General features: G+C 46.3%; 4 protein-coding genes across 8 annotated transcripts; 3 read left to right on the top strand and 1 right to left on the bottom strand.

Annotated features, from left to right (window-relative positions):
• The first annotated feature begins 3,890 nt into the window (after positions 1 to 3,890).
• On the top strand, positions 3,891 to 195,729 carry ccdc175 (coiled-coil domain containing 175). Of its 2 annotated transcripts, none has more exons than XM_038780307.1 (20): positions 3,891 to 3,971; positions 5,285 to 5,396; positions 13,938 to 14,073; positions 28,882 to 29,110; positions 35,853 to 35,975; positions 46,841 to 46,950; positions 48,239 to 48,320; positions 74,561 to 74,697; positions 88,378 to 88,488; positions 106,299 to 106,370; positions 132,075 to 132,210; positions 161,830 to 161,961; positions 165,321 to 165,459; positions 171,579 to 171,658; positions 186,630 to 186,782; positions 187,179 to 187,281; positions 188,200 to 188,243; positions 188,352 to 188,505; positions 188,595 to 188,658; positions 195,634 to 195,729. In XM_038780307.1, the coding sequence occupies exons 1-19, from the start codon at positions 3,894 to 3,896 to the stop codon at positions 188,639 to 188,641; spliced, it is 2,178 nt and encodes a 725-aa protein (XP_038636235.1). In that variant the 5' UTR covers positions 3,891 to 3,893; the 3' UTR covers positions 188,642 to 188,658; positions 195,634 to 195,729. The 2 variants fall into 2 exon arrangements, with proteins under 2 accessions (XP_038636235.1, XP_038636241.1); XM_038780313.1 differs by lacking the exon at positions 3,891 to 3,971 and adding an exon at positions 12,178 to 12,264 and having other exon boundaries at positions 5,300 to 5,396.
• On the bottom strand, positions 195,711 to 212,244 carry LOC119954798 (jnk1/mapk8 associated membrane protein). Of its 2 annotated transcripts, none has more exons than XM_038780343.1 (7): positions 211,870 to 212,115; positions 208,549 to 208,637; positions 205,042 to 205,196; positions 201,064 to 201,270; positions 200,299 to 200,480; positions 196,514 to 196,590; positions 195,711 to 196,128 (listed from the first exon to the last, which is right to left on the bottom strand). In XM_038780343.1, the coding sequence occupies exons 1-7, from the start codon at positions 211,883 to 211,885 to the stop codon at positions 195,910 to 195,912; spliced, it is 945 nt and encodes a 314-aa protein (XP_038636271.1). In that variant the 5' UTR covers positions 211,886 to 212,115; the 3' UTR covers positions 195,711 to 195,909. The 2 variants fall into 2 exon arrangements, with proteins under 2 accessions (XP_038636271.1, XP_038636277.1); XM_038780349.1 differs by lacking the exon at positions 211,870 to 212,115 and adding an exon at positions 212,122 to 212,244 and having other exon boundaries at positions 195,910 to 196,128.
• On the top strand, positions 212,208 to 229,283 carry LOC119954780 (trans-L-3-hydroxyproline dehydratase). Of its 2 annotated transcripts, XM_038780324.1 has the most exons (6): positions 212,208 to 212,720; positions 214,318 to 214,487; positions 217,702 to 217,824; positions 218,510 to 218,647; positions 220,408 to 220,465; positions 228,428 to 229,283. In XM_038780324.1, the coding sequence occupies exons 1-6, from the start codon at positions 212,237 to 212,239 to the stop codon at positions 228,517 to 228,519; spliced, it is 1,065 nt and encodes a 354-aa protein (XP_038636252.1). In that variant the 5' UTR covers positions 212,208 to 212,236; the 3' UTR covers positions 228,520 to 229,283. The 2 variants fall into 2 exon arrangements, with proteins under 2 accessions (XP_038636252.1, XP_038636260.1); XM_038780332.1 differs by lacking the exon at positions 220,408 to 220,465 and having other exon boundaries at positions 212,210 to 212,720; positions 228,428 to 229,281.
• Positions 229,284 to 234,835: 5,552 nt separating this feature from the next.
• LOC119954747 (G-protein coupled receptor 135) lies at positions 234,836 to 238,011 on the top strand. 2 transcript variants are annotated; one of them, XM_038780297.1, is made up of 2 exons: positions 234,836 to 235,040; positions 236,132 to 238,011. In XM_038780297.1, exon 2 carries the CDS (start codon positions 236,377 to 236,379, stop codon positions 237,667 to 237,669), a length of 1,293 nt encoding a protein of 430 aa, XP_038636225.1. In that variant the 5' UTR covers positions 234,836 to 235,040; positions 236,132 to 236,376; the 3' UTR covers positions 237,670 to 238,011. The 2 variants fall into 2 exon arrangements, with proteins under 2 accessions (XP_038636225.1, XP_038636218.1); XM_038780290.1 differs by lacking the exon at positions 234,836 to 235,040 and adding an exon at positions 235,760 to 235,865.
• Positions 238,012 to 246,711: the final 8,700 nt, after the last annotated feature.

Raw genomic sequence — 246,711 nt, 5'->3', positions numbered from 1 at the left:
GTCGAGAGATATCACAGCTGTATTAAGGAGGGCACGATGGAGGATTTGAGCACTGAGGCAATATGGGTGGAGCTGAGAAATAGGAAGGGTGCAGTAACATTGTTGGGACTTTATACAGGCCTCCCAAAAGCGAGCATGAAGTAGAGGTACAAATATGCAGACAGATTATAGAAAAATGTAGGAGCAATAGGGTGGTTGTGATGGGAGATTTTAACTTCCCCAACATTGAATGGGATTCGTGTAGTGTTGGAGGCGTAGATGAGCAGAATTTGTAAAGAGCATCCAGGAGAGTTTTTAGAGCAGTATGTAAATAGCCCAACTCGGGAAGGGGCCATACTGGACCTGGTATTGGGGAATGACCCGGCCAGGTGGTTGATGTTTCAGTCGGTGATTACTTTGGGAATAGCGATCACAATTCCGTAAGTTTAGAATACTCATGGACAAGGACAGGAGGGGTCGAAAGGAAGAGTGCTAAATTGGGGAAATGCAGAGTATAACAAAATTCGGCAGGAGCTGGGGAATGTGATTGGGAGCAGCTGTGTAAGGGTAAATCCACATTTGAAATGTGGAAGTCTTTTAAGAAAAGGTTGATTAGAGTGCAGGACAGACATGTTCCTGTGAAAATGAAAGATAGAAATGGCAAGATTAGGGAACCATGGCTGACGGGTGAAATTGTGAGACTAGCTAAGATGAAAAAGGAAGCATACATAGGATCGAGGCAACTCAAAACTGATGAAGCTTTGGAGGAATATCGGGAAAGTAGGACGAATCTCAAACGCGCAATAAAGAGGGCTAAAAGGGGTCATGAAATATCTTTGGCTAACAGGGTTAAGGAAAATCCAAAGCCTTTTATTCGTATGTAAGGAGCAAGAGGGTAACTAGAGAAAGGATCGGCCCACTTAAAGACAAAGAGGAAATTTATCGTGGACTCAAGGATGGGTGAGATTCTTAATGAGTACTTTGCATCGGTATTCACAAAGGAGAGGGACAAGACGGATGTTGAGGCTATGGATGGATGTTTAAATACTCTCGGTCAAGTTGTCATACGAAAAGGGGAAGTTTTGGGTATTCTAAAAGACATTAAGGTGGACAAGTCCCCAGGACCGGATGGATCTATCCCAGGTTACTGAGGGAAGCGAGGGTCGAAATAGCTGGGCCTTAACAGATATCTTTGCAGCATCCTTGAGCACGGGTGAGGTCCCGAGGACTGGAGAATTGCTAATGTTGGCCCTTTGTTAAGAAGGGTAGCAGGGATAATCCAGGGAATTAGACCTGTGAGCTTGACGTCAGTGGTAGGCAAACTGTTGGAGAAGATACTGTGGATAGGATCTATTCACATCTGGAAGAAAATAGACTTATCAGTGATAGGCAGCATGGTTTTGTGCAGGGAAGGTCATGTTTACAAACTAATAGAATTCTTTGAGGAAGTGACAGTTAATTGATGAGGGAAGGGCTGTAGATGTCGTATACATGGACTTTAGTAAGGTGTTTGATAAGGTTTCCCATTGCAGGTTGATGGAAAAAGTGAAGTCGTACGGGGTTCAGGGTGTACTAGCTAGATGGATAAAGAACTGGCTGGGCAACAGGAGACAGAGAATAGTGGTGGAAGGAGTGTCTCAAAATGGAGAAGGTGACTAGTGGTGTTCCACAGGGATCCGTGCTCGGACCACTGTTGTTTGTGATCACAGAAATGACCTGGAGGAAGGTATAGGTGGTCTGATTAGCAAGTTTGCAGATGATACTAAGTTGGTGGAGTTGCAGATAGCGAGGAGGACTGTCAGAGAATACAACAAAATATAGATAGATTGGAGTTGGGCAGAGAGATGGCAGATGGAGTTCAATCCAGGCAAATGCGAGGTGATGCATTTTGGAAGATCAAATTCAAGAGCGGACTATATGGTCAATGGAAGGGTCTTGGGGAAAGTTGATGTGCAGAGGGATCTGGGAGTTCAGGTCCATTGTACCCTGAAGGTGGCAACGCAGGTTGATAGAGTGGTCAAGAAGGCATACAGCATGCTTGCCTTCATCGGACGGGGTATTGAGTACAAGAGTTGGCAGGTCATGTTACAGTTGTGTAGGACTTTTGGTTCGGGCCACATTTGAATACTGCGTGCAGTTCTGGTCGCCACATTACCAGAAGGATGTGGATGCCTTGGAGAGGGTGCAGAGGAGGTTCACCAGATGTTGCCTGGTGTGGAGGTGCTAGCTATGAAGAAAGGTTGAAGTAGATTAGGATTGTTTTCATTGGAAAGACGGAGGTTGAGGGGGGACCTGATTGAGGTCTACAAAATTATGAGAGGTTTGGACAGGGTGGATAGCAACAAGCTTTTCCCAAGAGTGGGGGTTGTCAGTTACAAGGGGTCACTGATTTCAAGGTGAGAAGGGGAAAGTTTAAGGGAGATGTGCGGGAAAGTTTTTTTACGCAGAGGGTGGTGGGTGCCTGGAACGCTTTACCAGCGGAGGTGTTAGAGGCGGGCAACGATAGCATCATTTAAGATGCATCTAGACAGATAATATAATGGGCGGGAACAGAGGGAAGTAAAACCTTGGAAATAGAAGACAGGTTTAGATAAAGGATCTGGATCGGCGCAGGCTGGGAGGGCCGAAGGCTGTTCCCTGTGCTGTATTTTCTTTGTTCTTTGTTCTCTTTGATCACGCCCCCATCCCCCTTCTTGTCCCCCCCATTCCCATTCCCCTTCCAGTCCCCTCTCTGTGTCCCCCCATTTTCCCTTCTGTGCCCCCCATTCCATCCACCGTAAACCCCATTTCTCGCCTCCCTGTCCCCCCATTGCCCCCTCTGTGTCCCCCACACCACCCCATGTCCCCCTGTCCCCCCTCCTTGACCCCCCATTCTCTCCTCTGTGTCCCCCATCTCCCCATGTCCCTCCCAACTCCCATTCCCCCCCATTCTCCCCGTGTCCCCCATTCTTCCTGTGTCCCCATCCTCCCGTGTTTTCCATTGCCCATGTCTATGGCTCCCCATTCCCCCCCTCCATGGCCCCTTCATTCACCCATCTCCGCGTGTCCCCCATTCTCCGCGTGTCTCCCATTCTCCCCGTGTCCCCCATTCTCCCCGTGTCCCCCATTCCTCCCCGTGTCCCCATTCTCCCCGTGTCCCCCATTCCTCCCCGCGTCCCCCATTCCCCCCCGCGTACCCCATTCCCCCCGCGTCCCCATTCCCCCCCCGCGTCCCCCATTCCCCCCGCGTCCCCCATTCCCCCCGCGTCCCCCATGTCCCCCCCGCGTCCCCCATTCCCCCCGCGTCCCCATTCCCCCCGCGTCCCCCATATCCCCCCGCGTACCCCATTCCCCCGCGTCCCCCATTCCCCCCGCGTCCCCCATTCCCCCCGCGTCCACACAATTCCCCCCGCCGGCCCCCATTCCCCCCCGCGTCCCCCATTCCCCCCACGTCCCCAGTCCCCCCGCGTCCCCCACCCCGTCCCTGCATACCGTTGTTTTTTTGAACGTATGGATAATCGAAGGATTTGGGGATCCAGATTCAAACCCATGACTACAGATGGGGAAATTTGAATTCAATAAAAAATCTGAATTAAAAAGTCTGAACGATTGAACCATTGTAATTTATGTAAAAACTGATTGGTTCACTGATGTCTTTTAGGGAAGGAATTCTGCCAGCCTTAACTGATTTGGCCTACATGAGACTCCAGACCTACAGCAATATGATTGACTCTGACATACACTCACTTCAAGGGCAGTTAGGGATGAGCAATAAATCCTGGCCCAGCCAGCAACGTTCGCATCCTCTGAATGAATAGAAAAAAAATTGTTGTTATTCTAATGGAAATTATACGGTCAAAATATGTACCATTGTATTGTTGTAAGCTGTATAAAACTGGTCTAAACTGGATGTTGTTTGTTTTTCAGAAAAAAAAATGAAAACCCAAAAGGTTTGTTTTGGTCGTGAAACTGTTCGACATTTCAGACAAATTGTAGAAGGAGTTACTCAATTGGTAAGTTCTTTGCCGAATTTGTTTAAATTTTTGAAAACTAATATGGTTTATATTGAATATTTCAGCTTGACTTATCTTTGGCTTTGCTTTTTGCAAGTGCTTCTCAAGGTTTGCCATTATATTTATTTTAAATTATTTAGCAGTCTTTGTCTAAAAAATGTGACAATGGGGAAACCCATTACGAACTCGTGCAAGCAAATGTAATCGGCTGGCGTGCTTTTTTTCCAGAAATGTCGGATCATTGGAGAAATGTTGAGAACAACAATATCCCAGTCAGGCACTCAATATGTAAACCTGCATATGGATGCACTTTGCATTGGTGAAAAAATGATCTTCCTCAGTTTAGGAGTGTGTGTTCTTTTGGACACAAAGGAACACAAAATTCCACAGATTGGAGTCGTCATTTTATTTAACCTTTATAGTTCCAACCTATCTGGGATGATAATTTTCGTGGGGCATAAGCTGGCAGCTTTTTGACTACCCTTTCCTCCTTTTAGCCACCGATCGCGGGCCTGGACACCATGGAGGCCCCCCGGAGTCTCATCCTCTAGCTCCCCCCCCGCAACCAGGACGGCGACCGCGGTCGCGGGTCCAAGCTCCCGCCAGGTGGTACCAGGTTGGAACCACGCCAGCAGGACTCGCCGGAACTCGGCGGGAATTCAGCCGGTCGACTGTGGAGAATCACCATAGGGGCCTCTTTCTGTGGCCCCCGACCGGCGCCACGTCAACCGCATGATTGTCGCCGGAGAATCGCGTCTCGGTGCCAGAACGGCGTGGCGGGAATTTCCCAAGTCACCGGCGATTCTCCGACCCGGCGCGATCTCGGAGAATCCCGGCCCATTTATTAAAATTGATAAAGAAGCCTGCACGGTCTGCTCGCCTACATGATATTCATTCCTGACACACAGTGTTGAATCTGTAATCTCAGATAGTTTCACAAATGTCACTGATAATAGTATAATATTTTGTATTAGATATAGCAAAACCTCCTCCACTTCAATCTAGGACCTCCAGCATAACAGATGGCTCATGTGAGTAACACAGTGCTATGCCATAGTAGTTCCAAGGTTCATTTTGGAAGTGTGGTAGTAATCCATTTGGATCCTGTGAGGTGTCTGACCTCCACTCTCCAAGATCCCCCTACATGTGCATAACGATTTGTGCCTGGAATGGAAACTCATAAAATCGACACTACTAACTAGACAAAAATGTTTTTGTTTCATTGTTTAATACCTTTTATCATGTACACCGCTGAATCCAGCACAATGCAAACTTTGTAAAAATAAATAATTATGCATTATGGCTCTTACCAGGAAGAAGTTAGAAGGGGTGTTCATGATGTACTTGAAGTGGAAACTATCAAAGCCAGTAAACTGCGGCACAAATTGACTCTGCTTCCTAATAAACTGAACCAGCAAATCGCAGGTAAGATGATGTGATGCAGCTTTGATTATACTATTTTTTCTTGATGATGGCATTTAGTGTAACACCAATCTTTCTGGAGAAAAATGTACAAATCTATTGTAGATTTTGCAAGTTGGAGAGCTAATAGATAGAAGTGAAACTGTATCCCAATTCAAATAATATTCTTGTATTAAAAATTAAACACTGAAGATGCTGAAGTTCTGAAATATAGCATTGTATGCTAGAAATATTCAGCAGATAAGGCAGTACTATTGAAGAGAAACAAGTTAATGGGGAGAATTCTGTTCTAGCGACATGGATCCCCCCATCGGTTGACCAGTGTGAGCACAACATTGCAAATGCAAGATGGTCATTGCTGGGTCATGTTCAGGTCATGTCTCTGTTCAATGTTTCTGCAGAGAAGAGCAGGAGTTGATAATAGACGGAACAGCCATTGTTGTCTTTTTCCTGGCAATCAGGCAACTAGGAAGGAGGAGAAGGATCTGTCACCATCAGGCTGGACAAAAGGGAAGAGCTTCACCCTGAGGGGACATGGGCCAGCAAGACCCCCTTAACACACTGAAACTGAGACTCACAAATCCATTCCACAGAGGCATTTTGCACGTCCAAGGGCGTACTGAAGACATTTCTCACACCCTGCAGATGAACGAGACATTACCATAGATGCCTTTGCTTATCAAGGAATGTGATGGATTCATTTGTCACATTATCGGCCAGAGCCAATATCGCAGGGATTGGGAGGCTATCCAATGGCTGTGGCTCTAAAGGTGACCACCACAATGAACTTTTTTTTTTGAATAGCTCATTCCAGGGTACTCTGCGGAATATCTCAACCATCTTCTCATAATGACAGCTGAGAGGTGACCGCTGCCCTATTACCAAGGTACACAATTACGTCCAGTTTCTCACTGGATGAAGCCAGCCAGGCTACCAAAGCAGTGGGCTTTGCAGAAATCTCTGGATTCCCACAGGTGCAGAGCCATGGACTGCATACATGTGGTTTTAAAAGAGCTCCCAGGCAAGAGCCACTACGATTCATTAACAGGGAAAGGCTTCCTTCCCTCAACGTACAGCAACCATAAGCATACAAATATTTCACTGGTATAGAGACACACACTCAGTGAGACCTAGGTTTTGAGCAGAATTGGGATCACAATCTGGTGAGAACAGTACAGAATCAAGTCCCAGCAATCTTCAAGAGGTAGGAGCAGTTGTAATCTGGCAGTATGCTTGGAATGTTGCAGGCGCCTCAAGAAGGACAATCATACTCATCTGCCACACAAAATTAATGGATTGAGCCTGCAAGTCAGGCTAATTCTCTGTGCCTTGTTGAAGCTCAGCAGCAATGTTTGATTATTGTCAAGCATTCAGACCTACAATCATCTGGTGTCTCCCATGGTAGCATTCAGCCTAGCCTTTTCGTCTGTGCTTTAGAAATGCAGATACTGAATTTGGGCATCAACTAGTTAAAATATTTCATAATAAAGAGCACACAACAGATGTAGTGGAACTTCATTCTGGTACCATGAGGCCTCCAAATTTTAATTCCACGCGTCTCAGACATCCAGATGGAAATCAGACCACAGGTGACAATTTAACAATCAGATAACCATGTCAGCTGCCAATGGAAAGCTGGTATAGGGTTAATGTCAAGAGATGGGGAGGAGATGGTGTAGTGGGAATTGTCACTGGATCAGTAATCCAAAAGCTCAGGAAATGCACTGGGGACCCGGGTTCAAATCCTGCCATGGCAGATGTGAATTTGAATTAGAAGTCGAATGATGATTTTGAGAACATTGTCAATTATTGTAAAATCCCACCTGGTTCACTAATATCTTTTAAGGAAGGAAATCTGTGACTCCAGACCTACAGTCATGTGTTGGCTCTTAAATGCCGCTCTTATTGGCCTCGCAAACCATTCAGTTCAAGAGCAATTAGAGATGGGCAACACATGCTGGCCCAGCCAGCGACACTCACGTCCCAATAACGAATAAAATAAACTGTTAGCCAGATCTTCAAGTCTCCTCCTATGTCACAGTTCATCATCAGTGGCCTTGACACACACCCCGGATCTCACATCGTCATTTTTCCTCCAGCAGTAATCACAAGACACCATCTGTAGCTCTGCATCATGCAGGTGGAAAGGTGGGCGCTGTTGTCTGTGAGACCTTGATGGATGTCCTCCGGAGGACTAGTCTGGAGGGTCTCCTGCTGTGGGGGAGGAGCACCCTCCTTGACCTGAGCACCTGGAATTGATGGCATCAAAGCAAAGGAGATTGAAGTGGATGTTCATCCCAGGTGTGTCCTGGATGGATTTCCCTCTGGTGCCTGACTAATGCTGAAGTGATAATGTGCAGGTCCCAGTGCATATCCAGCATAAAGTCCTGTACCAGGATCTCCATGGCGGTAGCCACCGTTTCAATGGTGGCCTCGATGTGCTGGCATGTCGGCACAATGACATCAAACCGAACATCAACAGACACTTCCATGTGCGTTCTAATCTAGTGATGGCCTCTGACATCCTGCCTGATGTACCCCGTCTGTCTTTAGAGCTCCAACATTTCTGTGGGCCAAGTTCACAGGCTCATCATCGGCCTTTGACTCAGCAGAAGCCTGGCCTTCAAATCTTCCGAGTGTCAGTGACTTTGGCCGTCACTACCTTTGCCTGCTGGGAACGCGATTCTGTGCTGTTCTCACCAGCTGGTGACCCCAATCCTTGGCTGTCACTACTTCCGCTTGCTGTGGACATGATTCTGTACTGTTCTCACCAGATGGTGATCCCAATTCTGCTCAAAAACTAGGTCTCACTGAGGTGTGTGTCTCTATACCGGTGGTGGGGTGCAGGTGAACACAGTGATGGCTCTACATTCAGTAGGTTCTCAGGATCCTCATCCGAGGTGGTCTGGGGCTCATGGGTCAGCTGGAGTGCCCCTTTTCCTTTGCCTGCTCGTGTCTGTGAGAATGTAAATCCAGCAAAATATAACATAAAATATAAAGCTCTCACTTTTGGCTGATGACCGAGGAGCTGTTGATGGGCATTCATTGGCTTGTTGGGAGATGTCAATCTTGACTTTCAGGGGGGATGAATGGCCTGAGCTCTGGCACCCCACACCAGCTTGGATCCTCTCCCTATTGTTGTGGACGATATTTCCTGCATAAAAGACAGATAGACGGACTGTGAGTTGGACAGATGCAAAGCAGATGAAAAGCATGACTGCCTTCTGGGGTATTTCGTGGACCTCAGTAAGGGCTAAGGGCGGGACTTGTGCGGATGAAAGAAGAGATAAAGATTTAAAGGTATGTATGAAAAAAATCAGTGATGACATCCCCTGTGGTAGTCCAATACCTGCACTGGTTAGCAGATCTCTGCGGCGTGTTAGCGCTGACCTCATGGGCGACCTCAGGTTGGTGGATTTCCAGTTCCCATCACATGGAAAAAGTATCTCTCACCAGTTCTCGACAGCCTGGAGGACTACCGCCAGTAATTGTGGTCGAATGTCTTTCTTGTTGGGTTGGTGAGGTGGTGATGTTGATGGTGGCATTGCATTATAAACGCCATCCTTGTCCCTGCGCATGAGGAACCAAGAAGTGGTCAAATCACTTTGTTGTCTGATTTGGAGTCTTTTTTTTCGATGCTTGTGGTAGCGATGTTGGATGGCATCTGTCCTGAAAGCCAGATTGCCTGTTGGTGGTGCAGAAAACGTGAATTGGGAAAATGCATCGTCCTGCCATGGTATGTCATTGTACTGGGCTGAGCAGTAACAGTGTCCCGCATTTGCAGAGTTGTACCATGTCGTACCAGTCGTTGTGCCATAGTTGTTGTTTTTGTCATGCTTGTTGTCGACGTTGTTGCCTTTGGTACACTTCTTGTTATTGTCTTTGATGTGGTGTTCATAGGTTGTGTTGTGTTGGATGGTTCTTTTGTTGTGTTTGCTGCGCTCAAGGACCACACTGTGGATAATACGAGTCCTTCACACAGTTACTCGTGTCAGTGTGCTTTGTGGCATCTGCTGTTTCCTTGAGCGTGCCATCACTGTGTTTGCAGCGCTCCCCCGTCTGGAATCAAGTCCGGCTTATGTGAATCAGCTTTGGCTTGCGGTTGCTCCCCATCTGGAGTCTGGTCTATTGCACCTGTGTCAGCTTTGGTTTCTTGCCGCTCCCCGTCCGGAGTCATTGCAGGTTCACTTGAGTCAGCTGAAGTTTCTTGATGCTCCACGTCAGGAGTCAAAACATTCAGGAATGCATTTGCATGTGAATAGGCTCGAGCGAATGAGGTTTAAAGTAATGTGGTGTCACCGGAGTCACCAGTGGTCTCACTGTGATCGTCGAGTGACTCTGTACACACTAGCTGAGGTCTGTCACATTGAACATCTTGTATGGGAAGTTGGATGCCGTCGTCACTTGTCTCACATACAGTGGGTAGAGCCTCAGTAGCTTCTTGTTGTTCACTTGAGCTGGGTAGACTGTCAGAGTCTTCTTCTGGTGACTCAAACAATCTGGGTGGACTGTCATAGTCGCTTTGTTGTTCACTGGAGCGTGCTAGACTGTCATAGTCTTCTTGCTGTGCACTTGAGCATGGCAGACTGTCATAGTCTTTCTGTTGCATTGTCTGCTGCTGGTTGCTCAGAGGAGGTTGCTAGACCCTCATGGTCTTGTTCATGCAAGGACTGCGCTTTGGAGTCTTGCGTTGCTTCTATCGTGGAGGCTGTCCACGAGCTCGCTGTGGAGGCTTGTGTCACTCGAGTCACTTTTTGTTCACACAAGGACTGCGGTGTGGAGTCTTGCATCACGTTCTGTGTGGAGGCTGGGACCCTTTGTGGTGGGTGGACCACTATCTGTGTGGAATCGGGAACCCTTCGTGGTGCGTGGACCACTCTCTGTGTGGCAGCAGGCTGCTCTCTGTAGGCTTCTACTGCTCTCTGACTCTTGATGACAGGCCGCAGCATAATCCTGCACTTATGAGTCGGGATGTCATATGTGCTGGGCTGAAGATCCTCAAATCCGAAGAACACATCCGGTAGCACGGTAGCATGGTGGTTAGCATAAATGCTTCACAGCTCCAGGGTCCCAGGTTCGATTCCCGGCTGGGTCACTGTCTGTGCGGAGTCTGCACGTCCTCCCCCGTGTGTGTGTGGGTTTCCTCCGGGTGCTCCGGTTTCCTCCCACAGTCCAAAGATGTGCGGGTTAGGTGGATTGGCTATGCTAAATTGCCCTTAGTGTCCTAAAAAATAAGGTTAATGGGGGATGGGGGGGTTCTTGGGTTACTGGTATAGGGTGGATACGTTGACTTGAGAAGGGTGATCATTTGCTCGGCACAACATCGAGGGCCGAAGGGCCTGTTCTGTGCTGTACTGTTCTATGTTCTATGTCTGTGTTGGATTCTTCACTGTAGAACACATCTCGTTGCGGTTTGGATTTGGTATTTGGGTCGCCATCTCCAATGATGCACGCCATCTCCAATGATGCAACCTTCGTCTGAGTCATAGTCTTCTAGGATCATATCATCACTATTTGTGGCGGAGCTGGCATTGGGCTCGTGATGTCCAAAGAAGAAATAAAGGTCGGAGTCGTAGTCTTCAAGGACTGTATCATCTCTTTGGGCGGTGCTAACTGCTTGTTGCAGGGTTCTGCGTAGGTTACTTTCAGCTACTGGTCGAATTTCAGGCATTGTGCTGTTGTTTCAGGTGAAAGAATTGGTTTTATGACTTGAAACATTTTTTTTCTTGTTTTGGGATATTTCCCCTTTAAGTAGGCGTGGTCCGGGGCCTCTGATGTCATGAAGCGTGTGACGTAGTGCGTAGGAAGTGGTTGCGCATGCGCAGAGCGCTGCTCTTTTACTTTGCGCATTTCTCTCAACTGCGCATGTGCGGTACCTTTTTCCAAGATGGCCGCCAATCAAAATTGTCGTTCGTTCCTCTGTTACCTCGCCTCGTGGTGAGTACTGGCCCTCTCTTACCATTTCTGTTGGTTTTATTTGTTTTCCTCGCAGTATTGTTCGAATTTGTCCAGGACTGCCTAGAAGTCACTCCTAGTTTGCCCTTTGGAGAACTTGAATGTTTTGAAGATTTCTTCTGCTCTGGCATGGGCGATGGTGAGCAGAAGCTCTGCCTTTTCAGCATCGGCCATGTCTTGTAGGTCGGCTGCTACCAGGAAGATCTCAAAACTTTGCCTGAATGCACGCCAGTTTTCACTGAGATTGCCGTGACACCTGAACCGCTGTGGAACCGGAATCTCGATCATCTTGCCTGGGTATTGTTGCTGGTTGTCACTGTTTGCTGAGTTGTAACTATATGGATTTAAACGGTTACTCACTAGTACCATGTTTTATTGTGCTCTTGACGTAGCATAAGCTGCTTCCTTGATGTGCACTCTGACAAAGGAAGGTTCAGACTTGGAGATAGCTTCAACACGTTTATTTAAACTGTTAACAATTCTCGTATTTGGATTCGACTCTACTGTTGATCCTTCTATAGTTACTCAGACTGACGAACCAGTCTGCTACAATCCACGTGGTGGGTGTGATGTTGAATCAACCCTGTGTCTGTACTCACTGAGTGTCTCCACTGGAAAGAGGAAGATCATGTGTGCTGTGTCCTTTTTATATGGGTTGGTGTAATGCCCTCCTGTGGTAGTGTCACCTCTGTGTGTATCGTGAATGCCCGTTGGTCGTGTTCTATCTTACTGACCTATTGGATGAATGTCTGTGTGTCATGTCCCTGGTGCTCCCTCTAGTGTCTATCTAGTCTACATGTATTTACATTAACCCCTTGTGTATTTACAGTGATGCATATCACCACACTCTCCATGTGTTAGTCTACGCCCACTCAGGCATCAATATCATCAAGAATAATGAATTTGTCCTGATGAGGTAGTACTCCAATTGTCTCATATGCTTATGTGTTTATTATTATTTAATTATTATGTGTTGTGAAGAAGAGTCATACAGACTCGAAACATTAACTCTGTTTCTCTCTCTACAGATGCTGCCATCCCTAATGAGTCTTTCCTGCATTTTCTGTTTTTATTTCAGATATCCAGCATAAACAGTATTTTGCTTTTACTTTAATTATCTTACGCAGGTCATTGTAGACTGCTTCTTTGAAAATATCTTTATATGTTATTGTTGGGAGTATGGACACTAATGAGTGCTGTACGCTGGTTACTGGCAAAGCTTAAACAAACAACCATGGTTCAATCACTGATCCACATTGGAAGTGAGTCAAACTGTTGTTCCACTTCAGATTGAAGTCCATGCCTGACTGTCAAGGCTGGTCCTTAGAATTGACAATTGGAACGTGAAGCCTGCACCAGTCTCATCAGGTTAGGACTCCTCAATGAGCCTTGTTTTGCTAAGAGCAGCTATCAGAGAATATAGAATCCCGACTGTGCAGAAGGAGGCCATTCGGGTCCATCGAGCCTGCACCATCCCTTTGAAAGACCACCCTACCAAGGCCCAATCCCCCACCCTATTCCTACAACCTTATCCTAAGGGGCAATTTAGCATGGCCAATCCACCTAACCTACATATCTTTGGACTGTGGGAGGAAATCGGGGCACCTGGAGGAAAGCCATGCAGACATAGGGAGAATGTACAAACTTCGCACAGATAGACACCCAAAGTCAGAATCGAACATGGGTCCCTGGCGCTGAGGCAGCAGTGCTAACCGCTGTGCCATGCCGTGTAGCATTCTGGCTGTGAGACTGTGCTTTATTCTGTGCTCTATTCCTGTATTGTAGTGCAGAAGAGTTCTGAAATTCCATCAACCGAACTTTAATGACGAGTAGCTTGCTCTTTAAATTTTGACCGAGGTGAATGGATGATCAGCTAGGAGCAGTACCCTGGAAGGTATAGGGAGAGCAGGTTGTGTTTGGGGTTCCTTTCTGCCTCTTCCTGATTGGAGAGAGCAGCAGTCTACCTATAAAGATCTACATTGTCACCTCAGGAGGATAGAACTCCACATCTTCCCCGTCATCCTAAGGTTACCTGTGCGCAGGGCTATGATTGAAGACTGGGAGTAGCATTGTCTACCTGTTCCAGTTACCACTTCCCCATCACCACAGGGCTTGGTATGATGATGTTTTGGTTGATGACTTTAAGAACAGCCCGCATGTTGAGTTTATTTAAGTAGGTGAGAATTGTTATGAACATAAACAGTCAATGATGAAGGCAGTCACCACTCCCCCAGAGCTGGCTGGCAAGGACTAGGACTGTGCCTGTACCAAAGGCAAGATTGGCATCTCCCAACAAGCCAGTGAGGGGCCCAGCAACAGCTCCTCAATCACCAGCCAAAAGTGAGAGCTTTTAATGTTGATGATAATGCAGGTAACAAGAGGTAAGTAATAAATCCATTCATACCCTCTCAGCATAATCCAAAGAACCATCTTTTTAAAAAATTTGCTTCAGTGATATTCAGGTTATCTTTTCACTGATGTTTATTGACTACCCCAAGGGTTGAGAGCAGCTAAGAAATTAAGATTCCAAAATTAGGAGTAACTTGAGTTCCACTGAGACACATAAACACCAAAGCTCTTTTATTTTAGATGCTGTTGCTGCTGCCCATGAGTCGAAAGCAGCACATGTAAAAGAATTGCAGGCCAAAATTGAGACTATGGCACAACAAATTGAAACACTGAAAAAGGAATACAATAGGCTGGAAAGAGAAAATGTCTCCCTGTGGTAAGTATATGGTAGTGATATGTCTTCCAGCACCATGCAGCGTGCAGCATTACACAGCATATTAAACAGCACCCTCGGCTTTGAAAGTAAATGTATTATTTTCCCTCAATAACTGTATGTTGGATATTGGACATTTGCCCTTTGAGATGTGGAGTACATCCAATTAGAATAGGTTGAAAATCTCTTGTTTTTAGCTGGCTGGGTCCAATGTGAAATGTTAGAGTCAGAAAGTTATAAAATCATACAGCATGGGCAGCATTTGGCGTAGTGGATAGCATTGGGACTGCGGCGCTGAGGACCCGGGTTAGAATCCGGGCCCTGGGTCATTGTCCGTGTGGAGTTGCACATTCTTCCCATGTCTGCGTGGGTATCACCCCCACAACCCAAAGATGTGCAGGTTAAATGGATTGGCCACGCTAAATTGCCCCTTAATTGGAAAAAAATAATTGGGTACTCTAAATTTATATAAAAAATAAATTAAATAAAATCATACAGCACAGAAAAGGCCCTTGAGCCCATGGCACACCGGTCAAAAACAACCACCTAACCATTCTAATCCCATTTTCCAGCACTTGACCCATGTATGCCCTGAGATCGCAAGTGCACATGAGGGTCTCTGCCTCCACCACCCTTTCAGGCAGCAAATTCCAAACTCCCACCACCCTCTGGATAAAAAAAGTTTTTTCTCAAATCCCCTCAATACCTCCTACTCCTTACCTTAAATCTATGCCTCCTGGTCATTGAGCCCTCCACCAAGGGGAAATGTTTGTTTCTGTCTACTGTATCTATGCCCCTCATAATTTTAGACATCTTAATCATGTTTCACCCTCAGTCTCCTCTGCTTCAAGAAATAGAATCTAAGTCTATCCAATCACTCTTCATAACTAACATTCTCCAGCCCAGGCAACATTGTTTTCTGCATCTTTTCCAGGGATATCACATCCCTCCTATAATGTGAATTCCAGCCCGTCTATTTCCTCTTGTGATCGAAGGCAACCCTCCTCACTATTTACCACCCCACAAATTTTTGTTTCATCCACAAGCTTACTGATAAACCCTCCTTAATTCATATTAAATCATTTATATAAACCACAAACAGCAAGGACCCCACTACACAGACTTCCAGTCAGAAAAACACCCCTCGACCATCACTCTTTGCTTTCTGCCATTCTGCCAATTTTGGATCCAATTTGCCAAATTTCCTCAGATCCCATGGGCTCTTGCCTTCAATATCAGTCTCCCATGTGGGACCTTATCAAAAACCTTGTTGAAGTCCAAGTAGATTATGTCAAATGCATTTCCCTCATCTGCTCATCTTGTCACCTTTTCGAAAAATCAAATCAAGTTGGTCAGACATAACCTTCCCTTAACACAACTATGCTGACAGTCTTGATTAATCTCTGCGTCTCTGGATGCAGATTAATTCTGACTCTCAGAATTGCTTCCAAGAGTTTCTCCACAGCTGAGGTTAGACTGACTGGCCTGTAGATTCCTGGTTAATCCCTTCCTCCCTTCTTGAATAATGGTACCACATTGGCTATCCTCCAGTACTCCAGAACCTCTCCTGTGGCGAGAGAGGCGTTGAAAATTATTGCCAGCGCCCCTTTTATTTCCTCCCTTGCCTCACTCAGCAGCCTGAGATACATTTCACATGGCCCTGGATATTTGTCTCCCTTTAAGCTGCCAGACCACTCAGAACTTCCTTTGCGTCGAGGTTAATCTCTCCTTCTCCTTAGTCCTTCTCCCTGATTTCTATACCGACACTGTCCCTCTCATGAGCGAACACTGACGTTAAGTATTCATTTAGAAACCAACCTACATCCTCCGCCTCCGTATTCAAAGTACCACTGTGGTCCTTAATGGGCCCTACTCTTTCCCTTGTTATCTTTTTTTATCATTAATGTACTTGTCAAACAATTTAGGATTTTCCTTTACTTTACCTTCCAGCATTCTTTTTGGTCCCCTTTTTGCTCTCGTGGTTTTCTTTTGAGTTTCCTCTTGCACAAACTATATACCTCTATGGTTTCTGCTGTTTTGAGCCCTAGATATCTGCGATAATCTATTCTCCCTATCCATTGCTGTATATCCCTTGATATCCAAAGTTTACTGGATTTGTTGGCCCTGCATTCTCCCTATTTCCTTCTTCAGTGCACCCCATTGTTCTGTCACAGGTTTACCTAACAGTGTCTATTCCCAGTCCACTCTGGCCAAATCATATCTGATCTTATTAAAATTGGCTTTTCCCAGTTTAGAACTTTGATCTCAGGCTCATTGTTGTCCTTTTCCATAAAAATCTTGAATCTAAGAGTTATGATCACTGTCTGCAAAATGTTCCCCCAACTGATACCCAGCTTCATTACTGAAAATTAAGTCCAGGACCACTCCCTCTCTCTTCTATGTATTGGCTTAAAAAATTATTTCATATGATTTACAGTGCAGAAGGAGGCCATTCGGCCCATCGAGTCTGCATCGGCTCTTGGAAAGAGCATCGTACCCAAGTCAACACCTCCACCCTATCCCCATAACCCAGTAACCCCACCCAACACTAAGGGCAATTTGGGACACTAAGGGCAATTTATCATGGCCAATTCACCTAACCCGCAAATCTTTGGGCTGTGGGAGGACACCGGAGCACCCGGAGGAAACCCACGCACACACGGGGAGGATGTGCAGACTCCGCACAGACAGTGACCCAAGCCGGAATCGAACCTGGGGCCCTGGAACTGTGAAGCATTTGTGCTATCCACAATGCTACCGTGCTGCCCGATTATCCTGGATACATTTTAAGAATTCTGCTCTCCCTAAACCTTTCACACTTTGGCTTCCCTGGTTAATATTGGGGAAGTTGAAATCCCCCACTATCGCTAATAATACCCATATACTTCTCTGAAATGTGTCTCTCTGTCTCCATTTTATTTCTGTCGGACTGCTTGGGGCCTATAGAACACTCCCATTAATGTGTTTGGTCCTTTGTGATTTTTAAGTTCTACCCATATGGCCTCTGTTGAAGAGGCTTCTAACATGTCATCCCTCCTTACTGCTGTAATTGGTTCCTTGATCAAAATTGTGACACCCCCATCTCTTTCACCTCCTTCCCTATCTAACCTAAAGATTCTGTATCCTGGAATATTGAGCTGCCAATCCTGCCCCTTTCTTAACCATGTCTCAGTGACACCAATGATATCAAACCCCCATGTTTTAATTTGTGCCCTAAATTCATCTACCTTGTTTGTCAGACTTGTCACATTAAAATAAATAACATCCAATTTTGCCAAACTCCCTTGAGACTTAACTGGTCTAGACATTGTATGCCTTCCTGACTCTCTTCATGCCTATTCTAATTTATCCCTGCTGAATCTTCTCTCAGGATCCCAGGCCAAAACACTGCGCTACAAACATGAGGGAATTTGCTTCCTTAAAGTATGAGTTATTTGAACAATTAAAATAATGCTTTTAAATAAATAAGTGACAGCTAATTATTTTCTAACACACAAAAATTAATGTGGCACTGTAGTGGTATTGTCTGAATAAAGAGTAATCCAGAGACCATGGGTAATGCTCTGAGGTCCGAGGTTTAAATCCCAACATGGCAGATGGTGAAATGTAAATTCAATGAAATCTTGAATTAAAAGTATAATGTTGACTATGAAACCATTGTAAAACCCTATTGGGTCAGTAATGTCCTTTAAAGAAGGAAATCTACCGTCCTTACCTAGTCTGGCCTACGTGTGACTCCAGATCCACACAGCGACGCGGTTGACACTTAACTACCCCCCTCTGAAATTATCTAGCAAGCCACTCAATTCAAGAGCAATTAGGGATGGGCAACAAATATTGGCCCAGCCAGCGATGCCCATATCCCAAGAACAAATAAAAAAACCTTTAATATAATAAACGTCCCAAGCTGCTTCTAAGGAACATTTTCAAACAAAATATGACATGGAGCGGCAGTTGACAGAAAGCTTGTCAAAGAGCGAGGTTTGACGGAGGTAGAGTGACAAAGAGGTTTAGTTTGGGAATTCTAGACCTCAGAACCGTGGCAACTGAAGGCACAGCCATGCAATGGTGGAGCGATTGAAATTGGGATGCACAAGAGGCCAGAATTGTTATAGAGTGCAGTGATTTTGGAAAGTTTTGTGAATGGAAGAAATTACAGAGAAGGGTGGGGGGGTGTGGCATGGAGAATTGGAAAACAAAGACAAGAATTATATAATTTAGATATTTCCGGATGGGAAACCAATGAGGGTAGATCAGTGAACACAGATGTAATTGGTGATTGGGATTTGATGCAGGTTAGGATACAGTAAATCCCTTACCCTCCCTCTTAGTTGGTGAACCTGGAGGCGATCAGAGTCCCGTGCGCATTGGTCCTGCCGATATCATTGGGCGGCCTCCCCTGCCTTCCCTGGCCACATGTCCTGCTCAGCGTTCCCCTACCCCGTATCCTCCTTGAAGGACGAGTCCAGCCCTTCCTCCCCATTATCCTCCTCCGGCACATCGCCACTCTGCTGCGCGATGTTGTGGAGGATGCAGAAGTCTGCCACGACGCGGGCGACTCTCACAGCTTCGTACTGGAGGGCCCCCCAGAGCGGTTCAGGCACCTGAAGCACACCTTCAGGAGGCCGAAGCACCGCTCAATCACACTCCTGGTCGATTTATAGGCATCGTTGTAGCGGGTGTCCATGTTGGTCTGTGGCCCCTGTCACACAGGAGCCAACCCATCAGTCGGAGGGCGGGTGCCCCTTGAACATGTCAGGGATCGGTGAGTGCCAGGATAAAGGAATTCTGCATATTGCCGGGGTATCAGTCGCAGAGGCGTACGAATACATAGCTGATGGACACACACCATCTGGATGTTCATTGAGTGGTACCCCTTTCAGTTTGTTTACAGCCAGTAGCCTGTTGTCCGCTGGTGCCCGTAGGATGATATGCATCCCTTTGATCGTCCCTTGGACACGGGCATCCTGGCGATGGCAGTGAACCCCGCTGCCCGGACATCCTGGTGGGCTCGGTCCACATGTAAATGGCTGCGTTGCTCCGCCTGGACGTATAGGGTCTCAGTGGATGCACCTGTCAGATCCTGGGCAGGTCTCCACTTGGCGACTGGAAGGCCCCCGTCACGTAGAAGTTCACAGTGACCGTCACCTTAAGAGGGGGGAGGGTGGGAGGAGAGGAGGCAGGTGGGAGGGGGGAATGGAGGGAGGTGGGGGAGGGGGGAAGGAGGGGGTGGGGGTGCAAAGGGTGCAGGTGATGGGTGGGTGAGTGGGGCTGTGGGCGTGCGGGGGGTGGGGGGGATCTCGAAACACGTCATGGGCAACCGCACTCAACAGGGTATCACTTGCTCGCCCTTGACCGCACTCCACCCCGGCGATGTCCCTTTCCTCGGAGCCACCAACAACGTTCAGGGCCCTCTACACGGGCATGGTGAGGGGCCGCAGTTCTGGTGGTCGCCCTCCGATCTTCTGCCGTTCCTGGCAGTTGTGTGTGCCCTTATCCTGGGGAGGCAGAGGGGATAGCGGGGGGAAACACTGTTAGATGGTTCGCTGCATGCAGCCCAAGGATTGGTGTCATGGAAATGATAATAAAGACAAATTCTTTGAGGTTCGATTTGAGGAGATTTATTTAACACAAATATTTGCCAAGTGGCTGCATAGCCATTCCACATGAGCCGTTCGCTCATGGCCCGATCAGCGGGGAGTCCCATCCTCCCCAACCGGATCTGTGAAGCAGGACGCCCAAAGGGCGGCGAGAGAGAAATGGCCCGCGAACGCCCTGCGGCCTCTTAGCGGGCCGATGACATAGAGGAGGCGTGCACCATCCACCATCCCAGAGACACTCACCCCGGTTGGGCTATTTAGTGATGAGGTTCCTGGGTCACAGTCTGGGTCGCACATCACAGCTGAGCAGGTACAGCAGGTGGAGGTCGGAGCAGCCGAGGGCCCGGACTGGCGGAGGGCAGGCCAGGCCCAGCATCCAGCTGGCTCCCAGACGTTTTCCCGAGTTCCTGGAGTTTCTCAACCCACCCGCACAGCCGATGCATCAAGAAACCCAGGGACACAATGACGGGATGAGGGCTGTCTTCCAGACTCTGCAGACGCTGGTAGAGGAGTCGAACCGGCCATGCCCGATAGTGGCGGTCTTCGGGGTTTCAGACCAGCCAGATCTATTCCTGGGGAGGAGGGCGGACGCCCTTGCCTTTGCCTCCCTGATCGCCCGCCGTAGAATCCTGTTTGGCTGGCGGTCAGCAGCACCGCCCAGAGCTGCAGACTGGCTGTCCGACCTCTCGGAATCTCTCCAAATGGAGAAAATCAAATTCGCCATCCGAGGGTCAGACGACGGCTTCCACAGAACGTGGGAGCCATTCATATAATTGTTCCGGGACCTGTTTGTGGCCAATGAACAAGAGGAAGAATAGTCGGGTGGCCAAGAATCAGGGGAAAATGGACGGGAATCGTGGGAAGGTAGCCGGGGGGGGGGGGGGGGGGGGGGGGGGGGGCTACGGGTTCGTTATGGGGGTTTGATGGCTAGCTAAGGCCCAAAACCAAACTGTAAATAATTGCCTATAAACATGTGTCTCGGCCATATTGGGGAATGTAAAATATGTATGCCGGCTAAAGGGGGCGGCCACAGTTGTTATTATGAAGATGCTTACCTGTAAATATACATGTTAATTTTTGCGAGTTTTTTTCTAATAATTTGTAATTTGTTGGATATAGAATATGAAAACTCAATAAAAAACATTTTTAAAAAAGAGGAGTCGAACCGCGTCCAGGTGCAGTGAGTGGTGCCGCTTATGGCAGCAACCCAGGCCGACACCGCACGGGTGGCATCCGTGGTGGAGGCAATGGGTCAGGTTATGCAAGGCGTTGGGCTTAATGTGCACGCGTCATCCTCGGCCCTGGACCGGGTTGCCCTCTCACAGGCAGCAAAGCGCCAGAGAAAACACATTGGCCGAGTCTCAGCAGGTCATGGCCCAGTCGCAGCACGCCATGGCACAGTCACAGCAGTCGATGGCACAGTCCCAGCAGTCAGTCGCGGAGAGCATCAACCGCCTGACACATGTGCTGGATGGCGTTGTGCGCTCACAGGTTGAGATCGCACAGTCCCTGGCGGGAATGTCTAACTCCCTGGACTCCGTCTCTGCAAACCTTCGGATCCTGGTGGATACCGTTGCAGGCCTCCAGGACTGGCAGCGCCAGGTGTCGGTGGCGCGACGGGGCGACCTCCCCGCTCGCACCTCTGTCCCAAAGTGAGGCCCGGGGGCCACCGGGCTCCCCGAGGGAGGAGGAGGTTTCGGGGCCCGTCCCATTAACTCCATCACGGGACGTCCCGGAATTCTCGGCCTCCCCCCGTCCCATCCCTGGTGCATCGGGTGGGCAGCAGGCAGAGCAGGGTGGCACAACGTCACCCTAGACGCCCGCAGAGCAGCCTGGCCCATCAAAGCCGGGTAGCCCCAGGAAACGCTTGCCGAAGGAGAAACAAGTCGAAGGGGGCGATTCGCAGCAGTCCTGAGAGGTGGCAAATGGAGTTTAATGTGGAGAAGTGTGAGGTGATTCACTTTGGAAAGAATAACAGGAATGCGGAATATTTGGCTAATGGTAAAATTCTTGGTAGTGTGGATGAGCAGAGGGATCTCGGTGTCCATGTACATAGATCCCTGAAAGTTGCCACCCAGGTTGATAGGGTTGTGAAGAAGGCCTATGGTGTGTTGGCCTTTATTGGTAGAGGGATTGAGTTCCGGAGCCATGAGGTCATGTTGCAGTTGTACAAAACTCTAGTACGGCCGCATTTGGAGTATTGCGTACAGTTCTGGTCGCCTCATTATAGGAAGGACGTGGAAGCTTTGGAACGGGTGCAGAGGAGATTTACCAGGATGTTGCCTGGTATGGAGGGAAAATCTTATGAGGAAAGGCTGATGGACTTGAGGTTGTTTTCGTTAGAGAGAAGAAGGTTAAGAGGTGACTTAATAGAGGCATACAAAATGATCAGAGGGTTAGATAGGGTGGACAGCGAGAGCCTTCTCCCGCGGATGGAGGTGGCTAGCACGAGGGGACATAGCCTTAAATTGAGGGGCAATAGATATAGGACAGAGGTCAGAGGTGGATTTTTTACGCAAAGAGTGGTGAGGCCGTGGAATGCCCTACCTGCAACAGTGGTGAATTCGCCAACATTGAGGGCATTTAAAAGTTTATTGGATAAGCATATGGATGATAAGGGCATAGTGTAGGTTAGATGGCCTTTAGTTTTTTTTTCCATGTCGGTGCAACATCGAGGGCCGAAGGGCCTGTACTGCGCTGTATAGTTCTATGTTCTATGTTCTATGTTCCTCCTCCACTCCTGCTGTATCATCTGGGGAATCATTTAGACGTAGTGTTAGGGCCCGTAAGGCAACAAAGAGAGACACTGAGTAAGTTGGCACGGGTGAAGGGCACAGTTCAGTTGTAGGGGCTAGGGCATCTGTAAATTATTGTTAACATTAAATGCACTGTTCCACCTTACTTGTAATACCGTGTGATTGTTCCACTGCCACAGGAATCGTGATGGTGACCGAGTGTCGCTGGGGTTGACGAGCGGTGAAACTTCGGTGCCGGGTGTGCAGTGCTGGCACCACTGCCACTGGCTTCTCCCTCCGCCTCCTGCAGCAGGTCATCTCCCCTCTGCATCGCGATGTTGTGCAGCGCACAGCAGACCACAACAATGCGAGCGACCCTGTCGGGCTGGTACTGCAGGGCCCCTCCGGAGCGGTCCAGGCACCTGAATCTCATCTTCAGGAGGCCAAGGCAGCGCTCCACCACACCCCTGGTTGCTGCATGGGCCTCGTTGTATCGGGTTTCCGCATTGGTCTGAGGCCTCCGTATAGGCGTCATCAGCCAAGACCTCAGCGGATAACCCCTGTCGCCTAGCAACCAGCCCCTCAGCCGGGGTGGACGTCCCTCAAACATCGCAGGGATGTACGACTGCGCCAGTATGTAGGAGTCATGCACACTCCCTGGGAACCTTGCACAGATGTTCATGAACGTCATGTGGGGGTCGCATACCACCTGGATATTCATGGAGTATGTCCCCCTTCTGTTTGTGAACACCTCCCTGTCCCCTGCAGGCAGGCGCATGAGGACTTGAACACAATCGATTGCCTCCTGCACCATCGGTATCCCGGCCACACTGGCAAATCCATGAGCTCGTGCATCTTTTTTTTTTAATAAACAATTTTATTGAGGTAGTTTTTGGCTTTATAAACAGTTACAGACATCATCAGAAAGAAAGCAAAAAAGGCAAAAATGTGCAAACATCCACGTACTTTCAATACTTCCATCGTAACATATTGCACAAGCCCGCTCCCCTCCCACCGGTACTACCCGCCATATTTTCCCTCCTACTCTACTCTACCTCCCCCCCCCACCCCCCCTGCTGACGCTCACTCTCCCGCAAAGCAGTCAATAAATGGTTGCCACCTCCGGGTGAACCCCTGCACAGATCCCCTCAAGGCGAACTTAATTTTTTCCATCCCCAGGAAACTCGACATGTCCGCAAGCCACCACTCAGTCTTCGGGGGCTTTGAGTCCCTCCACGCCAATAATATTCGTCGCCGGGCTATCAGGGAAGCAAAGGCCAACACATCGGCCTCTTTCTCCCCCTGGACGCCCGGGTCTTCCGAAACCCCAAAAATTGCCACCCCTGGACGTGTTTTTACGTCCAGTCACTTGGCGTCGGTCACTTGTTTTTAGCACCTGGGACATGACCCCCGCAAATCCCTCTCAGTACCCCCTCAGCTCAGGGCATGCCCAAACATGTGAACATGGTTCGCTGGTCCTCCCGCGCACCTAGCGCATTTGTCCTCTATCCCGAAAAATTTGCTCATCCGAGCCACCGTCATATGGGCCCGGTGAACGACCTTAAATTGGATCAGCCCGAGCCTAGCACATGTCGCGGTCGAATTTACCCTACTCAGGGCCTCTGCCCACAGCCCATCCTCCATTTCCCCGCCTAGCTCCTCCTCCCATTTAAGTTTCAGTTCCTCTGTCTGGGACCCTTCCTCCCTCATGAGCACCTTATATATACCCGAGACTCTGCCGTCCCCTTCTTCCCTCCTAGAGACTATTCTGTCGAGGATCCCCATTGGCGGGAGGCGCGGGAAAGATGGGACCTGTCTACGAACAAAGTCCCGCAACTGTAGGTATCTAAAATAATTTCCCCTTACCAACCCAAATTTCTCCTCCAAGCTCCTTAAACTCGCGAAGCTCCCTTCCAGGAACATATCATCCACCCTTCCCGCCCCTGCTCGCCGCCATACTCGGAACCCCCCATCCATACTGCTGGGGGCAAACCGTTGGCTGTCGCAGATTGGCGCCCAGACAGACGCCCCCATCTCCCCCACATGCCTCCTCCACTGGCCCCATATCCGCAGGGTCGCCACCACTACCGGGCTGGTGGTGTACTTGCCGGCGGCAGCGGTAGAGGAGCCGTGACCAGGGCTTCCAAGCTGGAGCCCCTGCACGAAGCTGCCTCCACCCGCTCCCAAATAGACCCCGTACCCACCATCCACTTCCTTATCATAGCGATGTTGGCCGCCCAGTAATAATTGATCAGACTCGGCAAAGCCAGCCCTCCCTCGCTGCGGTTCCTCTCCAACATTGCCTTCTTGAGCTCGTGAATCTTGACTTGCTCGGTCCTCGGGAAAGGTGATGTAGTGGTCCGCGATGGCATAGAGGGCGTCGGTCACATCCCGGATGCACCTGTGGACCGATGACTGGGCGATCCCGGAGAGGTCCCCGCTCGGAGACTGGAAGGAGCCGGTCGCATAGAAGTTAAGAGCGACCGTCACCTTGATGGCAACCGGGATCGCGTGTCCACCCCCGTTCCACGTGGGGCGAGATGCGCCACGAGGTGACAGATATGTATCACCGTCCCCCTACTCAGCCGGCGTCTCCTCCTGTAGGTGATGTCCATCATTGTCTGGAAAGAGATCCGGACACTGTACACCCTCGGCCTTGGTCGTTGCCTCTGGCGCCGTGGCTGCACCCTCACTCTCTCCTCCCCCTCCTCCTCCTCCCCCCATGCTGCTCGACGACTGGCAACTCCTCGGCCCTTCCCTCTGCTGCTGCAGCTGGCCCTGCATCCACTGCAGGTTGTGGCTGTGGACGCTGCTCCATCTCCAAATGCAGTGCAGCGGCCCCAACCACTGCGCAGAACATAGCCGTTCTGTTCGCAGACATTGTGCTAACCTACAGAAGGGTGGTGGGGGGCAGAGAAACGGGACATGTTAGACGGAGGTTAGTCGACACCTCGGCAGCCGCCTGCCACGGGATACCTGTGTGTCCCGGTGGCCTGGTCGCGATGCTGACACGCGGGCAGCCTAACCCCTGGTCACTTTCTGCATCCAACGGGCAGTTAACTACGTCCTCTTCACCGGTGCGTCAGTGGCCTGTGGCCGTAAGCCACAGGGCACCCAGCGGCCGTGTCCTTGTGACCGGCACGCCATGGCATGGTGGCAGACATTTTGTAACCGGGGTTGGACGAGTCACTCGCTCACTCTCTCCCTACCCCCCCCACTCCTCCCTCCCCCCCCTCCGTCTCCCCCACTCCTCCCTCTTTCTCCCACACTCCCCCCTCAGTCTCCCCCACTCCCCCCTCCGTCTCCCCCACTTCCCCTCAGTCTCCCCCACTCCCCCCTCAGTCTCCCCCACTCCCCCCTCAGTCTCCCCCACTCCCCCCTCAGTCTCCCCCACTCCCCCCTCAGTCTCCCCCACTCCCCCCTCCGTCTCCCCCACTCCCCCCTCCGTCTCCCCCATTCCCCCCCTCCGTCTCCCACACTCCCCCCTCCATCTCCCACACTCCATCCTCCGTCTCCCCTACTCCCCCCTCAGTCTCCCCCACTCTCCCCAGTCTCCCCACCCCCCCCTCAGTCTCCCCCACTCCCCCCCGCTCTGGACACCCCTCCCGTTCTCAGGAATGACTTCCCCGTTGTGGCCAGACTCCAGCAGTGCGCTGAGCGGTGCGCTGAGCGGTGAGCTCACTTCCTCGAAGCTCTCGTCAGCCAGCACGACTGGTTGACGAACTTCAAAAGCAGGTGTGTTGGCCGGTGTGAAAATATGGCGTGATGACGTCGGGACTTCGGCCCATCCGGGCCGGAGAATAGCGGGGGGCCAAAAAGTCGGTAGTCTGGTCGTGTTGGGGGGTCTGTCGAGGCCTTTGCCTTGAATGCCGACGTGTAGTTTGTGCGGGATTCGGAGAATAGCGGGAGGGCATCGGACTGACGTCGCCATGAAAATCTGCGCGGACCGCTATTCTCCGAACCGGCGTGAGAGCGGAGAATCGCGCCCACAATCTTCTGTCCTAACGATCCTAACCACCCACAGCCAAAGTCCCATCCCTCATTTTCATGTAATCTTGTTACCTCTCTACAAATGTGATCCACCAGATTATCAATTTTCTCTGAGTTATCAGGGATGTACGTGCAACAGTCACTTCCAATCGGGGCACAAGCATCTCCCTTTTCAGCTAACAAGAAATCAAGGGCCATTCTATTCTGCAGGGCAACTGCTCTTATAGCACCTATCTCAGTTTCTATCTGGTTAACAGCTTCTGCAGTATCACTAGCTACCTGCTTAAGGATGTCTTGTAGTTCATATGCATTAGTGGCTATTCCTAATGGTGGGATCATTATTCCCAGCATTTGTGCCCATGTCATCATATTTTCTGTCATCCTGTGATGGGGATGGTCCTGCAATTGCTGAACATGATGCACATAAGAGACTACATATCCCAAATAGCAGGAGCCTTCCCAATTTTCTGGTAACCAAGGGTATGCTTTATGGCCACAGATAAAATATGTGCCGTTATTTGCGGTCAGGTTTCCTCTACTATCAGTCATCATTATTCTAATAGGATCCCCTTCCCAGGAGCCTCCACAAGATTCGATTTTCAACTCCTGACCAATCAAAGATCAATAATCCTTTAGTTGTAAGGTGGAACATAGGGGGTTGCCAATTCAAGGTCTGATCTCACTGACTCATGCCTACTGAGTGGTCCCATATGTTTTATGTTTCTTGAAGCACATACTTCCTTTTGGGACTCCAGTATAATTGGGAAGGATCAAACAGGACGGTTGACGTGTTGCATTAAACCTCTGCCACCTCCATCCCTCAAACCTATTTATATCGTATCCAGCTGATCTCCAATCTAGCATATTCTGTGTATCTTCACCGCGTCCTGATCTATTTCATTTTAGAGCCCATTCTGCTATCTCGTTACTGGTGAATGAGATGGGTCGCACAGGGATGACCTCCCCCCCGAGCAACAAATATTTGCGGAGAGGGGAGTGGTCTGGCTGCATAGACATTCCACAGCACTCTTTTATACACTTGAAAACCATTATATTTATAGTGTGAAATAAACAACTTTGGGAACATATGCAAGAGGAAATATAAATGTTTTTCCCTTAGTTTAAAAACAATTCGAGTACTCATTTCGTTGTCCTTCGGAAGCACAACTTTTTATCATAATACGGCCAAGTCCAAAATACTAAGCAGTATTTTGTTTATGTCACCTGACCTACTTATTTCTGTTCAAAAGCAGTGCTAAACTATAGTCAAGCATTCCCAGCATGCCTTAGCAAGTGCCTTTCTTCTAAAATATAGCCACACAACTAGATAAAATGAATACCCTTAAGCGGGCAATTAATCCGCACATTAAAGTCCCTTCTGCAGTTGGGTAGATTGGGGCCTCAGTGGCCAAGGCAGCCGACCATGGATGATGGCATGGGTGCTGGCATGTGGGGCAGGGTATGTGTTTGGCCGTTTCCCGGGGGTGGGGGGGGGGGGGGGGGGGCAGGGCTACAGGTGTGAGGGGGGAACAGGGTTAGTGACAGGGGCATGGAGCAGCCAACTCACCCTGGTCTCCCTGAGGAGGTCATGGAGTTTCTTGGGGCATGCCAGTCCGGGTGACGCCCACGGCACTGACCGCCTCTGCCACCCGTGCCCAGGCTCGGCAAATGGAGGCCTTCCTTGCGGGCCGGGGTATAGCGTCATCCTTCTCTCCTCCACGGCACATCCAGAATGGTCTCCAGCTCAGCGTCCTGTAACCGTGGCGCTGCTCTCCTTCCAGCCATTGTGTTGCATGGGACGGTGTGTGTGTGGAGAGGAAGCACCGTTTCAGTACGGCTGCGGCATGTGAGACTCATGAGTGCCAATCATGGACCCAACGATTCCGGCACCATTTTCCTGGAATTGATTGCATTCCACGTGGTGACCTTGCTACCCCATTAAATGTAGCTGAATCAGTGCAACTATTGCCCCGATTTTTCTGTCATAAAATGCCACACATCCTCCTTAGCCTCATGAAACAGTGAATCTAGCCCCTTATCTGAACTGCTTCCAATGCATTTACATCCTTCCTGAAATAAATTAACCAATACTGTGCACAGTACTCCAAATGTAGTCTCACTAATGCTCTATATTACTCACAAATTTCTCTCATGGATCCAACAACAGAAATATTTTAATATTTCCAGCACACCTAGAGGATGCCTATTGAGCGCCCAATCCAATACAGCAAGGCACAGAATGGGGGTGCGCATGCAGCCCGCATTATGAATCATTAGGTGGATGTAAAGTGGACTCAGTGCCAACAAACTTCTAGGGTGTGATGTCCAAATGCGCCTGCAAAGTACATAGCAAATGCCTTGTGTTGATAATCAATGCTGAATTTAGAATGATATCAGGTACATTGTGTAGCAATGAGCCTATCAAGCCACCTGACTATAGGATTAATTATCCATTGTATATTTATTTCCATCATTTATTTTCTCAGCCCAACACAACAAAAGGCAGGAGCACAATATGATCGTTATGTGTCCCAGTTGAATGAGGTGATGGAAAAGCGTACCAGTGACCAAATTACATTGAATGAAACATATGACAATATACGTGATACTCAACAGAAAATTATTGTTGTGACCAGAGATATAGCAGAATTGAAAGAAGAGATAAGTGAGGAACAAAAGGTTTTTCAAGCAAAGAAGGAAATCTTGACAGCAAAGGTAATTTCCCCTTGGATTCGAAAGAAAAAAAAAATTAAATTCTGTTAACACGTGTATTTTTGTTAATATATGAACTAATTTCAAACCATAAATTTTAATTCAAAAATTAATTATTGTTCATTTGTACAACAAAATGGGTTGCTTGTGTATTTATTACATGCCAACCATCTAGAATTTCCTTTATATTTGAGTTTAAAAAAATATTTTTAGTAACATTTTCATTTATAAAATATAAAAATAGAAACAACAGGAAAGCAATACAAGAAAACAACAGACCAAATCACATAATCCCCCCATCAACGACAAACAAAAACAGGAAAAAAGAACCACTTCTCCCCCCCCCCCATTAACATAGCCCCACAGCCCCCATGGTAGGAACAAATGCCCCCTCACCCAGCAGCTAAAAGTGACCAACTCCTTGAAGTAGATGATAATAATAATCTTTATTGTCACATGTAGGCTTACATTAACACTGCAATTAAGTTACCGTGAAAAGCCCCTAGTCGCCACATTCCGCGCCTGTTTGTGTACACAGAGGGAGATTCAGAATGTCCAATTCACAGCACGTCTTTCGGGACTTGTGGGAGGAAACCGGAGCACCCGGAAAAAACCCACGCAGACACGGGGAGAACATGCAGACTCCACACAGTGACCCAAGCCGGTAATCAAACCTGGACCCTGGAGCTGTGAAGCAACAGTGCTACCCACTGTGCTTATGTGCTGCCCAATGTCAATGTAACCCCCAGGACGTTGATGGTAAAGGATGCAGTGATGATAATGCCTTTGAATATCAAGAGGAGATGGTCATTGACTGGCCCTTGTGTGGCACATATGTTGCTTTTCACTTATCAGCCCAAGCCTGAATATTGCTCAGGTCTTGCTGCATATTAGCATGAACTGCTTTAGTATCTGAGGAGTTGTGAATTCAATACTTATTTTTTTTAATAAATTTAGATTACCCAATTATTTTTTCCAATTAAGGGGCAATTTAGCGTGGCATTTCCACCTACTCTGAACATTGTGTAAACGTCATCATTCCTGAACTTACCATTCATGAAGCACCTGAAGATTCTTGGGAGTAGGGCACTATACTTAGGAGCTCCTGCAACCTGGGGCGGAGAGGATTGATGAATCCACTCATATATACCGGATGTATTACTCTCCTCTGTCCCCACATACAAAAGGATCTTCTCTATTGTTATGACACCCTGGGTGCAGTCGATTCCAGCCCCAAATACACCAGAATCCAAACACAAGTGAATTAACCAATAATTTGGATAAAGGTTCTGAGATCTTTGGCTGTTGACTGCATCGGTAACTTATGGAAATCAGGGCCGGGATTCTCCCCTACCCAGCAGGACGGGGTGTCCCGGCGTGATGAAGTGGCGTGAACCACTCTGAAGTCTCCGCACCTTTAGGGGCCAAGCCCTAACATTGAGGGGCTAGGCCCATGCCGGAGTGGTTGGCGCTCCGCCGGCTGGCGTGGAAGGCCTTTGGCGCCACACCAGCCAGGGCCGAAGGGGCTTCGCCGGCCAGCGGACGTCCGCGCATGAGCCGGACATCAGCAGCTGCTGACATCATCCCCGTGCATGCGCAGGGGAGGGGGTCACTTCCGTCTCCGCCATGGTGAAGACTATGGCAAAGGCAGAAGGAAAAAAGTGCCCCCCGGCACATGCCCGCCCGCCGATCGATGGGCCCCGATCGAGGGCCAGGCCACCGTGGGGGCATCCCCCGGGGCCAGATCGCCCCGCGCCTCCCCCCCCCCCCCCCCCCCAGGACCCCGGAGCCCTCCCGTGCCGCCTGCTCCCGCCGGTAAGGTAGGTGGTTTGATCCACGCCGGCGGGAGAAGCATGACAGTGGCGGGACTTCGGCCCATCGTGGGCCGGAGAATTGCCGGGGGGGGAGCACACTGACCGGCCCGGAGCGACTCCCGCCCCCGCCAAATCTCCGGTGCCGGAGAATTCGAGACACGGCGGGGGCGGGATTGATGCCGGCCCCCGGCGATTCCCCGACCCAGCGGGGGGGGGTCAGAGAATCCCGCCCCAGATTTGTAAGTGAAACATAACAACTATTTATTTATAACAAAAATAGAGATAAGACATTCAATACTTATTTTTTTTAATAAATTTAGATTACCCAATTATTTTTTCCAATTAAGGGGCAATTTAGCGTGGCATTTCCACCTACTCTGCACATTTTTGGGTTGTGGGGGCGAAACACGGGGAGAATGTGCAAACTCCACACGGACAGTGACCCAGAGCCGGGATCGAACCTGGGACCTCAGCGCCGTGAGGCGGTTGTGCTAACCACTAGGCCACCGTGCTGCCCTGACATTCAATACTTATAATAGAATAATGGCCAACTAATCTACTACTCCCCTGCCACCCTTTTACAATCCCACCCTCTACCCAACTCACACAAGACGGACACAGAGGGAGGGGGAAGGATACAAATAATAAGAGGATTAAATGGAAGATAAGTGTCCTTGCTTCAGATGTTGAAGTAGTTGCAGCAGCAGGCCGACCTCCCAGGACGTGGAGTGATTGCAACCACCAGTTGGATGCCTTTACTGATGTCAGACCAAACTGCACATCCTGCTGGAGTTTTCTGTTTTAAAATTAAAGGTGAAGTCAATCTTAAAGGGATTAACAGGAGGATCCTTACACCATCAAGGAATGGGAATGTCAGGAACGTTCGTCTAACAAAATTTCTTACCTGAAGGGGCCTATACGAATCCGGGCCCAAGAGCCCAAACTTCTCTTTCAATTTCATCAGGCAGGCAAACCACCCCTCCAGAAATTGGTCACATAATCTCTCCTGCCCCTTCACCCTTCACGCCCCAAATGTGGCATCCAACCTCAAACACGTGGTTAGCACAAATGGTAGCTTACCTTAATACTGACCTCAGTTTAAAATATTGATGGCGTTGCCTCTATAATTTTTAAGTGGACACAAACGCGCGGGTTCGACCGGTTTTGCCGGTGTGAACGGAAGAGAAGCCATCACGTGCACCCAAACTAGACCCCGTGCATGATCCAGACTTCATCTGCACCCAGGTAGACCCCAGGTCCCCACACCTTCCCAACACCACCTCTACATTAGCAGCCCATTAATAGAATATCAAGTTAGGCAGTGCAAGCCTCCTGGCTGTCTATCCCTCTGTCGAATAACCCGCCAAATGCTCGGAAATTTACATTTACCCACATATAAAGGCTGATATGAACCGTTCCAACCCACAAAGAATAATTTGGGAAGAAAGACCGGAAGACACTGCAATAGAAATCTTGGCAAAATATTCATCTTAACTGGCTGAACCTTGCACGCCACGGACAAAGGAAGGTTGTCCATCCTTTATAGGTCAGATTTAACCTTGTTCACCAGGCTGGTATAATCCAGTTTGCGGAGTCGGGTCCAATCTCAAGCCACGTGGATCCCCATATACCGAAAGCTGGACCTGGCTAAGCAAAAAGGAAGTTTCCCCAGACTGGCTCCACTCCTCAGGGTGCTGACTGTAAAATACTCACTCTTCTCCAGATTTAAGTTGTGTCTGGAAAAGGATCCAAAGTTCTTCAGTATCCTCATTATGCCCCTCATGGTGGGCACCGGGTCCTTCACATATAATTAAAAAATCATCTGCATACAGGGATACATGGGGGCAACACGGTAGCATGGTGGTTAGCATAAATGTTTCACAGCTCCAGGGTCCCAGGTTCGATTCCCGGCTGGGTCACTGTCTGTGCGGAGTCTGCACGTCCTCCCCGTGTGTGCGTGGGTTTCCTCCGGGTGCTCCGGTTTCCTCCCACAGTCCAAAGATGTGCGGGTTAGGTGGATTGGCCATGCTAAATTGCCCGTAGTGTCCCAAAAAGGTAAGGTTAAGGGGGGGGGGGGGGGGGGGGTTGTTGGGTTACGGGTATAGGGTGGATACGTGGGTTTGAGTAGGGTGATCATGGCTCGGCACAACATCGAGGGCCGAAGGGCCTGTTCTGTGCTGTACTGTTCTATGTTCTATGTTCTAGGGATACCCTATGTTCCACTCCATCCCAAACTATCCGTTTCCACTTATCTGAGGCCGTCGGGGCAATGGCCAATGGCTCAATCGCGAATACGAACAGTAAGGGAGACATAGGACATCCCTGCCTCATTCTCCTGTGTAACTGTAAAAACCCCAAACTCATGGTATTTGTATGAACACTGGCAAACGAGCGTTGTACAGCAAACAAACCCACGACACAAACCCAGTGCCCAACCTGAATCTTGCGAAAATTTCAAAGAGGTACCGACACTCTACCCTGTCAAACACCCTTTCTGCATCTAATGACACAATTTTCTCCTTCTCTGGCCCGGTGCCAGGTTAGGAACCACGTTCAGCAGTCACCACACACTGAAAGTCAGCCTTCGACCCTTTACAAATCCCGTCTGGTCCTCCCCAATCACGTCTGGGAGACTAGGTTCCAACATCAACGCCAGAAGCTTAGCTAACAACTCAGCATCTATGTTAAGCAGTGAAATAGGATGTTACAAGCTGCATTCCGCAGGATCCTTGTCCTTTTTCAGGTTAAGGGAGATGGATGCCTGACCAAGTGTGACAGGAAGGGAACTCTCTGTACAAATGTATGGGACCTTTGCTGTTCGTAGTATATATAAATGATTTGGAGGAAAATGTAACTGGTCTGATTTGTAAGTTTGCTGACGACACAAAGGTTGGTGGAATTGCAGATAGCGATGAGGACTGTCAGAGGATACAGCAGGATTTAGATTGTTTGGAGACTTGGGCGGCGAGATGGCAGATGGGAGTTTAGATTCATAGAATTTACAGTGCAGAAGGAGGCCATTCGGCCCATCGAGTCTGCACCGGCTCCTGGAAAGAGCACCCTACCCAAGGTTAACACCTCCACCCTATCCCCATAACCCAGTAACCCCACCCAACACTAAGGGCAATTTTGGACCCTAAGGACAATTTATCATGTCCAATCCACCTAACTTGCACATCTTTGGACTGTGGGAGGAAACCGGAGCACCCGGAGGAAACCCACGCACACACGGGGAGGATGTGCAGACTCCGCACAGACAGTGACCCAGCTGGGAACTGAACCTGGGATCCTGGAGCTGTGAAGCAACTATGCTAACCACTGTGCTACTGTGCTGCCCTTTAACGCGTACCCGGAGAACCGACCAAAGTCCTCCAAAATCCCTATAATGGTTCCAATGCCCCCCATTGGTTCTGAAATATATAACAACAGGTTTTCCGCATACATTGTTTCAAGGCACAACCGTGTCCACCATCTTACCTCCCTCCAACTTCCTCACCTGACTATTGGCCTGAGACTTCTTTCCAGCAGACTTCATCGACGCGATTTTCGATATAACTCTGGCAATAATTCTTTATGTAATTTGGCAGGCCGTGTTTGACTGCAAAAATCCCCTATATACCAGGCAAAAAGAATTTTAAAAAAGCAGGACTGTGGCGGGAGCTACCTTTGGTGCAACTGGCTCCCACATGGTGTCACCAGAAGTCTCTCCTTTGTATTTTTGCCCACAAACGAGCGTTATCTGGGTGCAAATTGAAAGGATTGCATTTCATGCATAGCATCCAATATGTCTAAATCTTCTCGATCTTTTACAATTAATCTCTCTGCCTGAATGTATCGTCACCCATAATAAAGGCTATAGAACATTGCACACAAGCTATCTGCAGTTCCACTTGCCACAAATGCCACTTCAACCAAATTTTCAATTGCTGCAGGAATTTTCTCGTACCTTGGCAGTTATTATTAAATGATTTGTACTGTGAGACCTGCTCTGTAATTAGGGAAGGGGATTGCAGGGAGTTGCTGGAGATGTGGCGGGGGGGAGCGCAGCAGTGTTGGTGGTGGAGACAGGGGTATGGAAGAGGAATGGAGGATATAAAAAGGCATTGGCAAGACCTTTTACACTTACCTGTCAAAAGGTTCCTGACACAACAACCTTCCCCAAACGTTCACAAACAGAATTACCTGGCAGAGCTCCCACAGTCACCTGGCCACACAAAAATATCAGGGGAAGGGAAATTTCAATTTCTAACAGGGTTTCAAATGTTACTTTAAGTAAACTATACATCACAACCCGCCAAGGTTCCTGACCCAACAAAAATTATGTGGCCTGCATACCTCTCATTTGATCCTCCATGGGAGAAGCACAATGCCCTCTGTGTGCCCCTTCCACAACCTCATAGCTTCTCTACCAACACCACGCACCCCGCTCCTCTTCAAATACAGAGCAGATCTCATGAGAATCATTTTTAAGGAAGACACTGAGAAATTTGCTCAAAACACCAGAAAAATTACTGTATCTTGCAGCACCTGAATATCTGGTTGACGAGGCTGACGAGGGGTTACTCGGTGCCAGCAGATGAATATTCAGCCTTCGGTTTCAGTTTGGTGTATTCCTTGGCCCCAGTTGTTGATACTGATTTGCAGCTATTTTACTTTGAAGTGAATATTCATGAGATTTGCAGGAAATTTAAGTGAATTTGGACAGAAGAGTTAGTGTGAGATATTCACATATTCTTGGGTCTGACTATCAGACTGCTCCACAGAGGAAAACAGCGTTATTTGTTTGGTGCCTAAGTTTCCTAAGGAGTGAGATTTTTGTTTAGGTTTGGCTAATATGTCAACATAACTTTCAACAGAATGCTTAAATGCAGTTAATACTTTGACATGTTTGTAATTGCCGCATAAATGTAAAAAATATTTATTTATTTTAGTTTACAGAAATATACTATCTGGTTCAGAATCAGAATGCATTAAATTTTGAAAAGAAAAACCAAGTTGATGAATTAAATCTGAAACTGACCAAGTTGAACCAGAATCTATCAGTTCAGGAAGAGGTAAGACTTAAAACATCATTAATGCAAATGCAAAAACCAGAAATAAAAACAAAAACAAAAATGCTGGTAGCTATCTGCAAATACAAATAAAAATCAAAACGCGTTGCTGAGGGTGGAGGCAGAGGTTAAGGTCTGAAATTGTTGAACTCACTGTTGAGCCTGGAAGGCTATGAAATGCCGAAGTGAAAGATGAGGAGCTGGATTCTCCGCTGTCGGGATTTTCCGTTACGCTGGCAACTTGGGGATTTCCAGACAGCATGGAACTGGCAGTGAGAAACCCCATTGGCTGGTTGGCGAGAAATATGGGGCGCGATTCTCCGCACCCGCGGAAAATTGCGAAGTCGGCCGTGAAAACGGCCGACTTTTGCGACGGCCCGACATGGCCCCGTTCCTGACGTATTCACTTCCGGGAAATGGGCTAGGAACGGGGCCGCGTCAATCACGTGCGCGATGATGCTGGAACGTGACTACGACATGAACACGCCCACGCGCCAGGCCTGGCGTGAGGTGGCTTCTGCCGTCAGTGCTGTGGGGCAGACTCCTCATTCTGCAGAGCGATGTCGGAAGAAGATGCACAACCTCACCAGGGCTGCCAGGGTAAGTGCCAAGAGGGTGCCCCCGGGTCATAACCATCCCTCCCCCCTTTACTTAATCACCCACCTCGCCCCGCCCTGGCACGGGGAGTGGAGGGGGATTGGGGCAGAGTGAGTTGAGGGTGGTTCACAAAGTAGTCACAGACCCAGCGCTCTGGCCCCTGTGGAGAGATACAATGGTCTTATTACAACTTGACCCCCAAACTGTGCCAGTATCTGAACGGACTGCTGATACCTGCCGTATTGTAATGATCTACCTATGCCCCCTCCCCCAACAGGACAAGACCGCTCACAGCACTCGTGAGCGGAACAAGACTGGAGGGGGTTCGCCCATCCTGCAACCCCTCACCACGTTTGAGCAGAGGGCACTGGACCTTGTTGGGGGATCTGCCACCCAGAAGATCGCGCAATGCGAGGTTGGCGGAGCTGCAACAAGTGAGACAACCCTGCATGACAAACACCCCCCCCCTTCCCCATCCTCTGTCCCTTCACACATCCTGCCCACTTGGACACCTCCCCCATCCTATGTCCCTTCACACACCCTGCCCACTTGGACACCTCCCCCATCCTCTGTCCCTTCACACCCTTCCCACTGGCACACCTCCCCCATCCTCTGTCCCTTCACACCCTGCCCACTTGAACACCTCCCCCATCCTCTGTCCCTTCACACACCCTGCCCACTTGGACACCTTCCCCATCCTCTGTCCCTTCACATCCTGCCCACTGGAACACCTCCCCCATCCTCTGTCCCTTCACACACCCTGCCCACTTGGACACCTCCCCCATCCTCTGTCCCTTCACACACCCTGCCCACTTGGACACCTCCCCCATCCTCTGTCCCTTCACATCCTGCCCACTGGAACACCTCCCCCATCCTCTGTCCCTTCACACACCCTGCCCACTTGGACACCTCCCCCATCCTCTGTCCCTTCACATCCTGCCCACTGGAACACCTCCCCCATCCTCTGTCCCTTCACACACCCTGCCCACTTGGACACCTCCCCCATCCTCTGTCCCTTCACACCCTGCCCACTGGAACACCTCCCCCATCCTCTGTTCCTTCACACCCTGCCCACTGGGACCGTCCAGCGCCCGGCCGAGCGTCTCTAAATAACCCGTTTCATTCTCTTCCCTAGGACGTGTTGCCGAACGACCAGGGCCGTCTGCCTCCAGGCGGACACAGGCATCTGCCCCCACCTCACCCAGGGCTGCAAGACAGAGGTTACCCGATCAGCGGGGAGTCCCATCCTCCCCAACCGAATCTGTGGAGCAGGACGCCCAGAGGGCAGCGAGAGGGCAAGAGAGAGAAATGGCCCGCAAACGCCCTGCGGCCTCTCCGCCGGCCGATGACATAGAGGAGGCGTCCACCCAAGACGACCTCGAGCTTGCGGCACAGCTATCTCCCACACCATCCACCATCCCAGAGACACTCACCTGTTGGCCTATTTAGTGATGAGGCTCCTGGGTCACAGTCTGGGTCGCACATCACAGCTGAGCAGGTATAGCAGGTGGAGGTCGGAGCAGCCGAGGGCCCGGACTGGCGGAGGGCAGGCCAGGCCCAGCATCCAGCTAGCTCCCAGACGTTTTCCGAGTTCCTGGAGTTTCTCAACCCACCCGCCCAGCCGATGCATCAAGAAACCCAGGGACACAATGACGGGATGAGGGCTGTCTTCCAGACTCTGCAGACGCTGTTAGAGGAGTCGAACCGCGTCCAGGAGCAGGGAGTGGTGCCGCTCATGGCAGCAACCCAGGCCGACACCGCACGGGTGGCATCCGCGGTGGAGGCAATGGGTCAGGTTATGCAAGGCGTTGGACTTAATGTGCACGCGTCATCCTCGGCCCTGGACAGGGTAGCCCTCTCACAGGCTGCAATGCGCCAGAGCCAACACGACATTGCCCGTGCGCTGCGGGCCTTGGCCGAGTCTCAGCAGGTCATGGCCCAGTCGCAGCACGCCATGGCACAGTCACAGCAGTCGATTGCACAGTCCCAGCAGTCAGTCGCGGAGAGCATCAACCGCCTGACACGTGCTGGATGGCGTCGTGCACTCACAGGTTGAGATCGTACAGTCCCTGGCGGGAATGTCTAACTCCCTGGACTCCGTCTCTGCAAACCTTCGGATCCTGGTGGATACCGTTGCAGGCCTCCAGGACTGGCAGCGCCAGGTGTCGGTGGCGCGACGGGGCACCTCCCCGCTCGCAGCTCTGTCCCAAAATGAGGCCCGGGCGCCACCGGGCTCCCCGAGGGAGGAGGAGGTTTCGGGGCCCATCCCATTAACTCCATCACGGGACGTCCCAGAATTCTCGGCCTCCCCCCGTCCCATCCGTGGTGCATCGGGTGGGCAGCAGGCAGAGCAGGGTGGCACAACGTCACCCGAGATGCCCAAAGAGCACCCTGGCCCATCAAGGCCGGGTCGCCCCAGGTAACGCTTGCCGAAGGAGAAACGAGTCGAAAGGGACGATTCGCAGCAGTCCTCCTCCACTCCTGCTGTATCATCTGGGGAATCACTTAGACGTAGTGGTAGGGCCCGTAAGGCAACAAAGAGAGGCACTGTGTAAGTTGGCATGGGTGAAGGGCACAGTTTAGTTGTAGGGGCTAGGGCACCTGTAAATTATTGTTAAAATTAAACGCACTGTTCCACCTTACTTGTAATACCGTGTGATTGTTCCACAGCCACAGGAATCGTGATGGGGACCGACTGTCGCTGGGGTTGACGAGCGGTGAAACTTCGGTGCCGGGTGTGTAGTCCCTGCCCCTCCCCCACCCCCTCCCACAGCTAGCCCATGCGGGCACGTGATGGAGTGTCCGCGATGAACTCAGTGGCCACCAAGGTGGATGGTTCAGCTATTGCCATGCATCAGACTCTCTCTAACAATTCTGAGCTCACAGCTCATCGCAGAGCGGGCTGTCATCATTCCACATGGCACTGATCACACCCGCTGACACAGCCATCAATGTTGTGCCATACCGTCTGGACCCAGTGGTAAGGGTGATGTCGAAGTGGAGCAGTGTACACTGAGAGGGGGTGTGGGTGGGGTTGTGGTGGTGGCAGTTGTGTGTTGACCCTCTACACGACTAGCGATGCAGGTGGCGGTTTGGTGTTCAGCGGGGACGTCGCATGCGACGCGTGAACCGTGCTGCCACCAAGGTGTCGCGTGCCCGCCGTCCTCGCCGGGTCCGTCGTGCCGCCTCCTGGACATCACCAGCACCTGGGTCATGTCTGCGTGCTGCGCCCGCCACTCCGCCAGCCTCCTCCTCCTTCTGCTCCTCCCTCTCCTCCTCCTCCTCCTCTGTGCTGGCACCACTGCCACTGGCTTCTCCCTCCGCCTCCTGCAGCAGGTCATCTCCCCTCTGCATCGCGATGTTGTGCAGCGCACAGCAGACCACAACAATGCGAGCGACCCTGTCGGGCTGGTACTGCAGGGCCCCTCCAGAGCGGTCCAGGCACCTGAATCTCATCTTCAGGAGGCCAAGGCAGCGCTCCACCACACCCCTGGTTGCTGCATGGGCCTCGTTGTATCGGGTTTCCGCATTGGTCGGAGGCCTCCGTATAGCCGTCATCAGCCAAGACCTCAGCGGATAACCCCTGTCGCCTAGCAACCAGCCCCTCAGCCGGGGTGGACGTCCCTCAAACATCGCAGGGATGTACGCCAGTATGTAGGAGTCATGCACACTCCCTGGGAACCTTGCACAGACGTTCATGAACGTCATGTGGGTGTCGCATACCACCTGGATATTCATGGAGTATGTCCCGGCATGCCATGGCATGGTGGCAGACATTTTGTAACCGGGGTTGGACAAGTCACTCGCTCACTCTCTCCCTACCTCCCCCACTCCCCCCTCAGTCTCCCCCACTCCCCCCTCAGTCTCCCCCACTCCCCCCTCAGTCTCCCCACTCCCCCCTCAGTCTCCCCCACTCCCCCCTCAGTCTTCCCCACTCCCCCCTCAGTCGCCCCCACTCCCCCCTCAGTCTCCCATACTCCCCCCTCCGTCTCCCCCACCCCCCCTCAGTCTCCCCCACTCCCGCCTCAGTCTCCCCCACTCCCCCCAGCTCTGGACCCCCTCCCGTTCTCGGGGATGCCTTCCCCGTTGTGGGCAGACTCCAGCAGTGCGCTGAGCTGTGTGCTGAGCGGTGCGCTCACCTCCTCGAAGCTCTCGTCAGCCAGCACGACTTATTAACGAACTTCAAAAGTTGGCCGGCGTGAAAACATGGCGTGACGACGCCGGGACTTCGGCCCATCCGGGCCGGAGAATAGCGGGGGGCCAATAAGTCGGGATTCTGGTCATGTCGGGGGGTCGTTCGAGGCCTTTGCCGGGAATGCCGACGTGTAGTTTGTGCGGGGTTCGGAGAATAGCGGGAGGGCGTCGGACCAGCGTCGCCGTGAAAATATGCGCGGCCCGTTATTCTCCGAACCGGCGTGAGAGCGGAGAATCGCGCCCCTGGTGTGGCAGGACAGAGAAGCCTGCCTGAGATATGGTTTGGCAAACATATATCGAACTTCTTTGGAACCATGTATGAGGCTAAGTTCAGAGTGGCAATGGACAGGAGAACTGTAGTGGAAGCTCTAGTTCATGTCTGCGAACTGAACAAAGTGTTGCTGACCTCCACTGAGTCTCCTTGGCCTATTTATCGCTCTCTCTCTCTCTCTGATATTTTCCGATGGATTATCCAATACCAACAAGACAATCTGATGAAATAATAGTAGCAGCGGCATTTTAAAAATATCTCTTGAGCTATCAATCAGACAAATATACAAATAAGATACAGAAAATGCTTATATTTGAATGAAATAGCTCAGCCTCTCCTCTGAATACCTGGCTAGACAAATATGACATGAGAGCAAGATGGCGAGTTAAAATAACAAGCAAGGGTTATGCTTTTAGATTGAATGGAGGTGATTGGCAAAAATGGTCTCCCCAATGAAAAGCAGACTGCAATGTGAGCAATAATACACTATATTGGGATGGATACAATTGGATGTGGCACAAAGTGCAGTCAGGGTAGCTGTGGCAGCTTTGACAAAGGGTCATCTGGACTCAGAACGTTAGCTCTTATCTCTCCCTACAGATGCTGTCAGACCTGCTGAGATTTTCCAGCATTTTCTCTTTGGTTTCAGATTCCACCATCTGCAGTTAGTTTCTTTTATTTTTTAGTACACAACGCTGAATTGTTATAAGTACATAAAAAGCATTGAGAAGGTGGTGATAAGCCACTTTGTTGAACCACTGCAGTCTGTCTGGTGTAGGTATACCTAGAGTGCTATTAAAAAGGGAGTTTCAGAATTTTAACCTGCCAACAGTGAAGGAATAAGAACATAAGAACTAGGAGCAGGAGTAGGCCATCTGGCCCCTCGAGCCTGCTCCGCCATTCAATGAGATCATGGCTGATCTTTTGTGGACTCAGCTCCACATTTTTACGGCCCGAACACCATAACCCTTAATCCCTTTATTCTTCAAAAAACTATCTATCTTTACCTTAAAAACACTTAATGAAAGAGCCTCAACTGCTTCACTGGGCAAGGAATTCCATAGATTCACAAGCCTTTGGGTGAAAAAGTTCCTGCTAAACTCAGTCCGAAATCTACTTCCCCTTATTTTGAGGCTATGTCCCCTAGTTCTGCTTTCACCCGCCAGTGGAAACAACCTTCCCGCATCTATCCCATCTATTCCCTTCATAATTTTAAATGTTTCTATAAGATCTCCCCTCATCCTTCTAAATTCCAACGAGTACAGTCCCAGTCTACTCAACCTCTCCTCGTAATCCAACCCCTTCAGCTCTGGGATTAACCTAGTGAATCTCCTCTGCACACCCTCCAGTGCCAGTACATCCTTTCTCAAGTAAGGAGACCAAAACTGAAAACAATACTCCAGGTGTGGCCTCACTAACACCTTATACAATTGCAGCATAACCTCCCTAGTCTTAAACTCCATCCCTCTAGCAATGAAGGACAAAATTCCATTTGCCTTCTTAATCACCTGTTGCACCTGTAAACCAACTTTCTGTGACTCATGCACTAGCACACCCAGGTCTCTCTGCACAGCAGCATGCTTTAATATTTTATCGTTTAAATAATAATCCCGTTTGCTGTTATTCCTACCAAAATGGATAACCTCACATTTGTCAACATTGTATTCCATCTGCCAGACCCTAGCCCATTCACTTAACCTATCCAAATCCCTCTGCAGACTTCCAGTATCCTCTGCACTTTTCGCTTTACCACTCATCTTAGTGTCATTTGCAAACTTGGACACAGTGCCCTTGGTCCCCAACTCCAAATCATCTATGTAAATTGTGAATAATTGTGGGCCCAACACGGATCCCTGAGGGACACGACTAGCTACTGATTGCCAACTAGAGAAACACCCATTAATCCCCACTCTTTGCTTTCTATTAATTAACCAATCCTCTATCCATGCTACGACTTTACCCTTAATGCCATGCATCTTTATCTTATGCAGCAACCTTTTGTGTGGCACCTTGTCAAAGGCTTTCTTGAAATCCAGATGTACCACATCCATTGGCTCCCCGTTATCTACTGCACTGGTAATGTCCTCAAACAATTCCACTAAATTAGTTAGGCACGACCTGCCCTTTATGAACCCATGCTGCGTCTGCCCAATGGGACAATTTCTATCCAGATGCCTCGTTATTTCTTCCTTGATGATAGATTCCAGCATCTTCCTTACTACCGAAGTTAAGTGAACTGGCCTATAATTTCCTGCTGTCTGCCTACCTCCTTTTTTAAACAGTGGTGTCACGTTTGCTAATTTCCAATCCACCGGGACCACCTCAGAGTCTAGTGAATTTTGGTAAATCATCACTAGTGCATCTGCAATTTCCCTAGCCATCTCTTTTAGCACTCTGGGATGCATTCCATCGGGGCCAGGAGACTTGTCTACCTTTAGCCCCATTAGCTTGCCCATCACTACCTCCTTAGTGATAACAATCCTCTCAAGGTCCTCATCTGTCATAGACTCATTTCTATCAGTTACTGGCATGTTATTTGTGTCTTCCACTGTGAAGACCGACCCAAAAAACCTGTTCAGTTCCTCAGCCATTTCCTCATCTCCCATTATTAAAACTCCCTTCTCACCCTCTAAAGGACCAATATTTACCTTAGCCACTCTTTTTTGTTTTATATATCTGTAAAAACTTTTACTGTCTGTTTTTATATTCTGAGCAAGTTTACTCTCTTACTCTATCTTACTCTTCTTTATAGCTTTTTTAGTAGCTTTCTGTTGCCCCTAAAGATTTCCCAGTCCTCTAGTCTCCCACCAATGATGATATAGTACAACATAAGGATGCAGCGTAGCTTGAAGGGGAACGTGCTGTTGTTGGTGTTTTCATATGGCTGCTGCGAGATGCTCCAATATATTTTATGCATGGTACACATTGCTGCCATGCATTCATGACTGAGAAAGTGAACATTTAAGGTGGTGAATCAGGTGCCGACGAAGTGGGCGAGGATGGTTTTGAGCTTCTTGCGTGTCATTGGAGCTGCACTTATCCAAGTGGATAGAATGTCATCACACTCCTGGTTTGTGCCTTGTTGATGGTTAACAAGCTTTGGAAAGTCAGATGTGTTACTCACTGCAAAATTCTCAGACCTGACCTGTTTTTGTAGACACCAGATTTATTTATTTATAAATCTGGTCCAGTTCAGTTTCTTATCAATAAAATATAATATAATCTTTATTTTCACAAGTAGGCTTGGTACACTACAATGAAGTTACTATGGAAAGCCCCTAGTCGCCACATTCCAGCTCCTGTTCGGGTGCACTGAGGGAAAATTCAGAATGTCCAAATTGCGTAACAGCACATCTTTCAGGACTTGTGGGAGGAAACCAGAGCACCCGGAGGAAACCCACGCAGACACGGGGAGAATGTGCAGACTCCACACAGAGTGACCCAAGCCGGAATCGAACCTGGGACCCTGGAGCTGTGAAGCAACAGTGCTACCCACTGTGCTACCATACTGCCCAATGTCAATTTAACCCCTCAGGATGTTGATGGTAAGAGATTCAGTGATGATAATGCCTTTTAATATCAAGATGAGATGGTTACATTTCACTTGCTGGAGATGATCATTGACTGGCACTTGTTGCTTTTCACAAATGTTGCTTTTCACTTATCAGCCGAAGCCTGAATATTGTTCAGGTCTTGCTGCATATTGGCATAAACTGCTTCAGTATCTGAGGAGTTGTGAATGGTACTGAGCATTGTGCAATCATCAGGAAACATAATTCCTGAACTTATCATTAATGAAGCACCTGACGATTCTTGGGCCTATGACACTACACTGAGGAACTCCTGCAACCTGCGGCTGAGATGATTGACTTCAGACAACCACCAACGTCTTCCTTTGTCCTAGGTATGCCTCTAGCCAGTAAAGTTTCCCTGATTCCCATTGACTTCAATTTTTGTTAGGTTTCCTTAATGCCATTTTTGATTAAACGTTGCCTTAATGGATAGCCGCTCTCACCGCACCTCTTGAATTCAACATTTTTGTCCATTTTTGGACCAGAGCTAATCTAAGGTCAGGAGCCGAGCAGCCCAGATGGAACCCAACTGAACATCGATGAGCAGGTTATTGGTGTATAAGTGACTGAGAAGGCAAAGATTTGCCTGCTTTTTGGGTATGCATCGGTATCATTCAAATGTTTCATTTTTCTTCAGAGAGCATTGCCATTCAAAGTGCTTTATCATCTCATCAGAGCCTTTGCTTTCCTCTTCGCTGTCGAAGGTGAAGGTATTGTATATTTCTATTGCTTGAGGACCTGCCATCATGAGCAGCAACACAATCCGCCTCTCATCAGACTGTGTCTGCAGGCCAAGGGCTGCATTATAGAGCCTAAATTGCTGCTTCAACACATGCCAGTTTTCATCTACATTACCCGAGGCTTGAAGCTGGTGGGATGCCTTTAAACCTTCCATATCTAACTTCACAGTCCTTTGTTGTGTTGAGTTGCAGATGGACGTAGTTCACCAGATCGGTGAAAGAATTTTCTCTTTCCATTCTTCAGCCTAATTCACCCCGTCTTCTCCATTGTTATCTTTAAGGGTTCTGCACTTCTGATACCATATTGTGTTCTGTGATGCAACTGTTGTAATGATGTACACAGAACATCTAGTTGTTTAACTAGAAAGATGATTTATTAACAAACACGTGGAAAGATAACACAGGGGGCTGGATTCTCTGCACCCTTGCGGTGCGGGGGGGCGGAGAATCCATGTTCCCGCAAGAAATCGGACTGCCGCCGGTTCCCCAATCTGCGGGCCCCAAAAAGCAGCATACTCCCCATGGGACCTACCTGGGGCGATTGCCAGAGGCCCGCTCAGCCATTCTCCGCCCCCGAGTTGCCGAAGACCCGACGGCGCGGAACTAATGTGCTCCAGCCGGTCGGGATACTCGCGTGGCGGCTGCGGACCCAGTCCACGGCTGTCCTGGTCAGGGGCGGGCCGATTGGAGGCCAGGTTGGGCCTTATAGGCAGCCGGGGAATGTTTGTGTGGGGGTTGAGGGTCAGGCACCCAGCCGATTGGGGGGGGTCTCTTTTGTGGGCCTAGTTCCGGAGTCCAAGTCCGCCGCCAAGGCCGCCACCGCACGCATGCATGGCCACTGACCCTGAAGTCCACCAGCTGTGTGGAGGTCGCATTGCTAACTATGTACAGGCATATCACCACAAAATGGATATTCGTCTTATTAATTAATCCTGTTCACCACAATTGTCTAGATTCAAAAAATTATAATTGAATGAAAGAATTTACAATTTGTTACATATATCATGGTGCATTCTATTTCTATAAGAATAAAATTTAAAATAATTTAATACTAAAAATGCAATGTATATTTAATGTGTTGCCTTTAATATTGTAAAATATTTGAATTAGATATGAATCTACGAAGAAGGACGTTGCGAAAAGTAAAAATAGGGAGTTGGATTGTGTAGAAGCTTTTAAAGGTGACGAGGGAAAAGGCAAGGTCAATAACTGTGAAAGAGCATTACGCAAGGTCAAGGTTGCTCTGACACAAGTGACCAAGTGGGAGTAGGGAGAGTCCAGAGTTGTCTCGCTAGAGGCAGTAAAGAACAGCAAGCTGGGAAGTAGCAATTAAGGCTGCTTTTGGGAACTAGTCCATTTTTATTTTTAATTTAATTTTTGAAACATAATGAGGATCTGATATTTTCACATTTATACGTCAATTTGTATTTGATAAGAGAATGAATTTTGATTTTAATCAATGCACTTAACTTTATGTTCTCCCAAATTTTACAGATAAATGCGCTGTTAAAAGCTCAAAATAAAACTCTGGAAAGGGAAGAAAACAATCTTCAAACAAAATTCATTGAAGAATCAAAAATAGCTGGCGAACTAGAGACTCGGAAGTAAAACAAAACTCCATTACATAAGTATTCTTTGCCCGCTGATTATAACATGACACATATATGTTTGTTCAGAATTAATAATAATATAATAATAATCTTTATTGCCACAAGTAAGCTTACATTAACACTGCTATGAAGTTAATGTGAAAAGTCAATGCTGAAAGTAATTTTTTCATTGATGCTGGGAAAGGAGTGAATCAGAGGGAGAGGGGCCAAAATAGAAGGATGATAAGACCATAAGACATAGGAGCAGAATTAGGCCACTCGACCCATCAAGTCTGCTCAGCTATTCAATCATGGCTGATATTTTTATCCTCCCCATTCTCCTGCCTTCTCCCCATATCAATCAATAACCTATCTATCTCTGTCTTGAAGACACTCAGTGATTTGGCCTCCACAGCCTTCTGCGGCAGAGAGTTCCACAGATACACCACCCTCTGGCTGAAGAAATTCCTCCTCACCTCTGTTCTGAAGGATCATCCCTTTAGTCTGTGATTGTGTCCTCTGGTTCTAGTTCTCCTACAAGTAGACACATCCTCTCCATGTTCACTCTATCCAGCCCTCGCTATATCCTGTAAGTTTCAATAAGATCCCCCTGCATCCTTCTAAACTCCAATGATACATTCCAGCGATCATTCTTGTGAACCTCCTCTGGACCCTTTCCAATGCCAGAACATCCTTCCTTAGATCTAGGGCCCTCAGCTGCTCACAATACTCCAAGTGGGGTCTGACCAGAGCCTTCTCCAGCCTCAGAAGTACATCCCTGGTCTTGTATTCTCGCCGTTTCAACATGAATGCTAACACTGTATTTGCCTTCCTAACTGCTGCCTGAATCTGCACGTTAACCTTTAGATGAATGGATGATGAAGAATGAGAGAGATAAGAATAATGGAGGGAGGAAGAAGATGAAGGGTGGGAATAATATTTCCTTTAAGGTGTGCGACTGCCGTGCAACACGGTGGCGCCGTGGTCCCAGGTTCGATTCCGGCCCTGGGTCACTGTCCGAGTGGTGTTTGCATGTGTTTTACCCCCACAACCCAAAGAATTGGAGGATAGGTGGATTGGCCATGCTAAATGGCCCCTAAATTAGAAAAATTGAATTGGGTACTCTAAATTTATTTTTTAAATTTAAAAATTTTAAATAAGATGCGTGACTGCACAGCAACTCAAAGGTTCTTGCGCAGGCTGTGCATACGTTGAGCCCTTTAAGTTACCAAATGTATGCAGCTCTGAAAAATAACTTAATAACTTTAAGTATGTTACTTGTGCTTTTTTTTATTTTCAATAGACAGAATATTATGGATGAATTAAGTAACCTCATTGCTGATTTACGAAGAAAGGCTGCAGATTTCCGCGCAAGAATCCAACAGGTTGGAACATCTAATGTATTAGAATAAAGATGCTGTAATCCAGTCCAGAATACTTGGTATAAGTCATTTCTGAAATTTAAAATTTTCTGGATTATAGAATAATTTTAGAATGACTAACCACAATTCTGTGAACTGGAAAACATCATAGATACAAATATTTACCTAAAACATTAAGTAGTGATAAAACAATAAAAGCAGTAATAATTTTTTTTTACTTATCCAAATAATATGTTTCCATTCCCAAAGTACTGTACTATAACTATGTATGGATTTGCTCAAAATATTTTCAGATAAATGGGGCTGACGATTACAGGAGGGTGGCTGGGTGGGGGCAGATTGCGCCCTACCTTCCTCAGAAGCAAAATCAGCATGGAGTCAACCTGCCCCACACATGCCAGTCCCACAGTCATAAAGCGCTTCAGGCAGGCAGAGCAGAGTGGGACTTCCATTCCTCACTCAAGAGGAATTCCTGTCCTTGGGAGCTGTTGCCCAATCCGTTAGGGCACCAATGGGCACTACTGGGACTGCAATGAGGAAGCAAATCAAGACCCATTAGATCCACGGAAATAAATAAGTTCTGATCTTAGACGGGAGGGTTTGGACATGTTAGGGAGGAGGGGCGAAGGGGGAGGTGTTTTTAAAGCAGCAGGAAGGTAGAAAGAATGGGATTTTCTATCTTAATAGAGGGGGCACCTCCCAATCTGCAAAGGGAAGCCCCCAGAGATAGAAACCCTTGTTCCTTCCCAACCTTGGGAGACTTTTTAAATTGGGCTGCCCATAACCATGTTATGATGTGAGCAGTTTATTATTGAATCACACACACACCGCATTGTGAGGTTGAGCTCAGGGGTGGGTGGGAATGTGCCCTATTTCATGTGTTCCACTCACCAATAGCACAGCCAGTGAGGAACATAAAATGTATCCCAGGTAATCCGTACCATAGATTTCTGGACTGGAGTATTTTGATAGTATCCACATTATCATATGCTTCTGAGATAAAAACAAAAACACTAAATGCTGTAATTCTGGAATAGCAACTTAAGTGCTTGGAAATCCACACTTCCAACAGTATTTGAAATGGAAGACAGTTTAATGTTTCAAGTGGGGAGTCTTTGGCAGACCCATTCAGCAGAGAAACCCAAACTGATAACTTTTTTCTCTCAGATCTGTTGCATATTTCCAACCTTATTTGTTCTTGTTTAATTTATTTGACTTTGTTTGTGAATTCAGTTTGTTACTTTTTCTGTTTGATATAGTGCTAATATACTAACATTTGAGCTCGGAGATCTGTGTTCAATCTAGTTGATATACATGGAATATAGGGGAGGTGGAATTTCCCCCCCCTGTTTTTGGCGGACAGGAATGGCGGAGGGGCAGTAAGCTTTGCGCATGAGCAGTGGGAGAGAGGCCACATGCGGAATGAGACCACAGGCAGAGTGAGGTTTAAGCTTTAAACTTGGGAATTTGAAGCCAAGCAGGGATTGAATTGTAACAAGGACAATCAAAGAAGGGCCATTGAAAATTGAAGTTAATCTAACTCGTCGGCAGGGAGAGGAGTTGATGCGAACTCGGGGATGAGGAGTTTCAGAACAGTTGATACCTGCTGGGTATCAGGGACTGGGGAAAAAAACGGAAAAGTACATCACAGTAAAGCTGTGATCTGATTGGCTGGTTGGGAATCTGTTCAAAATTTGAAAAATGAGTATGAACTAAGTTACGGAGTAACTAGGAAATTAGTGCATTTCACATTTAATATTTATCGGAGAAATCTAGCTCAAGGGACCATATAGTTAATTTTAAGTTAAATTTAATAAGTATTGATTTTAACATAATTAATTAATTAGTACTAAATTTAATAACTTTTTTTGACTCAATAAATTAATGTTAGATATATCAGTCAGCAGGGTTCAGTGCTCTCACTGTGAGATAGAACATAGAACAGTACAGCACAGAACAGGCCCTTCGGCCCTCGATGTTGTGCCGAGCAATGATCACCCCACTCAAACCCACGTATCCACCCTATACCCGTAACCCAACAACCCATCCCTTAACCTTACTTTTTAGGACACTACGGGCAATTTAGCATGGCCAATCCACCTAACCCGCACATCTTTGGACTGTGGGAGGAAACCGAAGCACCCGGAGAAAACCCACGCACACATGGGGAGGACGTGCAGACTCCGCACAGACAGTGACCCAGCCGGGAATCGAACTTGGGACCCTGGCCTAACCACTATGCTACCGTGCTGCCCCATGTGTCCCAGATGTGGGAGGTTCATGACACTTCCAGCTTTCCAGATGACTACATCTGCAGGAAGTGTATCCAATGGCAGCTCCTCACTGAGTTCAGTTGGAACAGCAGTTGGATGCACTTAAGAGCATTTAGATGGCGGAAAGTATCATAGACAGGTGTTATAGAGACGTGGTCACACCCAAGGTGTTGGCAGACAGATGGGTGTCTGCTAGAAAGAGCAGACAGTCAGTGCAGGAATCAACCATGGCTGTCCCCCCCTCTAACAAAGATACCGGGCGCAATTCTCCGCACTCACGACGGTGCGGAGAATAGCGGGGGTCGTAAATTTTTACGGCCACGCTAGTCTGACGCCCTCCCGCTATTCATCCCCCCCCCCCCACGCCCGACTCCCGACACGAATCGCTGCCGCCGTTTTTTTACGACGAGCAGCGATTCTCAGCTGGCCGATGGGCCGAAGTCCAAGCCCTTTACGGCCGTTTTTACGAACGGCAAACACACCTGGTCTGGCCGTTCGTAAAAACGGCCGTAAAGTTCGGATATTGGCAACCATGGCACCGATTGGCACGGCAGAACCACGGCCGTGCCAAGGGTGCCATGGGCCCGCGATCGGTGGGCACCGATCGCGGGCAGCGGGTCCGATTCCCGCGCACTCTTTGTCCTTCCGCCGCCCCGCTGTATCAATTCACGGGGCGGCTGAGGGGCATCCCCGCCCGCGCATGCGCGGGTTTCGCGCAAATGCGCGATGACGTCATGTGACGCGTCAGCCGTCGCAAACTCTAGCAAGCGGGCTTAACGAAATTCGTTAAGCCCGCGATGCCGGAGTTCACGGCCGCGGCATACTAGCCCCGACCGGGGACCAGAATCGGTTCCCGGTCGGGGAGGTGGAGGCTGGCGTCAAACCCGCCCGTTTTTGACGCCAGCCTTACGATTTCTCCCTGTTTGGGAGAATCGCGCCCACCATTTTGGACACTGTTGGGGGGAATGGCCTAACGGAGGTTGAGTCTTGGGTTACACGACGATATAGACTGGATGGCCAAATTGGCAGAAAAGTGGCAGATAGGGGATTAACATTATATTCGTTACCGCTTATTGTTTATTGTTGGTGGGTGCAAATCTGGGAGAAAATGTGAAAAAGGAGGAGAATAAAAATATTTTTAAAAAAGAAAAGTGCCAGATAGAATTTAATCCTCAGAAGTGTGATGTGTTACACTTTGGAAAGAGCAATTTGACAAAGAAATATTCAATGAATGGCAGCACACTGGGAAGTCCTGAGGAAGAGAGAGACCTTGGCGTGTTTGTATTTGTGTTTGTGTGTGATCTCTGAAGGCAGAAGGGCAGGTTAATAGAGTGGTGAAAAAGGCCTATGGTACACTTGGCTTTTTCAATTGTGGCATAGATTGCAAAAGCAAGGAAGTCATGTTGGGAGTTATATAGAACATTGATGAGGCCACAGCTGGAGTACTGTGTGCAGTTCTGGTCGCCACATTATAGGAAAGATGTGATTGTACTGGAGCGGGTGCAGAGGTGTTTCACCAGGATGTTGCCTGGGATGGAACATTTTAGTTATCAAGAGAGGTTGGATAGGCTTGGGTGTTTTCGCTGGAGCAGAGAAGACTGAGGGACGATCTGATCGAGGTGCACAAGATTATGAGGCTCATGAACAGGGTGGATAGGGAACAGCTTTTCCCCTTATTTGAAGGGTTGGTGACGAGGGGCCACAAGTTCAAGGTGAAGGGTGGGAAGTTCAGGGGGGATCTGAGGATAAACAGAGTTCGGTGGTTGTCTGGAACGCACTGCCTGGGAGGTGGTAGAGGCAGGCAAGTTGCCTCACATCCTTCAAAAAGAACCTCGATGAGCACTTGGCACGTCTTCACATGGGATAAGTGCTGGTAATGCATTAGGATTGGCAGATCAGGTGCCTTTTATGTGGCAGTGCAGACTCGATGGCCCAAAGGGATGGGATTCCCACCATGCAATGATGGGAACTCCATTATAATACATTTAAATATATTTTTGGCAGAACTGGCGAACAGAGCACACCGGGGGTTCACAGGTGAGGACAGCCCCCAGTGGGGAGAGGGTCATGCCCAAGCAGTACCCTGGCACTGTCAGGAGATACTACTGTAGAGGGTCCATCCCTGGTGGGGGGATCTGTGGGGTCTATTTTTATTGTTCTGACATCGGGGTGCCAGCACAACATCGTGGGACCCATCTCCTTGATTTCTTTCATCTAAGTGTTTTAAAATATGGCAGAAATAGCAGACGGGCTATACTCTGCTTTTCCTGTCTGCATCGACACTTCAACAAAGAATATGAGAAAATTCCACTCTTGGTCTCTTTTCATACGAAAGTTATAATACGGAATGTATTTTGCCATTTTCAAACTGGACACTGAGGGATAATCTTTTTTTAAAATCAAAGAAATAAAAAAAACTTGAATAGACAAATATTTAAATATCTATAACCTAATTTAAGACCAGCTAAATCACATCTCCTCATGTGACCAGTGTTGTCTGTACATTATATGAGGGATGTAATATTGGATCTTAAATATTAATTTGTTCACGTGTGATTTTTTTTTCACCTTACTCCTCCACTCTTGCTGTACCGTCAGGGGAACCACCGAAACATACCGTTGGGCCCATAAGGCTAGAAAGTTAGACGCCAGTTAAGTTGTCACGGGTGCAGGGTACAGCTTAGTTAAAGGGACTGGAGCACAAACCTGTAAATATTTGTTCAGATTAAACTGTTACACCTGTCTCAGTGCTCTGTCAGATTGATCTGAGGTGTGGGCTGGTCTGTGCTGGCCAGAAATGTGGGAGGGAATGGGCGGACATTGTGGGTGGCCTGGACCCGAGCTTCCCCCGGCCCACCCCACAACTATCCCTACCACTGTCACCCCAGGGACTTTGGGACTGTGTGATGGAATGGCCAGATCCCATGCAGGGATCACTCAGATGGGCAGTGGAAAGTGCTACTGTGGGCAGGAGTCAGACGTTAACATGCAAAGGGGAGCGCCAGAGCTCATCATAGAGCGGGTTGTCATCTTCCTCCATCCCATGGACCAGGCTGTTACTGCCAACCCAGGGTCCACCACCCATAGTGCGGCAGGTATGTATCGCAGAGGGGTTGTAGACGGCGGGATGTGGCGGGGGCCAGTGAGGGTGTGTGGGGTGGGGTGCAGTGTTCGTGCCCCTGGCCAGTTCCCCCACCCCTAGTTGGTGAACCTGGATGCGATCAGAGTAACCTGTGCACATTGGCCTTGCCGCACATGTCGTGCTGCCTCCCGTGCCGGCCTCGGCCCCATATCCTACACATCCTCACCCACTTTTCTGGCCAGTATAGACCAGCCCACCCCCTCACACCCATCTGACAGAACAGTGAGACATGTCATCCTCCCGCATTCTCCCCATCAGACGTTCCTCCTCCTCCTCCAGATCGTCACCCCTCTACTGCATGATGCTGTGGAGGCCACAGCCGACCGCCACGATGCCGTCGGCCCTCTCAGCATCATACTGGAGGGCCCCTCCAAAGCAGTCCATGGACCTGAACCGCATCTTCAGGGGGCTGAAGCACAGTACGATCAGACTCCTGGTTGCTACATGGACATCGTTGCAGTGGTTCACGCATTGGTCTGTGGCCTCCGGATCGGTATCATCAGCCACGACCACAGCAGATAACCCTGGGTGGGGGGTAGGGGTGCATCTTGAACATGGCAGGAATCGTTGAATATGCCAGGACGAAGGCATCATGCTCGCTGCCCGGGTGTCAGGCGCAGAGATGAATGATGAGCAGCTGATGGTTATATATGCAGCTGATGGTCATATATTAGCTGCAAATTCAACAAGTGACTCTTTCCGTTTCTGTAGTGCGTCCTGTCATCTGCAGGTTCTCGTAGGAGGACATGCACCCCGTCGATCACCCCTTGAACCCGGGGCACCCTGTTGATGGCGGCGAACCCAGCCTCTCGGGCATCCTGGTAGTTCCGTCCATATTGAAATGGATGTATTGACCCACCTTGGCAGATAGGGCCTCTGTGATGGCATGGATGCACCTGTGCACCGAGGTCTTTGAGATCCCGGACAGATCCCCACTCGGAAGGACGCTTTCGCGTGCAAGTTCAGGCCGACTGTCACCATGCCAGCCACTGGGAACGCGTGTCCTCCCCCATACCCCGCGGTACCAGGTGTGCCATCATCTGGCAGACATGTCACACTGTCTCTTTGCTCAGCCAGAATCTTCGACCCACCTTAGACCCACCATGTGGGTGTCCCCTTCCCTTCCACCTTGAATGACAAATGGTGGAAGGGAAGGGGACACCCACATGGTGGGTGTCACTCTGCAGAACCAGGGTTTAAGGTGGGTGTTCAGTGGGGTGCGCAGCAAGGTGGCTGCCCTGCAGGCCGCGCAATGGCGATCCGGGATTGGACACTGCCTCAACATTGTGGGGTGTCATTCGGCCACTTAGCCTCTTCCCTGTCACCTCTCCCCCGGCCCTGGCAGGGCTCCCCCCACCTCCCATCCAGCCAGCCCAGTGTCCGGCCCTGCAGCCATATGTTCCTCCTCTCTGTGTCCTGCCTCCTCTCTCTCTCTCTCTCTCTCGCTCTCAACCCCTCATCAGCCACGACAGCGGTTTCACGATTTTTAAACGCCCAACTGAACTGCACCGTTGGGAATTTGGCCCATTGGAGGATAAGAATTGCGGAGTCCCTGGAGAATACTGGGTCGGGCTCGCCAATCATACGTAATCGGTGTTTACTTTACGTGCGTTCCAGACCGCATTGACGCTGCTGTCAAGGTGACGGAGAATTGCGATTTGGTGTCAAATCGGCGCCCGCTGCGATTTTGTCATCCGAGCCTATCCTCTGCCCAATCGCATTTCCCAATTTCGCCGTTAGCCAACGGAGAATCCAGCCCCTGATTTCTGCTAATTTTAGCTGATCTGGCAACACTGCACCTTAAAGCTTACCACAAATGTTTTAAAAGTGCAATAGCAGGAGTCTAGGAGCTACAGTGTCACTGGCCTTCAATATAATTATTTAATTAAGTTCACTGGGAACTCAAATGGGATAAGCATGGGAAGGCTCAGAAAGTGAAAACATGTTTGTAGATTTGAGGTTAGGGTGAAAAATGTGTCAAGAGAAACACTGAAATTCTGCCAATAATGGTGTGCAAATTTGAGGTGCATCACTCCTGGGATGAAAGAATTATCTTATGAGGAAAGGTTAGACCAGTTTGGTCTGTATTCACTGGAGTTTGGTAAAATGAGAGGTGATCTTTCAAGATAAGTGGCAAAAGGTGTAGAAGGGACATAAGGAAGAATGTTTTTATGCAGATAGTGGTGGAAGTCTGGATTCGCTGCCATAGTTGGTGGTCATGATGTAGATTCACCTGAAGAAGGAGCAGTGCTCCGAAAGCTAGTGTTTGAAACAAACCTGTTGGACTTTAACCTGGTGTTGTGAGTCTTCTTACTATAGTTGGTGGTGGAGGCAGAGACCCAAAACGCTTTTTAAAAAGTACCTGGATCTGCACCTCAAGTGCTCTAAGCAACAGGGCAACAGGGTTATGGACTGGGTGCAGGAAGGTGCTCGGCAGCGACCATCTCCAATAAGAGAGAATGTAATTTTTTCCCCTTTGCATTTAGCAGAATTATCTTCAGTAATTTCTGCATCAGCCCATTCTGGAGGTCACAATTAACTAGAAACTTAACTGGATCAACCATATAAATACTGTGACTACAAGAGCAGGTCAGAAGCTGGGAATTATATAGTGAGTAACTTACCTCCTAACTCCACAAAGCTTGTTCAAATTCTACAGGGCACAAGTCAGGAGTGTGATGGAAAACTCCCCATTTGCCTGAGTGAGCATTGTTTCAACAACACACAAGAAGCTTGACACTACCCTAGGCAAAACTGCCAGCTCGATCGACACCCTCATTCACCACCTTAAACATTCAGACTCGCAACGACCTGCAGTGTGTAACATCTGAAAGATGCACTGCAGCAACTCACCAAAGTTCCTTTGACATTACCTTCCAATCTGTACTTTCTACCACCTGGAAAAAAAAGGCAGCAGATACAAAGGAACTTCACCTCTCTCATGTTCCTCTCTAAATCACTAGCTTGGGACTGTATCATTCCTTCGTTGTTTCTGGAGCAAAATCCCGGAACTCCTTATCTAACAGCACCACGGGTGTGCCTCCACTGTCCAGACGGCAATGGTTTAAGAACATGATTCACCAACACCTTCTCAAGGACAGTTACTGTTAGCCTGTAAATACTAACCTTGCTCATGATGCTCACAACACTAGAACAAATCTGCAACATGTTCAGTTTTCGTTGCTGAATAAAATTGCTTAGGTGATAGATCAAATGTGATAGATTTTTTTAAAGAAGTTTTTGCACTCTACGTCAGATAAAGATTTCCTTTGAAAAGCTTCTGAATTGCATTGACCTTTGAATGATCTGGATTACTATGACCATTTGAGAAAGGCTTTTCTTTAATTCAGAGCAGAAAGGTCAGATGGGACTTAACACCATGCAATTCACGAAACATGAAACAACATAGACTGGAACAGTAGGTGATCAAATGAGCTGATTTTCTTTCCCTCTCGGTGATAATTAACAGGGTTTACAAAAAACATTCTTTCTGCTCTAATTTATATTCAAAAATATAATTTTTGCTGAATCAATTAGAGTTGTTTTCGGGGCGGCACAGTGGTTAGCATTGCTGTCTCATGGTGCCGAGGTCCCAGGTTCGATCCGGCTCTGGGTTACTGTCTGTGTGGAGTTTGAACATTCTCCCCGTGTTTGCGTGGGTTTCACCCCCACAACCCAAAGATGTGCAGGGTAGGTAGATTGGCCAAGCTAAATTGCCCTTAATTGGAAAAAAATGAATTGGGTACTCTAAATTTAAAAAACAACAGTTGTTTTCAGGAACTCCAAAATGACACCCCCATTTGTTAACTGGAAATGTTATGCTCTCTTCACAGATCAGGGAGAGCCTCCATTTGTATTCTCGATGTATGCAAATGCCACAATAGGTGGGGATAGACACTCCTTATGATTGCCACTTCCAAACTGATGTGCAGAACTGACAGACTATTATCATGGACATAAAATTCCACGTGCCCACCTCAGCTGTCTTTAATAAAATGCATGCTTTCAAGTACTTTTTGATCCTCCTGTACTCTGCTCCACCTGATTCCTCTGGAGGTATGGCCCAGTATTATTTGAAGATGGATCAGAAGGATGCCGATTACCATTGGGGATGAAGCAGAATGCGATTAAATTAATTTTAAAAGAGCTTTGGCCAGTCGAACTTCGTATTTTACCCTGCCACCTTTTCTGAGGCGGATTCCTCAGTAGCTCTAAAATTAACGTGGGCACTTGATCCTTGGATTTTGCAAATCTGCCTCCGTGAAGCCTGAATACAATTCCTAGTCTGGTAATCTATCACTTAACAAAGTAATCAAGAAGCTGTGTATTTGATGAGCCATCAATTGCACGTGAGACAAGTTGCTGTACAAAAGTTAGGCTTTAATAAGCTAGAACTTAGCCCTGCAGTCGACTACAATAAATGGACGACCGCCGGGCGTTCTGACTATTTATACCTCGGTATGGAGGCGTGCTTAACTCAGCCTCTCGACCAATTGGAGAGCCGTCACATGACTGGTCTCAACCAATCGGTCGAGAGGCACATGACCGACCAGGGCCAGTGGTAAGCCGGTGTTCTGTACCAATGGCAGACAGCTATGCAAATCATACCACTACATTCACCCCTTGCGGAGAAAGAAGCCGGGGGGGTGGGGGATCAACGAGGGGGGAGGGGGGGGGGAAGAACTGGTGGTATGAGTAGCAGCCGGGAGAACAAAAAATATCTCTTCTTTTCTTCTATTACATTTTTTGCTTCCCACTGGCCCAGACAATTAGCAATAGTACACAAAGTCCCAACAAAGTCCATGGAGCAGTTGTAATTTAAATCGTTTCGATCAGTCTTTTCGTGGCCCGTGACGTTCTGGCAGACTGCTGCAGTGGAGTAGGTGACGTCGGTTCAGCCGATGGTGGTGGTTCCGCTGACGTCCTGGAGTCCGGGAGAGATGGTCCTTGAACAGTCTCCGTCACCCGAGCTAGCTGTGGAAACGCCATGGATGGGGAAGGGGTGGCCTGGGTGGTCGCTGGGGGGGGAAAAAACAGGGGGGGGGGGGTCTGTGGTGAAGGGGGGGAAGGCCGCCCGCCGGCGGGTGCCAGGTCCCGGAGGGAGACCGTGTCCTGCCGACCGTCGGGGTACTCCACATACGCATACTGCGGGTTAGCGTGGAGTAACTGGACTTGTTCCACCAACGGGTCGGACTTGTGCACCCGCACATGCTTCCGGAGCAAGATGGGTCCGGGGGCGGCCAGCCACGTCGGGAGAGGGAATCCGGAGGACGACTTCCTGGGGAAGACAAGAAGACGTTCATGAGGTGTCTGATTTGTTGCGGTACAGAGGAGTGAGCGGATAGAATGTAGGGCATCGGGGATAACCTCTTGCCATCGGGAAATAGGGAGATCTCTGGACCGGAGGGCCAGTAGTATGGTCTTCCAGATGGTACCATTCTCCCGCTCGACCTGTCCATTACCCCTGGGGTTATAGCTGGTCGTCCTGCTAGAGGCAATGCCCCTGTTGAGCAGGAATTGACGCAGCTCGTCGCTCATAAAGGAGGACCCCCGATCGCTGTGTATGTACGCGGGGTAGCCGAACAAGGAGAAGATGGAGAGGAGGGCCTTAATGATGGTCGATGTGGTCATGTCGGTGCAGGGAATGGCGAAGGGGAAGCGGGAGAATTCGTCGATTACCGCCAGGAAGTAAATGTTGCAGTTGTTGGAGGGAAGAGGCCCCTTGAAGTCAATGCTGAGACGTTCGAAGGGGCGGGATGCTTAGATCAGGTGTGCGCGCTCGGGGCGGTAGACGTTCGGTTTGCACTCTGCGCAGATGTGGCAGTCACGGGTTACTGTCCTGACTTCCGCAATGGAGACAGGCAGGTTGCGGGCCTTAATGAAATGGTAGAGACGGGTCACCCCTGGTTGGCAGAGGTCCGCGTGGAGGGAGCGGAGGCGGTCTGTCTGTGCGCTGGTGCAGGTACCGCGGGACAGGGCATCAGGAGGCTCATTGAGCTTCCCAGGACGATACAAGATCTCATAGTTGTACGTGGACAACTTGATCCACCACCGTAAGATCGTGTCGTTCTTAATCTTGCCCCTTTGTGCATTATCAAACATGAAGGCTACTGACCGTTGGTCTGTGAGTAGGGTAAACCTCCTGCCGGCTAAATAGTGCCACCAATGTCGCACCGCTTCGACTATGGCCTGGGCTTCCTTTTCCACAGAGGAGTGGCGGAGTTCGGAAGCCTGGAGGGTTCTGGAGAAAAAGGCCACGGGCCTGCCCGCTTGGTTCAGAGTGGCCGCCAGAGCTACTTCTGATGTGTCGCTCTCGACCTGGAAGGGGAGGGACTCGTCGATGGCGCGCATCGTGGCCTTTGCGATGTCCGCTTTGATGCGGCTAAAGGCCTGGCAGGCCTCTGTCGACGGCGGAAAGGTCGTGGTTTGAATGAGGGGATGGGCCTTATCAGCGTAGTTGGGAACCCATTGGGCGTAGTAAGCGAAAAAACCCAGGCAGCGTTTGAGGGATTTGAGGGTATTGGGGAGAGGGAGTTCCATCAGGGGGTGCATGCGTTCGGGGTCGGGGCCTATCACTCCTTTACACACTACATAGCCGAGGATGGCTAGACAGTTGGAGCTAAACACGCACTTATCCTTATTGTGTGTGAGGTTAAGGAGTTTTGTGGTTTGGAGGAATTTCTGGAGGTTGGCGTCATGGTGCTGCTGATCGTGGCCGCAGATGGTGACATTATCAAGATACGGGAAGGTAGCCCGTAATCCGTACTTTTCGACCATTCAGTCCATCTCCCGTTGGAAGACCGAGACCCCATTTGTGACACCAAATGGAAAACTAAGGAAGTGGTAGAGGCGCCCATTTGCCTCAAACGCGGTGTATTTGCGGTCACACGCGCGGAGGGGGAGCTGGTGGTTAGCGGACTTAAGGTCCACAGTGGAGAAGACTTTGTATTTCGCGATATCGTTTACCATGGCGGAAATACGGGGGAGAGGATACGCGTCCAGTTGCGTAAACCAGTAGATGGTCTGGCTATAGTTGATGACCATCCGGTTTTTCTCCCCAGTCCGGACCACCAGCAATTGGGCTCGCCAGGGACTGTTGCTGCCCTCGATGACCCCTTCCGTCAGCAACCTCTGGACCTCGGATCTGATGAAGGACCGGTCCTGGGCGCTGTACCGTCTGCTCCGTGTTGCGACTGGTTTGCAATCCGGGGTGAGATTAGCAAACAAGGAGGGGGCTCCACTTTGAGGGACGCGAGGCTGCAGACAGTGAGGGGGGTTATAGGGCCGCCAAATTGGAAGGTCAAGCTCTGCAGGTTGCACTGGAAGACCAGTCCTAGGAGTGCCGGTGCGCAAAGGTCAGGGAGGACAAGGAGTTTATAATTTTTTAAAACCTTCCCTTAAACCGTGAGGTCCGCGATGCAGCACCCAGTGATGCGGACAGAGTGCGAACCTGAGGCTATCCCGATTTTGTGTTTTACAGGATGAACAGGGAGCGCGCAGCGTCTTACCATGGCAGGGTGAACAAAGCTTTCCGTGCTCCCGGAGTCCAGCAGGCAGCCCGTCTCGTGGCCGTTGAGGTAGATCAGCGTTGTCGTTTTGGCAAGCGTGCGTGGACGTGACTGGTCGAGTTGAATGGCCGCGAGCCATGGAGAAAATCCATATTCATCGTCGTCATCGAGTAGATGCTGGAAGAACCTTGCGTGCCAGTCCCGGAATGTGGTGCCCAGGTTCCGCATGTGGAGTCGGGGCCTCAAGATGGTGGGGCCCAGGATCCGCACATGGGGTCGGCGCCCCAAGATGGCGGCGCCCAGGACCCGCACGTGGAGTCAGCGCCCCAAGATGGCAGCGCCCATGGGGCCCTCGTGGTTGAGGGGGGCGGAGTTAGCGGTGCCGGCGAGCTGACCGGAGCGGCTGGGAGCGGGGGCAAAGAGGCGCGCAGGCTAGGCCCCCGGGGGCGGCAAGTGGAGGGTTGCGAGGTGAGCTGGAGGGGCCCGGAAGGGCCCGGAGGAGAGAGAGAAGCGTGCAGGTCGGGCGCAGGGGCCTGGGGGTGGGGGGGGAGAGATCGGCGCGGCGTCCTGGAGGGGCCCGGGAGGGCCCGGAGGAGAGAGAGAGGCGCACAGGCCGGGCGCAGGGGCCCGTGGGCGGGGGGGGGAGAGAGTTGCGCGGCGTCCTGGAGAGGCCCGGGAGGGCCCGGAGGAGAGAGAGAGGCGCGCAGGCCGGGCGCAGAGGCCCGGGGGCGGGGGGAGAGATCGGCGCGGCGTACTGGAAGGGCCCGGAGGAGAGAGAGAGGTGCGCAGGCCGGGCGCAGCGGCCCGGGGGCAGGGGGGAGAGATCGGCACGGCGTACTGGAGGGGCCAGCAAGGGCCCGGAGGGTGGGGATCCCTGGTCGCTGCACGGAACAGCAGCGACCGTTTTGGCCTGGCAGACGGAGGAGAAGTGGCCCTTCTTCCCACAGCTCTTACAGAGGGCGGAGCGGGCTGGACAGCGCGGGTGAGGGTGTTTCGTGAACTCACAAAAATAGCAGCGGGGCCCCGCGGACCTGTCGGGGCGTCCCGCGGCGCAGGCCTGAGGGAGGTCGAGAGCGGCGGATGGCGGTGGGGAAGCGTGCCAGGAGGCCCAGGGTGGTGCAGCGCGGCTGGGGACATAGGCGCGGGTGTTTAAATCGGCGACCTCCAGGGAGGGGGAGAGAGTCCGTGCCTCATTTCATTTTCATTTCATTTTCAGTTAAGCTGAGGTCATCTTTCTCCAGCATCCGCTGGCGGATAGCGGGGGACTGCATCCCAGCCACGTAAGCATCTCTGATCAGCAGTTCCATGTGCTCCGTATCTGAAACTGGGAGGCAGAAGCAATTCCTCCCCAGGATAGCGAGGGCCTGGTAAAATTGGTCTAATGACTCACCGGCGAGCTGTTGTCTGGTGGCCAGCAGATGTCGGGCGAATACTCTGTTGACTGGTTTAAGAAATTGTCCATTCAGCTTAAGCATGGCGGCATCGTAATCTTTCTCTTCCTTGATCATCGCGTAGGCTGGTATGCCCACGCTGGAGTGGGGGATGCGAAGCTTCTGTGCCATGGTGAGGGGGCTGGTTGCAGACTCTGGGTATCCTTCGAGACATGCCAGCCAATGTTGAAAGATTTCTGCAGCGTTCTGAGTTTGCGGGCTGATGCGGAGGAATTTGGGCTTGATCCGGAGCTCCATCTTCAAAAATCTAGCTTATTAAATTGATGAGCCATCAATTGCACGTGAGACGAGTTGCTGTACAAAAGTTAGGCTTTAATAAGCTAGAACTTAGCCCTGCGGCCGACTACAATAAATGGACGATCGCCGGGCATTCTGACTATTTATACCTCGGTATGGAGGCGTGGTTAACTCAGCCTCTCGACCAATCGGAGAGCCGTCACATGACTGGTCTCAACCGATCGGTCAAGAGGCACATGACCGACCAGGGCCAATGGTAAGCCGGTGTTCTGCACCAATGGCAGACAGCTATGCAAATCATACCACCACAGTATTGCACTGCACATTAGTGCACTAATGTACTGCATTAGCATACTGCACCCAAACACCCACATTGCATAATTAATACTTTTTTTAATAATTAAGGAACTCTAATTCTGTTTGAGACAAGAACTCAGCAACTTTTTGTTTAAGAGTTGTTTCTACAAATATCTCAACATGAAAACTCTTCTTGCTATGTTCAAATCGCCAAAAAGATCAGTTTATATGTAATTTATCTATTTTTCGCACCAAATCTCTGCTTTCCTTCCCTGAATAGTTCTTTGTTAGAGTACAGTTCTATAGGTATGACTCGCTTCAAATGCTTTTTCAATATTCTCAATACTTATATGTTAACCATGGGATTGCTAATGGGCCATTTGACAATGAGCACATGTGAAATCCCAGTACAGGTCCCTGGCTAGTAATAGAGTGGAATTCCACTTGTGCTCCCAACCCCAACCAGGCCACTTCACGTGGGGCCTTTACAGAGCAGAGCCCTATAGAACATAGAACAGTACAGCACAGAACAGGCCCTTCGGCCCTCGATGTTGTGCCGAGCAATAATCACCCTACTTAAACCCACGTAACCCGTATACCCGTAACCCAACAATCCCCCCATTAACCTTACACTACGGGCAATTTAGCATGGCCAATCCACCTAACCCGCACATCTTTGGACTGTGGGAGGAAACCGGAGCACCCGGAGGAAACCCACGCACACACGGGGAGGACGTGCAGACTCCACACAGACAGTGACCCAGCCGGGAATCGAACCTGGGACCACTGGAGCTGTGAAGCATTGATGCTAACCACCATGCTACCTATGTTGAATCTAATTTGGTAATTTGATACATAACTTGTCTGATACATTGAATTTGCGATGAGTGACAGAATATTAATTTTGCAATGGGAGTAAAGTGTATCGGCATCAGGATACGTGGTATAAGTTCAAATTTAGCATTTTTGCAAAAGTTGAGGGGCGGGATTCTCCGTTGGCTGATGCTGACATCGATTGGGTGGAGAATAGGTTCCGATGCTAAAATCTGGTTGGGTGCCAATTTGATGCCAAATCGTTATTCTCTGTCACCTCATCAGCAGTGCCAATGCGGTCCAGAATTCACATACTGCAAACACCGTTTGCATGTCCTTAGTGAGCCCGACCTGGCATTCGCTGAGGCCTTCGCAATGCTCCACCTCTGATGGGCCGAGGTCCCAACGGCGCAGTTCATTTGTGCTTTTAAAAATCGTGAAACTGGCTGGTGGCTGCTTAGGGAGAGAGAGGAGATACTAAAAGTGTCCAACATTGCAATAGTTTGCTGACAGTGGTGCCACTGGCCAGGGGGCTTATGCTGGGGTGGACGGGCATGGAACACCATTGCTGCAGCCATACAACTGCACATGCCGCTAATGGCCTACTGTGAACTTAGGCCAGGGGTCATATAGGTGTCCCTTCCCTAGGTGCCCTCTGGCCCCAGCCTATCCATCAGCTGTATGGGCCTGCTCCAGCACAACCAGTGCCATCTCGTTGGTTGATGATAGAGTATAATTTTAATCATATGGGGCTAGCTGAATACATATAGCTAATAGACAGAAATACTAAAAGTGTCTTGACTGTGTGAACCCAGTATTTTCTCTTATAATGAATTAACCATTGTACTTTCGACGAACGGCTGCCACCTCCGAGAGAACCCTAGCGTAGACCCTCTTAAGGCAAACTTTATTTTCTCGAGGCTGAGAAACCCAGCCATGTCGGTAACCCAAATCTACTCTCGGGGGCTCCCTCCACATTAATAAAATCCATCTCCGGGCTACTAGGGAGTCAAAGGCCAAGGCGTCGGCCTCTTTCGCCCCCTGAACTACCGCGTCTTCTGACACTCCAAAGATCGCTATCTCTGGACTCTGCACCACCCGTGTGTTAAGCACCTTGGACATTGCCCTCGTGAACCCATGCCAGAACTCTCTAAGCTTCGGGCATGCCCAAAACATGTCGACATGGTTTGCAGGGCTGCCCTTGCACCTCATACAACTGTTTTCTACCCCAAAAAATTTGCTCATTCTCGCTGCCATCACGTGTGCCCTGTGGACCACCTTAAATTGAATTAGACTGAGCCTGGCACATGATGAGGAGCAATTAACCCAGCCCAGGACCTCTGCCCACAGACCCGCTTCTAACTCCTCACCGAGCTCCTCCTCCCACTTGCCCTTGAGCTCCTCCACCGGGGTTTCCTCTGCCTCCTGTAGTTCCTGGTAGATATCCGACACCCTCCCCTCCTCCACCCAGGTGCCGGAGACCACCCTGTCCTGTATGCTCAGTGGCGGCAGCGTCGGAAAGGCCATTACCTGTTTTTTCAGTAAGGCTCGTACTTGCAGATATTTAAAGGCGTTTCCTGGCGGCAGATTAAATTTGTCCTCTAGCACCTTCAAACTGGGAAAGCTTCCGTCTATGAACAGATCTCCCATCCTTCTGATGCCTGCCCTCTGCCAGCTCTGGAACCCACCATCCATCCTATCCGGGACAAACCTGTGATTGTTGCATATTGGAGTCCAGATCAACGCTCCCTCCACCCTCTTGTACCTCCTCCACTATCCCCAGATCCGTAGTGTCGCCACCACCACCGGACTTGTGGAGTAACGGGTCGGCGAGAACGGCAAAGGAGCCGTTATCAAAGCTCCCTGACTAGTACCTTTACATGACGCCACCTCCAGCTGCTCCCATGCCGCCCACTTCATAGCTATATTGGCCGCCCAGTAGTAGTTGCGAAGGTTCGGCAGCGCCAACCCATCCCCCCCCCCCCCCCACCCCCCCCCCCCCCCCGACTGCGCTCCAACAGCGATCTCCTTACTCGCGGGGTCTTATTCGCCCACACAAAGCCCATAATGATCCTACTCACCCGCCTAAAAAAGACCTTAGGGATGAAGATGGGGAGGCACTGAAAGACAAACAAAAATCTGGGGAGGACGGTCATTTTCACGGTCTGCACCCACCCTGCCAGTGACAGCGGGAGCATGTCCCACCTTTTAAAGTCCCCTTTCATTTGCTCCACCAACCAGGTCAGGTTGAGTGCAGGGTATCCCATTTCCTGGTCACCTGTATACCCAGGTAACGAAAACTTTTCTCTACCATCCTGAGCGGCAGCTCTTTCCGTCTCTCCTCGTGCTCCTTGGCCTGGATCACAAACAACTCGCTCTTTCCCATGTTCAGCTTGTACCCTGAAAAACTACAAAAATCCCTCAGGATCCGCTTAACCTACCCCATCCTCTCCACGGGGTCCGAAATGTACAGGAGCAAATCATCCGTGTATAGCGAGGCCCGATGTCCCCCCCCCCCCCCCCCCCCCGAACCAGTCCCTGCCAGTTCCTCGAGGCTCTCAGCGCCATAGCTAGTGGTTATATAGCTAGGGCAAATAGTACCGGGGAGAGGGGATACCCCTGCCTCGTTCCCCAGTGAAACTCGTAGTACCCCAACCTCAGCCGGTTTGTACATATACTTGCTACAGGCGCCTGGTACTGCAATTTCACCCAGCTAATAAAGCCCTCACCAAACCTGAACCTCCCTAGTGTTTCCCAGCGGTACTACCACTCCACCCGAGAAAGGCTTTCTCTGCGTCCATCGCTGTTACCACCTCCGCCTCCCCTCCCTCTGAGGGCATCATAATAATATTCAAAAGTCTCCGGACATTGGTATTGAGTTGTCTGCCTTTAACAAACCCAGTCTGGTCTTCCTCTATCACCCCTGGGACGCAATCCTCAATTCTTGTGGCCAGAATCTTAGCTAGCAATTTGGCATCCACGTTTAAAAGCAAAATTGGCCTGTATGACCCGCAATGTTCCGGGTCCTTCCCTCATTTAAGAATTAGTGAGATCAAAGCCTGTGACATTGTTGGGGGGAGGGTTCCTTTCTCTCTGGCCTCATTAAAGGCCCTCATCAGGAGTGGGCTCAATATTTCCGAAAACTTCTTATTGAATTCTACCTGGTAACCATCCGGCCCCGGGGCCTTACCCAATTGCATGCCCTCTATACCCTTGACAGTCTCCTCCAATTTAATCGGGGCCCCCAGCCCCTGCACCAGGTCCTCTTCCACCATTGGAAACCTCAACTGGTCCAAAAATTGTCTCATCCCTTCCGCTCCCATCGGGGGCTCCGACTCGTATAGCTTACTATAGAATTCCTTAAAGACTTTGTTCACCCCCCCCCCCCCCCCCCCCCCCCCACCCCGGATCCAAGACCGTGTTACCCTCCTTATTCTTTACTCCTCCGATTTCCCTGGCCACCTCCCTCTTTCACAGTTGGTGTGCCAGCATTCTACTCGCTTTCTCCCCATACTCATAGACTCCCGCCCTTGCCTTCCTCAGCTGTGCTACCGCTTTCCCTGTAGTCAGCAGTTCAAACTCCACCTGCAGACTCCGCCGCTCCCTCAGTAGTCCTGCCTCGGGGGCCTCCGCATATCTCCTGTCCACTCGGAGTATCTCCTCCACCAGTCTCTCCCTCTCGGCTCTTTCTCTCTTTTCCCTATGGGATCGAATTGAGATGAGTTCCCCTCTGACAACTGCCTTCAGCGCCTCCCAGACCGTTGCCGCTGCTACCTCACCTGTATCGATTGTTTCCAGGTAATCCTGGATGTTCCTGCTAATCCGCCCGCAAACCTCTTTGTCCGCCAGCAACCCCACATCCAGTCTCCAGAGTGGGCACTGCCCTCTCTCCTCACTAAGCCGCAGGTCCACCCAGTGCAGGGCATGGTCCGAGACTGTGATTGCTGAGTATTCTGTCCACGCCACATTTGTGATTAACACCTTGCTCAAGACAAAGAAGTCTGTGCGGAATAAACCTTATGAACGCGAGAGAAAAAAGAGAACTCCTCCGCACTCGGCCGCGCGAACCTCCAGGGATCCACCACCCCCATCTGCTCCATAAAACCCTTCAGTTCCTTAGCCACTGCTGGTCGCTTCCCTGTCCTGGACTTCGACTGGTCCAGCTCGGGGTCAATGACTGTGTAAAAGTCTTCCCCCATGATCAGGTGGTGTGCCTCTAAGTCCCGGTTTTTGCCTAGCATGCGTCTCATAAATTCCACATCATCCCAATTCGGAGCATAGACGTTCGCAAACACCACCCGGACCCCCTCCCACTTTCCACTCACCATTATATACCTGCCCCCCTTATCTGCCACAATTCTCCCAGCCTCGAATGCCACACCTTTACGGATCAGAATTGCTACTCCCCTGGTCTTCGAATCCAGCCCTGAATGGAACACCTGGCCTACCCATCCCTTTCTCAATCTCATGTGATCTGCGAGCTTTAAATGTGTCTCCTGAAGCATTGCTACGTCTGTCTTTAACCCCTTGAGATGCGCGAACACGCACGCTCTTTTGACCGGCCCATTCAAACCCCTCACATTCCACATGATCAGCCTGGACGGGGGGCTAACCCCCCCCCCCCCCCCCCCTCGACTAGCCATCGCCCTTTCTTGGCCAACCTCGAGCCCGCGCCCTTCGCTTCCTCGAGCGCCCCCACAGGGAACCCCCGACCCTCAATTGGTACCCTGAAATTGATACCTCCTCTGTCAGCAAAGCAGCATCCCCCGCTCCCCTCCCCTCTCCAACAGCCCCAAGACCCAAAACCCCCCGCCAAGCACCAGCTGGGCACTTTCTCAACCCCCACTACGCTCCCGAGAGTCAGCTGGCCCATGCTGACCCTGGCAGCTCCCGCCCCTGGTGCCGCTCAGACTGTCGCCTCATTGTCCGAACCCTTCCACCCAGTGAATAAACGAATTGAACTATCTCTCCAGCCCCAGTGAGTAAATAGTAATACGAAACAAAAAATACACAGAAGACACTAACATTGCCCCATGAGGAGACATTTGTTGAACCAAGACTCCAACTTCCCGAAAATTTGCACAAAGTACAGGGCCCCCTCCCCCCTCCGTATCTCACCCTCTATCTAACACTGCACCCTCCAGCCACCACCACAGCCCTTACACGCACCCAACATTGCATATAATCTTATATTAGAAACGGTACCGTATTACCCAGCCCCACCGCTGCATTCCACCAAAGTTTAACTGTCCTTTTCTTCGTGTCCAGCTTTTCTTGTTTGACGAATGACCACGCCTCGTTCGGCTTCTCAAAATAGGGATGCCGTTCCTTGTACGTGACCCATAGCATCGCTGGGTGTAGCATTCCAAATTTCGCGCCCTTGCTGAAGAGGGTCGCCTTCACCCGGTTGAATCCAGCATGCCTCTTGGCCAGCTCCGCACCCAGGTCCTGGTAGATACGTATCACGCTGTTCTCCCACCTGCTGCTCCGTTCTTTTTTTTGCCCACCGCAAGACAAGTTCCTTGTCCGAGAAGCGATGAAATCTCACCACCATGGCCCTCGGTGGTTCATTTGCCTTGGGCTTCCTTGCGAGGGCTCTGTGAACCCCGTCCAGCTCCAGGGGTCGAGGGAATACCCCCGTCCCTATCAGCGTCTCCAGCATCTTGGATACAAATGCTCCTACATCCGACCCCTCCACACCTTTGGGAAGGCCCACAATTCTCAAGTTCTGTCTCCTGGACCTGTTTTCTAGGTCCTCCAGCCTCTCCTGCCACTTCTTGTGGAGGTCATCCTGCGCCTCCACCTTAAGGGCCAATACAACCAACTTATCCTCATGGTCGGATAGCTTTTTCTCCATCTCCTTAATTGCTTTCCCTTGTGTTGCCTGAGTTGCGATCATTTGGTCTATTGATGCCTTCATCAGCATGTCCTTTTTAAGATCAGCAAAGCAGTCCCTAAGGAACTCCTGTTGCTCCTGTGACCACTGCGCCCACACTCCCTGGTCTATACCGGCCGCCATGCTGTGCCTTGGCACCCGCTCCGCACGCTTCTGTCTGCTGGGACTTAAACGCATCACCTGGCCACTTCTGGTCCAGCTATCCATACAACAGAGAGGGAATCCTTTTGGCAGTGTTCGCTTCACCAATCTGCCCCAAAAAGTCAGTGGAAACTCCTGAGAAAGGTTCGAGAGTTGGTTCCAGGTGGGAGGTGCCGAATGCGCGACCTATTCCTCCATGTCCGTCACCGGAAGTCTTGTCACCACTTCTTCAATGGCCTTGGCGAGATCTTTTCACAGTTGTTCCCTCTGCTGCTAGAATTCAGCTTTAATAAAGGCCCTCAAGTCAGCTTGAGGCCCTTAAGCTCATCCTTCCCCTGCCTGCATGCTGGAAGAGGCTTTTGTCTTTGCTGCAGCTTCAGCCAAATTTTTCACTGTTTCTGCCGGGTCTGGTAACCAAGAGACATACCATTCCTGGGGGAAAGTACTCCTCCAACATTCACCTACGTCTTTTCATCAAAATTCCACCCAGTATTGATTAAAAAATAGCTCTTTTCTGTAACCTTGGGCAGGAGCTGGCTTGTGTGTGACCACTTACTCCATGGTCCACACCGGAAGCCTTAACTAATCAATTCTAAAGGTTTCTGTCAAGCTGTGGAACGTGGCAGGTATGAGAAAACATATCCAGTACTTTTCCTAAGACTGCACACGCAGACTCTAAACTAGCTTGGATACACACCAGTCAATCGTAAGTAATGTCCAATGTTTGATTAACAAGTTATCCTCTAAATAACAGATATTCATTTGAACAATTCAGGAGGTCTCAGCTGAGAATTAGAAGCCAATGAAAGTAATTGAGGGGTTAAACCAGAGATAAGGGTTGGGATTCTCCGAGCCTCTGCGCCGAAATTGCGCTTAGCGCGAGACGGAGAATGGGGCGTCAGACCCACGATCGGGTGCAATGCCGGGACGCAAACCACCGGCAACTGGAGAAGCGGCACTAGCCGCGCGCACGGTCGAGGTGGGCCATTGAAAGAGGATCCTGCGGCAATTCTCCGCAGTCAACCGCTCGAGTTCCCCCGGCATGGCTTCCGTATGGTTCCACCCGGAGGGAGCTTGGTGTCATGGCTGCGGTGGCCATCCTGGTGGGGGGCAGGGGGATCAGTCTATGGCGGGGCGGCCACGATGGCCAGGCCGCGATCGGGGGCCTCCGGCAGGCGCGTGCGATCTGAGGGGGGTCTACCTTCTTCCGCGCCAGTCCGCTGTGTGGGTCCATCATGTTCCGCGGAGCTGGCACCGCAATGGCCGCCGTGCACATGCGCGGATCCGCGGCCAGAAGTGCAGGGCCCCATATTGGCAGCAGGAGCTGCACGGCGCACGGCTCTTAATACCGGAGAATCGCTCCGGACTTGTTGAAAAACGTCTGAAGTGATTCGCGTCCGTTTTCTGAGGGACGTGGGGACATAGCCCCATTATCGGAGAATCCCGGCCAAGAATTCCTAGAAAAGTAGGATCTTGTGGTCGAGGCCCTTTGTTCCTGAATTCTTGAATCATCTATTTATTTGTTTGTGATTAAGTGATTTTGTTTTGTGCTTAATAATTTTGCCATGTGCTTGACTTTTTTATGCATTGTTTGATATTTTGTTTCTAAGTTTTTATTCAGTTCTTATTCAAGTGTATACCAGTGAGTAACAACAATAAAGTCTTATTTTTGACACCTTCCACCAATCTACTGATTCTTATTTGAAGAGAAAAATAAAAGTCTCAACAGTTGCGATGAGTGTGTGTGGGGAGTGTAATGTGTATACAGTAGTCCCCCGTTATAACGCGCCCCGCAATACCGCGGTTCGCGATATACGGCGGGGGGGGGGTTTATGGACCCCAACTTACTTGACTCATTTTAAAATCTTTTTGAAACAGCACCTTTTTGAGCCGCGATGATTAGACCGATTAGCAGCGATGATTACCCGCGATGATTAGACCGATTAGCAGCGATTATGACCCGCGATGATTAGACCGATTAGCAGCGATGATCACTGTCTTGTACTGTAGAACGATTAGCCGCGATGAGTAGCCGCGACCGATTAGCCCAGTTACACAGCCATAAAAGGGATACCTTTTCCAGTGCAGGTATCTTCGAGTTCGAGTTCAGTTGCTGTCGTGTCGTTCAAAATGTTTAAGCGCAAGTCTTACTCAGTGAGTCAAAAGATACATTTGATAGACCGGCTTCGAAACGGGGAAACGAAGGCAAAATTATCCAGAGAGACTGGTGTACCAGAGTCAACCCTCCGTGGGTGGGTGAAAGATGAGCCCAATTTAAGAGCATATGTTGGGACAGTTTCTCAGAGTGAAGGGCTTAGCAGGAAAAAGGCAAGGAACGCTAGTGACAGTAACTTAGAGAAGGCTGTGTTCACCTGGTTTGTCCAGGAACAGTCTGGTGGCACCCCCCTATCTGGACCTATCATCAGGACTCAGGCTGAGAAGTTCCATCACCAGCTCCACCCAGAGGACAGCAATTTCGTAGCCAGCAAGGGTTGGCTCCATCGGTTCCAGAAAAGACATGGGATAGGTGCAGTTACCATCAGTGGTGAACAGAGATCCGCCGACTCAGGAGCCGCAGCAGCCTTTCCCGACATGCTCAAGAACTACATGGTGCAAGAGGAGCTGACCCCAGAGCAACTCTACAATGCAGATGAGTCAGGGCTTTACTGGAAGATGCTGCCTGACAAGACCCTAGCTGTCAAGGATGATGCCCACAAGACTCTGGGGTACAAGCAAGCCAAGAACAGGCTCATCATCCTGTTTGCCAGCAATGCCACGGGAACACACAAGCTGAAGCCATTGATTGTGGGCAAATTCAAGTCTCCTAGATGCTTTCACCACATCAACATGGAGAACCTACCCATTACCTACCGGAACTCTGGCAAAGCCTGGATGACAGCTTTCTTATTTGAGGAGTGGTTCTTCAAGTTCTTCGTACCCAGTGTCAGGGACCACCTTAGAGCCCGCAACTTACCGCAGAAGGCCACACTCCTACTGGACAACTGCTCAGCCCACCCTCAGGGAGATGTTCTCAAGACCAGGGATGGGCAGATCCAAGTGCTCTATCTCCTAAAGAACACCACCAGCAAGATCCAGCCATGTGATGCTGGCATCATTCAGACCTTCAAGTCTGTGTACAAAAAGGAACTGATCCTGGAAATGATAGACTCTCCTCTCACTGTCCCAGATTACCTGAAAGCCATCACCATCAAGGATGCCTGTTATCTGGCAGGGAAGGCCTGGGGAGCTGTGACAGAGAAGACCATCGCCAACTGCTGGAACAAGGCCCTAGGAGCAGCACTCCCACGACCCCAACATTACCCGGATGAAGAGGATTTCGTAGGCTTTACTGAAGCAGAGATCAGGGCAGCTGAGGAGAGGCTAGAGGACCAACTGGATGAGAACCTAACACTCCAGGATTGGGTGGACAGGTGGGCAGCAGCAGAGGATGACATGGCACCCGCAGAAACATTCACAGAGGAGGAGATCATCGACCAGGTCACCCAAGAGGAGGCAGAAGAAGAAGAAGAACCCCAGCCCACAGTGGCAAAGAGCCACTCGGATGCCATCACGCACCTGAAGTGGCTCATAGCATACACAGAGCAGCAAGACTTCGACCCAATATACATCCTGCACCTGAAGAACCTCCAGAGACAAGCACAAGTCAAGATGAGGAAGGGGATGTGCCAGAGGAAACTCACAGACTTTTTTAAATGATTTTAAAAATATGCGTGTAAGTACAATTTTAATTATATTATTGTATGTATACTGTATATTATTGTATATATTTTAATACATTTAAAACTTGATTTAAGACTTGAACGAACTTTGCTGTTTCTTATTTAAAACGCCCTTCCATTCAGCAATGTTCAGCATAGTCAGCGATGTTTCCTCTCGTTCATTCATTTCGATATCCGCCATCTTGGATATCCGCGGCTCGGTTACAACGCGGGTGGCTGTCTTGGACCCGAACACCCGCGTTATAACGGGGGACTACTGTATACGGCTACAGCTTGTCAGCCTCCCGAGTGTGAATCACGGGCCCGGCGAATCTTGCACCGTTTTCGTTGGAATCAATTGTGTTCCACGTGGCCCCGGTGCTAGCCCCTCAGCAGTTGCTGAATCGATCCAGGTTCGGCGCCAGTTTTGCTGTCGTGAAAGTTCACAAATTCTGCGTCAGCGTCAACACTTAATCTCAGAAATGGAGAATCCCGCCCGAGCTCTACCCCACATCATTACCATTTGAAGCATAAGCAAGCATTTTTATTATTATCAAAGAAGAAAATTAAGCCATTTTGACAATACAACTTCTTTTAGGTGGGCATTTAATGATAATAATAAGTGTGGCCAATTTCAGAATGCAGTATCGGGATATTTAAGCAAAATATCTTATTTTAAAGCTATGTATAATTTTGTCACTGTTTCTTTTAACCTGATGATATTCCTTTGTTACTAGACTTCCTAATAGTATGCTATTCTCTACAGGCAGATAAAGACACAGAAAATGCCAAAGCATTAAATCAGAACCTTAATGAAAAAAAAGAATCTCGCCATGAAGCATTTATGGCAGCCAAAGAATATGAAGTTGAAGTGAAACAAAATTTTAATAGTCTGGAAAATCGGTGAGTTTAAATAGCATTATAATCTATGTTACAGTCTTAACATTTACTAATACCTAGTTGATCCTAGTCTCAGTTGGTGGTACTTGCAATCACAAGGTTTTGGGTTCAAGTTCGACTCCAGGGTTAAGCACCAAAATCAAAGCTGACATTTCAAGGCATCGCTGAGAGTGTCAGAATGCTCTCTTTTCGATGGGATGTTAAACCAATGCCCTACCTGCTTTTTGCATGGATGTAAAAGATCCCAATGCACTATTTTGAAGAAGAGCACCCCTGGTATCATGGCTGATATTTATCCCTCAGTGAATATCACAATCAGATCATTTTAACTGTTTGAGAGAGCTTGCTGCGCAGAAATTAGCTGTTGCATTTCCAACTTTACTATAGCGACTGGTGAGAGCAACAAATATTCACTAGATTGATTCCTGTGATCAGAGGAGTGATTGAGTAGAACGGATCCAATAGTCTCTCGACTTTAGAAAAATTACAAATCATCCAATTGGAGGATATAGTCAAAGGTTGTCCGAGGACTGACGGGGTAGATATTGAAAGTCTGGAACTAGTCTCAGAATTAGCATAGTCTCAGAAATAAGGGTGTGGTAGTATGACTAGGGGTATTACGGTACCTGGGAGTGTGAGCTGCCATTGGTGCAGAGGACTCGCTGCCCATTGGCCCAGGTATGTCATGTGCCTTTCAGCCGATTGGCTGAGAGGAAGGTAGCTCCGCCTACGAGGCGGGGTATAAGAGCCCGTGTTCCCCGGCAGCCAGTCATTCTTCTGTACGTCTGCTGCCGGGTCCACTTCTTGCGTATTAAAGCCTATCGTTCGGAACTCATCTACGTTTCATGTCCATTGATTGTGCATCAAAGGGGGTGGCCATTTCAGATTGAGATCAGTAGAAATTTCCTTGAGGCTTGTGAATTTTAGGTCTTTTCTATCCCTGGAGGCTATGGTTGCTCACTCGTTAAGTATATTGAACATTGGGATCAATATTTTTCTGGACTCAGAGGGAATCAGGAAATAGCAGGATCAAGTGTCAAAGAGGTCAGGAATCACCCATGATATTATTAAATGGCAGAACAGGCTTGAGGAGCCATGCGGCCTACTCGCTCATTCTTGAAAATGAAAATTTGAAATGAAAATCGCTTATTGTCACGAGTATGCTTCAATGAAGTTACAGTGAAAAGCCCCTAGTCGCCACATTCCGGCTTCTTACTCCAAAGGCCAGCACGGTAGCACAGTGGTTAGCACTGCTGCCTCACAGCACCAGTGACCTGGGTTTGATTCCAGCCTAGGTGATTGTGTGGAGTTTACACATTCTACCCGTATCTGCATGGGTTTTTTCCGGGTGCTCCAGTTTCATCCTACAGTCCAAAGGTGTGCAGGTCAGGTGGATTGACCATGAACAGTACGCAGGGTTACAGAGATAGAGTAGGAGAATGGACCTAGGTAGACTGCTCTTTAGGACGGTCAGTACAGACTTGATGGGCCAAATGACTTACCTCTGCACTGTAGGGATTCTATAGATTCTCTATGGTTTCTATTTCTTATACAAAATTTGGCAGATCTTCTGACAAAGAAATAACATCTTTGTCAGAAAAATATGCAGTCCCAAAGTAAAACATACAAGCTCTCGCCTTCTTCTCACGTCAATCTTTCTCCCCCACATGCTTGACTGATAATTTTTTCTCCCGCTTCCTTCACTTTTCTCTCCTTTTTCCAGAATGTGGATAGAAGGATTCTTCAATTGGCAGGATTAGCAAATAGTGTTCCTCAGGAATCTGTACTGGGGCCTCAGCTTCTCATCATATATATCTTGATGACTTCAATGAAAAAATAGAATTGTATGTCCAGAAGTCTGGAAGAGTTCCTTGGACATTGCCGCATTTTAACTGCAGGGCATATGTAATTTTTGTTTTCCCCTCTGTATCCAAACTAAAATTTGACAGGTTTGGCAATTTGTCAGGTATGGAAGATTGCAGCGTGGGACTGCAGCCAAGAAGCATGTAGGTGCAGTGGTGTTGGTGGGGGCGCAAAGGTTGCTGTCGCTTGGGATGGGTGTGTAACTATGCGGACAAGGCCCACCTACTTATTCACTCCACCATTTTTCCACTGATGGCCGAGGCTCACCAGGCCTTCAACCGTATCAAGACCGACATCACCAAGGTCGCGATGCACGCTGTTGACGAGACGCTCCCCTTCCAAGTCGAGCGCGATGCATCAGACGTCTCTCTGACCGCCACCCTCAACCAGGCAGGCAGGCCTGTGGCATTCTTTTTACGTACCTTCCATGCCTCCCAAATTCGGCACTCCGTCGAGGCCCAAGCCATAGTAGAAGCTGTGCGGCATTGGAGGCATGACCTGGCCGGCAGGAGATTCATTCTCCTCACTGACCAACGGTCGGTTGCCTTCATGTTCAACAACACACAGCGGGGCAAGATCAAAAATGATAAGGTCTTGAGATGCAGGATTGTGGTAATATGACTAGGGGTATTACGGTACCTGGGAGTGTGAGCTGCCATTGGTGCAGAGGGCTCGCTGCCCATTGGCCCAGGTATCGTGTTCTCCGTATTCCTATTGACTAAGAGAGAGGTAGCTCCACCTACGAGGCGGGGTATAAGAACCCGTGTTCCCCAGCAGCCAGGCCATTTCTGTCTGTACGTCTGCTGCCGGGCTCACTTCTTGCTGATTAAAGCCTTTTGTTTCGGACTTCACCTACGTTTCGTGTCCATTGATTGTGCATCAATTTAATCAGCAAGATTTTAAAGGATGGAGCTCCACATCAAGCCAGAGTGTCTTCGACTCAGCCCTCACGCAGCGAATGCAACAGCCGCATTTAAGCACTGGCTGGCTTGCTTCAACAGTTACCTTAGCATGGCGGAAAACGTCCCGACGAGGGAGCAGAAACTGCACATCCTCCACTCGTGCGTCGGCACAGCCATATACACGCTCATCGAGGACACGGCAAACTACGACGCGGCTATGGACTTGCTCAAAGGACATTTCATACGGCCGGTGAACCAAGTCTACGTTCGGCACTTACTAGCCACAAGGCAGCAGTTACCTGGTGAGTCACTGGACGATTTTTACCGCTCCCTCCTCGTGCTGGGAAGGAACTGCGGCTGCCCACAGGTGTCTGCTGCTGAGCATACTGAACTCCTGATTCGGGACGCATTTGTTCCAGGCATGCAGCCTTGCAGATCCGCCAAAGACTGTTGGAGAGAGAAACTTTAAGCCTCATGGAGGCAAAGGCCCTCGCCTCCTCCCTAGACGTCGCGAATCGATGCTCGCTCATACACCCCCGGCGGCCCCCTGGGCAGCGTGGAACTCTGCCTCTCTCTCCCCCACGGACTCGGACCCCTCCCAGGCCTGCGGCGCCCCGAAAAACCCGCGGGCCCCCGTTGCTATTTCTGCGGCCAGGCAAAGGACCCCCATCAGCACTGCCTGGCCCGTTCCACAACCTGCAAGGGCTGCGGGAAGAAGGGCCACTTTGTGGCCGTTTGCCAGGCAAAGGCGGTTGCTGCAGTCCCAAGCAGCGACTGCGGGACTCCCCCCTCGCTCCCTTCAAGGGCCCCGTGCGGCCCGCGGACCTCGCTGCCATCCATTCCCCAACGCCACATGTGATCCTCGGGTGCTGCCATTTTATGCCCCCTACACCATGTGCGCCCCTGGGCGCTGCCATTTTGGACCCCCGACTCCACGTGAGGGGAACGGGCGCCGCCATTTTGTCCACCCCCCGCCATGTGTGGCTGACGGGTGCCGCCATCTTGGATTGGCTCCGAGGACTCCGCGGGTGACTACTCCCTGCCTGATGAAGACTCCGACTATCTGCCACGACTTGCTTCAGTCAGGCTGCATCAGTCTTAGCCCCGTACCCTCTCCATAGCGACCACAAAGATTCTGCTCAATGGCCACGAGACGAACTGCCTGCTGGACTCATCCACCCCGCCACGGTAAGACGCTGCGCTCTCCCTGTCTACCCAGTTAAGCAAAAAATCGCCCTGGCCCCCGGCTCTCACTCAGTACAGATCATGGGGTGCTGCATAGTGACCTCATGGTCCAGGGGAGGGAGTTTAAAAATTACAAGCTATTCGTCCTCCCTCACCTCTGCGCAGCAGCACTCCTGGAGTTAGACTTCCGGCGTAACCTCCAGAGCCTTGCATTCAAATTCAACGGCCCTATCCCCCCCTAACTGTCTGCAGCCTCGCAACCCTCAAAGTCGATCCCTCGTCCTTGTTTGCAAACCTCACCCCGGATTGCAAACCTGTCGTCACCAGGAGTCGACGGTACAGTGCCCAGAACCGGACCTTCATCAGGTCCGAGGTCCAACGGCTTCTGAAGGAAGGGGTCATCGAGGCAAGCACAAGTGCTGGTGGTAAAGACCGGGGAGAAGAATAGGATGGTCATAGACTACAGTCAGACCATCAACAGGTTTACGCAGCTGGACGCGTACCCTCTCCCCCGTATATCCGACCTGGTCAACAGGATCGCGCAGTACAAGGTCTTCTCCACGGTGGACCTCAAGTCCGCCTACCACCAGCTTCCCATCCAAGCGAGTGATCGCAAGTACACTGAGTTCGAAGCGGATGGGCGACTCTATCACTTTTTAAGGGTTCCCTTCGGTGTCACAAACGGGGTCTCGGTCTTCGAAAGGGAGATGGACCGAATGGTCGACCAATACGGTTTACAGGCAACCTTCCCCTATCTCGATAATGTCACCAACTGTGGCCACGATCAGCAGGACCACGACACCACCCTGAGTAAAGTCCTCCGAACCGCAAACCTCCTGAACCTGACCTACAATAAGGACAAATGCGTGTTTAGCACCGACCGTTTAGCCATCCTCGGCTACGTAGAACGTAATGGAGTTATAGGCCCCGACCCGGAACGCATGCGCCCCCTGATGGAGCTCCCCCTTCCCCACTCCCCCAAAGCCCACAAGCGCTGTTTGGGCTTCTTTTCATATTACGTTCAGTGAGTCCCCAAATACGCCGACAAAGCCCGTCCCCTCATCCAATCAACCACGTTCCCCCTGTCGATGGAGGCCCGCCAGGCCTTTAGCCGCATCAAAACAGATATAGCAAAGGCCATGATGTGAGCTATCGATGTGCCCTCCGCTTCCAGGTCGAGAGCGATGCGTCTGATGTAGCTTTGGCGGCCATGCTCAAACAAGCGAGCAGACCCGTGGCCTTCTTCCCCCGTACCCTCCCGCTTCCGAAATCCGCCACTCCTCGGTCGAGAAGGAAGCACAGGCCATAGTAGAAGCTGTGCGACATTGGAGGCACTATCTGGTCGACAGGAGGTTCACCCTCCTCACAGACCAACAGAGGGGCAAGATAAAGAACGTCAAGATCTTGCGGTGGAGGATCGAACTGTCCACCTACAACTACGGCATCTTGTATCGTCCTGGGAAGCTGAACGAGCCCTGTCCCGTGGCACCTGTGCCAACGCACAAGTGGGCCGCCTTCGAACCCTCCACGCGGACCTCTGCCACCCGGGGGGTCACCCGCTTTTTCACTTTATCAAGACCCACAACCTGCCCTACTCCATCGAGGAGGTCAGGGCAGTCACTAGGGACTGCCACATCTGCGCGGAGTGCAAGCCGCACTTCTACCGCCCCGAAAAAGCGCATCTGATAAAGGCTTCCCGCCCCTTTGAACGCCTCAGCAGGGACTTCAAAGGTCCCTTCCCCTCTACCAACCGCAAAATGTACTTCCTCAACGTGATTGACGAGTACTCCCGCATCCCATTCGCCATCCCCTGCCCCGACATGACCACACCCACCATCATTAAAGCCCTACACACCATTTTCTCCCTGTTCGGATTCCCCGCTTACATTCATAGCGATAGGGGGTCCTCCTTTATGAGTGACGAACTGCGTCAATTCCTGCTCAGCAAGGGCATCGCCTCCAGCAGGACAGGTCGAGAGGGAGAACGGTACGGTCCGGAAGACCGTCCTGCTGGCCCTACGGTCCAGAAATCTCCCAGTCTCCCGCTGGCAAGAGGTCCTCCCAGACGCCCTCCACTCAATCCGGTCACTTCTTTGCACATCCACTAATCAAACTCCTCACAAACGACTTCTTGTTTTTCCCAGGAAGTCTTCCTCAGGCACCCCGCTCCCGACCTGGATGGCTACACCCGGGTCCATCCTGCTCCGGAAACACGTGCGGGTGCACATGTCGGACCCGTTGGTCGAGAGCTGCTCCACGCGAACCCGCAGTACGCATATGTCGAGTATCCCGACGGCCGACAGGACATGGTCTCCCTACAGGACCTGGCACCCGCCGGATCCGGACCACCGCCCCCAGCGCCAGCCCCCCCAACCACACCCCAACTGCAACTGCTCCCGGCAGGCGCTCCCCTCCCTGGCCCGCCAACACCCTTACACGCGCTGCCTAGAGGACCGGACGACCCTCCCCAGGCCCGGCCCTCGCCAGCTCCGACTAGGGGTACGGACGCAGCCACAAGGACTGGATCATCGCTCCCGGAGTCACAGACACCCACAACTCCAATATCTCTAGCGAAGCTCCGTAGGTCGCACAGGACGTCCAAGGCACCCGATTGGCTGATCAATTCTATGTGAACTGTTGATGGACCCTTGTTCTTGCTTGTTCTCTCGTTTTTTTTCTCTCAAACCTATAAATAGTTACTGTGTTCTGACTTGACCCTGTACATAGTTGCGGGCCAGTGGGCAGCCACCGTTGAAGAGGTATGATCCAACATCACTGGTCATACTACCAGTCTCTTACCCACTCGCACGGGACACCCCCCTCTCTCTCCATGTCCGCATTCCCCGTTCACGCTCCCCCCCAGTTCCTTTCTCAACAAGGGGTGAAGGTTGTAGTATGACTAGGGGTATTACGGTACCTGGGAGTGTGAGCTGCCATTGATGCAGAGGGCTCACTGCCCATTGGCCCAGGTATCATGTTCTCCATATTCCTATTGGCTAAGAGGGAGGTAGCTCCGCCTACAAGGCGGGGTATAAGAACCCATGTACCCCAGCAGCCCGGCCATTTCTGACCGTCTGTTGCCGGGCTCACTTCTTGCTGATTAAAGCCTTTCATTTCGGACTTCACCTACGTTTCGTGTCCATTGATTGTGCATCAAGGAACGAGCTCTCCATCTACAATTACGAGAGTTTGTATCGCCTCGCTAAGCTCAACGAGCCCCCCGATGCCCTATCCCGAGGTACATGTGCCAGCGCACAAGTGGACCGACTCTGGACCCTGCATGACGATCTCTGTCACCCTGGGGTCAACCCTTTTTTTTTTACTTCATAAAGGTCCGCAATCTGCCCTACTCCATCGAGGAAGTCAGGGCTATCACCAGAGACTGCCATGTCTGCGTGGAGTGTAAACCGCACTTCTACTGGCCAGACCGAGCGCACCTGCTGAAGGCCTCCTGCCCCTTTTAACGCCTCATCATGGATTTCAAAGGACCCCTCCCCTCAACCAACCGAAACACGTACTTTCTTAACGTGGTCGACGAATACTCCAGATTCCCCTTCGTTGTCCCATCCCCCGATACGACGTCCGCCACCGTCACCAAAGCCCTCAACACCATTTTCGCTCTGTTAGGTTTCCCCGCCTATGTCCAGAGCGACCGGGGATCCTCATTTATGAGCGATGAGCTGCGTCAGTACCTGCTCAGCAGGGGCATTGCCTCGAGCAGGACGACCAGCTACAACCCCTGGGGACACGGGCAGGTTGAGCGGTAGAATGGGATGGTCTGGAAGGCCGTCCAGCTGGCCCTACGGTCCAGAAACATCCCGGCCTCCCGCTGGCAGGAGGTCCTCCCCGACGCCCTTCATTCCATCCGGTCACTCCTTTGCACTGCGACTAACGAAACTCCCCATGAACGTCCCTTTGCCTTCCCCAGGAAGTCCACCTCCGGGGTTTCGCTCCCAACGTGGCTGACAGCTGCAGGACCTGTTCTCCTCTGCAAGCACGTGCAGCTCCACAAGGCGGACCCGTTGAGAGGGTACAGCTACTTCACGCAAACCCGCAGTATGCCTACGTGGATTACCCTGACAGCCGCCAAGACACAGTCTCCCTTGGTACCTGACGCCAGCTGGGTCCCCACACCTCCCCCCCCCCCCCTGCCCCGGTGCCGCCCTCCCCCAGCGCACCCCACCACAGCCCCCGCTCCAGGATGATCTGTCCTCCCCTTTGTCCCACCTGTGGATGAAGATGAGGTTGAGACGCTCCCTGAGTCACCGACGACCGAACCGATGCTTGCATCGCCACCGGGACTGTGGTGCTTGCAATGACGGATCAAGATGCCACATCGTCTGAATTTGTTATCTTTTCCTGAAATTATAAACACCTGCATGTAAATAGCCTTCCACCACCCTGGGCAGCACGGTAGCATGGTGGTTAGCATAAATGCTTCACAGCTCCAGGATCCCAGGTTCAGTTCCCAGCTGGGTCACTGTCTGTGCGGAGTCTGCACATCCTCCCCGTGTGTGCGTGGGTTTCCTCCGGGTGCTCTGGTTTCCTCCCACAGTCCAAAGATGTGCGGGTTAGGTGGATTGGCCATGCTAAATTGCCCTTAGTGTCCTAAAAAATAAGGTTAATGGGGGGGGGGTTGTTGGGTTACTGGTATAGGGTGGATACGTTGGCTTGAGTAGGGTGATCATTGCTCGGCACAACATCGAGGGCCGAAGGGCCTGTTCTGTGCTGTACTGTTCTATATTCTATATTCACCCCCGCTGGACTCTTTTTTTAACAGGGGGTGAATGTGGTAGTCACCACTGTTGTATTGTATATGTCGCATATGAGGTGTATTACGGTAAGGCTCCTGTACTACAGGTACGGGGGGAGATCCCTGCTTGCTGGCTCTGCCCAATAGGCGGTGTATAAATGTGTGGGCTCTCCAAGCTGCAGCCATTTTGGCAGCAGCTGCGGAACGCTACACATCTCTGCAAACGGGCTGGTTTAGCTCACTCGGCTAAATCGCTGGCTTTTAAAGCAGGCCAAGCAGGCCAGCAGCACAGTTCGATTCACATACCAGCCTCCCCGGACAGGCGCCGGAATGTGGCGACTAGGGGCTTTCCACAGTAACTTCATTGAAGCCTACTCGTGACAATAAGCGATTTTCATTTCATTTTCATTTCAAAATAAAGCCTTGATTACACTCTACTCTCGTCTCGTCGTAATTGATAGTGCATCAATGGGTATGGGAAGAATATGGTTCAGGGTGGAGTCAATGATCACAGGAGGTGGAAGCTAATGGATTTCAGGGAGAGATTGGGAAAGATAACAAGTCAGAGAAGTGTTAGTGATGAACATAGATCATGGATGCGGTGGATGGTGCAGTTTCCATGGATTTCTTTGTTTGCTCTGGAGGAAACATTCCTGCTCCTCTTGGCTTTCAAATAAAAATCTAGCAGGTAAAAGAAAGTTAGAAGGGCTAGGTCCTAAAGCTAGGAAAACCTGCCTACATTAGTTGAAAAGAGAAACCTTGTTAAATTTAAGACACAGAGACTCCTTAAAAATTTCAAGACCAAATCATCTCTGGACAGTGGATTGGCTGCCCATCTTCATTTCCATTCCATTAAAACTGAAAGTTGAGGTGGTTTGGTTACTGTTTAAAACTTTTACCATTTTTATTTCCCACCTGATTGAAGTCCAACCTTTTTGAGTGTTAAAATTCTCTCCCATGTAATTCTGGAAGTGGGATATTAAAAGCTTTTCCCATGAATATTTGGGTGTATTTACATGATTATTGAAGTTGAAGGTAGAGAAGAGGGGTCCGAGCAAAGTGAATTTGCTTAGTTCAAGTTTTTCAATACAGCATGCACATGGCAACAGAAGGAATAGTATTTCATGAAAGGAAGGCATGAAAGGCTGCATGGGAGGGACAGTGGAGGTTGCGTATGTTGAAAACCATAATTTGCTTCAAATGTCATCCGACATAGCCAATTTGAAAATAATTCTAGATGAGGGAACTAAAGGCTAAATTTTCAGGCCTCCCATTGGTGGACACTGTAGCCATCTAAGATGGCCACCTGCAAAGGACCATGGGAATTATGGCCAACCCAGGACTCAGACAGATCAGAACTTATGTGAATCTGAAACACAGGTAACCAAACAGGTAATCGAATACCCGCTCGTTTGCATTTTAATGGCCCATTTCCCAGGACAATAGAACTCCAATCAAACAACCGGTACAGCCACAGACTGATCGGCGCCACTCCCCTTACTCAGAAAGCCCAACTGCCACGATCAATGACCACCAAGGACTCACCCATTTACCAAAGCACCCGTCCCTTTATTAGCCGAAATCGAAGACCGTGATCAGAGCCCTGTCGAACTATTGGGTCCAAGGTTAAGGACCGCCCCAAAGAGCGCGAAATCCCAGAGGGATAAAAGAGGAGACAGCCATGTGTTCTGTCTCTTTTGGATCCGGCCTGTGCCAATCCAATTGCAACAGGAACAGCCAGCTAAGTTCAAGACCAACAATCGCTACCTGACGGAAGAGCCCAACAGAGACAGAGGCACTTTCTTCAAACCAGCCAAGTGAAATCCAGATAAAGGCCTCATCCATTTGCACAGTGCCAGTCGCCCTGAAGTTAAGTATAGGTTATTGTAGCTGATAGGTGTCGTTTAACTCATAGTAGATATTTGGTTTGCATGTTGAGATAACTCTTGTGTATGTGAATAAACCATGTTTGAACTAACTAACTGGTTGTGTGGTCATTTGATCGATATAAGGGAAGGCTTGTGGTTCACCAACATTATTATAGAGCAACAAGACAACTTTCCACTGGATGCTGGCAGAAACCTCTGGTCCTGCCAAAATAATTGGCCATATGTGTTGCTGGCCAGGAACCCACCATGGGGAGATGGGAGGACCACCTTTGGCGGGACAGGAGGATCCTGTCGGCAGGAAGTGCCGCAAAATCCCACATTGTCTAAAGTTTTCTTGAAAGGGAGTAGGTCTGACATCTGGATCATTTGAAGGTCCCGACTCCACACAGTCAGGCAATGGGACTGCAGTGATGATCTTCCCAGATGCGGCCTGTTAATTGACCACTGCTGTGTCCACTGTCCACTGCAATTAAAGATAGTGGGCTGGCGATCCATGCTACCGTCCCCATCAGGGCAGGTAACTCTGCAGCTTTGGCAGTGCACTGGGAAAGGTGACTACTGCTGAGACTGTGACGGTCGTCCTTGCAGCAAGGAAGTCAGAAATGTATTTTCTCTGCTGATGCTGGGCAGGACCTGACGATCAGGGAGATAACTTCATCACTTGTGGTGTCATGGTTGCAGGGATGTCTATTCTGCAATGCATCCCTACTTGGATAATGCATCCAATGCCGTCCCTCCACCCCCCCCCCCCCAACCCCCCCACCCCCTGCCCAAGGAGCTACAAGGAAGCTGCGACCCATCAAAAACCTTTCAAACCCATAACCTGTGACACCAAGGACAAGGACAACAAATTCATGGGAACACCACTAGCTGAAAGTTCCCCTTCAAGCAACACACATCTTGACTTGGAATTGTACCGCAGTTCTTTCACTGTTGCCGAGTCATAATCTTGGAACTTCCTTCCTAACAAACTGCAGAATGGATGTAACTGCATCACATGGACAGCAGTGCTTCAAGATGGCAGTTCACCACCATCATCCCAAGGGCAATTATGGATGACCAACAATGATGACCTCACCAGCAACATTCACATTCTGTGAAGGGATAAATAAAAATATCACCTTGAGTGGACTTAATTTTTTTTATTAACTGTCCAACTCTGCTCAGCAGGCAGGCACTTTGCTTCTCGTCCCACCACTGTTAAAATGGTCTGGCAACAGGACTATGTGTGAAAGCCAACCCAATGCAGCTCCCTTCCATTTGTTTATTCAATATTATCTGGGGTTCTCCCCTTCACCAGGGTCAGTTTTGGATCAATAGCTATACTTTCACCCATGGGTCAGCAGTGGAACAACAAAGGCATAATAGCTCCAATTTTGAAGTCAGCAGTGAGGCAAGCATGGTCCATTGACATATGGAGTGTGATCTAACAGAAAAGTTTCTAAGTGGCATTTCAGGAGGATTTGGCTGGACGTTTCTCCCCGGCCCTGTCGGCAAGTTCTCCACCGCTATCTAACCACACAGTCACTTTTTCGGGTCCTGAGTAGTTTCTCTCTGGGCTAACCAACAATTAAAGTGTGATTTAATCGCCGCTTTACACTGAAGTGAGAATGCGACTAGGCTGATAGAATGCAGGAGAGGCCAAAAACGAGAACCGCGCCGGGCATCGATCGGTTTGCAATCCAACCGGCCCGCTCCTATTGGCAAAATCAGAAATCCGCCGAAGCGTGCTGAGAAACCAATAATCACCACTGAAGACCAATCTCCATACAGTTAACCAGAGTAACCCCCTATCTAACAATCTCCCGTGATCTAACCGCCTCCCCAGAAAGTGGGGAGTTAATAGCAGTTAAGTGAGCACTTCACACCTCCCAAGTGGATTGCCGTAGGTAGGCGTGCCATGTAGCATGTGGGAGTTATTGTCTAGCATCCCAATCAGACTGTGATGCCTAGTCACTGTGCCTGAACACTGCAGAGGCAACACCACGGATGCAGCTGCCAACATCCGATCACCCAGTGGCTGGGCACAGCACTGAGGACATATCGTGGCCCAGAGGGTGGGTGTATGCACTGGAGAGGGGGCCAGTACCCGGTCCAAGTAATGTTATATTTTGGTGTCTGGGGTACAGGGTGTGGGGTCTCGTGTGCAGGGGTCCTTGTTGCGGCCAGAAGTGCATGAGCAAGGCCATTTGGGTGGCAGAGGATGTGGGGTTGTTTGGGGGGGGGGGGGGGGGGGGGGGGGGGAGGTGTAGGGCGAGAGGGGAGCAATGGGGGAATAGAGGGCCCCGGGGAGGAAGGCACCGCTGGTTGTCTGTCTCACACCCTCTCCAATTCCTTTCAGATATTACACGGGATGGATGATAGCTTGGACCCTGCAGAAGTTGCCATTATGGTGCTGCCCAGGAGGACCCCAGTCAGGCGCCAATGTTTGCGAGGACCAGGCGGAACAGCACCTAGGGCCCCCCAGGCCATTGGAGGCCCTTGGGTGGTCAGGGACATGGTCGGGTGGTTCCCTGGCGCTTCCCCGGTACCCGGGAACTGTCAGGCTGGCACCTTGGCACCGCTACCCTGGCCAGGGTACCCGGGTAGCACTGCCAAAGGTCAGGGCCTGAGGGGTGGCTGTGCCCATGAAAGGGGGATGAGGGGAGTGTGGGGGGTGGGGGGGGGGGGGAGTGGGTATGAAAGGGTTCTCAGAAGGTTGGGGGGGTAAAAGGTGGGGTATTTTGTTTATTCCTTGATTGGGGGGGGGCCTGATTGAGGGCATGGAATGGCCTGAAAAGGTATGTGTGGGGTTTGCAACCACCTTGCAGTTTAAATAGAAACAACTTATTAAACATTTCAGTTTTAGAATTATGTTTAATTGCATTTGTGTTATTTTGATTGCCTCTTAAATAATTTCTGCAACATTTTATTACCTCTCCCAGAGGGATTTCTGTGACTATTATCTTCCAGCTATTATTAATTATACTTCCTGAAAATCTTGTGTGAGAGAAAGCCAACTATTTAATTGTCAGGTCATTGGTTTCAACACAAATTTCAGCAGAATTGTATGCTAAATTAATGTTATAAATCAGTGTTTTCAATATTTCAGATTAAATGCGGTAAAAGATATGCTTACCTTGAATGAAGAAGAGGTGTCACAGATGAGAAGGCAAATCCAAGAATTTGAAGAAAAGATAATGGCTGTTATGGAAAAGCACAAGTAAGATTATTTAATGTACTAAATAACCATTGAGTAAAATGTTATTGAATTATCTTGCATTTACGACAACTACTTGGAAATAGGTTTGGTTCTGCACAAATAATATATGTTGAATTTCTGTTTAAATTCATGGGACTGCAAATTCACCAAAACTAACTCTTGTCACAAGTGTATTTTCTTAATCTCCATTTTTTAAATATACTTGCATGCTCAGGTAACCAGACCAATGCTACAATTGACCTTTAGATTAGGAAGAGGATAATGGGGGGAGTTCTTGCTCCTTGTTTCTACCCAGTGATCATCTTCCTTTATCTTGTTCTTGTTCTTCTTCTATCTCATCTCAGCGGCTTCTTCTAATGCTCCCAAAATCTTCTGTTATTCCACACATCCATCTCTGCATCTCATTGGTATCCAGTTACTGCTCCTCTCTTATTGATGTTGCTTAAGTTAATTTTATTGCTATATAAGATGGCTGGCCTCCCACGTGTCTTGTAGATTCTTCCTTTCAGTTATATCGATTTTTTTTCACATAACAATCCAACGCACTTCTTCAAAATACTCTAGCCAGAGCTGGATTGCTGATACTAGGATCCAGTACGAGAACTCAACTATTTTTAATTTGAAAAACTGTAAGGAAATATTAGTGCATACTTATTGGTCATAACACTGATCAATAGGTATCTTTTATTTATTTTCAAATATTTTATTCAGGTATTTGCATAAACAAACAACAAATAAAACAATTGAAATCAGAAGTGAAATTATACAACGTAATAAATAACCAGCATCCACTCCCTCCGCAGGTCCTGGAGGAGCTGTGCTCCGAAAGTTTGTGATTCCAATCAAACCTGTTGGACTTGAACATGGTGTTGTAAGACTTCTTACTGTGCCACCTCAGTCCAATACCAGCATCCCCACATCATGGGATTCTCCCCTACCCGGCGGCGGGTGATCCCGGCGCCGAGAAGTGGCGTGAACCACTCCAGCGTCGGGCCGCCCCAAAGGTACGGAATCCTCCGCACCTTCAGGGGCTAGGCCGGCGCCAGATTGGTTTGCCTCCCGCAGGCCGGCGCGGAAGGAACTTGGCGCCACGCCAACCGGCACCAAAGGGCCTCTGTTGGCCGGTGCGAGTTGGCGCATGCGCGGTAGCGCCAGCATGTGCTGGCATCATCCCAGCTCATGCGCAGGGGGGGTTCATCTCCGTGTCGGCCATCGCGGACTTTTACACCAGCCGCTGCGGAAGAATTGAGTGCCCCCACGGCACAGGCCCGTCCGCGGATCGGTGGGCCCCAATCGTGATTCAGGACATCATGGGGGTACCTCCCAGGGCCAGATCCCTCCCCCCCCCCCCCCCCCCCCCCCCCCCCCCCCCGTGGACCCCGGAGGCCACACGTGCAGTGAGGTCCTGCCGGTCAGTACCTGCGATAATTTACACCAGCAGGACCTCACGGGCGCACACTCGGCCCATCATGGGCCTGAGAATCGCCTGGGGGGGGCCCCTGCCAGCGGCCGCCAACCGGCGCGATTCCCGCCCATGCCAAATCCCCGGCGCCGGAGAATCCGGCAGCCGGTGGGGGCGGGAATCACGCCGCCCCCTGGCAATTCTCCAACCGGTGGGGGGGGGGGGTCGGAGAATCCCACCCCATAACTCCTTAAAGTAGTCAATGAGCAGCTTCCACCTCTGAGTGAACCCATCAGTCTCAGGAATTCTTTCTGTCAGGTCACTCACCCATACCCTGCTTTCAGTGGTTCCGAATCACTCCACCCAAGCAAAATCCGCCTTGCTGTCAGAGAAGCAAAGGCCAAAACACCGGCCTCTCTTGCCTCCTGGACTCCCAGGTTTTCTGACACCCCAGATATGGCTACCTCTGGGCTCGGAGCCACCTTCACTCCTAGCACCTCGGACATTACATTTGCATACCCCTGTCAGAATCACATCAGCTTCGGACATGCCCAAAACATATGGACATGATTCACGGTCCTCCCTGCACACCACCTAGACCTGCTCTCAATTCCCTCAAAGAACCTATTCACCGTCACCATTGTGAACTCCTTTGAACTGATAAGACTGAGCCTCGCACATGACGAGAATGCATTCACCCTCCCACGTCCCAGCCTCTACCTCCCCCCAGCTCCTCCTCCCACTTCCAGTTAATGTCCCCCACCAGGGCCCCTCCCAATCCATTAGCTCCTTGTAGACCTCAGACACCTTCCCCTCCCCATCTCCTCCCTCGTGAAACACCTTGGGCTGGATTCTCCAATTGTGAGGCTATGTACTCACACAGGCATGGGAACGGTGGCTTTTTACACCCAGAAATTCAGAGCAAAACGGCCAATGATCCCCCATTTGGCTGGGGGCTAGCACGCCGGCAGTGTGGAACACTGGGCTCTAGCTGCCGATATGGCCCGGAGAAATGCCTGGTCCGTGGCCGCAAATGGCACGGGGTGTGAAGGATTTAGGTTATTCCGGACCTGATGATACTTTATTAATAACTTATGCTCTAGGTTAACCCACAACTGAGAGAAATCTGTTTCTCTGCTGAGACTCAGAAAGGATCTCACAAAGGGAGAATGCTTTTCCGGGTCTCAGACAGTTAAACAGGATCTCAGTTACTTTTTATGGGAAAAGTTCAGATACGTCACTCATAACTAAATCTTTACCTCTATCGTTGTGGGTCCTCAGTCGTTTAAGACTTCCTAAATGAGTGTCTAGGAGTTTAGACTTTGAGAGTGTGTCTACAAAGTATAATTTTAATCAAAGTATTTATATTATAAAAAATACTCCCGATAGATACATACGGAATTGCAGAGTTAAAATATAAATCGATTAACAGTCTTTAGTTATCTGTTAATAATATAAAATTGTTAACATTCCTATGTTATCTGCTAACACACAAATTTTTCTCAGTAAAATGAGATATCTGAAATATGGTAAATCCTGAAGTATCTCCTATCAATTTCTTGATACATTTCTAAGAAGTTAAACAAAACCATACTTACAACACCTGAGGTTTTGTCTGACAAGACAAACTTTTATGAACAGAACTGACTCACCCCGAAGGGGGGTCAGCAGGAATGTGTTGTAACTTTCTGCTAAAATGTCTCCTCTTTATATACATGAAAATTCCCTTCCCGGTCAAGGATGGCATCTGTCATCCTGTCACTTATTGTTGGTTAATTACCTATTGCCAAATGGTTAATTGGATGTATTATCATTAATACATCTTTTAGTGGTCATAGGGTCTGTAAATGTCAGGCGTCCTAAGATATATTGGCAAAGGAGGGCACGCATAGAGGTTTTTTTTCAGTGTTATCATGTTCTTTAGATACCAAAACAGACACTTTTGTGAGGGTGTTATTCTCAGTGTCAAGAGGTATAGTTAAGGAAACAGTTGTGTATCTATTTATCTGGAGAATTCCGTGTCCTATGTTTTGACTATCTATAGGTGTAGGGAGTTATTTGTCAAAGAATTTATGGTTTGTCAAAAGAACAGCCTTTGTTTGTATTAATGAGTCTTTGGAACCAGCTCGAGTTTCTCCCATCAGGTGGTAACCTCTACCTGACCTTTAGCTGAATTGGTTTCATTCCACATTGAATGAAAATGCTGTTTGTATTAATGTCTTATTTGAAACTGAATTCTGCGGCGAATGTGATAAGCATCCAGGGGGCCGGCTGCAGCTGGTGCAATATGGCACCGGCCGCTCGCGAATCCAGCCTGCGAAATAGTGCCCCCCCTTTGGCCGGCTTGTGAGCTACAGCCCACCCCCCCCCCCCCCCCACCCCCCCAACAGTGCCCCCAACTCCTGATAAAGTCCCTCCTGCCCGCGGATCGGCCTTCCCCCAACTGTGGTGGCGCTGGACTGAGGCCACAGCTGCCACGCCGTGTTCCCGACAGGTGAGACCATCAGAGACCCACGCCGTCGGGAACTCAGCCAATCGGGCACAGGGCATCGGGGGGGCAGGCCACCGGCAACGTCCTGAGGCCGTCAATACGGCCACTCTGGAGGGTGCAGAGCACCACCATAGTGGCACCGCCCCCGATTTGGTCAGAAATGGGCATTCTCTAGCCAACCGCCGAACGCGATTTCGGCGCCAACCGGAGAATCTGCCCTTATCTTGCAGCTCCAAGGGCGACAACCCGGGAAAGGACAGTACCTCTTTCCTCATAAAATCCCAGACCTGCAAGTACATGAAACCATTCCCCCTGGGTAGCTCATACTCTTCTTCCAGGTCCTCTAATTTCACAAAGCTGCCCCTAACAAACAGGTCCCCGAATCGCTCAATCCATGCCTGCCGCTACCCCCAAAACCTTGCATCCAGTCCCCCCGGTGCAAACCTATGATTATCATAGATCAGTGCCCACACCAAGACCCTCTCCAGTCTCAAATGCTGCCTCCACTGTCCCCATACCCTCAACGCCTACACCAGCACTGGGCTGACGGAGTACCCGATGAAAATGGCAGAAGCGCCATTAGTAATGTCCCAAAGCTTGTTTTCCCCACAAGAAGCCGCCATACCGATCTCACCCCACTACCCATTTCCTGACTATAGCGATGTTTGTCGCCTAGTAGTAATTCATTTGTCTGGCAATGCCAACCCCCCCCCCCCCCCCCCCCATCCCCCACACGCGCACACACTCCCTGTCTTTTGCCGCGGGTTCTTCTCCACCCATACAAACCCCGGGATCAGCGCAATAACTTTCTTAACGCCTTTGGGACAAAGATCGGAAGGCTCTAAAATATGTACAGGAACCTTGGCAGCACCGTCATTTTCACTCTCTAAACCTGCCCTGCCAACAACAATGGCAGAACATCCCAACTCTTATAATCCCCCTTCATCTGATCCACCATCTGAGTCAAATTTAACTTGCGTAGCTGCGCCCAACCCCACGTCATCTGAATGCCCATGTACCTAAAGCTCGCCCCCACCAACTTGAACGGCAGCTCCCCTAACCTTCTCTCCTGTCCTCTGGTCTCAATCGGGAACACTTTGCTCTTTCTCATAGAATTCATACAATTCATAGAATTTACAGTGCAGAGGGAGGCCATTCGGCCCATTGAGTCTGCACCAGCCCTTGGAATTAGCACCCCACGGAATTAGCACCCCACTTAAGCCCACACCCATAACTCAGTAACCTCACTTAATGTTTTTTTGGACAGTAAGGGCAATTTAACATGGCCGATCCACCTAACCTGCACATCTTTGGACTGTGGGAGGAAACCAGAGCACCCGGAGGAAACCCACGCAGACACGGGCAGAACGTGCAGACTCCGCACAGACAGTGACCCAAGCTGGGAATTAAACCTGGGACCCTGGAGCTGTGAAGCAACTATGCTAACCACTGTGCTACTGTGCTGCCCTTTAACGCGTACCCGGAGAACCGACCAAAGTCCTCCAAAATCCCTATAATGGTTCCAATGCCCCCCATTGGTTCTGAAATATATAACAACAGGTTTTCCGCATACAGCGAAACCCTGGGATCGGTCCCCTCCCCGCGCACAATCCCTCTCCAGTCTCTCAATGCTTTAGGCATTGTTGCCAATGGCGCTAGAGCCAAGGCAAAAAGCAACAGGGAGATCGGACACCCCTACCTCATCCAACGTTGCAGTCTGAAATATCCCAAGCTCAAAGATTTCTCCATACACCAGCACCCTATAAAACAACTGGACCCAGTCCACAAACCCCTGCTCGAATCTAAACTGCTCAGCACCTCCCACAGGTACTCCCACTCCAATCATTCAAAAGCCTTCTCCATGTCCATCGCCATCGCAACCTCCACTTCCTGCCCCTCTGGGAGCACCATAATTACATTAAGTACTCTCCTCACATTTGCCGACAACTATCTTCCTTTCACTAACCCCATTTGGTCCTCACCTATCACCTCCCGGACACAATCCTCAATTCGCGAAGCCAAAACCTTCACCAACAACTTAGTTTCCACATTCAACAACGATATCGGACAGTACCATCCACACATCTCTGGATCCTTATCCTTTTTCAGTATCAGGGAGATAGATGCCTGTGACAGTGTAGGAAGGAATAGCCCCCTCTCCCTCGCCTCATTGTATGCCCTCACCAACAACGGCCCCAGGTCCACCCAAACCTGTATAAAATTCCAACATCCTGCTCGCCTTGTCTCCATACTTAGATATTGACCCCCTGGTCCTCCGCAGCTGCCCTCCCACCTTCCCTGTAAACACCAATCCAAGCTCCATCTGAAGCCTCCGTCTCTCCCTCAATAACCCTGTCTCTGGGACCTCCGAATATGTCCGGTCCACCCTCAGAATCTCTTCCACCAGCCTTGCCATCTCTGCCCGTTCCGCCTTTTCCCTATATTCGCGAATCAAAATAAATTCCCTCCGAAACACCACCATGAGTGCCTCCCGCAGTGTGGCAGCCATGACCTCCATCGTGTTGTTCAGCTGCACGTACCTCGAATGGCGGACCTCAGCTGCTCGCACATCTCCTCATCCACCAACAGCCCTACATCCAGCCTCAAATGCGGGAGCAAGGTCCCCCTCCCTCCCTCTCTCCTTCCCACCCTCCCCTCCCTCCATCCTCCCTCACCCCTCCCTCCCTCCCCCTTCTTCCCCATCACTCTCCTCATAAACTCCACATCATCCCAATTTGGGGCATAAACATTTACCAGGGCCACCAGCATACCCTCCAGCTTCCCACTAACCATCATGAACCTCCCCCATAAATCTGCCACAATGTTCCCCACCTGAAACGCCACCCGCTTATTCACCAGCACCCCTTTCGTCTTCATGTCCATGCCCAGTGAAATACCTGCCCTACCCATCCTTTCTCATCCTTGTCTGGTCCCCAATCATTAAATGTGTCTTCTATAGAAAAGCCACATCCGCCTTCAGACTCCCGAGGTGTGCAAACACATAACCATTTGACCGGCCCATCCAGCCAGGTGGGGGGCTCCGCGTCCCCCCTCCTCCCTCCCCTGCCGATCAACTATATCCCTTTTTGGGCCAGTCCCTGTCCTGTGTCACATGACCCTCCTAGCGCACCCTCAGATATCCACCGTATTCACTCCTTTTCCGACTTCGCCACACCAACCACGCTTTTGTCAGCACCCCCCTCCCTCCTCCCCCAAACGAAACAACAACCCCATCTTCCTCCCCATGCACCAATCACCTGACCACCCCCCACTATACTCCCATTAAATAGCCAGCCCAGTTAGCATGGCAGCCCCTGCTCAAGGCCTAAAACCTCCTACGCTCCACTGATGCCGCTCCTTCCCCCTCCCCCGCCGCTCGTCCACACCATCTCAAGAAACAAAGAAACGGAAAATGTTGCACTCACCCATGATGCTCCTCCAGCATCCCGCCACCAAACCCAACAAAACATTTCAAAGGGAAGAAAGCTTCCCAAGAACAACATGCAAAATGAAACCACCTCCTCAAAAGTTCAGTGTCTTCCTTCCTCTGCCAGTCCAGTGTCCCACAAAAGCTCTATTGCTTCCTCTGGTGGACCAAAATAGTATTTTTGATTCTGGAAAGTCACTCAGAGCCGGTTACAGCACTTCAAACGTCACCACCTTCTTGAAGAGGGCAGTCTTGACCCAATTAAACCCGGCCCTCCTCTTCACCAGATCTGCACCCAGGTCTTGGTACACCTGCAGCTCATTTTGCTCCCAGATGCATTTCCTTGTCTGTATCGCCCACCGGAGAATTTTATCTTTGTACAAGAAGTGGTGCAACCGCACCACCATCACCCTTGATGGCTCGCCCGCCTGCGGCCTCCTCATCAATGCCCTGTGTGTTTGGTTGTCTTTCAGAGGTCGGTCAAAGGTCCCCTTTCCCATCAGCTTTTCCAAAATACGTGTCAGCCTCTGTTCCTTCAATGCCTTTGGGCATCCTCCGATCCTCAAATTTTGCCTTCTGGAGCATAGAACATAGAACAGTACAGCACAGAACAGGCCCTTCGGCCCTCGATGTTGTGCCGAGCAATGATCACCCTACTCAACGCCATATATCCACCCTATACCCGTAACCCAACAACCCCCCCCCCCCCCCTTAACCTTACTTTTAAGGATACTACAGGCAATTTAGCATGGCCAATCCACCTAACCCGCACATCTTTGGACTGTGGGAGGAAACCGGAGCAACCGGAGGACACCCACGCACACACGGGGAGGACGTGCAGACTCCACACAGAGCAGTTCTCCAGATCCTCCACCTCCTCCTTCAGCCCTTTATGGTTTCCCGCATCACCCCCCACCTCGGCCACCAACGAGACGAGCTGTTCCTCGTGCTCCCCCACTGCCTCCTCCACTTTCTGGATTGCCTGGCCCTGGGACTCCAGCTTCTGCTCTACTCGGTTAATCCCTGCTTTGAGCAGCTCTACCATCATGGCCAGGTCCTCCAGGGCCTCTTCTCTACTGGCTGAACTTATCATTTAAAAAGTTCATCAACTGCTCCATTGACAACTGGGCAGGCAGAACAGGCGCTTTGCTCTCCACCATCTTAACCTGCACCTCAAAGACTCTTAGTCCGTGGATCCATCCACTAGCCACACCAGTGGATCTGCACCTTCTCCTGGCACTCCTATACCTCTTTCCGTCCATAACCTCCACCCCTCAGATGGGGAAAGGGCCGAAAAATTCCACCTTGATTTGCCAATTGTGCAACTGCTCACTCCATGGCCGCCACCGGAAGTCCAATAGGTATCTTTAATAAAACAAACTTTAATTTTTAAAATAAATTTGGAGTACCCAATAAATCAATGTCACTAACCCATTGACCACTATGCCATTGTTTCCTCTCTGCTCCATCTGTTCTCTGAATTCATTCTTCACTGCCCTATTATTGAGCTTCCACTGATGTTCTGTCTACCTCATGTCAACTGCTGTTTTGCTTTCTTTGCAAACTGTTGTGGCATCGGCACTCGATGATTAGTGCCTGGCTTGGGAAGACTTTGCAAGTCTTTGCTTCCTTTGCATGGTCTTTTCTAGCCATGATGTAGTCCAGCTGTATTTCTCTATTACTATTTTTACAGGTTATGAGGTGGTTTCTGCGTTTTTGGTACCAGGTGTTTAGTATTACCAGTCAGTATGACACAGGAAGCTCCAGGATCTTGGCTCCTTCCTCAGTTGCTTCTCTGAAATCATGTCCACCATAGATAACCTTGAATCCCACTCTTTCTTTCACCACATGTTTCACCACACGTTAGGTTACCTGCCAGCACTGGCCTGTCACTGCTTGGTATTTTTTGAATTGTATTGTCCATCTGTTCCTGAAATTCTTATTTCTCCTCTTGTCCACACCCACTCTGGGTGCATAACAACTATGTTTCACATCTTGAAGCCAATTTCTAACTTTACTTTGATGATTCTGTCGCTGATTCTGTCCACTAGAAGTGGTTGTTTTCCAGTGACACACGATACAAAAAACAAATGTAGACATTGTAAAATTGCACTCTGTTGTCATTCTCCCACCTCACTGTCAAAGCTTACATGTGGATAATGGTCACTTGGGAAAGCCTTAGTTGGAAATTTGTGCCCGTTGAATTTTGCAACAGCAAGGTTACGGACTGAATGACGGTTCTAAGCTAGCATACTTGCAAGTAACCTTAAATTTCTGAAATCATGGGCACGCACCTCTGAAAATAGTTTACATTGAAAAAAATGCATGGCTGACTTTCACATTTGTCACTGATTCATGTTATGCCCCCCATCCCATCAAACGCTTTGAACCACTGCAAAGCGAGTCGTGCCCATATTTATGTCACTCAAGCCAATTTGAATGGGAATAACTTACTGTTTGTTTCAACCAAATAACATTCATGTAATATTAGATGTTCTATGCCCTTCGAATATCAGGCAATAAATACTGCATCCATGTTGCATGAATATTCACTTAATTACCAATGCTACCAAACGGAGCTCCCGGATGTGTGTAATATCTGATGCACACTTACTCCTAATTAGATTGCCACAGATAATGAGCACCAATAAATCCTAAATTAGACTAGTAAAGCCAGTATATCTTTTTGCACTGAAACTGCAATCGAGATAATTTAGGTCAGTAGGAGCTCCAAAGCAAAGATGACGAAAATTAAAACAAGAGGAAGATACCACAATACTCTTAAATAAGAGATTTAATTTGAAACTAATTTGTCAGAGGGCGAGGAAAACGATAAAATATTAAAGCATGCCGCTGTTCAGAGAGACTTGGGTGTGCTAGTGCATGAGTCACAGAAGGTTGGTTTACAAGTGCAACAGGTGATTAAGAAGGCAAATGGAATTTTGTCCTTCATTGCTAGAGGGATGGAGTTTAAGACTAGGGAGGTTATGCTGCAATTGTATAAGGTGTTAGTGCGGCCACACCTGGAGTATTGTGTTCAGTTTTGGTCTCCTTACTTGAGAAAGGACGTACTGGCGCTGGAGGGTGTGCAGAGGAGATTCACTAGGTTAATCCCAGAGCTGAAGGGGTTGGATTATGAGGGGGGGTTGAGTAGACTGGGACTGTACTCGTTGGAATTTAGAAGGATGAGGGGGGATCTTATAGAAACATTTAAAATTATGAAGGGAATAGATAGGATAGATGCGGGCAGGTTGTTTCCACTGGCGGGTGACAGCAGAACTAGGGGACATAGCCTCAAAATAAGGGGAAGTAGATTTAGGACTGAGTTTAGGAGGAACTTCTTCACCCAAAGGGTTGTGAATCTGTGGAATTCCTTGCCCAGTGAAGCAGTTGAGGCTCCTTCATTACATGATTTTAAGGTAAAGATAGATAGTTTTTGAAGAATAAAGGGATTAAGGGTTATGGTGTTCGGGCCGGAAAGTGGAGCTGAGTCCACAAAAGATCAGCCATGATCTAATTGAATGGCGGAGCAGGCTCGAGGGGCCAGATGGCCTACTCCTGCTCCTAGTTCTTATGTTCTTATGAGCTGTAGTCCAGAAGCCAGTATTGAGAGTAGTGAGATACTAAGGAGGGTATCAAGGTCCCAGGAGTGTACCGGCAGACAGAAAGGTGGGTTGAAGTGTGTCTACTTCAATGCAAGGAGCATCCGGAATAAGGTAGGTGAACCTGGAGCGTGGATTGGTACTTGGGACTACGATGTTGTGGCCATTACAGAGACATGGTTAGAACAGGGACATGAATGGTTGTTGGAAGTTCCGGGGTATAGATGTTTCAGTAAAGTAGGGAAGATGGTAAAAGAGGTGGAGGAGTAGCATTGTTAATCAAGGATAGTTTAACGGCTGCAGAAAGGCAGTTTGAAGGGGATCTGCCTACTGAGGTAATATGGGCCGAAGTTAGAAATAGAAAAGTAGCGGTCGCATTGTTCGGAGTTTTCTATAGGCCCCCAAATAGTAATAGAGATAGTAATAGTGGAGGAAGAAATTGCAAAACAGATTTAGGATAGGTTGGAGGTCTCAAGGTAGTTGTCATGGGTGACTTTATCTTTCCAAATATTGATTGGAACCTCTATAGGTCGAACAGTTCAGATGGGGCAGTTTTTGTACAGTGTGTGCAGGAGGGTTTTCTGACACAATATATGGATTGACCGACAAGAGGGGCGGTCACATTGGATTTGGTACTGGGTAATGAACTGGGCCAAGTGTTAGATTTGTTTGTGGGAGAGCACTTTGGAGATAGTGACCACAGTTCGGTGTCTTTCACTATTGCAATGGAGAGGGATAGGACCATACGGCAGGGCAAGGTTTATAATTGGGGGAGGGGTAATTATGATGCGATTAGGCAAGAATTAGGAAGCATAAGATGGGAACAGAAACTGTCAGAGAAAGGCACAAATGAAAAGTGGAGCTTGTTCAAGGAACAAATACTGCGTGTCCTTGATAGGTATGTCCCTGTCAGGCAGGGAGGAAATGGCCTTGTGAGAGAACCATGGTTCACAAAAGAGGTTGAATGTCTTGTCAAGAGGAAAAAGGAAGAGTATGTAAGGATAAGAAAGCAAGGTTCAGTTGGGTCGCTTGAGGGTTACAAGGTAGCAAGGAATGAGCTTTAAAAAAGGGCTTAGGAGTGCTAGGAGGGGGCATGAGAAGTCCTTGGCGGGTCGGATCAAGGAAAACCCCAAGGCTTTTTACTCTTATGTGAGAAATAAAAGAATGACCAGGGTGAGGGTAGGGCCAGTCAAGGACAGTAGTGGGAACTTGTGCATGGAGTCAGAAGAAATAGGAGAGGCGTTGAATGAATACTTTTCTTCAGTGTTCACCAAGGAAAGGGGCCATGTTTTTGAGGATGAGAGTGTGATACAGGAGGGTAGGCTGGAGGAGGTAGATGTTCTGAAGAAGGATATATTAGCAATTTTGAAAAACCTGAGGGTCGACAAGTCCCCTGGGCCAGATGGGATATATCCAAGGATTCTTTGGGAGGCAAGGAATGAGATTGCAGAGCCTTTGGCTTTGATCTTTGGGTCCTCACTGTCTACGGGGATAGTGCCAGAGGACTGGAGAGTGGCGAATGTTGGTCCTCTGTTCAAGAAAGGGAATGGGAATGACCCTGGTAATTGTGGGCCAGTTAGCCTTACTTCGGTGGTCAGTAAGTTATATAAAAGCAAAATGTTGTAAGTGGAAAGTAGCACAGCTTTTGAGCCAATTAAAAGAAACAATTTCTTGCATAAAGATATTGTAATTGTAAACTGTCGTAAATGTTCATGCAGCTTCATGCAAATCGATTTGATGAACATATTGAACAAAAAAATGATAATAGTGATGTGTATTATTGATTCTTTATTATGTAACAGTCACTATAAAATACTAATTACAAACTCCCTGAATGTGTTGTCACCTTCTATATTTTAGTCAAATAATTTTTTTGCAACTCCATGTTTAAATCTCTCCAAATAGGTTCCCACATTGGCCACATCATCAAATCAATCCTAATAAAAGTCACAAAAAACATCGGGAGCATGTTTTATTTAAAACAGCACAAAACCTGTGACCACCGCACCAACCACCACAGTCACAAAGGGCCCTAACTGTATTCCAGTATGTGCAGAATTTCAAAATTATTGTTCAGCTGTGTATTCCAAAATTGGACAGCAGAAAATTGGCCAACATCTGTACAGAGCCAACTGTGACAAGTAGAGCTTGAGATGGACAGAATGGAGAGCAGATCTAGGGTGAGGGTGGTAGAGTGAGACAGAAATTGGCTGCAACGGGTCTTAAACTTGTTGAAAGCTCCTCCTAGTTGCACAACAATGCGTCTTTTAAAAATAAATGTATCTTTTCCAGGGTAGTCACTTTTCTCCTGAATTTCGCAAAGAAACTTTGGGCTGTTGCTGCCCTGGGTTTCACCCATCTTGTTCATTTTCCAAATGCCTCAACCAGATGACTTACCTAAATGTTAAAAGCCTGATATTTGTCACTGGAAACAACTGTGCTACCTCTGGATACCTGTTTTGGCCCGGCAGCAGGTCACATCAATATTAATGACACATGGGCCAGATGTTTGTCAAGGAGATGGGTATTGGGAGTCAAGAATTTTCTTGACCCCACAATACTATGTCCATCCTGGAGGTGCGTGTCCACTCTAATCTTCTGTATGAGAGGAGGACATGGTCTGGAGATGGTCCCACCACCTTCCGAGGCAGCCCTGAGGTGGGCAGATGGTGAGGCCAGCAGATTACAATGCCCAACTCCATTGACTGGACCAATATAATCTTGATTATTTCGTCCTCTATCCCTCACCCTCATGTTTCCCCCAGACGCCTCCTATCTACCCTCCATGCCCTCCATATACCCTACAGGCCTAATATCTCCCAGGCACACCCATGCCCATTCACCCACCATGAACTAAGTACACAACCAATCAGCCATATAATGACACAGGAAAATCTTTGGGGGAAAAAAATCAATTCAGTGATCTCTTTAAAAAACATTGTGCCTCTTCTCTTTTCATAAAACTGTCAATCAAAGACAGGCATTGTAAGTCAGCTTGAGGAAACCTTTAATATATTTTACAGTTCTTAATCTTGTCCAAATAAAAGCACAGACATTGAAAAACCTCTCCAAAGAAAGATCATGGGTGCAATTTAATGGGACAATTTCAAAGTGTCATTTTGTGCGCGATTGGCAGGGTGTTTCTGACAACCATGTTGGCAAAATCGTGGCTCGTATTTAATGCCATTTAGTGCCGGAAATGAGTCACCATGAGATTCTCGCCATTACTGGTTGTCTCGCCGTCTGATTTGTCAGACTCGCACCTCAGCATTACGCTGCTAGCAAAAAGGAACTCCCTCACCACTCACTCCAGTCAACAAACAAGCATGGCAGCATGCAGACCTGCTTCTTGCTTTGGGGGTGCCAACCTGACCAGGCTTTTCAGTCCGTGGATGCAAGACATGGCACCCTGTTCCCCCGAGGGGGGTCGAAGGACAAGCAGCAGGGTCACCAATACTGCCTCGGTGGCAGTGCCAGAAGCTGTCAGTGAGGGCAACATGACCGGGAGGATCACCATATAATGTAGGAAGAAGTCCAACGACCTCCACCAGTTCAGTTGTGTGCATCCTGGAAACACAACTAGTCGTAGCAAGAGACCACAGAAGATCAAGAAGATTAAGGATCATTGAGTGGGCACTTCGGGGGGAGGGGGTTTACAATGTGTAGCTAGGGGGAATGGAAATTTTCAATGTTAACTATTAAAACATGTTACACCTGATACATGTGAAACCGCTGTCATGTTAATCTTCACAGCAGCATCCCCACCCCCTGTTTCCCTCAGCTCAACACCCCCATGCACAGTGGTCCAAGATCAAGCACCCCTGATGCAGACTCCGTTCAGAGGCTGGGTGTGAGCGCTCTTTCAGCAGAAAGACAGGGGTCAGACTTTGACGCAAACTTAGGAGCACCAGGGCTAACCACACAGCAAGTTATCATCACTCTCCTGTCTTGTATATTGACCCACTGACAGACCGGGGGGGGGGGGGGGGGGGGCGGGGGGGTTAGGGGGGCTCAGGGAGGAGGAAGGAGGGAAATGGGGGAAGGAGCTTACAGAAAAAGAATTGTCCTATGAGAAGCGGGTGAGGATGAGTGCCTCCTGGTCCTCCAGGCATGCCGGGTCCTTTCTGCTGCCTGACTTCCACCCTCGACTCTTCCTTGGGCTCGTCCACCATCCACTCCTGGTCCAGCTCTTCCTCAGACGAGGCCGCATGTCCCTCCTCCCCCAGCATGTCACCCTGCTGCTATGCCAGGTCGTTGAGGACACAGCAGGCCACCACAAAATGAGAGAACTTCTGGGGGTGTATTGCAGTGCACCACCAGAGCGGTCCAGGCACCGAAAAGCAGTCCGATGTACCACTCAGTGACTGCACGAGTAGCAACATAGACCTTGTTGTATCAGGTCTCCGCCTTAGTCTCTGGCCTCCGCACTGGCGTCATCAGCTGTGATCTCAGCCGGTACCCCTTATGCCCAAGAGCCAACCTGTCATCCTGGGGTGATCCTCGAAAACGTCGTGGATCTCCGCGTGTCCAAGGATGTAGCTGTCATGCACGCTCCCTGGGATGCATACACAAACTTGCATGTCCCAGAGGTGGTGGTCGCATATGAGTTCAACATTCAGGCAGTGGAAGCCTTTCTTGTTAATGAAGGGCATTCCCTGATGCCCAAGTGTGCGCAAGGCGATATGCATGCCATCAGTTACCTCCTGGACCTGAGGCATCCCAGAGATGCCAGAGAATCCTGCTGCCTGGACATCTTGGTGGGCTTGGTCCAGCTCAAAGTTAATATAGTCTGCTGTCTAGGTTATCCGTAACCTTACAGATGAACTTGTGGGCTGCAGCTTGTGAAATACCACAGAAGTCACTGCTTAAGCCCTGGAATTAACCAGTTGCATAAAGGTTAAAGGCTGCAGTACTCTTCACGGCCAAGGGGAGAGGGTGCTTCCTCCTCCACAGAGTGCTAAATCCGCAAGGACATGGCACAGGTGCCGCACTATTTCTTTCTTGAGTTGAAGTCTCCTACGGCACATGCTGTCCGTCATCTCCTCAAAAGATCAACGATGCATGTGCACCTTGGGCCATCACTGGCGCCCCCTCTGGTTCCTTCTCAGCCTGGTGGACTGCCGGTCGCCAGGGTGTGCGGCCGCCCCCAGCACATGGGGTGCCACCACCAGCCTGCATCGATGCTGATGTCACAGTCTCCAGCGTCTGACCAACAGGGCTCCCGGGCATCCTCTGCAGGATCGACACCACCATCAGTTTTGCTATCTGTAAGGAATTGGACAGTCAAAGGGAGTTCAAGTGACCTTCAGCATATAACCAAGAGCAAGGCTCTGTCCTTGAAATTTTTGGTAAGACAGGCAGCATCTGTAGTTGGACCTGATAGGATATCCACAATATTTAAAGATGGTTTGAAGATTTGAAGGCCTCACGGAAGAAAAGCCCTTCACCCCCCCAGAGCCCAGAGGAGACCCCCCACCTGGAACGCTTCAGCCCCCGACTAAACCTGACCCCCCTGAAGGGTTCCCGGCTTGAGCACTGGGGCAGCAGCCCTTGAGCTGCATGCTTGACAATGGAAATGGCTACTCACCTTGTCAGTTCCCCTCAACAGCTATTGCACTAGCTTCACATTTTTAAAAAGAAGTACTAAACGATACCTGCGTGATTTCTCACTGGTGAACCAGTTAATTCCCGGGATGCCATTACATTTGATTTCAATCTCACTAATGACATGCAAATTAATGCAAATTGGGGTTAATTATATGATCCGGAACTCTTTTCGGGAGCATGTTGGCTAGATAGCAAATTGATTTGTGCCTGACAAGAATCTCGATTATTTCCTTTCCTGTTATTTAACCAGCACACCCAGATCTGCGCTGGGCGTAATGCGGTGGTTAAATCACGCCTCCACATTATTACAAGGCGATGAAAATGTCACTTAATCAAAGCTAGCACTCCCCTTTGCAACTGTATAAACAGACCCCTACTTGGCTGAGCCTATTAGTCATTAAAACCATATAATACCTACAGTGGAGAAGAAGGCTAATTGGCCCATCAAGTGTGCACTGACACTTTGAAAAAGCACCCTACCTAGGCCCACTCTCCCACCCTATCCCCGTAACCCCATAACCCCACCTAACCTACACATCTTTGGACACTAAGGGACAATTTAGCATGACCAATCCACCTAACATGCACATCTTTGGATTTCATTCTTGGCATTCATCTGGCAACTGTATTAATGGAAGCAGGTTGAAAGAGAGAGGGCAGACATGTTTTTCCAAATGATTGACCTGGGGCTGAATTCTCCGACTTTGGGGCTATGTCCCCACAACGACGTGGGAATGGTGGCGTTTTACACCAGAATAAATGGCGTAAAATGGCCACTGATTCCCCATTTTGCAGGGGGCTAGCATGCAGGCAGCATAGAGCATCTGGATAAGGTCCAGAGAGGTGCCTGCAGCTGCTGCACTGTGCTACATGGCGGAGGCCATTCGCGAACCCGGCCTGCGAAATAGTGCCCCCCACCCTTTGGCCAGCTTGTGCACAACTGACCAACTCCCCCCCGCTGCCCCGATTTGGTCGGGAACTGTGATTCTCCGGCCAATCGCCAAACACGATTTTGGCATCGGTGACCGGAGAATTCAGCCCCTAGTCTTTTGCAACAACTTCCAGACAACAGTCCTGCACGTTCCACTGGCCAACCAATTACCCTTATTGATTCAATTGACCTGCCGATGCATTTATAAACAGTCTAAACTTAATGTTGCTCTTGAATCATTAACTGTTTTGGTATAGTGTTGGAAGTGATGTTCCACGAAGCAATTTCTTGTACTAATTTCAGTGAATATGTTTTAAAGTTTACGATATTAAGAATTTATTTTGGTTTAGGGATGCTATGGACTTTCTGAATGGGGAATTGCAGAAATATGCACACAAGTTTGAAAAAGAACAACAGTTAAGGTAAGATTCGGAAACATTGCAGCATCCTACTCCCTACACAACAATCACATGTCAATTTGCATGTATAAATGTGGCAAAAAATAATTTCATGTGAACATAGAACACTTGGAACCAAGAGTTAATTATTTCAGCATTAGACAGTCAGCTACAGCTGCCTTGTCTAGCTGATTGTAAGGCTGTTATTTGAAAATCATCCTTATGAATTAAAGATACTTAACAAAATAGGAAATAAAAACCCAACATCACTTCTGGAAATACCGGAGAGTGAAAAAGATTTTTAAGGTTATGATGGGCAAGTTTAGCGTGAAGAATGCCCCAAAATTTACAGGTAAGTGTAGAGAGAGCCAGGACATTTGTCAGCAGCTAGAGATACCAGAATACATCGGCCCTGTTGTTTTACAGTTTATAATACGTTTTAAATCCATTTCCCACCCAGCAGCCAGACAGACTGAAAGCTGGGTATGAAAGTCTGCAGAGGAAGGTTGTAGCTTAGGACCACTTGGGAAGGACTCCAGAAATGAGATATTAGAAAGTACATCCAGATGGTGAGACTTCTGTAAAAGGGAAGGTGTTGTTATCTGCGAGCCAAATTGCAGGCAATGGTAGCATATCAATGCAATCATCCATAGTAAGGTTAAGGACTTATTTGTAAGTGAGTAGACATTCTGGTGGGAAAAATAAATGAGGGCTATGATTGTTAAACTGCAGATAACACTGCTGGGTCAGATGACAGGACATGGAGGAAGCTATGTAAAATTAACCCCCCCAGTTCACAAATACCATTGGACAGGAAGGTCAGCAAGTAAAGAGACGAAAGAGAAAATGCTGGAAAATCTCAGCAAGTCTGGCAGCATCTGTCGGGAGAGAAAAGAGCTAACGTTTCGAGTCCGATGACTCTTTGTCAACGCTGCAAGTAAAGAGGATGAGTGCATCTGTGTTCCAAGGATGTGGTGATAAGTACCTCAGTGCATCCTTTGGAGAATATTGGGAAAAATCACAGCTGTGGGTTTATCCAAGGAAAATCCAAGCCTATGATGGCTGTAGGAGAGTAAGATGAAGAATAGTGTTGATTCAGAAGAAGAGTTTAGTTAAGTTTTAAAATTGCAATAGAGTTTCAATGTATGCTCTAAAACTCCAATTCACATGTCTGCATGACTTGGTTAAGTACTCCAATTATCCACATGAGGCTCTTAGGTTTGTATGTCAGCTACACTGGCACGCAGAATGATGCAGCAGTCCTTTCTTTTTGGAAAAATATACTTTATTCATAAAATATCGGAAAGAACAATGCAAACATTTCAAAATGGCCATCACAGAAAGATCAATAATATTCATGTTTTCTTTATTGACCATGTTGCACTCTACCGCAGTCATACCCACTATATTTAGTTCACCGCTACCATGCTCATGCTAAGCAAGGGATCTCAAAGACCCCTCCACAGAGAAGCACGTCTGTGTTTGGTACAGCTAAGTATCCATAATGGTAACTTATTTGCTTATAATTGAGCATAAATGACACGTTGCGTTTTAATATTTGGCAATGACACCAGATTGGGGAATATGGCCAATAATGAGGAGGACTATGACAAAATACAACTTTTTTAAAATTCCTTTATCAGAGTTACAAAGCCAAAGTGCAGAGTGAACCCTTAATCCATCACCTTGACTGCTCCAAAGACCAATTCAAATTCTAATTGAATCCAATTCATGGTCCCCACAAGAGACACATACCAGATCCAGGCATTACACCTGATCTCACCCTTGTTCTTAGCCAAATGAGAAGCGATGACAAAATACAACTTCAATGTGTAACGAGCATGGATAGAAAATTAGCTAACCAACAGAAAGTCAGGATAGATATGTCTCTTTCAGGTTCACAAGCTGTAACTGGTGTGGTATCAAAGTGATAAATAAAGGGGCCTCAACTATTTACAATTTATGTTAATGACTTTGATAAGGATTGAATATAATGTAGCCAAATTGGTGGCAATATGTCGGAAAACAAGTTGATTCAATTTTTGAAAGGGTCAGGGTTGGGATGGGGGCTAGTGGATGCACAATTTGAAACTATCTGCAACCCCGATCCCCTGCATGAACCCACCTCCATCCTTACCCATAAAGGACCCGCCTAACATATTCTATCCCCATACCTTATTTGCATTCGCCTCCCAATAATAGTACATCAAATTTGGAAGGCCTAATCCTGTTCGACTGCCGTCTCCCCTGCAAAACCACCTTCCTTATCAAGGCCAACTTGCCTGCCTAGACAAACCATATGATGTAGGAGCAGAGTTAGGCCATTCAGCCCATCACGTCTGCTCTGCAATTCAATCATGAATGATATGTTTCTCATCCCCATTTTCCTGCCTTCTCCCCATCCCCTAATCCCCTTATTAATCAAGAACCTATCTATCTCTATTTTAATGATACTCAGTGAAATCAGCCTATCCACTCCTTTGAAAAATGTCTTGGGCAAAAAACCGGCAGGCATTGAAACAAAAATAAAAACCACGGTAGAATGTTCATCTTCACCACCTGCACCCAGCCCACTAATGACAGAGAAAGATAATCACACCTCAACAAATCTGCCTTCACCCTCCCCACCAAACTTGAGAATTTCAACTTCTAAAAACCTGCCCAGTCCCAAGCCACCTGCACCCCCAGATACCTAAAGTGAGCTGCTGCTGTATGGAATAGTAACTCCCCTACCCTGACCCCATCCCTGTAGAGGAAACCATAAAATACTTGCTTTTCCCCAAATTCAGCTTTTACCCGAAAACATCCCAAATCTTTGAAGTAAATGCATTATGGCCCCACTGAGGAACCCAACTCCAAAATATATAACAGCACATTATCCGTGTACAAGGACACCTTATGCCCCCCCCCCCCCCCTTCACTATCACTATCCCCTTCCACAACTCTGAGCTCCTGAGCCAAGGGCCAAGGACTCTATCGCCATCGCAAACAGGTGGGAGGACATTGAGCACCCCTGCCTTGTTCCCCAGTGCAGCGAAAAATACCCTTAATTCGTATCATTCATGCGCACACTCGCTATCGGCTCCTTACGCAGGAACTTGACCCATACCATAAACGTAGGCCCAATCCTAAACTTCTCCAACATCGCAATCAGATAACTCCACTCCACCCGATCAAATGCCTTCTCCGCATCTAATGCAACCACCACCTCCAACTCCTTTCCCTCTGCCGGAGAAAGCACCACATTCAGCAGCAGCCTCACATTCGATGACAACTGTCTGCTTTTAACAAGCCCCGTCTGATCCTCCCCAACCACCCTCGGAAGGCACCCCTCCAACCCCAGCACCTTTGCCAATATCTTGGTGTCCACATTCAACAGAGATATGGGCCAATCCGACCTACACTCCACCGGGTCCTTATCCTTTAAGAACAATGAGATGGAGGCCTGTCCCATAATTTTTGGCAAAACCTCTGAACCATCACGTCCTCGAATAATTCCACTAACAATGGCGCCAACTTACCCTTAAATTCTTGTACAAAATTCCACCGGGAACCCATCCAGCCTCATGGCCTTCTCCGTCTGCATCTTCCCTTTTGCAGCCTTCACTTCCTCTACTTCCACTGACTCCTCCAGCCCTACCGTCTCCATTTCACCCTACCTCGGGCACTCTAACCTCCCAAAAACTCACCCATCAGGTGGCATGGTGACACAGTGGTTAGCACTGCTACCTCATGGCACCAAGTGCCCGGGCCACTATCCATGTGCAGTTTGTACATTCTTCCCGTGTATGTATGGGTCTCACACCCACAACCCAAAGATGTGCAGAGTAGATGGATTGGCCACACTAATTGCCCTTTAATTGGACAAAAAAGGAATTGGGTACTTTAAATTTATTTAAAAATCCCCCCCCCCCCCCCCCCCGCCCCGATCGTCTGGTGGCTCTGACTTATACAAGTCCCTGTAAAACTTCTCAAACACTTTGTTAATCTGCTCCGGGGCCACCTGAAGCTCACCCGTCCTATCCCGAACGCATACTATCTCCCTCGCCGCAGCTTGCCTACGGAGCTGAAGGCAGTGTAGGGACGGTCCGATTTACGGATGGGGAGCTAGTGGTAGGCGGATTTCAGTTCAATAGTAGAGAAGACCCGGTACTGTGCAATCTGATTGACCATATCAGAAATGCGGGTGAGGGGGTACGCGTCGAGCTGCGTGTACTGGTTGATGGTCTGGCTGTAGTCCACAACCATCCTGTGCTTCTCCCCGGTCTTAACCACTACCACCTGGGCTCTCCAAGGGGTGTTGCTGGCCTCGATGATACCCTCCCGAAGCAGCCGCTGAACTGTGGACCTGATGAATGCCTTGTCCTGGTTGCTGTACCGTCTGATCCTGGTGGCGACGGGCTTGCAATCTGCGGTCAGATTGGCAAAGAGTGAGGGAGGCTCGACCTTGAGGGTCGTGAGGCCGCAAATGGTGAGGGGAGGTAGGGGTCCGCCGAATTTGAGGGTGAGTCTCTGGAGATTGCACTGGAAATCCAGGCCTAGTAAGAGTGACGTGCAGAGGTTGGGGAGAATGTACAGATGGAAACGGTCGAATTCCACGTCCCTGTACAGTAAGTTTAACCAGGCAGAAACCCCGGATCGGGACAGAGTGGGAACCAGAGGCGAGAGAGATCTGCCGGTTGGCGGGATAGACCACAAGGGAATAGTGCCTTACCGTGTCCGGGTGGATGAAGCTCTCGGTGCTCTCGGAGTCGATGAGGCAGGAGGTCATGTGGCCGTTGACCAGCACCGATGGGGAAGAGGGTGCCAGGTTGCGAGGACGCGACTGGTCGAGCATAACGGAGGCGAGTTGCGGACGATCAGCAGTCGAGTCAGATGAGTCTGATGAGGAGCGGTAGTGTCCCGTGGCCCCGTCCCGGGAGGACAAAATGGCGGCATCTGGAGTACCTGTGTGGGAGAAGGTGGCGGCAGACAAAATGGCGGCACCCATGGAACGCACGTTGTGGGGTTGGGACAAAATGGCGGTGCCCATGGAACGCACATGGCGGTGGGAGATGAAGATGGCGGTGCCCATGGAGCGCACGTGGCGGAGGCGGCGATAGATGGCGGCGCCCACTGATCGCACATTGGGTCGGGGGAAGCGGATGGCGGGGCCCATTGTGCGATCGGCTAAGGCGAGGGGAACGGGGGCGCGATAGCGGCAACCGTCCAGGACTGACACACCGCTGCAAAGCGGCCTTTCTTGCCACAAGCTTTGCAGGTTGTGGTGCGGGCCAGGCTACGTTGGTGGGGGTGCTTCTGCTGACCGCAGAAGTAACAGTGGGGACCCCCAGGGAGTGCGGTGTGGCGAGCAGCGCAGGCATAGTGCGCAGGGGCGGCTGCTGGGGGGGGCCGTTTGCGGGGTCCACCAGGGGTAGGACGGGTGAGGATGGGGGGCCGTTTGCGGGGTCCACGAGGGGTAGGACGGGTGGGCCGAGCGGCAAGCAGAGTAAGTTCGCGCACTACGGGAGGTGGCCGTCATGGAAAGGGCCAGAGTCTTTGTGGCCGCGAGGTCAAGGGCGGCCCCTTCCAGCAGTCGTTGCCGGATGGGATCCGATGCAATGCCTGTGACAAAGGCATCGCGCATGAGTAAGTCAGAGTGTTCCGTCGCTGTGAGGGCCCGGCAATCGCAGTCTCGTACCGAGGTATAAGGGCCCTCCAGAAGTCCTCAATCGACTCACCCGGCTGCTGGATGCGAGTAGAGAGTTGATGCCTCGCAAACATGGTGTTCGTCGACTGTGCATAGTTCTCCTTGAGCAGTTCCATAGCTCTGGTGTAGTTAGTCACATCTCGAATTAGCGGAAAGACACTGGAGCTAAGTCTCGAGTACAGGAGTTGCTTTTTCTGAGCCTCCATCAGGGGAGGGTCCGCTGAAGAGATGTAAGCCTCGAAAACTGCAAGCCAGTGAACAAAGTCTTTCCTGGTGTGAAGCGACTGTGGATCCAGCTGCAGACGGTCAGTCTTGATTCTGATGTCCATGGTGTACGGAAAATCACACAGCAATAAATTGTGGCGCTAACAATTGTAGTCAAAGACGAGAGACAATTTCAATCAAGGCTGTATTGCTGTGTGATGCTATTCCTCCGGCTGCAACTGAAGACTAGAGTCTGAGTGACTCACACGCATATTTATACACAAGCTCCCTGTGGGCGGAGCTAGCCGGCAGGGGCTTCCCGGAGGAACCTGTATTACAGGTACAGCCATACATCCCCCTACTGCAAGTATGCATATCTACAGTGGTTATCACCACACCCTGTCCAACTCGTAAAGGGAAGGCTCTTCCACCTCCCCCATCAACTTGGCGAACATGGGGCAGCACGGTAGCATAGTGATTAGCACAGTTAGTTGACAGCTCCAGGGTCACTGTCTGTGCGGAGTCTGCACGTTCTCCCCATGTCTGCGTGGGTTTCCTCCGGGTGCTCCGGTTTCCTCCCACAGTCCAAAGATGTGCGGGTTAGGTGGCTTGGCCATGCTAAATTGCCCTTAGTGTCCAAACAAAAGGGTAAGTGGGGGTTACTGGGTTGTGAGGTTGGGGTAAATACGTGGGCTTGAGTAGGGTGCTCTTTGGAAGGTTTGGTGCAGACTCAATGGTGCGAATGGCCTTCTGCACTGTAAATTCTAATTCTAAAAGAAAATTCTAATGTCCACAAAGTACTCGGTCGGCTTCTGGCTCCTCGGGCAAGCCCACGATCCCCAAATTCTGCCTCCGCGAACTGTTCTCCACATCCTCCACATTGGCTCTTAGCCCTTTATTGACCTCTGCAACCCTCCGCAGCTCCTCACCCATTGAGGTGAACTGATCGCTATGTTGTGACAATATTTCCTCCACCCTCTGCATCTTCTCTCCTTGCTCCTACACCTCGACCGAAGTCTTCTTCAATGAAGCCTTTATCAGGGCAAGCAACTCCTCCACCCACTCTTTGAGTGAGCCATCATCTCCCTCTGAAGCACCTCTAAATGCTTGGTGACAGCCTTTCAAACTCCTCCGATACCACCTCAGTCAGAATCTCAAACATGGGAGTTGTCCCACCTGACGAACCAGCAACCTCCATCTTTCCTCCTGTTGGACTCACAACAGCACTGGCCAGCATACTTTTGCTCACTCCTTACTTCCCTGTCCTTTCTTCTGGAACTTCGACATTGTACTGATTCCTTAGAACTTCCCACACAGCTCATCCAAAAAGTACCAATTGATCGAAAAAACAAGAGCCACCCAACGTGCGACCTCCACCCACATGTTGCCACCGGACGTCTCCCGACTCCAAGTCATTTTGAATGAGGGAGACCTGGGGTTGGATCAGCATGGAACCAATTGAAGACAATTGCTAATTAAGGAGTCCATTAAGACCCTGTTTCTGCATAGCCTGGAATTTCGAGTCGTCAGAGTTCGGCCCACATTACCCATGACGATGTCCACGATGTCCTCCCCCGAATCCCCACCCACCTCCATAATGGACCTATAGCTGCTGTCAGACTACAGCTGTGTCTACTGACTGTACCCTAGAGGAGTTGCCCCCAGGATTAGGGGTAGCAGCTGAGACTTTATAAAAACAATACTAAACACCTACACTTGTATCTTTCTTTCTACACGTCCACTTCAGCAGTTCCAAGCTCAGCCGTTGGGGTTGCCAATCTCTTATGTGCTGGAGATCTTCCTATTGATTCTCCAGCATTGGGACCTATCATTCTGATTGGAAAATAAGTCGACTCCCTGGCTGTTAATTAGCTAAAGATTTGAAAGTATCTGTGTCATACCTAAAGCACGCTGTTCAGCGTTAGGACCCAGAAGTAGTTCCCATTTCTGGTTTCTGACCCTGATTGAAAATCCAGCTGACTGAGTCTGCAAAGTGAGTGAGGAAAAGTTAGGCAGATTGTAGTGTGGGAAAATAGAGGCTTATCTTCTTTGGTAGGAAAAATAGAAAATTAACACATTACAGAGAGATCTGAATGTCCATGTACATGAAACAAATAGTTACAGGAGGTTAGTTAGGAAGGCAACTGAAGGGGATGTGCTGAGAAGTCTCACATCAGGTGGCTCTCTTCCTATGACCTCGAAAATAGGCTCTTTCACACGAAATAGCCTACTAACACGAAGGACAAATATCCCTGCACTTCAACCAACATCAGCGCAAAGGGAGATGCCGAACAACAGCCACTCCAGAGGCCATGTAGAAACGAGAAGAGTAAAAGACAAGAGAAGCAAATGGCTGTGCCGGCAGACACACGAGGCGTCTAAACACGTGTCTCATAGAGTGAGAAGGACCAACCCACCGCACAGGGAGCCGCCCTCACCAGGGGACGGGTGGAGGGTGTTTCTCTCAAGGGAACTGAGAGAACACAGAGGAGACGAAAACCAACATCCAGGCTGCGGTCAGGATGGCGGTTGCGGAGGTTCGGGGATCATGCAGGTGGCCCTACACAAGTCGAAGAGGCGACTGGAAGCCCAAGAAAGCACCATAAAGGAACTAGAGAAGGCCTGAACAGACCAGGGTGACTGGATCACTGCCCTGGAAAAGGAAATATCAAGGTTGATTGCCACGCAGAGGTGTCTGAAAGGAAAGATTGAGGACCAAGAAAACCAATCGATGCGCCAAACTTCTGAATTGTTGGCCTGCCGGATGGGATCAAAGGTAGGAACCCCATAGACCATGTGACCCAACTTCTGGGCAATTTGGTGGGAAGGGATAGCTTCCCTAACCCACCAGAAATAGAGAGAGCCAAGCGGTCGCTTCGCCCAAAGCCTGGGAATAGCCAAAGGCAATAATTGCTAAAATGCATCGGGTACCAAGACCGGGAGAGAATACTGCGCTGGGCAAGACAAACAAAGAACTGTAACTGAGAAGGTCACCGGATTAGGATCTACCAGGACATTGCGGTTGACCTGGCCAAGCGGCAGGCGGAATTCAACCGGGCGAAAGCAGCCCTGTAAAGAGTGGCGTAAAATTTGGGAATGCAAAATCCTGGGTCACATTCCAAGGCAGAGAGTACTTCTTCATGGCCCATGGGGACAAATTTGCCCTGGAGAATGGGCAGAGAAACAGCAGCAGGGGCAGCGGTGAGGAGATCATCTGAAGAGACTTTATTTATTTATTGACTAAATAATAACCAACTTAATGAACACTTTGCGTGGGACTGCATTGTCTCATTCTGGGGATGAGAGGTGAAATTGAGGAAAGAAAGAGCGAGGGCAGCAGAGCATAGGAAAGGGTGAGAAGAATGGCAGATCGGGAGCGCAGAAACTGACAGCAGGAGGACACATAACCAACCCCAGGAGGGCGCCACCACACTAGCGGGAAGCTTGCACCAGGAAGCGTGAAGGAAAAAGAGGCAGTGGTGCATCTCCTGCAAGGGCGATAGCGCCCGACAAAGGGGGGGTTAGGCATCAGCAACAGGGGGATGATTAGGGGAAGAAACAGAGGGGGGGGGGGGGGAACAGCTCCAGGGTGGGAGGAGAAAATACCATAGGGGAAACATAGGAACAAAGGTAGCAAGGGCATTAGGCTGGCTGAAAAGGCCACACATGACAACTTGGAACACAAAGGCACCGCAAACAACTGGAGGGTCCCTGAACTAAGGTAAACCTTGTAGCACAGGGGCCCGGCCTCATGGAGGGAACAGTGATTGCAGCCATTTTGGATAGCTCCCTAACAAAGAGAAACCCCAGAGTGCAGGGACCCTGTCTCATAGGGTGAACAGTCACTGCAGCCATTTTGACGGCTCCCGAACAAAGGGAAAGCCCGGGAGTGTCCTCCAGGTAAATATGATTGAGCGAAAGGAGGGTGGTATTGATCCGAAAGGAGGGAGGGAACAAGAAAAAACCATCAGAACAGTCACCTGGACGCAGGGGATTCAACGACCCAGTTAAAAGATCCAGAGTCTTCGCCAACCTGAATAGTATGAAAGCCGACATAGTTTTCCTCCAAGAGACGCACCTGAGGGAGAAGGACGGACTGTGGGTAAGGAAGGATTGGGAAGGGTAGACCTACCTTTCTTACTATGGGGACGAGGGCCGGGGGGGATGCAGATCACAACAAGGACAGTTACGGACCCAGGGGGATGGTACATCATGCTCAGTGGTGTCCCAGACAGGATACTGGTAGCCCTAGTAAATATGTCGACACCCAACTGGTACGACAGTAAATTTATAAAGAGGAGCATGGCGGAAATCCCTGACATCGACACACACCGACTGAACATGGGGGGGTGTACTGTAACTATGTACAGGACCTACGGACAGACAGTTGAATCCCAAAACAGGGAAGACCTCCAATAATATCGACCACGGTCCACACTACATGGATTTTACCTTTGAGATGGGCCATGCCCAACGCCCCCCCCCCCCCCCCCCCCCCGGCCCTGGAGATTGGACACGGCGCTCCTGGCTGACAAGGCCTTCAGTGAAGAAATATCGCAGGCCATTGACAAGTACATTACTAATAACCAGAATGGGGAGGTCTCACCCTCAACATTCTGGGAGGCTGTGATCTGGCGTGAAGAGATAGGGAAGCATGAAGAGATAGGGAAGAGTGTAAACCAATGATACTCCACGGCCCTGACCGCAGAACTCCTGGTGGAGAGGAGAAAGCTACAGATGGACTTTGACTTGCACTCCACGAGGAAAGCAGTGCACTAACTCTGCCAGGCACGGGTGACCCTCTACAAGCACGGAGACAATGCCAGCCACCTCCTGGCTCACCAGCTGAGAAAGTAGGCAGCTGCGAAGGAAAGGCAAACTTGTAGTAGAGCCGAAAAAAGTCAACAAGGGTTTCGCGATCTTCTACCGGGGACTGTACATCTCCGAGCCCTCACCAGAGGACTTGAGGACAGTTCCTCAATCGACTGAACGTTCCAGGCGTGGGGGAGGATAGGAAACGGCGGCTGGAGGCACCACTAGAGCTGGGAAAAGTCATGGAGAGTATTAACTCCATGCAGGCGGAGAAGGTGCCAGGACCAGACTGGTTCCTGGCAAACTTCAAATAAGGGATTTGCGGCAGCACTAGCCCCACAGCTGCGGGATATGTTCACAGACTCGCTGGTGAGGGCCACCCTGCCACCTGCACCAGCACGACTGCAATCTCACTGATAACCAAGAAAGACAAAGACAAAAGAGTGTGGGTCCTACAGACCCATTTCGCTGCTAAACATGGATGCAGAAATACTAGCCAAGAGACTGGAGGGCTATAAATCAAAGGTGGCAGCAGAAGACCAAACGGGGGCTTTGTCACGGGTAGACAGCTAACATTGAACATCAGGTGCCTGCTGAATGTGATCAAGACCCTACATAGGGGTCTTGAGAGCACTGAGATGATCATCTCCCTGGATGCAGAAAAGGCCTTCAAAAGAGTCGACTGGATATACCTCATAGAGGTGCTGGAGCGGTTTGGACTTAGATCACATTTACCGCCTGGGTGAAACTCCTGTACAGCGCTTCCAAAGCGAGTGTATGGACAAATACCACCAGCTCTAAGTACTTCCAGCTGCACAGAGACACAAAGCAGTGATGCCCGTAGTCCCTGCTGCTGTTTACTCTGGAGATCGAGCCACTGGAGTTCACGATCAGTGCGGCAAAGGGTTGGGATGTGTGTCTATAAAACATTAACTGGATTCATAAAATACAAATTATTTTTGTTTAAAAAGACTTTTAGTTCTCTGTTGCATCACACCTGTAAAGTGGGCCCTTTTGCGCCCCAAAATGTGATCTAAGTCCAAACCGCTCCAGCACCTCTATGAGGTATATCCAGTCGACTCTTTTGAAGGCCTTTTCTGCATCCAGGGAGATGATCATCTCAGTGCTCTCAAGACCCCTATTTAGGGTCTTGATCACATTCACCAAAATCTATTAAAAGTTGTGGGTCAGGTGAACTCCATGGTATACTTTGGGGTTGTCTAAACCATGGCCCATAATAAATTGGGGGCTCGTGGGATAAAAGTCTATCTTTCATGATTGGGTTGGCTTCATGAACTTAAAAACAGTGAGGGGTGAGCATATTGTGTTTGCTTTTCAGGTGTGATATTCCAGTTCAAGTAAGGAGTGTGTTGTGGACAATGGCTCTTTCAGAGGCTCGGACGTTTTTGGGGTGGAGAAAGCCACACGCAGTACCTTACGAACAGAGACTAAAAAAAGGCGATTAGATTTGGCAAAAACATTACAGTTAGCGTTACCTGACGGCACGTGAAGAGAAGAGGTACTTACAGTGGTAGCTGAGCATTTAAAATTGCCTGAGATACAGTCTGACTTGTTAGACATGGCAAAAATTCAGTTACAGATTAAACAACTGGAACATGAAAAAATTTTAAGCAGCTTGAATATGAAATGAGGGGGAAAGAGAGAGAGGAAAAAGAGAAAGAGTTTGAATTTCAGAAAATGGTCATGAAACATGACAGTCCATTAAAATTGGCAGAGGTAAAGGAAAATGTACAGTTTGAGGATAGTGATGAAGATCAAGTGAAAGAGCGCCATAGCCGAAGGCTTGGTTGGGATCTATTTAAATATGTCCAAGTATTGTCAAGGTTTGATGAGAAGCAGGTGGAAGCTTTTTTCATTTAATTTGAGAAGGTGGCTAAACAAATGAAATGACCTCAGGACATTTGGGTATTACTGATTCAAACAAAGCTGGTCGGTAGTGCTAGTGAAGTGTTTGCATCACTATCAGAGGATGTATCTAGGGTGTCTGAGGAGGTGAAAAAATCCATTTTAGGTGCATATGAACTAGTGCCCGAAGCCCACAGACAAAGGTTTAGAAATTTAAGGAAAGAACTTGGTAAACATACATGGAGTTTGAAAAGATCAAACAGAGTAATTTTGATATGTAGAAAAGGGCTTTGAAAATAGACCAAACATATGAAGCTCACAGAGAACTTATACTTTTGGAGGAGTTTAAAAATTCAATGCCTGATGTAATGAGAACTCATGTGGGAGAGCAGAGGGTTAAAACTGCAAGGTTAGCAGCAGAAATGGCAGATGATTATGAATTAATTCATAAATCAAAGCTTGGTTTCCGACATCAGTTTCAGCCTGGATGGATAGAAATTGAGGAAAAGAGAAATACTCAAGTGGGAGAGGAAAAGGAGATGGGAGACAATAAGGAGAGTGTACCTCAGATTAAAAGAGAAATTCAGGAGGGTGGAAGAGAAATGAAAGGTTTCAAATATTTTCACTGTAATAAATTAGGCCTTGTAAAATCACAGTGTTGGTGGTTGGAGAAAAGCACTGGGAAGGCTGATGTGATAAAACAGGATAAGTCAGTGCGGTTTGTTAAAGTGGTAAAGGAAAACCCAAGTGAAGCAAAGGAGGTGCAAAAGATTGTACAGCCTAATCATGAGGTGATTGATAAGATCTCTTTAAATAATTTACTTGTGTGGATAAAGTTTACTCATGGGTACCAGGAGGAGTAGGTAAAGAAGTCACAATTTTAAGATATACGTGAGCTAGTTAATCTTTGACAGTAAGAGATGAGGAGTTGCACAGTTTAGGAGGAATATTGCCAGAAAAGGTGGTAACGTGTGGAATTCAGAGTGAGAAGAGTAGTGTTCCACTATATAAGGTAAGGTTGGACAGTCTAGTGAAGAGTGGTGAAGTGGTAGTAGGAGTAATAGAGAAACTATCTTCTCCAGGAATACAGTTTATCTTGGGTAATGTAGAAGCATTGGAAAAGATACAAAAAATACTTAAAATTATGAACGGGTTGATGATGTTGATGTGGGGAAGAGAGGTTCAGTAGTCCATGAATTGGGACGGGAACAGAGGCAGGCACAGTTACATGTAAGCAGTCTTTGTGATGGAAAGACTATGGGCGAGATTCTCTGTCCTCCCCGTGACGTGCTTCTCAGCGGCCCACATTTGGCCAGTGACAGGATCTCCTGATCCCATCACTATCAATTGCATTTTCCATTTAATCCATCTGCTAGGAAACCCAAGGCGGGTGTGCGCTATTGGCAGGACCGGGAGATCCCATCGGCGTGAATAGCCAGAACATCTCGCCCTATGGGATGGAAGTTCAGCTCAAATTTCAATAAAATGTCATGGTTTCATAGAACCTGGTTCAGTCTCAAAGTGGCCAGTGAGGGATGGAGTTGGTGGTTAGAAAATGGAGTTTAAGATCAAATATTCTGAAGCCAGAAATAGTTATAAGTACAATGCATAGCTTGTTTTGCATTTTCTCTACTTAGTGTTCATGTGCAATCAATTGTAAGTGAAAGTAACTGATCTGTTTTGTTCTAACATCTTTAATACAGAATAATTTTCTCAATAATGAACAATACTGTCAATTTCCAAATCTATAAGTAAAGCTTGTGAAACAGATGCAGGCTGAAACATGAGATAAAGTGTTGATAATTATAAGAAGGAGAATGGTAACTGATCTAGCATATACTGACAATGGAGCATGCCAATATTGTTATGGGCCAGGGTTTAGAGAACCCCAAAATGTATCAGGGAGTTCACCTGACCCACAACTTTTAATAGATTGTGGTATGGGGAGCACATGGCCCACTCTACAAGTGTGGTACAGCAGAAATCGAAAAGTATTTTTTAAAGCAAAACAATGTTTATTCTATGAGCTCAAGTTAACCTTTTTAAAACATACAGTGAACATCTTAGCAACCAATAATTCAAATACAATCCCCAAAGAATACAACACTAAGTAATCCTTACTTTCCTTTTAACATCCATAAGACTTTTTTAAAAAACCTTTTAACAGAAGCACATCAGGTTTAAATTCACTACTGAGAACAGTTATAACTCTGAATTCAGCAAATGATCAAGAGATAGTGTTTACACGGCAGAGAGAACAACATTACACATTCTGTGGCTGACTGGAGCCCCAACACTGAAACAAAACACTGACACACCCAAGCTTTTTCTCAAAGTGAAACTAAAAGCTGACAGACAGCCCAGCTCCATCTGCACTCTGACATCACTGCAGTAATACACAGCCATTTCTTAAAGGTACACCCACTACAGTTATTCTATATAAAACACCCATTTCCTAAAGGTACTCTCACATGACACCTTCCCCAAGAAAAAAATAAATAAATGATCAACTTCAAGATGATTTCATTTTTCACCTTTTCACTGTCCTTTAAGAAATGTACACAGTAAATATACATTTTCGTTTCAAAAAACCAACACATACAAATAGGTATAATAATATAGTACATTTTTGTTCTTCCTCCAACTGGAATCCCTCTCGATTGACAGTCTCTTTGAACAAGAAGGTCTCTGCACGATCCATCCATTTCTTTATGCCTCGGCATGTCTCTTTAAAGTCAGATACTTTAGTTCAATCTGATCACAGATTTCCTTGTAATTCTCCAACACAGGAGCATTGGTTATCACAGCTTTCAGGCAGTCAAATGCCTTGAAACTCCGCTGTCCACTGACATTTTCTACATTTCTTCAGCAAGTCCATCAGTGGAGTAGCCACGCTACAAAAATTTGGCACAAATGTCCGATCAAATCCACCCATGCCAAGAAATCGTGTTATTTCCCTTTGTGTCGAGGGTATCGGAAACCCTCAATAATTGTTGGTTTCACATACCGTATGACCATTCGACCCTGTCCGATTGTATTGCCAAGGAAAGTGACTTGGGCTTTTCCAAATTCACTTTTGGCTAGGTTTACCACCAAACCTGGCTCCTGAAGTCGATCGAATAATTCCATCAGATGTTTTAAATGTTCTTTCCATGTCTGGCTGAAAATTAGCAGATTGTTGATGTATACCGCACAATTGGGTAATCCTGAAACAACTTTGTTAGTTAACCGTTGAAATGTGGCTGGGGTATTTTTCATGCCAAATGGCATAATTTTGAATTGGTATATACCATCTGGAGTTACAAAAACTGAAATCTCCTTCGCCCCTTCGGGTAAAGGTACCTGCCAGTAACCTTGAAGTAAATCCAGTTTGGAAATAAAAGCTGATTGTTCCAATTCTCTCTGCAATCCCCCAAATGTGGTATAGGATAAGAGTCCATTCTTGTAACTGCATTAACCTTTCTATAGTCCACTCACAACTGTTGGGTACCGTTTGATTTAGGTATCATCACTATGGGTGAGCTCCATTGGCTGCAACCCACTTCAAATTCGCCATTTTTAGGCATACTCTCAATCTCTTTGTTGACCTGTGCCAATTTTAAAGGGTTTAGTCTGTATAGATGTTGTTTGACTGGAACAGCATTTCCCACAGCTGGTTTAGCACACTGGGCTAAATCGCTGGCTTTTAAAGCAGACCAAGGCAGGCCAACCGCACGGTTCAATTCCTGTACCAGCCTCCCCGAACAGGCGCCGGAATGTGGCGACTGGGGGCTTTTCACAGTAACTTCATTGAAGCCTACTCGTGACAATAAGTGATTTTCATTTCATTTCATGTATAGCCATTTTAGTACTTCCCAATTCATCTCTGCAAACTTGCCCACGTGATATCAGTAACTCTTTCAGGTCAGTCTGTTTTTCCTCTGGAAGGTAACTCAACAATTTATCCCAATTTTTAAGAACATCCTCATTTTCCAATTTAATTTGAGGTTTGTCAAATTCACAGTCATCTGGATTTGGTTGATCACTGTGAGTTGTATTGCTAATTGTGTTCTCTCTTTAATTGGCTCTGTTTATGGTGGTTAATATGGTCGCCTTCCTTAAGTCTAATTACGTTTGCTCAAGAGTTGCCAGGTATCTTTAGACACCGCCACAAGGTTCAAACCGAATAATGATCAAAGACTCGATACACCAGTTAGTAAGTTCAAAATGAATGTTCATTTATTTACACACACAGTCAAATATACTCATGCACAAAACTCTACCAACTAGACTATCACTACTACTAAAGCCTATACTTAACTTCGGGCACCCACTCAGTCAGAGGAACAATGGCCATTGTCCGGTTCTGAAGCTGCTGGGGTTGAGCTGGTATGGAATAGCAGATAAGAGCGCCTGTCCCGTAGCGTGTGTTGACTTTGGACTTACTTGTTCTGGTGCAGCGGCTAGGAAGGTCTCTCCTCGCTGAGAGCCAAGGCCAAGAGAGCGATTCTCTCTTGGGGGCTTCTTCTTATACCTGAAGGGGGCTTCGCGGGCTTTTTGGGATGGCCTTGAACTTGGCCCCGGTTAATTGGGCCATTTCTTGATTGTTCCTTTCGATTTCCTCCAATAAAGGGGTGGGTGCCTTGATTGCTGGGCGTGTCCTAGGTGGCCGTTGGCCTGCTTTGTTCTAGTCTCCTCTGGCGCCGGGGTGTCTGCCCTGGTATTGTTTACTTAAATGTTACCCTTTTTGTCCCCGGAGATGGCTCATTAGTATGGTAATGGATTTGCAGTATTGGTCTTGTCTGGGAGCTACGACTCCAATTAACAGACAAACCTTGCACCTGCTAGCTTTCTCAGTATTGTCCATTTCCCCTGCATTCTTTGCAAAGTGTCCATTTTGTAATCGGGAGGTGGCCATCCCAGATGGCTACACTTGGAATCATTAAAACCTCCCCCTTTTTTCTCTCCTTCCCTTTCAAAGTATCTTTTAAGCATATTCACATGACACACTCGGTGAGTCTTCCTTCTATCCGGCGTTATTACCACATAATTCACCTCACTTAATTTCCTTTCAATCTGATAAGGTCCACAAAACCTTGCTTTTAAAGGTTCACCTACCACTGGTAACAATACTAAAACTTTATCTCCACTGGCAAAACTACGAACTTTGGATTTCTTGTCCGCTACCCGTTTCATCATATTTTGTGCAACTTGTGGTGATATGCGTAACTGTAAATGCACAAGGGGTTAATGTAAATACACGTAGACTAGATAGACACGAGAGGGAGCACCAGAGATATGACACACAGACATTCAACCAATAGGTCAGTAAGATAGGACATGATCAATGGGCATTCACGACACACAAAGGCGACACCACCACAGGGGGGCTTAACGCCAACCCATATAAAACAGCACACACGATCTTCCTCTTTCCAGTGGAGGCACTTAGTGAGTAGACAGGGTTGATTTGGAACACATCACACCCACCACGTGGATTGTAGCAGACTGGTTTGTCAGTCTGAGTAGCTATAACAGGATTAACAGGCGAGTCGAATCCAAGTAGGAGAATCGTTAACAGTTTAATAAATGTATTAAAGCTATCTACAAGTCTGAGCCTTCCTTTGTCAGAGTGCACATCAAGGAAGCAGCTTATGCTATGTCAAGAGCATAACAAAACACAATTCTAAAATGTTGTCGAGCCATTTCACCTGCTCTATTTAATTGTTTCCTAAAATTTGACACGTAATCCAATAATGTAATTTCCGAATTCTCACTCACCAATTTTTCCTTAATCAATTTAAGTGGTCCTCTTAACTCATAACCAAAAATTAGTTCAAAAGGACTGAATTTAGTTGGCTCATTAGGTGCATCCCTAATTGCAAACAGTACGAATGGAATTCCTTTATCTCAATCCTCTGGATAATCATGACAATAAGCCCTCAACATTGTCTTTAATGTCTGGTGCCACCTTTCTAATGCTCCCTGCGATTCTGGATGGTACGCAGTTGATTTAAATAGTTTTATTCCTAAACTAGCCATAACTTCTTTGAATAACCTTGAAGTAAAATTTGATCCTTGATCCGATTTTATTTCTGTGGGTAGTCCATATCCTGTAAGGAATTCAAGTATCTCCTCCACAATCTTTCTAGCTGTAATATTACATCCTGCAATGGCTTCTGGAAACCTAGTAGACACATCCATTATCATCAAAAGATATTGATTCCCACTTTTCGTTTTAGGAAGCGGTCCTACACAAACAATTAGGACCCTTATAAAAGGTTCCTCAAATGCTGGAATGGGTATTAAGGGTGCTGGTTTTATCACTGCTTGAGGTTTCCCTATCACTTGACATGTGTGACATGATTGACAAAATTTAACTACATATTTATGTAGTCCAGGCCAATAAAAATGTTTTTGGAGGACAGCATGGTGGTGCAGTAGTTAACATTGCTGCCTCACAGCGCCGAGGTCCCAGGTTCGATCCCGGCTCTGGATCACTGTCTGTGTGGAGTTTGCACATTCTCCCCGTGTTTGCGAGGGTTTCACCCCCACAACCCAAAGGTGTGCAGGGTAGGTGGATTGGCCATGCTCAATTGCCCCTTAACTGGAAAAAAATGAATTGGGTACTCTAAATTTATTTTAAAAAATAACAAATAAAAATGTTTTGGGATTTTAGCTTGAGTTTTCCTATTCCCAAATGACCTCCCACTGCTACCTCATGTGCAACTCGCAACACTTCCTTTCTATACCCTACCGGCAATACTACTTGATGAACTTCTGCCCACTTTTCATCGTCTGCATATGTAAAGGTCTCCATTTTCTCATCAAGACATTATTTTTACGGTAATAACACTCTGATATACACTCAGATTCCTCCCACATATGCTTTTTGATACTTCCGTTTTATTTCTACATCTTTCTGTTGTAACTCCGCCAATTTTCCTGAACTAAAAATATCCGCCTCATCCTCCATCTGTTCTTGTTCTTTTTCAACCATCTGATCAAAAATCGTTTCTGATAGTTGCATTTCAACTTCATCTTCACTCTTTGATTTCTCCTATTGTCTTAACCTGTGACTTTGGAACCATATTACGACACAATCTGGAAAAATCCCAGGATATTCGTCCTTCAACACTTCAGTTGTCTGATTTTCCACTGGCTTATCAACCACAGTAGGCATCACTCCGACCTGCGATCCAGCTATATTATAACCCAAGATAAATTGTATTCCTGGACAAGATAGTTTCTCTATTACTCCTACTACCACTTTACCATTCTTCACTGGACTATCCAACCTTACCTTATTTAATGGAACACTACTGCTATCACCCTGAATTCCACATATTACCACCTTTTCTGGCAATATTCTTCCCAAACTACATAACTCCTCATCTCCTACCATTAAAGATTGACTAGATCCCGTATCTCTTAAAATTGTTACTTCTTTACCTGCTCCTCCTGATACACATCTGGCACCTTCTTATCAATCACCTCTTGATCAGGCTGTACAATCTTTTGCACTTCCTTCACTTCACTTGGGCTTTTCTTTACCACTTTAACAAACCCCACTGTCTTATCCTGTTTTATCACATCAGCCTTCCCAGTGCTTTTCTTCAACAACCAACACTGTGACTTTACATGGCCTAGTTTATTACAGTGAAAACATTTGAAACTTTTCATTTCTTTTCCACCCATTTTCTTTTCAAATGGCTTCTACCATTTGAGTATTTTCTCATGTCCCCATTTTCAACCCTCACAGGCTGAAACTGATGTTGGATACCAAGCTTTGATTTGTGAACTGATTCATAATCATCTGGCATTTCTGCTGCTAACCTTGCAGTTTTAACCCTCTGCTCTTTCACACGAGTTCTCACTACATCAGGAATTGAATTTTTAAACTCCTCCAAAAGCATAATTTCTCTGAGAGCTGCATACATTTGGTCTATTTTCAAAGCCCTTATCTACATATCAAAATTACTCTGTTTGAGCCTTTCAAATTCCATGTATGTTTGACCAAATTCTTTCCTTAAATTCCTAAAGCTTTGTCTGTCGGCTTCGGGCACCAGTTCATACGCACCTAAGATGGATTTTTTCACCTCCTCATACATCCCAGATACCTCCTCCGGTAGTGATGCAAACACTTCACTAGCCCTACCTACCAGCTTTGTTTGAATCAGTAATACCCAAAAGTCCTGTGGCCATTTCATTTGTTTAGCTACCTTCTCAAATGAAATGAAAAATGATTCTACCTCCTTCTCATCAAACCTTGGCAATGCTTGGACATATTTAAATAGATCTCCACCAAGCCTGCGACAATGACGCTCTTTCTCACTATCCTGATCACTATCATCGAACTGTACGTTTCCCTTTACATCTGCCAATTTTAACTGACTGTCATGTTTCATGCCCATTTTCTGAAGTTCAAACTCTCTCTCTTTATCTTTTTCCCCTGATCTGTATCCCCCTTTCCCTTTCTCTTTATTTTTGTTCTGCTCGGGCTATCCTTTCTTTTCTCCTTTCTTCTTCTCTCCTTTTTCTTTGGCCTCTCTATCTCTTTCTTTTTCCTCTCTCTTTCTTTTTCCTCTCAATCTCTTTCGTATTCAAGCTGCTTTAATTCTTTCTCATGTTCCATTTGGTTAATTTGTAACTGAATTTTTGCCATTTCCAATCAGTCAAATTGTATCTCAGGCAACTTTAAATGCTTAGCCACCGACATAATTACCTAATCTTTTCGCATTTTGTCAGGTAATGTTAACTGCAATGTTTTTTGCCAAATCTAACAGTCTGCTTTTGGGTATCTGTCCGTAAGGTACTGCATGTGACAATCTCCACCCTCAAAAACTTCAGAGCCTCTGAAAGAGCCATTGTCCACAACACACTTCCTACTTAAACTAAAATACCACACCTGAAAAGCAATCACAATATGCTCACCCCTCACTGTCTTTAAGTTCACTAAGCCAATCCAATAGATAGACTTTTATCCCCCTCGAGCTTTTACTGAACCAAAAGATGACTGCTACAGATCATATAATTCACAAGTTAGCTACAGTTTCTGGAAATTTCCAACAGCAGTTACAAGACAAAAGCTCAACCCATATATCCTTGTGGAATCTCACATCTTTCATTGAGAGGACACATTACAGTCAATGAGATCCGGAACCAGCAGACAATATATCTCCCCAGCCTGGTCCTACAATAAAGAGGAAGCCATTAAATCTTGCTTTACTTGCAGATGCATTGAAAGCCACTTTTTATCTCCTAAGGTGAACAATGAGGCATATAAACAGCATGTTAGCCTGCACCTAACCAATTAATGGGCATCATCACATGACCTAAGCTTCACGCCTTTGAAAGTTTTAATATTACATTTCTAGACTTCCAACTCAGTCTTCTGTTTAAACTCCAGTCAGCAAACACCAAAGCAGGATTCCAACCAACCAACTAGCCTTCATCAAGCCTAAATCTCCTTGGAACTTGTTTCTCTGGAAGATTCTTGCCTTCGCCTGCCAAGTAGATCAAGCCTATGCATACCAACCTCATCTTGCTGCATCACTGTCAACCTTAAAATAATTCTACAAATCCTGCTTCAGCTATCTGTACTGTAGCACCTCTTTTTCTTAAGTCTATTTATTAGAATTTGAAACAGCAAGCAAACAAAAGATGAAAGAAAACAAAAACAAAAACAGACAGTAAAAGTTTTTACAAAGATATAAAACAAAAAAGAGTGGCTAAGGTAAATATTGGTCCTTTAGAGGATGAGAAGGGAGTTTTAATAATGGGAGATGAGGAAATGGCTGAGGAACTGAACAGGTTTTTTGGGTCGGTCTTCACAGTGGAAGACACAAATAACATACCAGCGACTGATAGAAATGAGGTTATGACAGGTGAGGACCTTGAGAGGATTGTTATCACTAAGGAGATAGTGATGGGCAAGCTAACGGGGCTAAAGGTAGACAAGTTTCCTGGCCCTGATGGAATGCATCCCAGAGTGCTAAAAGAGATGCCTAGGGAAATTACAGATGCACTAATGATGATTTACCAAAATTCACTAGACTCTGGGGTGGTCCCGGTGGATTGGAAATTAGCAAACGTGACACCACTGTTTAAAAAAGGAGGTAGGCAGAGAGCGGGAAATTATAGGCCAGTGAGCTTAACTTCGGTAGTAGGGAAAATGCTGGAATCTATCATCAAGGAAGAAATAGCGAAGCATCTGGATAGAAATTGTCCCATTGGGCAGACGTAGCATGGGTTCATAAAGGACAGGTCGTGCCTACCTAATTTAGTGAAATTTTTTGAGGACATTACCAGTGCAGTAGATAACGGGGAGCCAATGGATGTGGTATATCTGGATTTCCAGAAAGCCTTTGACAAGGTGCCACACAAAAGGTTGCTGCATAAGATAAAGATGCATGGCATTAAGGGTAAAGTCGTAGCATGGATAGAGGATTGGTTAATTAATAGAAAGCAAAGAGTGGGGATTAATGGGTGTTTCTCTGGTTGGCAATCAGTAGCTAGTGGTGTCCCTCAGGGATCCGTGTTGGGCCCACAATTATTCACAATTTACATAGATGATTTGGAGTTGGGGTCCAAGGGCAATGTGTCCAAGTTTGCAGATGACACTAAGATGAGTGGTAAAGCGAAAAGTGCAGAGGATACTGGAAGTCTGCAGAGGGATTTGGATAGGTTAAGTGAATGGGCTAGGGTCTGGCAGATGGAATACAATGTTGACAAATGTGAGGTTATCCATTTTGGTAGGAATAACAGCAAACGGGATTGTTATTTAAACGATAAAATATTAAAGCATGCTGCTGTGCAGAGAGACCTGGGTGTGCTAGTGCATGAGTCACAGAAAGTTGGTTTACAGGTGCAACAGGTGATTAAGAAGGCAAATGGAATTTTGTCCTTCATTGCTAGAGGGATGGAGTTTAAGACTAGGGAGGTTATGCTGCAATTGTATAAGGTGTTAGTGAGGCCACACCTGGAGTATTGTGTTCAGTTTTGGTCTCCTTACTTGAGAAAGGACGTACTGGCGCTGGAGGGTGTGCAGAGGAGATTCACTAGGTTAATCCCAGAGCTGAAGGGGTTGGATTACAAGGGGAGGTTGAGTAGACTGGGACTGTACTTGTTGGAATTTAGAAGGATGAGAGGGGATCTTATAGAAACATTTAAAATTATGAAGGGAATAGATAGGGTAGATGCGGACAGGTTGCTTCCACTGGCGGGTGAAAGCAGAACTAGGGGACATAGCCTCAAAATAAGGGGAAGTAGATTTAGGACTGAGTTTAGGAGGAACTTCTTCACCCAAAGGGTTGTGAATCTATGGAATTCCTTGCCCAGTGAAGCAGTTGAGGCTCCTTCATTAAATGTTTTTAAGGTAAAGATAGATCATTTTTTGAAGAATAAAGGGATTGAGGGTAATGGTGCTCGGGCCGGAAAGTGGAGCTGAGTCCACAAAAGATCAGCCATGATCTAATTGAATGGCGGAGCAGGCTCGAGGGGCCAGATGGTCTACTCCTGCTCCTAGTTCTTATGTTCTTATGAAAGATAGTTATAGGTATCAATGTCCAACAGGTACAGCACAAAACAATAATCATTACTTAATTGGGAACAAATAAGACCGGATGACTCAGGGACAGAATCAACAATGTGTTCCTTCCATGGATAAGTGACCCATCTGCACCCAACCAGGATACAGGTAACATTATAGGCCTACGTATCACCCACAGATACAAAACAAAATGAGAGGGAAAAAAAACAATACCCCGAGAAGCCCAGGTCTAAGAGGAATCGACTAACTTACAGGACAGGTTAAACTCTTCTCCAGATTCTGACCGGCACAGGTCCTGCACTATTGAGACTGAAAAATGACAAAAACAAAGACAAAGAGAGAACCAGGCACAACCAAACCTTAATACTCAGCCTAGGGACTCCCAGAGAAGAAGTTAAAAATGAGCAAGGACAAGAGCCAAGAGCAAGAATCCGAACCTCCAGAGACCCCTCTCCCATCACCAGATCAAAGGAAACATACGGTCATTTTGTGTTTTTAAAAATTGATTTGGTGCGTGTCACTGACAAGGCTAATGTTTGTTGCAAAATCCTTAATTACCCTTGAGCTCAGTAGCTTGCCACTTCAGAGGGAAGTAAAAAGTATATGTAGATCAAACCAGGTAAGGATGGTGGATTTCCTTCCATTAAGGACATGAGTGAACCAGATTTATTTTATGACAATTGACAATATTTTTATGGTCACTATTACTGAGCCTTGTTTTTCAATTCCAGATTATTAGTTAAATCACCAGCTGCCATGGTGGGATTTGAACCCTTGCCTCCTCGATTATTAGTCCAGTGATATTACTACAGTGACACTGTCTCCCCCATGTGTCAAGTGTAACTATTGCTGGTGAAGCACTTTAAATAAAGTTGCATCATTTTGCTCTGCTGATAAATAAATGAAATAATATTTATAAATATTTCTCAATCGTATTAAAGTCCCTATTCAAACTGGACAAGAATGATACAACTGGGACAAAATTAAATGCTGGTCACAGGAAGTCACTTCCTTCCTGCAGCGTTAATAGCCCAACATTTTAACAGCTGGCTTTATGAGAGTACGGTGGACGTAGGTAGTTGAGACCACATAAATATTGAAATTCCAAATCCTGGGAAAATTTGGATCCCAATGTTAACTGAACCATATGAGGTGTGCATACATTACGGACAAGAAGTGACCCAAGTGCAGGTTTTATTTTTAATTTGTACGGTGTATTGTTTCCGAGCAGGAGTATGAATACTCCTGATCCAAAAATGTATCGTTATACCAGTTTCCCTACACCATCCCTGCTTCCACCAACTGAACATTACATCACTTTCACCAGTTTTAAGTAAACCATTCAGGTGAACTGCTATCCTGAGCTCCAGGAGTTAAAAATGTCCCAGGCCTCGTACCCCAACATCTGATGCGTAACATACTTGCCTTTGGGCTGTGCAACATACTTGCTTTGGGTGCATCAAAGCTAAAAATGAGGCCTAAATGCCTAATTATCTGTACACAAAACGCAAATTTTGAGGAAGAATTGCAAAATGTAGACTGCAATATAAAATTTAAAGAAAATGTAACAATCTAGTTCCTGGTGATGAATCTTCGCTTATATTGATTTATGTTTTTTTTAAAATAGGAAGTCTATCCAGCAAAAAAGAGAAGAAATATCAAAAGATATTATGCACATCAAAGCCACTACTGAGGATTACTTAACACACTTGAGTATGCGTATGAAGGACTTGAAGAAGAAACGAGATAAATTAATTCTGGAGGTATGAGCCCTGACTTTTCTTTAATTCATTCACAAGATGTGGATATTTATGGCATTTATCGCCCTTTGAGAAGTTGGTGATGAGTTGCCTTCTTGAACTGCTGCAGTCCATGTGGTCAAGGTACTCCCACAAATCTGTTAAGTAAGGAGTTCAAGCACTTTGATCCAGCAACAATGGAAAATGGTGATGTATTTCCAACGAAGCAAGTTGTGGAACTTGGAGAAGAATGTGGGGAAATTAAGTTCCAAGGTGTCTTCTGTAGAATCCAATGGAAGAGACACAGGAACACGCAGTAGGATAGGAATCAGTGGCGGACTGGGTCTAAAAATATTGATTGCCAGGAGACAAAGGGGGCCCACCCACAACTACAATGCTATCATTTAAATTTCATAACGAATAAATAAAATTTTCAAAAAATACACATGGAAAAAAGGGTACAATTAAAATTTTTGTGGATAAAATGTGTATTTCTTAGTAATTACAGTGTACATGTACTGTACATATTACTGGCAGTAGATACCAAATGTAAATACAGAATGTTATAATTGAATTTTTAATTTTTAAAAAAATTTTAAGTAATTGGTTGATATTTTTTAATAGAGTACTGCACAATTTACGCATTAACAGATAGTTCAAAAGCACAATAGAGCATTGCATGCAGTCCACTATATTAAGAGCAATTGTTTGTGTTCGCTAGATGATTGTGCAAATCTGCCAATAATTGCTTCTGCATCCAATTCATCTAACAATTCCTTTTCAATGGATAGCAACATGTATGATTCCAAATTCTCCTCAGACAGCGAATTTCTTAACCTTGTCTTTATGATCTTTAGCTTTGAAAATGTCCTTTCACATTGGACTTGAGTAACTCATAGTGCGCAGATGACTTTATAAAGTTCATAAAGGTTATCATATGCCTTGTCATGAAGTCTGTTGGATGCCAGAATTTTTAGTACACACGATGGGCAAGTGCTGCAAATTTTACAATTGTTGCAACTGGAATCCATATTCTCACCATCATTAAGCAATAGCTTTAATACATTAAAGTTTGAAGCAAAAGAAAACAATTCCAGTATTACTTGATCTTTGCTGATTTGTGGAAACAGCTTAATAATACCTTCCAATGCTTCATCTTCAAGGCCCTTCTCTGCAATAGTTTTAAACTTTGCTGGATCCAAGCAGGACAAATCTTTATACAACTGTTTGTGTTGTACAAAGCGTGATTCTAGTGACTGGACAATGCGATCCATTATTAGGTTAAACACATTTACTCGAAAATCAGCTAGAGAATCTGAGGAATTTCTTTCATCATCAATAAGCTCATCTGCCATTCTTTTCTTCTTCCTCTGCCTCTTAACTGGCAATGCTGTTTCCAACACACCAATTTCCAATGTTTGATTTTCACCCATATTCATCTGTGAAATCCTGTCATTACATTTATTTACAAATTCCAAAGCCTTGCTGTGAATGTTCTTGGCTGTTCCTTCAACTTTGTTGTAGCTGAATCTACCAAACTCCATGCAGTAAACATATCTAAACCACTTGTCTGTAGATAACTTGATAACGGGGTTGTAGTTTCAAATATATACAAGTAAATGCTGTCAATATGGTTTCAAACTTTAGAAGACTTTGAAGTAAAACATTTGCTTCATGTTTTGTTTTTGCATCAAACTTTTCTGAATCTTGTTTGTGTTGTACAAAGCGTGATTCTAGTGACTGGACAATGCGATCCATTATTAGGTTTATCACATTTACTCGAAAATCAGCTAGAGAATCTGAGGAATTTCTTTCATCATCAATAAGCTCATCTGTCATTGTTTTCTTCTTCCTCTGCCTCTTTTCTTTTTTTTTTTATAAATTTAGATTAGCCAATTATTTTTTCCAATTAAGGGGCAATTTAGCGTGGCCAATCCACCTACTCTGCACATTTTTGGATTGTGGGGGCGAAACCAACGCAGACACGGGGAGAACGTTCAAACTCCACACGGACAGTGACCCAGAGCCGGGATCGAACCTGGGACCTCAGCGCCGTGAGGCGGTTGTGCTAACCACTAGGCCACCGTGCTGCCCTTTCCTCTGCCTCTTAATTGGCAATGCTGTTTCCAACGCATCAATTTCCAATGTTTGAATTTCATCCATATTCATCTGTGAAATCCTGTCATTACATTTATTTACAAATTCCAAGTCCTTGCTGTGAACGTTATCAAATGTTCTTGGCTGTTCCTTCAACTTTGTTGTAGCTGAATCTACCAAACTCCAAGCAGTAAACATATCTAAACCACTTGTCTGTAGATAACTTGATAACGGGATTGTAGTTTCAAATATATACAAGTAAGGGTAGCATGGTGGTTAGCATAAATGCTTCACAGCTCCAGGGTCCCAGGTTCGATTCCCGGTTGGGTCACTGTCTGTGTGGAGTCTGCACATCCTCCCCCTGTGTGCGTGGGTTTCCTCCGGGTGCTCCGGTTTCCTCCCACAGTCCAAAGATGTGCGGGTTAGGTGGATTGGCCATGCTAAATTGCCCGTAGTGTCCTAGAAAAAGTAAGGTTAAGGGGGAGTTGTTGGGTTACGGGTATAGGGTGGATACGTGGGTTTGAGTAGGGTGATCATGGCTCGGCGCAACATTGAGGGCCGAAGGGCCTGTTCTGTGCTGTACTGTTCTATTCTATGTTCTATGTTCTAAGTAAATGCTGTGTATATGGTTTCAAACTTTAGAAGACTTTGAAGTAAAACATTTGCTTCATGTTTTGTTTTTGCATCAAACTTTTCTGAATCTTGTATCATTGATAAGCATGTCAATAGATTTACGAAAGTACAGGCAGCAGCATCATCAAAACGTCCAAATATAGTTGTTGCTGCATTGGATTTACCTGACCATCTGGTCTCACCAATTAGCTTTAATTGTTTCATTTTTTCTTGTCCTTGATGTTTTCCAACAACTTCTATCCATACAGCCATTCTCTTGTATGATGCTTTCACAAAAGTTGCTATATTCTGGAGCAAATTGAAAAAAGAAACTGCAGGCGCACAACATTTTGTTGTTTCGGTTATCACCAAATTCAAGACATGGGCATAGCACCATATATGAACATGTTGATCAGCCACATCAGCAATTTTACTTTGTAAACCATTATACTGGCCATGGTAGCTTGCAGCACCATCTGTGCTATCAGATAAACATTTTCAAAAGGTCCCTGTCCTGTACCATCATTACTTGGCACACTGAAAGTAGTCGCTCACAGATAATACCATTAAGCACGTACCGAATAATAATGCTAAACTGATCGATGGATGAATTATCTTGTGTTGAATCAACCTGAATAGAATAATATTTTGCTTGAGAAACTTCATGACTAATTCTTTCTTGTGTCATGGGTGCGATTCTCCGCTGCCCACGACGGGTCGGAGAATAGCGGGAGGGCCTTCCCGACACTTTTCCCGCCCTCCCGCTATTCTCCCCCCCTCCCCCACGGCCGCCCTACGACACGAATTGCTGCTCGCCGCTTTTTACGGTGAACAGCGATTCTCCCCAGGCCGATGAGCCGAGTTCCCAGGCCTTTACGGCCGTTTTCACGAACGCAATCACACCTGCTCTCACCGTTCGTGAAAACGGCCGCAAAGTGCCGTCCCGGACAACCACGGCACCGATTGGCACGGCAGGGTGGCATGGGCATGCAATCGGTGGGCACCGATCACGGGTAGCGGGTCCGATACTCGCGCACTATTTGTTCTTCCACCGCCCCACAGGATCAGCCCGTGGGGTGGCTGAGGGACATGATGGCCCGTGCATGTGCGGCTGACGTCATCGTGCGCGTCAGCCGCCGTGACGCTTGGCACGTGGACCTAGCGACGGTCGCTAAGCCCACGATGCCGTTTTTCATGGGGCTGCGCTGCTAGCCGCGCCCGGGGGGGGAGAATCGGGTCCTGGGAGGGGACGCGGAGGCTGCCGTGAAACACGGCCAGTTTCACGGCAGCCTTTACGACTCGCCGCATTTGCGGAGAATCGCGCCCCATATTCTTCACAATTTTGATTAACATGTTTATAGTTGTTTTACTCAGGTATGTAACAAGTCCACCACGGCCTTTACTTTGAGCCTTTCCTTGTCGCTCTAATCGTTTGATTCTTTGTTTAGACTTGTTTTGCACTGCAGAAATGTGAGCTGCCATAATGGGGTCATATTTTGCCATCAACTGCACTGTAGCTAAAATATTGCCATGATTCAGAACCTCACTATCTAGAGTGTAGGCCGATTCATTTCTGTGACCTCGAAAAGGAAGTGCTTGCTTGCCTAACATCTTTATGATATCTATAATCCTCATGACAATACTTCTCTGCTTCAATACTTCTTCTTTCCTTTTAATTAGTGATGCTGCAAAAAAATTATGTAAGGTGCCATCATTAACCACACTGATATATTGCTGAGAATTTCTGACATGTGTTGTTGTCGATTCATGTAAAGTCAAGCTCTGGCTAATATGCCTGTAGTCACTAAAGCCACGTACAAAGGGTGATGGATTACAAGTGTTGGGAAACTCAAAGGCTAAGCAGTATGAACAATATAAGCATCTATTTTCTTTGTTATATGTTAGCCATTTTCTTGGGACTGAGTCATTCATAATTTTCCTCTGATACAAACGAGCATCAAATGGCAGATCATCAAGTGGCTGAAGTGGATGTTCCGCAAAAAACTGTTTTAGCTTTGCTCGTGATGGATATTGGAAGATTCCAGTAATTGATCTTTCATTTTCTTGCGTAGGTTCATTTACAGGATGTGCCTCAGAAACCAAGTCATTTATGCTTGAAGGAATATCTGATTCCCTGTCACTAGTTGAAGCTATGTGTTCAGATGTTGCAACTACAGGCAGTACAGATACAAGGAAGCCAGAAGAAATATTGGGCCTGGGTTGATTAGTAATGGATGCACTTGTATTTGTCTCTACATTCAAAGTAGCTCTTCTCTGTTCTTGTAACTCGCATGTCATTGCATCATCACCATGAGCATTGTTTCTTGCTTCTTGATTATTTGTTGCAGAACTGGATATTGATGTGGATTGTGCTTGTGGTATTATAAACTCTGTAATAGGCCTGCATCGCTTGGCTGATTCCTTCCTTTCTGCTTCTTTTTGTTCTTTGCATTTTAGTGACTCAGATTTATGCTTTTTCTTTTCCATGCTGGTAGGGGTAATATTCCTGAAATAAAAACTTAATTAAAAATAGCCCACATTGGGAAAAATGAATATTGATGATTGTAAGAATAACTTGAAGGAACGCCAGATAAACCCCTACTTGATAAAAAATAATAAATATAAAATAACTGGGCAGCACGGTGGCCTAGTGGTTAGCACAACCGCCTCACGGCGCTGAGGTCCCAGGTTCAATCCCGGCTCTGGGTCACTGTCCGTGTGGAGTTTGCACATTCTCCCCGTGTCTGCGTGGGTTTCGCCCCCACAACCCAAAAATGTGCAGAGTAGGTGGATTGGCAACGCTAAATTGCCCCTTAATTGGAAAAAATAATTGGGTAATCTAAATTTTTTTTTTAAAATAAATATAAAATAACTTACTTACACTTCAATAGGCTATGTTCATTAGTCAATACTACTGTGGCCTATGCAGCTTCAGAAGAGGAGACAATCCACTGTCCAGTGTTCACACCAGCAAGCAACTGAGACAACTGTTGAAACTTAGAAGTTTGGGCCGACTATAGTCAGACATTAAGAATGGTCCCACGACTAAAGTTAACATGTCCTGTTTGATACCAGTGTAGAGTTACAAGTCGCAACCCTTTGAGTTTACCGATCATGGCTTATCACTTCAATATCTTTGACCCCATGGTTCACGGTCAAAGGTACCGCTTCTCCTTTTCAGTGTCCTCACGACCCTATGTACTGCTTGATATCCTTTCAAGTTGCCGACCATCTCAAATCACGAACTGTAACTTTATCCTTAAATTCACACACTCTTGCTGAAAACGTGGATTTCCAACTATGTCCGACCCGGGTGAACCAGCCCCCCTCCACTCCTTTTCACATCCGTTTAACACTGCTTCGTTCCTTCATACACTGAGTGATTATTTGTTTGTTTCTTTATTGCATTTTTATTTGGTATTGTTCTTTTTAAAAACAATTATATTTTATTAAGTTAGAATACAAATCTCAGGAAAGAAGTTGGAGATTTATTTATATAATTAATTATAATTTTTAAGGGCCCTTCAGAGATTCACGGGCCCCTTCTTAGCTCTCTGGGCCCCGGACCGATGTACTGGCTGAACCAAGACTACTGCTTGATATCCTTTGAAGTTGCCAACCATCTCAAATCACGAATTGTAACTTTATCTTTAAATTCACATACTCTTACTGAAAACATGGAATTTCTTTAATTATGCCCGACGCGGGCCTATTCCACATCCTTCCACTACCTCTCCTGCTTCGTTCCTTTTCATTCACTGCTTATTTGTGTTCTGTTCTCTTTTTTTTCTTATTCCTTTTTATCACTAAAACAGTTGTCTGTGTTTGTTTCTTTATTGCATTTTTAGAACATAGAACATAGAACGATACAGCACAGTACAGGCCCTTCGGCCCTCGATGTTGCACCGACATGGAAAAAAAACTAAAGGCCATCTAACCTACACTATGCCCTTATCATCCATATGCTTATCCAATAAACTTTTAAATGCCCTCAATGTTGGCGAGTTCACTACTGTTGCAGGTAGGGCATTCCACGGCCTCACCACTCTTTGCGTAAAAAACCCACCTCTGACCTCTGTCCTATATCTATTACCCCTCAATTTAAGGCTATGTCCCCTCGTGCTAGCCACCTCCATCCGCGGGAGAAGGCTCTCGCTGTCCACCCTATCTAACCCTCTGATCATTTTGTATGCCTCTATTAAGTCACCTCTTAACCTTCTTCTCTCTAACGAAAACAACCTCAAGTCCATCAGCCTTTCCTCATAAGATTTTCCCTCCATACCAGGCAACATCCTGGTAAATATAGTTGATATAGGGGGCCCACTTCATCAGGGGCCCAATTGCCATCGGGCAAGCTGACGCACTGGCCAGTCCGCCACTGATAGGAATCAACTAAGGGTTCATTCATGCTTTGTAAAGGGTCATCTGGACTTGAAACTTTAGCTCTTTTCTCTCCCTACAGATGCTGCCAGAACAGCTGAGATTTTCCAGAATTTTCTCTTTGGTTTCACATTCCAGCATCTGCAGTAATTTGCTTTTATACTTTTATGAACTACGGCTTACTTTGGTAGACACAATAATTACAAAGCAAAAAGCTCGTCTCCCCGAAGGGCTCCCCTCGTCGGGGTTTTTATACTGAGAGGTTCTCCCTTGTTAAGGGGAAACCCTGCCCCTAATTACCTAGGGATGTCATACTCTGTGGTAAAGGTGGAGAATCGTATTGAGCATAGTTTACCTTCTCCACTTTTTAGGTGGTCGTGATCATTGGTTTAGGAGAAGTAATGTTAAACTTATGTAGAATCTTGGTTCGATCACACTTTAACTGTGTATTTCTGGTCTCCATAGTGTAGAAGCACTGGAAAAGGTGCAATAAATACTTAAAATTATTATGTTGATATCGGGAGGAATAGAGGTTCAGTAGTGAGGTTATTGGTCAGAATTCCCCTGCCATTGGGATTCTCTGTTCCAGCTGGCAGTACACCCCAACCTGTGGGATTCCTAGTGGTGTGGGGTGGCTTCAATGGGAAATCTCATTGACAAGCGATCGGAGTAGGGAATCCCACCGCCAGTGAAAGGTGTGCGGCTTGGGGACTGGAGAATCCCACACATTGTTGTGCCTCTTTCAAGTGGCACACATTGTTGTCATGGTGGAGATACATTTCTCCAGGCGAATCGAGAGGATTCCACTACAGTCCTGCCTTGGGTCTTGTGAATCATGGCAAAGCTTTGGGGAGTCCGCAGGTCAGTTACCTGCTGCAGAATGTATAGCCTCAGCCTCTTATCTGCTCTTAGAGCCACAAAATTTATGTGGATTAGATTTGGTCAGTTGACGTTAACATTGGAATTTTGAGGAAGAATGAAATGTTTCCGGTGAATGCGGCGGGGTGGAAGGCCAATTTAAGGGCACTACCTTTTAAGGTAGCTAGAGAGAGGTTTAAATATTTGGGGATTCAGGTGACACGGGAGTGGACTACAATGCACAGGTGGAATTTGACAGCGTTATTGGAGGAGGTTAAGGAGGATCCAGTCTGAGGGCATGGTGACGGTCCAGTTGTCGCTAGCTCCAGGGAAATATATGGGAGCCCGGTGGTGCAATCGACGGTCAAGGTGTGGAACCAGTTGAGGAGGTATTTTACGTTGGAAAGAATGTCGGTGCTGACACCATTGTGTGGGCACCACAGGTTCAAGCTGGGGGAGATGGGTGGGATGTATGGGAAGTGGAGGGAGGCAGGGCTGGAGAGCAGGAGTTTGGGAAGGATATAGGTTTGGGGCTGAGGTGCGAGGTGATGCTGCGGGTGAATTCAACCTCCTCTTGCGCGAGGATGAGTTTAATCCAGTTCAAGGTGCTGCATAAAGTACACATGACTTAAGCGAGGATGAGTGGGATCTTTGGGGGGTGGCCAATAGGTGCAAGAAGTGTGGGTGGAGGCCGGCGAATCATGTTCTGGGGCTATGAGAAGCTGGAGAGCAATTGGGAGGCGGTGTTTGGAATGTTATCCAAGATAGGGGGGATGGAGGTCAAACTAGACCCTATGGTGGTGAATTTTGGGGTCTCTGAGGTGCCGGAGCTTCTGGAGGGAAAGGGGGCCTGTTTTGTGGCCTTTGCCTCTCTGATTGCTTCGCAAAGGATCATGTAAAATTGGAGGTCGGACGTGCCGCCGGGGTGGCTGCTTGGCTGGGGGATTTGTATGGCTTTCTCTGGTTGGAGAAGATTAAGGGCGCGATTCTCCGCTCGCCACTGCCGGGTGGGAGAACCGCGGGGGGGGGGGGGGGCAGGTCGACTCATTTAACGCTGCCCTGTCACCCCCCGCGATTGTCCAATCCCCCGCTCGGAAGAATCGCCGCTCGCCGTTTTTCACGGCGACTAGCGATTCTCTGACCCGGATGGGCCGAGCGGCCTGCCGTTCGCGACCGTTTCACGATGGTGGCAACCACACCTGGTCGCTGCCGTCATGAACATGGGCGCCAAAGGCCCGTTTGAAGCTTGAGGGGGGCGGAGAGGGGAGTGAGCACCACGGCCATGCTCGGTGCCCACCGATCGTCGGGCCGGCGTCTCAAAGGGACGCACTCTTACCCCTCCACAACCCCGTAAGATCAAGCCGCCACGTCTTGCGGGGCAGCGGAGGGGAAGACGGCCACCGCGCACGCGCGGGTTTAAGCCGTCAGCCGTCGTGACGTCAGCCGCGCATGTGCGGGTTGGAGCCGGCCAACCTGCGCATGCGCGGCTGACGTAACATAGGCACCGCCGTCGCGTCACTCTCGGCGCGCCGCCCAGCGGCTGAGAGTTACGCAGCGCCGCTCCTAGCCCCCCGGGTGGGGGTGAATACGGTAAGAGGAGTGGCCTCCGAGATCGTCGTAAAACTCGGCCGAGTTCACGACGTCCTTCACGATTTTTCCCGAGAGCAGAGAATTCCGCCCTAAGTTCAAGTTGAGGGGGTCACAGGAAGGCTTCAAGGTGCAGTACAGGCTATTCATGATGCTATTTGAGGAGTTGTTCATCGTGGGGTGACGAGGGAGGGGATAAAAGGGGAACAATTGTACTAACACATTGAGACCGGAAGGCTGTAGCAGATTGTGATTTTGATGGACTGTGTATTTTGTACTTTGTTGATGTTACATTTAATATAGCTATATGTTGATGTTACATTACAGATACATGTTGATGTTACATTAGATATATGTCGAACGGCTCAAACGGATCATTTAGTACATGAAAGGAAAAGAAAATGCATAATAGGGCAACCCAAGTAACACAATGTAAATGCATAGGCACCAGCATCGGGTGAAGTATACAGGAGTGTAGTATTAATCAGGCTGGAGGAGCAGGCAGGGGAGCAGAAGGAACAGTCCACCTTGATGGCAGCAGAGATTGGGCTGATGCGAGACCAGCAGAAGCGACTGATGGAGAAAGTGGAGGACCTGGAGAACTGTTCTCAGAGGCAGAACATCCGGATCGTGGTGGTTAGTGGGAAGCTGGAGAGAATGGCCATGGTATTGGTAAATATATATGCTCTGAACTGGGATGACATTGAGTTTGTTGGATGGGTACTAGTGAAGATTCCGGACCTGGATTCACATCAACTGATTATGGGGGAGATTTCAATACCGTCCTGGAGCCAAGGCTGGACAGGTCGAGTTCTAGGTATGGGAAGGTATCAGCTATGGCAAAGGAGCTTTGGGGGTTCATGGAGCACATGGGAGGGGTTGATCTGTGGAGATTTGGGAGACCGAAGAATAAGGAGTTTTCATTCGACTCCCATGTGCATAAGGTGTATTCCCGGAAAGACTTCTTTGTCATGGACAAAACGCTGCTGGCTGAGGTAGTAGATGCTGAATATTCAGCAATAGTGGTGTCAGACCACGCCCTGCACTGGGTGAACATGCAGTGTAGCAAAGGAAAGGCCAAGTGCCCGCAATGGAGGTTGGCTGTGGGGCTGTTAGCGGAGGAGGAGACGAGTGAGCAGGTGAGGAAGGCCATTCGGGGATACATAAGGATCAATGACACGGGTGAGCTTGAGGCAGGGATGGTTTGGGAGGCATTGAAGGCGGTTATTAGGGGGAATTTATCTCAATTCGGGCCCATAAGGAGCAGGCTGAGCAGGCAGATTTGGACAGATTGGTAGGCAAAATTTTACAGGTGGACAGGGGATACACGGAGTCTCCGGATGACAGGCTTTGAAGGAGCATCAGAGACTGCAGCTGGAATTTGGGCTCATGTCCACAGGTAAGGCGGAGGCACAGCTGAGGAGGGTAAAGGGGGCTGTGTATGAATATGGGGAAATTGCTTGCCATTTCAACACAAGACCCAGCTTCCATGCCCACATGCCTGTCCTGGCCTGCTGCAATGTTCCAGTGAAGCTCAACGCAAACTGGAGGAACAACATCTCATCTTCCGGTTAGGCACGCTACAGCCTTCCGGTCTCAACATCGAATTCAACAATTTCAGATGATTAGCTTTACCCCACCACGACCCCTTTCTTTCATCCCATTTCATTTTAACTGTCTTTTACCATTTCTTTCTTTATATATATTTAACCCCCCTTATCTTTTCCCCTTTTCCTTAACTTTTCTCTCCTTTGCTTCCCCCTTCCCCTCCTCCCACATCTACATCTGTCACAGTTTACCCTCTGATGTTAGCTTCTCTGCTGTTTGGCCTTTCACACCTTTTGTTCTTTCCAGGGACTGCCGTCAGCACTCTTTCCCTTGGTTTCTGCGGCTATTAGCACCTTGTTGGCTTGATTTCAGTGGCTATGACTCATCGTTCATTTTCTCACTCCACAGTATAAGTATTTTGCACTTTCTCTGTCTTTTAGCTTTGACAAGGGGTCATCTGGACTCGAAACGTTAGCTCTTTTCTCTCACTACAGATACTGTCAGACCTGCTGAGATTTTCCAGCATTTTCTCTTTGGTTTCAGATTCCAGCATCTGCAGTAATTTGCTTTTATTTAATATAGCATAGAAGGTGGCTACCATCATGTCCACGCTTGCCCTTTGAAAGAACTGTTGAATTAGTCCCTTACTTGCTTTATTTTCATTGTTTAGAAAACATTTCCTTTTCAGGTATTTATCGAATTCTCCTTGGAAAGCTATTACTGAATTTTGTTTCCACTACACTTTCAGGCAGTGCTTTTCAGATCATAACAAGTCATTGCATTTTTTTTCCATTTATCGCTTGGTTTTTTTGCTATTTTTCCACTGGTCACAGACTCTTTTGCCACTGGAAGCAAGTTTTTCTGTTTACTCAATGAAAACCCAAAAGCAGAGATTCCCAACTGGTGACCTGTGGCGCACTGGTGTGCCGTGACGACTCAAAAGTGTGCCACAAAATAATGTTCAAAATTATTGCAGATTAATGTAAATAAACTAAATATAATCTTCATTTCCAGTTCCATGGCCGGAATCTCCAAATTCCAATAAACTTTGGGCCTCCCATGCATGCGCTGTCTGGGAATGGACCCACATGGTTCGAAATGTTATGCAACATCGACTAGGGCGTGGTCAATTCAGCCCCATTGACTTGGATGTACAACACATTTGAATAAATGTCCAATAATTGCAGTCACCAAGCTTGTAATTTACATTTTATTGATAACAAGAGCGATAATGCAATATGCAGCAAATACAACTGTTTAACAATTATCTAGTTCCTAATCCCAAACTATAACTTGCCCCCACCCTGTATATATACTATACATACAGATACACGCACAAGCCAAACAAACACAGAGGGGAAGAGATGAATGAAGATAATAAGTAAAATGATAAAGAATCTTTGTCTTGAACCATACTTTCCTTCAATCCAGGCTTTCAGGCCAAGGTCTCTGTTTTCAGTCTGCAATCATATTCACGGTAGCTTCATTCATTCTCTGTAGGTTCATATATAAAATGCAGCTCACAGGATTTCTGGAGCGACTGAAGAGAGGGAGTTCAGCCACTCACAGCTCCATCTTCCTTGAGTGCTGTGGCCGCCTAAAATGGCCACCCACAAAGGATAAAGAGAATTGTGGTCAGGTCAGGACACAGACAGTGCACAGCCTCTGTGTATTGTACAAAGGAAAACCAGAACAAACTGAAACTTTCACCTGTTAAACGTCAATCACTGATTTCCTCAGAACAATAGACTCAAATTAAGAAATAGCAACAGTAGCAGACTCCCGGCGCCACCTCCCCTTATTTGGAAATGCCTATGCACTTGGGACAATAACGACTAGGACCCACCCAGCCATCAAGGTACCCGCCCCTAATTGCCGGTATCGATCAGAGTGATCGAGACCCTATTGATCCATTGGATCCTGAGTTAACCCCACCCATAAGGGCGCAAAAGAGAAGGATAAGAAGCCCTGCGCACCTGGGATCGGCCTCTTTTAGGACCGGCCTGTGCTCACTCCAATTGCAGCATAACAACCAGCCACGATCAAGACCACGATCGCTACCTCAGAGATGAGCTGCAGCCGAGACGAACCTGACGACTTCCAGCCGACAAACATGGGGACTCAGATAAAGGCCTTATGTACCCGCACAGAGCCGATCATTAGAAGTTAAGTAAAGGTCATCTTAGTTGATAGGTGTAGTTTTTTTTCTTTTTAAAAATGTTTTGATAGGTGTAGTTTAATACGAAGAACATAGAACATTACAGCGCAGTAGAGGCCCTTCAGCCCTCGATGTTCGGTCGATTTGTGAAACCACTCTAAAGCCCATCTACACTATTCCCTTATAATCCATATGTTTATCCAATGACCATTTAAATGCCCTTAATGTTGGTGAGTCCACTATTGTTGCAGGCAGGATATTCCACGTCCTTACTATTCTCTGAGTAAAGAACCTACCTCTGACATCTGTCCTATATTTATCTCCCCTCAATTTAAAGCTATGTCCCCTCATGCTAGCCATCACCATCCGAGGAAAAAGGCTCTCAATATTGTTGGTCGTTCTGGGTGAGTGTGCTTAACACTCAATTTGGCTCTGTTTCTTTACTTAGCTCTGGAGTCGCCAGGTATCGTTAAGATACCGCCACAAGTTCAAGGTGAAGTTCAAAGCAATAAAACCATACACCAATTTGTAAGTTCAAACAACTGAGTTTATCATACAATTATAATAACTACCCATGCATACGCTAAAAGGATTAAGCTATTCCTACCGCTAAATAAACTAATACTTATCTCGAAGGAACTGCCAGGTCAGGGAACAAGGCCTCTTGCTCTGCTCTGGTCTGCAGACTTCAGGCTGGTATAAGTTAAAAGGGGTCAGGAGTGTCTATCTCTGGTAGCGATCGTTGTGAGACACTTACTTGCTGGCGGCTGCTGTCCGAAACCCTCTCTCTCTCCTTCAGGGTCTTCTTGGCAAAAGCTGATCGACGTGCTGGTCCACGGAGGAGTACTGGTCAAGGAGAGAGGAGGGCTGGACGAGAAGACTGAACCATGTGTGGGTCCTATCTTTTAGAGGTCCCAGGGGTCCGCGGCCCTTTGGGCGGACTCCCTTACCTGCTTGGAATCGATTGGGTCTCTTCCCAATCGACATGTTTGAATCCCCCCAATACTGCGGCTGTTCCTTAGCTACTGGGCGGGTTTTCAGGCTCTTTGTTTTCGAACCTTGTTGGTGCCTGAGTGTCTGGTATCCTTTACAATGTTGCAGTTGCTTCCCCATTTGTGTCCATTGTCTCTGGAATCGTTCCATTAACATGCTACTTATCCTGGTGATTGCCTCATTAGTATGCGGAACGTTCGTTTCGGTGCTGTCTGCTTTCTTAGCAGACAGAATCCACACCTGCTAGGTGCAGCCTGCTGGCGCTGCAAACATTGTCCATTTTATCCTGTATGCTTTGCGTTCCTCCATTTTGTATTCAGGGAATGGCCAACTTCGGTGGCTACACTGTCCACCCTATCTAATCCTCTGATCATCTTGTATGCCTCAATTAAGTCACCTCTTAACCTTCTTCTCTCTAATGAAAACAGCCTTAAGTCCCTCAACCTTTCCTCATAAGATCTTCCCTCCATACCAGACAACATCCTGGTAAATCCCCTCTGCACACTTTCCAATGCTTCCACATCCTTCCTATAATGCGGCAACCAGAACTGCACGCTATACTCCAAATGCGGATGCACCAGAATTTTGTACAGCTGCAACATGACCTCATGGCTCCGAAACTGAATCCCTCTACCAATAAAAGCTAACACACCATAAGCCTTCTTAACAACCATATCAACCTGGGTGGCAACTTTCTGGGATCTATGTACATGGACACCAAGATCTCTCTGCTCGTCCACACTACCAAGAATCTTACCATTAGCCCAGTACTCTGTATTCCTGTCACTCCTTCCAAAATGAATCACCTCACACTTTTCTGCATTAAACTCCATTTACCACCTCTCAGCCCAGCTCTGCAGCTTATCTATGTCCCTCTGTAACCTACAACATCCTTCCGCATTGTCCACAACTCCACCGACTTTCGTGTCATCTGCAAATGTACTCACCCATCCTTCTACGCCCTCCTCCAGGTCATTTATAAAAATGACAAACAGCAGTGGCCCCAAAACAGATCCTTGTGGTACACCACTATTAACTGAACTTCAGGTTGAATATTTCCCATCAACCACCGCCCTCTGTCTTCTTACAGCTAGCCAATGTCTGATCCAAACTGCTAAATCACCCTGAATCCCATGCCTCTGTATTTTCTGCAATAGCCTACTGTGGGATACTTTATCAAACGCTTTACTGAAATCCATATACACCACATCAACTGCTTTACCCTCATCCACCTGTTTGGTCACCTTCTCAAAGAACTCAATCAGGTTTTTGAGGCACGACCTACCCTTCACAAAACGGTGTTGACCGTGATTATCCCTAATCAAATTATTCCTTTCTGGATGATTATGAATCCTATCTCTTATAAACCTTTCCAAGACTTTGCCCACAACAGAAGTAAGGCTCACTGGTCTATAGTTACCGGGGTTGTCTCTACTTCCCTTCTGGAACAAGCAGACAGCATTTGCTATCCTCCAGTCTTCTGGCACTATTCCTGCAGCTAATGACAACATAAAGATCAAAGGCTGAGCAATCTCCTCCCTAGCTTCCCAGAGAATCCTAGGATAAATCCCATCCAGCCCAGCAGACTTATCTATTTTCACACTTTCCAGAATTGCTAACACCTCCTCCTTATGAACCTCAAGCCCTACTAGTCTAGTAGCCTGTATCTCAGTATTCTCCTCGACAACTTTGTCTTTTTCCTGCGTGAATACTGACGAAAAATATTCATTTAGCACCTCTCCTATCTCCTCGGACTCCACGCACAACTTCCCACTACTGTCCTTGACTGGCCTACTCTTACCCTAGTCATTCTTTTATTCCTGACATACCTATAGAAAGCTTTAGGGTTATCCTTGATCCTACCTGCCAAACACTTCTCATGTCCCCTCCTGGCTCTTCTTAGCTCTCTCTTTAGGTCCTTCCTAGCTAACTTGTAACTCTCGACCGCCCTAACTGAACCTTCACGTCTCATCTTTACATAAGCCGCCTTCTTCCTCTTGACAAGTGATTCAACTACTTTAGTAAACCACGGTTCCCTCGCTCGACCAGTTCCTCCCTGCCTGACAGGTACACACTTATCAAGGACACGCAGTAGCTGTTCCTCGAACGAGCTCCACATTTCAATTGTGCCCATCCCCTGCAGTTTCCTTCCCCATCCTATGCATCCCAAGTCTTGCCTCATCGCATCATAATTGCCTTTTCCCCCAGATATAACTCTTGCCCTGCGGTATATACCTATCCCTTTTCCATCGCTAAAATAAACATAACCGAATTGTGGTCACTATCACCAAAATCTAACACCTGTCCTGGTTCATTACGCAGTACCAAATCCAATGTGGCCTCGCCTCTTGTTGGCCTATCTGGCAGGAAACCCTCCTGCACACATTGGACAAAAATGGACCCATCTGAAGTACTCAAACTATAGCATTTCCAGTCAATATTTGGAAAGTTAAAGTCCCCCATAACAACTACCCTGTTACGTTCAATCCTATCCAGAATCATATTTGCAATCCTTTCCTCTACATCTCTGGAACTTTTCGGAGGCCTATAGAAAACTCCCAACAGGGTGACCTCTCGTTTCCTGTTTCTAACCTCAGCTCATACTACCTCAGTCAACGAGTCCTCATCAAACGTCCTTTCTGCCACTGTAATACTGTTCTTGACTAACAATGCCACCCCTCCCCCTCTTTTACCACCTTCCCTGAGCTTACTGAAATATTTAAACCCCGGAACCTGCAACAACCACTCCTGTTCCTGCTCTATCCATGTTTCTGAAATGGCCACAACATCGAAGTCCCCGGTACCAACCCAAGCTGCAAGTTCACCCACCTTACTCCGGATTCTCCTGGCGTTGAAGTAGACACAATTTAAACCACCTTTCTGCCTGCCTGTACACTTCTGCAACCTTGAAACCTTACTCATAACCTCACTACTCTGAACCTCCTGTATACTGGAGCTACAATTCAGGTTCCCAACCCACTGCTGAATTAGTTTAAACCCTCCCAAAGAGCATTAGCAAATTTCCCCCCCAGGATATTGGTACCCCTCTGGTCCAGGTGTAGATCCTCCCATTTGTAGAGGTCCCACCTACCCCAGAATGAGCCCCAATTATCCAGGTATCTGAAACCCTCCCTCCTGCACCATCCCTGTAGCCACATGCTCAACTGCTCTCTCTCCCTATTCCTCGTCTCGCCAGTACGTGGCACCCAGAGATAATAACTCTGTTTATTCTAGCTCTAAGTTTCCACCCTAGCTCCCTGAATTCCTGCCTTACATCCCTATCCCTTTTCCTACCTATGTCATTGGTGCCTATCTGGACCATGACTTGGGGCTGCTCCCCCTCCCCTTAAGGATCCCGAAAACATGATCCGAGACATCACGGACCCTGGCACCTGGGAAGCAACACACCAACCGCGAGTCTCACTCGTTCACACAGAATCTCCTATCTATCCCCCTAACTATGGAGTCTCCAATGACTAATGTTCTACTCATCTCCCCCCTTTCCTTCTGAGCAACAGGGACAGACTCTGTGCCAGAGACCTGCACCCCATGGATTACAGCTGGTAAGTCCCCCCCCCCCCCCCCCCCCCCCCCCCCACCCCACCCCAACCAGTATCCAAAGCGGTATGTAGCTGTGTGTATCATTGCACAGAGTGATTAGTTGTGTATAATAATAAACTGTCTTTTGAACTAACATACTGGTTATGTGGTCATTTGGTCAATACAAGAAACACACTCGCTGCTTATGGTTTGATAGTAAAGTGGCAACAGTGTCCAGGACCCAACTCTGCTTTCCTCAGGTCTCTGGAAATCATCCCACTCATGTAGGACCCGATCACCACCTGTTACTGGGCAGAATACAGCATTTTAGCCAATTCATTATGGCATGTAGGAGTAGGTCACACATAAGGTACCGCCCACCAGGGTCCTTGTTTGTTGGACTTTTTTTGCCCGGTTCCTGGGGGGAGTTGGTGGACAAACCCGACCTAAATTGTATAAGGCAAAAGTATTGTACAAAGGTATGTTCAATGTTACAAAAAAGGTTGCTGGAAAGAAGGGTGCAAGTGGTAGTCCTTCGATAGAGCTAGAGCAAGTGCAAAGCTCATTGGGAGGTAAGATAGCGGAGATTACCTCGGCAGTTGTGACCGCTGCTATCACAGTGGAAATGCTGAGTGTGGTAATGGCACACAAATTCGAGAAAAAAAATTTGAGAAATGTTTTGAAAGTCAAGGAAAAGAGATAATGTAGACCCTCAAAAAGTCTATCGAGGAAGGATTTGGGCCAATATAGGATAAGTTGGGAAAAACTTTGGAGACCGTGGAAGAACACGGAGAGGTGCTGAAGGGTGCGAAGGAGATCTTGTCGTGGAATACCGACCAAATTGCTGCATTGGAAGCCAAGATGCTGTTGGTAGAGGAGAGAAACATGATCCTTATGGTGAAGGTCAAGGAACTGGAGAACAGGTCAAGGAGACAGAAACTCATGATCATGAGGCTGCCGAAGGAGGAGAAAGGCTCGAGGCCAACCAAGTGTTTTCACAGATGATTACAAAGTGAGGGGGGGCGACAGCAGATGCCCCTGTCTGTGCATAGATGCCACCGATCACTCCAGCGAAGGAGCCACCACGGGCAGTGGTAGTTCATTTTCATAGCTTCCAGATGAAAGAGCGGGTCCTGAAATGGGCCAAAGAGAACCGGGACATGAGGTGGGAAGGAAGCAACATTGGGATTTACCGGGACGTCAGGGCAGAGCTGGCAAACAAGCATGCGGCCTTTAATAGAGCGAAGTCGGCACTATATAAGAGAGGAATGCTGTTTGGAGTGTTGTACCCTGCAAAGTTTAAAGTTACGAATAACTCGAATGATCAATTTTTTCAATACACTGGAGGATGTGGAAGCGTTAAGCCAGGAACAAAACTTGGACTTAATTGAAAGGGTTTGAATGGGACTTTAATGGGTGTGGATGGGAAGGGTTTGCTTGGGATATTTCAGTATTCTGCATCCGGTGCCTGTTCGGGTACACGGGGAGAATTCTGAATTCTCTCTGTGTACCCGAGCAGGTGCCGGAATGTGGCAACAAGGGGCACTGCACAGTAACTTCATTGCAGTGTTAATGTAAGCCTACTTGTGACAATAAAGATTATTTATTATTTATATTTTTATTTGGAATTTCATGGACGGGATTCTCCGACCACCCGCCGGGTCGGAGAATCGCCCGGGGCCGGCGTCAATGCCGCCGTGTCCCGCATTCTCTGCCACCAGAGATTCGGCGGGGGCGGGAATCGCACCGGTCGGCGGGCCCCCTGCGGCGATTCTGAGGCCCGCGATGGGCCAAAGTCCCGCCACTGTCAACCCTCTCCTGCCGGTGTGGATGAAACCAACTACCTTACCAGCGGGAGCAGGCGGTGTAGGCGGGCGCTTGGGTCCTGGAAGGGGCGCGGGCCGATCTGACCCCGGGGGATGCCCCCACGGTGGCCTGGCCTGCGATCGGGGCCCACCGATCGGCGGGCGGGCCTGTGCCATGGGGGCACTCTTTTTCTTCCGCCTTCGCCATGGTCTTCGCCATGGCGGAGGCGGAAGAGACCCCCTCCCCTGCGTATGTGCCGGGATGACGTCAGCAGCCGCTGACGCTCTGGCGTATGCATGGAGTTACGCCGGCCGGCGAAGTCCTTTCAACCCCGGCTGGCGTGGCGTCAAAAGCCATTCACGCCAGCCGGTGGAGCGGGAACCACTCCGGCGTGGGCCTCACCCGTCAATGTGAGACTTCCGCACCTTTGGGGCAGCCTGACGCCGGAGTGGTTCACGCCACTCCAACACGCCGGGACCCCCCGCCTCGCCGGGTAAGGGAGAATCCCGGCCCTTGTTTTGTTTTGGAGAGGGTGGGAAGTGTCCAATGTAGATGTTTTTGGGGAGAGATGTTAGAGGGAGGGGGAGCAATGTAATCAGGGGTAATGGTTAAGGCAGCAATATAGAACAGTACAGCACAGAACAGGCCCTTCGGCCCTCGATGTTGTGCCGAGCCATGATCACCCTACTCAAACCCACATATCCACCCTATACCCGTAACCCAACAACCCCCCCCCCCCCCCCTTAACCTTACATTTTAGGACACTACGGGCAATTTAGCATGGCCAATCCACCTAACCCGCACATCTTTGGACTGTGGGAGGAAACCGGAGCACCCGGAGGAAACCCACGCACATACGGGGAGGACGTGCAGACTCCACACAGACAGTGACCCAGCCGGGAATCGAATCTGGAGCTGTGAAGCATTTATGCTAACCACCATGCTACCGTGCTGCCCATATGGAGAATACATGGCCCAAGATGGGATGTTGAGAAATGGTTTTAGTTATTCTTTCGCAGCAGAGGTGGCGGGAGGAGCTTTACTTTATCTTTGTTCATTAGGTGTGAGGCTTCCTCACTGGCAGTTAGGTCTTAGCTTGTGAGCGGGAGTGTATTGGGGGGAGGGGCAGCGGCCTGTGGGATCTGGTTAGACTGGTTTCAATGAGCAACGCATGTTTCTTTGGTGAGGGAGGGGGTTGGCGAAGAGAGAGTATTGTTCTTTGGTAGGTGCTGTGCAGATTTTTAAGTCGACCGCAAGGAGAAGGTGGGGGAGGTGTAGAATGCTGACAGTGACCAGGGGCTTTTATTTGTCTCACCTTATGTGTAGGATTGGCAGCCATCTTGGGTGGAAACCTTGGCTGGCTAGGAATTTTGATTAAGGACGGGACAATTCCTCATGATGGAAATGGCTGAATTGAGAGGGAGGGCGGTGGGAGAAACACGATCAGACTCGTCACTTAGAATGTTAGAGGATTGGGGAGCCGGTGAAAAGGTCGAGAGTTTTCTCTCACCTGAACAATTTAAGGGCTGATGTGGTGCTTTTGCAGGTGATCCACCTGCGGGTGAGGGATCAGACTAGGTTCCAGAAGGGTTGGGTGAGTCAGGTGTTCCACTCGGGTTCGATAGCAGGACGCGGGGTGTGACAAATTTAGTGCAAGTGAGTCCGTTTTGTAGCGGGAAGGGTTGTGGCGGATCAAGGAGGCAGGTTTCTGATAGTCACTGGATTATTGGAAGGTAAGGGTGAATGTATATGCCCTGAATTGGAACAATGTAACATTTATGAGGAGCCTGTTGGCCGCAGAGCCTGTAGGAGGCTCTGAACGCGGTGATTAGAGGGGAGATCATATCACACAAAGCATATATGGATAGGGAGGCTAGAGGGGAGTGCCAGAATTTGGTAGATGACATTTTGGAAGTGGACCATAGATACGCGAGTGACCCAACCCTGGAGATCCTGGCAAGCAGAAAAAAGCTGTAGATGAAGTTTGACCTGTTGTCGACAGACAAGGCAGTGCGGACGTTGCAGTGCTTAAGGGGGGTTACTTATGAATATGCGGAGAAGGGCAGCTGTCTCTTAGCTTGCGAGTTGAGGTGGCGTCCCAGGAGATTATCCAGGTCAGAGACTCGAGCAACAAGCTGGTATCCGGATAAAGTTAATGGAACATTTAAAACTTTTTATCAGAACCTTTATAGGTCGGTGCCGCCAGACGCGGGGAGTGGGTGGGTAGGCCAGCTATGTCAGAGCTTTTGGAGGGCTTAGAGTTTCCCGAGGTGAGCGAGGAAGAGCGTTAGGAGCTGGAAGCACTGTTTGGTTCAGAGGAGGTCCTGGCAACGATGGAGCGGATGTAAATAGGTAAGGTCCTTGGGTCAGATGGGTTCCCAGTGGAGTTTTCCAAGACATGTGCTGGACAGTTGGTTTCATTATTGGTAGGGTTGTTTGAAAACTCTGTGGCACGGGACTTTCTCCCTGTGACTCTGGTACAGGCATCGCTTTCCCTTCAACTGAAAAAAGACAAGGTTCCCGTAGAGTGTGGGTCACACCGTCCTATCTCATTACTTAACGTGGACACTAAGGTATTGCTAAGCTTCTAGCGCTGAGGTTGGAACCCTGTCTTCCTAAGGTGATTGGGTAACACCCTTATTCAAAAAGGGGAGGCATAATGTGGGAAATTACAGGCCCGTCCTTTTGTTGGAAAATTGCTAGAATCAATTATCAAGGATGTAATATCAGGACATTTGGAAAGCCAAAGTACTATCCATCAGAGTCAACATGGTTTTATGAAAGGCAAATCATGTTTGAATAATTTGCTTGCGTTCTTCAAACATGTAACAAGCAAAGTGGATAATGGGGATCCTGTAGATGTCATATATCTGGGCTTCCAGAAGGTGTTTGAGAAGGTGCCGCACAGAAAGTTAATTCACAGGGTGAGATCACATGGGATTAGGGTTCATTTATTAGCTTGGATAGGGCACTTGAGAGTTACAAGTTAGCCAGGAAGGACCTAAAGGGAGAGTTAAGAAGAGCGAGGAGAGGACACAAAAAGTCGTTGCCGGATAGGCTCAAGGAAACCCCTAAGGTTTTCTATAGGTATATCAGGAACAAAAGAATGACTAGAGTAAGATTAGGGCCAATCAAGGATAGTAGTGGAAAGTTGTGTGTGGAATCAGAGGAGATAGGGGAAGCGTTAAATGGATATTTTTCGTCAGTATTTACACTGGAGAAAGACAATGTTGTCGAGGAGAATACTCAGGTTCAGTCGACCAGGCTAGATGGAATTGAGGTTCACAAGGAAGAGATGTTAGCAATTTTGGAAAGTGTAAAAATAGATAAGTCCCCTGAGCCAGATGGGATTTATCCTAGGATTCTCTGGGAAGCCAGGGAGGAGATTGCAGAGCCTTTGTCCTTGATCTTTATGTCGTCTTTGTCAACAGGAATAGTGCCGGCAGACTGGAGGATAGCAAATGTTGTCCCCTTGTTCAAGAAGGGGAGTAGAGACAACCCTGGTAATTATAGACCTGTGAGCCTTACTTCGGTTGTGGGTAAAATGTTGGAAAAGGTTATAAGAGATAGGGTTTATAATCATCTTGAAAAGAACAAGTTGATTCGCGATAGTCAACACGGTTTTGTGAAGGGTAGGTCATGCCTCACAAACCTTATTGAGTTTTTTGAGAAGGTGACCAAACAGGTGGATGAGGGTAAAGCGGTTGATGTGGTATATATGGATTTCAGTAAGGCGTTTGATAAGTTTCCCACGGTAGGCTATTGCAGAAAATACGGAAGTATGGGATTGTAGGTGAGTTAGCGGTTTGGATCAGTAATTGGCTAGCTGAAAGAAGACAGAGGGTGGTGGTTGATGGCAAATGTTCATCCTGGAGTTTAGTTACTAGTGGTGTACCGCAAGGATCTGTTTTGGGGCCACTGCTGTTTGTCATTTTTATAAATGACCTGGAAGAGGGTGTAGAAGGATGGGTTAGTAAATTTGCAGATGACACGAAGGTCGGTGGAGTTGTGGATAGTGCTGAAGGATGTTATAGGATACAGAGGGACATAGATAAGCTGCAGAGCTGGGCTGAGAGGTGGCAGATGGAGTTTAATGCGGAAAAGTGTGAGGTGGTTCACTTTGGAAGGAGTAACAGGAATGCAGAATACTGGGCTAATGGCAAGATTCTTGGTAGTGTAGACGAACAGATCTCGGCATCCAGGTATATAAATCCCTGAAAGTTGCTACCCAGGTTAATAGGGCTGTTAAGAAGGCATATGGTGTGCTAGCCTTTATCAGTAGGGGGATTGAGTTTCGGAGCCACAAGGTCATGCTGCAGCTGTACATAACTATGGTGCGGCCGCTCCTGGAGTACTGCGTGCAGTTCTGGTCACCACATTATAGGAAGGATGTGGAAGCTTTGGAAAGGGTTCAGAGGAGATTTACTAGGATGTTGCCTGGTATGGAGGGAAGGTATTACGAGGAAAGGCTCAGGGACTTGAGTATGTTTTCGTTAGAGAGGAGAAGGCTGAGAGGTGACTTAATAGAGACATATAAGATAGTCCGAGGGTTAGATAGGGTGGACAGTGAGAGTCTCTTTCCTCGGGTGGTGATGACCAACACGAGGGGACATAGCTTTAAATTGAGGGGTAGTAGATATAGGACAGATGTCAGAGGCAGTTTCTTTACTCAGAGAGTAGTAGGGGTGTGGAACGCCCTGCCTGCAACAGTAGTAGACTCACCAACTTTAAGGGCATTTAAGTGGTCGCTGGATAGACATCTGGATGAAAATGGAATAGTGTAGGTCAGATAGGCTTCAGATGGTTTCACAGGTCGGCGCAACATCGAGGGCCGAAGGGCTCGTACTGCGCTGTAATGTTCTATGTTCTAAGACTGGCTGACGGACAGGAGACAGAGAGTCGGGATAAATGGGTATTTTTCTAGATGGAAAGATGTAACTGGTGGGATGCCACAGGGTTTGGTCCTTGGGCCCCAGCCATTTACAATCTATATTAATGACTTGGATACAGAGATAGAAGGTTCTATAGCCAAATTTGCGATGACACAGAATTAGGTGGGGACAGTAAGTTGCAATGAGGAAATAAGAACCGTACAAACAGATATAGATAGGTTAAGAGAGTGGGCCAAAATGTGGCAGATGGAGTTTAATGTGGATAGGTGTGAGGTCACGCATTTTGATCAAAAAAATGGAAAGGCAACTTATTATCTAGATGGGGAGAGACTTTGGGGTGCTCCGATCCAGAGGGATCTGGGTGTCCTCGTGCATGAGTCACAGAAAATGAGCATGCAGGCACAGCAGATAATAAGGAAAGCAAATGGAATGTTGGCATTTATAGCAAAAAGAATTGAGTATAAAGGTAAAGAAGTGTTGTTGCAAACTGTACAAGGCATTGGGAAGACCACACCTGGAGTATTATGCCCAGTTTTGGTCCCCTTATTTGAGTAAAGATGTAGTGGCATTGGAGGCAGTTCAGAGGAGGTTCACTAGGTTGATTTCTGAGATGAGGGGTTTGTCGTCTGAGGAGAGATTGAAAAGTTTAGATCTATACTCTCCAGAGTTTAGAAGAATGAAGGGAGATCTAATTGAGGTATAGAAGATGCTAAAAGGTATGGATAAAGTATAGGTGGAGCTGATACTTGCTCTTGTGGGGCATTCTAAAACAAGATTCTAAATAATCTTAGAATAAGTAGTAGCAAATTTAAAACAGATTTAAGGGAAAACTACTTCTCCCAAAGGGTTATGAATCTGTGGAATTCACTAGCCCAGAGTGTGGTTGATGCAGGGACAGTGAGTAAATCTAAGGAGGAGTTAGACAGATGTTTAATTTGTAATGGGTTGAAGGGTTATGGAGAATGGGCAGGACAGTGGAGTTGAGGCCAGGGATGGTATCAGCCATGATCACGTTGAGGGCATTAGTCTGGTCTGGGGGCTTTAGTGACAGCGTCGCTCCCATTCTTACTGACAAAGGATTCAAAAATCCAGTAGCTGTGCCCACTTTGAAGATATGGAGCCAATTTCGACAACATTTTAAATTAAGGTTGATGTCGAAGCTGCTGCCATCTCTGCTAACTATCTGTTTGAGCCAGTGAGATTAAATGTCATGACCAGGCCTTGGGAAGGAGCTGGAGGGAGTGAGCGATTTACTCCTTGAGGGGGCGATTTACCAGTCTAGAAGAATTGACGGAAAAGTTTGGGTGTTCGGGTTCAAATTCATTCAGATACCTCCAAGTTCTCAACTTTACGAGGTGGAGTTTCCCAACATTCTTTGTGGTACCGCCAACATCAATAATAGAGAGGGTCCTTTTGCCTACAGTGTCAGATGAAGGGGGCACTTCTGATATTTATGGGAGGATTTTGTCAGAAGATTCAGTGTCAGTGGAGGGGGTTAAGGCTAGTGGAAGGAAGAGTTGGGCCCATATTGGATTATAAATTGTAGAGTGAAGCTCTTCACAAGGTGAACTCCATGTCATCGTACGCAAGTATTGGTTTGATCCAACTTAAGGTCGTTTTTAAGGCGCAACTGACCCAAGTTCCGAATAAGTCATTTCTTTTTAGGGGTAGAGGACAAGTACGAGTGCTGTTTAGGAGGTCCGGCTAACCACGCGCACATGTTCTGGTCTTGTCCGAAACTAATGCGTTTTTGGGTCTCCTTATTTAGTACCATGTCGGTGATTCTCAAGATTGAGCTGGAGCCCTGTCCTTTAGCGGCCATATTTGGGGTGTCAGACTTGCCGGAGCTGCAGACGAGTGCAAGGGCCAATGTCCTGGCCTTCTCCTCGCTGATTGCCCGGAGGTGAATATTGCTGAAGTGGAGGTTTCCATTTCTACCCAGTGCTTCAGTGTGGCTGTGGGATCTGATAGAGTTCTGGGCCGGGATTCTCCGAGCCTCCGCGCCGCAATTGCGCTCAGCACGGGGGCGGAGAATGGATGTCAGGCCCGCGATCGGGTCCGCGCTACTCGCGTAATTCTTCGGGTACCGGAGAATCACCGCCAATCGCGCGCGGGCAGTCGACACGGCGCTGGTCGGGGCCATTGAAAGAGGCCCCCGCGTCGATTCTCCGTCGGCAACTGCCCGAGTTCCCATTTGCGTGATTCACTCATGGTTCTACCCGGTGGGCACTCATAGTGGCGGCTGCAGACTCAGTCCGTGACTGCACTGGTGGGGGGGCGGGGGGATCCATCACCGGAAGGGCCTCCAGCACGGCCAGGGCTGCGATCGGAGGCCGTCGATTAACGGGAGCGCGCAGTCTGGGGGGGCTTATATTACTGGGACCAGTCCGCTATGTGGGTCCGCCACATTGCATGGGGTCACCGCATGCGTGTAACTCTGGCTGGAAGTGCAGGGCGCAAGGCCCCATATCAGCAGCCGGAGCTGCGTGAACTACTCCGGGGCCCTGCTAGCCCCCTGCAAAACGGAAAATCACTCTGGACTTTCTCCAGTTCTGTCCAGAGTTATTTGCGCCCGTTTTCCCGCCAGAGTGGGGGTATAGCCCCATTATCAGAGAATTCAGCCCCTTATACCTTGAGAAAGTTAAGTACACTGTTAGGGGAGCAATCAAGGGGTTCTATTGGAGATGGCAGCTTTTTATTGTTTATTTCAAGGAATGGTCACCGTTAGTAGTTAAGGGGGTGGAGATTTGATGAGGAGCTGTTTTATTTTTGGTTTTTTATGCTTGGTGTATGTAATTGTTTATTCTTTCTATTTTGTATTTTACAAATTGAAAGATGTCATGAAACATTTAAAAAAAAATGTTCATTAAGCATCCATTGATCTAAATGATAACGGCAACAAAATAAAGAAAGGAGAATAAAGGGAAGGACCCTTACAGGAATTTTTAACATTGGTCAATGTGCACTGGGCCTAACAGATGGAAAATAAAAATCAGAAATGCACATGCGTGGCCTTTTTGGCCAGCGCATACCTGGTTCGGAATACCAACACAAAACATTTCAAAACGCACATGTACAGCCCTTTCCTGGCTGACGCATGCACAGGAGACCCCAGGTTCTTTGGTGATGTCGACCATGGAGTTGAAGACAAAGGCCCCGTATGCCTATGCAAAAGCACAAAAATTGCACAAAAGCCTGAAGAAGTGAAGGAGACAGGGAGAGGTTGAAGAAAAGGAGAGAGGACAGGGGTCTTTAGAGATAAAAGGCTTTTGTGAGCTGGCAGCTCAGTTGGAGAAAATAGGTGTGCCTCAAAATCATTTATAGTACAGCAGTGTTCCATGACATAAAAAAATTTGGGAATCACTGCCCTACAGGGTATTGAACACTTCTGAACATTTTCACTTAACCTTCTCTGCCCTAATGAAAACAACTATAGTTCCTTTACCTGTCCGCATAAGTGAAGATTTTCATCCTTGATACAATTCTAGAACATCTTATTCTCTAGACCTTGACAACCTTCAGAAAATATGATACTTTGAATTTGCCACAGTACTCCAGCTGGAGCCTAACTATCCATAGAATCCCTACAGTGCAGAAGGAGGCCATTTAGCCCATCGAGTCTGCACCGACCCTCCGTGAAATCACCCAACACAGGCTCACCCCCCCCCCCCCCCCCCCCCCCCCTCCTCACACACACACACACACACAACCTATCCCCATAACCTCATCTAACCTTTTGGACAATAAGAGGCAATTTAACATGGCCAAATCAGCTAACCTGCAAATCTTCGGACAGTGGGAGGAGATTGGAGCAACTGAAGGACACCCATGTAAACACTGAGAGAACATGCAAACTCCACACAGTCATCCAAGGTCGGAATCGAACCCGGGTTCCTGACCTGTGAGGTAACCACGGTGCTACCGTGCCGCCCTAATTATAAATGTTTAGCATTATTTCCTTGATTTTGTAACTGTGCCTCAAAGGCAATTTAATCACATGTCAATGTTATTGTAAAATGACTAATTTCTGGTTTGCTTCAATTCTTCAGTCATTGAATTATTAGAATAATCATATTTTCCTATGCTAAGTATGGGAATATGGTAAAATTACTCATATTCATGAGTTCAACATCGATCAGTCAGAATGTTGCAGTTTTTTAATCAATTGAAAGATCCAGTCACAAGATCTGAAAGTGGGTCAAAATGCTCAAATTCCCTCCCTAACTACACTATGGGTATACGTACACCACATGGACTGCAGTGGCTCAAGATGGCCACCTTCTTAAGGGCAATTGGCGATGGACAACAAATGCTGGCCGAGCCAGCAATAATGCCCACATCCAATGAAAGAATAAAAAAAGTTAAGCAAACTGCAATAATGTATTTGATGAGCTTCTGTGTTTTGGTTAACAAAAAGGTTGGAAACACTTGAGGTGCACATTTACTTTGTTCAACCTCCTTGTATTTTCTTTGTCTAAAGATGTTGAGTAATGTCACTATACCCACAGTTAGCAATTGAAAAATGTGCTACACATGTTTGACATACACCCTGAGTTGCCACTTGCCAGTTACTCAAGAATTGGTTTCAAAAACCTGAACAATTTTCTTGGCCATCAATAAAAGATGCACATTGAGCTAACTGCATATGGTTACCCCTTTGTAATGCTTTGCCTCCAGCACTGATTAAGATTTCCCAAAGCAGCTGCCACCACCACCCAGCATGCTAACTATTGTGTAGTAGTGAGTGATGTGGCATTGAGGATATATGTGTATATATGGATGACAGTATGGTTGCTAGATCATTTTGAAATAATATAACATTGGCATGCACACTTGCAAACCTCTAAATCTGGGAACTTGCAGCCTCCACCCAGTTCCCAAGACTGTAACCTGCATTTCAGCAACAAAATAATGCACCTCTTTAATTTTCTCATTGACTTGGTCTGAAGACTTGAAAGCATGGTGATAGGGGCCAATAAATGTAAAGTATCTAAATGACTCATGTTTTCAAAATGTTATTATGTACGCTAGTATATATAACTATTAACCTTTGCCTTAGAGTTTAGAGTGGAAAATTAAAATGCCTTATAAATAAGTATGTTTGTTTGGAGACCATTGTGCTAAAGAATTAAATATATTTTACATTTATCACTCTTTTGTTCTTAAAACCAGATTAAGAGACTACAGAAGGAGATACGAATATATTCTGAGAAAACAGTGGCTCTGAAACGACAAATTGCAGAAGCAAAAGCCAAATATGGCAACTCAGTGAAGCTTTTGTCAACAGAAATCAGACAATTAAAAGTAATATATCTTTTGCCTGCTGTTTCCCAGATTTTACTTCTTGTAAACACACTCCATGTGTTCTAATTGAAAATTACAGTCTGGGCTTCCTTTCATTTTGTTATGACCAGGTGAGAAGGAGTGAACTAGCTCTTCCATATTCAATCTCTTCAGTTGGTCACAACAAAAGTTTATGTTTCTTTTTCACGAAAATGTGCCTTTCCCAAATCAGAATATTTTCAATAATTTATGCAGTGACTAATAAGGAATCAAATCAAGCAAGTTTTCTTGATTTAAAGAAATGTATTAAACACTAAACCTCTCAAAAATAATAAAAATAGGACGTTACACACACAGGTATCAAAAGAAAGGAAGTTGGGGGTCCAATTTTTAAAACAGTTAAAAGAATATATGGTTAAGAATCCTTCGATTTTCCTTGAGGCATAGATTTTAAACATTGCAGCCAATTTGGGTTAGTTGTATCGGGAATGCGGTCTGATATAAAAGATGTTGCAATTATTACAAGATCTTGGTTCGCTGGTAGGTTTCTGATAGTTGACCTCTTGAACCAGTTAAAAAATCTAAGAGTGAGAGAGAGAGAGAGTGTGCATAACACTTTCTTGACACTCCCTGTGTCACTGTGCAGTGGCTGGCAGTCTGGCCCGCTATACTTCACCCATTTTGCATTTCCAAGGGATTTTAGGTGCGTCTGTCTGTGGCAGTCAGTGTTTTAATATCTGGTAATTTGTATTTTAATATCTCTTCTTTGAACAGTGACAAGTTTCAATGGATCTATGAAGGTTTGTTTGTTTTTTCACCTTCACTTTCTCAGTGTGGCAATACAAGACGGCAGGTGGCTTGTGGCAGCCCTCTTTAGCCTGTATCCTGTCTTTAAAAAGATAAATTACAAATTTATCACACGTCTACGAATCATGCCATTGTGATAATTCACAGAGCTTCACTTTCAGCCAGAAATGTTTCAATCTTTTTGAAGTGCTTTTAGGAGAATTCATGTTTTGAAAACATAAACTAAATATTGGGTGGGTGGGGGGACCACCAGATCCCTGGAGAATTTGAAATTCTATTTGATGCTACATCATGTATGCAAGAAACCTTCCCTAAGCAAGTTTCACACTTCTGAAATTCAGTCAGACGAAGAAGCCACTGTAAAATAACAAAAATAACATAACTGCATAAGTAGAAGTTGTCTGATGTTGCTTGAAAATGATTCAAATATCAAATGCACTTAATACATTTATGAAGCCCAGTGTAATATTAATGCAATAATTACTATTTGAACAAACTAGAAAAATGAAAACTTTTTCAAATAAAGGTTACACCTGTTCAATTTTTTGTGTAAATTGTATCTGTTATCCTTATGATACACAGATTTTGGTGTCGTTTGGTGCTTTCGCGAAAACGTGCATGCAATCGTTAACTTTTAAATCTGTATATTTTAATCTTACCTTTATCTGTTTAATTGTTGATTGCATGGGACAAATTACAAAATAGAGCAATGAAAGCCACACTCCACATGCAAATTTCTATTTCGGAAACAGGGTGTAGCAGACTGCAACTAAGATTTAGGGCGGGATTCTCTGTTGGCTGACGCTAAAATCACGAAATGCGATTGGGCAGAGATTACGTTCTGGCGCTAAAATGCGGCAGGCACCTATTTGATGCCAAATTGCTATTCTCCATCATCTTGACAGCAGCATCAATGTAGTCCAGAACGCACATACAGTAAACACCATTTGCGTGTCATTAGTGGGCCCAACCCGGTATTCCTCTTGGCCTCCGCGATGCTCCGTCTCCGATGGGCCGAGTTTCCGATGGCGCAGTTCACTTGTGCTTTTAAAAATCGTGAAACTGGTGTCATGACTGCAGAAGGAAATAGAGGGGGTACAGAAAGTGTCCAACATCACCATAGTTTGCTGACAGTTGTGCCGCTGGCTGGGGGTAGTAGCAGAGGGTGGCCAGGAGATGGGCTGTAGGGTCAGAGTGGACGGGCACAGAACACCATTGCTGCAGCTGGTAAGGCAGCCATACATCTGCACATGCCGCTAACAGCCCACTGTGAACACAGGTTTTATAGCTGTCTCCCCAGGCCACCCTCGTAGGTGCCCTCTGGTCCCAGCCGACAGATCAGCTGTATGGGCGCGCCCCACCACAAGCAGTGCCATCTTGTTGACTGCGATGGTGTGTGTGGGGAGTGAAGTGCGTACACGCAGCTGCAGTTTGACAGTCTCCCGAGTGTCAATCATGGACCCGGTAAATCCTGCCCCATTTTTCATTGGAATCGATTGTGTTCCACGGCGGGACCACCCCTCCACAATTACTGAATTGATCCAGGTTCGGTGCCAGTCGTGAAAGTCCACCAATTCTGCGTTGGTGTTAACACTTCAGGCAGGATTCTCAGTTTCCCGATGTCGATATCATAATTGGCGATCAGGTGGAGATTCTCTGTTTCCGACCGATTCGGGAACAGTGCCCGTTTTCAGATGCTCCATCCCATCCAAAACGATGTCATCGAGGAGCATGCCTCATGCCGTTGGGACGGCCTCAGGCCATTACCTGAAGGCCGTCCCCCAATGCTCTGCCCCCGACAGGCCAAGTTTCCGACAGCGCGGGACATCTGTGCTCTCAGTTTTTGTGAACCCGGTGTAGCGGCTGCGGACTGTGTCCAGCATCGCCACAATTGTGGGGTGGGAGGGAGCTATGCTGCTGGCCGGGGAGGCTTCGGTGGGTGTGGGGGGGTGGCCTGGGGTTAGCGAGGAGGTGTCCTGGGAGGACACTATCCGGCAGGTCGAGTCCGCATGCGTGGCCACGGATCCGGCAATTCTCCAGGTGTTTATATCGGGATGGCCGTCCATTTTATGTGGCGCGGCTGCTTGCCCCTCACTGGTCGGAGGATCGGTGCTGGGGCCTCGCCGATATTTTCATTATAAAACCAGACACTTCCTCCAGTCATAGCCTCAAAATCGGAGAATCCAGACCATAGTCTCAGAAATGGAGAATCCCACCCTCAATGTTTTAAAAGTTCCTTTAACCCTACTTCAAAACATTTTAAATAACTAGAAAGAGGAATTATAGAATAATTACCTAGAATATTCCAAATAGGTGTTTATCCATAGATTATAACTTTATAAACTAAAAAGATCAGTTGTTTAGAATTCAAGTATATCACTGTAAATATGCAATGTCAAACATATAAATTCAACTGGTTCTAATAGTTTGGTAGCTAATTTATGGCAAAATGACAGTTTGGTGCTCATTGTAATGAAAATTAAATATATTCCTGCTAACTTGTTAGTGAACTCGCAAGTGTAATAAACACAAGTATAAGTGCTTCTTCAAATTTCTATTTCTCATTTCAAAAGAAAGAAATTGACAGGCTGAATGAAACCATAAAAGCGGTGAAAGAGGAACTACAGGAGAAGATGTCCACCCATCAGACACTCGAATCCATGCTTGCTGCAGAGACTACACTTTGTAATGAACTACAGAAAGAATCTGAAGGTATGGTTTTAAGGCATCTAATTTGCATTTTGCATTAGGAAAGATAAAAGGAAAGCAATGTTCATAGAACATAGAACAGTACAGCACAGAACAGGCCCTTCGGCCCTCAATGTTGTGCCGAGCCATGATCACCCCACTTAAACCCACGTAACCCGCATACCCGTAACCCAACAATCCCCCCATTAACCTTACACTACGGGCAATTTAGCATGGCCAATCCACCTAACCCGCACATCTTTGGACTGTGGGAGGAAACCGGAGCACCCGGAGGAAACCCACGCACACACGGGGAGGACGTGCAGACTCCGCACAGACAGTGACCCAGCCGGGAATCGAACCTGGGACCCTGGAGCTGTGAAGCATTGATGCTAACCACCATGCTACCGTCAGAAATTTGAAGTGGGCCGCGGGGGTCACAACACCCAATGGAGTTTCCGATTGCAACTCTGCAGGACACCAGGAATCCACCCCCAGATGTCCATCTTCAGGTGCATGGTGTGCATGTAACTTCATCCCATATATGGTAGTGGTGGGAAATCTAGCTGCCAGAAAGTCTGACATCATCTGGGAAATTCACAACAATCGATCCACTTGAATGGAACCGATTATCTTCCAATGTCTTGTTTACAAGGCAGGCTCAGATTTGCCCCGGCTGTCTGTCTCTGCTCAGTATATCCTTGGATGTTCAAATTCCCATCAAGCCTGTCTGTGGACTGACTGTGAAATCTAAAAGATATCAGAGGACACCACCACATCAAGTAGTAAGCCTTCAATTTGCATGTGAATTTTACAAGTTAGTTGCCATGTATCTAAAGGTATGGAACAAAGACAGAAATATTTTCATGCCACGCTTTTTAGAAAGGCAGCCAGATTTTGCCTTTTTTGTCGTAGGGCAGCACAATAGCACAGTGTTTTGCACAGTTGCTTCACAGCTCCAGAGTCCCAGGTTCGATTCCCGGCTTGGGTCACTGTCTGTGTGGACTCTGCACGTTCTCCCGTGTCTGCGGGTTTCCTCCAGGTGCTCCGGTTTCCTCCCACAGTCCAAAGATGTGCAGTTAGGTGGATTGGCCATGCTAAATTGCCCTTAGTGTCCAAAAAGGTTGGGTGGGGTTACTGGGATAGGGTGCTCTTCCAAGGGCCGGTGCAGACTGGATGGGCCGAAAGGCTTCCTTCTGCACTGTAAATTATATGTTTCTATGATTTCACATTATACATAGCAAGGACAAAAAGTTGGTTATAGACAGACATTGAGAAATAATCATTATTATTGTCACAAGTGGGCTTACATTAACACTGCAATGAAGTTACTGTGAAAATCCTCTGTTTGCCACACTCGCCTGTTCAGGTACACGGAGGAACAATTCAGAATGTCCAATTCAATATGTCTTTTGGGTCATGGAGCCCAGACTCTTGAGTGCAGAATTTTGGACGGGCCTGGCTGTGTGACACCAATGAGGGATTTGGTGGTTGGGTTAGTGAGGGTTAAAGAGGAGCTGTGCTCTAGGTGGTGTACATTTAATGAACACCAACGGTGATTATTCCCCCACCCCCCCCAAACCCTCCCTTGTACCTGACAATAGCCATGTCATGAAAACTGTCAGGCAACCTACCTGGCCTTCACCTATCCCTGCTGCATGTAAAATAGTGATAGGGTCAGATTAATGCACTTTGTGGTCATTAATCAGCCACGTAAGGGCCTCAGTAGTCCTAAGGGTATGCAGGCTGTGTGAGATAGGAAAGGCTATTCACTTTATTTTGAGCTACCCTGACTTCAGATATGCTGGTGGGTGTTGTAAAATCCAACATTATGGTGTGGAATACTACAGCTGAAATCCTTTTCAGCAATGAACTCTGTGAAAATAATCACGCTGTGATTGATAAAATGCTGTATCAAAACCTTAGAAGTTCAACCAAACTGCAAGTTGACAACTGCACTGACATGGGTGGTTCATGCAAATAATGTTTTGAGGGTATAGTTCCTATCAATTGGTCAATGGGAGATCTACCAAAATGCCTTCCATGCTGGGTAACAGTCCTTTATAAAGTATGATAATTAGTTCCAAAGTTTTGGCACATTTGAAAACTTTGCGTGAAGGGAGAAGGGCTTTTAGCAAGGCTGAAGTCTCGAAAAGATTCTGAGAACTTCAATGCATTGTATAAAACCAGATTAGATAGACTTCAGCTTAGGAGATTTGGTGTATTACAAAAGAGAGGGTCTTAAGGAATGATACCCTGATTATGATAGTAAAACGTAATTACCAACAAGCATAAAACTGTTAAGATTCTTTCCTTATGGAAAGAATTGAGATTGATTGCAAAATCTGTGGATGAAAGAAAGCACTCAGTACTTCAAACTCATGTTGTTGTCATCAGGGTTCTGAGGAACAGAATATGATAGATCAAGGTTTGAATGGTAGTAAGGTGAGTGAGTGATGATGACAGGCAGGTTCATCCAAACCAATTGAATGGTGGGAAATTATGACATGGAACGGTAACAAACGTGAGATGTGCAGGAATGAATGTTGGCCAGGAAATGAAGTCCATGGACTAGCAGAATGGTATGAAAGAATAGAAATAATAAACTGCAATGAGAGTTCTAAAGTGAGTCTGAAAATGACTCTTGCATGAGAAAACAGTCATGTACTGAAAGAATCTCCAACCCTAGTGGGAGAGAGAGATTTTACTGTAGCAGTCCCAAAGAATGTCAGTGTGCAAGCAGAGACCACAGCTGAATAGATTAATTGGAGGTCATAGAAAAGTCTCACAAGACCAGAAGCATCTAAGTTTGGTGAATGCCAATACATTTGAAGTTAAGTTAATAAGAGAGGCAAGCCAAAAGGAATTTGATGAAAGGAATTTGAAGTTTATTCAGAAGTACCAGATAGTGGACAGCTATCCTTGTCACATAACTGGATTTATATTGAAACAGTCCTTCCACTTAAAAGGCTAAAACGAGGCTGGTTGCTTGGAGTTTGAGAGTGAGTGGGTGAGACAAATGTTGAAGTGATTCCTCCCACAGTGGGAAAAAGTTTTGGCTCTTTTGACCACATATTTATGGGAGTATAGATCGATTGGCATTCAAATTGTATTTCTGCCAGGTAAGAAGTTTCAGAAAGAGGTGTTTCTGAAGAGGAAAGCAATGATATGGGAAACTATGGAAACTTAAACAAATATGCCTGTGGCCTGAATGGTGCTTCGAGGGTGTAGTATTTTACAGTAATATCTTTTTTGGTGAAAATTGGCTGTGTTCAACTAAAAGCAGATCCTGTAATGTTGAATTGGTATCATAAAGGGAAACATTCAAGTATCTTTATTATACATGTTGATGAGTTCTAATGGAATTGTACAACAAAATTTGAGAAATGTGTAATTAATAGGTTTAAAGATGAATTTCACATTGGGAGTCAGGCTTCTAGGACTTGTAGATTTATTGGTTTAGAAATCAAGCAGTGTAGGTTTGGAGTAACTTTAAATCAGAAATTGTATTTAAAAACTGTTGTTCCCATCCCAGTGAATTGTGCTCGATCATCACAAAACGCTACACCTAAAGTTTCTTGGTCAGTTTAATTGGCTTTCCAAACAGACAAGGCTGGATGGTAATTTTGGTGCATTGGAATTAAGTACTGTGATGAAGCATGTTAAATTTGGGGATGTGTAGGGCAAATAAAACATTAAATATGGAGAAATGCATACTTAATTTTCCATCTTTGAGTGGCCCAAAGAAGATGCATTTTGTCATTTTTAGTGATGCTTCATATGTTAATCTTCCTAAATGCAGCAGTTTTTAAATTATTTTTGATAGGTGAAAATGGGAAATTTAGTTTTGTCTTTTAGACTGGAAATCTCAGGAAATAAAAGGGGTTGTTAAATACTCTTTCACCACAGAAACACCAGCTCTTATGGAGGTAGTAGATATGGGATTGTATTTGTCAATTATTTTGAGGGAAATTCTATAGAAGGGGAGTACTGAAGATAGTTTGCACATTGAATGTTACGTAGATAATCATTATTTGTGGGATAACATATGCTCTGCAAAATATGAGAGTGAAGAAAGATTATAGATTGGCGTTGCTGGATTGAAACAAATGTTGGAGAGAAAATAAATCACCAAGATAAAATAAGTTGATGCAGTTGTCAGCTGTTTAATTCAGTCACAAAAAGAAGTGCTTATACTGAGAAATTAATGGGGGTCTTGGAAGAGAGCTGTCACATAATTTAATACTTTGTACGGCATATGGAAAATAATATATTTTCTCTTTATTTTTTTAAATATTGTTTTTGCGTATTAACAATTACATTTTATTTAATGATGTGGAGATTCCGGCGTTGGACTGGGGTGAGCACAGTAAGAAGTCTTACAACACCAGGTTAAAGTCCAACAGGTTTGATTCAAACACGAGCTTTCGGAGCGCGACTCCTGAGGAAGGAGCCGCGCTCCGAAAGCTCGTGTTTGAATCAAACCTGTTGGACTTTAACCTGGTGTTGTAAGACTTCTTACTATTTTATTTAATGAAAAGGGAGCAAATCTATTCATTGTATAAATTGAAGTTAAGTACATATAGATGGAGGGCATTGATTGAATGGTTGCTTGAGCACATATAAAAAGAGATACTTATGGACACAGGAGTTGAGTGGAGTAAGCTTTACTTTGTGAATAAATCTATTCCAAATATAGATTGACTTTGGGGGCACCCTTCACTAGCTGACTATCGGGCATATTACAAAGAACAGTTAGGAATATGCAATAAATGCCAGTAATACCCACATCCCATGAACAATTTTAAAAATGCACTATTTTGAATTTTCTACTCCTCATTTTCCAGTCACATTCATTTTCATATTACCATAAATAAATTCTGCTGTGATCCAGTCCAATCTGGCAGTATTTCAATTTTCATAAGTGCAACTTTTTTCAGAAAACCATTTTGCTTTAAAGCTTACTCCTTGATATATTTAAGAGTGGTAACAGTGCAGTTTGAATAATAGAGATGAAAGTGGGTTTATCACAATAAATAAGCATTTAATCAAATTTTCAAGCCTTGAGTAACCCTAATTTAAAGAAAGGAAAATAAGTTTAGAAAGCACTTCACATGACTATTTGCTAGTTATATTGATGGGCAGTAGTCAGTTCCTTCATTTTATTTCACAGAAGGTATTCAAGATATGTGCTTATTAGTGGCCTTGCACCTAAAAAAAAACAAGTTTTATTTTTGCAGCCTCCTTGCAGGCTCGCAAGCAAGTGCAATTAGCAAAAAATTGACAATGGTGATTCATTTATCCTGGGGGTGTAGCCGGTTTTGAGAGTGGAGTTAGCTTCTCTTTTGAGGGGCTGGTTTAGCTCACCAGGCTAAATCGCTGGCTTTTAAAGCAGACCAAGCAGGCCAGCAGCACGGTTCGATTCCCGTACCAGCCTCCCCGGACAGGCGCCGGAATGTGGCGACTAGGGGCTTTTGACAGTAACTTCATTGAAGCCTACTCGTGACAATAAGTGATTTTCATTTTCATTTTCTTTTAAAATAATGCAGAAGACCGCAGGACCTTGAGTTGCACTGAATGTAATTTGCACTAAAATTCCTCCACTGAGTTTATCTTTTCAGGTGAGTTGTGCAGAAAAACAGGCACAACTGAACAGAAACTCTGAACAAAAACAGACCATGACTTAACTGAACAAATCAAGCTCCTGTAGTGTGTTAAGTATACATAATCAATTGATAAATGAAGAAAACCTACAGGATAGTTTATGTAACTTCCTTATTGTAAAGTTTACACAGTTTTTTTAGCATATAACTTGGTGAACAGACAAATGAATGATTTTGTTGAAAACTTATTATTCTTAATTTTGGAAAGGCAGCATGAAAAGTGTCCAGAGACTCTGCGTTAAGTATCTACTAACAGAACCAGAAAGCATGAGAGAATTAATTCATCACCAGCATATCTCCCATATGCTAACAGTCATATTGTACTGTGTAGGGAAAATACGATTTGAAAAATAACATTCCTGATTATGTCAGGTTAGACAGAAATTACATTTGTGTATCTATCCATTGCTTGAAATAAAGGTTTGATTCTAATCTTTAAACATTACCACGAAACAATTGACTTTGTTCATCTCTTTACAGAACAGAGAAAGGTGAAATATGAACTTGACAACACCATTGCTCAACTGAGGACAAAAATTGCAGTCCTTCTTTCATCTAAGGTAATATTCATATTACAATTGTAAATACTGGATGAGTGACATTCAAAACTTTCAATTAATTTAAACCTTTCACTGGTTATTGTAATGTTAATTGTGTGCCGACTTGCTTTTATGAGCATCCAAATTAAGATTATTTTCCTGGAATTTTACGGTAGTCTAGGACAGAGGTTTTCAATTGATGTGCGGGAACTGGGCCGCGGCCTGCTGCGCGAATGTTGCAGTGAATGCAGTACTTGAACGCCAAGGCCAGTGGCGGACTGGCCAGGGTGTCAGCTTGCCCGATGGCAATTGGGCCCCTGATGAAGTGGGCCCCCTATATCAAATAAAAATGCAATAAAGAAACAAACACAGACAACTGTTTTAGTAATAAAAAGGAATAAGAAAAAAAAGAGAACAGGACACAAATAAGCAGTGCATGAAAAGGAACGAAGCAGGGGAGGTAGTGGAAGGATGTGGAATAGGGGGGCCTGCGTCGGGCATAATTAAGGAAATTCCATGTTTTCAGCAAGAGTGTGAATTTAAAGATTAAGTTACAATTCGTGATTTGAGATGGTTGGCAACTTCAAAGGATATCAAGCAGTAGTCTTGGTTCAGCCAGTACATCGGTCCGGGGCCCAGAGAGCCAAGAAGGGGCCCGTGAATCTCTGAAGGGCCCTTAAAAATTATAATTAATTAGATAAATAAATCTCCAACTTCTTTCCTGAGATTTGTATTCTAACTTAATAAAATATAATTGTTTTTAAAAAGAGCAATACCAAATAAAAATGCAATAAAGAAACAAACAAATAATCACTCAGTGTATGAAGGAACGAAGCAGTGTTAAACAGATGTGAAAAGGAGTGGAGGGGGGGGGGGGGAGGCTGGTTCACCCGGGTCAGACATAGTTGGATATCCACGTTTTCAGCAAGTGTGTGTGAATTTAAAGATAAAGTTACAGTTCGTGATTTGAGATGGTCGGCAACTTGAAAGGATATCAAGCAGTACATAGGGTCGTGAGGTCACCGAAAAGGAGAAGCGGTACCTTTGACCGTGAACCATGAGGTCAAAGATATTGAAGTGATAAGCCATGATCGGTTAATCAAAGGGTTGCGACTTGTAACACTACACTGGTATCAAACTGGACATGTTAACTTTAGTCGTGGGACCATTCTTAATGTCTTACTATAGTCGGACCAAACTTCTAAGTTTCAACAGTTGTTTCAGTTGCTTGCTGGTGTGAACACTGGACAGTGGATTGTCTCCTCTTCTGAAGCTGCATAGGCCACAGTAGTATTGACTAATGAACATAGCCTATTGAAGTGTAAGTAAGTTATTTTATATTTTTTATCAAGTAGGGGTTTATCTGGCGTTCCTTCAAGTTATTCTTGCAATCATCAATATTCATTTTTCCCAATGTGGACTATTTTTAATTAAGTTTTTATTTCAAGAATATTACCCCTACCAGCATGGAAAAGAAAAAGCATAAATCTGGGTCACTAAAATGCAAAGAACAAAAAGAAGCAGAAAGGAAGGAATCAGCCAAGCGATGCAGGCCTATTACAGAGTTTATAATACCACAAGCACAATCCACATCAATATCCAGTTCTGCAACAAATAATCAAGAAGCAAGAAACAATGCTCATGGTGATGATGCAATGACATGAGAGTTACAAGAACAGAGAAGAGCTACTTTGAATGTAGAGACAAATACAAGTGCATCCATTACTAATCAACCCAGGCCCAATATTTCTTCTGGCTTTCTTGTTCCGGTATCTGTACTGCCTGTAGTTGCAACATCTGAACACATAGCTTCAACTAGTGACAGGGAATCAGATATTCCTTCAAGCATAAATGACTTGGTTTCTGAAGCACATCCTGTAAATGAACCTACGCAAGTAAATGAAAGATCAATTACTGGAATCTTCCAATATCCATCATGAGCAAAGCTAAAACAGTTTTTTGCTGAACATCCACTTCAGCCACTTGATGATCTGCCATTTGATGCTCGTTTGTATCAGAGGAAAATTATGAATGACTCAGTCCCAAGAAAATGGCTAACATATAACAAAGAAAATAGATGCTTATATTGTTCATACTGCTTAGCCTTTGAGTTTCCCAACACTTGTAATCCATCACCCGTTGTACGTGGCTTTAGTGACTACAGGCATATTAGCCAGAGCTTGACTTTACATGAATCGACAACAACACATGTCAGAAATGCTCAGCAATATATCAGTGTGGTTAATGATGGCACCTTACATAATTTTTTTGCAGCATCACTAATTAAAAGGAAAGAAGAAGTATTGAAGCAGAGAAGTATTGTCATGAGGATTATAGACATCATAAAGATGTTAGGCAAGCAAGCACTTCCTTTTCGAGGTCACAGAAATGAATCGGCCTACACTCTAGATAGTGAGGTTCTGAATCATGGCAATATTTTAGCTACAGTGCAGTTGATGGCAAAATATGACCCCATTATGGCAGCTCACATTTCTGCAGTGCAAAACAAGTCTAAACAAAGAATCAAACGATTAGAGCGACAAGGAAAGGCTCAAAGTAAAGGCCGTGGTGGACTTGTTATATACCTGAGTAAAACAACTATAAACATGCTAATCAAAATTATGAAGAATATGATACAAGAAAGAATTAGTCATGAAGTTTCTCAAGCAAAATATTATTCTATTCAGGTTGATTCAACACAAGATAATTCATCCATCGATCAGTTTAGCATTATTATTCGGTACGTGCTTAAAAGGTATTATCTGTGAGCGACTACTTTCAGTTGTGCCAAGTAATGATGGTACAGGACAGGGACTTTTTGATCTATTTATTGAAACATTACAGCATCTTAAAATTGACCCCCAAAAATCTTTATCTGATAGCACAGATGGCGCTGCAAGCTACCATGGCCAGTATAATGGTTTGCAAAGTAAAATTGCTGATGTGGCTGATCAACATGTTCATATATGGTGCTATGCCCATGTCTTGAATTTGGTGATAACTGAAACAACAAAATGTTGTGCGCCTGCAGTTTCTTTTTTCAATTTGCTCCAGAATATAGCAACTTTTGTGAAAGCATCATACAAGAGAATGGCTGTATGGATAGAAGTTGTTGGAAAACATCTAGGACAAGAAAAAATGAAACGATTAAAGCTAATTGGTGAGACCAGATGGTCAGGAAAATCCAATGCAGCAACAACTATATTTGGACGTTTTGATGATGCCGCTGCCAGTACTTTCGTAAATCTATTGACATGCTTATCAATGATACAAGATTCAGAAAAGTTTGATGCAAAAACAAAACATGAAGCAAATGTTTTACTTCAAAGTCTTCTAAAGTTTGAAACCATATACACAGCATTTACTTACTTGTATATATTTGAAACTACAATCCCGTTATCAAGTTATCTACAGACAAGTGGTTTAGATATGTTTACTGCATGGAGTTTGGTAGATTCAGCTACCACAAAGTTGAAGGAACAGCCAAGAACATTTGATAACGTTCACAGCAAGGCCTTGGAATTTGTAAATAAATGTAATGACAGGATTTCACAGATGAATATGGATGAAAATCAAACATTGGAAATTGATGCGTTGGAAACAGCATTGCCAGTTAAGAGGCAGAGGAAAGGGCAGCACGGTGGCCTAGTGGTTAGCACAACCGCCTCACGGCGCTGAGGTCCCAGGTTCGATCCCGGCTCTGGGTCACTGTCCGTGTGGAGTTTGCACGTTCTCCCCGTGTCTGCGTGGGTTTCGCCCCCACAACCCAAAAATGTGCAGAGTAGGTGGATTGGCCACGCTAAATTGCCCCTTAATTGGAAAAAATAATTGGCTAATCTAAATTTATAAAAAAAAAAGAGGCAGAGGAAGAAGAAAACAATGGCAGATGAGTTTATTGATGATGAAAGAAATTCCTCAGATTCTCTAGCTGATTTTCGAGTAAATGTGTTTAACCTAATAATGGATCGCATTGTCCAGTCACTAGAATCACGCTTTGTACAACACAAACAGTTGTATAAAGATTTGTCCTGCTTGGATCCAGCAAAGTTTAAAACTATTGCAGAGAAGGGCCTTGAAGATGAAGCATTGGAAGGTATTATTAAGCTGTTTCCACAAATCAGCAAAGATCAAGTAATATTGGAATTGTTTTCTTTTGCTTCAAACTTTGATGTATTAAAGCTATTGCTTAATGATGGTGAGAATATGGATTCCAGTTGCAACAATTGTAAAATGTGCAGCACTTGCCCATCGTGTGTACTAAAAATTCTGGCATCCAACAGACTTCATGACAAGGCATATGATAACCTTTATGAACTTTATAAAGTCATCTGCACACTATCAGTTACTCAAGTCCAATGTGAGAGGACATTTTCAAAGCTAAAGATCATAAAGACAAGGTTAAGAAATTTGCTGTCTGAGGAGAATTTGGAATCATACATGTTGCTATCTATTGAAAAGGAATTGTTAGATGAATTGGATGCAGAAGCAATTATTGGCAGATTCGCACAATCATCTAGCGAACACAATTTCTCTTAATATAGTGGACTGCATGCAATGCTCTATTGTGCTTATGAACTATCTGCTAATGCGTAAATTGTGCAGTAAACTATTTAAAAATATCAACCAATTACTTGAAATTTAGAAAAATAAATACAAAATTCAATTATAACATTCTGTATTTACATTTGGTATCTACTGCCAGTAATATGTACAGTACATGTACACTGTAATTACTAAGAAATACACATTTTTTCCACAAGAATTTTAATTGTACCCTTTTTTCCATATGTATTTTTTGAAAATTTTATTTATTCGTTATGAAAATTAAATGATAGCATTGTAGTTGTGGGTGGGCCCCTTTTGTCTCCTGGCAACCAATATTTTTAGACCCAGTCCGCCACGGGCCGAGGCACAATGGGCATATGCACAATGGGCATATGCTGTACCAATCAACTTCCAAATTCCACCATGATGCAGGCTCATTGGGCATACGCAGAGTTGTGAGGGTGTAATGCTGGTTGCTCGCTTTCTGTTTCCCTCCATTCTCCTCCACCTCCCCTCTAACACCCCCCCCAAACCCCTCCATGACTCCAGTTAACAGTGCGGAGGTTGATGAAAGGCTAGAACTGTATCTGGTTACTGCCATTCGCAACAGCTGGACTCGCTGTGGTTTTACATTGTAATCTTGTGAGTAACCTGCTAAAGATGGGACATGGAAAAGGTTTTTTTAGTTACACCCCTGAAACATCGGCTGGCATGGTGGCATAATAGTTAACACTGCTGCCTCATAGCGCAAGGGACCTGAAACCAATTCCGGCCTTGGGCGGCTGTCTGTGTGGAGTTTACACGTTCTCCCAGTGTCTGCGAGGGTTTCCTCTGGGAGCTCCAGTTTCCTCTCCCAGTCCAAAGATGTGCAGGTTAGGTGAATTGGCCATGATATTTTGCCCCTTGGAGTCAAAAAGGGTGGTGGGCTTACTGGTTATGGGGATAGGGTGGAGATATGGGCTTAAGTATGCTGCTCTTTCCAAGGCCTGGTGCAGACTTGATGGGCCGAATGGCCTCCTTCTAGGGACCCTTTGATTCTATAATGTTACCTGCCCATTGCACTCACCCAACCTCCGGCCATGGACATGTCCTGGGTGCTCGGATGTCGACTGCTCGTGTGTGGTGTTGCCTCCCATCGTGTTCAGGCACAGTGTCCAGGCATCACGGTCTGCCTGGCATGCTGGACAATGACTCCTGCATGCTACATGTCCTGCCCACCGGCGGGAATCCACGTGGGATGTGTGACGTGCTCACCTAGCCACGATAACCAATTCAGCAATCGTCTTCAAACACACGGCCAGAGGCCTCAGTATTTGGTGGGGATTATGGGTGGTCGGTTGGGTAGGGACAAGTGTTGCCCCCGACATAGGCCTGAAAAACCAGCCATGTCGCTAATCCAGACCCCCGATTTCAGGGGCTCCGAGTCCCTCCACGCTAATAGGATCAGTCTCCGGGCTACCAGGGAGGCAAAGGCCAAGACGTCAGCCTCTCTCGCCCCCTGGACTCCCAGGTCTTCCGACACTCCAAAGATCACCACCTCTGGACTCGGTGCCACCCTCATTTTTAGAACCGTTGACATGACATACACAAATCCCTGCCAGAATCTCCTAAGCTTCGGACATGCCCAGAATATGTGGACATGGTTTGCGGGCCCTCCCACACACCTCCCACACCTGTCCTCCACCTCAAAAAACCTGCTCAGCCGGACCACCGTCATGTGTGCCCGGTGGACCACCTTGAATTGTATCAGGCGGAGCCTGGCACAGGATGAGTACGTGTTGACTCTATTCAGAGCATCCTCCCACAGTCCTGCCTCTACCTCCTTACCCAGCACATCTTCCCACTTGCACTTTACCTCCCTATCTGGGTTCTCTCCCACTCCATTGAGCTCTTTATAAATTTCTGAGGCCTTTCCTCCCCCATCCCCATTTTTGAAACTACCTTATCCTGTATCCCCTGGGGCAGTAGAAGCAGAAAGGTTTTTGCCTTCGTACAAAGTCCCTCACCTGCAGATAACGAAATCCATTCCCACCTGGCAGTTCAAACTCCTCCAAATCCTCCAAACAAGAAAAACTCCCATCAATAAACAGATCCACCAGCCTCTCAATCCCTGCTTTTTTGCCATTCCTGAAACCCCCCAATCCAACCTCCCCAGCACAAACCGGTGGTTGTCACAGATTGGAGCCCACACTAACGCCCACTCCACTCCCATATGCTTCCGCTACTGCCCCCAAACTCTCAGAGCCGCCACCACCACCGGGATTGGGGAATATCGAGCCAGCGAGAATGGCAGAGGTTCCGTTACCAGTGCTCCTAAGCTTGTGCCCCTACATGACGCCGCCTCCACCCGCTCGCACATCGACCCTCCTCCGCATCCTGATCGTGGTGATATTTTCCTTCCAGTAGTAATTAATAAAGTTTGGTAGAGCCAACCCCACTCCCCCTTCGCTCCGCTCCAGTAGCACCTTCCTTACCCGCAGGGTTTTGCCTGCCCATACAAACCCAGAGATCACCGCATTAACCTGCTTTAAAAAGGCCTTTGGGATAAAAATAGGATGACACTGAAAAACAAACAAAAATCTCAGGAGAACCGTCATCTTTACGGTCTGTAACCTCCCCGCCAGTGACAACGGGAGCATGTCCCACCTCCAAAAGTCCTCCTTTATTTGCTCAACTAACCAAGCCAGATTTAAGTTTTGTAACTGCTCCCATCTCTGTGCCACCTGAATTCTGAAGAATCGAAAACTCCCACCACTTTACACGGCAACTCCCCTAGTCTCCTGTCCTGCCCCCTCGTCTGGATCACAAAGACCTCACTCTTGCCCATGTTCAATTTATACTCTGAGAACCGGCCAAATTCCCCTAAGCTCCACATAATCTTTCCCATCCCCCCCCTAACGGGTCATAAATATACAGAAGTAGATCGTCCGCACACAACGAGACCCTATGCTCCACCCCCCACACAAACCCTTCCAGTCCTTTGAAGCTCTCAGCGCCATAGCCAATGACTCTATAGCCAAGGCAAACAAAGTGGGGAGAGCGGACATCCTTGCTTTGTACACCGGCTTAGTCTAAAATAGTCCGAGCTCAATCGGTTTATCCGCACACTTGCCACCGGTGCCTGGTACAGCAACTGGACTCAAACCCTAACTGCCCACAGATACTTCCACACCACCCGGCCGAAGGCCTTCTCTGCATCCATAGTGACTACCTCCAGCTCCATCCTTTTAGGGGTATCTTGATGACATTCAAGAGCCTTCTAACGTTGGCTGTTAACTGTCTTCCTTTGCCAAATCTCGTCTGGTCTTCCCCTCTCATCCCTCGAGGGCAAAATCTTGGCCAGCAATTTGCCGTCTACATTCAGTAAGAAGATTGGACTGTATGACCCAGAAGATTGTTCTGGGTCCTTCCCCTGCTTCAGAATCAATGAGATCGAAGCCTGTGACATTGTTGGGGGAGGAGCACCCCACTCCCTAGCCTCATTAAATGCCCTCACCAGCAACGGACCCAGCACCCCAGAAAACTTCTTATAAAGTTCCACTGGGTATCCGTCCGGCCCCGAGGCCTTGCCCGACGCATAGCCTCCAATCCCGCCACTTCAACGAGCCCGATCTGGGCTCCCAGACCCTCCACAAACCCTTCCTCCACCTTCGGAATCTCCAAACCCTCCAAGAATTGCCTCATCCCCTCCACCTCAGCTGGGGGCTCCGACTCATACAGCCGATTGTAAAATTCCTTGAACACCCCATTCACCCCCGCCGGGTCCAAGATCGTGTACCCCCTCTATCATTCACTCCTCCTATCTCCCTAGCCGCCTCCCATTTCCTGAGCTGGTGTGCTAACATCCTACTGGCCTTCTCCCCATATTCATAAACCGCCCTCTCGCCTCCCTCAACTACCCCACTGCCTTCCCTGTGAAAACTCGGATCTATAACCGAATTAAAGCCCTCCCCCACCAATAATCAGCCTATGTGAGTCCAAGTCCGGAATCTTCCCCAACACCCGCCTCATGAACGCCGCATCGTCCAAGTTTGGCGCATAAATGTTCACCAGCACCACCGGCATCCCCTCCAGCTTCTCACTCGCCATAACGTGTCTACACCCCCCCCCCCCCACCTCCCGAGTCCCCCACTATGCTCCCTACTTCAAATGACACCCGCATGTTGATCAAGAGCTCTATCCCCTAGTTTTAGAGTCTAGCCCTGAATGAAATACCTGCCCAACCCACCCCTTCTTCAGCCTAGTCTGATCACACCCTCAGGTGTGTCTTCTGTAGCATTGCCACATCCGCCTTTGAACTCTTCAGATGTGCGAACATGTGGGCCCTCTTGACTGGCCCATTCAGCCCTTTCACGTTCCATGTGATCAGCCTATGTGGGGCACCCGCCAGCCCCCCCCTGCTGATCAACCATAATCCTTCTTAGGCCAGCCTTCAGCCCGCTTCCTGCGCCTCTTCAGGCCCGCCCTCAGGCACCCACCGACATCGACCCCCAATCTGTCTCCAAGCGCCAGTCCCTCCCTTCCCCCCATAACAAAATAACAATCCCAACCCCCCTCAACAAACTTAACACCTGCTCGCCCCCCACTGCCTGTCCGTGAGCTAGCACGCCCAAAAGCCTGGTAACCCCCGCCCATGGCGCCAAACATCCTACCCCCCACTGATCTCCCTCTTCTCCGCTCAAACATACATATGCAAACATTACAATCCCCAATAAACACAAAGAAGATAATTCCACTCACCATCCACAATTAAGAACAAAGCTAACCCGTATACAAAACTGAGCAACAGCACCAAACTTAGTGCTAAACAATACATACAAAACCCAAAGAAAAAAAAAATTTAGCAGCAGATCAAGAACACAACTACTCGTCCCCAAATTCAATGTCCTCCATAATCTGCCAGTCCCCTGTCCTCTACAAAGTTCATCGCCTCATCTGGCAGTCCAAAGTAAAATTCCTGGCCCTCATAAGTGACCCACAAGTGCTGGGTACAGAATACCAAACTTCATCCCCTTCTTAAAAAGAGGGCAGATTTCACTTTGTTAAAACTTACCCTTCTTTTGGCCAGTTCCGCACCCAGGTCCTGATAGCTACGCAGTTTGTTCCCTTCCCATAAGCAGCTCCTCTTCTGCCTAGCCCACCTCAAGATCTGTTCATTGTCTAGAACCAGTGCATTCGTACCACCATCGCCCCTGGTGGCTCATTCCTCAGCTCATTCCTCATAAGTGCTCTGTGCACCGTGTCCACCTCCAAAAGTCGAGCAAATGCATCCTCCCCCAGCAGCTTCTCAAACATATGCGCCACATATGCACCTGCGTCTGATCCCTCGCTGCCTTCCGGCAAGCCAATGATCCTCAGGTTCCATCTGTGCAATGTGTTCTCCAGATTCTCCACTTTATCTTGCAGCCTCATTTGGTGGTCCTTCATCTGCCCCATTTCCACCGCCATCACGGCTAGCTGGTCGTCGTGCTCTACCCCTTCTCCTCTACTTCACCAGTCTCCTATTTTGTCAATCAAATACACCGAAAATTAGAGAAAAATGTCCAAAAGGTCCACCACAAGCGGGAGCTACCAAATATGCGACCACTCACTCCATGGCCGCCACCGGAAGACGTCCCTGGGCTTTTTGCCTCTGACTGAAGATGGCTAATCACCTCCTTGGCTCGCTGCCCTTCCACCAGATTCATGTTTTTAAAAATGGTACTAATTGGAGACAGTGTGATCACTTGCTCGGGAGGCCGCTGGATCACGGGAGGCCGTTGCATGTGGGGTGGCTCCCATTAATTGTATTGAAATAGGGATTACATGGTGACTATTGGCTTCCCGGCATGCAATGGTGGGATCCGTTTCGCCACCGGCAGCGGGCAGGTTGCGTCACTAATTGTTTGGTGCCTTACACAGTTCGTGATTTTGGCCTCTCCCGCCATTCAAAAAGAGGGACAGTGCAGGGTACAGTGACTGAGGAGAGCTCAGTGAATAGACCCAGTAATACTAAAAGGAATAAAACGGAAGTATAAACATAAATGGAAAGCAATGCAGCAGGTTATTACATGAGGATCTGGGCTCAACGATAAGGATAATTAGGAGATTGCAACAGAAACCTACTAAAAAAGCTATAAAGTGTAAGATAGATTATGAGAGTAAACTTGCTCAGAATATAAAAACAGATAGTAAGAGTTTCTACAAATATATAAAACAAAAAAAAGAGTGGCTAAGGTAAATATTGGTCCTTTAGAGGATGAGAATGGAGATTTAATAATGGGAGATGAGGAAATGGCTGAGGAACAGAACAGGTTTTTTGGGTCGGTCTTCACAGTGGAAGACACAAATAACATGCCCGTGACTGATGGAAATGAGGCTATGACAGGTGAGGACCTTGAGACGATTGTTATCACTAAGGAGGTAGTGATGGGCAAGCTGATGGGGCTAAAAGTAGACAAGTCTCCTGGCCCTAATGAAATGCATCCCAGAGTACTAAAAGAGATGACTAGGGAAATTGCAGATGCACTAGTGATAATTTACGAAAATTCACTAGACTCTGGGGTGGTCCCGGCGGATTGGAAATTATCAAACGTGACACCACTGTATAAAAAAGGAGTTAGGCAGAAAGCGGGTAATTATAGGCCAGTTAGCTTAACTTTAGTAGTAGGGAAGATACTGGAATCTATCATCAAGGAAGAAATAGCGAGGTATCTGGATGGAAATTGTCCTTTTGGACAGACGCAGCATAGGTTCATGAAGGGCAGGTCATGCCTAACTAATTTAGTGAAATTTTTTGAGGACATTACCAGTGCGGTAGACAATGGGCAACCAATAGATGTGATATATCTGGATTTTCAGAAAGCTTTTGACAAGGTGCCACACAAAAGGTTGCTGCATAAGATAAAGATGCATGGCATTAAGGGTAAAGTAGTTGCATGGATAGAGGATTGGTTAATTAATAGAAAGCAAAGAGTGGGGATTAATGGGTGTTTCTCTGGTTGGCAATCGTATCTAGTGGTGTCCCTCAGGGATCAATGTTGGGCCCACAACTGTTCATAATTTACATAGATGATTTGGAGTTGGGGACCAAGTGCAATGTGTCCAAGTTTGCAGATGACACTAAGATGAGTGGTAAAGCAAAAAGTGCAGAGGATACTGGAGGTCTGCAGAGGGATTTGGATAGTTTAAGTAAATGAACTAGGGTCTGGCAGATGGAATACAATGTTGACAAACGTGAGGTTATCCATTTTGGTAGGAATAGCAAAAGGGATTATTATTTAAATGATAAAATATTAAAACAAGCTGCTGTGTAGAAGGACCTGGGTGTCCTCGTGCATGAGTCGCAAAAAGTTGGTTTGCAGGTGATTAAGACGGCGAATGGAGTTTTGACTTTCATTGCTAGAGGGATGCAGTTTAAGACTAGGGAGGTTATGCTGCAACTGTATAAGGTGTTAGTGAGGCCATGCCTGGAGTATTGTGTTCAGTTTTGGTCTCCTTACCTGAGAAAGGACATACTGGCGCTGCAAGGTGTGAAGAGGAGATTCACCAGGTTAATCCCAGAGTTGAGGGGGTTGGATTACGAGGAGAGGTTGAGTAGACTGGGACTGTACTTGGAATTTAGAAGGATGCGGGGGATCTTATAGAAACATATAAAATTATGAAGGGAATAGATAGGATAGATGCGGGCTGGTTGTTTCCACTGGCGGGTGAACGCAGAACTAGGGGGCATAGCCTCAAAATAAGGAGAAGGGTTGTGAATCTATGGAATTCCCTGCCCAGTGAAGCAGTTGAGGCTCCTTCATTAAATGTTTTCAAGATAAAGATAGATAGTTTTTTGAAGAATAAAGGAATAAAAGGTTATGGTGTTCAGGCTGGAAAGTGGAGCTGAGTCCACAAAAGATCAGCCATGATCTAATTGAATGGTGGAGCAGGCTCGAAGGGCCAGATGGCCTACTCCTGCTCCTAGTTCTTATGCTTTGTAAAACTTAGTGCTTTTTAGGCCTTATAAGGTTTTGCCTTAGAGAACTTTGAGCATTTTACGTAACAGAAGAGAATTTCAGTGGTAACAAAAATTAACTAATAAAAGAAAATTTTAAAATATGAATCATTTAATGAACAGCGAATGAGAAAGTGGATATCATTTAAAATCATTCAACCTTTATTCAGGGTCAACTGTTTAGTCACTATGTGGTTAAATAGGTTATAGCAGTTCAAGAAGGCAACTCACTACCACCTTCTGAAGGGCAACTAGGGATGGGCAATAAATGCTGGCCTAACCAGCGACACCCACACCCCATAAATGAATTTAAAACATTTTTAAAAATTTACTTGGAAAATAATGGCAAGTTCATGGTACTAACCATTGTTTGTGAGTCAAACAAAACTGAGCAATTTGTGTCAAGGAAGGGAAATGCTATCTGTTCCAAATCACTTGTTTCTGGTCCAGTTGTGGTGCTCCGCCTTTAGCCTTGTCAAAAAAAATCATGTCATCCGCAGCTGTGTCATTAAATTGCTTGATTTACACTGTTGGGATGTATTAAGCTATCACCCATTGAAGGCTGCTAATTTGTTTTGGTTGGCCCTGTTAATGACAAAATGTATTCTGATAACGCCATTCAAATTTTGGAAAGCCAGAAAAGGAACATTTGAACTTCTACACTCCTGCACATAGCAAATTATGCCTAGAGGTTTATTAGTTTCAATTGATCTATTGTTCTTCAATGACTTTAACCCTATTTCTTCTTCCTTTTTATAAATAAACTTGGGAGTACCCAATTTCTTTTCCAATTAAGGGGCAATTTAGCATGGCCAATCCACCTAACCTGCACATCTTTGGGTTATGGGGGTGAAACCCATGCAGACACGGGAGAATGTGCAAACTCTACACAAACAGTGACTCGGGGCTGGGATCGAACCCGGGTCCTCAGAGTTGTAAGCAGCAGTGCTAATCACTGCCCCACCATGCCGCCCCCATTTCTTTTTCCATTGTTCACTTGCAATTATTTGATTTGTAATGGAAATAAATCATTAAACATTATTGCCCATCCATAATTGCCTTTGAGAAGGTGATGGTGAGCTGCCTTCTTGAACCACTGCAATCCATGTGGCATAGGTACACCCACAGTGCTGTTAGGGAGAGGGTTCCAGGATTTTGACCCAGTGACAATGAAGGGATGGCATATGATTTGGAGGAACTTACAGGTGCCAGTGTTCCCATGCAGCTGCTGCCTTTGTCCTTCTAGATAATAGTGGTCATGGGTTTGGAAGGTGTTTTCCAAGGTGATTTTCCTGCAGTATATCTTGTAGATGTTACACACTGTTGTCACTGTGTTTCGGTGGTGAACATTTGTGGATGGGGTGCTAAGCCAGCTGGTTTGTCCAACCATTTTCCTTAGTGCCAGGTATGCTGATTCCCAATGACTCAAATTTTGCTGGGCCCCTTGGTATCATACCCTTATCAAATGTTGCCTTGACGTCAAGGGCAATCACTCTCACCTCTGGAATCCAGCACTTTTGCCCAAGGTTGAAACCAGGCTGTACCGAGGTCAGGTCTGAGTGCTCCTGGCAGATTCCAAACTGAACATCAGTGAGTAGATTAGTGCTAAGCAAATGCCACTTGACAGCACTGTTGATGACCCCTTCCACCACTTTACTGGCGATTAAGAGTAGACTGATAGGGCAGTAATTGGCTGGATTGGATTTGTCCTTTATTTTGAGTGCAGGGCATACCTGAGCAATTTTCCACTGGGTAGATGCCAGTGTTGCAGCTGTACATGACAACATTCCGGCAACAGTGCTGTTTGGTTAGCAGTGCAGCAGGTTCTGGAGCACAAGCCTTCAGTACTGTTGCCGGAATATTGTCAGGTCCCATAATCTTTGCAGTGCTTTCAGCCACTTCATGATATCTCATGGAGTAAATTGAATTGGCTGAAAACTGGCAATAGATACTGAGGAACTCCGGAGGAGGCAGAGATGGATCATCCACTAGGTACTTATGGCTGAAGATTGTTGCAGATGCTTCAGCTTTATCTTTTGCACTAATGTGTTGGTGTCCCCCATCATTGACGATGGGGATATTTGTGGACCCTCTTCCTTCACCAAGTTGTTTAATAACTGGAAGTGGTAGGATTGGTTGTGGGATCACTTAGTTGTCTATCACATATTGCTTACCCTATTTGGCATGCAAGCAATCATGTATTATAGTTTCACCAAGTTCATGCCTACTTTTTATCTATGCCTAATGCTGCTACTGGCCTCCTGCACTTCATTGAACTCCTCATTTAGTGTGCCGCTCCATGTTGTTTTCAATTTGTACTCCTGGCAACAGGCCACAAGATATCTTCCAGCAATTTCTGGGCCATTACATGTTGTGAAGTGATTTTATTTGTGTGGTTGAAAAGTAGCAAGATTATCAATACCATATTAGATGTATTCATACATTAATTGTATTGATTTTTTTTGCCAGTCGGGAACAAAAGCTTTGTTGTCTGCAATACGGAACAGCCTCTATCACCAAGTTATAAATACTGTAGAGCAACTAAAATCGATGGAAGCAGATATTTATGAGGCAAGTAGAAGACTTGAACATGTTGAGATAGAAAACTGCAAACTGAAATTGGTGAGTAAAGAGCTATTTAGTGATGCAATGTTTGCCATAGACAAATAACTATACATATGCACATTTTACACATAGTTCTAACATATACACAGCTGAATTTCTTCAGATGCCAAGGAAAAAAATATTCCTATATGACATTGTAAAATAAACCATATTCATTTGAATTTCAAGTAACAGCATGAGGAAGAGGTTGCAAGATCTGCTATTCTGGTCAGATATTTATGGGGCACTGGAGTTGAAACCAGTGTTTTAAGAACAAATTGGACTAGGGTTCCTGTTTCTAATCACAATCAGTGAGTCACCTGGGAAAACGTACAGAACTTGGCTCAGTTGTGATTATACTGAAGAAAAAACACTTTAACAATGGTGTACTCTAATTAACTCTTTCATTGGCAGTGCAACTTCCATCTGGTGAAGACTATTGCCTCATTCAATGAACAGGAAGAAAAGCAAAACGCAGCAAAGAAACAACAGGATGCAGAACTCCAAATCATTTATGGTACATATCTGGGAAAGCATATGCTGGAATGGTTTGGTTCCAATGCTTAAAAATGAAGTCATTACCTCTTAATTATTGAAGCTTACAGACAGCTCACATTCTTAAATATTTCTCCCACAAATTAATAACTATGGTGCAAACTTTGATATTAAAATTAGGTACTTTGGATGTAAATAATTTCAATAATGAAATAAAATATGTTAAATTTCTATTTATATCCAAAGCATATTATGTAAAGCATATAAATCAAGCCTCTTGTCAACTATATTTGACTAGATTTCAGATTTGGGTCAGCACGGTAGCATTGTGGATAGCACAATTGCTTCACAGCTCCAGGGTCCAAGGTTCGATTCCGGCTTGCGTCACTGTCTGTGTGGAGTTTGCACATCCTCCCCATGTGTGCGTGGGTTTCCTCCCACAGTCCAAAGATGTGCAGGTTAGGTGGATTGGCCATGATAAATTGCCCTTAGTGTCCAAAATTGCCCTTAGTGTTGGGTGGGGTTACTGGGTTATGGGGATAGGGTCGAGGTGTTGACCTTGGGCAAGGTGCTCTTTCCAAGAGCCGGTGCAGACTCGATGGGCCGAATGGCCTCCTTCTGCACTGTAAATTCCATGATAAAAATTAAGAAAACATTTTCATTTGGATTTATGAATTATATAACATGGTGTTTTATAAATTAAATGCACCAGTTTTTGCTAGCACTGGTTTCTTTACTTATATATGCATATGTTACTGACATTTCACACAACAGTCATGCACAATTTAATCTACACTTCAGTGTATATTAAGCATTGCAGCTCAGCACACTTGCATGCACTGACCTGCTTCAAAAGCTTTTAAAAATTATTTATTTGTGATTGAACAAAAATACTATCAACCAATGTTATACTAAAACTTACTTTATTCTTTTTTTTAAGGTAACCTTCTCAAAAGCTGGGCATTGGATAATCGTGTTCTAAAGGTACCTAGTTACAAATGTTTATTTTTACATATATCGATTGTGTACTTAACGTAAATATCACAAAGACGTAGAATTCACAAATGGTGTCATTTCATGCCGCTTTTGCAGGAATATGAAGCATGTGAACAGAGTGTACTGGATGTCATAAATGATGTGCTAAAGAAAATCCACTACAGAAAACGGAAGACTGGCAGCATTCGTGATCACCTGAAGGAGTGTTTAAGTAAAATGCAGTCCTTTGTGGGAACAACTTCTTCTATTGGTAGGCCAGAGATCGGTTTTGATTAAAATTACTTTTAGTTAGATTAAACATATTTTGAATTTTATTTTATTTTGTCTTTTGAATCACAGAAGAAAGCAGGGAAAAATGCATGGAACAAACTAAATCGCTTCAATGACATTTTATTATGTGGGGGTAAGAACACATTGTTATTAACGACATTTCAATTGGAATACCATGGCCTGAATTTTCACTCCTGGTCAAGAGTTCAGAGTCAAGACAATTCCAGTTCTGCAAACGCGACCCGTTAAAAAAATGTCCAGAACTGTGATAATGAAAAGTTGTGACAACAGTCATGCAGCACTAATTCTGTAATAGTCTCCAAGCAGAGTGGAAAAGCAAGCATAGACTTTTTAAAAAACACAAACTTTTTTCAGATGTTAAAAGGGCAGCTGTTTAAATGCCTTGACAGTTCCCTCTCACAGCTCTCTTGACAGATCCAATAAGTTTATGCCCTTTTTTTCTCCACACAAGTCTATTTTTAACTAACAGAAAGTGTAAGCTTACCTCCCCTAAAGGTGCCTGGGGATCATATCCAATAGGTTACCTTATGAGCGACACGGTGGCACAGTGGTTATCATTGCTGCCTCACAGCGCCAGGGACCATGTTGAATTCCAGCCTTGTCTGTGTGGAGTTTGCAAGTTCTTTCCGTATCTGTGTGGTTTTCCTCCAGGTGCCCTGTTTCTTTCCACAGTCCAAAGATGTGCAGGTTAGTTGGATTGGCTATGCTAAATATTGCCCCTCAGTGTCCAAAGATGTGCCGGTTAGGTTGGGTTACGGGGATAGGTCAGGGGAGTGGGCCGTGGTAGATCTTTCGGAATGCTCTTTTGGAGGGTCGGAGCAGATTTAATGCGCCAAATGGCCTCCTTCTGCACTCTAGGGATTCTACGGCTCTTAGACAGACCTCTCAGACCCGAGATTTTGAAATATATTTAGTTACTTTAACTGTACATAGTAAGCCTCTACTCCCAAACATTTAGTCACCAAGTTCTCTGAAAAATATACTTACTAGATTTTGTTTGTGTTCACCAGGCAGTCCAAAAGAAACAGGTAGATGGTGTAGAAGTCCCCTGGGGTCCCGCTCAAAAATCCGTTTTGGAAGCAGGTGCTGGTTCCTCAGAGGAGTGAAGTCAGAGACAGGTTTGTGGCACCATGGGTGGTTCGGCTGTACAGGAGGGGAGGATGTAGAAGGGAGCAGCAATAGTGATAGGGGATTCATTAGTGAGGGGAACAGACAGGCGTTTCTGTGGCCGTAGACATGACTCCAGAATGGCATATTGACTCCTGGTGCTAGGGCCAAAGATGTCAAAGTGACTGCAGAACAATTTTTTGGGGCAGGATAAAAAGCCAACGGTCGTAGTCCACATTGGTACAAAGGATTTAGAAAGGAAGGAGAATGGGGTCCTGCAATCAGAATTTAGGGAGCTAGGCGGGACCTCAAATATAGTAATTTCTGGATTACTCCCAGTTCTACATGAAAGTGAATACAGAAATAGGATAGGGCAGATGAATACATGGCTGGAGGGATGACGCAAGTGGAGGGCTTTAGATTCCTGGGACACTTGGCCTAGTTCTGAGGAAAATGGCACCTGTACAAACTGGACAGATTGTACCTGAAACAGTTCCTTGTAGGCATTTTGATACTCCTGTCGGGAGGGCTTTAAGCCAACCGAGCAGGGGTTTGGGAACCAAGAAGTATTAAAGGGGAATACCAGGATACACAAAATACTGAGACAGACAGAAAGCACTGATGTAGAGAATAGTAACTTAATAAGTGAAGTTGGAAGTAGAGGAGAAAGTAAAGACATCGAAATCAGGGTTACTGTGCATGTATTTGTGAATGCATTAAGTATAGTAAATAAGATTGGGGAGTTACAGGCGCACATTTTGTTGTGGAAAATTATGTTGGAGATAACATAGATCTGGCTTAAGGAAGGGCGGGACTGGGTGTTAAATATTCCTGGGGAGAAGGTGTTCAGAAAGGATAAGAAAAGAAAAAGGGGAAGGGTGATGGTATTGGTTAAGGAGAGCATTGCAGTGCTGGGAAAAGAGGATGTCCCAGAGAGTTCAAGGACAGATTGATTTAGTTTAAGCCTAGGAACAAAAAGAGTGTAGTTACATTGCTCGGTATAGTCTATAGACCACCAAATAGTGAAAAGGATGTAGAGGATGTAGAGTGAGAGGATGCAGGGCTGGAACCGATGTCCGGGGGGGGGGGGGGGGGGGGGGGGGTGTTTGCTAGAGCTGTTGGGGAGGGTTTAAACTAATGTGGCAGGGGGATGGGAACCGATGCAGGAAGTTGGAAGGTAGTAAAACAGGGACAGAAGCAAAAGGAAGGGGAAAAATGCAAGGCAGAGAAGACATAGTCAAAAATCAAAAAGGGCGACAGTACAAGGTACAGTGACTGAGGGGAGCTCAGTGAATAGGCCCAGTAATACTAAAAGGAATAAAACTGGAGATGTTAAGATTCAAAACAGAGGTAAAGAAACCAACATAAGTGTACTTTACCTGAATGCTCGTAGTATTCGGAATAAAGTAAATGAGTTGATGGCACAAATCATCGTGAATGACTATGATTTAGTGGCCATTACTGAAACATGGTTCAAGGATGGTCACGACTGGGAGTTAAATATCCGAGGGTATCAAACTATTCGGAAGGACAGAGTGGATGGTAAGGGAGGTGGTGTTGCTCTGTTATTTAAGGATGACATCCGGGCAATAGTAAGGGATGACATCGGTGCTATGGAGGATAAGGTTGAATCCATTTGGGTGGAAATCCGGAATATTAAGGCGAAAAAGTCACTGATAGGAGTAGTCTATCAGCCACCAAATAGTAACGTTATGGTGGGGCAGGCAATACACAAAGAAATAACTGATGCATGTAGAAATGGTACAGCAGTTATCATGGTGGATTTTAATCTACATGTCGATTGGTTTAACCAGGTCGGTCAAGGCAACCTTGAGGAGGAGTTTATAGAATGTATCCACGATAGTTTCCTAGAACAGTATGTAATGGAACCTACAAGGGAACAAGCGGTCCTAGATCTTGTCCTATGTAATGAGACAGGATTGATTCATGATCTCATAGTTAGGGATCCTCTCGGAAGGAGCGATCACAATATGGTGGAATTTAAAATACAGATGGAGGGTGAGAAAGTAAAATCAAATACTACTGTTTTGTGTTTAAACAAAGGAGATTACAATGGGATGAGAGAAGAACTAGCTAAGGTAGACTGGGAGCAAAGACTTTATGGTGGAACAGTTGAGGAACAGTGGAGAACCTTGCAAGCGATTTTTCACAGTGCTCAGCAAAGGTTTATACCAACAAAAAGGAAGGACGGTAGAAAGAGGGAAAATCGACCGTGGATATCTAAGGAATTAAGGGAGAGTATCAAATTGAAGGAAAAAGCATATAAAGTGGCAAAGATTGGTGGGAGACTAGAGGACTGGGAAATCTTTAGGATGCAACAGAAGGCTACTAAAAAAGCTATAAAGAAGAGTAAGATAGAGTATGAGAGTAAACTTGCTCAGAATATAAAAACAGACAGTAAAAGTTTTTACAAATATATGTAACCAAAAAGAGTGGCTAAGGTAAATATTGATCCTTCAGAGGATGAGAAGGGAGTTTTAATAATGGGAGATGAGGAAATGGCTGAGGAACTGAACAGGTTTTTTGGGTCGGTCTTCACAGTGGAAGACACAAATAACATACCAGCAACTGATAGAAATGAGACTATGACAGGTGAGGGCCTTGAGAGGATTGTTATCACTAAGGAGGTAGTGATGGGCAAGCTAACGGGGCTAAAGGTAGACAAGTTTCCTGGCCCTGATGGAATGCATCCCAGAGTGCTAAAAGAGATGCCTAGGGAAATTACAGATGCACTAATGATGATTTACCAAAATTCACTAGACTCTGGTGTGGTCCCGGTGGATTGGAAATTAGCAAACGTGACACCATTGTTTAAAAAAGGAGGTAGGCAGAGAGCAGGAAATTATAGGCCAGTGAGCTTAACTTCGGTAGTAGGGAAGGTGCTGGAATCTATCATCAAGGAAGAAATAGCGAGGCACCTGGATAGAAATTGTCCCATTGGGCAGACGCAGCATGGTTTTCATAAAGAGCAGGTCGTGTCTAACTAATTTAGTGGAATTTTTTGAGGACATTAGCAGTGCAGTAGATAACGGGGAGCCAATGGATGTGGTATATCTGGATTTCCAGAAAGTCTTTTGACAAGGTGCCACATAAAAGGTTGCTGCATAAGATAAAGATGCATAGCATTAAGGGTAAAGTAGTGGAAACATTTAAAGCATGGAAAGAGGATTGGTTAATTAATAGAAAGCAAAGAGTGGGGATTAATGGGTGTTTCTCTGATTGACAATCAGTAGCTAGTGGTGTCCCTCAGGGATCCGTGTTGGGCCCACAATTGTTCACAATTTACATAGATGATTTGGAGTTGGGGACCAAGGGCAATATGTCCAAGTTTGCAGATGACAGTAAGATGAATGGTAAAGCGAAAAGTGCAGAGGATACTGGAAGTCTGCAGAGGGATTTGGATAGGTTAAGTGAATGGGCTAGGGTCTGGCAGATGGAATACAATGTTGACAAATGTGAGGTTATCCATTTTGGTAGGAATAACAGCAAACGGGATTATTATTTAAACGATAAAATATTAAAGCATGCCGCTGTGCAGAGAGACCTGGGTGTGCTGGTGCATGAGTCACAGAAAGTTGGTTTACAGGTGCATGGGCCCGCGATCGGTGCCCACCCTTCGCGGGCAGCGGGTCCGAACCCCGCGCACTCTTTGTTCCTCCGCTGCCCCGCTGGGTCAGTCCGCGGGGCGGCTGAGGGGCATGACGGCCCGCGCATGCGCGGGTTTCACGCATATGTGTGATGACATCATCCGCGCATGCGCGGATTAGTACCATCCAATCCGCGCATGCGCGACTGACGTCATCGTGCGCGTCAGCTGCCGTTACCCATCGCTAAGCCTGCGATGCCGTGTTCACGGGGCCCCGCTGCTAGCCCCGACCGGGGAGCAGAATCGGGCCCCGGGAGGGGGCTCGGAGGCTGCCGTGAAACACGGCCAGTTTCACGGCAGCCTTCACGACTCTCCGCATTTGCGGAGAATCGCGCCCCAGGAGTATCGTGTTCAGTTTTGGTCTCCTTACTTGAGAAAGGACGTACTGGCACTGGAGGGTGTGCAGAGGAGATTCACTAGGTTAATCTCATAGCTGGAGGGGTTGGATTATGAGGAGAGGTTGAGTAGACTGGGACTGTATTCGTTGGAATTTAGAAGGATGAGGGGGGATCTTATAGAAACATTTAAAATTATGAAGGGAATAGATAGGATAGATGTGGGCAGGTTGTTTCCACTGGCGGGTGAAAGCAGAACTAGGGGACATAGCCTCAAAATAAGGGGAAGTAGATTTAGGACTGAATTTAGGAGGAACTTCTTCACCCAAAGGGTTGTGAATCTATGGAATTCCTTGCCCAGTGAAGCAGGTGAGGCTCCTTCATTAAATGTTTTTAAGGTAAAGATAGATAGTTTTTTGAAGAATAAAGGGATTAAGGGTTATGGTGTTCGGGCCGGAAAGTGGAGCTGAGTCCACAAAAGATCAGTCATGATCTCATTGAATGGCGGAGCAGGCTCGAGGGGCCAAATGGCCTACTCCTGGTCCTAGTTCTTATGTTCTTAAGGCCAAATCTGTAGGGAAATTACAAAGAGATGCAACATTATACAGTAGTTATAACGGGGTCATTAATTACCAAATGTAAACTGGGACAGTGGTTGTGGAAAGGGTGAAGAGGGGCAAGCGTTCCTAGATTGCGGTCAGGAAAATGTTCTCCAGCGGTATGTGCAGTTCAACAAGAAAGGATGCATTGTTGGACCTGGTTCTTGGAAATGAGTGAGGTAGCCAAGTAGATTAATTGTCAGTGGGGTACATTTAGAAGACACTTATCATTGTATTGCAAGGTTTAATAAAATAATTAACTGGGAGAGAGCAGACTCCTGTGGGGCAAGAACGGAGCTGGGCCGATTAAGACTGGAACAAAAGCTTTTGCGGAAAAAATTGGAGCTGAACAATGGGCTACCTTCAAAACAGAAATAGTCCAGACACAGTCAACATATGTTCCCTTAAAAATGAAAGATAGGGCAAACAAATCCAGAGCTTCCTGGATAAAAAGGTAAGGAAGAAAAAGTGTGCTTATGACAGGTATCAGTTAGAAAATACAGCTGAGAACCAAGAGGAATACAGAAGACGAAGAGTAGATTTGATAGAGATGTTCAAAATCATGAGAGGGCTGGACAGAGTATACAGGGAGAAACCGTTCCCATTTGTAAAAAGGATCAAGAACGAGAGGCACAGATTTAAAGTGTTTTGCAAAAGAAGCAAATGTGATGTGAGCAAATAGGATATGGAATTCACTACCTGGAAATGTGGTGGAGGCATTCAAGAAGACAATAGAAGATTATCTGAATCGAAACAATGTGCAGAGGTACAGGGAAAAGGCAGGGGAATAATACCAAATCATGATGCTCTCTCGTAGAGCTGGTGCACACGATGGGCTAAGTGGTCTCAACTTTGTGATTTTGAAAATTATTTTTAAATTTAAAAGCTCAAAAATGGGATTTGAAACATAGTCAAGGATCTTGTTGCCTCAGAAAAAAATAATTCCAAAGATTCACCTCAAATAATAAAGCTAACAGGATATAGGTACAGCAGCATATACACCACTTTGATTCTAGGCTATCCGTTTTCCGAGTGCAAAGATGTGGATTTATTATTAGTGTGACAACTTAAAAAATGGCTTTTTATCTCCATCTAATTGATCAAAACTATGGATATCTCCTGAAAGAAAGTGAAAATCAATCATCAGTTCTTCCCAACTTTCTACCAATTGGTATGATGAATGCACTGCCCTTCTGAAAAAACACCCCATTGTCATGAGATGGGAGAATTGACTTAGTTCTTTTCCTGAGATCAAGGAAAACTTCAGAAGCATTAATTCAGATAGTGAAGAAAAATATTTGGTCAACTACAGTTGTAAAGAGCTACTGCATTCAGATAAATCTTTTCAAACCTTCACCATTTATATTTTCCCCCCACAGATGACAAAGAAGCTGAAATTTACATTTGTATTAACCACAGCGACTATGTGAGATATATTCAACTTCCTTCAATAAAGTGTCTTTTGTGCATTTTAATGCTATATTGTCGAAACATGTAAATAGAACATTACAATATACATACTTACAAAGCATATAGCACATCAACTGAACAAGCTATAGTATAAAGAATGTCGTTTTGACAATAATTACACTGATACTTTGTCTCAGACTGCTAGAATTAACTGTTTCAAACTGTATTTCTATAATGTTCCCTTTTCAATGTCCATTGCCACCTTCTGTCAATATTCTTGAAGGCTCTGTATATTTAGCAGTCAACAGATAGAAAAGTGCTGGAGTGGGCACTAATGCCAGCAGAGGCAGATCTTGGTCCAGTTTATCTAACCTGGAAATCGAGATTATTCCATAGGCATGCAACATCCAATGACTAAACAGGACCACCAGCCTCTTCTTTCTGGTGATCAGATCCTTGTAAGTCTGTTAGTGAAGAACACATACAAGTTAGTTTTGAAATTATATTTACCCCATTGCTGTTAAAACAGAACCCAATTTAATTATACTTTTTCCCCAATTAGAACTTCAGTAATTGAGCAACATCGTAAAACTACTTCGGAGGTATTACAAAGCTTCTAATCATCACAAAGAAAAGTTATTGTTTATATAACAGTTCTTACACCAAAACCTTTCCATATACATACTCATTTATAAAAGATGAGCTTTAAGTGTCACAATCTCATGGGCTATTACAACTTAAATGTTTTAAATTGAAATGCTAAAAGCTCTCCAAACAGTTTGTGCAAAATTACATTTACAATTCTCCAGAATTTGTGATAAAATGACAAATATCCTTTATAGTACTTACCTGTATTTCTGAAGCAGACATGTATACAGCCAAAGTTACCAACGACAAGACTAGAATTATGTATGGAAAAGCATAATCTAAAATAAATATGTAGACCAAAAATTAGTGAATAATTGTTTGTCTGTACATTTAAGTCCAATGCAATATCTATTACAATACATATAATAATAATCATTATTGGTATCATTACATTAACACTGCAATGAAGTTACTGTGAAAATTCCCAAGTCACCACACTCCACCAGATGTTCGGGTACACTGAGGGAGAATTCAGAATGTCCAATTCACCTAACTATCACGTCTTTTGACAGTGTTGAATATTTACTAAATATATAGATTTAACCAATATTTGATTTGAATTCGCTCTCATTAAAAACAAATATATACATGATTTAATGGGAACTCACTTGGAACAACCATATCAAGGTCATGGTAGGGGTCACCGCACTACCAAGCGAAGGTAGGCTCGTGAGTGGGAGTGTGGTGGGGGGAGGGCCGCAGTCATTGGAGCCTGGTCAAGCAGGTTTCTTTAGACCTGGGAGGTGTGAATGGGGGGGGGGGGTTTCTGGGAGGGGGTAAACGGTAACAAAGGCCTGGGGTAATGGTGATGGCAGATAGAGGGGGGTGGGGGAGGTGAGAGACAGAAACCCCTGGTCAAAATGGTGACGTGGAACATGAGGGGGTTAGCCATACTGATGAAGAGAGTGAGGGTTTTTGCACATTTGATGAGTTTAAAAACCCATGTGGTGATGTTGCAAGAGACCTATCTAAGGGTGAAGGACCAGATGAGGCTTGGGAAGGGGTGGTGGAGCCAGGTGTTTAATTCAGGGTTTGACAATAGGGCTCAGGGGGTAGCGATTTTGGTGGGTAAGCGGGTGAGGGTGCAGATGGAGAAGGTGGTGGCAGATCAGAGGGGTAGGTGCGTGATTGTTACGGGTGCATTGAGGGGAGGTTGGTGACGTTGGCAAGCCTATATGCCCCAACTGGGATGATGCGGGGTTTGTGAAGAGAACGTTGGCAGCCATTCTGGATTTGGATACCTATGAATTAATAGCGAGGGGGGGAAGAGAGAGGGAGGGGGGATTGGAACACAGTGCTGGAGCCGAGGGTGGACAGGTCCCAGCCGCGTTTGCTGACCTTGTTGAGGGGTGTCAAAGACAATGGCCGGGCAAAATATGGGTGGGGGGGAAAAGAGGGTTGACATGTGGAGATTTTTAAAAATGTTTTTGTTAAGGCATTTATAATTTTAACAATTTTCATGAAAAAAAAACAAAGTGAACAACACACACTCAACCAACAACCAAACCCAGCCAACGTGGCTTGCATACACAATTCCCCAATCCAAGGCCCGCCCATGGCGATTTTTTCACACAAGGGACCGGGAGTATTTGTTTATCTCCCCAGTGCGCATGGTGTTCTCAAGGGTTGACTTTTTTATGGAGGGAAAGGCACTGTTGGCCGGACTTAAGAGGACAGAGTATTCAGCAATTCTCGCTCCGCATCGGGAGCAGCCCAGAAGCTGGGGTGGAGAATCAATATGGGGTTATTGGTGGATTAGAGCTTCTGTGACAAGATATGGAAGGTGATTGAACGGTATATGGGGTTCAATTGCACAGGGGAGGTTGTGTCATCGGTGGTTTGGGAGGCTCTGAAGGCAATGGTAAGTGGGGAGGTGCTCCTGTTTTAGGTTACTGGGGAGGAGAGGGAGAAACGCCAATGACTGATAGAAAAGATTTTGAAGGTGGATGGGAGTGACGTGGGGGACCCGGACCCAGGGCTCCTGTCAAAGAGAAAGTAGCTGTAGACGAAGTTTGACCAATTGTCCAATGGGAAAACGGTGGATCAGTTGAGTCAAGGCGGGCTGTCTGTAAGTACAGGGAGAAGGCAGGGCATATGTTGACAACTTAGCTCCGTAGGGAGGCTGCCGTGCGGAAGACAGTTCGGGTGCGGGACAGGATGGGAAAGTTGGTGGTGGCTCCGGAATAAATTAATAAGGTGTTTGAGGAGTTTTATAAGGACTTGTATAAGTCGGGAGCCACCAGAGGATAGAGTGCTCAAGGTTGGGGGAGGTGGAGAGGACAGGGCTGGAGGAGCCGATGGGGGTGAGGAGGTGAAGGTGGCAAACGGGAGGATGCAGGCAGAGGAGGCAGCAAGGTCGGATGGGTTCCCGGTTGAATTTTGCAAAAGCTTTAAGGATAGAGGACGCATGGACAGGGTGGATTGCCACAAACAATGGGGCATGCCTCAATCACGATGTTGCTTAAGATGTTGCTCAGGGGGCAGCAGGGTAGCATGGTGGTTAGCATAAATGCTTCACAGCTTCAGGGTCCCAGGTTTGATTCCCGGCTGGGTCACTGTCTGTGTGGAGTCTGCACGTCCTCCCCCTGTGTGCGTGGGTTTCCTCCGGGTGCTCCGGTTTCCTCCCACAATCCAAAGATGTGCGGGTTAGGTGGATTGGCCATGCTAAATTGCCCGTAGTGTCCTAATAAAAGTAAGGTTAAGGGGGGGGGGTTGTTGGGTTACGGGTATAGGGTGGATACGTAGGTTTGAGTAGGGTGATCATGGCTCGGCACAACATTGAGGGCCGAAGGGCCTGTTCTGTGCTGTACTGTTCTATGTTCTATGTTCTAATGACAGGGATAGAGGAGTTTGGGTCGTACAGGCCCATATCTCTGCTGAATATGGACGCCAAGATATTGGTAAAGGTGTTGGCTTTAAGGTTGGAGAGGTGCTATCCGAGGGTGATTGTGGAGGATCAGGCAAGATTCATAAAGGGCAGACAGTTGTCATTGAATATGTGCAGTCTGTTGAATATGGTGCTTTCTCCAGCAGAGGGAAGGGAGACAGAGGTGGTGGTGGTGGTGGTATTTGATGCAGAGAAGGCATTTGATTGGGTGGAGTGGCGTTATTTGTTGGCAGTGTTGGAGACATTTGGGATTGGGCTGAAGTTTGTGGCGTGGGTGCAGCTGTTGTACAAGGAGCCGATAGCGAGAGTGCGTACAAATAATATGAATTCAGGGTATTTTGCATTTCACCGGGGTACAAAGCAGGGCTGCCCCATGTTCCCTCTTCTGTTTGTATTGGCTATAGAGCCACTACGGGGAGGAGCTCGGGGTTGTGGAAGGGGATAGTGGAGGGGGTGGAACATAGGGTGTTCTTGTATGCGGATGACTTGTTGATGTATATTTTGGAGCTGAGCTCTTCGGTGGGGGACATAATGGGTTTGTTTCAGAGATTTGGAATTTGATTTTCCGGGTATAAATTGAATTTAGGGAAAAGTGAATACTTTACGGTCTCCTCTCCAGGGGTGGTAGCGGGTGTGGGGTTTCTGCCATTTCGTTTGGCAGCGTCTTACCTCAGGTATCTGGAGGTGCAGGTGGCCCAGGACTGGGCAGATCTCTAGAAGTTCAATTTCAGAGCTTGGGGAGGGAGAAAGCAGACTTGTTGAGGTGGGACAATCTCCCTCTGTCGTTGGCGGGCCGGGTACAGGCAGTAAAGATGAATATTTTACTGCGATTCTAGTTTATGTTTCAGTACCTGCAGTGGTGTTTATACTGCTTAAAAAATAGACTTGGAATGTTTTTTATGACATGGAATAATTAATGAAGTAGCAAATAAAAATGATCACAGGAAACAAGATTTATTTATCTGTCAATGATGGTTATTAAGTACCAAAAACCTCAAAACATGTTGCAACAAACAAGTTGTGGCAAAACTTGCAGTTAGAGAGGTTTTAAACGGTATCCAAATCCAAAGGTAGCATCTAAACATGAAAATATACTTACAGAGCAGGCCTCCACCAACTGCCTGAAGCACAGTAAGAATAGGGAAAAAGTACAGGGCTGCATAAATACTTTTAAATCGATCAGATTTTCCAAGACCACAGGCAATTTTTTTAACCAGGAGTGGACGAAGTAGCATCATAAAAACCAGACAAAAGGCATAGTATATGAAGATAATAGTGTATCTGAAAACAAACAGACAAGACTAACCATCAGAACAGCCATTAGAGATGGAACAGTCAATGAAATTGAGATTCTCATTTTGCAGAAAACTGACTCCCAATTTAAGGTTTGTATTTCATCAATATGTTGAACCGTAACACATGCTCAAAAAACCAACAGGTTGCACCTGCCTCTGTTAATGGAAATGAGAAAAATGGCAGAAAATCTATGTTCTATTTCAAGACGCCAATTAACGAAGGTCAGTAGTAGAACCAAATTTCAGCCTTATACTCATTTACAGAGTTAAATACAAGCTCCTAACTCAACCACCGTACAATTTTAATAAGCGAATCTTTCAATGTGCTCAAGTGAACCCACAATTCACACTTAACGCCCACCACTTGCATATTATTAAATATTTAATAATTAACACTGTAATATAATTTTATTATCTGTATGGGTGTACACTGGAGGACTGTATGGAGCTTTCACCTGTCTGGAAAATATGTTGTGCCAAACTCATACTCACATTTATGTCAATAAATAAATTAATGTAACCATAAATGAGGAAATTAGTGTTACATTTATTGAAAATCATATACTTACAAAGGGAATACAGCTTCCTGTGTACAATGCATTGTGTTGATATAATCTGGACTAGGATTATAAAGCATTGTATACCAATCGGACAGCATCTTCACACGGCAGGATCGGATTTTTAGCTGTCCCATTGGATCATTCACCAACAAGGTAACAATAGCTGCAACAGTGCACTCCAACAATGCAGTCACATGCTGAAAAAGTGCACTGGAACTACAGGAAAAAAAGTATCAGTGATTGTTCAGATGAACATAAGTATTTTTCTAATAGATTTCACCAGTAACATTATGAGGAAATGGAAATAAGAAAAAAAATTAGGGGCTTTTTTCATTAGGATGAAGGGGATTTTGGGATGATTTAAAATTATGAAGGAATGCGATGGAACTGATAGAAGCAGGCTTTTTACTGTTATTGGGGGAGATCTAGATCACACGAAATAATAGATGTGGACAGCAAGAGGAGCAACCTAAGATAAAACAAGGAAGCGAACGTGGAAGAGAATGAGAGGAGCAACCCTGGATAAAACAATGACTGAGCGCGGACCAGCACAAGAGTGAGAAGAGTGACCTTGCATAAAACAAAGACCGTGAGTGGACAGGCTAGACGGGTGACTCTGGATAAAACAACGTGTGAGCGCGGCAGGAACGACCCAGGATAAAACAAATTGTGGGAATGGACCCTGTGGGGAAGAGGTGCAACCCAGGATAAAACAAGTACTGAGAGCAGACCAGCGGGAGGGCAAGAGGGGCATCCCAGGATAGAACAAGGTGTGGGAATGGACCTGTGGGAGAGAGTGAAAAAAAAGGAGCTTAGCCCAGAAGATCAGTGGGTATAATGAGAATTATAAATAACAAAGATCAGAAACCCCGGTGGGAGTAGTTTAAATTAGTGATCGATTATACCACTGGATATTTGGACCTTTTAACAAAGGCAATGTAGTTATCACAGGTGCCTTGAATCTTCAAAAAGACAAACATAGTTTGGAAGATGAGCTGGTAGAAAGCTATTATGAAAGCTTCCTAGAACATTGCAGCGTGGAAGCAACTAGAATTACATAGGATATACAGCACAGGAACAAGCCATTCAACATAGCCAGTCCATGGTGGTGTTTATGCTGCACTTCAGCCATGTCTCATCTTCTCGAATTTAAATTTAGCATTGCAACCATCAATTTCCTTCTCCCTCACACAGTAGTTAGCACTGTCGCTTCACAGCGCCAGGGTCCCAGGTTCGATTCCCGGCTTGTGTCACAGTCTGTGCGGAGTCTGCACGTTCTCCCTGTGTCTGTGTGTGTTTCCTCCGGGTGCTCCGGTTCCCTCCCACAAGTCCTGAAAGACGTGATGTTAGGTAATTTGGATATTCTGAATTCTCCCTCCGTGTACCCGAACAGGCGCAGGAATGTGGCAACTAGGGACTTTTCTCAGTAACTCCATTGCAGTGTTAATCTAAGCCTACTTGTGACAATGAAGATTATTATATTATTCTATTCAATCCAAGCACTCCCCGTAGTACTGAGTTTCACATAGTTGAAAAGTACTTGAAAAGTTAACTGAATTGAAGGTTGATAAATCCCCTGATCAGGTGAGCTACATCCCAGAATTTTAAAGGAGGCGGCTATAGTGATAGTGGATGCTTTTGTGGTGACCTTTCAAAATTCTAGAGATTCTGAAGAGGTTTGTGGAGACTGGAAATTAGCAAATTTAAGAAAGGAGGGAGAATGAAGAAATACAGACCAGCTAGTTTGACATCAGTGGTAGGGAAAATGTGAGAATGTATTAAAAAGGATGTGACAACAGGTCATTTTGAAAATAATGGTAAAATTTGGCATAATCAACATGGATTTGTGACAGGGAAATCATGTTTGACAAACCTGTTGAGAGGTATTTCATTCTGTTACTTGCAGCATAAAGGAGAACCTTTTCTTCCCCCTTTTGTTTGTCTTGTGTGTGTGTGTATATGTAGAGGGTGGGAGCAAGTTAAAGTGCGGGAAATTAGATAATAGTTAACCAGTTGTATTTGCTGCATATTTCATTATAGTTCTTAATATTAATAAAAAGTTATTGTGTTTAAATTTTACAAACCTGGTGACTGATTATTGGGCAGCCAAGGGCCAAAGACTTTGGGTATTTTTTTAAGAATCATTGATTAATTCACTTGTGTTGTGACTCCCGGTCAAGTGGGGCTAGAATTGATTGCATTCTAGCCAGGGTGTTGTAACAGAATGCACTGCCTGGGAGGGTTATTAAGGCAGGAAGCCTCACAATCTTTAAAAAGTACTTGGATGAGCACTTGAAATGTCATAACATGCAAGACTCTGGGCATAGTGCTGGGAAGTGGGATTCGTGTACATTCGTTTTTTTTGTCGGTGCAGGCTTGATGGGCAAAAGAGCCTCCTCTGTACTGTATGATTCTCAGTGGTGGTGTCCAAAAGGTGTCCTTGTTCATGAGTTTTTAAAAGGATTTGAGTACAGAAATAGAGGTGTCTTGCTGAAATCATAGAGCGCCTTGGTCAGACCCACACCTGGGATACTGTGTACAGTATTGATCTCCTTATCCAAGGAAGAATATATTGCCATTCAGAGCGTGCAATGGAGGTTCACCAGACTAATCCTTGAGATGTCAGAATTGTCTTATGAGGAGAGAATGAGGAAACTGGGTCTGTAGTCTCTAGAGTTTCCAAGAATGAGAGGTGATCTCACTGAAACTTAGAGTGTGACAGGGTAGATGTGGATAGAATGTTTCCTCTGGCTGATCAGTCTGGAATAAGGGCCGGCCATTTAAGACTGAGATCAGGTGAAGTTTTTCAACTCAGAGGGTAGTGAATCATTGGAATTTTCTACCTCAGTTTTCTGAGCTAGCTCTGTTATTTTAGTATGTTCAAGGCAGAAAGATAGATAGATTTCTGTAGACTTATGATATCAAGGGATATGGGGATAGCACAGAAAAATGGCATTGAGGTTGACAATCTGCTATGATCTAATTTAATGGTACTCGACAAGCTGACTGGCCTACTCCTGTTCCATGTTCCTCATTGTTTTCCAACCAGAGTATTGCATCCAGTTCTGGTCACCACATTGTAGGGTATGAGAGTCCAGCAAGGGTGCAGAGGAGATTTACCAGTATGGTTTTGGGGATAAGGAATTTAAGCTACAGGTTAGGTTGGGCGAGTTGGGGTTGTTTGTCCTTAGAGCAAAAAAAATTGAGGGGAGATTTTATAGCGGTATACAAGATTATCACCGATTTAGATAAGGCAGACAAAGAAAGTGTTCCCATTAGCTGATGTTACAAGGACACAGATTTAAGGTTTGGGTGAAGAGATGAGCGGGGCAATGTGTGGAAGAACCTTTTTTGGTGCAGCACATAGTAATGATCTGGGACCTGCTGCCCATGAGGGTGGTGGCAGTGGAGACGATCAAAGATTTTTTTTTAAATTGGAAGGGCACTTGAGGTAAATAAATTTGCAGAGGATAGTGCAGGGGAGGGGGATTATCTGAATTGCTCTACAGAGAGCTAGCATTGACTCAATAGGCTGATTGGCCTCCTCTGTGCTATTATGACTTAGTAATGAATTACGTGATGTATTGCTCCTGTCAATTTAAAACAATGCATCATATGACTTACCAGCCATTACAATGTCATACAAAGTATATCCCAAGCAAACAAATCAAAAAAAATGTGATGTTCACCAAACCTAAGAAATCACATTTTAAATTATAATTTAACGTGTCATTGTAAAGCAGAATAGTAACAATACAGCAGCAACTTCAAGTTTAAGGAAATAAATAGTTCCATGGTGCCCGCAAGAATATGAATAAAGGTTGCTCAATATTTCATGTTTGCCCCTTGCATCAACCAAAGATTATTTTTATCCCCTCAGTCCATCTCCTACAGGTAAAAGTCCAATGCTTAATGTGATACCTGCTCATCCAGAAGACCAAATATAAAACAGCAGCATTTATGTTATGTTTTTCAAATAACACTAACCTCTTTTTCCCCGAATACCATTCAATAAAGAACCAATGCAAAACCAGGGGTAGCATTGCCATGAAGCCAAGATACAGCCAGTCATATAGCTCTGGCGAATCCTCACATTTACGGCAAAACTTCGCATCATCCGCTCTTTCCCCTCTTGGGCATACCTACAGAGGATATTTTTTTAATAAATCAAAAATCTTTTCATTAAGATATATTAAATATTTAGGTTACCACACTCTTCCACGTTTAATAAATGGAATTGGAGAGATATTGCAAACTCTCAACTGTCAGCATTCATGGTAACAGAGTTTAATCCCTTCAATCTCAATTTTTAAAATGATTCAAAGTGACAATGCCAATTGATGATGGTAGTTATATTAAGACTTGACACGTATTAATGTCTGAGCAATAGGATTAAAGTGCAACAGCATGATCATTCCACCCTGGGTAAAAGCGAGATCTCCAGTTAACTACTTCCTGGGGATGCCCCAGATACCATTGAATTAGTCATTGTGACACACAATACCTTGGAACTATATCGTCGTTCCTGTTTTAGAATCGTGGAACTCCCTTCTGAGAACACTTTGGGTATTCCTGCAATACCTTGACTACAGTGGTTCAAGAAGGCAGATTACCATTTCTCGGGCAATTATGGATGGGCAATCAATGCAGGCCTAGCCAGTGAAACCCATATTCCATGAACAAATAAAAAAACCTCTACAATCTCGGTGCAGAGGGAATCTCTTATTCAATGTTTACACAGCAAAGAGGCCAATTTAACACAATCATTACCTATTATTTGAAGTCCAATTACAAAAGATGGAACTTACCCATTTGCCCACTTGTTAGAACCAACAATTCTACGGACACGTGCTTGTAGGATTAGAATAGCGGTTTTAATATACTTACAACAGAGCCAGCCTGTTAGCCGTTGAACTTTCGGTGAACTGGCTGGCTGACCCTGTGGCACGGATCTTTATACAGCAGCTCCAGGGGGAGGAGTCCTGGGCGGAGCCAAGGGAGGAGCCCAGTACAAACTCTCGAGTACTCCCAGAGCTACTCCCCCTGGTGGTCAGGTAGTGCAACTGCACTTACAATATTGATGCATATGTATATACAGATTAATAACCGTGTGAATTCTCATTCATACCACTCAAGCCAGGTCAGACTGTCAAGATCTCAGACCTCCCACACTCAAGACTTTCGTCAGTTTATAAACATTTTGTTGCTGCACCAGGCAAGGAAAACATAGTGACCTTGGTGCTCGATTTTGTCTCAGCTCTATCCATATCTGGGTCTTGGAGACTCTGCCAAGATGCTTTCCTTCGTTCTCATGCAGCAGCCTGTCTGTTTTAATGCTAGATTTCTGCTGAAGTTTACCTTTTTACAATTTGGTCAGTGAAAGCCCAAACTACAATTGTCATTACATAACCCAACAGCTCCTTTTACCCAGGGTGTATTACAAGAGTGAAATAGCTCAGTATAAGATTAAGTATTACAAGATGTACAGTCAGCCATTGTTTTTAAGCTATTTGTCATGAATTAGCAAGAAAACCCGATGCAGGGATTTCCCAGGATTATTAGGTGACGATGTGAAGGAGGGGGAAAAAAATCAAGCTGGGGTTTGAAATTAGGTCAGGATGGTAGTGAAGTAACTGAACAACATGCAATTGATTTGTTTCTGAACTCAAACTTCAAATCTTGTAATTTCACCAAAATTGTCGCCTGACATCGCCTTGAATACTTGTAGTTTGAATCCAGAAACCAATCACTGCCTGGGTATTCACTGACTCAGTCTCAATTCCAGGATGAGTTACTTATCATTCAAGTCATCCAATCTACAAGTCTGCTCGGAACATGTAATTATGCTCCTTGAAACATACCTGGATAGAGAGTGATTTATAAATTACTGAGTTATAATATATTTCATTTAAATATATGCTGCAGCACTGCATGTTGAATTCTGTATACAAATGAGTCATTAGCTCTACATTTTGAAAAATCCAACTTGCAAATGTACAGTGAAAGCTAACTGCAAACTTTAGTCTCCAAAAAGTAAACATGTACCAGAGTCCAAGCAGTACATTTGTAAGTAGAAAACAGGTTTGTAATGAAGCATAGATTTAAGATTGTATGATCAATGCATGTCCCACATAATAAACAATAATTTGCAGAATAAACCATTCTCGTTAATGAATATATATTATTTGGCGGCACGGTGGTTGACACGACTGCCTCAGTGCCAGGGACCCGGGTTCAAATCTGGCCTGGGATGACTGTGTGGAGTTTGCACTTTCTCCCCAAGTTTGCGTGGGTTTCCTCCGGGTGCTCTGGTTTCCACCCACTGTCCAAGGATATGCAAATTAGGTGGGGTTGTGGGGATAGGGCAGGGGAGTGGTCCCAAGTAGGGTGCTCTTTCAGACGGCCGGTGCAGACTGGATGGGCCGATTCTGTCTCAGCTCTCTTTGTCTCAGCTCTATCCATATCTGGGTCTTTGGGAGTCTCTGCCAAGACGCTTTCCTTCGTTCTAATGCAGCAGTCGGTCTGTTTTAATGCTCTGCTAGATTTCTGCTGAAGTTTACCTTTTTACAATTTGGTCAACGAAAGCGCAAATTACAATTGTCATTACATAAGAACATAAGAACATAATCCAACAGCTCCTTTTACCCAGGGTGTATTACAAGAATGAAATAGCTCAGTGTAAGATTAGGTATTACATTGAAATGCAAAAGATGAACAGTCAGCCATTGTTTTTAAGCTATTTTGCATGAATTAGCAATAATTTACAGATAGGCACTGTAGGAATTCTAATATTATCATGGTCCAGAATTTAGAGAACCTCAAAGTGTATCATGAAGTTTGCAACTTTAAACATATTTTGGTTAGAAGAACACAAGGGCCCACTTTACAGGTGTGATGCAACAGAACACTAAGAGTGTTTTTAAACAAAAACAATGTTTATTCTATGAACCCAGTTAACATTTAAAAAACATGCAGTGAACATCTTAGCACCCATTAATTCAAATACACCCCCCCCAAAGAATACAGTACTCTATAAGTAACCCTTAAATCTTTCCTTTGAACATCCATAAGACAAAAACCCTTTTACATAAGGACAGCAGGTTTAAATTCTCTACTGAGAGCAGTTACTTTGAAATCACCAAATAAACATTGTTTAGCTTGTAAAGATTCATACACATCTTGCTGTGACTGCAGCTTCTCCAAATTTAAAACAAAACTAAAGAGCCACAAAACAGCTTTTCAGCTCAAAATGAAAGTGAAAGACAGAAAAACAGCCAGCTCCATCCACACTCTGACATCACTGCTGCCATTTGAGAAACACACATTTCTTAAAGGGACTCTTACATGACAATATCCTGGATAGAGAACAGTTGCTTGGGTAGTAATTGTCATCCAATTACAAAGCAGGAGGCAGTGTTCTTTAAATACTAATCCGACCCAATAATTATTGAGCCCTATAAGTTTACTGTATGCAAGAAATGCAAAATAACTTACCCCACAGTCTCCATACTGCGTCTGACTATCATTTCTGCTTTTTATTATTGATTTTCCACAGTATAACCCAGGGCAAATTAATTCAACATCTGAAATCATTAACACAAAAAAAAGATTGCTTCAACTGTTAAATTAATTTTACTGCAAAGATGGTAAAAAAATATTTTATGTATACCATTTATAAGGAACTGGATATTGAACCAGCATTTACTGAGTATAGCATCTTGGAACCATAGCAAAAGTCAATAGTGGTCAAAAGGAAAACAACTCCAGTGACTGCAGTCATATCTGGCACAATGGAAAATTGGTGTGATTGTCAGAGGGCTCTCATCACAGCCCCGGTTGGTCATGGCAAAAGTTTCTCAGGGAAGTGTCAATGACCCAAGCAACTGCAGATACTTCAACAAAGTCTTCCTCTTTTATAAGGTCAGGAATGGGGATTATTTGCTGAAAGTTTCACAGTATTCAACTCTTTGTGAAGCATTCCTTCCAGTCTCCTTTAAGATTTGGAGAATATTCAGGCCTGGGCTTAAAAATGGCAGATAATAATTGTGGCCACATAAATGGCAGGCAATAATCATCACAAAAAAGCTCAAGAGCACCCCACCCAGGCCTACTGCCCCGCCCTAACCCCTTAACCCTACCTAACCTGAACGTGTTTGGACACTAAGAGGCAATTTAGCATGGCCAATACACCCAACTTGTACATGAAATGTCCTAAAGTGCATCACAGGAGGATCATCAAACAGACATTGACCTGGACTGTATAAAGAGGTATTAGGACATACGAGTGCATAGGGGTGGAGCGGTTTAGGGAGAGAATTCCAGAACTTAGATCCTAGGCAACTGAAGGCGCATCCATCAATGATGGAGTAAAGAAAATTATGGTTGTGCAAGAGACCAGAATTGGAGGAGTACAGAGATAATAGAGGATTTTAGGGGTGGAGAAAGTTATAGAGATAGGGAGATATGAAGAATTCCAAAACAAGCTTGAGAATTTTTAAAAAGATGTTGCCAGACCAAGAACCAATATAGATCTATAAGCATCGGGGTGATGCATGTACAAGACTCGTTACCAGTTCGAAAAAGGGTCCGAGATTACAGAGAGTGCCAGGTAGAAGGCCAGTCAGAGGAGCATTGGTATAGTAATTCCAACGGTTGAAAGCTCATGCTTGAAGGTTTCAGCAGCAGATGAACTGATGCAAAAGCAGAGATAGAATGTTATGGAAATTGGAGTAGGCAAGAATTGAGGGTATATGCAGTCAGTAAATGAATGTGGAAGCTTAGCTCTCATTCAAATGGGATGCCAAGGTTGTGAACTGTCAGGTTAATTCTCAATATCCAAAGAAAGGGTTGGAATCAGTGGCGAGGGAATAAGAGCTTGTGGTGGGAACTGAAGCCAGTGGCTTATATTTTCCCAATATTAATTGGGGGCAATTTCTGCTCATCCAATACTGAATGTCAGACAAAGAGCATGACAAATCTCAGTGGAGGGCTTGGGGACAACACAAGAAAAGTTCAACATTTTCGAGGGCACAGCAGTATTTCTGCTACTGGACCTAATATCCTTCCCCTTCATCACCAACACACTGAGCAAGCAGGGTCCAAAATCTATAGCATGACGGCAGTCACTCATCAAAGTTACTTTGACAGCACTTCTCAACTCAGCAAACTCTGCCTTCAAGAAGGACAGTATGGAAATACCAAATTGGCAGTGCACATCCGGCAGTTCCAGATGCAGGAGTCAAACACTTACATATTTATTATGCTAAACAAATGAAATGTGACAAAACCTCAGAACTTGGTGATGCATTAATAGTAATTATATAATGGTAGCCTGTTCCACTGTCCTTACAAAAAGAGAATAATTCCATTACCACAATAATCTATTTAGGTCAATGAGTACAACTCCACAATCCCATCTGACAGTATTCCACATAAAATCTCAGGCCATCTCCACCGAGCAGTTAATTTTGATATTCTATAAGTGATCAGGTAAATAACACCAGTATTAATCTGGGCAGCACAAATTATTAGCACTATGGCTTCACAGCACCAGGGTCCCAGGTTCGATTCCCTGCTGGGTCACTGTCTGTGCGGAGTTTGCACGTTCTCCCCGTCTGCGTGGATTTCCTCCGGGTGCTCTGGTTTCCTCCCACAATCCAAAGACATGCAGGTTGGGTGGATTGGCCATGATAAATTGCCCTTAATGACCAAAAAAGGTTAGATGGGGTTATCGGGTTACAGGGATAGGGTGGAAGTGAGGGCTTAAGTTGGTCGGTGCCGACTCAATGGCCTCCTTCTGCACTGTATGTGCTAATCACTTCAAAGGAGGCCGGCGTGGTACAAATTATGTACAAAGTGAAACATATCTGCATTGCTCCAAGCCTCCTGTTAACAACAACTTCAAAACAAACTTTCCTAAATCACACCAGTTAATTTACTCCTCTCACATATCAGCCAGTTGAGTGGCACAGTGGTTAGCACTGTCATTCACAGCTCAAGCGTCCCAGGTTCGATTCCCGGCTTGGGTCACTGTCTGTGCGGCATCTGCATGTTCTCGACGTGTCTGCGTGGGTTTCCACCAGGCGCTCTGGTTTCCTCCCACAGTCCAAAGACATGAAGGTTAGGTGGATTGGCCATGCTAAATTGCTCTGAGTGTCAAAAGGGGTTGCTGGGTTACAGGTATGCGGCAGAGATGTGGGCTGAAGTGGGCTCTTTCCAAGGTCCAGTGTAGACTCCATGGGCCAAATGGCCTCCTTCTACACTATGTCTAATAGTAAATTATATGTTTATGTCTTTCATCTCTTGGCTTTGGAATCTTGACGGGTGTAATATGGTTAGCATGTTGACAACAGTTTGAATTTATATCATACGGTGCCTTTTATAAAGCAAATCTTCGGGTTTCCCTTCAAAACAAATCATTACACAAAGTCATTCAAAGCGCGCAGTGATTTGGGACATTTGAGATATGTGGAAAAGCATCATTAATGCCTGTATTTTCAATTCACAACTGCGGTTACAGAATCACTAGTGACTCAAATATAACAGCGAGAACTGGTAAAATAGAGTTACACTGCAATAAAACACAGTCAAGTTATTCTACAAAGATGTCTAATTAGTCTGCGGGTGAGTTGGACACGACCAGAAAGCTGCAATTCTGATCAGCAAAGCCAAGCCAATTCATTGGGACCAGATTTGCCACGGCGGGCTGGCTGGGACTCCAGTGAGGCAGGTGCAGCTTGATTCTGAGATCAGTTACCTGTCAATTTATTTCAGAGCACTTAAAGGTTAAAAAGAAACGCAAGCTGGTCGGTTTACCTTGTTCTAAATACATGTTAAGGATGCGCTTGATGCCGCGGGGACTGGAATGGACAGTGGGACACAGGGTTTCCTTATAGCTTGTTTATTTTCGGAAAGAATCCAGATTCCGAGGCGGCTCGTGTAGTTTAAATGTCTATTGAATTGCCTCGTCTACAGAGACCATTTCACTCATCAACTAAACGGGGTGAGGCCCTGTCTTGCCTCCGCTACCCGCACAGGGGAAGGACCCCCCCTGGCCGCTCTCCTTACCCATTCCTCAGATCCAGCTGCCGTTCCAGATTCGCACTTCCTGTTCCGCTCACCGCCAACTTCCGGTGACGGCGGATTTGACCTTTATCCGCTGCCCCAGTCAGTGGGAGCCCGGATGGAGCTGCCGTTGACAGCGCCGCCGGGCATCGGCGCCGCGGTGTCGGTGCTGGACATGCACACGGGCGGCGAGCCGCTGCGGATCATCACCGACGGCTTCCCTCCCGTGCTGGGGGAGGACATCCTGAGCAAGCGACGCTACGTGCGCGAGCGGCTGGACGGCCTGCGGCGGAGGCTGCTCTTCGAGCCCCGCGGCCACTCGGACATGTACGGGGCGCTGCTGGTGGCCTCGGAGCGGCCGGACGCTCACTTCGGCGTCCTCTTCATGCACAACCAGGGCTACAGCACCATGTGCGGCCACGCCGTCCTGGCGCTCGGCCGCTTCGCCCTGGACTACGGGCTGATCGCCCAGCCCAGCTCCCCCGAAAGTCAGGTCAACATCCACTGTCCCTGCGGCCTGGTCCGGGCCTTCGTGCAGTACGACAAGGGCAAGAGCGGCCGGGTCCGCTTCCACAGCGTCCCCGCCTTCGTCTTCGCTACAGGTGGGAGTGCGAGGGGAGCTGGGCACGACTCTGCAGCAGCAGTCTTTATACACCCTGTAGTCAACTGCTGTTTTAATGTCCCAGGGTGGATCCATTAAATCCCTACAAGTACAGAAGGAGGCCAAGCGGCCCATCGCATCTGCACTGACCCTCCAAAAGAGCACCTCACCTGCCCCCCACCCATCCGCGTAACCCCACCTGCCCCCCACCTATCCGCGTAACCCCACCTGCCCCCCACCCATCCGCGTAACCCCACCTGCCCCCACCCATCCGCGTAACCCCACCTGCCCCCCACCCATCCGCGTAACCCCCACCTGCCCCCCACCCATCCGCGTAACCCCCACCTGCCCCCCACCCATCCGCATAACCCCACCTCCCACCCATCTGCGTAACCCCACCTACCACCCATCCGCGTAACCCCACCTAACCTGCGTACAGTCGCCCAAGGTTGGAATTGAACCCCGGTCCCTGGTGCTGTGAGGCAGCAGTGCTAACCGCTGTGCTGCTCACGTTTTTTTGTATGCTACAGATCTAAAATTTAAAAAAAAGATGTTAGAATCACACAGCAGGTTTGGCAGTAACTGTGGAGAAGGAAACCTAGTTAGTTAACGTTTCAGCTCAATGAGCTGACATCAAAATAGGCCATCAACCTGAAATGTTAACTCTGTTTCCTTCTCCACAAATACTACCAGACCTGCTGAGTGTTTTCAACATTTTCTGTCACATGCCTCACATCTCTGATCATTTATTTGGTGTGGATGGTGCTTGCAATCACAGCAACCTTGACTCCTGTATTACATGGGTTGGGCACTACCGGGATTGAGGACCGAGAACTCAAGGGTGCATTTCTCTGCTGGTTTGTCATGGATTGGGTAGGAATACAGATATTTTCTGTGATTAATTCAGTGTGGGATCATTTAGTTCCTTGCCTGTTTTTGGTGTTATTAACTGCGTTGGAACTTCAATATGTCAGCACCTCATTTTAAAAAATAGCTATTCCTCCTCCTGGCACAGATCTACCCTCCAAATTGTAGCTGGCTTGGAAATTTGTGCACCATGTACACAATTTTCCTGCCATTAATTTTAAATTCATAAACAATTGTTCACAAGTGTCCATGCTCAGTGCCAAATGTCGAGAATCATGTCATAAACAAACCCATGTAACATCTTTGGTGCCTTCAATAAAGTTAAAATGTTTTCGGGCGTTGGAAACTGTTATTTATGTTTTTTCTCTTGGTGTTGCACCAGTCTCCTGGACATGCAACAAAAGACTCACTAGCAGAATAAAAGCAAATTTCTGCGGATGCGAGAATCTGAAACCAAAGAGAAAATGCTGGTAGTCTCAGCCGGCCTGGCAGCATCTGTAGGGAGAGGAAAGACCTAACATTTCGAGTCCAGATGACCCTTTGTCAAAGCTTTGACAAAGGGTCATCTGGACTCGAAACATTAGCTCTTTTCTCCACCTACAGATGCTGCCAGACCTGACATTTTCCAGCATTTTCACTTTGGACTCACTAGCAGAATCTGTGCATTAGATCAGAGCCACTATAAAGGTACTATACAATGTACAGTACAAGTTTATTGATCTCTCTTTCAGATGTTTCTGTTGATGTACCAGGACATGGGAAGATTGTGGTGGATATTGCATATGGAGGTGCTTTTTATGCATTTGTGAGTGCAGATCATTTTGGCTTGGATGTTTGTTCCTCCAGGACCTGGGATCTTGTAGATGCAGCAGCAACTGTAACTAATGCTGTGAAAGCACTGGTACGTGAAGAAGCCAAATATTCTGACTTGATCAATCTAATTGCAAATTTATTTTGCCCCCTCATTTTCACAGATGCTGAAAGTGTAGGCATGTTGTCTTTTTAATTCAAGAATAGACCCCCTCCTGTCTCAACAAAACTGAGAATGTAGTGATGGCATTCATGGGCGCCTAAAAACATTTTTACTTAATTCTACCACACAGACCTAATTGAAGGGCAAAAATGTGCTCTTAAGGAAAATTTGGGCGAATATCCAATATGTTCTATGTTCAACCTTGACAGATCAGACACTTGTGAAAACTCAACACAAAAGTCTTAACAATTTCACACACATTTTGGTACAATGCAGGATGTCAAGCTGCTGCAGATCTGTGATCTGGTTTGGAATTGTCATAACTTGCCTAAGTACGCCGACGACGCTTATAAGCTTGACACTAATCCATTATTTAAGACCAGGATCTGGTTGAAATACTTCTGAATATCCCACAAAGCATTAACACAGTCTGTACTTATACATTTTGGAGAGAGTTACCACTATTTGCATCAGGATTGAATTTTTCAGTTTCTGACGGAATACAATTTAAAGTTTCTAACCAGGCATAAAATCAAAGTTAATTTTAATAATCTTCACATCAATACAAATACATCACTTTGGAACTGTTTTCCCTAGGCTATACCAGGCTATATGTTCTCTGCACTGAACTCCATCTCTGTCTGATCAGCTGGCCTGTGTTCCCTTGCATTCTTACTCTGATTGTAATATCTGATAACCTATGGGTCTTGCAGCAGTATTAATTCTCTGTGAAACCCCTACATCAGGATTAATATCTTTCTCTTGTGTTAAATTATGAAGACTGCTTGGAAGCTAAATTGTGAAAAATCGCCACCCAATACCAAATTGGGATCCAAGTCTGTTCCTACAAAAGTTTGTGTACCCATTTTTCAAATTGCATTCTTGAGCCCTGGGCTCATCTTGCTAATTGTGATCCAGGCATAGGTTGCCAGTCACCCCTATTTGTTTTTTTAAATATAAAATTAAGAGTACCTAATTATTTATTTTTCCAATTAAGGGCAATTTTTCATGGCCAATCCACCTATCCTGCACATCTTTTTGGGTTGTGGGGGTGAGACCCACGGGGAGAATATGCAAACACCACATGGACAGTGATCCGGGGCCAGGATCCAACCCGGGACCTCAGCACCATGAGGCAGTAGTGCTAGCCGCAGTGCCGCCATTCCGGTCACCCCTATTTGGATGAGCTGAAAGAGTGATTCCCATTTTTCACCTACCCCTTCCAGTTGGATTTAAAATGTCAATGAATATCCAGTGAACTCTCAAAATTTATATGAACTGTATTAAATCGTCAGATGCAGTACTATTGTTACGTGGTTTTGCGATCCAGAAAGATATTCCAAACAACGCTTAGCAAATGGATGGAGTATTTTACTAGTGTGTATTTGGATGGAAATTCAGCAGTTATTACAAAATTCATTCTGTTTGAAAGCTGACTGGCACAAATATCCATCAGTAGCATGCATGAAACCACCAAATGAAATAATTCCTTAATGTACACTGAGCACTACTGCTCACAGAAGTGTGGGCATTTTACAGCTCTGCCTGCCAGAATGTTTGAGACGGGGTCGGAGCATGTAAAATGTGACAGCTAGTCCACCTCCCCCTCTCCAATTGTCCCTTATCGTAGTGGGCAAGTAAGGCATCAGCCAGCCTGCCTGTTCATTGGCTTACTGAGGCCAATTAAGGGTCTAATTCCACCTCCATCACCACCATAATCACGTCTTTGGGGCATGCCTTGTGCACATCAAGGGCATCTCTGCCTAACAAAGATGTTGTCCGACCTGAGCTCCCAACCTTCCCTTCTTATTGTTATCCTAATTCTTCCCTTCCCAAAAAGCTCTGACGTTTTAGTCCTGCATTTATGACACTTCCCAGGGAATCCCTTAAGGTCCTAGCAGTGGCCACCATTTGCTTCTGGTGTTGTGGGACAACTCAGTTGTCAGCCAATCAGATTGGCTAGCAGCTCTCAAGGGTGGGACATCCAGGGCAGCATGGTGGTTAGTGCTGCTGCCACACAGGGACCTGGGTTCAATTCCAGCCTTGGGTGACTCTGTATGGAATTTGCACTTTCTCCCAGTGTCTGCGTGGGTTTCCTCCGGGTGCTCCGGTTTCCTCCAACAGTCCAAAGTTGTACAGGTTAGGTGGATTGGCCAAGATAAATTGCCTTTAGTGTCCAGGGATATGCAGGTTGAGTTATGGGGATAATGGAGATAGGGAAGGGTGTATGGGGGAGTGGCCATGGCTCATTCAAAGGGTCAGTGCAAACACGATGGGCCAAATAGCACTGTAGGGATTCTATGATTCTTTTCCATGCATGGCAACCTTTTTTAAAGTGACCGACTTTTCTACCAAGGGCGGGGTGGTATGTTCCCCACCTCGCTCTGTACAGTCCAGCCCATTAAATCTTGACAGGTTAATTCTGGTGGGAAAGAGCTCTCCTTCCCTTTCGAGTCATTTTTTCCCTCCCCAGGCTCCAGGGATGTATGAAGAATTCTGAATTTAAAAAAATAGATGTGGTTCCTTCATTTCTAAAAATAATACAGGGAACATATATACTACTTACATTTACGTTTAGTCCAATAATCCAGTGTGTGCAGAAGAATTCTATTCTGTGGGCAACTGAGCAGATTGGTGTCATTCAATGTCAGTTCAAACCATTTCCACCAGGAGGCATTACCCACAAAATGGTATGCCCAGAATTCACACTCAGTCCACTCTTGGCCTTTGAAGGATGCGTTACTTCAAATAAATCTACCATCGGGTTTATTATTTTTTTGTTTAATCCTGATTTAACTATTTTTGTTCTAATTAATTTACCTGGTACACACTTTGAGATTCTGAAGAGCACTTAAATATGATAAATATTAAAATTAGCTGGGGCTTTTAGCACAGCTGGGGCTGTTTAGCACAGGGCTAATTCGCTGGCTTTGAAAGCAGACCAAGGCAGGCCAGCAGCATGGTTCAATTCCCATAACAGCCTCTTCATTTGAAGCCTACTTGTGACAATAAGCGATTTTCATTTTCATTTCATTTCAGTTGACGCTGCTGATATCTACGGAGAAGAACTATTGCTATTGATCCAATAAGTTGATCCAATAAGTTAATATCAAACCCTACTCAGTAATAATTTTTTTTACAGGTTAAACTCCACCACCCTGACAGTGAAGATCTTGCCTTCCTCTATGGCACCATATTAACTGATGGAAAAGATGAATTTTCTGAAGAGCCAACAGCAAATATCTGTGTTTTTGCAGATGCTCAGGTAGATAAAGTAACTATGATTAATAAACATTGTTACAATAAACATACTGCACACATTTGAACAGGTCTTGAAGTGTAAACATTGTGCGATCTTTAGTGATTTCATGGTGACCTACTTATAAAGTGTCACGAAATATCTGCTCAATTTCTCTGCCGCGATTCCCAATCAGACTTGTTTTAAGAAAGATTAATTAGTAAAAGTTTATTGATCAAAATGTACATCACATTTTGTGTACAATAAATGGGAATGGACGTATCGCTCCAGACCTATTCAGTTAATATCTATGTATAAAAGCAATTAATGAACTCAGTTGAAATTTGACGATTTTGATCATGTCTTATTTTCCTGCGCTTGATCGGTTTCTTCCTCACTCGGGGCAGCTCCAGCGAAATCCATTATAGGAGAAATTGCCATTTTCACTGGAGTGGCTCTACTGCAAACACGAAGGGTCATGATTAAAACAAAGCTGACTGCCACCTGAACAACAGTTGGAACTTGCACCCTCGCATTCTTGCGATGTTGTCTATCAACATTTAATACTTTCTAATATTCAAGGTCAAAATAATTGGTCCAGACGTATTATTTATAATGCAGTTGAGGAAAACATTTGAAAGTTAAAAAGATCAAATATGATTCATAAATAAAAACATTTTGGACATTTTTTTGTTTAACTTATCTTGATTAGGTTGACAGAAGTCCCTGTGGCTCGGGTGTGACAGCTCGTATTGCACTGCAGTACCACAAAGGATTAATTCATCTGAATCAGACCAGGACATTTCAGAGTGGTCCAACAAGCTCGCTCTTCACAGCAAAAGCTATAGAGGTGATTGACATATTATAAATATAGTTGCTTTTTGAAACCTAATACTCCGCACATTTTAACCCAAACCTGAACAGTTAGCAGTATTTATATTTTGAATTAAGCAGTCTACAACTACTATATTTAGAAATTATAGCATCACTCTACAGTATTCGGCATAAATTGTAGGAACTTAAGCTTCAGAAATTAAATTTATTGGAAATTTCATTTAATTGCTCATGTAAGATTTTCTTCCAATTAATCTTCTTAATTGATGCAATTATTTTAAACAAGATTTGAACAATGATTCCAAATCTCTCAAGAATAAAGGAAGATTTTTTCTTCATTACAAAGTTAAAGAAGAATCTTGCACAAAATTATCTAATTTATTAAGACAGTAAATACAATGCAGTTTGCAGCAATGTGGCACTCAAGTCTTATGCAATTTAAATTTTGCACACTGCAATCTGGTAAAAGTTTTCCATTGCATTACCTGGAAATCGTTTCAATGTTATTTTTTGTAATGTCACCAGGGAGCCAAATCAACTATCCTCTCAGCTGTTTTTTGCACTAAGCATTTAAATTTAACCAGCCTTTAATCATCGGTGACACAATGGTTAGCACTGCTGTCTCACAGCGCCAGGGATCTGGGTTCAATCGCAGCCTTGGGTCTGTACTGGGTGCTCCGGTTTCCTCACAGTCCAAAGATGTGCTGGTTAGGTGGATTGACCATGCAAAATTGCAATTTAGTGTCCAGGGATGTGCAGGTTAGATTATGGGGTTACGGGAATGGGGCGGGGTGTGAAGGGGCGTGGACATGAGTGCTCTTTCGAAGGGTTGGTGCAGACCTGATGGGTCCAATGGCTTCCTTCTGCACTGTAGGGATTCTATAATCAGTACGTTGACCTCCATTTTCACTTAGTTGAGAATTACATGGAGTAAGCAGTAAACCTAGGTCTGTCCAGTCCACTTCATTCAATCTGCCTTGAATCAAAAATTGTAATATACTGCCCAGAAATGCATCTGAACCAACACTACAATTCTTTCTCCTTGTGCGTAGTGTGTTTCACTCTCTTATCTGCAGGATTAGGATAAGGTGGCAAAGTCATTCGTACAAAAGTTAAATTGATAAATTAGACAACGTGCTGATGTGGCATGTAGAATGCTACAAATGCTCAATAACTAATCCCTAAAAGTGTCTCTTAAATACTAGTGAATGGCAATGTTGACAGAATAAGCATGCTAATGGTACAAAAGGCAATTAGGAAACACCCAAGTGACAATGTGTGATTCAGACGATTTGCATAATCCCAGCACTTTAGGAAAACCAGCTGCTGATTAGCATTTTTAAATATTTCCAATTTTTATCAAAGCAGCTAGAACAGATTGCAAGTGATTCGCAAGAGAAGCAAATGTGATGTGAGAGCGAACCACCTCACACTTTTCCACATTAAACTCCATCTGCCACCTCTCAGCCCAGCTCTGCAGCGTATCTATGTCCCTCTGTATCCTATAACATCCTTCAGCACTATCCACAACTCCACCGACCTTCGTGTCATCTGCAAATTTACTAACCCATCCTTCTACACCCTCTTCCAAGTCATTTATAAAAATGACAAACAGCAGTGGCCCCAAAACAGATCCTTGCGGTACACCACTAGTAACTGAACTCCAGGATGAACATTTGCCATCAACCACCACCCTCGTCTTCTTTCAGCTAGCCAATTACTGATCCAAACCGCTAAATCACCTTCAATCCCATACTTCCTTATTTTCTGCAATAGCCTACCGTGTGGAACCTTATCAAATGCATGGAAAGAAGCAGAATTGCACTTTTTTCAGGTAGGCACAAATTTAGAAAAACTAGTTAAATGTGCAAAAATTTGTATTTCACCAGTGCACGAAATGAATGTTTTGCCTTCATATAAAGACCCTAAATGTTTACTCCAGGGGTAATATTTAGATTTTCTGGTCGAGACCTTGTATTAATAACAATGACGCGAGCAGCATGCACCATTATGGAATAAAGAGACAGCAGAGTGTAAACATGGACTGTTAAATGCAGAATCCAAAAGCTGTGATTTACTCTCCTGCTGTAGATACAGACAGTGTTGTAACAGAACGTCAAAGACGGCTTCAGCAGTGAAATACATCTAATGGCATGAAGATGGAGGTACTCAGCTGCCAATTACTCACTAAACATGGCAGAAAAGGTTTAGGCTGCTGCAATAAGGAGCAAGTATATTTTTATATGGTGTGAGAATTACTTCAAACAATCTAGCTGGCCTTGAAAATGCCAAAAGTAGTTTACAATTAATTAAAAATCTAATGTATTATGAAAAATTTCATTAAGGATACACAGAAAGCAATGCAATATGTAAAAAATATCATAGTTACCAAAATTAGTCAAAGGTACAGGTAAACAGGGAAATACAGAACCGTGATGTAGACCAAATTTATAAAGTTCTGTACTGCCACATACAGCAGAGATGGCCAAGCCTTCGTTTTTGTGTTGGGATGCATGCTTTCCTTAGTTTGAATAAATCTGAAGTTGTTAATGCTTTCAGATCTTGGTGTGTGAACTCTTGAGAATTTGTCCAATAAGATAGCAGCGTTAATAACAGCCATTTGTAAACCTATATAGTTCAAAAATGACGGACCAACAAATAACAAGAAACAACTTACATTTATGAAGCACCTTTCACCTATAAAATGTCCCAATGTACTTCACTGGAGAATTATGCCATTGACCTACACAAGGAAATACTAGGTCAGGTGATGTAAAGCTTGGCCAGAGCGGCACTTTTAAGGAGTGTTTTAAGGGAGGTTGAGAGAGAGAATTCCAGAGCTTGGGATCCAGGTGGTTGAAGGCACAGCCAACAATGGTGGAGTGATTAAAGTGAGATGTGCTAAAGAGGCGAGAATGAGATGAATGCAGTTATCTCAGAAGATTATGGGACTGGAGAGATTAGAGATAGAGAGGGAAAAGACCATGGGGAGATGAGAATTTTCAAATTAAGACATTTTGTGACTGGTAGCAAATACAAACAAGCACATGGATATTAGGTGAATAGAACCTTGTGAAGTTGGGCGACACGGTAGCACAGTGACTAGCACTGTTGCTTCACAATGCCAGGGACCTGGGTTTGATTTCTGATGTGGGTCACTGTGCGGAGACTGCACATTCTCCCCGTGTGTGCGTGAGTTTCCTCCGGGTGCTCTGGTTTTCTCCCCCAGTCCAAAGATGTGCAGGTTAGGTGGATTGGCCATGCTAATTTGGTTGGTTGGGTTGCGGGATAGGGTGATGGTATGGGCTTAAGTAGGGTGCTCTTTCCAAGGACCAGTGCAGGCTCGATGAGCTGAATGGCCTCCTGCTGCACTATAAATTTTATGAAGTTAAGACGGGGGGGGGGCAGAGTTTTGGGTGACAAATTTAGGGGTGTAAAATATGGAAGATTGGCCAGGAGTGCATTGGAATAATTGAATCAAGAGCTAACAAAAGTGAATGAAAGTTTCGGCAGAAGATGAATTGAGACAGAGGCCAGGTTTGGTGATGTTGCAGAGGTGAAAATAGGCTGTCTTGGCAATGGCCCGAATGTGTGGTCAGAAGCTGACCTTGGGGTCAAATATGACACCAACATTGGAAACATACTAGTTTAGTCAGACAATTGCCAGGGGGAGGGAGTCAGTCAGTGTTGAGGGAATAGAGTTTGGAGCTGGGACAAAACAATAATTTCTGTCTTCCCAAAATTTAATTGGAGAAAGTCTGATAATTTAGTAATAGTGGTGCGATAAAGCAGGGTGTTGTTAGTATACCTGGGAATCAAACGCTGTGCCTCCTGAATGATGATGCCGAGGCGCAGCCTGTACAAAGAAGAACAAAGAAAAGTACGGCACAGGAACTGGCTCTCCAAGCCTGCGCCAACTGTGCTGCCCGTCTAACCTAAAACCTTCTGCACTTCCAGGGTCCATATCCTTCTATTCCCATCCTATTCGTGTATTTGTCAAGACGCTCCTTAAATGTCACTATAGTACCTGCTTCCACCACTTTCCGACAGCAGGTTCCAGGCATCCAATACCCTCTGTGTAAAATGCTTCCCTCACACATCTCTTCTAAACTTTGCACCTTAAACCTATATCCGTTAGTAACTGACTCTTGCACCCTGGGAAAAAGCTTCTGACTATCCACTCTGTCCGCCCCTCATACGTTTGTAGACTTCTATCAGGTCACCCCTCAATCTCCATCGTTCCAGTGAGAACACCGAGTTTATCCAACCTCTCCTCATAGCTAATGCCGTCCATATCAGGCAACATCCTGGTAAACCTCTTCTGTAGCCTCTCAAAGCCTCCACATCCTCCTGGTAGTATAGCGATCAGAATTGAACACTATATTCCAAGTGGGGCCTAAATAAGATCGATACAGATGCAGCATGACTTGCCAATTTTTATACTCGATGCCTGGCCGATGTATCGTATATTACTGTATATTTCCCACCTGTATTAGACTTTCCAAATTGAATTACCTCACATTTGTCCGGATTAAACTGTATCTGCCATCTCTCCACCCAAGTGTCCAACCAATCAATATCCTGCTGTATTCTATGACAGTCCTCATCGCCATCTGCAATTCTACTAATCTTTGCGTCATCTGCAAACTTACTAATCAGACCAATTAAATTTTTCTCCAAATCATTTATATATTTATATGTACTACAAACAGCACTGTTTGTGATTATCCAAGCACTGATGCCTATGGAAGACCACTAGTCACAGCCCTCCATTCATAAAAGCACCATTCCACTGCTACCCTCTGTCTTCTATGACCGAGCCAGTTCTGTATCCATCTTGCCAGTTCACCTCTGTTCCCCTATGACTCCACCTTCTGTACCAGTCTGCCATGAGGGACCTTATCAAAGATGGGAAATAGGGATAGGATAGATCCTTGGGAGACAGCAGTGGATGATGCAGCAGTGGGAAGAGCAGCCATTACAAATGAGAGTCTGCTGATAATTGGATAGATGGGAATGAAACTAGGTGAGAGCAGTCCCACCCAGTTGGACGACAGTGGGACGTCGTTGGAGAATGATAGCATGGTCAACTGTGTCAAATATTTCTGACATGTCGAGAAGGATGAGGTGGGGTGGTTTACCTCTGGCATAGGCAGCTGACTGTCACTTTGATCAAGACCATCAAAAGCAGTCCTGAGCTCTTCACGTTTATTCATGGAGGTGAGGGTGGAAGAGCCACAAATGTATGGCCAGCGTAAAGTGGAGAAAAGAAGCTGAGGGTTATCTTTTTTTTTCCAGAATTTGCTGGAATAATGAGCAGCTTTAGAGCAGCACCTGATAGTGCCCTGTATGATTCAAGCAGATCTGATGGTGAATGGCTGGCCCAGTTATCTGCCGTATCAGTTCAAGTCTATGTTCCTTGGACTGAAAGAAGCAGAGTTGAGAGTATTAACAGGGAGAAAGGCCAAATTAGGGTTAGGGAGGTGAGGGTGTAGTTGAGTAGATAAGGAGCTGTGGAAACCTTGTGGCAAATAGAGGGCCAGAGGTTAGATAGTTGATATTTTGATAGTGCAGTTGTAAGTGAATTGGGGGATAGATCTTTCCAGCAATGGACACGAGAGGAAGGAGGGTATGGGTGGAGAGTCATTTCAGAAATAGTTTTAACTGAGAATAAGAAACATTAGCAAAAATAGAAGCAAGTTGGTCTCGTGTTGGAGACTGGAATGCTCTAGGTGACCCCAAGTCTGCAGATTGGACAGGGTCTTCTTGAAAAGATCTATACAAGAAAAGCAGCTCAACCATGGCTTACAAAAGAAAGTAAGGATAGTATTGGACCCAAAGTGGAGTTGTATAAAGTTGGTGGAAGAAGTATCAAACCTGAGGGTTGGGAGCAATTCTGAACCCAGCAAACAAGGATTAAGAGGGGAAAAATAGAGTATGAGAATTGTAGAGATCTACCATGCTGTTCAAGTGCAGTCTCGCAAACACTACAGAACTTGGTAGAAATTTGAGTTGCACTTCTCAGATGTAAGTAAGAATCTTTTATTGCCTCTACTGATTACAATTGAGAGAAACTTAAATCTGTTCTCAATAAAGCCTTGCCAGCAAAAGACTTAAAGAGAAGTAACTTGTAGAATAATTTTAACTTTCAAAAATAATACAGAAGTGGTTTCTTGCTTAAAGCAAAACAGCTTGCGCGAACGTCAAGAGTTAGAGTGGAAAGGTGAAAATAAGGAAGCAAGTAGTTTGATCAAAGTATAGAGTGAACCTGGATAGAAAATGGCTGTCTGAACTCTCGTGTTTAAGGAAAATGTTATCAGTCTGAGGCCATCTGTCCATACCTCTATGTCGTCCTAATTGGTTTGGGTGAGTTACAAATACATTTGATTGGATGGTTAACTGTCAATCCTCAAAGTGCAACATAAGTTTTAAATGTTTCATGTTTTACTGTGCTGTAATCAAGTCTGGGTTTTACTGGTTTTCTGCTGACTTTCACTTTATCCATATTCTGAACAATGGTGGCTTCATATTGCTATGGTGCTTATTTTGACCTTGATCTTGATTACTGGTACAGCTCATTTCTTAATATGAAACTTACTTTGAAATCTGTTCATTGAAACAATAGTCCATTCATATTGTCAGTAAAAATGCCGTTTTTATCTTCAATTAGTTTGTTGATGTGTCAAGCTTTGTACCTCTGTTGTAAGTTGTGTGTTTTGTGTGTTTTATGAATACTGAAATACTTCTTTTAAAATGGGTATTAAAGACTGGGCTTTAATATTTACATTAAAATGGCCTTTTACCTATCAGAAATAGCTGATTTCCATCAAGAGTAAACTTTCAAGTAATATGAAAGTGAACTGTAAAAGCCTCCCTAAATATGTAAAAAGAAAAAAGATTAGTGAAGTACAGTCTGAAAGAGCAGAATTTATAATCGAGAACAAGGAAATGGCAGAGCGATTAAACAACTACTTAAGTTCTGTCTTCACGGAGGATGACACCAATAACTTCCCAGAAATGCTGAGGGACCAAAGTCTAGTGAGAAGGAGGAATTGAAGGAAATTAATGGGACTGAAAGCCGATAAAGCCCCAGGGCCTGATAATCTATATCCCAGGGTACCATGGGAATAGTGGATATGTTGGTTGTCATCTTCCAAAATTCTGTAGATTCTGGAACAGTTCTGGTATCATGTCCTCCATAGAGAAGGGTGGCTTATAAATGAAATGAAGGGGCAGCACGGTGGCAAAGTGGTTAGCATTGCTGCCTATGGCGCTGAGGACCCAGGTACGAACCCCGCCCTGGGTCACTGTCTGTATGGAGTTTGCACATTCTCCCCGTGTCTGCGTCGGTTTCACCCCCACAACCCAAAAGATGTGCAGGCTAGGTGGATTGGCCATGCTAAATTGCCCCTTAATTGGATAAAATAATTGGGTACTCTAAATTTATAAAAAATAAATGAAATGAAAACCACTTATTGTCACAAGTAAGCTTCAAATGAAGTTACTGTGAAAAGCCCCGAGTCGCCACATTCCAGCGCCTGTTCAGGGAGGCTGATACAGGAATCGAACCGTGCTGCTGGCCTGCCTTGGTCTGCTTTCAAAGCCAGCGATTTAGAATGTAAGGGGAACGGACGTATGACAGTTCCTTGCATGTTATGAGGCTGGTACCAAGGAAGCAATGCTGCTAGGGCTGTTCCCATGTTTGTACAATACCCTGTACACCATTTAAACAGCAACCATACAACAATTACGATTACAATGGCGATTATAATCCAGTAAGAAGTCTTACAACACCAGGTTAAAGTCCAACAGGTTTGATTCAAACACGAGCTTTCGGAGCGCAGCTCCTTCCTCAGGTGAAGGAGCGCTCCGAAAGCTTGTGTTTGAATCAAACCTGTTGGACTTTAACCTGGTGTTGTAAGACTTCTTACTGTGCTCACCCCAGTCCAACGCCGGCATCTCCACATCATGATTATAATCCAGAACACAATCTTCTGTCCGAACGATCCTGTCCGAATGATCCTAACCACTCAAAGCCAAAGTCCCATCCCTCATTTTCATGTAATCTTGTTACCTCTCTACGAATGTGATCCACCAGATTATCAATTTTCTCTGCGTTATCAGGGATGTACGTGCAACAGTCACTTCCAATCAGAGCTCCTTTTCAGCTAACAAGAAATCAAGGGTCATTCTATTCTGCAGGGCAACATCTCAGTTTCTACCTGGTTAACAGCTTCTGCAGTATCATTAGCTATCTGCGCTGGCTTTGAATGCAGACCAAGGCAGGGCAGCAGCACGGTTCAATTCCTGTACCAGCCTCCCCGAACAGGTGCCGGATTGTGGCGACTAGGGGCTTTTCACACTAACTTCATTTGAAGCCTACTTGTGACAAGGGATTTTCATTTTCATCCATTTCATACCTGCTCAAGGATGCCTTGTAGTTCACGTAGTTCGTATGCATTAGTGGCTATTCCTAATGGTGGTATCATTATTCCCAGCATTTGTGCCCATGTCATAATACTTTGTGTTGTCCTATGATGTGGATGGTCCTGCAATTGCTGAACGTGGCGCACATAAGGGACTACATATCCCAAATAGCAGGAGCCTTCCCAATTGTCTGGTAACCTTATGGCCACAGATAAAATATGTGCCGTTATTTGCGGTCAGGTTTTCTCTACTATCAATCATCATTATTCTGATAGGATCTCCTTCCCAAGAGCCTCCACTAGTTTGATTTTCAACTCCTGACCAATCAAAGATCAATAATCCTTTAGCTGTGAGATGCAAGAGGGTTGCTAATTCAAGGTCTGATCACACTGACTCATGCCTACTGAGTGGTCCCATATGTTTTATGTTTCTTAAAACATATACTTCCTTTTGGGACTCCAGTATAATTGAGAAGGATCAAACCGAGCGGTTGACATGTTACATTAAAGCTAGGCCATCACCTTCCCTCAAACCTATTCATATCGTATCCAGCTGATATCCAATCTAGCATATTCTGTATCTTCACCACGTCCTGTACTATTTCATCTTAGAGCCCATTCTGCTATCTCGTTACTAGTGAATGGGATAGGTCGCACAAATAGGGATGTCCTCCCCCAAACATCTGGGAATTTGTGTACAATCCCAACAACTGGATTTATTTACCCTCTCGGCGTACGAGTGAGACTTGTACATTAAGGTGTTAGTATGCAGTTCACCTCCTACACAATGTTTGATTAATATGACAATACATAAGAACAGTAGTGCCGTCATTCTCTTCAGGTCAGCGTTTCGCTAGTACTCTCAAAGTTCCACACCTGGCAGATTGGAGGGTGTCAAATGTAACCTCTCTATTTAAAAAAAGGGAAGGAGAAAACAGAGCATTACAGACTGCTTCACCTAAAATCAGTAATAGGTAAAATGCTAATGTCTATATATGTGATAACAGGGCACTTTGAAAATATAAGTGAGATTAGTTAAAGTCAACATTTAGAAAAGGGAAATCTACTGACAAGCCTACTGGAGCTTTTGAGTCCTTAACCTGGAAGAGTGCCAGAGAGGATGTGCAACAAAGAATCACCAGACTGATGTCTGGAATGGCAGGGTTATCATAGGAGGATAGATTGGGTCGACTGGACATTTTTGATTGTTATTACATTCCAAGTTGGAGTGATATTAAAGTTTTAGTATATAGCATAGGCTTTGGCGTCACTTGCCCTGTTACATTTATACAGCAACGGCTGTTTTATTATCTGCCAACTGACCATGAGCAACATTGTGACAAGGCTGCTAAAAATTTATTTTTTCCCAGGAAACAAAATGTGGCGATTTCAAAGCTGTTATAGTGGAAGTATCAGGACAAGCACATTACACGGGCACAGCAAGCTTTTACGTGGAAGATGATGATGATCTGAAAGACGGGTTTCTTCTCCGATAAAGCCGCAAAAAAAATCCAATCATTTGTCTTTAAGAATCAAACTGGTATTTTAATAATGTTAGCGTCCTAAACATGCATTCTTCCCAAGTGCAATTCAGCACTCTTTATATGAATCTTAATATCGTGTGCATTATGAATTATTGTTGTATAATTAAGTTCATATCATGCGTTTAGCTAAACCATAAGTTAAAATATTTACAATGTACAATGAATTTTGAACCAAATATTGAGTTAAGATTTTTAAAATCTGTTTTACACTAGAAATGTTTCATGCTGAGTAAATCTAAACTGATATTTCAATCTGCACCATGTGCATTTCCATTAGTTACTAGTGCATTATGTAGTGAAATTCTGCAATATTAATCGTGAGGATACAGTGCAATCTGACAATTGTGTTTATCTGCAGAATAATTCTATTGCCATTGAGTCACAATGCACTTTTGCTGCTATTGAAGTTATTAATCTGAACCTTGGAATATGCTTTGAAAACCCAGAACCTGTAAAGTCACTGTTTTTAAATATCAGCACAATCATTTCAAAAGTGAAATTTCTATACATAAAAAGGTTTTCAATTGCATTTTGCTACCAGGGAAAGTAATTATGAGAGCTACAACTTGAAATTTGTATTAAATGCAGATTATTTTTTTATAATTGTTAACTTGCATAATTCTGTAACTTGTATATCTCATATTTAATTAAAAAGACAGCTGGAGATCAGGACAGCACGTTATCTGACTCTACGTGCATTACTTTTGCCATGTGACATGATCATTTGATGTTAGACTGTGCAAAAACATAACCAGGATAGCTGAGGAATGCCAATTGCCTCAATGTCTGCGCTATTAAGATCCAGCTCCTTTTTTTAGAATGAAACTCGGGTGACAAGTAGTTAAATATATTTCATTGTAGTACATGTTCAAAGATCAATTATCATCAGAGGTGAAATTCTAGGTTTCATTCCCATTCCAATAAATTACTTAATCTCAGTTATTCACAGTAGCCTTGATTAATAATGGTAAAGCAAATCCCAAATTGTAATCACTTCATTAGCGATCATGCTTCAGCTGCCTGGGCCTCGAGCTCTGCAATTTCCTCCATAAGCCTCTTTCTCCTCCACCTTTCGTCCTTAAAGATAGACCTTAAAACCAACTGTTTCAATCAGACCTTTGGTGACCTGTCTTAAAAATCTCCTTGTGTGGCTAGATGTCAAGTGATGTTTGGCATTGCCCTCTGAAGTGGCTTTGGACATTGACCGTGTTAAAGGTGCTTTCTAAATGCAAGCTGTCGTTCCCAATGACTACACAGCAATTCATACCGATAAGTGCACCGATACATTAAATGTTGGATGAAGAAAGGATCTGTTTCAGCTGTGATTTCCTCCACCGTTCTATGGTCTACCGGCTCACTGAAAAATGGCCACTTGAGGTATGAAAAGAGTTTGAGGTGAACAAGAACCAAAAGTTGAATCATCTGAAATAATTTGGATCTAAGAGTAGATCATTAAGCCCCTGAACCTGTTCACTAAAGGAAACTAATCCCAATGTGATTAAATTTGCCGCTTTCTCACCTGCAGCCAGACACAAACTCTGCATCGTGAGGCCACTTAATACAGCTCTTGTGCCACAATGACGGAGAAGGTTGCAACAAATGTGACTGCTATACATTAGACTTAATGCCAAACAAACATAGTAAGTTATTGAATATAGTCAGTTTGATGTCTTTATGTTGGTGTGTCTTGGTTTCTTTTACTTCAGTTCAGATCATGTAATTCTGCTTCTTTGTTCATTTTAATTTCTTTGGATGGGATAGGAACGGGTCCACAAACAACTGCATTTGGAGTGTGGGTGTGGGACAGTATGGCCTGCAGTGGATCGCCAATCACTCATATTTAAGTTACCCCTTCACTATCCCACTATTTACTGTGATGTGGAGATGCCGGCGTTGGACTGGGGTGAGCACAGTAAGAAGTCTTACAACACCAGGTTAAAGTCCAACAGGTTTGTTTCAAACACGAGCTTTCGGAGCACGGCTCCTTCTTCAGGTGAATGGAAAGGCTTGTTCCAGAAATGTTTATATAGACACAGTCAGAGATGCCCCGGAATGCGAGCACCTGCAGTTTGATTGCCTACAGGTGCTCGCATTCCGGGGCATCTCTGACTGTGTCTATATAAACATTTCTGGAACAAGCCTTTCCATTCACCTGAAGAAGGAGCCGTGCTCCGAAAGCTCGTGTTTGAAACAAACCTGTTGGACTTTAACCTGGTGTTGTAAGACTTCTTACTGTGCCCACTATTTACTGCCATCCCCTCAATATCTCTACCTCTTCTTTGAAATACCGGCCGTGACCTTGTAACTCCCCCCTCACCACCCTTTTTTTTGCTCCATTGTCACTCACCTGACCTTTAGTCTCCCATATATGCCATTTTTAACCCCTTTATTTGGTACCCAGTGGCAGTTCAACCTGTAACCTCCCTTTCTATTTTAAGGAGGAAACTTTTATTGCTTTTTAAAATTAAATTGTTTACTATATTACTCCATTGATAACACTTCAAAAATACTTCATTTTGTATGTCCCGTCATGAAACATGCTATATAAATGCCAGTCTTTTTTTGGGTGGGGGAAATTAGAATGTTGACATAAACACTAATTAATACAAACTTTTTGCAAATAATTAGCAATAAATGTTCCCATTTAGAAAAACAGAAGTAAAGAAAATTACTCTGCATTAAAGTTAATTGTTTTTTTTCAGCTGAAAATACTACCCGGGGCCGGTTCAGCTCAGTGGGCTAGACAGCCGGTTTGCGATGCAGAACAGGACCAGCAACGTGGGTTCAATTCCCGCACTGGTTGAGGTCATTCATGAAGGCCTGCCTTCTCAACCTTGCCCCTCGCCTGAGGTGTGGTGATCCTCAGGTTAAATCACCACCAGTCAGCTCTCCCCCTCAAAAGGGAAAGCAGCCCATGGTCATCTCAGACAATGGTGACTTTAACTAAACAACATTTCTATATATAGTGAGACGTGCATGTCAAAGCATGTCTTGTACTCATCAGGGCAGATGCAAGAATGCCAAATTTCAAAGGGAGCAATAATTTCTACCACATGGGAAACTGGTGCTCATTGGGTGACAAGTTCACTCTGATTGGTCATGTTGTTGCCATGGAGAAAGTTCCAGGAAACTATTGTCCCTCACTCTTGTGTTTAATTTTTTAAAAGGTGCAATGCCTGGACATATTTTTGGTTGCAGTGGACAAGTCTTTGCTTTGGAATTGATGTAGCTCCCAGCATATTACGATCCCAGCTGATAATTTAAAATTGTTTGTCAGTGAAATTCTTAGCAAACAAGTGCTGTCCAATTGTAGAATAACATCGAAAATTAGAATTTATGTTCTGAGTTTTACAAGCATGGGCTGGCTGGGTACAGTGAGTACACTGCCGATTGTGAACAGCCAACAGAATATGCTGTTTGGTATGATCTGCCATCGTTGGGCATATGGCCATGTGGAGTGGATTCGGGGCCTGTCATTAAGGTGGAGGTCATGCCAATGTGGGTTATACCTGCCTTCAGGCAGAGAGCTTAAGATCTATAAACTAGTAAATAAATTACTGTGATGAGCTAAGTGAAAATGACATGATTTCCTACTTCTGTTGGAAGTGTACAGGAAAATTGTAGCTTTCAGGCCTTTGTTAAAAGTAATTACTGCTCGATCACTAAATAAATCCAAATCTATCAGCACAATTCACTGATGGGCCATACTCCCATACCATTAACGATAACAGATCTTAGCTTTGATGCTATTAAAAAAAAAAATTCACTTATTGGATTGTGTTGTACTTAGAAAATTGTTTTCTCTCACCCTACTCAGTAAGAAAACCGTTCCTTTGTCATTGCATTTAAATAAACAAACATAAATTGATATTGTTCCCTACATTCCGGTTAAATTGAAGATAACATTTGCAAATACAAAGCAACATTAGGACCAATGCTATCTTTAAGTTCTGGGGCAAAGGCCGTAGTTCCAGTTACAGACTGCAGTCAGCCACTAGAAGTTACAGTGTATGCGCAACTATGCAAAACTATGTTTAAAAAGGTCATGCATGCCAAAACAATTAGGGACGTGTGTTGGTTAGGACAGTGAAAGATGTTAGAATGGGGATCATAATGATATTTCAGTAATTGTAATAAAGTAAAATAAAATAGTACACAGAAAGAGGCAGGTGGCACAGTGGTTAGCACTTGGACCTGGGTTCAGTTCCACCCTCGGGTTACTCTGTGTGGAGTTTCCAACTTCACCCTGGGCGCAATTCTCCGACCCCCACGTCAGGTGGGAGAATCGCGGGAGTGCCGGGCGATTCCCGCCACGCCGCCCTGACACCCGTACGCGATTCTCCCACCCCCCCCCCCAAAAAAACGGCGTGCCGCGTTTCACGACAGGTCGCTCGGAGAATCGCCACTCGCCATTTCTAACGGTCGAGCAGCGATTCTCTGGCCCAGATGGGCCGAGCGGCCTGCTCAATCCGACGGGTTCGCGCCGGCACCAACCACACCTGGTCGCTGCCGCCGTGAACAGCGTGCGCATGCTGCGTCTGCGGCCTGTGGGGGGGGGGGAGGGACGGAGGATCGAGCACCAGGGGGCGCTCAGTAGGGGTCTGGCCCGCGATCGGTGCCCACCGATCGGCGGGCCGGCGTCTCTAAAGGACGCACTCTTTTCCTCCGCCGCCCCGCAAGATCAATCCTCCATGTCTTGCGGGGCGCCCTCGGGCAGGACGGCAACCGTGCATGCGTGGGTTGACGCCGGCCAACCTGTGCATGCGCGGGTGACGTCGTGTATGCGCCGCCGGCCGCGTAATTTACGCGCCGCCGCTTTGACGCGGCGCCAAGGCCCGGCACGCGTAATTGATGTGGCGCCACTTCTAGCCCCCTGGGGATGGGAGAATAGGGGGCAAGGAGCGGCCTCCGATGCCGGAGTGAAGCACTCTGGTTTTCACTCCGGTGTCGACACTTAGTCTCCCGATGGGAGAATTTCATCCCCTGTGTCTGCATGGGTTTCAGCTGGCTTCACTGGTTTCCTCCCACAGGGGGATTGTGCAGCTTAGGTGGATCGGTCATGCTAAATTGCCCCTTAGTGTCCAGCGATGTGCGGGTTCAGTTATGGGGATAGAGTAGGGTGGGCAGGGGAGTGGACGTAGGTAGAGTGCTCTTTCGGAGATCGGTGCAGAATTGATGGGCTGAATGGTCTCCTGCACTGTAGGGATTACAAAGAACAATACAGCACAGGAACAGGCCCTTCGGCCCTCCAAGCCTGCTCCGACCATGTTACCTGGCTAAACTAAAACCGTCTATACTTACAGAGTAAGTGTCCTTCTATTCCCACCCTATTCATATATTTTCTAGATGCCCTATCGTACCTGCTCCCACCACCTCCCCAGGCAGCACGTTCCATATATTTACCACTCTGTGTAAAAAAACTTGCCTCGCACATCTGTTCTAAACTTTTCCCCACGCACTTTAAACCTATACCATGTCCCCTAGTACTTGACTCTCCTATCCTAGGGAAGAGCATCTAACTATCCACTCTATCCATGCCACTCATAATCTTGCAGATCTCTGTCAGGTCACCTCTCAACCTCCCTCGTTCCAGTGAGAACAGACCGCATTTATCTAATCTCTCCTCATGGCTAATGCCCTTCATACCAGGCAACATCCTACTAAACCGCTTCTGTACCCTCTGCAAAACATCTACATCCTTCTGGTAGTGTGGCGACCAGGGGCTATGAAAGAGGCCACTCAGATCCTGGTGCCTCTGTGAAAAAGTAGTTCAATTACCCCCCCCCCCCCCCCCCCCCACCCCGCCCCCTCTCGTCATTTTCTTTTCCAATTTGCTTTTGAAAATGTCCATAATTCTTACATTGAGATTGTAACTGTACATGATTCTGCTTGGGCATCTTAGATTGTTAAATTAGGACTGGGATGTGAATCTTTGGAATTCTTTACCCCAGAATGTTCTGACTGCTCCATCCTTGAATATATTTAAAGCCGAGATAAATATCCGTTCTTCGGGAAATTAAGGGATACGAGGAGAAGGCAGGAAAGTGGAGTTGAAGCAGGTTAGCCTGGATCTAATGAACGTTGGAGGAGTTCAAGGGCTACACCATTTACTCCTGTTTCTGGTGTTCAACGTTAGTAAATGTTTGAAAACATTAAATTACATTTAAGTGACACTTCAGCCTCTCTCGTTGATAACATTAAAAATATTTGATTTATTGCAACCAAAAACAATTATTTGATTTCAATAAAAATGTTATTACTGAAGCGTCCGAAAGTTGCCAATGGTCTGAGCAATCCGCAACATTGGACACGTCTCTGTATCTCCTTGCACCGCGATGTCTTTGTGCTGGGATTATTTGGGCTGGTTTTTAACTCGGGATGGATGCATTGATGGTCGAATCTTCCCGTTCCTCTTCGTCTCATTAAAAGAGAGCGCCAGGTATTAGATTTCCTGCTTTTGGCTGTATCTCTTCAATCATTTCATTAATTCAGAGGTTAGTTGTTAAGTGTTTCAGTTCCGAACTAAAATCCTTCAAGCTCCCTAGTGGCAGAATGGTTACCGGTTCAGAGTTTCCTGTAGAATGGGCATCATCCAAGTCATTGAATTTGTCCCAAGTACGGCAGAGAGCTCGGCTTTGCCCTGAAACACAGACATACGTTAATGTGTGACAGATAGACTACTGGTTGTGTGTTGGCAACTGTCACATCAGGATCTGGAAGGGCATTCATTCAGTGGGACGCAGTCTCGGGATGGTTAGCCACTTTTTCAGTGGTGCATTTCGATGTTATGTTGTTACTGTGTCACTGAACATGTTCCCCTATCCCCTTTAACCGCTGTGTTAAAATTATCTGGACTGTTTTTTTTTAACGAAGTGGACGCCGCGTTTTCTGTTTAATTTCCCTGTTCGTCGGAGTGACTCGCCTCTGGATTATATGTGTGAGTGCTGATGTTGTCGCATTAAAAGCCTCTTGTGTAATTTAAGCCTCACCTCCTGCACATCAATCTTCCCCGTTACAAAAACGCGCATTGGTAAAATGTTTCAGGTGCTCCTGCAAACGTGAGACTTCTATCCAGCCCAAAAAAAAATCCACTACAAAAATAATAAATATATGAGCCATCAACTGCATCCTGGTGCAGTTTCGCTGTAGGTGGGCGGTGCCTGCGTCATGGAGCTGATCATGTGATTCTCGGGTCATGTGACTTGTCTTTTGTTTCTTTGGCCACTGGCTCAGGCTGCAGGTCGCTGGAGCTCCTGCTACTCATGTAAGTTCCCTTGTTATTTTCTAGCATGCTACATTCATGTGTGTGCTGGTGCCCAAGGCTAGGCTCCTGCCTCATTATCTCCTGATGCTCCATCCTGAGCAGGTTTTATTTTGGTCAGCAATGGTTTGCCCCTGAGAGTGGAAAGGCAATGGCAGAGCGAGGAGGTGGGTCTACCTCAGCCAGAATGGGTTGGGAGCCAGTGCTGGTGGTGTTATTCTGAACATCAGGTTTAAATGAAATATTTAATCATCTTTTTAATGCCACAGGGTTGCACCTACTGTTTAAAGAGATATTGACGCAGCAGTGGGGCATTATGCATAGACATTCAGCAAGTGATGGGGATGCTGGTGCGAGGGTTTCTCCACTGGAGCCTCTGCAACCTGAGCCGCAACCAGGCACCATGACCTGTAACCTGTGTACATCTGGAGCCACATCTATCGACCTTTGTGTATCGCTGTTAGGACAGGGCCAGAAATGAATCTTCCACTTTGTGAACGTGTTGTTCAGCCCAATGGATCTTTCCACCAAGATTCCACTGTTATACAATCTCACAGAAGCCAACGGCTCCGACACCACAGTCACCAGCAACCAAACTGGGGCTGCTCAGCAGGACCGAGCCAGTGACCAGCCTCACCCTAACTCCCTGCTCTATGGCATGGCCATGGCTTCCAAAGCTCTCATCCTCCTGCTCATTTTCCTGCTGTCCTGTCTGGGCAATTCAGCCGTCATAGTGATGATCATCAAACACCAGCAGCTGAGGACAGTGACCAATGCCTTTATCATGTCCCTGTCCCTGTCTGATCTCCTGACTGCCCTGCTGTGTGTACCCTTCTCCTTCATCATGCTCTTCACCCAGGAGGGGATTTGGATCTTCGGTGACCAGTTCTGCATCGCCAACGGCTTCTTCAACTCTTGCTTTGGGATCATCTCCACTCTCACCATGACTCTCATCTCTTTTGATCGTTACTATGCAATCGTCAGGCAGCCCCAGGAGAAGATTAGCCGACGTAGGGCCACCCAGCTGTTGGTTGCTGTCTGGCTGACTGCAGCCCTTTTCTCTTTCCCCTGGTATCTCATCACACAAGCCCATGGTCCATTGGTTGTCCACAAGAAGGGCTTCTACCACTGCATGTACATCTTCCACTCGGGCAGTTCCAGAATGGGCACACGTTACAGCATCACCCTGATTGTCATCTGCTACCTTCTGCCTTTCTCTTTGATGTGCTTTTGCCACTACAACATCTGTAAAACAGTGAGGCTGTCAGAGATTCGGGTCCGTCCCGTCACCACCTACGCCCATCTACTGCGCTTCTATAGTGAGATGAGGACGGCCACAACTGTGCTGATCATGATCGTCTTCATCATCTGCTGCTGGGGACCCTATTGTGTCATGGGAATCATCACTGCCACTGGCAACTTCCATTTCACCCCCATCATGGACACTGTGGCCATCTGGCTGGCCTGGGCCAACGGAGCCCTCAATCCACTCATCTACGCCACGAGGAACCCCAACATCTCCATGCTTTTGGGGAGGAATAGGGAAGATGGCTACAGGACTAGAAACATCACCGCATACTTGTCCAGCCAGAGCCACGAGGCCAGGAGCAGGGTGGACAAGATAAGGGATCGCTATGTCAATCGACAAGGTTCCGGCAGCCAGATGTCTACTTCCAGCCCTGCAAATGGGGACGTTGCAATGTGGGCCTGTAAAAACCCAGCTGTGCTCTTCTGCAGGGATGGACAACCCGATACTGTGTCTGAGCCTGCTGTACCCAAATCAGAGACTGCCAATACCAGCCTTTAACTGGGATTCAAATCTCTCACTGCAGATTATTCACAACGGGGAGGTTTAACTTCAAAAGTCTTTCGTGAAAGCACAGACACCTGTAGCAAATAGTTTCTAATTCAAACCTAGGTACAATCCGTTATAGATTATATTAGAATAAACTGGAATTTGGACTTGAGGTGATATAATACTAAATTGTCAAGCAGAAAATAAAAGTTCAGTTACCAGCAAAATAATCAGAAGCGTCATAGAATTTACAGTGCAGAAAGAAGCCATTCGGCCCATCGGGTCTGCACCAGCCCTTGCAAAGAGCACCCCACTTAAGGCCACGCCTCCACCCTATCCCCGTAACCCAGTAACCCCACCTAACCTTTTGGGTACGAAAAGGCAATTTAGCATGGCTAATCCACCTAACTTGCACATCTTTGGACTGTGGGAGGAAACCGGAGCACCTCCGGAAGAAACCCACGCAGACACGGGGAGAAAGTGCAAACTCCAGACATACAATCACCCGAGGCCGGAATTGACTCGGATTGGATTTTGTTTATTGTCACGTGTACCAAGGTACAGTGAAAAGTATTTTTCTGTGAGCAGATCATTAAGTACATGAAAAGAAAAGGAAATAAATGAAAATACATAATAGGGAAACACAAGGTACACAATGTAGACAAAAGGAAACCAGAACCTGGGACCTTGGAGCTGTGAGGCAGCAGTGCTAACCACTGTGCTACCGTGCCGCCCCAATGAAAACCCTTTCAAATCTACTGCACTCAATACAATTAGACTTAAGATTGGAACACTTGGTTAATGTTCTGAAATGCTGAGTGCAACTAGATTGCACGTTATACCATCTAATAATGGAACATAAATAACACTAGAAAAATACCCTTTCCCCAATTCAGAGGACAACCGGATTATTTGCAGTTAGAATCCTTCGAAACAGTGCAGAAAAGGAGGCCATTCGACCCATTGAGTCTGTACTGACCCTCTGAAAAAGCACCTAGGCCCACTCCCCTGGCCTATTTATCATGGGCAGTCCACGTAACCTGCACATCTTTGGACCTCAGGTGCAATTCAGTTATTACATAATTTGTTCTCTTTGGTATTTTATTAATAATAATAATAATGTTTTATTGTCACAAGTAGGCTTACATTAACACTGCAATGAAGTTACTGTGAAAAGCCCCTAGTTGCCAGACCATATGATAAAGTCATTAAGATGTAAATGCAACAGTCTACTGTTTGGCAGTAACACCATGAGTTGTTGCAGCATCCAGACCCACAAAGTCCCAGCTTTGATTCATTGTTTACTCAATTAAATAATAAAACTCACATTTATATAGCACCTTAGGACAGCCCAAAGCACTTCATAACCAATTAAATAATTTTGAAGTATGTTAGTACTGCATCAGATAATTTGTGCTGGGTAAGGTCAGACTAACAACATCGCGGCACATCAGTTGGTCATCTAATTCTGGTGGTGCTGGCTGAGTGATGTTCAGGTAAATCAGGTAAAACTCTCCTTCAGATTAATGCCAATGGATTTTTCACATCCACCCGAAGGGGCCTCAGGACCTGAAAGGTAACACTGCTGGCAGTGCAGCACGCCCTCAGTGCTGCATTGGTGTTTCGGCCTACTTTCTGTGTTTGTTGATCGTAGCTGAAACAGTAAGTTCACCAAGTCTAGCCTCAGCAACCGTTGATTAGAGAGCGAGAGAGGGATCAGACACAGCTCTTAATTGTTACCCTTGGAGCCCTGCTGCATACGTGGAGTTCAAACAAAGATAGGATCAGTCGTGATGATTTGCAGACCCTGCACCCCCCCCCCCCCCCCCCCCCCCCCCTCGCCTCCCACACTTCCCTCCCTACCGTCGGCAAATTCTACTATTGAAATTCACACATAATTGATAACCAGCTAGGTGAAGTTTCAGAGGGTGATCACCACCTATAGAACCAGGAAGCCAACACCTTGGAAGGAGAGGAAGGAAAATGAATGAGAAAGCCAGGACAGAGACTGCTGGAGTCAGTTAACACTGTATCACGCAATGTAGATATATTCTGCTCGCACTTTGACAACTTGATAAGCAACTCTAGGGGGCACACTTACAAATGTGTCAAAATGAAATACTTGCGTGCAAAGTGCCAAAGCAATAGAAGAAAGTGTTTATTTCTTTTAAACTGGTCTGTCGGACATATATCAATTGAAAACCATGTAATTTGAGCCTTATCTGCTGACATTGAATTGGAAAAGCTGATGCCAAACATGTCGAACTCACCAGCAGTAAAATTTACATCAAGCTCGTGTTACATTTTATAACCGTTCTAATGAAAATACAATGAACACACAAAAACTGCTTTACAAAGCCAGTACCTTGGAATTTATTGTTTTCACATTTGAAAATGTCCTGGTGGCCTAATATTTATTGGTTTAATGTCTTAAATATTGAAGCTTTGCAGTATTTCATTCCTCAATTGCCTTTCCAAAATAGGGGTAAAAAAAGGCACAAAACCATCACCTGTGTAGCATTTTAAACCGAGCATAAATGTGTCCTTCAGAATTAGCTAATGCTTGTGAAAAATATTTTGTAAACAAATCAGAAATAAAGTATCTTGTATTTTAATGTTGCTTTATATTTGAAGGAAAAGGTGCAAATATATTTATTTCCCAAATTGCTGAATATTTATTGTATGGTGTCAAACCATGAAAGTTATTTGTGTATGCTGATACGTTCCTTGTTCTGTTATTATTAAAGTTTAATTTTAAAAATATTTAATGTTCACTCTCAATATTGTCAATGAATCATGGGGGAAAGGTTGCTATAATAATAATAATAATCGCTTATTGTCACGAGTAGGCTTCATTGAAGTTACTGTGAAAAGCCCCTAGTCGCCACATTCCAGCACCTGTTCGGGGAGGCCAGTACGGGATCTATAGAAATATAAAAACGTATTCCGTGAAATTTTGTGCCGAGGTATACATTTTATTCAAATAACAATCTGTAATTATCTAATTGATTTAGTACAGCTGATGATTCCTTTTTTTTTTCATTCCCTCCCTACCATCAGCAAAATCTACTATTGAAATTTACAGCTTTGGGTCACCGTAGGTGTGAAATTTATACGTTTCTTCCCATGTCTACGTGGGTTTCCTCTGGTTTTCCTCCACAGTCCAAAGATGTGCAGGTTAGGTGGACTGGCTATGCCAAATTGCCCCCAAGTGTCTGAAGGTTAGGTGGGGTTCTGGGATGAGGAGGGGTCCAAGGTGGGCTAATCTTTCAGAGGGTCAGTGTAGATTCGGGGCGAATGGCCTCCTTCTGCACTGCAGGGATTCTACGATATAAGAGTCACTGGTAAGATCACCATTTTGTGCCCATGCTTAATTGCACTTGAGAAAGGTGTGGTAAACATGCTGCAATCCATGTATCGCGAGTACCCACAGTGCTCGAAGGAAGAATGACCCAGGTTTTTAGTCTAGCGATAATGAAGGAATGGCGATATAATTCAAAGTCAGGTTGATCTGAGGCTTGAAGATGAACTTCCAGGTGATGATGTTCCTATATGTTTGCTCTCTTTATCAGTGGCAGAAATTGTAGTTTTAGAAGGTGCTGCCAAAGGACACTTGGTGAGCTGCTATGGTGCGTCTTGTATATGATGCACACTGCTGCCGATGAAGTGGGTTGTTTTGTCCTGGATAGTGTTAAGCTCCTGGAGTGTTGCAGTCATCCAGCAAGTGGAGAGTATTCCATCGCACTCCCTGACTAGATCTTTGGAGGAGGTGAGTTTACTCACTGCAGAACTCCCAGCCTCGGACCCGCTCTTGCAGCCACAGTTTTAATATGGCTAGTCCAGTTCAGTTTCTGGTCAATGGTAATCCCAAAGATGTTGATAGAGGAGGATTCAGCAATGATAATACCATTGAATGTAAAGGGAGGGGATGGTTAGATTCTCTTTTGTTGGAAATGGTCATTCCCTAGCACTTGCGTTCTGCGAATGATCAACCCAAGCCTCAATATTGTCCCGGTCTTATTGCAATGATCATTTTCAGTACCTGGACATTGTTGTTGAAGTTCTTCAGAGTAATGTCTGAGGCCAAACCATATTCAGCTGCTTCCTCAATGACCTTCCCTCCATAATAGGTCAGAAGGTAACACACTGGTTAGCACTGTTGCTTCACAGCTCCAGGGTCCCAGGTTTGCTTCCCGGCTTGGGTCACTGACTGGGTGGTGTCTGCACATTCTCCCTGTGTCTGCGTGCATTTCCTCTGGGTGCTCCGGTTTCCTCCCACAAGTCCCGAAAGACGTGCTATTAGGTAATTTGGACATTCTGAATTCTCCCTCTGTACCCGAACAGACACCGGAATGTGGCGACTAGGGGCTTTTCACAGTAACTTCATTGCAGTGTTTATGTAAGCCTACTTGTAAAAATGAAGATTATTATTATTAAGTGAGCATGTTCACTGATGATTGAATATTCAGTGCCATTTGTGACGTCTCGGATACTGAAGTAGTCCGTGCCCATAAGGAACAAGACCTCGACCGTGGGCTGATAAGTAGAAAGTATGATTCGTGCCACACAAGTCCTAGGCAAGGCCTATCTCCAACAACATTGACATTCAGTTGCATTATCATTGCTGAATCTTCCTCTACCAACATTGTTCAGATTAGCATTGGCCAGAGACGGATGTAAATATTGTGCCTACAAGTGGAAGGAGAGTAACTCACTTCCTGATTCCCCAAAGCATGTCCACCATCTACAAGGCACAAGTCAGCAATGTGATGAAATACTCTCCACTTGCTTGGATGAGTGCAGCTCCAACAACACAAGAATCTTGACATCATGCAAGACAAGGCAGCCTACTTGATTGGCACCCCATCCACCATCATAAACATTTAGTCCAACACACTAAATATTCACCCTCTCCACCACATATGAAAGGTGACAGCAGTGTGTACCATCTACAAGATGCACTGCAGCAACTGATCAAGGTTCCTTCAACAGCACCTTCCAAACCTGCAACTTCTAACGCCTAAAAGGACAAGGGCGACAGATACAGTGGAATACCACTATCTGCAAAGTTCCCCTCCAAGCCACACACCATCCTTCTAACTATATGGCCATTCCTCCTCTGTTGCTGGGTCAAAATCCTGGAACTCCCTCCCTGACAGCACTGTGGGTGTTCCTAAACCACACGGACTGCAGCAGTTCAAGGTGGCAACTCACCATCACCTTCACAAGGGCAATTACGGATGGGTAATAAATGCTGGTCTAGCCAGCAATGCCCGCAAACATAGAATCCCTACAGTGCAGAAGGAGGCCATTCAGCCCATCGAGTCTGCACCGACCCTTTGAAAGACCACCCAATCCTCTATCGTATTCTTGCAACCCCACGCTAAGGGGCAATTTAGCACGGCCGATCCCCCTAACCAGCACATCTTTAGACTATAGGAGGAAACCGGAGGAAACCCGCACGGACATGGGGAGTGAGTGCAAACTCCACACAGACAGTCACCCAAAGTCAGAATTGAACCCGGGTCCCTGCTGCTGTCAGGCAGTAGTGCTAACCACTGTGCCGCCCAACCATGAAAAGAATAAATATGCTGGAAATCTGAAATTAAAAACAGAAAATGCTAAAATATAGGTCAGGGAGCATGTGACGAGAGAAAAGCAATTAATGGGCCAGACCTCCTGATCAGTGGTGGTCCTGCGTGCAATGCATGGATGAAGACTTTGCCAGGATCCTGGCGTGCAAGAGCAACTCAATGTGTCGCCACTTCCCATACTGGAAGATCTAACACAATGTTTCAGGGAGATGACTGCTCATCAGTACATGTATTTTAGTCTTCAAGTAAAGTATAACAGTATCAAAAAGGCCAAAATAATTCAGCACCTACCCTAGACTCCCACCACTCCCCTTTCTTTCAGACACCCATCCCCAATTCTCCTCTTATCTGCTCATGCGTCAGCACCAGTCCCTAGATAGAATCATAGATACCTGTCCTCCCTCCGGCTGGTAAATATAAATGCCATCTTTTTAAAAAGTAGTTTACAGGATGGGGGCGTCGCTGGTTAGGCCAGCACTTACTGTCCATCCCTAGCTGCCCTTCAGAAGGTGGTGGTGAGTTGCCATCTTGAACCACTGCAGTTCCCGAGGTGTAGGTACACCCACTGTGCTGTTAGGGAGGGAGTTGCAGGATATTGCCCCAGCGACAGTAAAGGAACAGCGATATATTTCCAAGTCAGGGTGGTGAGTGACTAGGAGGGAGGGGGGGGTGAGGGGGGGAGGAGGGGGGGGGAGGAGGGGGGGGGGGGGGGGGAACCTCTCTCCAGGTGCTGGGGTTCCCAAGTATCTGCTGCTCTTGTCCTTCTAGATGACACCATCTAGATTGGTGCTTCATAGATTGATGCGTACTCAGGGCTGTTAAATAACACTCACAAAGTGACAACATTAGCAAAGTAACCAGTGACAGCCGCAGGAACATTGAGACATGGAAAAGATGGTACAGCGAGAAGGAGAGTCACACAGAAAGGTTGATAGAGGGACAAAAAATGTGAGCCAGAGAGAAAGGAAGGTAACTGAATTATAAAGTAACAGCCGAATGGAGAAAAGTTTTGAGAAAGGAAGAATATTTTTGAACGCTGCTGAGATGGTCAACCTGTATAAAATAAATGTAGTGAAGCCAGTTAAAGCCTGTAAAACAAATCTTGGAATTCACTGCAACCTTCTTTCATGCTTTTTGATAGTGTGCAAATATTCAATGCCAAAATCATTTTAGTTCATAAACAAAGTTGAACAATTTCATCGATCTATGAGACAGCATGGTTGAGCTGTGGATTGTTGCAGTAGTGCTACATAATTAGAAAAATAATTGTGCAGAAGGAGGCATTGTGTCCGTACTGGCCAAAATAGAGCTATTCCGTGTAACCCCACTTGCTTTTGGTCTGTAGCCTTGTAGGTTATAATGCTAGAAGCACATATCCTTGTTAAAATGCAACCAGGGTTTCTGTCTGGACCAGTCTTTAGGCCGTCTGAGTGAAAACATTACTCATCTCCTCCCTAATCCTTCTACCATTGCTTTAAATTCATGTCTCCTGGTTATTGACCCCTCCCTAATGGAAGTAGGTCTTTCCTTGCCACTCTCTATCCCTCTATTTTTATACAACTCCTATTAAACCACCTCTCACCCTCCACTGTTCCAAAGATAATGGCCCCATCCTTCCAAGCTTTCTTTATAGCCAACATTCTCCAGTCCAGGCAACATCCTTGTAAATCTCCTGTGTATTCCCACCGGTGCAGTCACATCTTTCCTGTGGTGTATTGATCAGAACTTGCACACGGGACTCCAGCTGCGGTCTAACTAATGTTTGCAGTTCCAGCATAATTCCCTTGCTTTTACATTCTATGCCTCAGCTAATAAAGACTTGTGTCCTTTAGGCCTTTTTAACCCTTAAGGGTCTATAGATATACATTCTGTGGTAGCACACCCTTTTAAGGGAGCGAGTCGGAGTGTTGCGTGATCTGATCAACCAGTGGGGCCATAGCGCGCGATCCCTGGGGGGGCTGAGTGCCGTTTTCTCAGTTAGCAGTCTTGCGAACATGGTAGTCTTTTACCTCACTCTGTTCTATAGTTATTACCTTAATAAACCGTTATACATTAATCAAATTGGTGGTCCTCCTTCTGTCAGGATCCTACACATTCCAAGGCTCTTTGTTCCTCAACATTTCAGTGTCTTACTTTTTCCTTATTGGTAATATTTTCTGTTTTTATTTCAGGTCCCCAGCATTTATAACATTTTGTTTTTGTATTAGGTAATAATGGAACTCGGCAAATTTCCTAAAGAGAGGTGGCGATGGGGATTTCTGAACAGCTTTTTCTCATGTGCCATCCCAGCAGGGGACTCCCTGCTCAGAAAATGGTGGGAAAACATATAAATAAACAAATTCTAGGAAGGAGAGATATTTCTGTTCCACACACTTAGAAATGTTGCATTTATGAACACAGACATGAGGGTGAAAGGAAGATCATAATTATTTTTAAAAGTGAAGAAAAAGAATGATAATTGAGAAACACCGGTGACAGTGTTAACAAAAAGTGTTCGAAACAGGTGCAATTTGTTGCAACAATTGTTGCCAGAAATAGAAGAATCATTGGGTCATGAACAAGTGACATGTGCTGTTTAGAACTATAGAAATCCCACAGTGCAGAAGGAGGTTATTCGGCCCATCGAAAAGGCACCGACCCACTGAAAGGGCACCCCACCTAGGCCCACTCTCCCGCCCTATCCCCGTAACTCCACCTAACCTGCATCCGGAGGAAACCCACGCAGACACCGGGAGAAAGTGCACACTCCACACAGTCACCCACCAAAGGCCGGAATCGAACCAGCTCCGAACACTCATTTTGCAGGAGGGGAATTATGCTGGAAATGCATTTCATCTCAAAAGAACAAAGTTATTTTGTTCACCCTCTGCACTTTTTCCTGCATTTCCTAACCTAGCCACATGGTGGCATAATTGTACCACAACACCATCAATTTGCACAGTTGGTATTATGGTATAAGGTACACAGTAGTAAATATATATATTTTTTTCTTCTAATGAGCCCTTCACACGTTTCCAATGCTTGAAAACATTAGCTACATTTCCGTATCCTGTTCACCCCAGCCCTCACCTCTCCAGAAAACCTTGAACAAAATGTCTTCCTCTGCAACTCTGCGCTCATTGGCAAATCTACAACAAAAGGCTGTCAGGCCGACATGTCCTCCCAGTTGGTCCCGTTTGAAATTAATTATTAAAACTTCTTTACAAAAATCTGTAACCGTGAGCACTTTACTCATGCTGGATAGAATGAGTGAAAAGTCATCCCATCACCATGAAAGGTTGCCTGAAACACATGTTGACCTGCCTGCAGTCCCAGAAGACATATTGAGAGCAGCTGGCATGTGGTAGAAAAAAAGAGAGTCAGGAATTGTTTCCTGCCGATGAGGATATGGAGCGGAGGTGGGGTCTTCGGGAACAATGCAATTCTGCTGAGCTCAGGGAAGGAAGCAGCTTTTCTATTT

Source organism: Scyliorhinus canicula, chromosome 2, assembly GCF_902713615.1.
Source record: "Scyliorhinus canicula chromosome 2, sScyCan1.1, whole genome shotgun sequence".
NCBI lineage: Eukaryota > Metazoa > Chordata > Chondrichthyes > Carcharhiniformes > Scyliorhinidae > Scyliorhinus > Scyliorhinus canicula.
This window is presented reverse-complemented; position numbering and strand designations above follow the sequence as displayed.

What these genes read in the sequence shown, in the direction of transcription:
- LOC119954798 (XM_038780343.1), bottom strand. An exon ending in CGCAGTATGGAGACTGTGGG is followed by an intron (nt 205,197 to 208,548) that starts GTAAGTTATTTT and finishes TATCCTCTGTAG; the next exon opens with GTATGCCCAAGAGGGGAAAG. An exon ending in CAGGAAGCTGTATTCCCTTT is followed by an intron (nt 200,481 to 201,063) that starts GTAAGTATATGA and finishes GTTTGTTTTCAG; the next exon opens with ATACACTATTATCTTCATAT.
- LOC119954747 (XM_038780297.1), top strand. Translation starts at nt 236,377, where the DNA reads ATGGATCTTTCCACCAAGATTCCACTGTTATACAATCTCACAGAAGCC.
- LOC119954780 (XM_038780324.1), top strand. Translation starts at nt 212,237, where the DNA reads ATGGAGCTGCCGTTGACAGCGCCGCCGGGCATCGGCGCCGCGGTGTCG. An exon ending in CTAATGCTGTGAAAGCACTG is followed by an intron (nt 214,488 to 217,701) that starts GTACGTGAAGAA and finishes TTTTTTTTACAG; the next exon opens with GTTAAACTCCACCACCCTGA. An exon ending in CAGAATTGCACTTTTTTCAG is followed by an intron (nt 220,466 to 228,427) that starts GTAGGCACAAAT and finishes ATTTTTTCCCAG; the next exon opens with GAAACAAAATGTGGCGATTT.
- ccdc175 (XM_038780307.1), top strand. Translation starts at nt 3,894, where the DNA reads ATGAAAACCCAAAAGGTTTGTTTTGGTCGTGAAACTGTTCGACATTTC. An exon ending in GAAAAAGAACAACAGTTAAG is followed by an intron (nt 106,371 to 132,074) that starts GTAAGATTCGGA and finishes TTTTTAAAATAG; the next exon opens with GAAGTCTATCCAGCAAAAAA. An exon ending in ACTACAGAAAGAATCTGAAG is followed by an intron (nt 165,460 to 171,578) that starts GTATGGTTTTAA and finishes ATCTCTTTACAG; the next exon opens with AACAGAGAAAGGTGAAATAT.